The following is a 288358-nucleotide window of genomic DNA, read 5'->3' on the forward strand; positions in this document are numbered from 1 at the left end:
GTCCGCGTCCCAGAGTCCGTCACTCAATGACGGCACATCGGTAGCGCACGCCTATTGTCCGACATAGGGCTTAATGGCAGCGTTAACGGACTGCATTACACCGCATTATGCTGCAGTGTAACTTAGTCCATCTGACGCACTGCCTATAACTTAATGTGAACCCAGCCTAAGACAGAAGAAAATTATATAGGGAGGGAAGGGGAAAAGGAAAGTCAGCTCACCACGTTCAGATGCACCTTGTCTCAGTATAATTTATCCCACGGAGCCGTCCTAGTCTGGAACATGAATACCAAATAACAAAAGAGAAGAGATTTTCCTCCAAAGATGAAAGAATAGAGTATAAAGTTAAAAAAATTCACATTTATTAATCCAATATTAAAAAAGGAACACAGTGGCCATCGAAAATTCACCATGGCAAACAATTAATGCATTTCAGCTATAAGCTTTAGTCATGTTATGTTACAAATAAAATGAGAAGCTCTCTCAAATATCCTACTCTGGCTGGACATGTGTAAATAAGTTGATTTTTGTCCACCTGTGATTTAACCATATTGCTAAAAACACAGCGGGGTATGTGAGAATCCACATGAATATGAATAACGTCACACACAAACAAATGCAAAAAATAAAAGGCAGTATAAACAAAAAATTACACTAATTAATTATATTGTAAAATGAAATTTTGTCTGCTGTTCAAACCGAAAGGAACTCTAGTTTGAAGTTTGAAAATCCAGTATGATTCCCTATTCAGAACTTTTCTTTTCAAACAGCCCCTTCTTATAGGTTTAAATATTTTTCCATTTCCAGAGAATTTTAATGATTTTGTATTATCATTATGTTTTTGGGAAAAATGTTTAGAAACTGCTGAAATGTTAAATGCTGTATTACTAATCACATTGGATGAGTGCCTTCTGATGCGTTTTTGAGTGGCCCTGAATGCAACCCACAGATTGAATGTTACACTCTATACATTCAACCAAAAATATTACTCTTATCTTATTACAGTTTATAAAGCTGCGTAGAGGGAACTTCTGGCCATCATGATAGAACTGAATTTGTTTGTTTTTTATCCGCATGAAAACATGCCATGGTGTAAAACCCTTTATAAGGGAGCCATGTAGGATCCCTCTTCAACATGTTCGCACATCTGGGATCTCAAGAAGAGAAGCAGGAGCCAACTGGACAGGTTGCATACATTCGGAATATTTCCATACATTTTAGATGTTGCGCCATGTCATTGTACAACCCAATTAGGAGTAAGTTGTTTTTTTTTAACTACTCCTCTTTGATTGTTATTTATACATCCACTTCTACGGCCATATAGCGTTAGTTTTTGTCTTTCCCTCCCCTTGTTACCCCTAGTTTTTATTTGAAGCATGTTTCTTAAATAACAAGTCCTTCATATACAGTAATAATACACCCTCATTCACCCTTAAATATATAATTAGTTTTGAAAATCACAGCCCTTTCAGGTGAGAAACTCAATAACTCTGTACCTTTCAATATCACCCTATTTGCGCTTGTCTCTCCCCCACTTTTTCCTGGAAGTTTGCCACTTATAGTAAAAGTGACTTCTGACTCTGTCAAACATTGTAATAATGCAACATTGAGTCCCAAAATATATAGCAATAATGTCACCTATAGTTCTCCACATAGAGTAACAATACACCCTGAGTACATCATATACAGTAATTATGCCCCATGAGTCTCTTGCATACAGTGTTAATGATTAAAGATAAGCAAATCCTTCAAGGTTCAGTTTGGTTCGATTACCCAAAGGTTTAGACTTTCGCCAAACATGTTTGCTGAACGATTCGACTAACGTACCCGAACCCCATTAGATTTAATGTGAGGCCAAACCAAACTTATACACAACACCTTTAGGTGTGACAAAAAGCTTCCCAAACAACTGGAAGTAGGGGTACATTCCAGGAAAAGTGGCATCAATTGACCCACAGTAGAAATTTGCAAATGGCAAAGCAGCAGTCAGCCATAGGCCATGCATGAGGTATCAGGGTCTGGCCCAGCAGTTGCAGGTTTGAATTGAAGTTTCAATGAAGACCTGGTTGTTAAGGGAGTGGTATAAGCTTTCTTAGCTGGGAGCTCTGATACATCATGCAACACCTCCTTTTTTATTCTTTTTTTCTCCAGCCATATTCAGATTGCACTAACATCAGTTTCATACAGTAATATTAGTACAAAAATTTAAGGACAGTAACACAGGTAGTGGAATGAAAGTGCAGACCTGCCTGTCTGGGAACCTTAGTTACACAGGCAACCCAGCAGATGGAGACCCAACTTGGAGTCTCTACATTTCAAAAAAACTATTGTCACACACCACTAAAGTGGCATCAATTTCCACAAAGTAGAAACAATATAATAGGTCACTGAGACACCATCGACTACAGGCAACCCACCAGATGGAGACTCAACTTGGAGTTGTTGAGGCTGATAATGGCATCATCAGCGCTAACCAACTTAGTAGCCATTTTAAAAATTTACAGAAGGGTTCAGAGATACTTCATCTGTGCCCACTTCGCAAGTGTGATTTCTATCAAGTCTGTACTGCATTGGCCCAGGTTACTCAAAACTACTGTATTTGGGCTTGTCAGGGTGTGATCATTGGAAATGAGCACACAGCAACCATGCTTTCTGCAGCAGCGTGTCCAGGCTGGGATAGTGGTGGAGAAATTGCTGTACCACCAGATTGAGGATTTGAGTTATGCAAGGCACATGTGTGAGGTTGCCCTGGCATGGGGCCACCACCAGGTTTACACCTTTATTGGCCTTCCTTCGATCGATCTTCAGTGGAGACAGCCATTGCTCTTACTCGGCCTTCCGAAACAGCTGATGAGCTTTCACTCACCCCAATTGTAGGGGGTAAACAACTGAAGTTTCTGCACCAGAGACCTGTGTGAGAAGACTTGGCATGGTGATGGAGGAGGAAGAAGCAGCATATGTGGCTGATGGGGCAACCGGTGATTGACGAGGCCAGCTAGTCCGCATTTTAACGCCGTGATATTCCCACACTAAGATATTTTGATTGCACATTTGCCGGTTCATGCATGTAGTTGTCAAATTATTGCAATTTTTGCCTCTACTGAGTTTTTTTTTGCAAATTTGGTAGATAACATGAGTTGGGTCATTCTTTGCGGTCTCAAAAATGGCCCACGCTAGTCAACCCTTGCTGCCCTTGTGAGCTGCACACTCGCGACCAGTGCTGGACACAGCCAGAGTTGGGGCTAAGGATGCAGTGCTTGTCATGGTTGCATCACTTCGTGTCTGTGTGGGAAGTCGTTCTAGAAAAATAGCGTGCACTCTGCTAGATAGAGGGCAGGTGCAGGCTGAACCTGGAGCTGATCCAGTCTAAATCATATAATTAAAAAACAGCCGCACTCAAGATAAGGATTTTCAAATGTGCAACATAGATCAGGTTTAATGGAGTCACCACAGTAGTAATAAAGTGTCAAGGTAACGTTTTGACCCGTAATTGGTCTTTATGAAACCTCACTGAAGAAAAAAATAAATATACATCAAATTAGAAGCAAGAAAAACGGAGTGCTGTACAAGGAGATGTGTGCTATACATAGAGAGGCTACTTATACGTATCATAAACAACAGGAAAACCAAGAATGCATACATATATACAGCGTATACACTGGAATATATACAATAGAAATATATACAAAATGCCCTACATAGTAAAGTGGCATAATGTACTGTATTAGTGCTTTCAGTATAAATAAGATCCTCCTCACACCATGTAACATAAAGGTTTGCTAGGGCTAAAGAGAAATTTCACCCCATGGGGTAAAAAATAGTTCCATTATGAAACAAAACTTATTATGTTGTAGTAATCATTGTATAGTTATAATAAAGTATTTTACATCTCTGAAATATTAACTATATTAGTTAAGGTGGTATCATAAGGTGGCTGTTATGGCTAAGTCATGTGGGATACAAGAATAAAGTGCCTCTATGTCACTCAGAAGCCAATAAAAATCTGGGAAATAGAAATTAAAAAAATAATAATTTTCTACTGTTTGTAAGGTATCCATTCCTGATGAATTTTGAACTTGGGGATTGCATCTGAATGTTTACCCATGAGCTTTACTGTTCTTTTATGGAACCTTTCCTTAATATAATAGGGTCCAAGGGAAAATGTAATGATGAATTTCTGACACTCTGCGGAAAATAGAGATAATAGTAAGTGATGTATTGTTCAAGTTTTCAAATGCTTTAGACGTTAGCACACCGAAACTAAGACCTTCTTTCAGAAAGCTGTTGAGAATTTTGGAAGGTAGAATTAGTGTCTGAGGAATATCTGTGGTATGTAGACTTATGTTATATGCCATAAACATGATTAATATACAACAGGCTATTGAGGACTACAATGGATTCCCTTTATTAACTTTATATATAATGATGTTTTTATTCTTTTTTAAAGCACCCCTACAGCGATTTTTTTATTGCACTTCTGAAGTGGTGCTTTAAATATATACACTGGAGGGTGAGTATGTGACCGAGGGCAGGAAGCTTACATTTAAAGCACTACTCCAGCAATGAAAAAACAGAAACGCTGGAGTGGTGCTTTATATCCAAACGTGCAATGCTTAATTTTTGGGGTAAATTATTTCTACCCTTATTTTTAGCATTATATTCATACAGTTTCACTAAGTCATTTTCAATGAGATGCTGTAATTCATCTAACACTTTTCCTCTAGTTTGTGTCAGCTAATGTAGTAATCTGGATTGGATGAAAGTACTAATTTTGCAATTTGATTTTCCTGATTATTCAAAATTTACAATTACAGATTTCAGAACATGTAGATCATATTTTGATGTGTAAAATTCCAAATAATATTTGTTATTTCATTTATGTGCAATTCCCCTGATGCATATTTTTCCCAAATATAATTCACAATAGATATTTACTATGTGTTTTAATTTGTTTTATTTCTGTATTTGCGCTATTTATTATGTTCAATTCCATGTAAATTTGTTTATATTTAATATGGTTTAGAATGAAGGTCAAAAAAGCTATTGGTGAGGTATTCTTTTTGATTTGCCGCAAATAACTGTTCACATTATTTTTTGGAGTATCTTCAGTCCCAGAGCACAATAAACATATGATTTATTTTAAAAATTAAACCTCACTGAACAAGTGTCTGTTTGCCCAAGCTGCTGTAGTGCACCTTTAGCAGTGAAGAAGCAGTGACCCACAAAGTCTTTTTAATGTGTTATCTTCACACAGGAAAGGTTCCAGGCATATAACTTCAGTGCATATCAGTGTTCAATTCACACGAGTTCATCATAGCACTTAATAGTACACAGCATACTTTAGATTGCAGACACTATACACGCTAGTCCTCCTCTGACTAGTTCTCGTGGGTGTCTTGCACCGCTGTATCACAGTCTCCACTCACAGCCGTACACAGACCTTGACATCATCCTGTCTGCCTCTGTAACACACGCCAGTCCTTCCTTCGAGCACAGGACAGTCTACTTCCTGTTCACCTCCGGGCACAAGACCTGTCCACATCCGTGACCAGTAATCATGGATAGCAGCACCACTGTGTGTGCTGTGTGATGCCATGCCTCACTCTGGCCCTGACACACCTGAGACTCCTCAGACTCAACTCCAAAACCTCTCTAAATTACAGAACTTTTAACAATTGTAATCACAGCTACATCAACGCCCCCTCATGGCCTCACTATGCCTCTGTGTGCATTCTGGGGAGAACAAACAGCACCCTCTAGCTGTAACAGGGGTCACTGCCTCACATATCATCCCCCTGTTCATACCTTTGGGGTTGAACATTTGTTACCCCTTATGGGCACGTGACATGGCATCAGCATGCCCCTGTGACATCCCCGCCAGACACTACACTAAGAAACTAAAGTAGGGACTGGAACCATCGATCAGCGCATGCATCCCTCCCCTTTGCGTTTCTTCTCCATACTTCCTTACGGCACCTCCCACCCCGTTCTCCATTGCTTAAGCCAAGCCCTCTTTTCTGATTAACCGTAGATTTGGGCCAGTTTTGGGTGGTCTCGACCTTGTTTATTTTGGGTTCCCTAACTCCGCAGGTCATCCTGTCACCTAAGTACTGCCTTTGGGCCCTTGGTACCATTTACTCCGTACCCTTACCCGTGCCCCGGTGACTATGCTACATTGAAACGCTGCGGACCGCGCCGGCAACTCTGAGCAAATGTCTATTACGTCGCACCTGAACCTGAGCCTCCCAACACTGCTGTCTAGTGAGCGCTCTATATAATTTACCCTGGCTGCATCCTTGGCCAGTGACAGAAGGTTCCGCATGCACACATCCCCAGTCTCCTCCGTGACCATACACTCCCGGTTCTTCTCATACCTGCATTTTTTATACCTGCCTCTCCATGTGGTACCCTGGATCAGAGATGTCCCGGACTTACCAGGGAACACCTCCAGCTCAGGGTTCAATGGGGTCCCGACGACCTCTAATGCCATCAACTCTAGGGGGAGCCTATCGGGGTTACACTCTAACCCTAAATTGGCGACCCCTGTGGCAGACAACTTAGCATCTTCAGGTTCTATGCCAGAAAATATTTTCAGTTTCTTCTGCCATTACCTCTAGGGGAGCCTATCGGGACTACACTCTGTCATAGGTTGGCAACCCCTATGGCAGGTATCTCAACATATTTGGGTTCTGCACCCGGAACAACATTTTCCGTGAGAGACTTGACCCTGGTCTCCCACAGGGACCAGAATAGGGGCAAGTCTCTTCCCAACACAGACCCATATGGAAGGGTCTTTACCACTCCCACCACATGTTTAATGTCCCCAAATGGTGTGGAAAAATTAACCTCCGCGGTCGGGTACTCACGGATTTCCCTGTGGATACCCATCACCTCCACTTTCCGTCCCTAAGGGTATGTGCACACGTCAGGAATTCTTGCAGAAATTTCCTGAAGAAAACCGGAAATTTTCTGCAAGAAATCCGCATGTTTCTTTTTGCGTTTTTTTTCCCGTTTTTTTCGCGTTTTTTTTCAGCATTTTGCAAGCGTAATTAGCTTGCAGAATGCTAAAGTTTTCCAAGCGATCTGTAGCATCGCTTGGAAAACTGATTGACAGGTTGGTCACACTTGTCAAACATAGTGTTTGACAAGTGTGACCAACTTTTTACTATAGATGCAGCCTATGCAGCATCAATAGTAAAAGATAGAATGTTAAAAATAATTAAAAAAATTAAAAAATGGTTATACTCACCTTCTGCAGACAGCCGATCTCCTCAGCGGCTTCCGTTCCTATAGATGGTGTGTGCAGGACCTTCGATGACATCGCGGTCACGTGACCGCGACGTCATCGCGGTCATGTGACCGCGACGTCATCGTAGGTCCTTCACACACACCAGCTATAGGAACGGAAGCGGCAGCGTGCACCGCTGAGAGGCGGGAAGACTCCGGGGGCCATCGAAGGTGAGTATATTACTATTTTTTATTTTAATTCTTTGTTTTTTTAACAATTATACGGTGCCCAGTCCATGGAGGAAAGTCTCCTCTCCTCCACCCTGGGTACCAACCGCACATGATCTGCTTACTTCCCACATGGTGGGCATAGCCACATGCGGAAAGTAAGCAAATCAATGCTTTCCTAGGTGTGCAGAATCCCCGCAATTCCGCAAATTTAATGAACGTGTTGCTTTTTTTTCCGCGATGCGATTTTTTCGCGGGAAAAAATGCAACATTTGCACAAGATATGCGGAATATACTGAAAATAATGGGAGGCATATGTAAGCGTTTTTTTCACGTTTTTTCGTGTTTTTATCACGTTTTTATAGCGAAAAACCGCGAAAAAACGTGAAAAATACTGAACATGTGCACATGGCCTAAGGGTTGTCCCCGGTAAAAAGAGACATATGGACCAATATCACATTACTCTCCATGTCCAGGAGAGCCTCTGTTTGGTACCCATTCACAAGTACCTGGCACCATCGTGGTTTGCTGCCGGCTGTGCCCATAGTGGTGATACAGACTGGCTGGGCACACATAGACTCATGGCAAGTCTTCCTGCAGTCCATGGGATTAGATGTCACCGAACAGTAAATAGCCCCATGCCCGGGCTCTGGTGCAATGTCCTGAATGGGTTTATACTGCTCAATCAATTCTATCAGCAGTTCCAGGGTGCCTAGGTCCCTCAGCCTGACCCAATGCTGTATGGCAGCCGGCAGAGCCCGCACCATCCGATCAACCACAATTCTCTCCATCATCTCGTATGGGGAACAGAACAGAATAATCTGTCCTTGGTCAGATAGGCCAGGTCAAAGTAACATATTATTATGCACTATTTTAGAAAGGGGTTAAAAAGGTAGGGCAAGGAGTTTATTATTCCTTTCTCTACAGCAGAGTTTACCTACATTGACATCCTTTGCAAGCTGATGCACTTAAGAGTGGGGATTGGTTACTCCAAATGGGACCCCCCGTGTATGTGGGTTTAATTATACAAAGGTAAGTGATGCCACATTAGTGCCATTAATCTTTTGTTATAGAATTATTCTTGCAGGATATTCTTCTTCCTGTACAACCACTCACTGACTAACATGAAGTGCTGTTTATTATAAGTAATAATGTACCACTATTAAAATATAAACTTATAGAATGTTAGAGTATAAGAATTCATAAGAAAAGTATGTGACCTGTATGATCATGGTAAACTGAGGTGGGACGTGGACCAGTGGTTGCACAAAGCAATCTGTTCATCATTAGTCATCAGCATAAATCTGCTGAGGACATAGATGAAATTACCCATACCCCTAACCCACATAGCTAAATACTGTATTCTTTTTATACTTCTGCTGAAATACATATTATTATAAAAGATTAGGCTGGTGGTATTAAATGGCAACATCACGTGCATGGTAAATCTGTTTACACGCTAGCCGGACTAATCATCAACTCAGTCGAAACTGCATTCACTATGTTCCAAATTATTATGCAACTGACATTTTTATCGGATTTTCCTAAATGGTTGGTGCAAATGACAGTCAGTCTAATAAAAGTATCACCCGTTAGAGTATACATCGAATTTTATTGAAGAAACCTCCCAATGATAACAGTATAATCTCCAAAATGAATAAAAACTTAAAATGCACTGTTCCAAATTATTATGCACAGTAGAATTTCTAAACATTTGATATGTTTTAAAGAACTGAAAATGCTAATTTGTGGAATTAGCAGCATCAGGAGGTGACATTAACTGAATAAAAAATCTATTTAACTCCAAAGCATCCTAATGGGCCAAGTTACATGTGAACATAGGACCCCTTCTTTGATATCACCTTCAGAATTCTTGCATCCATTGAACTTGTGAGTTTTTGGAGAGTTTCTGCTTGTATTTCTTCCCTCCCTGAGCTGCTGGTTTGATGTGAACTGCCTCCCACACTCCTAGATCCTTTGCTTGATGATACTCCAAAGGTTCTCTATAGGATTGAGGTCAGGGGAAGATGGTGGCCACACCATGAGTTTATCTCCTTTTATGCCCATAGCAGCCAATGAGGTATTCTTTGCAGCATGAGATGGTGCATTGTCATGCATGAAGATGATTTTGCTCCTGAAGACATATTTCTGCTTTTTATACCATGGAGGAAAGTTATCAGTCAGAAACTCTATACAGTATAGTTTGCAGAGGTCATTTTCACACCTTCAGGAACCTTAAAGGACCCTACCAGCTGTTTCTCCATGATTCCGGCCCAAAACATGACTCCTCCACCTCCTTGCTGACGTTGAAGCCTTGTTGGGACATGGTGCCATCCACCAACCATCCACTACTCCATCCATCTGGACCATCCAGGGTTGCTCAACGCTTATCAGTAAACAAGACTGTTTGGAAATTAGTCTTCATGTATGTGTGGGCCCAATGCAACCATTTCTGCTTGTGAACACTGTTTAAGGGTGGCCGAATAGTAGGTTTATGCACCACAGCAAGCCTTTGAAGGAGCCTACACCTTGAGGTTTGAGGGACTCCAGAGGCACCAGCAGCTTCAAATATCTGTTTGCTGCTTTTTAATGGCTTTTTAGCAGCTGCTCTCATAATCTGATGAACTTGCTTGGCAGAAATCTTCCTCATTATGCCTTTATCAGCATAAACACATCTGTGCTCAGATACAGCCACAAATCTCTTAACACTACAATGATCACGCTTAAGTTTTCGGGAAATTTCTAATATTTTCATCCCTTCACCAAAGCATTGCACTATTTGATGCTTTTCAGCAGCAGAGAGATCCTTTTTCTTTCCCATGTTACTTGAAAACTGTGACCTGCTTAATAATGTGGAACATCATTTTTAAGTAGTTTTCCTTTAATTAGAATCATCTGGAAAACCAATTATCACATGTGTTTAAGATTGATTTCAGTGATACATTGAGCCCTGAGACACAATACCATCCACGAGTTTATTTGAAAAACAAAACAATTAAATCTTTATGACACTTAAATCCAATTTGCATAATAATTTGGAACACAGTGTAGTACGAGAGGGGGATGTGGAAACCACAAAAATACGACAAAAGAGAAAACATTGAACTATAAAACAAGCAATCTTTATTAATTACATGATATTAAAAAAGTCAGACCATGACATGAAACACAGTGGCGGAAACAATGTAAACACCCAGAGGGACTGCTGTTGTGCGGTAAATAAAACATGCAGGTCATAAACTGGCTCACGGTTATAACCTAGTGGTGTAATCAGGAGGGGAAAGTAGCTAACAAGAGGAGCTCATACTAAACGTATGTGACTGGTATCAATATGTGTCTCATAGTGAAACCCCAGAATACATAGTACAATGTCTAGGAAAAACCCAGACCGCTATAATAGTGCCTATAGTGGCATGTAGAGTAACACAAATACCAGTAATCAAAATGGCAAAGCCACTAATACCAATAAAGCCTAAGCCACTGCCCCATAACCGCTACCGCAAAGGTATAGAAAACACCCCATACAATCATTGAGTGCACATGGCTGCTCCAGAGTATATTACCTGATGCGGGCGGAAAGCTCAAGTCTGCCAGATCCTATGAACTGCACGTCAGTGGCTTGGGCTTTATTGGTATTAGTGGCTTTGCCATTTTGAATTAATAATGATTGCTTGTTTTATAGTTCAATGTTTTCTCTTTTGTCGTATTTTTGTGGTTTCCACATTCCCCTCTCATATTATTATAAAAGAAGCAAATTGCCTTAAAGCTTCTGTAATTTATATCCTCCTGCATTCAGAACCCAGGATGAAGTCTATGCAAATATGTATGACCTCAGCAAATAAAGAGCTAGATCATTCTCCTCTTTATCTCAGTTATCTTCCTCGCACTGTAAATTGATCAGTGACAATGTATCTTCTATTACTGGTGGTGTTTTCCCCAATAAGTAAGATTTAGATTGTGTCTGTATTGTATATAATAATAATTCTGAGCTGCTATAAGTCACAATTTTGCTCTCTGTATTTCAGGTGTCCTCAGTCAGACATTACAGGAGTCCGATCCAGGACTTGTGAAACCTTCACAGCAACTGAAATTAACCTGTACAGTCTCTGGGTTTGTGTTAACCAGTTATGGTATACACTGGGTCAGGCAAGCCCCTGGGAAAGGTCTGGAATGGATTGGAGGTGTATGGGGTGATGGTAGTGCTCATTATGCTGACTCACTGAAGAGTAGAACCACAATCACAAAAGACAACGCCAAGAAGCAGGCCTATCTCCAGATGAGTAACATGGAGGCTGCAGACACTGGAGAATATTACTGTGCAAGAGACACATGAATATAAAGTAATGAGGAGATCGTACAAAATCCTGCTGTGTCTCACTGGTTATAGGAAACCACAAGTGGAAGAGAGGTACTGATCTGTGAAAGGGAAACATTGTAAGGACATTAGTATAATATTGCTGGAAAATAATAAGTGCAAATAGGGTCTTATCCGATGACACAGAGAAAATTTAAAGAAAAAAACGGGAATTGCTCACCTGGTTCAGTTATGTGAGCATAGCAGTTAAAACATTTTTGAAAAATCAGCTGCTGCAAAACCTTAATAAATTGCCATTAGATAGGAGAAGCAGCGGGGTGTGAATCTGCGCTGCCGACATTATCAGAAGGTTTACAAATCCGTCCGTATCACTTATTGCTCATTATGAGCAGTGAAACAGAAAAAGCACAAACTCCTTTATCATCAATAAAATCAAAATGTATTAAATAATTTTTTTAAATTTTTTTTTTTACTTCATTCCATCATTATATGTTAACCAAAATACCTCAAAATGTGAGGGACTGATGGTATACTGATCTCCCAAATTACAGCGTATATGTAATAATTACAGCTTTATCATTAAATAACCAGGCTAAATACACAGCTGTCTCTATACCTTTCTCATAATATTTGTGTCACACCACTACTTATATATATCAAGGGTGGTAGACAGAGTGCTAAAAGTCAGTTATGCAATCCTACATCTCTGCAACTTTTTTTGCTAATAGTGTCCACAATCTCCCTCTATTTATAGAAAGTAAGCCAAGCAATGCTGCTACAAGGTAGATAATGAAATAAGCTACCATTATACTTACATCTGCAGTGAGAAAAGTACCTAGTCCCTCCACCCCGACGCGTGTTTCGTCCACACTTCTTCAGGGGGCGTGTCGGGGAAGAGGGATAATTACAAGATGAGAGAAACACTCTGGCGCACAAAAGCAACTGATATTTTCAAAACTGGTACCTCAGGTGTTTTTAATGATATTGTTTTAACTCAAAAAGAATTGATAAGACAATATAAAAATCTGTTGATTCCTAAGACAAAAATATGGTGGACCAATACTTCTTTGGATAATTATGTGGAATTAAAAATAATACCAAGAGGCTTGCGTATACAACTATTTCCGACTTTTGATCTAAGCAATGATGTTCTGTTGAAAAAATGGATAGATGTTGCCAACACATGCTCTATAGCCTTCATGCAAATTATTATTGAACACAATAATTTGTGCTTGAAAAAATTGGATGAAGATATAGACTCCTTGCTTGTTACTATTCAGAAGGAAATTCAAGGAGATGCGTTGAGTCGCTGTCTTAAAGACATTGAAAAAGAATTAGAAAAATGTGAACATAATATCAGTGAAGGAAAAAAGAAAAAATTTGCTAGAGTTATGGCAGATTTTGAGTCGAAAACATATTCCGCTGGCAAAATCAAGATCGTAATTCCAAACCCCCTCCTCCTACGAGAAGTGAATCTATGAGCTCTCTTTCTTCCTCCATGGGGGCACAGGGATCGGAAAGTGATAGAGAGATGCCCTCTAGATCTGGACCAATTACAAGATTTACAAATCGGAAAAAAACATTCCAGACGCCAAGAAATCCTAAGAGGGAAAGAGAAGGAGACAGAGGTAGAAATAAGGTAATCAATCTTTCTTCGCATTTACTTACCGTATCACAAACTGAAGTGTTAGAGAAAGGGCTGACCTTCTCCCCATCCTGTTCCCTAGATCCATTTCTAGCTATCAAGGATATACATCTCTTTGCTCGTAAAATATTACTCAAAAAATTCCACCATAAAAACGTGGTATTGGATGGGATAGATACAAAAGAAGAGCAGGAGGTGTTAGAGTATTTGATTTCCTTGGCTGAAGAAAGTGAGAATCCACTGGAGGTAAGCAAGTTCCCACATGATTTGTTTAAAAAACCAAAAATTTTTCCTCCATTGAATGCATGTCCGGCAGTTGAGTTTTTTACAAAAATGGTATCAAGGGACATAGAGGAACTCTCTAGGAGTAAACATAAGAAATTCAATTTGACATATAATGAACAAAAAGCCCTTAGGGAACTACAGAGATGGGATGATGTGGTGTCACGGCAGCGGATAAGGGTGGCAACCTGGTCATATGGCCAAATGAGCAATATGAGGCTCAGGCCTATAAATTGCTAAATGATATTAATTGCTATCGCAGGTTGCCATCCAATCCGCTTCCTACATATCAGGCTGAACTTGTTGCTATTCTTGAGGAAGCAGTGTATAAGGGCACGATCCCTAAACAAGTGCTGGAAACTGTAAGCAAACTGGAACCTAAATTACCTACCTTTTACATTATTCCAAAGATTCACAAAGATCCAGTTAACCCCCCAGAAAGACCTATAGTGGCGGGTAATAATGGACTGTGTGAAATCATCTGTGACACACTTGACTTTTTCCTGAAACCATTGGTCACTAGCCTACCATCGTATATTAGGGACACCACGTCTGCCCTTCAAAGACTTGATAATATGTATCTGACCGATGATATGGTAATGGTCACGGCAGACATGGAGTCATTGTATACGTCAATTAGACATAAAGATGGGATAGCAGCAACCACATGGTTTCTCAGGATGAGTGGCTTGGATGCACGGTTGGTGGACCTGTTAATTATTTTATTGGAATTTATTCTGACCCACAACAATTTTTTTTTTTTTATAAAATTTTTTTTTTGCAGAAGCAAGGTACAGCTATGGGGGCGTCTTGTGCGCCCTCATATGCTAATTTGTTCCTAGGGGCCTGGGAAAGAGAAATATTTTCCAGTAATCCTGTCTTGGGTACGGAGAACATACATCATTGGATGAGATATATCAATGATGTGTGGTTCATCTGGGAAGGCCCAAGACAGGATCTGGAATTATTGATGGCCCGTCTAAATGCTAATGATCAGAATATTAAACTGACATATAAGGTGGGAAGAGAGTTGGAATTCCTGGACATCCAAATAAGCACAGCACCCAGCGGGAATTTAACCACTGAAGTGTACAGAAAGCCAACAGCTACCAATACATTGTTGCATGCCACATCATCTCATCCTAGCTCTACCATAAAAGGGATACCAACAGGTCAATTTTTGACGCTGAAAAGGATCTGTTCGGATGATTATTTTTTTGAGGAACAGGCCAAAATATTAAAACAAAGATTCAGCAAGAGGGGATATAATAAAAAAAGATAAAAAACAGCTATCAAAGGGCAAAACATACTCCCAGAAATGAATTGCTTTACAAAAATAAAGCAAAAAGAGATGAAGAAAGTGGTCAAGTTCGACTTGTTACAACTTATAATAGTCATTGGGCGAATTTTAAAGAGATCATAAAAAAACATTGGCCCATTTTGTTATCAGATGTGACCCTGAGAAAATGTCTACCATCGATTCTGCTGATTACAGCCCGAAGATCAAAGAATTTGAAAGATCTGTTGGTGCACAGTTACTATGAACCATCTAAACAGAAGAGTAAAACCTGGCTAGAGATGACAGGCTGTTTTCCATGTGGACATTGTAAAGGAAGCTTAAACATCTTCAAAAGTAAAGAATTTTCGAATGCTAGTGGTAGTCGCACGTATACTATTAGACATTTTATTACCTGTTCTACAAAGGGAGTAGTATACAGTGCACAATGCCCTTGTGGCAAACTATATATAGGGCTAACAACTCGAGAACTACATATACGTGTACGGGAACATGTAAGAGATATTGATAAAGCCTTAACATATGAAGATCCGTCCCAACTTAAAACCATACCTCGGCATTTTTTTCATTGCCATAATAGTGATTCTAGCCTTTTAAAGGTAAAAGGCATTGATATAGTTCAAATGGGTCCAAGGGGAGGGGATTTGGCCAAAACTTTGGCCAAATTGGAATGTAAGTGGATCTATAGGTTGGGAACGGTGGCCCCGGATGGATTAAACAAAAGTTTTGGTTTCAGTGCTTTCTTGTGATCACCATATCAATGTGTCTTATCAATTATTGTTTTTAGGGGTAGAGGGATTCTATTGTATATATAAATTTTAGTAATTAATTTTTTATATTCTTAGTTCTATATAGGATATCTTTACTGGTTTTCTTCAAGCCATGAGTGAGATCCTGCTGGGAAAGAGGCTGCTATCAACAGAATTCTTAATCTTTATAAGAGACTCATTGGATATATAGCTTTTTCTTTTGCTGTAAAAATGCTGTTTATATGTGTTTTATCCCACAGTTGTTTAAAATGAGTATAGTATTGTTAAATTCACTATTTTGTATACAAGTATAGTATTAAATATTTATTAATGATTATTCCACTGTATTAATTTAGTAAATTAGTTTATTATAAATTATTATTTATGTTTGTAATATTAGTATGCATCAACACTAGGTCACTTTATATCATGCTAACACTATTGTTTGGTTTAATTTTATAACAATGGAATAGAGTAATAATGAAATATAGATACATTATCACTTGTTATCATAGCACTTAGTCACTTAATTATGTATAAAATATAGTGGGGCAGTAACTGCAGACAGCAAAAGCTTTGGTATTGTAGATTGGTTCTGTTTGAGGCATCAGTCCTGTGATCATTGGTGCTCTGGTGGAGCGCGCAGTCTCGGATCCATCCGGCCATAGACTCCGATTGCCTCGGCCAATGTAGTTAGCCGACATGCGCGTGAGCTGCCACCACCACTCCGTGCATGTTCGGCTGCTTGCCGGCAGAGGCTAATGAGTCACTTACAGCTGGCGGGGGAACGATAGTGTGCGCCGGGTAACCAGGGCAACAGGTGATCACATGATATGAGTGCTGGCCCAGCATTGGACACAGGGCTGCATAAGAGACCGGATTCCCTCTTCCCCGACACGCCCCCTGAAGAAGTGTGGATGAAACACGCGTCGGGGTGGAGGGACTACACTGTGTTCCAAATTATTATGCACAAAGAGTTTAGGAGTGATAAGGTTAGAATTTTTTTGTTTGTTATTTAAACTCATTGATGGTGATGTGTGTCAGGGCTCTTTATATCACTGAAAGCAATTGCAGATACCTGTGCAAATTAGTTTGGCAGGTGTGTCCAAATAAAGGCAAGACTACTTGAGAAGGCTGTTCCACATTATTAAGCAACCTACATTTTTGGCCAAAATGGGAAAGAAAAAGGAGGTGTCGGCTGCTGAGAAGCAACAAATTGTGGAGTATTTAGGTCGGCATGACTACAATCAACATTGCCAAGACACTTCATCGTGATCATCGCACAATCAAGAAGTATGTAGCTGATTCCCAGCACACACGTGTGCGTGCTGATAAGGAAAAATTGAGGGCCCTTTCCAACAGGCAATTGCATAAGGTTAAAAGAGCAGCTGCAGAAATGCCTTGTCATAGCAGCAGACAAGTTTTTGAAGCTGCTGGTGCCTCCAACGTCCCCAGAACAACAAGATGCAGGGTCCTTCAGAGGTGCGTAAGCCATCCTGTCGACCACCTCTATCCACTGCACACAAGCAGAAACAGCTCCAGTGGGCCAAACGATACATGAAGACTGACTTCCAAACTGTTTTGTTCACCGATGAGTGCCTTGCAACGCTCGATGGTCCAGATGGATGGAGTGGAGGATGGCGGGTTGATGGACACCCCATGAAAGCACGGCTAAGGCGCCAACAAGGAGGAGGTGGAGTAATGTTTTGGGTTGGAATCATGGGGAGAGAGATTGTCGGCCCCTTTATGATCCCTGAAGGGGTAAAGATGAACTCCATAATCTATGTGGAGTTTCTAAAAACACTTCCTGCCATGGTTCAAGAGGAAGAACCGTGCTTTCTGCAGCAAGATCATTTTCATGCATAATAATGCACCATCTCATACTGCAAAAAAACACATCTGCATCTCTGGCTGCTATGGGCATAAAAGAGGACAAACTTATGGTGTGGCCACCATCTTCACCTGACCTCAACCCCATTGAGAACCTCTGGAGCATCATCAAAAGGAGTGTCTATGATGGCGGGAGGCAGTTCACACCTAAGCAACAGCTCTGGGAGGGTATTCTGTCCACATGCAAAACAATTGAAGCAGAAACCATCCAAAAACTGACAAATTCAATGGACGAGAGAGTTCAGAAGCTTCTTTCGAACAAGGGGTCCTATGTGCAAATGTAACATCACCTAGAATAAAGTTTTCACTTGAAAACGGTTTGATTTCATTTTGTAATAAGCTGATAATGCTTATAACTTCACAATTGACCATTTTTTTGTTCAAAATAAAATAAAAAAAGGTTGAAAACTCTGCTGTGCATAATAATTTGGAACATGCATTTTGAGTGTTTATTTTTTTTAAAAAGATACTGTTTTCATAGGCAGTTTGTTCCAAAACATTGCAATTATACTAGAATAGTAGATGACTGGAAAATAACAATGACTGCAATTCAGATAGGTAATTTAGAGAAAATATGAGGAAATATTATTTGCATAATAATTTGGAACACAGTGTAGGTACTTTTCTCACTGCAGATGTAAGTATAATGGTAGCTTATTTCATTATCTACCTTGTAGCAGCATAGCTTGGCTTACCTTCTATACATAGAGGGAGATTGTGGACACTATTGGCAAAACATGTTGCAGAGATGTAGGATTGCATAACTGACTTTTAGCACTCTGTCTACCACCCTTGATATATATAAGTAGTGGTGTGACACAGATATTATGAGAAAGGTGTAGAGACAGCTGTGTATTTAGCCTGGTTATTTAATGATAAAGCTGTAATTATTACATATACGCTGTAATATGGGAGATCAGTATACCATCAGTCCCTCACATTTTGAGGTATTTTGGTTAACATATAATGATGGAATGAAGTAAAAAAATGTTTTTAAAAAATTATTTAATAAAATTTTGCTTTTATTGATGATAAAGCAGTTTGTGCTTTTTCTGTTTCACTGCTCATAATGAGCAATAAGTGATACGGACGGATTTGTATGTTATTGGCAGCACATAATGAATATGGGTCATTAAGTTGATTATATATTATCAGAATCTTGTATCAAAGATATTCAGAGACTGGATCCCAGGATTAAAGAGTTTTATTAGTCAATGTGTCTCTAATAGTGTTGAGCATTCCGATACCGCAAGTATCGGGTATCGGCCGATACTTGCGGGTATCGGAATTCCGATACCGAGATCCGATACTTTTGTGGTATTGGGAATCGGTATCGGGATTAATATCAATATGTAAAAGAAAGAATTAAAATAAAAAATAGGGATATACTCACCTCTCCGACGCAGCCTGGACTTTACCGCCGTAACCGGGAGCCGTTGTACCTAAGAATGCGCGCTTGAAGGGCCTTACATGACGTCACGGCGCTCTGATTGGTCCGTAGCGGTCGCGTGACCACTACGCGACCAATCACAAAGCCCGTGACGTCACCTAAGGTCTTTCAAGCGCTTGAAATACCTTAGAAGACGTCCGTAGCTTTGTGATTGGTCGCGTAGCGGTCACACAAAAAAAACCCTCAAAATACGTAAAACATTTACATTTTCTTATTTACCTTTTTTTTTTCAAACAATAATAAATCTTTAAAAAAATCTAAAAAATCAAATCAATATATCCCTTATAGACTGAACTTTTAACATATTCTTATAGGCCTTTCCAAACATTGAGATTTTTGGGGGGCTTCAGTATATCAAAACTGTAGTTATTTTGTTGAATAAAGAAAATAAGTGAGCCAGTTATTCTGCTGGTTGGATGTAATATGGCTTATGTTGAAGAAAGAGGGATGCTAGAGTGCCTGTTGCTTTCAAGTGTCCAGTCTGGTATGAGGCGATTGAAAACTTTGTGAGGAAGTATGATTTACTGAGTGTGCCGATGAATGATTTTAGAATGGCCAAAAATGTGATGAATATAATATGTAAGAATGATGAAAAGTGTAATATTGTGGGTTTGAGAGGGAATGAAGTTTTGGTTGCATGGAAGAGTTTGGGAATGCATGGGATATCTAATAGACAAAATGATATTTTATGGATGTCCTTGCACAATATTTTGCCTTTGCCACAGGTTCAGAAAAGAAGAGGTCTTACCAGAGTGGATGTGTGCCCGAGAGAAGGATGTGGTGGATGTGAGACTGTGTGGCATACTATGTGGGTCTGTGATTATGCATACAGTGTGTGGAAGTATGTAGGTGGTTTGTGTAAAGAGTCAGTGGTTGTGAGTTTTATTGCTTGGCGTGTTGTGATGTTTGGAGTTGGTGCATGTAGTCGTGTGAAAAATAGAATACTATGGTTAATTATGACTTGCGTAATGCAGAGTTTTGGGGATGTGAGAAATTTAGGACTTTTCATAGAAAATCATATATATGTGAATAAGTGTGTGGGGCTGATTAGGGTTGAGCGAAATGGATCGGACAAATAAAAAAATCGCCGACTTTCGGCAAAGTCGGGTTACATGAAACCCGACCCGATCCTAGTGTGAGATCGGCCATGAGGTCGGCGATCTTCGCGCCAAAGTCGCATTTCATATGACGCGTTCAGCGCCATTTCTCAGCCAATGAAGGAGGACGCAGAGTGTGGGCAGCGTGATGACATAGGTCTCGGTCCCCACCATCTTAGAGAAGGGCATGACAGTGATTGGCTTGCTTTTTGCGGCGTCACAGGGGCTATAAAGGGGCGTGCACGCCGACCGACATCTTACTTCTGCCGATCTTAGCATAGGGAGAGGATGCTTTCGCTTCGTCAGAAGAAGGGACATAGTTAGGGAGGGAAGATTAACCCCAAACTGTTTGTGCTGTAGCGATTTCCACTGTCCAACACCACCTTTTTTTGCAGGGACAGTGGAGGCTATATCTTTATGCATCAGCTCTGTAGCTTATTAGGCTGCCTTATAAGGCTCCCTGATAGTTGCATTGCTGTTTGCACCGCTGCTGTGCAAACCAACTGCTTTTTTAAAAGCAAAAATCCTGTTGCTCCTTTCTGCACAGTCATCTTGTTTATTTGTCCACACTTTTGTGTGCAGCAGTCCTTTTTATTGCTGCCATACTTGTCCTGAGATCATTGTAGGGAGATTGAAATTGTACTACAGTCCTTGAATTTTTTCATATATCTTCCAGCCACTTGCTGCCACTTACATTGTGTTGTTTTATACACTGGGCCTGAGTTTTGGTTCAGTCTCCCAAAAAAAAAGTGAGATTCAAATTCTCCCAAAGTGGATATACCTCAGTCCTCTTAGTTTGTCGTATATCAGCCAGCCACTTGCTGCCACTCACAATGCGTTGTTTTATACACTGGGCCTGAGTTTGGGTTCAGTCTCCCCCCAAAAAAAGTGCGATTCAAATTCTCACAAAGTGGATATACCTCAGTCCTCTTAGTTTGTCGTATATCAGCCAGCCACTTGCTGCCACTCACATTGCATTGTTTTATACACTGGGCCTGAGTTTGGGTTCAGTCTCCCCCCAAAAAAGTGAGATTCAAATTCTCACAAAGTGGATATACCTCAGTCCTCTTAGTTTGTCGTATATCAGCCAGCCACTTGCTGCCACTCACATTGCATTGTTTTATACACTAGGCCTGAGTTTGGGTTCAGTCTCCCCCCCAAAAAAAAGTGAGATTCAAATTCTCACAAAGTGGATATAAGATATACCTCAGTCCTCTTAGTTTGTCGTATATCAGCCAGCCACTTGCTGCCACTCACAATGCGTTGTTTTATACACTGGGCCTGAGTTTGGGTTCAGTCTCCCCCCAAAAAAAGTGCGATTCAAATTCTCACAAAGTGGATATACCTCAGTCCTCTTAGTTTGTCGTATATCAGCCAGCCACTTGCTGCCACTCACATTGCTTTGTTTTATACACTGGGCCTAATTTTGGGTTCAGTCTCCCCCCAAAAAAAGTGAAATTCAAATTTTCACAAAGTGGATATACCTCAGTCCTCTTAGTTTGTCGTATATCAGCCAGCCACTTGCTGCCACTCACATTGCATTGTTTTATACACTGGGCCTGAGTTTGGGTTCAGTCTCCCCCCAAAAAAAGTGAGATTCAAATTCTCACAAAGTGGATATACCTCAGTCCTCTTAGTTTGTCGTATATCAGCCAGCCACTTGCAGCCACTCACATTGCGTTGTTTTATACACTGGGCCTGAGTTTGGGTTCAGTCTTCCCCCCAAAAAAAGTGAGATTCAAATTCTCACAAAGTGGATATACCTCAGTCCTCTTAGTTTGTCGTATATCATCCAGCCACTTGCTGCCACTCACATTGTGTTGTTTTATACACTGGGCCTGAGTTTGGGTTCAGTCTCCCCCCAAAAAAAGTGAGATTCAAATTCTCACAAAGTGTATATATGATATACCTCAGTCCTCTTAGTTTGTCGTATATCAGCCAGCCACTTGCTGCCACTCACATTATGTTGTGTTATACACTGGGCCTGAGTTTTGGTTCAGTCTCCCCAAAATAAAAAGGGAGATTTAAATTCTCAACAAGTTTATATACACCTTCTACCATGTTTTACAGTACCATATAATGGTTGCTATTTTGGTTACATTTTCTCAAAAATGAGGAAGTCTGGTGGAAGAGGCCGTGGGCGGTCATTGCCAGCTGTTACTGATGGTGGTGGTGGTGGTGGAGCATCTGGTGGTAGTGGGAAAAGCAAAATAGCACCTAAGGCTGGAGGTGTTGAGCCAGCCTCATTGTCTGGCTACACAAGGCCTCGAAGGCTCCTTTATCTTGGAGTAGGAAAACCGCTTTTAAAGCCGGAGCAGCAGAAAAAAGTTTTGGCTTTTCTTGCTGACTCAGCCTCTAGCTCTTTCGCCTGCTCTTCAGAAAGTTCCAAATATAAAAGCAGCGAGACATCAGTGGAGGCTCCCGATCAGGAACAAGACGTTTCCTTGTGTCCTTCACCCAAACCAAAAGTGAAGGATGCATCAGGTGACACCACAGGTTACTCCATGGAGCTCTTTACACATACCGTGCCTGGGTTAGAAAGGGAAATTGTTAACTGCCCATTACAAGATGAATCGGACATGGAGTGCACTGATGCACAGCCACAGCTAGATTATTATGCTGTTCCTTTGACTCAGATCACTACATTGCCCTCGCAGTGTACTGAGCCAGAATCTGACCCTGATAAGACTATGATGCCCCGTCCCGAACACTATAGCACCTTACACAGTGACACAGAGGAAGGTGCACATGACATTGAAGAGGAGGTGATAGATGACCCAGTTGTTGACCCCGATTGGCAGCCATTGGGGGAAGAGGGTGCCGCTGCCAGTAGCTCAGAAGTGGAGGAGGATGATCCGCAGCAGCCATCTACATCCAACAGCTGTCATCTGGCAGGCTGTATCAGGCCAAAAACGTGTGTCAAAAACAAAAACAGTTTTAGGACAGCGTGGCCATCCGGTGAAACTAGCACAGCGTGCAATGCCTGAAAAGGTATTTGATAGTAGAAAGAGTGCAGTGTGGCAATTTTTTAACCAAGATCCGAATTATCAGTCAAAAGTTATCTGTAAGAAATGCTCAAAGACCTTTAGCAGAGGGAAGAATCTTCAAAATTTAAATACAACGTGCATAGACATTTAACCAGCATGCACTTGCAAGCCTGGACTAACTACCAAACGTCACGTACCGTTGGTGCACCTGCTCAGAATGAAGGTAGTCAGCAACACTACATTGCTTCCCTCACTGTAAGCCTACCGCTTAGGACACCACCAGCAGCAAATGTGGAGGTATCGTCGCAAGGCCAAAGCAGTCAGGGAATCACAAGGTTATTGGTAGGAAACACTGTATGTAGGCCAACAAGAATACCATCACCAACCCTCTCTCAATCTGCCATGTCCACCACCACCAGCACTGCTAGTTCCATATGCAGCTCTCCAGTCTAGCTCACCCTACAAGAGACTCTCATTAGCAAAAGAAAGTACTCATCCTCTCATCCGCGTACACAGGGTTTGAACGCCCACATTGCTAGACTAATCTCGTTAGAGATGATACCCTACCAGTTGGTTGACAGCGAAGCTTTCAAAGACCTGATGGCATATGCAGTACCACGTTATGACCTACCCAGTCGGCACTTCTTTGCGAGAAAAGCCATCCCAGCCCTCCACCAGCATGTCAAAGACTGCATTGTCCATGCACTGAGGCAATCAGTCAGTGGAATGGTGCACTTCACAACAGATGCATGGACCAGTAGGCATGGCCAGGGACGTTACGTGTCCATCACGGCGCACTGGGTTAATGTGGTGGATGCAGGGTCCACTGGGGACAGCCATAGTGAGACAGTTCTGCCTAGCCCACGGTCTAGGAAAAAATTGGCTGTAGGCGTTTGCCACCCCTCCTCCTCCTCCTCCAGGACCGAAAGCTCATCCACAGAGCGCAGTCGCATGACCACTCCATCCGCAGCTGCCAGTGTTGCACACGAGGTGTCCCATTATTGAACAGCTAGTGGTAAGCGTCAGCAGGTTGTGTTACAAATGAAGTGTTTGGGTGACAACAGACACACCGCGGAAGTACTGGACGAGTACTTGCAGCAAGAAACTCAGTCATGGCTGGGCAGTGAACATCTTGAGGCAGGCAAGGTAGTCAGTGATAACAGAAGGAATTTTATGGCTGCCATAGCCCTTTCAGAACAGAAACACATAGCTTGCCTGGCTCACACCTTGAACCTGGTGCAGTGCTTCCTGAAAAATTATCCGGGGTTACCAGCCCTGCTCCTGAAGGTACGAAGACTTTGCTCACACATCCGCCAGTCGCCCGTACACTCCAGCCGTATGCTGAACCATCAGCGATCGCTGAATCTTCCCCAGCACCGCCTAATAATCGACGTTGCAACAAGGTGGAACTCCACACTGCACATGCTTCAGAGGCTGTGCGAACAGAGGCATGCTGTAATTTATCTGTGGGAGGATACACATACACGGGCAGGCACTTGGATGGCAGACATGAGAGTTGTCTGGTGTGCAGTGGTCGAAGCTACAAGACCTCTGTCAAGTCCTTCAGTGTTTTGAGGAATGCACATGGCTGGTAAGTGCAGACGACGCCATCATAAGCATGAGCATCCCACTAATGCGTCTGCTGATGCAAAGTTTGATTCACATTAAGGAGCAGGCGTCTGCAGCCGAAGAGGAGGGAAGCCTTGATGACAGTCAGCCATTGTCAGCTCAGTGAACTCTACAGGACGAGGTGGTGGACGAAGAGGAGGAGGAGGATGATGGGGATGAATATTTATGGGAGGAAGATGCTTCTCAGGGGGCAATAGAAACTGGTGGCATTGCAAGGTCAGGTACAGGGTTTTTGCGGGACACAAGCAGGGGCGGACTGGGCCGGGTTGCAGGAATGCATTTGCCCCCCGGGCCGGTGCCTGAGCAGCTGCACAGGGCCGCTGGAAGACCGGCAGCGATTTTACTACATAGCGCACCATCCCTCCAGCTGGCCCTTTAAATGGTCCTGTATGCGCGCGTTCAGTTGCCCGCACTGACAAGGGCCACAGCGGCCGGCGTCAGTGCGGGTCACGGGAGCAATGAGCACGGCCGCGGTCCTTGTTCCTGCATGTGCTGAGTGTGCTCGTCGTCGTCTGCTGCTGCCCTTGCCAGCGCGGGCAAGCAGGAGACCCCGCGTGCACACGGAGATATTTGAAAAGCTGACGCGCATAGGGTGCCTCCACCTGTGTCTGACGCTGGCCGGCCTGTACCAGCGTCAGAGAAGACTGCTCTCACCAATGCTGCCTGGGATCCTCTACCGCCGACGCTGGTACCCGATCCACCTCAGCCCTTCATCCTCCCGACCTCCCCCCCCCCCATCTCAGGGACCTGGTAAGTCCCAAGATTATTTTTTTAAATGTGTATATACAACAGTGGCACCTATATAATGTGTAAAGACTGCTATATATACATTATATAGGTGATGCTGCTGTATATAATCACTGTATCGCCTATACAATGTATATATAGCAGTCTATATACATTATATAGTGAATGCTGCTACTGATGTATATAGATTATATATGTGACACTGCGGTGTGTGTGTGTATATTTATACACACACACACACCCGTACATATATACACAGCAATATCACCTATATAACGTATATACACATCAGTAGCAGTATTCACTATATAATGTATATAGACTGCTATACATACATACATTATATAGGTGATACAGTGATTATATACAGCAGTATCACCTATAAAATGTGTATATATAGCAGTCTACATACATTATATAGGGAATACTGCTACTGATGTGTATATTCATTATACAGGCGATACATGTGTGTGTATACACACACACACACGTACATATATACACATCAGTATCACCTATATATAACGTATATACACAGCAGTAGTAATATTGCCTATAGAATATATATAGACTGCTGTATATGCCATATATAAGTGATAGTGGCTGCTTCTGTATATAATGATAGTATCACCTATATAATGTATATACAGCAGTCTATATACATTCTATAGGCAATACTGCTACTGATGTGTATATTCGTTATAGGTAACACTGCGGTGTATGTATGTATGTATATATATATATATATATATATATATATATATATATACATACACACACATATACCCAGCAGTATCACCTATATATAATGTATATACAGTAGCAGTATTTCCTATAGAATGTATATAGACTGCTTTATATACATTATATAGGTGATACTATCATTATATACAGCAGTATCTCCTATATAACGTGTATCCAACATCTGCAGTATAATCTGTGTAATGTATAGACTACTTCATATTCGTTATATAGGTGATACTGCTGTGTATAGTCACGCTATCTATCTATCTATCTATCTATCTATCTATCTATCTATCTATCTATCTATCTAATCGTCTAAGGGTCACTGGCGTCTGTTTGTCCGTCATGGAAATCCCGCGTCGCTGATCGGCTGCGACCAATCATCGACGGGCACAGTCCGGCCATGAATTCGCCCCTCCCTTCTCTCCTCCGGTCAGTGCCCCCATTGCGGTTAAGCAGTCTGTTACCGCTGCTATTAACCCTGTGTGACCAACTTTTTACTAGATCTAATGTTAAAAATAATTTAAAAAAATAAAAATCGTGCTATTCTCACCTTCCGGTGCCTTTCCCACTCCTCGCGACGCTCCGGTCCCAAGAGTGCATTGCGGCAATGACCGGAGATGATATAGCGGTCTCGCGAGACCGCTACATCATCACGTGTTTGTCCAACGGAGGCCTCCGTATCTTACCACCACACACACATACGGCTACGCTGGCGCCGTTCTCTCCTTCCGGTCGCTTGATTTGACACACCGGTATGTACCTGCATGATTGTTTACTACTATTTATATGCGGCTTGGGCACCATAGACCATACTTCCCCTGACGAAGCCACGGCGGCGGCGATACGCGCGGGGCTCGGTTCTCACACCCCCTTCCACATATCTGATTCAGCACTCTTCATGTGTGGCTCTGCAGTACCCGTTGAGCCCTTCGGGGTTGTCTTGGCTCCGTCTCTTCACACTTTGGTATAGCTAAGTATGTGCTTTACAGCTATACATTCAGGAGTTATCTCCATTGGGAGCCTATCTATTTGGGTCATGTCACATCTGAAGCTTATCTAGGCAATTGGTGCCCTGTCTCAGTTCTGGATATATTATTTGCATGTTCTTATTAATTTGGCCGGTTCTTACACACCCAGGAGTTTTCATTTTTTGTGAATTATTCACCTAGTTACGTTATTCATATCGCGTTATTGTAACTCTCTTGGATTTTGCTTAGGCTTGCATTTGTACACGTTTTGCAATTCCAGACTGATGTAACAGTGCACTATGTGCGCAGTTTGCCATTCATTTTTTCGGATATTAGTGGGGTGTTTTTACACTTTGTGTATTTTAAGTGTTTTTATGTTTGTTTTGGTGTCCAATAAACATATTTTGTCATTCTAGTATTTGGTTGTGCAGGCCTTGCTTTAGTCCATTCTGTTTTCTCCCTGTTGTGCATCATTCTTCAATGGACTTGGCCTTGCACCCTTTCCATTAATTTATTGGTTTACGGCTAGAGTGCACCCTATATATATATATTACATGGTAGTGGTCTAGCCCTGTGTCCCAGGGCATCTTCTATAGGGTTGCACACACCGATCGGGGTGGTGTCGATATTACATATCTCTTTCATACATTATTGCATTTCCATACTGGTGTCAGTCACTATGGACTGGGAGGCCAGGGAAGCGGCCTGGCTAGCCAAATCTTCGAGTGTTTTTGACTCGATCGGAGTTTCCACGCCTCAAGTGGACAATGAGTTTTCAGTACTATGCTCAGATTTAACCAGGGCCCACAAGACTGGTGTCAGACTCTGGTGGAATATGAGGAGCTTGGAGGAATATGTTAAATCTGGCCTTATTCCTAGAGGCCTTCGTATATCCATTTTTCCGGCCTGGGAACCCTCTGATGCTTTTAAAAAAGTGTGGGAACAGGGACTTTCCCGATGTTCGGGTATTTTGATCAATCTCTTATTGGAACATGACAAAACGCTATTCTCGTCAACTAAAACCCTAATTAAGGAGCTGGAAACCAAATTGACTGTTTTTGATGAGGGTCTTGTTTCAGCCTTTAAGAATAGATTAAAGGACACTCTGGATAAATACGAGGTTGAAATCACACAGCGTAAAAAGAAAAAATTCCAAAGGGATAAAATTGATTTTGAACGAGGCACCGCCTATAAATGGAGACATATGGGAAATACACGTGGACCAAGGGCACACAGGGGTGATCCCCCTTCTGCAGCTTTGGGCCCCCCCTACAGAGAGGAGAGCTCCAGCGATTTTTTAACTTCCGCCGGGAGCGAGGTCGATCACGGACCAGACGAGGGGGCAAACACAAGAAACGTAACAAAAAGGTTCGTGCGACACAGGGGTCATACATCTCCCCATAGCCACAAGTACCCCACCAGACGGAAATAGAAGACATGGAGACCAACCACCAGGATCTGTCAGGACATACATCCAGTTTAACAACATTACAGGTTATTAATCTTTCTGAATATGTTCCCACATCTATGGAATTGTCAGTGCTTCAAAAAGGTTTGTCTTTTGTCCCCACGTATACTGTGGATAAGTTTACCCTTATCAAAGATTTGTATTTGTTTTGTAGGAAGCTCACTTTCCAGGTCATGTACAGGAGACCTGACATTCTGCATACAATACCTAGTGATTAACGACAAACCTTCCAAGATCTGCTCGAACTATTGGAAGAAAACGAATCTGATTCGAGCAAAAAGAGGTTTCCAAATAGGACCAAATCTCTTAGGACCCCTTCTTTTTCGTTGGTACCAGCCATCAAAATTTTCTTCGAGGTGGTCAAGAGGGACATTTTGGCTATGCCTATTCGGGTAAGTGGACCATCTAATTTAAGCAGGGAAGAACGTCGTGCCCTCACCGCCCTACAGAGCAATAAAGATTTCATAATTAAGGAGGCGGATAAGGGGGGTAACGTGGTGCTATGGTCAAATCAACTTTATGAAATCGAGGCCAAATGACAACTGAATAATGCACAATATTACCAGAGATTGCCCTCCGACCCCACCTCTACTTTTCTTATAAAGTATGAACGATTGCTTTGCAGGGCTTTACAACATGGCATCATCTCCCCACAAGAGAAACAATATCTATGGGTGGCCAATCCGAGAACGGCAACATTTTACATGTTGCCGAAAATCCACAAGGACAGGACCAGACCTCCTGGCAGGCCCATTGTTTCGAGTGTGGGCAGTATGTGTGAGAGAGCAGGTGAATACCTAGACTTCTTCCTTCAGCCCATTGCCTTGTCCCTCCCTTCGTACATTCGTGATTCCGCACACTTTATTGGGATGTGCAGTCAGGTGGTACTTCCTACTACCTTTCTGCTGGTCACCTGTGATGTTGAATCACTTTATTCGAACATTGATCATCGTCATGGGTTGGAGGCTTTAACGTATTTTCTTGACAGAAAGTCTTCTATGGATAGAGGTCATGACTCATTCCTCCTCGATTTATTGTCTTTTGTACTTCACCATAATTTTTTTCTTTTTGACAGAGTCTACTATCTGCAGCGATCAGGCGTGGCGATGGGCGCGAAATGTGCACTGGCCTATGCCAACATTTTTTTAGGTTGGTGGGAGGAGAAATTTGTCTATCCCTCCCCTGCTTTCGCAGCCCACGTTCACGCCTGGTATCGCTATATAGACGATGTCTTTATCATCTGGAAGGGGACTGAGGAGGAATGTGTAACGTTTTTTGACAATCTAAACTCAAATCCTTTTAACATCTTTCTTACGTTTTCCATTTCCGCCAGTGATACCACCTTTCTGGACTTGAGAGTCTTTCCGAACGAGCAGCATCTGGCTACCGATCTTTTTAGAAAACCGACAGCAACAAACTCACTTTTGGAGTTTTCAAGCTTTCATCCCTGGCACACTAAGGTGGGTGTACCCACCGGGCAATTTTTACGTACCAGACGTAATTGTACTCTCGACACCGATTTCTCCGTCCAAGCCCGTGAGCTGTCGGATCGTTTCCATCATAGAGGTTATCCTAAACGTATTATTTCTACAGCTTACCAACGAGCAAGGACGCAAGATCAGAGATCGCTTTTATCGTCCAGGAGGCATGATCGGGAGAGCCAGACTAGATTCATTACTGATTACAACAGCAACTGGACACAGGTTAGTGACATTCTGCATAGACATTGGCAGATTCTTCGGACAGACCTGCAAACCTCGGAGGTTACGGGTGATAGACCCCTCCTGACAGCCAGACGAGCACCAAATCTTAGAGACCTCCTCACCCGGAGTCATTACCAATGACCAACGGTCAGACTCAATAGGGGCATTATCTTGAGAGGTTCATTTCCATGTGGGGATTGTAACATCTGTCCCCACATGTTGTTGACTCGTGACTTTTTTATGCACCCTACTCAACTCAGTAAACACTCGCTGAGATTCTACATTAATTGTAGATCTAGGGATGTGATTTATGCCCTTATCTGTCCTTGCAAGAGGGTTTATGTTGGGCAGACTACCCAAGAATTGAGAAAACGGGTGCAAAAACACATCTCCACAATACATTTGGCCATGTCGGACCAGAGGAAGGGCAAGGCCCTTACCCCAGTGGCTGAGCACTTTTTATCCAAACATGGCGGTTCTCCTGTCAATTTGAAGGTGGTGGGGTTACAGAAGTTGGCACCAAATGAGAGAGGGGGAGATAAACGGAGACTCTTGCTCCAACTTGAGTCCAGATGGATTTTTCAGTTAAATACAGTGACTCCCATGGGCCTAAATGAGGAGCTCCTTTTTACAGGGTTCCTGGGCTAATGGCGTCCTCTATAGGTGTGTTTTTTATGCACCACTTACACTCCCTTCAGCCTGGCTTTAGTCCTCCTTGCCTAGCCATTTGTATCTTTTATTGTTAATATGCTATGGTGTTTTTTCACTCACCAATGTTCTTTTTATACTTCAGCCATCTTGTGGATCCAGATTCATCCCTGGCTTTCAGAATTCGGTTTCTGAGGACTCTTACCTATTTGGAGCCATGGTCCCTCCCTTTGGGAGATATCTCTACGCCGCAAACCATTGATGGTAGCTTCAAGGACTGCCGATAGATGGAGTCGTTTCACTTGCATCATAGGATCCGGACTGCACTCTTCGATATTACAATAGTTTTTGTTGGGTTCATCAATCTACTGCGGGACTTCTCCTGTACATGACCTGGTTGAGCATCTGGACCTAGGCTTTATAAAGCCCGAATATAATATATTTGAGTTCTTTGCCTTTACCTCTTGGGTGGCTTTATGAACATGTGCTATCTCTCAGGACTTTTACAACAGAGGCACTCGGGACTAATGTTTGGGGACTTTCTCGAATGTATTTTTGGTTTTTCATTCATATGTGTTTTATTTATATGAATAATTATATGCCCCATATACTTTCTCCCTTACAGGAATTATATATATAAATTCATATATGTATATATATATATATATATATACATATATATATATTTTTTGAGGTTTTGTTTATCTTGGATACATTTTTTGTTGTGTTTATTTGATTCATATTAGGTTTGTACACCTTTTTCCTTCTCCCCCGTGGCTCCCCCCCCCCTCCCCCCTTTTTTCCTCTTTCCCTTGTTTCTCCCCCTTTCTTTACCCTTGTCCAGTTCCTTTCATTATTATTTTTGTTACGTTCATCATTTCCCTACATTTTTTCTGGTCCTTTGGATCTCAGTGCTCCATTGTTTGCTCACCGGCGCAGGCGCAGTGCGGCTCTATTTTTGAGCCGCTTCTGCGCATGCGCCATATTTGTCCAACAGAGGCCTCCGTATCTTACCACCACACACACATACGGCTACGCTGGCGCCGTTCTCTCCTTCCGGTCGCTTGATTTGACACACCGGTATGTACCTGCATGATTGTTTACTACTATTTATATGCGGCTTGGGCACCATAGACCATACTTCCCCTGACGAAGCCACGGCGGCGGCGATACGCGCGGGGCTCGGTTCTCACACCCCCTTCCACATATCTGATTCAGCACTCTTCATGTGTGGCTCTGCAGTACCCGTTGAGCCCTTCGGGGTTGTCTTGGCTCCGTCTCTTCACACTTTGGTATAGCTAAGTATGTGCTTTACAGCTATACATTCAGGAGTTATCTCCATTGGGAGCCTATCTATTTGGGTCATGTCACATCTGAAGCTTATCTAGGCAATTGGTGCCCTGTCTCAGTTCTGGATATATTATTTGCATGTTCTTATTAATTTGGCCGGTTCTTACACACCCAGGAGTTTTCATTTTTTGTGAATTATTCACCTAGTTACGTTATTCATATCGCGTTATTGTAACTCTCTTGGATTTTGCTTAGGCTTGCATTTGTACACATGTTTTGCAATTCCAGACTGATGTAACAGTGCACTATGTGCGCAGTTTGCCATTCATTTTTTCGGATATTAGTGGGGTGTTTTTACACTTTGTGTATTTTAAGTGTTTTTATGTTTGTTTTGGTGTCCAATAAACATATTTTGTCATTCTAGTATTTGGTTGTGCAGGCCTTGCTTTAGTCCATTCTGTTTTCTCCCTATTGTGCTGCTAAAGAGAAATGAATATTCACTGCGCTGGCAGTGAATATTATTTTCTCTTACAGCGTGCTCACAGCCGCCGGCTTCCAGCACACATCCTATTTACCTTTCTTGCACGCCCTCGCTGCATCTCGTTCCTGCGCCAGCAGCTCTTCAGGCCGAGTGATCACGTGTCCTCCCGCTCTTTAAGGTAATGAGTATTCACCCCTCTCCATTCCCATAGGCATGGAGTAAATATTCATTACCTTAAAGAGCGGGGGACACGTGATCACCCAGCCACAGGAGCTGCTGGCACCGGAACGAGATGCTGCGATGGCATGCAGGGAAGGTAATTTTTTTTTTTTTTTTAATTGGAAACATGCATACAAGAACAGGGATAAGGAGCCATGCATACAAGAACAGGGATAAGGAGCCATGCATACAAGGACGGGGATAAGGAGCCATGCATACAAGGACGGGGATAAGGAGCCATGCATACAAGGACGGGGATAAGGAGCCATGCATACAAGGACGGGGATAAGGAGTCATGCATACAAGGACGGGGATAAGGAGCCATGCAGACAAGGATGGGGATAAGGAGCCATGCAGACAAGGACAGGGATAAGGAGCCATGCAGACAAGGACGGGATAAGGAGCCATGCAGACAAAGACGGGGATAAGGAGCCATGCAGACAAGGACGGGGATAAGGAGCCATGCAGACAAGGACGGGGATAAGGAGCCATGCAGACAAGGACGGGGATAAGGAGCCATGCAGACAAGGACGGGGATAAGGAGCCATGCAGACAAGGACGGGGATAAGGAGCCATGCAGACAAGGACGGGGATAAGGAGCCATGCAGACAAGGACGGGGATAAGGAGCCATGCAGACAAGGACGGGGATAAGGAGCCATGCAGACAAGGACGGGGATAAGGAGCCATGCAGACAAGGACGGGGATAAGGAGCCATGCAGACAAGGACGGGGATAAGGAGCCATTCAGACAAGGACGGGAATAAGAAGCCCATGCATACAAGGATGGGGATAAGGAGCCATGCAGACAAGGACGGGAATAAGAAGCCCATGCATACAAGGACGGGGATAAGGAGCCATGCAGACAAGGACGGGGATAAGGAGCCATGCAGACAAGGATGGGAATAAGGAGCCATAGATTCAGGGACGAGGGAGCCTGATTATATGTTAGAAAAGTAGCGGACCCGTGTGGCAATGTTTCGGATCCATAACTGAACATTTCTCTGATATGGAAGTGAAATGTTGCCACATGGGCTAATAAAGAGTATAACAAAAATTGGTTCAATTTTCTTCCACAAAAGTGGTACAATTTTCTTCCCACTTGCTGTCCGTGTGCAGTCGTTTTTTTTTCTCAGCAGATGTTGCAGTCCGATACACGGCGAGTCAGACCATTGAGGAGATGGAGAAATGAATTTCTCCGTCTCCTCCACATCTGTGCTGCGAGAACATTGGAGCACTGACACTTGGCTCACGCTCGCAGCAGAGCAAGAGCCGGGTATCGTTAGATCACATCCGATTCCATATGCTAGTGTGATTCCACCCTAATGAGTACCTGTATTAAGCCCACGTTCACACGGTCAGTATTTGTTCAGTATTTTAATCAGTATTTGTAAGTCAAAACCAGGAGTGGGACAATCCAGAGGAAAAGTATAATAGAAACATATGCCCCACTTCTGCATTTATCACCCACTCCTGGTTTTGGCTACAAATACTGATTTAAAATACTGACCAAATACTGAAAGTGTGAACATAGACTTTTCTGTATATATACACTGCAGAGTACCACTCCTCCTGTCCTGTATATATACACCGCACAGTACCACTCCACCTGTATATATACACTGCACAGTACCACTCCTCCTGTCCTGTATATATACACTGCACAGTACCACTCCTCCTGTCCTGTATATATACACAGCACAGTACCACTCCCCCTCTCCTGTATATATACACTGCACAGTACCACTCCTCCTGTCCTGTATATACACACTGCACAGTACCACTCCTCCTGTCCTGTACATATACCCTGCACAGTACCACTCCTCCTCTCCTGTATATATACCCTGCACAGTACCACTCCTCCTGTATATATACACTGCACAGTACCACTCCTCCTGACCTGTATATACACACTGCACAGTACCACTCCTCCTGTATATATACACTGCACAGTACCACTACTCCTGTCCTGTATATATACACTGCACAGTACCGCTCCTCCTGTCCTGTATATATACACTGCACAGTACCACTCCTCCTGTCCTGTATATATACACCGCACAGTACCACTCCTCCTGTCCTGTATATATACACCGCACAGTACCACTCCTCCTGTCCTGTATATATACACTGCACAGTACCACTCCTCCTGTCCTGTATATATACACTGCACAGTACCACTCCACCTGTATATATACACTGCACAGTACCACTCCTCCTGTCCTGTATATATACACTGCAGAGTACCACTCCTCCTGTCCTATATATATATACACCGCACACTACCGCTCCTCCTGTCCTGTATATATACACTGCACAGTACCACTCCTCCTGTCCTGTATATATACACTGCACAGTACCACTCCTCCTGTATATATACACTGCACAGTACCACTCCTCCTGTCCTGTATATATACACTGCACAGTACCTCTCCTCCTGTCCTGTATATATACACTGCACAGTACCACTCCTCCTGTCCTGTATATATACACTGCACAGTACCACTCCTCCTGTCCTGTATATACACACTGCACAGTACCACTCCTCCTGTCCTGTATATATACACTGCACAGTACCACTCCTCCTGCCTGTATATATACCCTGCACAGTACCACTCCTCCTGTCCTGTATATATACACTGCACAGTACCACTCCTCCTGTCCTGTATATATACCCTGCACAGTACCGCTCCTCCAGTCCTGTATACATACACTGCACAGTACCACTCCTCCTGTCCTGTATATACACTGCACAGTACCACTCCTCCTGTATATATACACTGCACAGTACCACTCCTCCTGTATATATACACTGCACAGTACCACTCCTCCTGTCCTGTATATATACACTGCACAGTACCACTCCTCCTGTCCTGTATATATACACTGCACAGTACCACTCCTCCTGTCCTGTATATATACACCGCACAGTACCACTCCTCCTGTCCTGTATATATACACACTGCACAGTACCACTCCACCTGTATATATACACTGCACAGTACCACTCCTCCTGTCCTGTATATATACACTGCAGAGTACCACTCCTCCTGTCCTGTATATACACACTGCACAGTACCACTCCTCCTGTCCTGTATATATACACTGCACAGTACCACTCCTCCTGTCCTGTATATATACCCTGCACAGTACCACTCCTCCTGTCCTGTATATATACACACTGCACAGTACCACTCCACCTGTATATATACACTGCACAGTACCAGTCCTCCTGTCCTGTATATATACACTGCAGAGTACCACTCCTCCTGTCCTATATATATATATATACACCGCACACTAACGCTCCTCCTGTCCTGTATATATACACTGCACAGTACCACTCCTCCTGTCCTGTATATACACACTGCACAGTACCACTCCTCCTGTCCTGTATATATACACTGCACAGTACCACTCCTCCTGTCCTGTTTATATACCCTGCAAAGTACCGCTCCTCCAGTCCTGTATACATACACTGCACAGTACCACTCCTCCTGTCCTGTATATACACTGCACAGTACCACTCCTCCTGTATATATACACTGCACAGTACCACTCCTCCTGTATATATACACTGCACAGTACCACTCCTCCTGTCCTGTATATATACACTGCACAGTACCACTCCTCCTGCCCTGTATATATACACTGCACAGTACCACTCCTCCTGTCCTGTATATATACACCGCACAGTACCACTCCTCCTGTCCTGTATATATACACTGCACAGTACCACTCTTCCTGTCCTGTATATATACACTGCACAGTACCATTCCTCCTGTCCTGTATATATACACACTGCACAGTACCACTCCACCTGTATATATACACTGCACAGTACCACTCCTCCTGTCCTGTATATATACACTGCAGAGTACCACTCCTCCTGTCCTGTATATACACACTGCACAGTACCACTCCTCCTGTCCTGTATATATACACTGCACAGTACCACTCCTCCTGTCCTGTATATATACCCTGCACAGTACCACTCCTCCTGTCCTGTATATATACACACTGCACAGTACCACTCCACCTGTATATATACACTGCACAGTACCACTCCTCCTGTCCTGTATATATACACTGCAGAGTACCACTCCTCCTGTCCTATATATATATATATATACACTGCACACTAACGCTCCTCCTGTCCTGTATATATACACTGCACAGTACCACTCCTCCTGTCCTGTATATACACACTGCACAGTACCACTCCTCCTGTCCTGTATATATACCCTGCACAGTACCACTCCTCCTGTCCTGTATATATACACTGCACAGTACCACTCCTCCTGTCCTGTATATATACCCTGCACAGTACCACTCCTCCTGTCCTGTATATATACACTGCACAGTACCGCTCCTCCAGTCCTGTATACATACATTGCACAGTACCACTCCTCCTGTACTGTATATACACTGCACAGTACCGCTCCTCCTGTATATATACACTGCACAGTACCGCTCCTCCTGTATATATACACTGCACAGTACCACTCCTACTGTTCTGTATATATACACTGCACAGTACCGCTCCTCCAGTCCTGTATACATACACTGCACAGTACCACTCCTCCTGTCCTGTATATACACTGCACAGTACCACTCCTCCTGTATATATACACTGCACAGTACCGCTCCTCCTGTATATATACACTGCACAGTACCACTCCTCCTGTCCTGTATATATACACTGCACAGTACCACTCCTCCTGTCCTGTATATATACACTGCACAGTACCACTCCTCCTGTATATATACACTGCACAGTACCACTCCTCCTGTATATATACACTGCACAGTACCGCTCCTCCTGTATATATACACTGCACAGTACCGCTCCTCCTGTATATATACACTGCACAGTACCACTCCTCCTGTCCTGTATATATACACTGCACAGTACCACTCCTCCTGTATATATACACTGCACAGTACCACTCCTCCTGTATATATACACTGCACAGTACCTCTCCTCCTGTCATGTATATATACACTGCACAGTACCACTCCTCCTGTATATATACACTGCACAGTACCACTCCTCCTGTATATATACACTGCACAGTACCACTCCTCCTGTATATATACACTGCACAGTACCACTCCTCCTGTATATATACACTGCACAGTACCGCTCCTCCTGTATATATACACTGCACAGTACCACTCCTCCTGTCCTGTATATATACACTGCACAGTACCGCTCCTCCAGTCCTGTATACATACACTGCACAGTACCACTCCTCCTGTCCTGTATATATACACTGCACAGTACCACTCCTCCTGTCCTGTATGTACACTGCACAGTACCACTCCTCCTGTATATATACACTGCACAGTACCGCTCCTCCTGTATATATACACTGCACAGTACCACTCCTCCTGTCCTGTATATATACACTGCACAGTACCACGCCTCCTGTATATATACACTGCACAGTACCACTCCTCCTGTATATATACACTGCACAGTACCACTCCTCCTGTATATATACACTGCACAGTACCACTCCTCCTGTATATATACACTGCACAGTACCGCTCCTCCTGTATATATACACTGCACAGTACCACTCCTCCTGTCCTGTATATATACACTGCACAGTACCGCTCCTCCAGTCCTGTATACATACACTGCACAGTACCACTCCTCCTGTCCTGTATATATACACTGCACAGTACCACTCCTCCTGTCCTGTATGTACACTGCACAGTACCACTCCTCCTGTATATATACACTGCACAGTACCGCTCCTCCTGTATATATACACTGCACAGTACCACTCCTCCTGTCCTGTATATATACACTGCACAGTACCACGCCTCCTGTATATATACACTGCACTGTACCACTTCTCCTGTCCTGTATATATACACCGCACAGTACCACTCCTCCTGTCCTGTATATATACACTGCACAGTACCACTCCTCCTGTATATATACACTGCACTGTACCACTTCTCCTGTCCTGTATATATACACCGCACAGTACCACTCCTCCTGTCCTGTATATATACACTGCACAGTACCACTCCTCCTGTATATATACACTGCACAGTACCGCTCCTCCTGTATATATACACTGCACAGTACCACTCCTCCTGTCCTGTATATATACACTGCACAGTACCACTCCTCCTTTATATATACACTGCACTGTACCACTTCTCCTGTCCTGTATATATACACCGCACAGTACCACTCCTCCTGTCCTGTATATATACACTGCACAGTACCGCTCCTCCTGTATATATACACTGCACAGTACCGCTCCTCCTGTATATATACACTGCACAGTACCGCTCCTCCTGTATATATACACTGCACAGTACCACTCCTCCTGTCCTGTACATATACACTGCACAGTACCACTCCTCCTGTATATATACACTGCACAGTACCACTCCTCCTGTATATATACACTGCACAGTACCGCTCCTCCTGTATATATACACTGCACAGTACCACTCCTCCTGTCCTGTATATATACACTGCACAGTACCTCTCCTCCTGTCCTGTATATATACACTGCACAGTACCACTCCTCCTGTATATATGCACTGCACCGTACCACTCCTCCTGTATATATACACTGCACAGTACCACTCCTCCTGTATATATACACTGCACAGTACCACTCCTCCTGTATATATACACTGCACAGTACCGCTCCTCCTGTATATATACACTGCACAGTACCACTCCTCCTGTCCTGTATATATACACTGCACAGTACCACTCCTCCTGTATATATACACTGCACAGTACCACTCCTCCTGTCCTGTATATATACACTGCACAGTACCACTCCTCCTGTCCTGTATATATACACTGCACAGTACCGCTCCTCCTGTCCTGTATATACACACTGCACAGTACCACTCCTCCTGTCCTGTATATATACCCTGCACAGTACCACTCCTCCTGTCCTGTATATATACACTGCACAGTACCACTCCTCCTGTCCTGTATATATACCCTGCACAGTACCACTCCTCCTGTCCTGTATATATACACTGCACAGTACCGCTCCTCCAGTCCTGTATACATACATTGCACAGTACCACTCCTCCTGTACTGTATATACACTGCACAGTACCGCTCCTCCTGTATATATACACTGCACAGTACCGCTCCTCCTGTATATATACACTGCACAGTACCACTCCTACTGTTCTGTATATATACACTGCACAGTACCGCTCCTCCAGTCCTGTATACATACACTGCACAGTACCACTCCTCCTGTCCTGTATATACACTGCACAGTACCACTCCTCCTGTATATATACACTGCACAGTACCGCTCCTCCTGTATATATACACTGCACAGTACCACTCCTCCTGTCCTGTATATATACACTGCACAGTACCACGCCTCCTGTATATATACACTGCACTGTACCACTTCTCCTGTCCTGTATATATACACCGCACAGTACCACTCCTCCTGTCCTGTATATATACACTGCACAGTACCACTCCTCCTGTATATATACACTGCACTGTACCACTTCTCCTGTCCTGTATATATACACCGCACAGTACCACTCCTCCTGTCCTGTATATATACACTGCACAGTACCACTCCTCCTGTATATATACACTGCACAGTACCGCTCCTCCTGTATATATACACTGCACAGTACCACTCCTCCTGTCCTGTATATATACACTGCACAGTACCACTCCTCCTTTATATATACACTGCACTGTACCACTTCTCCTGTCCTGTATATATACACCGCACAGTACCACTCCTCCTGTCCTGTATATATACACTGCACAGTACCGCTCCTCCTGTATATATACACTGCACAGTACCGCTCCTCCTGTATATATACACTGCACAGTACCGCTCCTCCTGTATATATACACTGCACAGTACCACTCCTCCTGTCCTGTACATATACACTGCACAGTACCACTCCTCCTGTATATATACACTGCACAGTACCACTCCTCCTGTATATATACACTGCACAGTACCGCTCCTCCTGTATATATACACTGCACAGTACCACTCCTCCTGTCCTGTATATATACACTGCACAGTACCTCTCCTCCTGTCCTGTATATATACACTGCACAGTACCACTCCTCCTGTATATATGCACTGCACAGTACCACTCCTCCTGTATATATACACTGCACAGTACCACTCCTCCTGTATATATACACTGCACAGTACCACTCCTCCTGTATATATACACTGCACAGTACCGCTCCTCCTGTATATATACACTGCACAGTACCACTCCTCCTGTCCTGTATATATACACTGCACAGTACCACTCCTCCTGTATATATACACTGCACAGTACCACTCCTCCTGTCCTGTATATATACACTGCACAGTACCACTCCTCCTGTCCTGTATATATACACTGCACAGTACCGCTCCTCCTGTCCTGTATATACACACTGCACAGTACCACTCCTCCTGTCCTGTATATATACCCTGCACAGTACCACTCCTCCTGTCCTGTATATATACACTGCACAGTACCACTCCTCCTGTCCTGTATATATACCCTGCACAGTACCACTCCTCCTGTCCTGTATATATACACTGCACAGTACCGCTCCTCCAGTCCTGTATACATACATTGCACAGTACCACTCCTCCTGTACTGTATATACACTGCACAGTACCGCTCCTCCTGTATATATACACTGCACAGTACCGCTCCTCCTGTATATATACACTGCACAGTACCACTCCTACTGTTCTGTATATATACACTGCACAGTACCGCTCCTCCAGTCCTGTATACATACACTGCACAGTACCACTCCTCCTGTCCTGTATATACACTGCACAGTACCACTCCTCCTGTATATATACACTGCACAGTACCGCTCCTCCTGTATATATACACTGCACAGTACCACTCCTCCTGTCCTGTATATATACACTGCACAGTACCACTCCTCCTGTCCTGTATATATACACTGCACAGTACCACTCCTCCTGTATATATACACTGCACAGTACCACTCCTCCTGTATATATACACTGCACAGTACCGCTCCTCCTGTATATATACACTGCACAGTACCGCTCCTCCTGTATATATACACTGCACAGTACCACTCCTCCTGTCCTGTATATATACACTGCACAGTACCACTCCTCCTGTATATATACACTGCACAGTACCACTCCTCCTGTATATATACACTGCACAGTACCTCTCCTCCTGTCATGTATATATACACTGCACAGTACCACTCCTCCTGTATATATACACTGCACAGTACCACTCCTCCTGTATATATACACTGCACAGTACCACTCCTCCTGTATATATACACTGCACAGTACCACTCCTCCTGTATATATACACTGCACAGTACCGCTCCTCCTGTATATATACACTGGACAGTACCACTCCTCCTGTCCTGTATATATACACTGCACAGTACCACTCCTCCTGTATATATACACTGCACAGTACCACTCCTCCTGTATATATACACTGCACAGTACCACTCCTCCTGTATATATACACTGCACAGTACCGCTCCTCCTGTATATATACACTGCACAGTACCACTCCTCCTGTCCTGTATATATACACTGCACAGTACCACTCCTCCTGTATATATACACTGCACAGTACCGCTCCTCCTGTATATATACACTGCACAGTACCACTCCTCCTGTCCTGTATATATACACTGCACAGTACCGCTCCTCCAGTCCTGTATACATACACTGCACAGTACCACTCCTCCTGTCCTGTATATATACACTGCACAGTACCACTCCTCCTGTCCTGTATGTACACTGCACAGTACCACTCCTCCTGTATATATACACTGCACAGTACCGCTCCTCCTGTATATATACACTGCACAGTACCACTCCTCCTGTCCTGTATATATACACTGCACAGTACCACTCCTCCTGTATATATACACTGCACTGTACCACTTCTCCTGTCCTGTATATATACACCGCACAGTACCACTCCTCCTGTCCTGTATATATACACTGCACAGTACCACTCCTCCTGTATATATACACTGCACTGTACCACTTCTCCTGTCCTGTATATATACACCGCACAGTACCACTCCTCCTGTCCTGTATATATACACTGCACAGTACCACTCCTCCTGTATATATACACTGCACAGTACCGCTCCTCCTGTATATATACACTGCACAGTACCACTCCTCCTGTCCTGTATATATACACTGCACAGTACCACTCCTCCTTTATATATACACTGCACTGTACCACTTCTCCTGTCCTGTATATATGCACCGCACAGTACCACTCCTCCTGTCCTGTATATATACACTGCACAGTACCGCTCCTCCTGTATATATACACTGCACAGTACCGCTCCTCCTGTATATATACACTGCACAGTACCGCTCCTCCTGTATATATACACTGCACAGTACCACTCCTCCTGTCCTGTACATATACACTGCACAGTACCACTCCTCCTGTATATATACACTGCACAGTACCACTCCTCCTGTATATATACACTGCACAGTACCGCTCCTCCTGTATATATACACTGCACAGTACCACTCCTCCTGTCCTGTATATATACACTGCACAGTACCTCTCCTCCTGTCCTGTATATATACACTGCACAGTACCACTCCTCCTGTATATATGCACTGCACAGTACCACTCCTCCTGTATATATACACTGCACAGTACCACTCCTCCTGTATATATACACTGCACAGTACCACTCCTCCTGTATATATACACTGCACAGTACCGCTCCTCCTGTATATATACACTGCACAGTACCACTCCTCCTGTCCTGTATATATACACTGCACAGTACCACTCCTCCTGTATATATACACTGCACAGTACCACTCCTCCTGTATATATACACTGCACAGTACCGCTCCTCCTGTATATATACACTGCACAGTACCACTCCTCCTGTCCTGTATATATACACTGCACAGTACCACTCCTCCTGTTCTATTGTCAGAGAGGTGACATTGGACTTTGGGAAGGTCAATACTGGTTTATTATCTTCAGGCTTTTTTTATGGGAATATAAAAAAAAATATTGGAAAACCCATTTAAATGGATATGGGTTTGTTTGGCAGGCAGGGCTGCTTTTTTGTCCCAGTCCGGCCCTGTGTGTGTCTCTTTATACAGTGGAACTGTGCGTGTGTGGTGTGTGTTATATATATATATATATATATATATATATATATATATATATATATATATATATATATATATATATATATACATATATACACTCACCGGCCACTTTATTAGGTGCACCTGTCCAACTTCTTGTTAACACTTAATTTCTAATCAGCCAATCACATGGCGGCAACTCAGTGCATTTAGGCATGTAGACATGGTCAAGACAATCTCCTGCAGTTCAAACCGAGCATCAGTATGGGGAAGAAAGGTGATTTGAGTGCCTTTGAACGTGGCATGGTTGTTGGTGCCAGAAGGGCTGGTCTGAGTATTTCAGAAACTGCTGATCTACTGGGATTTTCACGCACAACCATCTCTAGGGTTTACAGAGAATGGTCCGAAAAAGAAAAAAAATCCAGTGAGCGGCAGTTCTGTGGGCGGAAATGCCTTGTTGATGCCAGAGGTCAGAGGAGAATGGGCAGACTGGTTCGAGCTGATAGAAAGGCAACAGTGACTCAAATCGCCACCCGTTACAACCAAGGTAGGCCTAAGAGCATCTCTGAACGCACAGTGCGTCGAACTTTGAGGCAGATGGGCTACAGCAGCAGAAGACCACACCGGGTACCACTCCTTTCAGCTAAGAACAGGAAACTGAGGCTACAATTTGTACAAGCTCATCGAAATTGGACAGTAGAAGATTGGAAAAACGTTGCTTGGTCTGATGAGTCTCGATTTCTGCTGCGACATTCGGATGGTAGGGTCAGAATTTGGCGTAAACAACATGAAAGCATGGATCCATCCTGCCTTGTATGGAGCATCTTTGGGATGTGCAGCCGACAAATCTGCGGCAACTGTGTGATGCCATCATGTCAATATGGACCAAAATCTCTGAGGAATGCTTCCAGCACCTTGTTGAATCTATGCCACGAAGAATTGAGGCAGTTCTGAAGGCAAAAGGGGGTCCAACCCGTTACTAGCATGGTGTACCTAATAAAGTGGCCGGTGAGTGTATATATATATATATTTGTTACGCCGGCACCAGAAAATCCTTACAGTGCTCATGATATGAGGATTCATACCTAATATCTGTAGACAGGTAGCTTAAGATCCGAAAACCCCTTTAAAGATGGGTCGCTACTCATGGGCCACTGCTGTGTGCTTGCCCCCCAGGCTAAAATTTGCCAGCCAGCCCCTGGACACAAGTGTTGTTGATTTGCAAGAAAGTGCTCCGCAACCCAGCACAAGCAGTGAATTGACACCTGGAACATTGGCCAACATGGCTGAGTATGCCTTGCATATCCTAAAAAGGGACCCCCGCATTATCAAAATGATGACCGATGACGACTACTGGTTGGCCTGCCTCCTGGATCCACGATATAAAGGAAAATTATAAAATATCATGCCACATGAGAACCTTGAGAAAATATTGGCTACCAAACAAGCAACTCTTGTAGACTGTTTGGTTCAGGCATTCCCAGCACACAGCGGCGGTGATGGTTCTCACACGAGCCGTAGTGGGCAACATGGCAGAGGTGTTAGAGGTGCACAAATCCGAAGTGGCGTTGGACAGAAGGGTTTTATGACCAGGTTGTGGAGTGATTTTGCAACGACCGCTGACACAACAGGTACTGCTGCATTGATTCAAAGTGACAGGAGACAGCATTTTTCCAGTATGGTTATGAACTACTTTTCCTCCCTTATCGATGTTCTCCCTCACACGTCATTCCCCTTTGATTACTGGGCATCTAAAACAAACACCTGGCCTGAATTGGCAGAATATGCATTACAGGAGCTCGCATGCCCCGCTGCTAGTGTGCTATCAGAAAGAGTATTCAGTGCTGCTGGTTCAATTCTGACCGAAAAAAGGACAGGTCTGGCTACCCAAAATGTTGATGATCTAACCTTCATTAAAATGCCCAATCATGGATTTTAAATTATTTGGCCCCACCTTCCCCTGCTGACACGTAGCTTGCCTGAAAAATGTCTTGCTTTTGGCCTCCTCTTACTGACTTCTCCAATTCCTCCATTTGCAGCTGCTGAATGTCCACCATAGGCCATTTTTATACCTAAATGGGCTGACTCCCCCCACAGGGCTGTGTTCACCACCTGGCGCAATCACCAGTGCGAGTGCCATTAGCCTGGACAGGTGAGTGTGCCCACTCTTGGGCGACGGCCCTGGCACAGGGTCCCTCATAGTACAATGAAGTGTCTCTGACGGTGGTGGTGCACAACCAATGTCAGACACACTGTTGTAAAATGAGGGGCCCTGTACCAGTACCGCTGCCCATGAGAGAGTGTTCCCCCCAGCTCGAACAAAGCTCTACCACTTGCAATACTTACCTGCTCCACCACTGTGTAGTCTGTGCTGTTAAATCCTTCAATGGCACTACCAATACAAATTTGTTGAAATGATAGATGATAGTTAAAATATACAGGGGCCCTGGCCTTCATTTAGACCAGTTAATACTTTGCGCCTACTACCACTGTCTGCTACTAAGCAGAGGAGCCCAATCCTGTACCTAGCTATGCCACCTGTTTATTTATGAAAAAATTTTTGGCAGACATTTAGCCCACTTTATTATTTGAGCCTACTAACTGTGTCTGCCACTCATTACAGTTGTCCTCTTCTGAACAAAGCAATGCCGCCAGTTTAGTCCTGTTACCAATTTTGAACTGCTTTTAACCTACTTACTTATTTGGGCCTACTCACTGTGTCAGCCTCTCCTTACAGTTGTCCTCTGCTGAACAAAGCAATGCCGCCTGGTTAGTCCTGTTACCAATTTTGAACTGCTTTTAACCTACTTACTTATTTGGGCCTACTCACTGTGTTAGCCTCTCCTTACAGTTGTCCTCCGCTGAACAAAGCAATGCCACCTGGTTAGTCCTGTTACCATTTTTGAACAGCATTTAGCCTACTTGCTTATTTGGGCCTACTCACTGTCAGCCACTCCTTACAATTTTCCTCCGCTGAACAAAGCAATGCCACCAGTTTAGTCCTGTTACCAATTTTGAACTGCTTTTAGCCTACTTACTTATTTGGGCCTACTCACTGTGTCAGCCTCTCCTTACAGTTGTCCTCTGCTGAACAAAGCAATGCCGCCTGGTTAGTCCTGTTACCATTTTTGAACAGCATTTAGCCTACTTGCTAATTTGGGCCTTCTCACTGTGTCAGCCACTCCTTACAATTGTCCTCCGCTGAGCAAAGCAATGCCGCCAGTTTAGTCCTGTTACCAATTTTGAACTGCATTTAGCCTACTTACTTATTTGGGCCTACTCACTGTTTCAGCCACTCCTAACAATTGTCCTTCGCTGAACAAAGCAATGCCGCCAGTTTAGTCCTGCTACCAATTTTGAACTGCTTTTAGCCTACTTACTTATTTGGGCCTACTCACTGTGTCAGCCACTCCTTACAGTTGTCCTCCGCTGAACAAAGCAATGCCGCCAGTTTAGTCCTGTTACCAATTTTGAACTTCATTTAGCCTACTTACTTATTTGGGCCTACTCACTGTGTCAGCCTCTCATTACAGTTGTCCTCCGCTGAACAAAGCAATGCCGCCTGCTTAGTCCTGTTACCAATTTTGAACTGCATTTAGCCCACTTTATTATTTGGGCCTACTCACTGTGTCAGCCTCTCATTGCAGTTGTCCTCCGCTGAACAAAGCAATGCCGCCTGTTTAGTCCTGTTACCAATTTTGAACCGCATTTAGCCTAATTACTTATTTGGGCCTACTCACTGTGTCAGCCACTCCTTACAATTGTCCTTCGCTGAACAAAGCAATGCCGCCTGGTTAGTCCTCTTACCATTTTTGAACAGCATTTAGCCTACTTGCTAATTTGGGCCTTCTCACTGGGTCAGCCACTCCTTACAATTGTCCTCCGCTGAGCAAAGCAATGCCGCAAGTTTAGTCATGTTACCAATTTTGAACTGCATTTAGCCTAATTACTTATTTGGGCCTACTCACTGTGTCAGCCTCTCATTACAGTTGTCCTCCGCTGAACAAAGCAATGCCACCTGTTTAGTCCTGTTACCAATTTTGAACTGCATTTAGCCTACTTACTTATTTGGGCCTACTCACTGTGTCAGCCACTCCTTACAATTGTCCTCCGCTGAACAAAACAATGCTGCCAGTTTAGTCCTGTTTCCAATTTTGAACTTCTTTTAGCTCACTTACTTATTTGGGCCTACTCACTGTGTCAGCCACTCCTTACAGTTGTCCTCTGCTGAACAAAGCAATGCCACCAGTTTAGTCCTGTTACCAATTTTGAACTGCATTTAGCCTACTTGCTTATTTGAGCCTACTCACTGTGTCAGCCACTCCTTACTATTGTCCTCCGCTGAACAAAGCAATGCCGCCTATTTAGTCCTGTTACCAATTTTGAACTGCAGTTAGCCTACTTACCTGTTTGGGCCTACTCACTGTGTCAGCCTCTCATTACAGTTGTCCTCCGCTGAACAAAGCCATGCCACCTGTTTAGTCCTGTTACCAATTTTGAACTGCATTTAGCCCACTTTATTATTTGGGCCTATATCTGTGTTTCCTCCTCATCCTGCCCATTGCCCAGCCACTGCTAGATGAGTCTGCTGGTACATTGACCCAGACCACTACATTCCCCTTGCACTCTACACAGCCAGAATCTGAACCTGCTGAAAGTCAGGTTGCCCGTCCCGCATACTATACCACCTTACACTGGGACAAAGAGGAAGGTGCAGATGAAAGTGCAGGTTCCTTCATCAGGTGGGGGGGCATACTCGTTCATGACATCACTGGCACAGGGCCCCTCATAGTACACAAAAGGGTCTCTGCTGGTGGGAGGCGCCACCCGCCATCAAACACACCGCCGTACTATGAGGGGCCCAGTGCTAGTGCCAATGCCCACGAGTGGGCCCCCACTGCTTGCTCAGGATCACAGCACTTCCAAAGTTGAAAAAATTACCTCCCCCTGATCCACCGCCGTGACGTATTCCACATCTCTTGGGCCCACGAAAATCTTGAGCCAGCCCTACCCCTACCCCTAAAGTTTGGCTAACTTTAGCCAAATGACCCCCAGTTTTCAATGCCTAACTATTATTATAAAGTAAATTAAGATTGACAAGTTTCAGTAATAAGAATTGATGTTTTTGGCATTAAAATGGGCACTGTAGGGGTTTTCCTGTCCTCCACTATCTGCCGACTTTGATTCCCCATTGACTTGCATTGGGTTTCGTGTTTCAGTCGGCTCCCGACTTTTCGCAATAATCGGCCGATTTCACCCGACCCGACTTGTCACAAAGTCGGGTTTCACGAAACCCGACTCGATCCCAAAAAAGTAAATGTCGCTCAAGTCTAGGGCTGATCTTTTCTAGATTATTCTTGATTTATAAATTAGATAGCAAAGGCGATGGTAGTTCTGATGCAGAGGGCATTTGGAAATTTAAAAAATGGCAGCACCTTATCAAATATCAGTGAATTTCATTGATGTTTAGATATAGGGTTTTAGGATATCTTTTGCTTATACCTTTGGTTTTGTTATACTAAATTAAATATGAACTATGATGATGAGAGTTTGAAACAACGTTTAAGTTGATGAGCTTAAGTGAGTTGTTTATAACTATCTTGAATGGTTTAAAAAAAAAAAACACTGTGTCTGCAGATTGAGATTCTGAATTGGTTTTAATCCTAAGGCCGGCGTCACACTCAGCGTAAGACAATACGGTCCGTTTTTTTACGGCTGTAATACGGCCGTAATACGGAGAAATGTTCCCAAAATAGTGATCCGTAGGCAGGGTGTGTCAGCGTATTTTGCGCATGGCATCCTCCGTATGTAATCCGTATGGCATCCGTACTGCGAGATTTTCTCGCAGGCTTGCAAAACCGACATCTAATGGATTTATGTGCTCAAATGTTCGGTAAAACCTATATACAGTATATATATATATATATATATATATATATATATATATATATGTCATTGAGACACATATATATATATTCTGTATTTATATTTAATTCAGCGCGATATATGTGAAAAGCCGGTAATTCAATTGCCGGCTTTTCATTTCTCCTTCCCAAACCCGACAGGATATGAGACATGGTTTACATACAGTAAACCATCTCCTATCCCATTTTTTGCATATTCCACACTACTAATGTCAGTAGTGTGTATGTGCAAAATTTGGGCGCTGTAGCTGCTAAAATAAAGGGTTAAATCGCGGAAAAAATTGGCGTGGGCTCCCGCGCAATTTTCTCTGCCAGAGTGGTAAAGCCAGTGACTGAGGGCAGATATTAATAGCCTAGAGAGGGTCCATGGTTATTGGCCCCCCCTGGCTACAAACATCTGCCCCCAGCCACCCCAGAAAAGGCATATCTGGAAGATGCACCTATTCTGGCACTTGGCCACTCTCTTCCCACTCCCGTGTAGCGGTGGGATATGGGGTAATGAAGGGTTAATGCCACCTTGCTATTGTAAGGTGATGTAGCGCCCCCACTGCCGCAGGGCCGAGGGGTACCCGGTACCGGGCCTGTGAGTCTCTGCTCTGGGGTTGTCACGGTGGCTAGGCCCGGTCCGTGACCCTGCTGAGGGGCGTACAGTAAATGGTATGATGGATGTGGATGGTGGTGGTGGTGCGGTGCAGTAAATAACGAGGACACCAGGTTGCAGTCTCTTTACCTCTTTACTGAAGATCTCTGGGTCCTCAATCCGGAATACGGTTAACCGGGCTGCGCAAGTCCGGCCAGTCCAATGGCACCTCCAGAGTTCCCTTTGCAGGTGGAAATCTGTGCCTTCCTGCTAGCGCTATGTGTTGTGGTCCTTCCCTGCTGTGCTTACGGAAAGTCCCCACAACTGTTGTGTCTGTTTCTTAAGTTCCCTCACAACTCGATTAGATGATGTTCTGCTAATCTTCCGTCCCTCCCTGATGTTACGGTTAGGACGGCACCCGTATGACTGGTAGGCTCGGAGCTCTTCCGGGACCCTAGAGTCGCCCCTCTCCACAAGTTGCCCCCTATGTCTTCGTAGGTGATTTAGGTGAGACAGCCCGCCTATGACTGACTGTCCTGCCATTGGTTTGAAGTATTGCTTGAAGCTAGATTTATTAATACTTCCTCGGCGTTCCGGCCGCCGGTTGTGCGCCTCAGTAGGATGTTGCCTCGGTCTCACAGCACGACTCCTACTGGTATTCTCCTTGTCGCTTTGATCTCGTTTCTCACTCAGCACAATCTATCTCGCTTCTAATCCTTCCTTGGGCACCGCCGCTATGCTGAGCAGGCACGGTCCCGTGACGTTCTCTCAAGTTGCCAGGCCTCTTTCAGGATCCCACCCCTGACAGGGGCCCTACCGAATCTTCCCCCACAACACCCTCTGCCACAAGGTGTTGCCTGGTTCCAACCCAGTCAGCTTTCTTCCTAACTTCCTGCCTGACCCCCAGTTTTACCAGTATGTGAGGAGTGGCCTAATGAATAGAACCCTTAGCTCCCCCTGGAGGCCCGGCTGTGAAATGTATTGGTGTCTGTGATACCTGGTCAGATGAACTCCTTCAGTGCCATCAGATGTACCATAGCTCCCCTTAGTGGCGGAGCCACAGTACTGCAACGACCAGGACTCTGGGGCGCTGCACTCCCCCCCGGTTAAATCCAGTACTCCTGGACTGGGAAGAAAACAACAATACAGGTTAGCAAAAAGACATACAATTTTGAAAATGCAATAACGATAAGTAAGCTTGAACAGAGCTTCCCTTTATGGGAGGTGAGGACACTTGAACGTTACAAACATGGTTAAACATTATAAATTTCAGGCTATAAACAACTCCTGTTACCCAACCGGGTATTCTACTCAGTGCAAACTTTTGAATAATAAGTTAGCATTGTCCTTAAGGACGTACACTTCCTATCCACTAAAGAATTATTCTTAACATTATAATATTAATTAACTCTTTCTCTTTCACTCTCCTTCGGTAAATCTGCAGGACCGCCTGTCCTAACTGCTCCAGGCCTGCTGCCTCTCCTTTCTTTACAGGACCGCCCCTTTCAGCCCGGGCCTACTGCCTTTTCAACTACTATACACAGTATAGAACATAACATTTACTTTCAGTTTGAAATCACTGAGCCATCCCTACATGGCTCCTAAGAGGACTCACTGACTAACCCCGTACGGGTTCACTTTCTGTCCTCATTTTTCTATCAACGTTATCAAACATTTCTTACAATCAACTAGTTGAATACATATAACTTTTACACGTAAGCATCATCATCACTTTCTTTTTATCAAGACATTATTGCTATCTATCTGTCTTAAAGCAATACCATTCTTTAAGTGCAACAAGTGAACATCCCTTTTAAGAGGGGATCCAGTCTGTATGAGGTAGTACATCTTCTCAAGCTACCAGTCCGTACTCAGCAAAGGCTCTGGTGTGGTATCTTCGCAAAGAGTCCTTCTTTAAGTAAAACCAGTAGGGAGCACCTTTAAGAAGGTGCAAACTATTTATAAGCAGTTTGTATCATGCACTGTTCATGATTGCGGCAGTTCTTGGTAGCAAAGAAGAAAATAGGAAATAACCAAAAAGCAATAGGGATCCCGGGTCAACAAAGGGATCCCTTTAAGAGTTAACCCTGGACGGGTTTTAGCAGCAACATAACGGGAAACAAACAGTTAGAAGAACTATTTACATGTTCTGCAGAATTTTAAGATCTTACTCTTGTGGTGCAGAAGGTGGTTTCCTTCCGGGCCTCACCAGACCAAAGGGTCGCACTGCCGATCCAAGGAGCGGTTCCTGCCCCAGCAATGACAGGATCCCTCGCCGTGATGCCCTTCTCACTGATGGACCGGCACGCCCCCAAGGTATGTGGTGGGTCCGGGTTCCCCGCTGCTCCTCAGGGACAGGTTCCGTTGCCTTTTCAGCAAGAGGTTCGTCTTCTGATGTTCCGGCAGCGGCCTGGAGTGCGACGCACCGCTGGACGCCCCGAGCTATCCAGCCAGCTTCACCTGTTTCCCTCCTCCACCTGGTGTAGGTCACAGCGTCACCTGGCTCCAGGTTGCGGGCGAACCTTCCTCCGCAGGGCTCCACTTCCTCCCGGTCTACACGGACCTGTAGCGGCTCCCCAATCTCCTGTATAACTCCCCTTCCGTGTCGGGATTTAAAGGACACCACTACACCCCAGTGTGACGGCGGGGTTTCTTCCACGCTGGTCAGGTCAATCTGGGCTGCAGGCTGGGGCCGGCTCCGCCACGCCGTCAACAGGCGCCGCAGGTGTTCGGCCTCCGGCAGGATTCTCATGCCCTGTGTCTGCAGCGTACCTTCAGCCGCGGTCGGGTTGGGAGGAGCAGGGGACACCGGAGACAGGCGGACCTCCGTGGGCTGGCCCAGCCGAGCGAGCACGCGGGCATCAGCCTCCAAGCGGCGTGCTATCTGTCGGGCCTCGGCTGCGGCCACACACTCCTCGGACATCTGCCAGTTAGGTCGACCCATCGGTGGTTCCGTGAGAGCCAGTCCCCGCAACGATGGCGTCTCCGAGGCTGTGTCCGGTGATGCGGCTCCATGCCGAGTCAGGTCATCCCCACGCAGTGCTCCCGGCATCGCCATCTTTATCTCCTCCCCAGCGTCTTCTTCCCGCGGTCTCTTTCGTGGGTGGCCCCGTCTCCATGGCCTCCACCCTCCAAACAGGATCAGGAGGTGGACCTCGGCTGTTGACGGACACGTCCTCAGGACACAGAAATATTTAGACTGGGCGGCCATTGTCCTTCACGCTCTTCAGCTTGTCCATGCCTACTCCACGCCCCTCTTCTTCTCCTGCGCTCTCCTCAGCGCTGCAATGGCGGCGGATTTTGGCGGCAAATGGCACAGCACAGTCCTTGCAATAAAGTACAGTCCAAGCACAGTAAATCACAGTTCCAAGGCACACATGACCTGATTCTTCAGGCTTAAGTAGATCCTGTTCGTGACGCCAAGTTGTAGCGCCCCCACTGCCGCAGGGCCGAGGGGTACCCGGTACCGGGCCTGTGAGTCTCTGCTCTGGGGTTGTCACGGTGGCTAGGCCCGGTCCGTGACCCTGCTGAGGGGCGTACAGTAAATGGTATGATGGATGTGGATGGTGGTGGTGGTGCGGTGCAGTAAATAACGAGGACACCAGGTTGCAGTCTCTTTACCTCTTTACTGAAGATCTCTGGGTCCTCAATCCGGAATACGGTTAACTGGGCTGCGCAAGTCCGGCTGGTCCAATGGCACCTCCAGAGTTCCCTTTGCAGGTGGAAATATGTGCCTTCCTGCTAGCGCTATGTGTTGTGGTCCTTCCCTGCTGTGCTTACGGAAAGTCCCCACAACTGTTGTGTCTGTTTCTTAAGTTCCCTCACAACTCGATTAGATGATGTTCTGCTAATCTTCCGTCCCTCCCTGATGTTACGGTTAGGACGGCACCCATATGATGGGTAGGCGCGGAGCTCTTCCGGGACCCTAGAGTCGCCCCTCTCCACAAGTTGCCCCCTATGTCTTCGTAGGTGATTTAGGTGAGACAGCCCGCCTATGACTGACTGTCCTACCGTTGGTTTGAAGTATTGCTTGAAGCTAGATTTATAAATACTTCCTCGGCGTTCCGGCCGCCGGTTGTGCGCCTCAGTAGGATGTTGCCTCGGTCTCACAGCACGACTCCTACTGGTATTCTCCTTGTCGCTTTGATCTCGTTTCTCACTCAGCACAATCTATCTCGCTTCTAATCCTTCCTTGGGCACCGCCGCTATGCTGAGCAGGCACGGTCCCTGTTGTGATTCGGTTCGTGGGCTCCCCCGGTGGTCTCTTTTGGTACTGGTGTCCTGCAAGCTTTGCCTTCTCAGTTCACCTGTTCCTATCAGGATGTGGGAGTATCCTATTTAACCTTGCTCCTCAGTCATTCTAATGCTGGCCATCAATGTATCCAGAGTGATTCTGTTGCATGTTCCTGCTCCCAGTTTTCTGCTCAGCTAAGTTGGACACTTTAGTCCTTAAGTCTATTTTTGTATGTTTTGTCCAGTTTGCACTTATGTGAATCTCTGCAGCTGGAAGCTCTTGTTGGGCTGAAATTACCACTCCGGTGTCATGAGTTGTCACATGAGTTAAGGTAATTTCAGGATGGTGTTTTGAAGGGTTTTTCAGCTGACCGCGAAGTCCTCTGTTGTATCTTTCTGCTATTTAGTTAGCGGGCCTCTCTGTGCTAAATCTGCTTTCATACTACGTGTGTCTTTTCATCTGCTCTCACCGTTATTATATGTGGGGGCTGCTATCTCCTGTGGGGACATTCTCTGGAGGCAAGCCAGGACTGTGTTTTCTTCTACCAGGGGTAGTTAGTTCTCCGGCTGGCGCGCGGCATCTAGAGACGACGCAGGAATGCCCCCTGGCTACTTCTAGTGTGGTGTGTAGGTTTAGCATCGCGGTCAGCTCTAGTTTCCATCACCCGAGAGCTTGTCCGTTTATTCTATGCTTCTGATGTTTCCTTGCCATTGGAAACCATAACAGTATGGCCAGCCCCAAAATGTTTAATCTATAGGCTGAAGCAGGAGAGAAAAGGAACTGTGTGAAACCTTTTTTTTTTTTTTCCTTCCTCTGAAGTTGCACTCCAGCTCTAATTGCAGTCTCCTGTTTTCCTCTCCTCTTAACCCCTGAATGGCTCAGACTTTATCTGTTGAAATATGGATCCCCAGAGTCTGGCTACCAATTTGAATAATCTTGCCTCTAAAGTTCAGAATATACAAGATTTTTTGTTACATGCTCCTCGGTCTGAACCTAAAATTCCTATACCGGAGTTTTTTTCTGGAGATCGATCTTGTTTTCTAAATTTTAAATACAATTGTAAATTGTTTCTTTCGCTGAGATCTCATTCTGCTGGAGATCCTGCCCAGCAAGTAAAAATTGTTATTTCTTTACTGCGGGGTGACCCCCAAAATTGGGCATTTTCATTGGCACCAGGGGATCCTGCGTTGCTCAATGTGGATGCGTTTTTTCTGGCTTTGGGGTTGCTTTATGAGGAACCAAATTTGGAGATTCAGGCTGAGAAAGCCCTAATAGCCCTCTCTCAGGGGCAAGATGAAGCCGAAATATATTGCCAAAAATTTCGAAAATGGTCTGTGCTTACTCAGTGGAATGAGTGCGCTCTGGCGGCAATTTTCAGAGAAGTTCTCTCGGATGCTGTAAAAGACGTCATGGTGGGGTTTCCTGCGCCTACTGGTCTGAATGAGTCCATGACAATGGCAATTCAGATTGATCGGCGTTTACGGGAACGCAAACCTGTGCACCAGTTGGCGGTGTCTTCTGAAGAGGCACCACAGAGTATGCAATGTGATAGCTTTCTGTCCAGAAGCGAACGACAGATTTATAGGCGCAAAAATCATTTGTGCTTCTATTGTGGAAATTCTACTCATGTTATATCAGCATGCTCTAAACGAACAAAGAAAGTTGATAAATCCTCTGCTATTGGCACTTTGCAGTCCAAGTTTATTTTGTCTGTAACTCTAATTTGTTCGTTATCTTCTATTGTTGCGGATGCGTATGTGGATTCTGGCGCCGCTTTGAGTCTTATGGATTGGTCCTTTGCCAGGCGCTGTGGGTTTGATCTAGAGCCTCTGGAAGTTCCTATACCTTTAAAGGGTATTGATTCTACACCATTGGCTAGTAATAAACCACAATACTGGACACAAGTGACTATGCGTATGACTCCAGACCATCAAGAGGTGATTCGCTTCCTTGTACTGTATAATCTACATGATGTGTTGGTGCTGGGATTGCCATGGTTGCAAACTCATAACCCAGTCCTTGACTGGAAAACAATGTCTGTACTAAGCTGGGGATGTCAGGGAAATCATGGGGACACATCTTTGGTCTCCATTGCTTCATCTATTCCCTCTGAAATTCCTGAGTTTTTGTCTGATTATCGTGAGGTTTTTGAGGAATCTACTCTTAATTCTCTTCCTCCTCACAGAGATTGCGATTGCGCCATAGATTTGATCCCTGGCAGTAAATTTCCTAAGGGTCGTCTATTCAATCTGTCTGTACCTGAACATACTGCCATGCGAGAGTATATTAGGGAGTCCTTGGAAAAGGGACATATTCGTCCTTCTTCGTCTCCTCTTGGAGCGGGGTTCTTTTTCGTAGCTAAAAGCGATGGTTCTTTGAGACCTTGTATTGATTATAGACTCTTGAATAAGATCACAGTCAAGTATCAGTATCCTTTGCCATTGCTGACAGATTTATTTGCTCGCATTGAGGGGGCGAAGTGGTTCTCTAAGATTGATCTTCGCGGTGCGTATAATTTGGTGCGAATTAAGCAGGGGGATGAGTGGAAAACCGCATTTAATACGCCCGAGGGCCATTTTGAGTATTTGGTGATGCCTTTTGGTCTGTCAAATGCCCCTTCGGTCTTTCAGTCTTTTATGCACAATATTTTCCGTGAATATCTGGATAAATTTATGATTGTGTATTTGGACGATATCTTGATTTTTTCGGATGACTGGGAATCTCATGTTCAACAAGTTAGGAGGGTTTTTCAGGTTTTGCGGACCAATTCTCTGTTTGTTAAAGGTTCAAAGTGTGTTTTTGGGGTTCAGAAGATTTCTTTTTTGGGGTACATTTTTTCCCCCTCTTCTATTGAGATGGATCCTGTGAAGGTTCGGGCTATTTGTGACTGGACGCAACCGACTTCTCTTAAGGGCCTTCAGAAATTTTTGGGCTTTGCTAACTTTTATCGTCGATTCATAACTGGTTTTTCTAGCGTTGTCAGGCCTTTGACTGATTTGACTAAAAAGGGTGCTGATGTTGCAGATTGGTCTCCTGCTGCTGTGGAGGCCTTTCGGGAGCTTAAGCGCCGTTTTTCTTCTGCTCCGGTGTTGTGCCAGCCTGATGTTTCTCTTCCTTTTCAGGTGGAAGTTGATGCTTCCGAGATCGGAGCGGGGGCGGTTTTGTCGCAGAAAAGTTCAGATTGTTCAGTGATGAGACCTTGTGCGTTCTTTTCTCGAAAATTTTCGCCCGCCGAGCGAAATTATGACGTCGGTAATCGGGAGCTTTTGGCGATGAAGTGGGCATTCGAGGAGTGGCGTCATTGGCTTGAGGGTGCTAAACATCAGGTGGTGGTCTTGACTGATCACAAAAATTTGATTTATCTTGAGTCGGCCAGACGTCTGAATCCTAGACAGGCGCGCTGGTCGTTGTTTTTCTCCCGGTTTAATTTTGTGGTTTCGTATCTGCCAGGTACTAAGAATGTGAAGGCGGATGCCCTTTCTAGGAGTTTTGAACCTGATTCCCCTGGTGATTCTAAACCTACGGGTATACTTAAGGATGGGGTGATATTGTCTGCTGTCTTCCCAGACCTGCGACGTGCTTTACAAGAGTTTCAGGCGGATCGGCCTGATCGTTGTCCGCCTGGTAGATTGTTTGTGCCGGATGAGTGGACCAATAGAGTCATCTCGGAGGTTCATTCTTCTGCGTTGGCAGGTCATCCGGGAATTTTTGGTACCAGAGATTTGGTGGCTAGGTCCTTCTGATGGCCTTCCCTGTCTCGGGACGTGCGTACTTTTGTGCAGTCTTGCGATGTTTGTGCTCGGGCCAAGCCTTGTTGTTCTCGGGCTAGTTGGTTGTTGTTGCCCTTGCCTGTTCCTAAGAGGCCTTGGACACACATCTCTATGGATTTTATTTCTGATCTCCCTGTTTCTCAGAAGATGTCCGTCATTTGGGTGGTGTGTGACCGCTTTTCTAAGATGGTTCATTTGGTGCCCTTGCCCAAGCTGCCTTCCTCATCTGAGTTGGTGCCCCTGTTTTTTCAGAATGTGGTTCGGCTGCATGGTATTCCGGAGAATATCGTTTCCGACAGGGGATCCCAGTTTGTGTCCAGATTTTGGCGGGCGTTTTGTGCCAGGATGGGCATTGATTTGTCTTTTTCGTCTGCATTTCATCCCCAGACAAATGGCCAGACGGAACGTACTAATCAGACCTTGGAGACTTATTTGAGGTGTTTCGTGTCTGCTGATCAGGAAGACTGGGTCTCCTTTTTGCTGTTGGCTGAGTTTGCCCTTAATAATCGGGCCAGTTCTGCCACTTTGGTCTCTCCTTTCTTTTGCAATTCAGGGTTCCATCCTCGTTTTTCATCTGGTCAGGTGGAGTCTTCGGATTGTCCTGGAGTGGATACCATGGTGGATAGGTTGCATCGTATTTGGGGGCAGGTGGTGGACAATTTGGAGTTGTCCCAGGAGAGGACTCAACGTTTTGCTAATCGCCATCGTCGTGTTGGTCCTCGTCTTCGTGTTGGGGACTTGGTGTGGTTGTCCTCCCGTTTTGTCCCTATGAGGGTCTCTTCTCCTAAGTTTAAGCCTCAGTTCATCGGTCCTTATAAGATTTTGGAAATTCTTAACCCTGTGTCTTTTCGTTTGGACCTCCCAGCATCCTTTGCTATCCATAATGTCTTCCATCGGTCATTATTGCGGAGGTATGAGGTACCACTTGTGCCTTCTGTTGAGCCTCCTGCTCCTGTGCTGGTTGAGGGTGAATTGGAGTACGTGGTGGAGAAAATCTTGGACTCCCGTGTTTCCAGACGGAGACTTCAATATCTGGTGAAATGGAAGGGCTACGGTCAAGAGGATAATTCTTGGGTTACAGCTTCTGATGTTCATGCTTCTGATTTGGTCCGTGCCTTTCATAGGGCTCATCCAGATCGCCCTGGTGGTTCTTGTGAGGGTTCGGTGCCCCCTCCTTAAGGGGGGGGTACTGTTGTGATTCGGTTCGTGGGCTCCCCCGGTGGTCTCTTTTGGTACTGGTGTCCTGCAAGCTTTGCCTTCTCAGTTCACCTGTTCCTATCAGGATGTGGGAGTATCCTATTTAACCTTGCTCCTCAGTCATTCTAATGCTGGCCATCAATGTATCCAGAGTGATTCTGTTGCATGTTCCTGCTCCCAGTTTTCTGCTCAGCTAAGTTGGACACTTTAGTCCTTAAGTCTATTTTTGTATGTTTTGTCCAGTTTGCACTTATGTGAATCTCTGCAGCTGGAAGCTCTTGTTGGGCTGAAATTACCACTCCGGTGTCATGAGTTGTCACATGAGTTAAGGTAATTTCAGGATGGTGTTTTGAAGGGTTTTTCAGCTGACCGCGAAGTCCTCTGTTGTATCTTTCTGCTATTTAGTTAGCGGGCCTCTCTGTGCTAAATCTGCTTTCATACTACGTGTGTCTTTTCATCTGCTCTCACCGTTATTATATGTGGGGGGCTGCTATCTCCTGTGGGGACATTCTCTGGAGGCAAGCCAGGACTGTGTTTTCTTCTACCAGGGGTAGTTAGTTCTCCGGCTGGCGCGCGGCATCTAGAGACGACGCAGGAATGCCCCCTGGCTACTTCTAGTGTGGTGTGTAGGTTTAGCATCGCGGTCAGCTCTAGTTTCCATCACCCGAGAGCTTGTCCGTTTATTCTATGCTTCTGATGTTTCCTTGCCATTGGAAACCATAACAGGTCCCGTGACGTTCTCTCAAGTTGCCAGGCCTCTGTCAGGATCCCACCCCTGACAGGGGCCCTACCGAATCTTCCCCCACAACACCCTCTGCCACAAGGTGTTGCCTGGTTCCAACCCAGTCAGCTTTCTTCCTAACTTCCTGCCTGACCCCCAGGTTTACCAGTATTTGAGGAGTGGCCTAATGAATAGAACCCTTAGCTCCCCCTGGAGGCTTGGCTGTGAAATGTATTGGTGTCTGTGATACCTGGTCAGATGAACTCCTTCAGTGCCATCAGACGTACCATAGCTCCCCTTAGTGGCGGAGCCACAGTACTGCAACGACAAGGACTCTGGGGCGCTGCAGTGACATTAAGCCAGATTAATAATGGAGAAGCGTCAATTATGACACCTATCCATTATTAAGCCAATTGTCTGAAAGGGTTAAAAAAAACACACACATTATTAAAAAGTATTTTAATGAAATAAACACACAGGTTGTTTTAGTATTTTATTGCTCTCTCAATCCATCTCAAGACTCTCGCTTGGCAAAATAATAAACCCACAATATACCTGTCACGTCCCACGAAGTAAATCCATCTGAAGGGGTTAAATCAATTTACAGGCAGGAGCCCTGCTAATGCAGCTGTGCTCGTGCTTGTAAGCCCCGGTGAATGAAGGAAATGTAGGTCAATGACCTATAGTTACCTTCAGTCGCGGTGATGTACCCCCTGGTGGATGTCCTCATATGAGCTCGAGCGTGGGAAAAAGTTCCCAGGCTGCAGTTCATGAGGACATCCAGTAGAGGGCGCATCACCGCGGCTGAAGGTAACTATAGGTCATTGACCTACATTTCCTTCATTCGCCGGGGCTTACAAGCACGAGCACAGCTGCATTAGCAGGGCTCCTGCTTGTAAAATATTTTAACCCCTTCAGATGGATTACCTCGTGGGATGTGACGGTTCATCAGAGGGTATGTATATTGTGGGTTTATTATTTTGCCAAGCGAGGGTCTTGAGATGGATTGAGAGAGCAATAAAATACTAAAACAACCTGTGTGTTTATTTCATTAAAATACTTTTTAATAATGTGTGTGTGTGTTTTTTTAACCCTTTCAGACAATTGGCTTAATAATGGATAGGTGTCATAATTGACGCCTCTCCATTATTAATCTGGCTTAATGTCACCTTACAATAGCAAGGTGGCATTAACCCTTCATTACCCCATATCCCACCGCTACACGGGAGTGGGAAGAGAGTGGCCAAGTGCCAGAATAGGCGCATCTTACAGATGTGCCTTTTCTGGGGTGGCTGGGGGCAGATGTTTTTAGCCAGGGGGGGCCAATAACCATGGACCCTCTCTAGGCTATTAATATCTGCCCTCAGTCACTGGCTTTACCACTCTGGCGGAGAAAATTGCGTGGGAGCCCACGCCAATTTTTTCCGCGATTTAACCCTTTATTTTAGCAGCTACAGCGCCCAAATTTTGCACATACACACTACTAACATTAGTAGTGTGGAATATACAAAAAAAAAGGGGATATGAGATGGTTTACTGTATGTAAACCATGTCTCATATCCTGTCGGGTTTGTGAAGGAGAAATGAAAAGCCGGCAATTGAATTACCGACTTTTCACTAACACCGCTGCGTATTTCTCGCAAGTCACACTGCTGGTCCGTGTGGAATCCGTATTTTTCTCCCCCCCATAGACTTTCATTGGCGTTTTTTTTGCGCAATACGCTGACAAACGCAGCATGCTGCTATTTTGTACGGCCGTAGAAAGCCGTATAATACTGAACCGTAATATACGGCTGATAGGAGCAGCCCCATTGAGAATAATTGTGCCGTTTGTTTGGCGAGTTTTACGGACGTATTTTCTGCGCTCTTACGTCCGTAAAACTCGCTAGTGTGACGCCGGCCTAAGACATATTGCAAGACTCATTAAAGGGTTGATTGTGACTTGTAGGATCGCTACTTCCAATAGATGGTGCTATAGAGTTCAAGTCCTCTTTTTCTATAAAGAGGCAATTTGTATATTCAGTATCCCTCATGCACTTTAGTCCTATCCCTCCTCCCCCCCCTGTAGTTTTTTTAACATGTCTAATAAATGTTAAGTTTTACTTGCCTGGAATGCAGCCTGACGCTGGATCACAAATTCGTCTTCCTTCCACATTAATAATGTTTGGTTTATTCTGTAATCCATGGTAGCCCAGTAGCCCAGTGGAATTAACCCTTTAAGAAGTGGGTCTTTTAATTAAATATAAAAATATTTTTTCAGAACTTTTCTAACATACTAAGTCCTTTATCGTAAGTTGTAATATAGTTGCAATTCCCCTGTTCTTTATTTTATCCCCCTTTATTTGATAGATTGAGTGTAAAACAATTTTCCTGGGTGTTATGAAGATTATTTTGGAAAGCAGATGTTATTAGCTTATTGCGATGATAATTCTTGTCCACAAATCTCCTTTTCATTAAATTAGATTGTATTATGGAGCCTTTTGTTTGCATTAAAATTTTCCTAACTACAAAATTGGCTTAAAAGAGTATTTTTCTTCCATTTGATAAATTTGGCACTTGTATAGAAAAGGTAACCATGTCCACCCTGTTAGGGATGGCGGGTTGTGCTAAATAAAATAAATAATAAAGCACAATCACAACTCGGGGTCCACCATGCAGAGATGGAATACTGCTGCTAGTGAATAATGACGGAATACATGGCCGGCGATTACCCATACACACTGGGGTTAACGCCACTCAGTGTGAGCAGGACGCTGAGTTCCAAACTCTGTTACTCCAAAGGAAGGAAATGTGTACTAAATGCGTTGTCCTGTTAAATGGCACAGGACAAGCACGTGAACTGAATTTGCACACAGAAACAAAACAGATGCTATGCAAGTGAGCTGTGTCACTCGCACACAGAAATGAAAGAGATGCACTTCAACTGAGCTGTGTCACTCGCACACAGAAACAGAACAGATGCTCTGAGCATAACACCCTGACTAGGGTTGATCTTGCTCTGAAACTCTAACGGCACATATGTAAGTAACAGATGCTAAGCCAAGCAGCTAATTGCCCCCACTGATGCTAGCAGCCTGCCTACGTGTACAGTCCTGAAGCTTAGACAGACATATGACACTTGCAGACAGAGTGGAAGGCTCTACACTCACATAGCCACACACAAATGATACTAGCGCGCTCACATGCACCGCTGGGGGATTTTTATACATGATGCTCCACTCAAACACTTACGCCCAGTCGGACAAGACATTGCACATGGGCCAATATAGAGCTGTCACATTACGGACATGCTCAGTAAGGAAAACTCTGGACTTAGGCTATAGAGTGGCAGGTTGCTCCTGTATAACACTGGTTATAAAGGCCTTGGCTGGAGAGCCTGCAGTAACCGACCGTATACCACGAGCCTAAGCTAGGATGACATCTATGCTAAACAGCACCTGCCTTGACCGAGCCTGATTGGGAGACTGCTGAGGCAGACAAGGCTTGGGATCTACCCCGTGCAGCAGTAGAATCCAAGCACCTAACATTACCCCCCCACCAGCATCCCCCCGGCGACGCTCACCATGCTAGAAAGCCACAATAAGCTGGGGGGCACGAATGTGCTCTATAGGCTCCCAGGTCCTATCCTCAGGCCCATGACTCTTTCAGTCCATCAAAAAACTCTTTTGCCGTGCACCACCTTGGACCCGACAATGGCATTGACCTCAAAATCGTCCGAGGACGTATTGGAGCTCCCAGCAGGTGTCCCAGAAGACCGGATCATATATACGGGTTTCAACAGTTACACATGGTAGGTGTCGGTGATGTTCAAATATGGAGGAAGGCTGAGGCGATAGATTACAGGATTCACCTGTTCAAGGACCTTGAAAGGACCTAGGTAGCGGGGAGAAAATTTAGTGGACTCTACATGTAGCCTGATGTTACGAGCTAACAGCCACACTAAATCGCCAGGAGCGAAGACCGGAGCGGGATGACGATGCGCGTCAGTGGACACTCTCATTCTCTCCTTAGAAATCTTGAAGGCATCCTGCATGCAGTCCCAAATGTCACGAGCCTCTACTGCCCAGTCCACCACCCTAAGGTCGGAAGATGACACAGGCATGGGCACAGAAACACGCAGATGCTGACCATAGTTTAGGAGAAACTGCATCTGCCCCATGGAGTCAGAGATGGCATTATTCAGAGCAAACTCCACCCAAGGCAACAAGTACGCTCAGTCATCATGCTTGGCAGACACAAAATGCCATAAATACATGACCAGAGTCTGATTGGTCCTCTCCACCAGCCCATTCGCCTCAGGAGGGTACGCAGATGAGAGATTTAGCTCTATACTGAGCAGTTGACAAAGCTCTCTCCAGAACCAAGACTGGGGACCCCGGTCACTGACAATCTTGTCAGGCATCCCATGAAGGTGGAAAATATGCTTAACGAATAGTGCCGCCAAAGCCCGTGCAGATGGTATGTGCGGAAGGGGACCAGGTGCACCATTTTGGAAAAATTGTTGGAAAATACCCAACTATGTTGTTACGGGACTTAGGAAAATCCACAACAAAGTCCATTATGACCATCTCCCATGGTCTTTCGGCCACTGGCAAGGGATGAAGCAAGCCTGCAGGTCTCAGCCTGGAAGGCCGATTCCTGGCATAAGAGACACAAGCTTGTATGCAGTCCCGCATGTCACGCGCCATCTGAGTCCACCAATTAGATGTCGCCAAAAGCTCAGTGGTCCTCTTGATGCCGAAATGCCCTCCTAACTTGGAAGTATGTGCAAAAGAGAGGACCTCCGGCTGCAGGTTAGATGGTACATAAGATTTGCCCAGAGGCACCTGCTCTAGCGACACTGGAGACACCGTTCAAAGACTCTCCGAAGGGACTATTAGCCATGGATCGTCTTCCTCCTTGGATGAGACTACAGAATGGGACAGGGCATCGGCACATAAATTCTTCTCCACAGACAGAAAATAGATGATGAAGTTAAACCGGGAGAAGAATAAGGACCATCTGTCCCGGAGAGAATCCAGCCATTGAGCCATCTGCAAGTAGAGCAGATTTTTGTGGTCTGTGAAAACCTTGAAGGGATTCCGAGCTACCTCTAGGAGATGTCTCCACTCCAAGAAAGCCAACTTCATGGCCAGTAACTCCCTATCCCCAATAGAATAATTCCTTTCTGCCTGTGAGAAGGTCTTAGAAAAAAAGAAACAAGGATTTTTCCGACTTTGAGCATCCTTCTGGTACAGGACTGCTCCAGCACCGATGGAAGAGGCATCCACTTCAGGATGAACGGCTTAACCACATCGGGTCAATGTAGCACAGGTGCCCTATCAAAGTGAGACTTCAGGAAAGTAAAGGTCTTAGAGACCTCCTGAGACTACTGCATAGGATTAGCTCCCTTCTTGGTGAGGGCTACCAATGCAGTTGCTAGGGTTGAGAAGTAGTGAATGAACTGGCGGTAATAGTTGATAAACCCCATAAAGCGCTGCACGGCTTTAAGGGAATGCATTTCCTGCCAGTTCATCACTGACTCCAGCTTTGCAGGGTCCATTGCCCACCCCTTGGCTACAATAATATACCCTAGAAAAGGTAGAGACTTCTGCTCAAACACGCACTTCTTCAATTTGGCATAAAGAGAATAGGCTAGTAAGAGATCGAATACTCTACAGTCATCTCTTCCGTGAGTCTCAAAATCTGGAGAGTAGATATGTATGTCATCCAGATATACCACTACAGATGTGGATAACAACTCCCGAAAGATGTCATTAACGAAGTTCTGGAAGACTTCGGGAGCATTGCAGAGACTGAACGGCATTAACACATACTCATAGTGACCATCCCGAATATTGAATGCAGTCTTCCATTCATCCCCCTTGCGTATATGTATTAAATTATAAGCCCCACGCAGATCCAACTTAGCAAATATCCTAGCACCTCGTAGTTTATCGAAGAGCTCAGAGATGAGTGGCAAAGGGTATCTGTTTTTGATGGTGATGACACTCAAACCCCAATAATCAATGCAAGGACGAAGTTCCCCACTCTTCTTCTGGACAAAGACGAACACGGCCCCATCAGGAGACACTGACTTCCTAATAAACCCTCTTGACAGATTCTCCTTGATGTACTCCGACATAGCTTCAGCCTTCGGGAGAGACAAAGGGGAGACACGCCCACGAGGAGGCTGTATCCCTGGGATGAGATCTATAGGACAATATTAAGGGCAATGGGGAGGAAGAGTTTCCACTGCCTTCTTAGAGAACACATCAGCATATTGCCAGGAGTGTTTAGCAAGAGAGGTTAGATCTGAAGTGACCTCTGATGATCCTACCAGAACTTGGGCCCTAAGACACTGTCCCTGACATGACCCATCCCAGTTTGCTCCCATTAGCCTAAAGGTACATTCACACTAAGCGCTTTGCAGCGCTGATGTTGCAGCGTCCTGGATAGCGATCTCGTTGTGTTTGACACGCAGCAGCGATCAGGATCCCGCTGTGATATCGCTGGTCGGAGCTAGAAGTCCAGAACTTTATTTTGTCGCTGATCACCCGCTGTCATCGCTGGATCGGCGTGTGTGACGCCGATCCAGCGATGTGTTCACTTGTAACCAGGGTAAATATCGGGTTACTAAGTGCAGGGCCACACTTAGTAACCCGATATTTACCCTGGTTACCATTGTAAAAGTTAAAAAAAAAAACCACTACATACTCACCTTCTGATGTCTGTCACGTCCCCCGGCGTCCACAGGGTTACGCTCTGCTGCCGAGAGCTTCCTGCACTGACTGACTGTGTCAGCGCCGGCCGACCGTAAAGCAGAGCACAGCGGTGACGTCACCGCTGCTGCCGGCGCTGACACATTCAGTCAGTGCAGGAAGCTCTCGGCAGCAGCGCGTAACCCTGTGGACGCGGGGGGACGTGACAGACATCAGAAGGTGAGTATGTAGTGTTTTTTTTTTACTTTTACAATGGTAACCAGGGTAAATATCGGGTTACTAAGCGCGGTCCTGCACTTAGTAACCCGATGTTTACCCTTGTTACCCGGGTGCTGCAGGGGGACTTCGGCATAGTTGAAGACAGTTTCAACGATGCCGAAGGCGTTCCACTGATCGTTGGTCGCTGGAGAGAGCTGTCTGTGTGACAGCTCCCCAGCCACCACAGAACGACTTACCAACGATCATGGCCAGGTCGTATCGCTGGTCGTGATCGTTGGTAAATCGTTTAGTGTAACGGTACCTTAATCTATGTGAGGTGAAACCAAGGTATGCCTAACTGTACCTCATCAATACCCTCAGGGATGTCCAACAAGGAAATTATCTCCTGATGTTTTGGAGAGATTATGAGTGTAAGAGGAATGGTTTGATGAGTGATTTGGGTAGATAGAGAGGACCTATTAACCACCCAGATAGTGATTGGCTTTGAGAGCATCACGAGGGGTATTGCGTGCCATCAGACAAAGGTGGAAGACAGAAAATTGCCCTCAACCCCGGAATCAAAGCAAGCCTTGAAGGTGAATTTGGAGGACAATCTGCCGTGCCTAGTGGGCCTCCCCCAATAGCCACTAGACGCAGTCATTTCCCTGCCGCCTTCGACACTTGTTAGTGTAATGACCTGCCTGCGTATAAACAAAGCAGACCGGGCATGGACGAACGGAACGGGACCTAGGCTCCACTCAAGATACCTCCATGGCCTCCACAGGCTTGCTCGTCTGAGCCGGAGACTCCAAAGGATTGGTAAAACTTGGTGCCAACCGAATCCTTTGTCTACACTGGGCTAGGCTCCAGAGTGGCAGGTTGCTCCTGTATAACACTGGCTACAAAGGCCTTGGCTGGAGAGCCTGCACTAACTGACCGTATACCATGAGTATGAGCTAGATGCTGGGACCGACGTCTGTGCTAAGCAGTGAGTGAAGGATTTAAAACAAATATACACCAGTCCAAATATTCAAACTGAATGTCATACATCATTTGTTGCTATTCAGGTTCTCTAAAACAAAAGGGCCTATTGTTGGATCCCTTGCCAAATGAAAAATACACTGTCTATATAGGTTAGTAATATTTCATGTTATCTTTATAGCAGCTGGACCCATCAACGGATAGGAACTAGTGATGGGCGAGCACTAAAATGCTTGAGTCCTCGTTGCTCGGGTCGAGCAAATTGGAATACTCAGGTACTCAACGCGCGCAACGAGCCCAATGTAAGTCTATGGGAAACCCGAGTATTTTCACCGCGATCCCCCGGGGGGGTCCGTTTAAGGTCTAAAAGTGCCTGAAAATGATGGAAACACTGCAGAAATGACGCAGGAACATCATGGGAATCGCTCTTGGAAGCATCTATGACTCCTAGGTCAAAGCTGTAAGCAATGTTGTCAGAGTTTCACGCCATTTTTACAGGTGCACCAAAAAACATCCAAAAACGAAACCAAAATGGATTTTGCTTGGAAATGTTAAGGTACATCTTTTCCAGGGTAATGACTTGTGTATAAGGCAAAATAATTTACCCCAGACTGAAATGTTCCTCCACCACTATGTTCACATGCAGTGTTTTTGATGCTCTTTTCAACCTTAACATTGCTTTCAACCAATACATATGCATTCACTGGGAAATGTTATTGTAACATTTAACAACCCTAGCTGGCATGTGAAGTGTGACACATAAGGAGACACATCTTGTTTAATTTCTGAAGGAGGGACTCTTAAAGTCACAAAGCCTATTTTTAGAGGGTCATCAGGCGGCATTAATATTCTTAAAGGGACATTATTAAATATTGGGTCTCCTATGCTGTTATTGCCTATGCAGTGAGTAGCTGGGCTGCCAAGAATTACAACGCACCCCAATACCACTTTCACAAGAGGTAAAGGAGTGCCTCCTGAAAAAAAGTTGCATTGAATGCAAGGCATTAGCTGCTATCAAGTCATATGCACCCCAATAAGCCTATGAACCCAGGTACTGGATGTACACAGGAAAATACACTTCACATTCTTCAGTTGGTCTTGACATACTGTTTCCTAATGCATTGATTGCAAGGGCCACCTTGACCCAAATTTGCACACAACACAATTCCCCCTTGGAAGAATCATGGAGGAGGGCCTCATAAAAAAATGTTCCATTACAAAGGAGCGTGTGTCCTAGACTCCTAATGCCCATACACTAAGTGCGTGGGCTGACAAACATGTCCCCATGGGGGGTACATTATTAAAAAATTATGGGGATCATAGACGCCCTTGCCCAAGAATTGAATGGCTATAGCAGCACAGAAAACGTTCACCATGGTGTTCTAGTGGTGGAGAATGATGATATGTGGAGGAAGGCCTTATTAAAAACTAGGCCCAATGTTAAGGAGCGGGTCTCCTAGACTTGTAATGCCCATACAAATAAGTGTATGAACTGACAAACATTAACCCATGAGGGGTACATTTTTAAAAAATTAATTATTGGGATCGCACATACCCTTGCCCAAAAATTGAATGGCTGTAGCAGCACGGAACACGTTCACCATGCTGTTCTAGTTTTGGAGAATGATGAAATGTGGAGGAAGGCCTTATTAACACCTTCATGACCTTGCCCTTTTCCATTTTTGCATTCTCGTTTTTCGCTCCCCTCCTTCCCAGATACATAACTTTTTTATTTTTCTGTCAATTTAGCCATGTGAGGGCTTGTTTTTTGCGGGACAAGTTGCACTTTTCAAAGACATCTTTGGTTTTAGTATGTCATGTACTAGAAAATGGGAAAAAAAATTCCAAGTGCGGTGAAATTGCAAAAAAAGTGCAATCCCACACTTGTTTTTTGGCTTGGCTTTTTTGCTAGGTTCACTAAATGCTAAAATTGATCTGCCATTTTGATTCTCCATTACGAGTACATAGACACCAAACATGTCTAAGTTACGTTTTATCTAAGTGGTAAAAAATAATTCCAAACTTTGCTAAAAAAAAAAAAATTGTGCAATTTTCCAATACCCGTAGCGTCTCCATTTTTCATGATCTCGGGTCAGGTGAGGGCTTATTTTTTGCGTGCCAAGCTGGCATTTTTAATGATACCATTTTGGTGCAGATACGTTCTTTTCATCACCCGTTATTAAATTTTAATGCAATGTCGCAGCGACCAAAAAACCATAATTCTGGCGTTTCTAATTTTTTTCTCGCTATGCCGTTTAGCGATCAGGTTAATCCTTTTTTTATTGATGGATCGGGCGATTCTGAATGCGGCGATACCAAATATGTGTAGGTTTGTAGGTGTAGGTCAGATCGCTGCTATGTAGCTGAATTGCAGGCTTGCTATGAGCGCTGACCACAGGGTGGTGCTAACAGCAGGCTGGCATCAGTAACCAGAGAGGTCTCAAGGACCTCTGTGGTTACTATCTTGATGCATCGCTGACCCCCGATCATGTGACGGGGGTCGGCGATTCCATCATTTCCGACCCAGAAGTCACAGAAATTTCGAGCTCCCCCCTGAAGTCCTGAAAGAGGGTCAAATGACCCTTAAGGCCCCGTCTCACACAGCGACGCTGCAGCGATACAGACAACGATGCTGATCGCTGCAGCGTCGCTGTGTGGTCGCTGTGTCGTCGCTGGGGAGCTGTCACACAGACAGCTCTCTCCAGCGACCAACGATCAGGGGAACGACTTCGGCATCGTTGATACTGTCTTCAACGATGCCGAAGTCCCCCTGCAGCACCCGGGTAACCAGATTAAACATCGGGTTACTAAGCGCAGGGCCGCGCTTAGTAACCCGATGTTTACCCTGGTTACCAGCGTAAATGTAAAAAAAAACAAACAGTACATGCTCACCTTCTGATGTCCGTCAGGTCCCTTGCCGTCTGGTTCCTGCTCTGAGTGCCGTACAGTGAGAGCAGATCACAGCGGTGACGTCACTGCTGTGCTCTCACTGTACGGCGGCTCAGTCAGAGCAGGAAGCAGACGCCAAGGGACCTGACGGGCAACAGATGGTGAGTATGTAGTGTTTGTTTTTTTTTACATTTACGCTGGTAACCAGGGTAAACATCGGGTTACTAAGCGCGGCCCTGCGCTTAGTAACCCGATGTTTACCCTGGTTACCAGTGAAGACATCGCTGGATCGGTGTCACACACACCGATTCAGCGATGTCAGCGGGACCTCAACGACCAAAAAAAGGTCCAGGCCATTCTGACACGACCAGCGATCTCGCAGCAGGGGCCTGATCGCTGGTACGTGTCACACATAGCGAGATCGCTACTGAGGTCGCTGTTGCGTCACAAAACTTGTGACTCAGCAGCGATCTCGCTAGCGATCTTGCTATGTGAGACGGGGCCTTTAGTCCAATCTGACAACTCTGATGGCTCCAATTAGCATCCGCTCATTTGTAAATGTGGCCATTGCCTGAGGAATCTGCATGGGGCAATTGTGTTGATCCACCTCAACAAAGGTCTTGTAAGAGAGTGTAAACAAAAGAATATAAGCTGCTCCTGAGGGTATGTGCACACGTCCGGATTTCTTGCAGAAATTTCCTGAAGAAAACCGGAAATTCTCTGCAAGAAATCCGCTTTTTTTTTTTTTGCGTTTTTTTTTCCTTTTTTTTGCGTTTTTTTTAAGCATTCTGCAAGCGTAATTAGCTTGCAGAATGCTAAAGTTTTCCAAGCGATCTGTAGCATCGCTTGGAAAACTGACTGACAGGTTGGTCACACTTGTCAAACATACTGTTTGACAAGTGTGACCAACTTTTTACTATAGATGCTGCCTATGCAGCATATATAGTAAAAGATAGAATGTTTAAAAATAATAAAAAAATAAAAAAAATGGTTATACTCACCTGCAGGCGTCTGTTCCTATAGATGCCGGTGTGGTTCAGGACCTTCCATGATGTCGCGGTCACGTGAGCGGTCACATGACCGGTCTCGACCAATCACAAGACCGTGACGTCATTGCAGGTCCTTCACCGCACACCAGCTATAGAAACCGAAGCGGCAGCATTCAGCGGAGAGGCGGGAAGACATCGAAGGTGAGTATAGGACTATTTTTTATTTTAATTCTTTTTTTTGGACCAATTATATGGTGCCCAGTCCGTGGAGGAGAGTCTCCTCTCCTCCACCCTGGGTACCAACCGCACATAATCTGCTTACTTCCCGCATGGTGTGCACAGCCCCGTGTGGGAAGTAAGCAGATCAATGCACTTCCAGGTGTGCGGAATCCCCTGCAATTCCGCATTTTAATGAACATGTTGCTTTTTTTTCCGCGATGCGATTTTTTCGCGGAAAAAAAGGCTACATTTGCACAAAAAATGCGGAATACACTGAAAATAATGGGAGGCATATGATAGCGTTTTTTTTGCATTTTTATAGCGAAAAAACGCGAAAAAAACGCGAAAAATAATGAACGTGTGCACATGGCCTGAGTGTGTCTGCCCACCCCCCAGCTGCATTGTGGGGAAGGGGATATGCATAAGGTTGCTAACACCTTAGCAAATTTGCATGCAGCCTTTTGTGCTGGGGGGGAAAAATAGGTGACTGCTTCACAAGAAACAAAATGCAGAGAAGGCACACCATTCAACAGGCATTGGAACTGATTTTTCAAATTACCTATTTTTATTGACTGACTATATTTTTTAGGCTAGGTTCACATTTGAGAGAATTTCAGTTCCAGCTGGGAACTTAGAAATTTTCTCAGCCTCCGCATGTTCCCCGCATGTGGGAGAGTGGGGAACGCGGTTCCCCAGGGAACGCATCTTGAGGAGTTCTCTGTGCGGGGGGGATGCAGGGGTGCGAATCACACTCCCCGCAGCCCACTGTGTAGCTGGTATCCAGTAAACCACGTTCCCCGCTCTCCCGTGTGCGGGGAACATGCGGAGGTTGAGAAAATTTCTAAGTTCCCAGCTGGATTTGCCGGGAACTGAAATTCTCTCAAATGTGAACCTAGCCTTTAGAACCAAAACAAAATGTTAATTTGAAATTATTTATCTTGCAGATGAGGAGACTCCTCCTCTACTAAAAAAGAGAGCTCAGTTGGCAAGTGAGCCGACAGAGACCGCAAAAGATGGCACGGTGTGGCGTGAACTACAAGTGGAGAAACGTCTCTATTTCACCCCAATAGAACCATACCCTACAGATGGAGAGCCAAGTGCTAAGGCCAGACGAAGTGTTCGGAGTCGCCTTCAGAGCTTCCTCTGATTTATCACTCTTGACATGCTTCGTAGCATTCAAGAAAGGACTACTCAACATGCACGTCACACGGAGCAGGTAGATTGGTTCATGGGTCTCCCGTAACTAATGGCATTTATTTCAGTCATTATCTTGCGGGGGGGTGACCAAAGTTCCAGCACTACATGACAGCTGGTCAGCAAACCTGGCAAACCCAAGGATCATTGCAACTATGACCCGAAACTGCTTCCAAGACATCATGCAACACCCACGCTTTGACAACATGTTCACACGCAGTGAACGAGTGGAGACCGATAAGTTTGTTGCAACACCCGATGTGTGGAGATTAGTGTTGAGCGATACCGTCCGATACTTGAAAGTATCGGTATCGGATAGTATCGGCCGATACCCGAAAAGTATCGGATATCGCCGATACCGATACCCGATACCAATACAAGTCAATGGGACACCAAGAATCGGAAGGTATCCTGATGGTTCCCAGGGTCTGAAGGAGAGGAAACTCCCCTTCAGGCCCTGGGATCCATATTAATGTGTAAAATAAAGAATAAAAATAAAAAATATTGATATACTCACCCTCTGACGCGCCCTGGTAGTAACCGCCAGCCTTCGTTCATAAGAATGAGCGCTTGAAAGTCCTTAGATGACGTCGCGGCCTGTGATTGGTCGCGGAGTGGTCACGTGACCGCAACGCAACCAATCACAAGCCGTGACGTCATCTAAGGTCTTTCAAGCGCTTGAAAGACCTTAGATGACGTCGCGGCCTGTGATTGGTCGCAGAGTGGTCACGTGACCGCCACGCGACCAATCACAGGCCGCGACATCATCTAAGGACTTTCAAGCGCTCATTCTTATGAACGAAGGCTGGCGGTTACTACCAGGGCGCGTCTGAGGGTGAGTATATCAATATTTTTTATTTTTATTCTTTATTTTACACATTAATATCGATCCCGATACCGATTCCCGATACCACAAAAGTATCGGATCTCGGTATCGGAATTCCGATACCGCAAGTATCGGCCGATACCCGATACTTGCGGTATCGGAATGCTCAACACTAGTGGAGATCGTTTGTCACCAACTGCATTGCATTGCATCCTAGAACCCTGGTCGACACATCACTATTGATGAACAGCTTTTCCCGTCAAAGACTCGCTGCTGTTTTCTTCAATACATTGCAACAAAACCAGACAAGTTTGGCATGAAGTTTGGGGTGGCTTGCGACTTGAAATCAAAGTACATCTGTAATGTCCTCCCATATCTTGGCAAGGACCCCAGTCGTCCCAGCGAGGAGAGACTGTCCAGAACTGTAGTGATGAGGCTGATGGAACCATTCATGGACAAGGGCACAACTGTAACCACGGACAATTTCTTTACATCATTGTCACTTGCACAACGACTGCTTAGCTGGAAAACCACTTTCCTCAGCACAGTCAACATGAGTCGCTGGGAAATTCCTCAATCCGCTAGACCGCACTGAATTCACCACGGAAGTGATTTCAACCACTGGTGCCACACTGACAGTGTATGCACCCAAACGAAAGAAGGCCATCTACATTCTCAGCAGCATGCACAGCGTGGTTGAGACTGAGCATACCAACAAAAGGAAGCCAAACACGGTCACACAATACAACCACACAGTGTGGTGTGGATGTAATGGACCAAATGGTGTGGGAGTACAGGGTGCGTGCAGGAATACAGAGATGGCCAGTCGCCGTGTTCTACAACATGATTAACATGGCAGCACTGAATGCTCATGTTCTTTATCAGGCATGAATTGGGGTGCAGGAGAGACGGGTGGACTTCCTGGTTGAGCTTGCAAAAGAGTTAGGTGGCTCTCATGTGACTGAAAAGAAGGCACGCAAGGAGAAACTCCTTCGGCAACAACCTTCCACACGAAGCCCTGGCAAAAGGGCGAAGTGTCAGGTCAACCGTCGATGCACGAACAATTGTGCAACTGAGAGATGTGTTGACTGCTACAAATACATGTATGGCAAATGTACCAGGGACATACCCAGGTAGTGCCAGGTATGTTTCGACAGTGCAGACAGACTGCTGAGTGAGTGCTGAAATGCTAGTCACACAAGAAGGACATGCCACTCACACACACACACGCAGCCCCCAACTGCAGCGTACTGTAAATATGTGTGGAATTGTTTTATTCCTTGTATTTTTTTTATTTTTTTATAACAAAAATAAAAAGCATGGAAACAAATAACAGTTGTTCTTTTGTATATTTTTCACACTGAAATTTCAGTCCTCTTGTGCGATTTTCGCTCAATTTTTTTTCGCTAGTGTGCTTGAGGCCTTAGACACAAATGCTTCTGGTCATTACTCACAGCTGCACCTTGCTCTAAAATTTCTAATTCTCTATTTAAAATATATAAAAAATGATTCATTGTTTCAGTGCTTTTTTGCTCAAATAAACCTAAACTAAATACAATATGTATAGTCTTTATATTATCAAATACAATAAACTAAATAGAACTAACTAGAAACTAAATGGCTAAACTCAATCGAAAACAACAACCTCCTGTGGTGCGACAGTAATGGCCTTAATTACAGAACAAAAGACGGTGATTAGAGGATGTTAGCTAAAATCCTTCAGGTCATTCGACCCGTCTCTGGGTTCCAAAGGTAGAAATGTTAAATGACCCCTCTCTGGGACTTCTAGTGTTAAATGCCGCTGTCAGCGTTTGACAGCGGCATTTCACTAGTTAATAGCGGAGGGTGAATCGCGATTTCACCCGCCGCTATTGTGGGCACATGTCAGCTGTTCAAAACAGCTGACATGTCCCAGCTTTGAGGTGGGCACAGCGCCGGAGCCTACATCAAAGGAGGGGACCCGACCTCCTCCGTAATAGTACGGCGGAGGTCGGGAAGGGGTTCAAAACTAGGCACAATGTTAAGGAGCGGGTCTCCTAGACTTGTAATGCCCATACACTAAAGGCCCCGTCTCACATAGCGAGATCGCTAGCGAGATCGCTGCTGAGTCACAAGTTTGTGACGCAACAGCGACCTCCATAGCGATCTCGCTATGTGTGACACGTACCAGCGATCAGGCCCCTGCTGCGAGATCGCTGGTCGTGTCAGAATGGCCTGGACCTTTTTTTGGTCGTTGAGGCCCCGCTGACATCGCTGAATCGGTGTGTGTGACACCGATCCAGCGATGTCTTCACTGGTAACCAGGGTAAACATCGGGTTACTAAGCGCAGGGCCGCGCTTAGTAACCCGATGTTTACCCTGGTTACCAAAAAAAACAAACAGTACATACTCGCCTTTCGGTGTCCCTTGCCGTCTGCTTCCTGCTCTCACTGACTCCCGGCCGTACAGTGAGAAGTGAGAGCGCAGCAGTGACGTCACCGCTGCGCTCTGCTCTCACAGTACGGCGGCTCAGTCAGAGCAGGAAGCAGACGGCAAGGGACCTGGACACCGAAAGGCGAGTATGTAGTGTTTGTTTTTTTTGGTAACCAGGGTAAACATCGGGTTACTAAGCGCGGCCCTGCGCTTAGTAACCCGATGTTTACCCTGGTTACCCGGGTGCTGCAGGGGGACTTCGGCATCGTTGAAGACAGTTTCAACGATGCCGAAGTCGTTCCCCTGATCGTTGGTCGCTGGGGAGAGCGGTCTGTGTGACAGCTCCCCAGCGACCACACAGCGACTTACCAACGATCACGGCCAGGTCATATCGCTGGTCGTGATCGTTGGTAAATCGCTTAGTGAGACGGGGCCTTTAGTGTATGGGCTAACAAACATTTCCCCCTGGGGGAGTAATATTGTTGAAAATATTTTGTGGGTACCATAGACACCCTTGCAAAAAATTTGACAGGCTGAAGCAGCACAGAGCCCATTAACCCTGGTGATCTAGTGGCGGAGAATGAGGAGACATAATGAATGATCAATCATACTGAAATCCAAAAAATGAATAAAGAATGTGAATCCATCTACGAAGGAAAATAAGAAAAGGGAGGGACGAACACAGGTTCATACATGAAGCCAGAATGTGTCCAATGAGACATGTTGGTCCCTAGCAACAGTTCAGAGACAGGGATATAAAAAAATATATAAAATAATAATATCTCAATATTTTTAGAGTGGTATACACTAGGTCATAAGAAGATGGTCCAGAGATAGGAAAAATGGAAAGACCGTGTGGAATACAAGATTGCCTTGTGCAGGCATGTACTACGGAGGACAGAGAATGAACTTCAATCCAATATTGCAGCCAGCGGGTAAGGAAAGGGTGAATCAAACACCCGAAAACCCCGCCCATATGACTGAAAACCGGTCCCGCCAAATTCAGGAGACAGGTTCCCTTTAAGGGCTGTCCCACACGTCCAGATAATTCCGGTACCGGAATAAATCGGTACCGGAGTTATCCGTGTCCGTGTGCCTGGGAACTCACGGAGGCCATACGTGCGGCACACGTGTGCCGCCCGTATGGCGAGTGGGTACCACACGGAGCGTGTGGTACCCACTCTGCATCATGCTGAAGCCGTGATTCATATGTTCCCTGTAGCAGCGTTTGCTGCAGAGAAAATATGAATAATAGTGTTTAAAATAAAGATCTATGTGTCCGCCGCCCCCCCACCCCCTGTGCGCCCCCCCGCTGGTCAGAAAATACTTACCCGGGTCCCCCGTCGGCTGTCGCTCCTTCCTGGTCTGGCCGCGGCTTCTAGTGTATGCGGTCACGTGGGCCCGATCATTTACAGTCATGAATATGTGGCTCCACCTCCCATAGGGGCGGAGCCGACTATTCATGATTGTAAATGATCGGCCCCACGTGACCGCATACAATAAGCCGCGGCCAGACCAGGAAGGAGCGACAGCCGACGGGGGACCCGGGTAAGTATTTTCTGACCAGCGGGGGGGGCGCACAGGGGGTGGGAGGGCGGCGGACAGATAGATCTTTATTTTAAACACTATTATTCATATTTTCTCTGCAGCAAACGCTACTGCAGAGAGGATATGAATCGCGGCTTCAGCACCATGTGGGGGGGACAGCGCTTACTGTAGCGCTGTCTCCTGCACGCACACGGACCCCAGACGGAGAATGTCCGTGTGAGGTCCGTGTTTTACACGGACCCATTGACTCTATTGGGTCCGTGTAATACGTGCGCTCCCACGAACACTGACATGTCTCCGTGTTTGGCACACGGAGACACGGTCCGCAAAAAATCAATGACATCTGAACAGATGCATTGATTTTTATGGGTCTACGTGTGTCAGTGTCTCCGGTACGTGAGGAAACTGTCACCTCACGTACCGGAGCCACTGACGTGTGAAACCGGCCTCAGCCTGGTGATCTAGTGGTGGAGAATGAGGAGACATAAGATAAATCATACTGAAATCAAACAAATAAAGAATGTGAATCCACCTCTGAAAGTAAATAACAAAAGGGAGGGGCGAACACAGATTCATATATATGATGCCAGAATGTGTCCAACAAGATATGTTTGTCCCTAGCAACAACTCAGAGACAGGGATATAAATAAAAATGTAATATAATAGTATTTCAATATTTTCCTATTGTAGAGGTATTCACTAGATCATAAAAGGATGGTCCAGAGATAGTAAAACTGGAAAATCTAAGAATAATTGGGAAGAATATACGTACATATCATGGTGATGACAGTTCATCCTAGGGGAGTAACATTTGTTTTGGTTTCTAATTGGTAATGGGCATCATAAAAATACCCTTGCACAAAAATTGAGTGACTTTTGCATCACTGGTGTTGCACTGGTTGTGGATGATGATGAGGATGAGGATAAGGAGGAGGATAACAGCAAACAGACCAAATCAGGAAGTGGATACCCATGTGTGGTTGGGAAGAGGTTCATGACAATACGCCTCAACAAAAAAGACAATGTATTTGAGGTTATGTTGCGCTGTTTTCATTCGGTGGTGTACAGAAGTCTTGCCCAATCCAACCCTTGTTCATTTTTATAAGAGTCAGCCTGTCAGCATTGTCAGCTGACAGGTGGATGCGCTTATCTGTTATAATTCCACCAGCGGCTCTAAAAACCCACTTTGACAGAACGCTAGCAGCAGGGCAGGCCAGGACCTCCAAGGCATAGAGAGCCAGTTCATGCCACGTGTCCAGCTTGGATACCCAATAATTAAAAGGCACAGAGGAATCACAGAGTACATTAGTACGATCTACAAGGCACTCCCTCAGCATCTTCCCAAACATTGAACTTCTTGTGACAGTACCCCTTCCCTCTATGTCGGCACGATGGAAGGGTCTGAAAAAACTGTCCCAGAACGTTGCCATTGTTCCCCTGCCTGAGCTGGATTGTACTTCTGTCTCTCTCGCTTGCATTCCTTGGTTGTACAACAAACTCTGACGTCTGCCGCCAGCGTTCTCACACGGGAATTTTTTTCAGTAATTCCGCTACAAAGGTCCTCTGGTACAGCAACATTTTTGTTCACCTATCTGCCTATGGAAGAAGAGATTGAAAGTTTTCCTTGCAGTGGGGGTCTAGAAGTGTCACCAACCAGTAATGAGTGTCACCAAAATTTTTATAATGCGAGGGTCACGTGAAATGCAGCACAACATAAAGTCAACCATGCTCACCAGACTGCTAACACCCAAGACTTCCGAGTCCTCACCAACAGGATGACTGACCATGCTGTCCTCCTCCTCCTCATCCTCCTCCCTTTCCTCAGGCCATCCCTGCTCAACAGATGGTATGATAGCTGTGCTTGGAGTACCGTCTATAGTGCATAAAAGTAGCTCCTGTTCTTCCTTCTTCCTCCTCCTCATTGTCTACCAATCCACATTGTGATGACATGAGGCTGGGCTGGGTGTAATCACCCTGTATGGTTCCTTGCTGCATGTCCTCATGCTCTGCCTGCAATACATCCTCTTTAATTGTGAGCAGAGAGGTTTTCAGAATGCTGAGAAGCGGGATGGTGACATTAAAGGGAACCTGTCACCCCCCCCCCCCAGTCGTTTCAAACTAAAAGAGCCACCTTGTGCAGCAGTAATGCTGCATTCTGACAAGGTGGCTCTTTTAGTTGTGGGTGCTGTAACTTGAGAAATAATCAGTTTTATAATTAAAAAATAGAAAAATTGAAATATCTGCTCCTCAGTCAAGTGGGCCGGCGTTTCCCCCCTGACTGCGCCTGCGCGGCCGCCCTGCCTGTTATTCCCAGCCCCGCAATGTGAATACATCATAAGTCACTGCGGGGCTGGGAATCACAGGCAGGGCGGCCGCGCAGGCGCAGTCAGCTGGACTCCATATGAGGAAAGACGGCCAGCGTTCACTGCGCCTTCACCAGGCAGGGGATAAGAGCGCAGGCGCCGGCTATTTTGAAAACAGCGGCGAGGAGGAGGCGGCGCCCGGCACCAAGAAGATGTGAGTGACAGCTGTGTGCTGTCTGACGCAGGGGAGAAACACCAGCCCACTTGACTGAGGAGCAGATATTTCAGACTAATTATAAAACTGATTATTTCTCAAGTTACTGCACCCACAACTAAAAGAGCCACCTTGTCAGAATGCAGCATTACTGCTGCACAAGGTGGCTCTTTTAGTTTGAAACGAGTGGGGGGGGTGACAGGTTCCCTTTAATTATGGCGTCATCGCCGCTCACCATCTTGGTGCAGTCCTTAAAGTTCTGGAGTATGGTACATATGTCTGACATCCATGTCCACTACTGAGGTCTTATGTGTGGAGTCTGAACTGAATATCGACGGCCTTGTTGATGCTGCTAGTTAACTACTGCCATCTTGTGCTTGCAAATCCTTTCCAACATATGCAGTGTAGGGTTCCAACGCGTGGGGACATCACACACCAGTCAGTGAGCCAGAAGCTGCAAATGCTGCTGAAGCACGGCAAGGGCGGCTGAAGCTGTAGCTGACTTTCTAAAATGGGCAGATAGACGGCGTACTTTCACTAGCAGATCTGGCAGCTCCTGGTAGCTTTTCAGAAAACGTTGAACCACGAGGTTAAGCACATGAGCCAGGCAAGGTACGTGTGTGAGTTCACCTTGCCTCAGAGCCTCCACCAGGTTCCGGCCATTGTCACACACGTCCATGCGTGGCTGTAGGTTCAGCGGTGCCCTCCAAATATCTGACTGCACTTTCAGCGCTGTCCACAACTCTTCTGCATTGTGCGGTTTGTCACCTATGCAGATTAGCTTCAGCACAGCCTGTTGCCGCTTGGCTGAGGCAGTTCTTCAGTGCTTCCAGCTTCTGACTGATGTTTTTATTTCAGAGATGGAGGCTGAAGAGGAGGAGGAGCAGGAGCTGTAGACTGTGGGGGCAACCTTGATTGATGTAGGGCCTGCAATCCTCAGCGTTGGGAGGTTGTGTTCCAACCAAGGTCCGACTGGGTCCCGGTTTCCACTATCTTAACTCAGTGTGCCATCAGTGAGATGTACTGTCCCTGCCCACAAGCACTTGTCCACGTGTCCGTGGTTAGGTGGACTTTCCCAGTAACAGCATTGCTGAGGGCAAAAGTAATATTGTGGGACACATGGTGATGTAATGCCAGTACGGCACACCGGGAGAAATAGTTGCTACTGGGGACGGAGTACCTTGGGACAGCCACCGCCATCAAATTGTGGAAAGCTTCCTTCTCAATGAGCCTAAAAGGCAACATTTTGAGCACAAGCAGATGAGAAATGTTAGAATTAAGTACTGTGGACGGTGGGGCATTGGCTGGGTATTTCCGTATGCATTGCAATGACTGGGGTATAGATAACTAAAGACTGGGCTAGGACAAAGACATGGATGGTCTTGTTGATGGTGCTGGTTGACTGTGGGCAACAAGAGGTGCAGAGCCCGAGGCATTTTCACAGGCACGGTGAACTGTGGATTGGTTTCTACACAAAACAGTGGAATAAGCAGTGTTGTCACATGCAGACAGTGTTCCTGGAGCCTGGGTTTCAACCCACAAAGACAGTGCTTTGCTGCCATTTGCCTATTCATGCTGGTGGTGGTCAGGCTGGTAGTTTTGCTACCCCTGCTGATGCGTGCATGGCAAGTTTTGCAAATGGCCTTTTTGAGGTTATTGGCAGAGTCTTTAAAAAATAACCAGACTCGGGAAGATCTAACAGTTGGAATGGCAACTTCCGTCATGTTGGTGTTACGGGGAATGGATGCACGCCTTCTGTCTGCGGCCATCACCCTGCTTCTTCCTGCCTGTTGGGGTGATATGCCTCCTTCCCCATGTGTGCTGCTGTCCTCGCTCTGCATGTCCTTTTGCAGGTTGGGTCAGTCACTATGTCATCCACCACCTCATCTTCCACATCTGCACCCTGCTGCTCCTCCTTGTGTTTCATCATTGTCCACCTCTTATGACACTTACCCACCATCGCCTTCGTGTGACCGTGCCTGTTAAAATGTTTGGGCATTGCTACATGCAATCTCATCTGGCCCCACTTCAAATTGACTGGCCAAGAGTCCAGAATCTTTATAGGGAAAGCTGAACAGCTCTTCAGAGTGTCCAAGTGTGGGATCAGTTGTCTCAGGGCACTCGGCATTGTGGGAGGAAGGAGGATCAGGATAAGTAATATCCGGTCCACAATCACGGCTACTCAGACTTGACTGTGCAGAAGACATGGTGGTGGTGGCTAAGTGACTGGAAGCATTATCCGCTATCCAGCCAACAACCATTTCACACTGCTCTGGCTTCAATAATGGTGTGCTGCGGGCCCCTAGAATCTGGGACAGGAAGGTCGAACACAAAGATGTGGGTCTTTGCTGTGGACCATTTTCAGCTTGGCCACGGCCTTGTCCTCTGCATGCACCATCAGCATCACGTCCAGTTCCCCGTCCCTTACCTTGCCCATTTTAAATGGACTAATGAAATATGGATTTATTTGTAGAAAAAATATATGTGGTCAGTATGCCTGCTAAGCGAAGATGTTTCCACCACAGATACACTAGGCCTCAGCCTGAGATAACAGACTGTATATTATTTTTAATGTTTTTGGAGATTTTTTGGAAACAACAAAAAATGAGTAGAACAAGGCTAGCAGACAGAACTATCCAACGCATGCCAATAAAAGATTTTAAAATCACAGATACACCAGGCCTCAGCCTGAGAAAACAGACTTTAAATATGTATTTTTTTTAATGTTTTTGGAGATTTTATGAAAACAATAAAAAAATGAGTAGAACAAGGCTAGCAGACAGAACTATGCAACATATGCCTGCCAATAAAAGATTTTTCAACCACAGATACACCAGCCATCAGCCTGAGATAACAGACTGATATAAATGTGACCTTGATTTTTTTGAGCACACCAAAATTGTGTCAACAAGTTGGCTATGACACACGTAAAAAAAAAGGAGTGCTAAAATTGAAATATATTTTGCACAATGATATGCGATGTGTGGGGCATATTACTCCCAGTGATAAATCTAAGAACTGTAGCTAAATATTTTTGGGCCAGCTACAGATTTTTGGGGCAGTAAAATGGTGTCCAAAAATGTTATAAGACTCAACAAAATATTAGATAGCACAAAATAAAGGGACAGAATTTTTGACATGCTCACATCTGATGCCTGGGACAAAAAAAAAAAGATTTGCATGCTCTTCTATTACAATGACCTGGCTGTAGTCTGCAGCATGACCAAGCAAATAAATGTAGAAAAAAAAGGGGCTCTGGATTCCTTTAGAGTGAAATGAGCATGTATAAGCAGAAAAAAAATGCCATGAATAAGTGCAGCTAGGTATATGGAAAATAAGCAGCAGCAGCAGACAAGAATGGAGCTTGGAGGTATGCAGTGAGATCTATATACAGTAGGGCAAAAAAGTATTTAGTCAGTCAGCAATAGTGCAAGTTCCACCACTTAAAAAGATGAGAGGCGTCTGTAATTTACATCATAGGTAGACCTCAACTATGGGAGACAAACTGAGAAACAAAAATCCAGAAAATCACATTGTCTGTTTTTTTATCATTTTATTTGCATATTATGGTGGAAAATAAGTATTTGGTCAGAAACAAACAATCAAGATTTCTGGCTCTCACAGACCTGTAACTTCTTCTTTAAGAGTCTCCTCTTTCCTCCACTCATTACCTGTAGTAATGGCACTAGTGTTGAGCATTCCGATACCGCAAGTATCGGGTATCGGCCGATATTTGCTGTATCGGAATTCCGATACCGAGATCCGATACTTTTGTGGTATCGGGTATCGGTATCGAAACAACATTAATGTAAAAATGTGTAAAAGAAAGAATTAAAATAAAAAATATTGCTATACTCACCTCTCCGACGCAGCCTGCACCTTACCGAGGGAAGCGGCAGCGTTCTTTGTTTAAAATTCACGCTTTTCTTTCCTTACGTGAAGTCCCGGCTTTGTGATTGGTTGCGTCGCAGTCACATGGGCGACGCAACCAATCACAGCAAGCCGTGACGTAATTTCAGGTCCTTAAGGATTTTAAAATTACGTCCCGGCTTTGTGATTGGTTGCGTCGCAGTCACATGGGCGACGCAACCAATCACAAGCCGTGACGTCACGGGAGGCTGGACACGCGCGCATTTTAAAATGCGCGCTTGTCCAGCCTCCCGTGATATCCCGGCTTGTGATTGGTTGCGTCACGATCAACCAATCACAAGCCGGGAGGCTGGACACGCGCGCATTTTAAAATGCGCTCTTGTCCAGCCTCCCGTGACGTCCCGGCTTGTGATTGGTTGCGTCGCGATCAACCAATCACAAGCCGGGAGGCTGGACACGCGCGCATTTTAAAATGCGCGCGTGTCCAGCCTCCCGTGACGTCCCGGCTTGTGATTGGTTGTTTCGCGGTCAACCAATCACAAGCCGGGAGGCTGGACACGCGCGCATTTTAAAATGCGCGCTTGTCCAGCCTCCCGTGACGTCCCGGCTTGTGATTGGTTGCGTCGCGATCAACCAATCTCAAGCCGGGAGGCTGGACAAGCGCGCATTTTAAAATGCGCGCGTGTCCAGCCTCCCGGCTTGTGATTGGTTGACCGCGAAGCAACCAATCACAAGCCGGGACGTAATTTTAAAATCCTGAAGGACCTGAAATTACGTCACGGCTTGCTGTGATTGGTTGCGTCGCCCATGTGACTGCGACGCAACCAATCACAACGCCGGAACGTAATTTTAAAATCCTGAAGGACCTGAAATTACGTCACGGCTTGCTGTGATTGGTTGCGTCCCGGCCACATGGGCGGCACGCCACCAATCACAAGCCGGGACTTCACGTAAAGGAAAGAAAAGCGCGAATTTTAAACAAAGAACGCTGCCGCTTCCCTCGGTAAGGTGCAGGCTGCGTCGGAGAGGTGAGTATAGCAATATTTTTTATTTTAATTCTTTCTTTTACACATTAATATGGTTCCCAGGGCCTGAAGGAGACTTCAGACCCTGGGAACCATCAGGGATACCGTCCGATACATGAGTCCCATTGACTTGTATTGGTATCGGGTATCGGTATCGGATTGGATCCGATACTTTGCCGGTATCGGCCGATACTTTCCGATACCGATACTTTCAAGTATCGGACGGTATCGCTCAACACTAAATGGCACCTGTTTAAACTTGTTATCAGTATAAAAAGACACCTGTGCACACCCTCAAACAGTCTGACTCCAAACTCCACTATGGTGAAGACCAAAGAGCTGTCAAAGGACACCAGAAACAAAATTGTAGCCCTGCACCAGGCTGGGAAGACTGAATCTGCAATAGCGAACCAGCTTGGAGTGAAGAAATCAATAGTGGGAGCAATAATTAGAAAATGGAAGACATTCAAGACCACTGATAATCTCCCTCGATCTGGGGCTCCACGCAAAATCTCACCCCGTGGGGTCAGAATGATCACAAGAACGGTGAGCAAAAATCTCAGAACCACGTGGGGGGACCTAGTGAATGAACTGCAGAGAGCTGGGACCAATGTAACAAGGCCTACCATAAGTAACACACTACGCCACCATGGACTCAGATCCTGCAGTGCCAGACGTGTCCCACTGCTTAAGCCAGTACATGTCCGGGCCCGTCTGAAGTTTGCTAGAGAGCATTTGGATGATCCAGAGGAGTTTTGGGAGAATGTCCTATGGTCTGATGAAACCAAACTGGAACTGTTTGGTAGAAACACAACTTGTCGTGTTTGGAGGAAAAAGAATACTGAGTTGCATCCATCAAACACCATACCTACTGTAAAGCATGGTGGTGGAAACATCATGCTTTGGAGCTGTTTCTCTGCAAAGGGGCCAGGACGACTGATCCGGGTACATGAAAGAATGAATGGGGCCATGTATCGTGAGATTTTGAGTGCAAACCTCCTTCCATCAGCAAGGGCATTGAAGATGAAACGTGGCTGGGTCTTTCAACATGACAATGATCCAAAGCACACCGCCAGGGCAACGAAGGAGTGGCTTCGTAAGAAGCATTTCAAGGTCCTGGAGTGGCCTAGCCAGTCTCCAGATCTCAACCCTATAGAAAACCTTTGGAGGGAGTTGAAAGTCCGTGTTGCCAAGCGAAAAGCCAAAAACATCACTGCTCTAGAGGAGATCTGCATGGAGGAATGGGCCAACATACCAACAACAGTGTGTGGCAACCTTGTGAAGACTTACAGAAAACGTTTGACCTCTGTCATTGCCAACAAAGGCTGTATTACAAAGTATTGAGATGAAATTTTGTTTCTGACCAAATACTTATTTTCCACCATAATATGCAAATAAAATGATACAAAAACAGACAATGTGATTTTCTGGATTTTTTTTTCTCAGTTTGTCTCCCATAGTTGAGGTCTACCTATGATGTAAATTACAGACGCCTCTCATCTTTTTAAGTGGTGGAACTTGCACTATTGCTGACTGACTAAATACTTTTTTGCCCCACTGTACTCACATACAGTGCCTGCAGGTCTTGCACTGATGTGGATATGTGCACAAAGACTCCCCTGCCTTCCAAGCTCTGCAATCTCAGGAACCCTGAATTAGCACTAAAAAGGACTGTTGGCTTCTCTTTATTTTTGGACTGCACACTAGCAGACCCACACTAACTATGACAAGGACGATTCTGACCCTATCTCAGCAGCAGTTCTCCCTATACTACCTAATAGGGTTGAGCGAAACGGGTCGATCATTTTCAAAAGTCGCCGACTTTTGGCTAAGTCGGCGTCTCATGAAACCCGATCCGACCCCTGTGCTTGTCGGCCATGCGGTACGCGACTTTCGCGCCAAAGTCGCGTTTCAATGACGCGAAAAGCGCCATTTCTCAGCCAATGAAGGTGAACGCAGAGTGTGGGCAGCGTGATGACATAGATCCTGGTCCCCACCATCTTAGAGAAGGGCATTGCAGTGATTGGCTTGCTGTCTGCGGCGTCACAGGGGCTATAAAGGGGCGTTCCCGCCGACCGCCATCTTACTGCTGCTGATCTGAGCTTAGGGAGAGGTTGCTGCCGCTTCGTCAGAAGCAGGGAGAGCGTTAGGCAGGGTCCACTAACCACCAAACCGCTTGTGCTGTAGCGATTTCCACTGTCCAACACCACCTTCGGTGTGCAGGAACAGTGGAAGCTATTTTTTTTTTTTTTTTCCTCAGCGCTGTAGCTCATTGGGCTGCCCCAGAAGGCTCCGTGATAGCTGTATTGCTGTGTGTACGCCACTGTGCAAACCAACTGCTTTTTTCAAAGCACATATCCTCTTGTTCCTTTCTGCACAGCTATCTTTTTTGTTTGTCCACACTTTTTATTTAATTTGTGCATCAGTCCACTCCTATTGCTGCCTGCCATACCTGTATTGTAGGACAGTCCCTGTTTTTTTTTTTTTTGTGGGAGATTAAAATTGGCATTTCTGCTACAGTGCCATCCCTGTGTGTGCCATCTCTCACTGAGTGGGCCATAGAAAGCCTATTTATTTTTTCCGTGATTTGTGTTCTAAATTCTACCTCAACACAAAAACACTACATCAATCAGTGGTAGAAAAATATTGGCCTCAGTCAGGGCTTGTGTGCCACTGCTGTGTGTGCTATCTCTCATTCAGTGGGCTATAGAAAGCCTATTTATTTATTTATTTTTTTTCTTATTATTTGGTTTCTAAAGTCTCCCTGAAAAAAAAAAAAAAAAAAAAAACAGTGGGAGAGTAATATTGCCCTTTCAGCTTGTGTGCCAGTCTTGACTCCTGGGTGTGCCACCTCTCTCTCATTCAGTGGGCCATAGAAAGCCTATTTATTTTTTTGGTTTTTTTAATATTATTTGGTTTCTAAAGTCTCCCTGAAAATAATAAAAAAAAAACTTAAAAAAACAGTGGGAGAGTAATATTGCCCTTTCAGCTTGTGTGCCAGTCTTGACTCCTGGGTGTGCCACCTCTCTCATTCAGTGGGCCATAGAAAGCCTATTTATTTATTTTTTTAAATATTATTGGGTTTCTAAAGTCTCCCTTAAAAAACAAAAAATACATAAAAAAACAGTGGGAGAGTAATATTGCCCTTTCAGCTTGTGTGCCAGTCTTGACTCCTGGGTGTGCCACCTCTCTCATTCAGTGGGCCATAGAAAGCCTATTTATTTATTTTTTTTAATATTATTGGGATTCTAAAGTCTCCCTTAAAAAACAAAAAATACATAAAAAAACAGTGGGAGAGTAATATTGCCCTTTCAGCTTGTGTGCCAGTCTTGACTCCTGGGTGTGCCACCTCTCTCATTCAGTGGGCCATAGAAAGCATTTTTTTTTCCTTGATTTGTGTTCTAAAATCTACCTCAACACAAAAACACTACATCAATCAGTGGGAGAAAAATATTGGCCTCAGTCAGGGCTTGTGTGCCACTGCTGTGTGTGCTATCTCTCATTCAGTGGGCTATAGAAAGCCTATTTATTTATTTATTTTTTTTCTTATTATTTGGTTTCTAAAGTCTCCCTGAAAAAAAAAAACAAAAAAAAAAAACAGTGGGAGAGTAATATTGCCCTTTCAGCTTGTGTGCCAGTCTTGACTCCTGGGTGTGCCACCTCTCTCTCATTCAGTGGGCCATAGAAAGCCTATTTATTTTTTTGGTTTTTTTAATATTATTTGGTTTCTAAAGTCTCCCTGAAAATAAAAAAAAAAAAACTTAAAAAAACAGTGGGAGAGTAATATTGCCCTTTCAGCTTGTGTGCCAGTCTTGACTCCTGGGTGTGCCACCTCTCTCATTCAGTGGGCCATAGAAAGCCTATTTATTTTTATTTTTTAAATATTATTGGGTTTCTAAAGTCTCCCTTAAAAAACAAAAAATACATAAAAAAACAGTGGGAGAGTAATATTGCCCTTTCAGCTTGTGTGCCAGTCTTGACTCCTGGGTGTGCCACCTCTCTCATTCAGTGGGCCATAGAAAGCCTATTTATTTATTTTTTTAATATTATTGGGATTCTAAAGTCTCCCTTAAAAAACAAAAAATACATAAAAAAACAGTGGGAGAGTAATATTGCCCTTTCAGCTTGTGTGCCAGTCTTGACTCCTGGGTGTGCCACCTCTCTCATTCAGTGGGCCATAGAAAGCATTTTTTTTTTTCCTTGATTTGTGTTCTAAAATCTACCTCAACACAAAAACACTACATCAATCAGTGGGAGAAAAATATTGGCCTCAGTCAGGGCTTGTGTGCCACTGCTGTGTGTGCTATCTCTCATTCAGTGGGCTATAGAAAGCCTATTTATTTATTTATTTTTTTTCTTATTATTTGGTTTCTAAAGTCTCCCTGAAAAAAAAAAAAAAAAAAAAAAAACAGTGGGAGAGTAATATTGCCCTTTCAGCTTGTGTGCCAGTCTTGACTCCTGGGTGTGCCACCTCTCCCTCATTCAGTGGGCCATAGAAAGCCTATTTATTTTTTTGGTTTTTTTAATATTATTTGGTTTCTAAAGTCTCCCTGAAAATAATAAAAAAAAAACTTAAAAAAACAGTGGGAGAGTAATATTGCCCTTTCAGCTTGTGTGCCAGTCTTGACTCCTGGGTGTGCCACCTCTCTCATTCAGTGGGCCATAGAAAGCCTATTTATTTTTTTTTTTAAATATTATTGGGTTTCTAAAGTCTCCCTTAAAAAACAAAAAACACATAAAAAAACAGTGGGAGAGTAATATTGCCCTTTCAGCTTGTGTGCCAGTCTTGACTCCTGGGTGTGCCACCTCTCTCATTCAGTGGGCCATAGAAAGCCTATTTATTTATTTTTTTTAATATTATTGGGATTCTAAAGTCTCCCTTAAAAAACAAAAAATACATAAAAAAACAGTGGGAGAGTAATATTGCCCTTTCAGCTTGTGTGCCAGTCTTGACTCCTGGGTGTGCCACCTCTCTCATTCAGTGGGCCATAGAAAGCATTTTTTTTTCCTTGATTTGTGTTCTAAAATCTACCTCAACACAAAAACACTACATCAATCAGTGGGAGAAAAATATTGGCCTCAGTCAGGGCTTGTGTGCCACTGCTGTGTGTGCTATCTCTCATTCAGTGGGCTATAGAAAGCCTATTTATTTATTTATTTTTTTTCTTATTATTTGGTTTCTAAAGTCTCCCTGAAAAAAAAAAACAAAAAAAAAAAACAGTGGGAGAGTAATATTGCCCTTTCAGCTTGTGTGCCAGTCTTGACTCCTGGGTGTGCCACCTCTCTCTCATTCAGTGGGCCATAGAAAGCCTATTTATTTTTTTGGTTTTTTTAATATTATTTGGTTTCTAAAGTCTCCCTGAAAATAAAAAAAAAAAAACTTAAAAAAACAGTGGGAGAGTAATATTGCCCTTTCAGCTTGTGTGCCAGTCTTGACTCCTGGGTGTGCCACCTCTCTCTCTCATTCAGTGGGCCATAGAAAGGCTATTTATTTTTTTGGTTTTTTTAATATTATTTGGTTTCTAAAGTCTCCCTGAAAAAAAAAAAATAAATAAATTAGGTGGGAGATTAATATTGACATTAGTGCTTGAGTGACAGTCCTGCGTGTGTGTCATCTCTGTGATTTTGTGCCACAGAAAACAGAGTGTGTAACATTGTGCCTGATTTTCCTTGTGGTCTCACCAACCTGTTAAGGGATATTGAAATCATACTGAAGTTATAGCTCACCGTGTAAGTTGTTTGACAGCAACAAATAAAGTTACTTTGGTTAAGATTTTAAAACAATGAGGAAGTCTGGTGCAAGAGGTCGTCGTGGGCGTTCATTGTCAGCTGGTAATGATGGTAGTGGTAGTGGAGCATCAGGTGGTCGTGGGGATAAAAATATTCCACCTAAGTCTGGAGCTGTGGAGCCAGTTTCGTCGTCAGGCTACACAAGGCCTCGAACGCTCTCTTTTCTGGGAGTAGGAAAACCGCTTTTAAAGGCGGAGCAGCAACAGCAAGTTTTGGCTTACATTGCAGACTCAGCCTCTAGCTCTTTTGCCTCCTCTTCCGAAACTGGTAAATGTAAAAGCAGCGCGTCGCTTGTGGATGTTCACGGTCAGGGACAAGTCGCTTCCTTGTCCTCCTCAGCAAAAACTACAACAAGAGAGAAGGATGCAGCAGGCGACACAACGGGTCACTCCATGGAGCTCTTTACACATACCGTCCCTGGCTTAGAAAGTGAAACATTTAACAGGCCATGCCCATTACAAGTATATTCTGACATGGAGTGCACTGATGCACAGCCACAGCCAGAGTACTATGCTGCTCCTTTGACTCAGACCACCACATTGCCCTCTCAGGGTACAGATCCACAATCAGACCCTGATGAGACTATGTTGCCCCGCCACGAACGCTATACCACCGACCGACACAGTGACACAGACGAAGTTGCACACGAGCTCGAAGAGGAGGTAATAGATGACCCAGTTATTGACCCCGATTGGCAGCCATTGGGGGAACAGGGTGCAGGCGGCAGTAGTTCAGAAGCGGAGGTGGAGGAGGGGCCGCAGCAGGCATCAACATCGCAACAGGTTCCATCTGCCGGGCCCGTATCTGGCCCAAAACGCGTGTCAAAGCCAAAACCTGTTGGAGGACAGCGTGGCCATCCGGTTAAAGCTCAGTCTGCAATCCCTGAAAAGGGATCCGAGTCTAGGAAGAGTGCAGTCTGGCATTTTTTTAAACAACATCCAACTGATCAGCGCAAAGTCATCTGTCAAAAATGTTCAACTAGCTTAAGCAGAGGTCAGAATCTGAAAAGTCTAAATACTAGTTGCATGCATAGACACTTAACCACCATGCATTTTCAAGCCTGGACTAACTACCAAACGTCCCTTAAGGTTGTAGCACCCTCGGCCAATGAAGCTAGTCAGCAACGCAACATCCCTTCCGTCACTGTAAGGCCACCATTTTCCGCACCACCGGCAGTATCTGTGCAGGTTTCTTTGCCAGCCAAAAGCAGTCAGGGTCAGGGAACCACCAGTTTTGTAGGAGGAAATATTGCATCTAGGGCACCGGCGGAAACAATACCGTCTCCAACCGTCTCTCAGTCTGCCATGTACACCGGCACACCCGAAAGTTCCACGATCTCCAGCTCTCCAGTCCAGCTCACCCTACATGAGACTCTGGTTAGAAAAAGGAAGTACTTATCCTCGCATCCACGTACACAGGGTTTTAACGCCCACATAGCTAGACTAATCTCGTTAGAGATGATGCCCTACCGGTTAGTTGAAAGCGAAGCTTTTAAAGCCCTGATGGAGTACGCTGAACCACGATACGAGCTACCCAGTCGACACTTTTTTTCCAGAAAAGCCATCCCAGCCCTGCACCAGCATGTTAAACAGCGCATCGTCCATGCACTCAGGCAATCTGTGAGTACAAAGGTGCACCTGACTACAGATGCATGGACCAGTAGGCATGGCCAGGGACGTTATGTGTCCATCACGGCACACTGGGTGAATGTGGTGGATGCAGGGTCCACAGGCGACATCAATTTAGGGACAGTTGTGCCTAGCCCACAGTCTAGGAAACAGTTGGCTGTAGGCGTTCGCACCCCCTCCTCCTCCTCCTCCTCGTCCTCCTGCAGAAGCTACAGCTCTTCCACAGAACGCAGTCTGCCAACCACTCCATCGGCAGATGACACTGTTGCACACCAGTTGTCCCATTATGGGCCAGCTACTGCCAAGCGTCAGCAGGCTGTATTGGCTATGAAGTGTTTGGGCGACAACAGACACACCGCGGAAGTTCTGTCCGAGTTCTTGCAACAAGAAACGCAGTCGTGGCTGGGCACAGTAGATCTTGAGGCAGGCAAGGTAGTGAGTGATAACGGAAGGAATTTCATGGCTGCCATCTCCCTTTCCCAACTGAAACACATTCCTTGCCTGGCTCACACCTTAAACCTGGTGGTGCAGTGCTTATTGAAAACTTATCCTGGGTTCTCCGACCTGCTCCTCAAAGTGCGTGCACTTTGCTCACATATCCGACGTTCGCCTGTACACGCCAGCCGTATGCAGACCTATCAGCGGTCTTTGAACCTTCCCCAGCATCGCCTAATCATAGACGTTGCAACAAGGTGGAACTCAACACTGCACATGCTTCAGAGACTGTGCGAACAGAGGCGTGCTGTTATTTATTTGTGGGAGGATACACGGGCAGGCAGTAGGATGGCAGACATGGAGTTGTCAGGTGTGCAGTGGTCTAAGATACAAGACATGTGTCAAGTCCTTCAGTGTTTTGAGGAATGCACACGGCTGGTTAGTGCAGACAACGCCGTAATAAGCATGAGCATCCCCCTAATGCGTCTGCTGATGCAAAGTTTGACGCACATAAAGGAGCAGGCGTCTGCACCAGAGGAAGAGGAAAGCCTTGATGACAGTCAGCCATTGTCTGGTCAGGGCAGTGTACAGGACGAGGTAGCGGGCGAAGAGGAGGTGGAGGACGAGGAGGATGATGGGGATGAGTATATTTTTAATGCCGAACCTTTCCCGGGGGCACAGGAAATTGGTTGCGTGTCACGGCCGGGTTCTGGTTTTTTGAGGGACACAAGTGACGTAGATTTGCCTGCAACTGCCCCTCAACCAATCACAACCGGAGATTTGACAACTGGAACTTTGGCCCACATGGCGGATTATGCCTTACGTATCCTAAAAAGGGACACACGCATTACGAAAATGATGAACGATGACGATTACTGGTTGGCCTGCCTCCTTGATCCACGCTATAAAGGCAAATTGCAAAATATTATGCCACATGAGAACTTGGAACTAATATTAGCAACCAAACAATCAACTCTTGTTGACCGTTTGCTTCAGGCATTCCCAGCACACAGCGCACGTGATCGTTCTCACACGAGCTCCAGGGGGCAGCAGACTAGGAGTGTTAGGGGTGCACACATCAGAAGTGGCGTTGGACAGAGGGGTTTTCTGACCAGGTTGTGGAGTGATTTTGCTATGACCGCAGACAGGACAGGTACTGCTGCATCAATTGAAAGTGACAGGAGACAACATTTGTCCAGTATGGTTACTAACTATTTTTCATCCCTTATCGATGTTCTCCCTCAACCGTCATTCCCATTTGATTACTGGGCCTCCAAATTAGACACCTGGCCAGAATTGGCAGAATATGCATTGCAGGAGCTTGCTTGCCCGGCAGCAAGTGTCCTATCAGAAAGAGTATTCAGTGCTGCAGGTTCAATATTAACCGAAAAAAGGACTCGTCTGGCTACCCAAAATGTTGATGATCTAACATTCATTAAAATGAACCACAACTGGATTTCGAAATCTTTTGCCCCACCTTGCCCGGCCGACACCTAGCTTTCCTATGAAAAGCTCTTGCCTGTGAATTACTTTTCTAATGTCTAATTTGCTGCAGCTGATTGTACAGCATACGACATGTTTACACCTCCCTAAATGGCAAAACTCCCCACACGGGGCCGTGGTATCGCGACTTGGCGCAAGCACCCGTGAGACTGCTGTTTGTCTGAAGAGGTGGGTGTGCTCGCTTTTGGTTGACGGCATTGCTACTGGGTCCCTCATAGTACAATGTAGTGTCTCTGGCGGTGGTGGTGCGCACCCAACGTCAGACACACCGTTGTAACATGAGGGGCCCTGGGGCGGTCCCGCCGGCCTCAAGAGAGTTCCCCCCTACCCCAGCTCAAAATGTGCTCTACCACGTGCAAAATTATGTCGCACAGCTCCACCAATCTTTAGTCTATTCGCTGACATCATTCAATGTCTGGCACTGACAATACAAATTTGTAGACATCTATGATGCAACTTAAAGTAGTCTGTGTCTGTGTCCTATATTGGCACCATTAAATAGTTACTGCCAAATTACTATGTCAGAAACTCAGTAGATGAGCCCACCCCTGTACCTAAGTATAGTTACATAGTTACATAGTTATTAAGGTTGAAAGAAGACTGTAAGTCCATCTAGTTCAACCCATAGCCTAACCTAACATGCCCTAACATGTTGATCCAGGGGAAGGCAAAAAAACCCCATGTGGCAAAGAGTAACTCCACCATGGGGAAAAAAATTCCTTCCCGACTCCACATACGGCAATCAGACTAGTTCCCTGGATCAACGCCTTATCAAGGAATCTAGTGTATATACCCTGTAACATTATACTTTTCCAGAAAGGTATCCAGTCCCCTCTTAAATTTAATTAATGAATCACTCATTACAACATCATACGGCAGAGAGTTCCATAGTCTCACTGCTCTTACAGTAAAGAATCCACGTCTGTTATTATGCTTAAACCTTCTTTCCTCCAGACGTAGAGGATGCCCCCTTGTCCCTGTCTCAGGTCTATGATTAAAAAGATCATCAGAAAGGTCTTTGTACTGTCCCCTCATATATTTATACATTAACATAAGATCACCCCTTAGTCTTCGTTTTTCCAAACTAAATAGCCCCAAGTGTAATAACCTATCTTGGTATTGCAGACCCCTCAGTCCTCTAATAACCTTGGTCGCTCTTCTCTGCACCCGCTCTAGTTCAGCTATGTCTTTCTTATACACCGGAGACCAGAACTGTGCACAGTATTCTAAGTGTGGTCGAACTAGTGACTTGTATAGAGGTAAAATTATGTTCTCCTCATGAGCATCTATGCCTCTTTTAATACATCCCATTATTTTATTTGCCTTTGTAGCAGCTGCCTGACACTGGCCACTGAATATGAGTTTGTCATCCACCCATACACCCAGGTCTTTTTCATTGACGGTTTTGCCCAGAGTTTTAGAATTAAGCACATAGTTATACATCTTATTACTTCTACCCAAGTGCATGACCTTACATTTATCCCCATTAAAGCTCATTTGCCATTTATCAGCCCAAGCTTCTAGTTTACATAAATCATCCTGTAATATAAAATTGTCCTCCCCTGTATTGATTACCCTGCAGAGTTTAGTGTCATCTGCAAATATTGAAATTCTACTCTGAATGCCCCCTACAAGGTCATTAATAAATATGTTAAAAAGAAGAGGGCCCAATACTGACCCCTGTGGTACCCCACTGCTAACCGCGACCCAGTCCGAGTGTGCTCCATTAATAACCACCCTTTGTTTCCTATCCCTGAGCCAGCTCTCAACCCACTTACACATATTTTCCCCTATCCCCATTACTCTCATTTTATGTAACAACCTTTTGTGTGGCACCGTATCAAAAGCTTTGGAAAAGTCCATATATACTACGTCCACTGGGTTCCCTTGGTCCAGTCCTGAACTTACCTCTTCATAGAAGCTGATCAAATTAGTCTGACATGAACGGTCCCTAGTAAACCCGTGCTGATACTGGGTCATGAGGTTATTCCTCTTCAGATACTCCAGCATAGCATCCCTTAGAATGCCCTCCAGGATTTTACCCACAGTAGAGGTTAAACTTACTGGCCTATAATTACCGAGTTCAGTTTTTGCCCCTTTTTTGAATATTGGCACCACATTTGCTATACGCCAGTCCTGTGGTACAGACCCTGTTATTATGGAGTCTTTAAAGATTAAAAATAATGGTCTATCAATGACTGTACTTAGTTCCTGCAGTACTCGGGGGTGTATCCCATCCGGGCCCGGAGATTTGTCAATTTTAGTTATTTTTAGACGCCGCTGTACTTCCTGCTGGGTTAAGCAGGTGACATTTAATGGGGAATTTTTATCACTAGTCATTTTGTCTGCCATGGGATTTTCTTTTGTAAATACTGATGAAAAAAAGTCATTTAGCATATTGGCTTTTTCCTCATCCTCATCCACCATTTTACCCAGACTATTTTTAAGGGGGCCAACACTGTCATTTTTTAGTTTCTTACTATTTATATAGTTAAAGAATATTTTGGGATTATTTTTACTCTCTCTGGCAATGAGTCTCTCTGTCTCAATCTTTGCTGCCTTGATTTGCTTTTTACAGAATGTATTTAATTTTCTGTATTTATTTAATGCCTCCTCACTACCTACTTCCTTTAATTCTCTAAATGCTTTCTTTTTGTCCCTTATTGCGCCCCTTACAGCTCTATTTAGCCATATTGGTTTCCTCCTATTTCTAGTATGTTTATTCCCATACGGTATATACTGTGCACAGGTCCTATCCAGGATGCTAATAAATGTCTCCCATTTTCTTTGTGTATTTTTGTGTCTCAGGATATCGTCCCAGTTAATTGCACCAAGATCCTCTCTCATCCGTTGGAAATTTGCCCTCCTGAAGTTTAGTGTCCTTGTCACCCCCCTACTACCCATCTTATTAAAGGTTACATGAAAACTTATTATTTTGTGATCACTATTCCCCAAGTGACCCCCAACACTTATATTTGATATGCGGTCTGGCCTGTTGGTTAATATTAGGTCTAGCAGTGCCCCCCTCCTTGTTGGGTCCTGAACCAGTTGTGAAAGGTAATTGTCTCTCATAGTTGTCAAAAACCGATTACCTTTGCTGGAACTGCAGGTTTCCGTTCCCCAATCTATTTCAGGGTAGTTGAAGTCCCCCATAATAATGACTTCTCCTTGAGTCGCAGCTTCATCTATTTGCTTTACGAGGATATTCTCCATTGCTTCCATTAGTTTTGGAGATTTATAACAAACCCCTATCAGTAATTTATTATTTTTTCCCCCTCCCCTTATCTCCACCCACAGAGACTCTACATTTTCATTAGATTCACCTATATTATCACGCAGGATGGGTTTTAAGGTCGATTTTACATACAGACACACCCCACCCCCTCGCTTATCTGTACGGTCATTTCTGAAAAGGCTATAGCCCTGCAAGTTAACAGCCCAGTCATGGCTCTCATCCAGCCACGTCTCAGATATCCCCACCATGTCATAATTATGCTCCAACAACATTAGTTCTAATTCATCCATTTTGTTGGCGAGGCTTCTGGCATTAGTATACATGCACTTGATGTTACTCTCTGTACCTCTATTCTTTCTTAAATTACTAACTGTTCTAACCCCACCCCCCATGCCACCGCCACCCCCTACTTCCTTATTTGTGCCCAGGTCTCTATCTGCACTATCTTCCCCTCCTATAAAATGAATACCCTCCCCCCCAATCCCTAGTTTAAACACTCCTCCAACCTTCTAACCATTTTCTCCCCCAGCACAGCTGCACCTTCCCCATTGAGGTGCAGCCCGTCCCTAGCGTAGAGCCTGTAGCCAACTGAGAAGTCGGCCCAGTTCTGCAGGAACCCAAACCCCTCCTTCCTACACCAATTCTTGAGCCACTTATTAACCTCCCTAATCTCCCGTTGTCTCTCTGGCGTGGCACGTGGTACAGGCAGTATTTCGGAAAATACCACGTTGGAGGTCCTTGCTTTCAGCTTGCAGCCTAATTCCCTGAAATCATCTTTAAGGACCTTCCACCTACCTCTAACTTTGTCATTTGTGCCAATGTGCACCATGACCGCTGGGTCCTCACCAGCCCCTCCCAGTAATCTGTCCACCCGATCAGCGATGTGTCGGACTCGAGCGCCAGGTAGGCAGCACACCGTCCGACGATCCCTGTCTTTGTGACAGATTGCCCTATCTGTTCCCCTAATAATTGAGTCCCCCACTACCAGCACCTGTCTGGCCTGCCCTGCTCTCCTTTTTCCCTCCTTACTGGAGCAGTCACTCCTCCGGCTTTCAGAGGACATGCCTGGCTGCAGCAGTGCTACCCCTGTACTGGCACCCCCCTCATCTGCCAACTTAGCAAACTTATTGGGGTGTGCCAGATCAGGACTAGCCTCCCTGGCACTCTTCCCTCTACCCCGCCTTCTATCTGTCACCCAGCTAACTGCCACACTGTCCTGCAGCTCCATCCTACCATCCCCCTCCTCATCTATCCCATTGAGCGTCTGCTCTGTGAGCAGAAGACTCCTCTCCATGTTGTCTATGGATCTCAGTGTTGCCAGCTGCACATTTAGATCCAGTATCTGGGTTTCCAAATGCACAATGTGCTCACATCTCGCACAGCAGTATGCACCCTCGACCGGCTGGTCAAGGACTGCATACATGTGGCAAGATGTACACTGGATGGCATTAACAATTGTGGAGCACATTTCCTAATGGGGATTGCACCACACAGAAACGTTAATTAAAAATAAATACAAAGTATTAATTAAACCAAAAAAAAAAAAAAAACAGAAGCAATTCCTCCCTTGGAAACTCCCTGATTCCAAAGTCACTGAATCACAAGTCACACACTTACCGCCGTTCACACTTACACTCAGGTCACACTCAGCTCGCTCACACTCGCTGTGCTGAAGATTTATAGATTTTTTTTTTTTTCTCTATCTCCCCTCAACAGCAATCCACCTTGCTGTTCAGATGCACTTCCAAAAAGGACTTGAGCCCCAAACAGCTGCCCCTTATATCCCCTTAATTATGAGCCCCCACCCTAAGTTAACTCCTTATGAATATAGCTACTCCCAATTCAGCAACTCACTCCAATTCACACAGGTATTTGTTAAAGGCCTTCCAAATACCTCTTCACTGAATCACAAGTCACACACTTACCGCCGTTCACACTTACACTCAGGTCACACTCAGCTCGCTCACACTCGCTGTGCTGAAGATTTATAGATTTTTTTTTTTTTTCTCTATCTCCCCTCAACAGCAATCCACCTTGCTGTTCAGATGCACTTCCAAAAAGTATGCCACCTTTTTTTTTGTTTTGGTTGTTTTGCGAGACATTAACATCTATTTATATTTTGGGAGTACTGGGACAGACACTCCTTGCACTACTCCTCCACTCACCACCAAGCTGCCTGTGTATCCATGTAACCGCTGTAAAGCTGCCATGAGCCTATTGTTTGTTATTTTAGGCCTTTGATAGCCTGTCTGCGGTCCCTACTTTAAATACTCCTCCACTCACCACCAAGCTGCCTGTGTATCCATGTAACCGCTGTAAAGCTGCCATGAGCCTATTGTTTGTTATTTTAGGCCTTTGATAGCCTGTCTGCGGTCCCTACTTTAAATACTCCTCCACTCATCACCAGCTGCCTGCCCGTGTATCCATGTAACCGCTGTAAAACTGCCATGAGCCTATTGTTTGTTATTTTAGGCCTTTGATAGCCTGTCTGCGGTCCCTACTTTAAATACTCCTCCACTGACCACCAAGCTGCCTGCCCGTATATCCATGTAACCGATGTAAAACAGCCATGAGCCTATTGTTTGTTATTTTAGGCCTTTGATAGCCTGTCTGCGGTCCCTACTTTAAATACTCCTCCACTCACCACCAAGCTGCCTGTGTATCCATGTAACCGCTGTAAAGCTGCCATGAGCCTATTGTTTGTTATTTTAGGCCTTTGATAGCCTGTCTGCGGTCCCTACTTTAAATACTCCTCCACTCATCACCAGCTGCCTGCCCGTGTATCCATGTAACCGCTGTAAAACTGCCATGAGCCTATTGTTTGTTATTTTAGGCCTTTGATAGCCTGTCTGCGGTCCCTACTTTAAATACTCCTCCACTGACCACCAAGCTGCCTGCCCGTGTATCCATGTAACCGCTGTAAAACTGCCATAAGCCTATTGTTTGTTATTTTAGGCCTTTGATAGCCTGTCTGCGGTCCCTACTTTAAATACTCCTCCACTGACCACCAAGCTGCCTGCCCGTGTATCCATGTAACCGCTGTAAAGCTGCCATGAGCCTATTGTTTGTTATTTTAGGCCTTTGATAGCCTGTCTGCGGTCCCTACTTTAAATACTCCTCCACTGACCACCAAGCTGCCTGCCCGTGTATCCATGTAACCGCTGTAAAACTGCCATAAGCCTATTGTTTGTTATTTTAGGCCTTTGATAGCCTGTCTGCGGTCCCTACTTTAAATACTCCTCCACTGACCACCAAGCTGCCTGCCCGTGTATCCATGTAACCGATGTAAAACAGCCATGAGCCTATTGTTTGTTATTTTAGGCCTTTGATAGCCTGTCTGCGGTCCCTACTTTAAATACTCCTCCACTCACCACGAAGCTGCCTGTGTATCCATGTAACCGCTGTAAAGCTGCCATGAGCCTATTGTTTGTTATTTTAGGCCTTTGATAGCCTGTCTGCGGTCCCTACTTTAAATACTCCTCCACTCATCACCAGCTGCCTGCCCGTGTATCCATGTAACCGCTGTAAAACTGCCATGAGCCTATTGTTTGTTATTTTAGGCCTTTGATAGCCTGTCTGCGGTCCCTACTTTAAATACTCCTCCACTGACCACCAAGCTGCCTGCCCGTGTATCCATGTAACCGCTGTAAAACTGCCATAAGCCTATTGTTTGTTATTTTAGGCCTTTGATAGCCTGTCTGCGGTCCCTACTTTAAATACTCCTCCACTGACCACCAAGCTGCCTGCCCGTGTATCCATGTAACCGCTGTAAAGCTGCCATGAGCCTATTGTTTGTTATTTTAGGCCTTTGATAGCCTGTCTGCGGTCCCTACTTTAAATACTCCTCCACTGACCACCAAGCTGCCTGCCCGTGTATCCATGTAACCGCTGTAAAACTGCCATAAGCCTATTGTTTGTTATTTTAGGCCTTTGATAGCCTGTCTGCGGTCCCTACTTTAAATACTCCTCCACTGACCACCAAGCTGCCTGCCCGTGTATCCATGTAACCGATGTAAAACAGCCATGAGCCTATTGTTTGTTATTTTAGGCCTTTGATAGCCTGTCTGCGGTCCCTACTTTAAATACTCCTCCACTCACCACCAAGCTGCCTGTGTATCCATGTAACCGCTGTAAAGCTGCCATGAGCCTATTGTTTGTTATTTTAGGCCTTTGATAGCCTGTCTGTGGTCCCTACTTTAAATACTCCTCCACTCACCACCAAGCTGCCTGTGTATCCATGTAACCGCTGTAAAGCTGCCATGAGCCTATTGTTTGTTATTTTAGGCCTTTGATAGCCTGTCTGCGGTCCCTACTTTAAATACTCCTCCACTCATCACCAGCTGCCTGCCCGTGTATCCATGTAACCGCTGTAAAACTGCCATGAGCCTATTGTTTGTTATTTTAGGCCTTTGATAGCCTGTCTGCGGTCCCTACTTTAAATACTCCTCCACTCACCACCAAGCTGCCTGTGTATCCATGTAACCGCTGTAAAGCTGCCATGAGCGTATTGTTTGTTATTTTAGGCCTTTGATAGCCTGTCTGCGGTCCCTACTTTAAATACTCCTCCACTCACCACCAAGCTGCCTGTGTATCCATGTAACCGCTGTAAAGCTGCCATGAGCCTATTGTTTGTTATTTTAGGCCTTTGATAGCCTGTCTGCGGTCCCTACTTTAAATACTCCTCCACTCATCACCAGCTGCCTGCCCGTGTATCCATGTAACCGCTGTAAAACTGCCATGAGCCTATTGTTTGTTATTTTAGGCCTTTGATAGCCTGTCTGCGGTCCCTACTTTAAATACTCCTCCACTCACCACCAAGCTGCCTGTGTATCCATGTAACCGCTGTAAAACTGCCATGAGCCTATTGTTTGTTATTTTAGGCCTTTGATAGCCTGTCTGCGGTCCCTACTTTAAATACTCCTCCACTGACCACCAAGCTGCCTGCCCATGTATCCATGTAACCGCTGTAAAACTGCCATAAGCCTATTGTTTGTTATTTTAGGCCTTTGATAGCCTGTCTGCGGTCCCTACTTTAAATACTCCTCCACTGACCACCAAGCTGCCTGTGTATCCATGTAACCGATGTAAAACAGCCATGAGCCTATTGTTTGTTATTTTAGGCCTTTGATAGCCTGTCTGCGGTCCCTACTTTAAATACTCCTCCACTCACCACCAAGCTGCCTGTGTATCCATGTAACCGCTGTAAAGCTGCCATGAGCCTATTGTTTGTTATTTTAGGCCTTTGATAGCCTGTCTGCGGTCCCTACTTTAAATACTCCTCCACTCACCACCAAGCTGCCTGTGTATCCATGTAACCGCTGTAAAGCTGCCATGAGCCTATTGTTTGTTATTTTAGGCCTTCGAAGCCTGTCTGCGGTCCCTCCTTCCACTAGGCCTCCACTGACCAGACCACTGCTGCCCGTGTACCCCTGGAACCAATTTTAAAGTGCCTACAGCCAGCCCATTTTATTGTGTTAGGCCTTCGAAGCCTGTCTGCGGTCCCTCCTTCCACTAGGCCTCCACTGACCAGACCACTGCTGCCCGTGTACCCCTGGAACCAATTTTAAAGTGCCTACAGCCAGCCCATTTTATTGTGTTAGGCCTTCGAAGCCTGTCTAAGGTCCCTCCTTCCACTAGGCCTCCACTGACCAGACCACTGCTGCCCGTGTACCCCTGGAACCAATTTTAAAGTGCCTACAGCCAGCCCATTTTATTGTGTTAGGCCTTCGAAGCCTGTCTAAGGTCCCTCCTTCCACTAGGCCTCCACTCACCTGACCACTGCTGCCCGTGTACCCCTGGAACCAATAATAAAGTGCCTAGAGCCTATTTTTTTATTTAATTTAATATTAATAAAGCCAGGATGAACTACGATATACCACGCTATGAGCTACCCAGTTGACAATTCTTTTGCGAGAAAAGCCATCCCACCCCTCCACCTGCATGTTAAAGACCGCATTGTCCTTGCATTCTGTCAATTTGTCAGTCCAAAGGTATACCTGACAACAGACACATGGACCTGTAGGCCTGGCCACGGAAGGTTACGTGTCCTTTGTGGCTAAATGGGTTAATGTATTGGATGCATGGTCCACACAGGGGACAGCCTGCAAAGTCTGTCTGCAGTCCCTAGTTCAAGTTGTCCTCAACTGAATAAAGCTGAGCTTCTACCTTCTGGCTCTGATTAACTGCTGTTTTTAAAAAAATTGGCTGTTCCGTCCTTCTAAAGGTGTCTGCCCCTGCCTGGTGTTGTCCTCAACTGAATAAAGCTGAGCTTCAACCTTCTGTTCCAAATTACCATTTTTAAAAATGCAATTGGCTGTTCCGGCCTACTAAAGGTGTCTGTCTGCCCCTGCCTGGTGTTGTCCTCAACTGAATAAAGCTGAGCCTCAACCTTCTGTTCCAAATTACCATTTTTAAAAATGCAATTGGCTGTTCCGGCCTACTAAAGGTGAATGTCTGCCCCTGCCTGGTGTTGTCCTCAACTGAATAAAGCTGAGCTTCAACCTTCAGTTCCAAATTACCATTTTTAAAAATGCCATTGGCTGTTCCGGCCTACTAAAGGTGTCTGTCTGCCCCTGCCTGGTGTTGTCCTCAACTGAATAAAGCTGAGCTTCAACCTTCTGTTCCAAATTACCATTTTTAAAAATGCAATTGGCTGTTCCGGCCTACTAAAGGTGTCTGTCTGCCCCTGCCTGGTGTTGTCCTCAACTGAATAAAGCTGAGCCTCAACCTTCTGTTCCAAATTACCATTTTTAAAAATGCAATTGGCTGTTCCGGCCTACTAAAGGTGTCTGTCTGCCCCTGCCTGGTGTTGTCCTCAACTGAACAAAGCTGAGCTTCCACATTCTGGCTTTCGCCCTATACTATCAGATATTAAACTGCATTTGGCCTACTAGTGTGGTTATGCCCTTGAAACAGTGTCTGCTGCTCTTGGGTTTGCTACTCCACTGAACAAAGCAATGCCGCCTGTTTAGTCCTGTTACCAATTTTGAACTGCATTTAGCCTACTTTATTCTTTGGCCCTATATCTGTTTCCTCCTCATCCTGCCCATTGCCCAGCCACTGCTAGATGAGTCTGCTGGTACATTGACCTAGACCACTACATTCCCCTTATACTCTACACAGCCAGAATCTGACCCTGCTGAAAGTAAGGTTCCCCTTCCCGCATGTTATACCACCTTACACAGGGACAGAGAGGAAGGTGCAGATGAAAGTGCAGGTTCCTTCATCAGGTGGGGGGGCATACTCGTTGGCGACGTCACTGGCACAGGGCCCCTCAGAGTACGCAAAAGTGTCGCTGCTGGTGGGAGGCGCCCCCGCCATGCAAACACACATCGCTGTACTTTGAGGGGCCCTGTGCCAGTGCCAATGCGAACGAGTGGGCCCCCCCTGCTTGCTCAGGATCACAGCACTTGCAACGTTGAAATACTTACCTTTCCCTGCAACACCGCCGTGACGTAGTCCGCATTTCCTGGGCCCACGAAAAACTTGAGCCGGCCCTACTCCCCCCACAACTTTTGCCAAATGACCCCCAATTCCCTATGCCCAACTATTATTATAAAGTTAATTAAGATTGACAAGCTTCAGAAACAAGAATGGATGTTTTTGGCATTAAAATGGGCACTGTAGGTGTTTTCCTGGCCTCCACTCACTGCCGACTATGCTTCCCCATTGACTTGCATTGGGTTTCGTGTTTCGGTCGATCCCCGACTTTTAGCGATAATCGGCCGACTGCACTCGACTCGCCTCTGGACAAAATCGGGTTTCACAAAACCCGACTCGATCTTAAAAAAATGAAAGTCGCTCAACTCTACTACCTAAGTCCGGAGCAGAATGCGTCCAGCAGGGCAGCGCCAGGTCTCTTATAGACCTGATGACGCTGTTCAGCCAGCCAATCACTGTAACACCACAACAAAGATGGCTGCAGCATTACAGTGCATGGCTGACAATCCCTGCATTGTCATTGGCGCTCTTCAGAGCACCAGAATTGCAGGGAGAAAACTCGAGCTCCCCCCGAATAATCCTGAAAATACTCGGTGCTCGTCGAGTAGTGGTGAGCGCGTTCGCTCATCACTAATAGGAACTCAAACAGCACCATAAAGTAATTTACATAACTTGGGTAAACTTGGGTTCTCATCACTGTTCCATACTGCTAATGATACATCTTGTTCTGAAAGACAAATATATTATATATTAAAATAAAGTACAGGCAATTAAACAGAAATTCCATTTGTTATCCTTTTATGATCCTGTCTTCTTTTAGGAAGACATAATTATCCTTAACCCAAGGGTAAGGCTGGGGTCACACATGCGAGTTTTACGGACGTAAGAGCGCAGAAACTACGTCCGTAAAACTCGCATTACATACGGCACAATTATTCTCAATGGGGCTGCTCCTATTAGCCGTATATTACGGTTCAGTATTATACGGCTTTCTACGGCCGTACAAAATCGCAGCATGCTGCGTTTGTCAGCGTACTGCGCAAATAATACGCCAATGAAAGTCTATGGGGGCGAGAAAAATACGGATTCCACACGGACCAGCAGTGTGACTTGCGAGAAATACGCAGCGCTGTTAGTGAAAAGTCGGTAATTCAATTGCCGGCTTTTCATTTCTCCTGCACAAACCCGACAGGATATGAGACATGATTACATACAGTAAACCATCTCATATCCCCTTTTTTTTGCATATTCCACATTACTAATGTTAGTAGTGTGTATGTGCAAAATTTCAGCGCTGTAGCTGCTGAAATAAAGGGTTAAATGGCGGAAAAAATTGGCGTGGGCTCCCGCGCAATTTTCTCCGCCAGAATGGTAAAGCCAGTGACTGAGGGCAGATATTAATAGCCTAGAGAGGGTCCATGGTTATTGGCCCCCCCGTGGCTCAAAACATCTGCCCCCAGCCACCCCAGAAAAGGCACATCTGGAAGATGCGCCTATTCTGGCACTTGGCCACTCTCTTCCCACTCCCTGTAGCGGTGGGATATGGGGTAATGAAGGGTTAATGCCACCTTGCTATTGTAAGGTGACATTAAGCCAGATTAATAATGGAGAGGCGTCAATTATGACACCTATCCATTATTAATCCAATTGTAGGAAAGGGTTAAAAAACACACACACACATGATTAAAAAGGATTTTAATGAAATAAACACAGCGGTTGTTGTAATAATTTATTGCTCTCTCAATCCATTTCCAGGACCTCGCTTGGCAACATAATAAACGCACAAGATACATACCTTCTGCTGTCAGATCTCGTCCCACGAAGTAATCCATCTGAAGGGGTTAACTAATATTACAGGCAGGAGCCCTGCTAAATGCAGCGGTGTGCTCCTGCTTGTAATTCCCCGGCGAATGAATGAAATGTAGGTCATTGACCTACATTTCCTTCAGTCGCGGTGATGCGCCCCCTGCTGGATGTCCTCATATGACCTGGAGCGTGGGAAAAAGTTCCCAGGCTGCAGTTCATGAGAACATCCAGCAGGGGCGCATCACCGCGACTCAATGTAAGTACAGATCACTGCTTTCCTTTCAGCACCCGGGGCTTACAGGCACGGAGCACAGCTGCATTTAGCAGGGCTCCTGCCTGTAATATTAGTTAACCCCTTCAGATGGATTACATCGTGGGAAGTGATCTGACATCAGAAGGTATGTATCTTGTGCATTTATTGTTTTCCCAAGCGAGGGTCTGGAAATGGAATGAGAGAACAATAAATTATTACAACAACCGCTGTGTTTATTTCATTAAAATACTTTTCAATCATGTGTGTGTGTTTTTTAACCCTTTCCTACAATTGGATTAATAATGGATAGGTGTCATAATTGACGCCTCTCCATTATTAATCTGGCTTAATGTCACCTTCCAATAGCAAGGTGGCATTAACCCTTCATTACCCCATATCCCACCGCTACAGGGAGTGGGAAGAGAGTGGCCAAGTGCCAGAATAGGCGCATCTTCCAGATGTGCCTTTTCTGGGGTGGCTGGGGGCAGATGTTTTTAGCCACGGGGGGGCCAATAACCATGGACCCTCTCCTGGCTATTAATATCTGCCCTCAGTCACTGGCTTTACCATTCTGGCGGAGAAAATTGCGCGGGAGCCCACGCCAATTTTTTCCGCCATTTAACCCTTTATTTCAGCAGCTACAGCGCTGAAATTTTGCACATACACACTACTAACATTAGTAGTGTGGAATATGCAAAAAAAAGGGGATATGAGATGGTTTACTGTATGAAAACCATGTCTCATATCCTGTCGGGTTTGTGCAGGAGAAATGAAAGCCGGCAATTGTATTACCGGCTGTTCACAGATATCGCGCTGAATGAAATCTAAATACAGAATATATATATGTGTCTCAATGACATATATATATATATATACTGTATATATGTTTTCCCTAACATTTGAGCACATAAATCCATTAGATGTCGGTTTTGCAAGCCTGCGCGAAAATCTCGCAGTACGGATGCCATACGGATTACATACGGAGGATGCCATGCGCAAAATACGCTGAAACACCCTGACTACGGATCAATATTTTGGGGACATTTCTCCGTATTACGGCCGTAGTACGGACGTATAATACGTGGCTTATTTTCTTACGCCATGTGTGACCCCAGCCTAATAAGGGAAATAACTAATGAGTTGAGAGAAGTCTATGAGGCATGATCATAACTTTAGCACTATACTGTGCAGAACAAAATCAATGTAGCATTATAGTTGGCTCGATAAGGAGCCAATCCTTAACCCCTTCGCGACACCCGCCGTACTAGTACGGCGCTGCCGGCACTGCATTAGTGCCAGCCGCAGTACTAGTACGGCGCCCCGATCACTGCGGTCTCGCGCTGAGCGCCGCGGTGATCGGGTGCGGGTGTCAGCTGTATATGACAGCCAACACCCCGCAGCAATGCCCACGATCGGCGCTATCGCCGATCGCGGGAATTTAACCCCTCTGATGCCACTGTCAATAGTGACAGCGGCATAGAGGGGGATCGCGCAGGGACGGGGGCTCCCTGCGCTCTCCCACCGGAGCAGCGCGATGAGATCACGCTGCTCCAGTGACCTGGAAAGAGTCCCCGGATCCAAGATGGCCGCGGGACTCCTTCCGGGTCATGAGATGACCCTGCTTGCCGGCGCCTGCTGAGAGCTGCTGAGAGAAGGCGCCGGCAAGCCTCTGCCCTTGTCTGTCAGATCGGTGATCTGTCAGAGTGCTGTGCACACTGTCAGATCACTGATCTGTGATGTCCCCCCCTGGGACAAAGTAAAAAAGTAAAAAAAAAAATGTCCACATGTGTAAAAAAAAAAGAAAAAAAAAATCCTAAATAAAGAAAAAAAAGAAAAATTCCCATAAATACATTTCTTTATCTAAATTAAAAGAAAATCACACAATAAAAGTACACATATTTGGTATCGCCGCGTCCATAACAACCCCTCCTATAAAACTATATCACTAGTTAACCCCTTCAGTGAACACCGTAAAAAAAAAATAAAAAAAAAACGAGACAAAAAACAACGCTTTATTCTCATACCGCCAAACAAAAAGTGCAATAACACGCGATCAAAAAGACGGATATAAATAACCATGGTACCGCTGAAAACGTCATCTTGTCCTGCAAAAAAAAAAGCCGCCATACAGCATCATCAGCAGAAAAATAAAAAAGTTATAGCTCTCAGAATAAAGCGATGCAAAAACAATTATTTTTTTATATAAAATAATTTTTATTGTGTAAAAGCGCCAGAACATAAAAAAATTACATAAATGAGGTATCGCTGTAATCGTACTGACCCGAAGAATAATACTGCTTTATCCTTTTTACCAAACGCGGAACGGTATAAACGCCCCCCCTAAAACAATTTCAGGAATTGCTGGTTTTTGTTCATTCCGCCTCCCAAAAATCGGAATAAAAAGCGATCAAAAAATGTCATGTGCCCGAAAATGGCACCAATAAAAACGTCAACTCATCCCGCAAAAAACAAGATCTCACAAAATGGATAAATTATAGCTCTCAAAATGTGGTGATGCAAAAACTATTTTTTGCAATAAAAAGCGTCTTTTAGTGTGTGATGGCTGCCAAACATAAAAATCCGACCAAAAAACGCTATAAAAGTAAATCAAATCCCCCTTCATCACCCCCTTAGTTAGGGAAAAATAATACAATTTAAAAAAATATATTTATTTCCATTTTCCTGTTAGGCTACTTTCACACTAGCGTCGGTCCGGGGCAGTCGCGCTGCGTCGGCCCGACGTACCGACGCATACTGTGCAAGCGCTGCACAACGGGGGCAGCGGATGCTGTTTTTCCACGCATCCACTGCCCCATTGTGAGGTGCGGGGAGGTGGGGGGGAGTTCCAGCCGCGCATGCGTGGTCGGAAATGGTGGACCGTCAGCACAAAAAAAGTTACATGTAACGTTTTTTGCTGCCGGCGGTCCGCCACAACACGACGCAACCGTCGCACGACGGTTGCGACGTGGTGTCAATACGTCACAATTAGTGTTGAGCATTCCGATACCGCAAGTATCGGGTATCGGCCGATACTTGCGGTATCGGAATTCCGATACCGGGATTCCGATACTTGGCGCGTATCGGATACCGGAATCGGAAGTTCCATGATTCAAAATTCAGAAATTCAGCCAATGAGAAAGATTCCAAGTGTGGGCACATCCTGTTTAGCATGGAGGGCATGAAACTACTGGCAAGGCTGTGATTGGCTGCTTAAATGATGTCATGATGCAGTTTAAAAGTCGCTGGCGCCATTTTGCGATCACTCTGCTGTGAATTCAGTTAGTGACAGGATGCTGTTTGCTGACTGAGGAACAGTTTAGAGATAGCGATTTGCTTCTTTGTGCTTTCCAAAGGCTAATTTAGCAACCGCTGTGTTCACCTACTAATCACCTTCCTTTTGCCTTGTAGCGCTGTTTTCACAGCGATCTGCAAGGTCTCTCTGTGTGTGTGTGTGAGTGCAGCCCACTCTCTAGTCTGAGTGCAGCCACATAGGCCATCCATAGCTGGTTGTATTCAGTTCAGGGAGGGTGGTTCATTGCCTCATACTGTCCTTTTTTTTTTTTTTTTTGAAGTAGTGCAGGCTGCTGCACATTTTTTCCAAAAATTCCTATTAGTGTCTTTCCACCCGTCTCCAGCTAATTTGTGGAAAAACACTACATAGGATAAAGTAGAGGAGGGTTTTTGGGCCTTGCAGCGCCGTTTACGGCTGTCTGCACGGTCTCCGTGTGACTGCAGCTCGCCCTGTAGTCTGTGAGCAGCCGTAGCTTGGTTGTCTCCAGCTCAGGGTTGTTCACTGCGTCATACCGCCAAATCAATTTTCATTTTGTTTTCAAGTAGTGTAGTCTGCTGCTAATTAATTTAAAAAAATCCTATTAGTGTCTTTCCACCCGTCTCCAGCTAATTTGTGGAAAAACACTACATAGGATAAAGTAGAGGAGGGTTTTTTGGCCTTGCAGCGCCGTTTACGGCTGTCTGCACGGTCTCCGTGTGACTGCAGCTCGCCCTGTAGTCTGTGAGCAGCCGTAGCTTGGTTGTCTCCAGCTCAGGGTTGTTCACTGCATCATACCGCCAAATCAATTTTCATTTTGTTTTCAAGTAGTGTAGTCTGCTGCTAATTAATTTAAAAAAATCCTATTAGTGTCTTTCCACCCGTCTCCAGCTAATTTGTGGAAAAACACTACATAGGATAAAGTAGAGGAGGGTTTTTGGGCCTTGCAGCGCCGTTTACGGCTGTCTGCACGGTCTCCGTGTGACTGCAGCTCGCCCTGTAGTCTGTGAGCAGCCGTAGCTTGGTTGTCTCCAGCTCAGGGTTGTTCACTGCGTCATACCGCCAAATCAATTTTCATTTTGTTTTCAAGTAGTGTAGTCTGCTGCTAATTAATTTAAAAAAATCCTATTAGTGTCTTTCCACCTGTCTCCAGCTAATTTGTGGAAAAACACTACATAGGATAAAGTAGAGGAGGGTTTTTGGGCCTTGCAGCGCCGTTTACGTCTGTCTGCACGGTCTCCGTGTGACTGCAGCTCTATCCGTTGTCAGTTCAGCCCCAAAAAAATAAATAAATAATAAAGTTCACCAAACACACCAGTTACACCACTTTACATTTGTGTAGGCCACATTAGCTCATATTCAAGTCTAGTCCACACTTTAGAAAATTAGTGTGTCTTATACCTGTTAGGAGGAGTTGCTCAGGAATAAGCACACAAAGCCGTTAGTACTTTTCTGCTTATCTTTATCAGTCAACCAAGATGAAGAAGGCAGTGAGTAAGGCACGTGGGCGTGGGCGTGGGCGCGGAGCAGGGAGGGGACGTGGGGATTCTGTGCCTGCTGCGGGCACCGGTGAGTCATCAGCACCCACTTTCACAAGGGAACAGTCGTTCATGCGCAGCTTTGTCGCCGAGCGCCGTACACCGCTGCTGCGTCAAGACCAAATTGAAGCCGTTGTGGGATGGATGGCAGCTAATGCATCAACTTCCATTAGTGCCACATCCTCTCAGACACAGAGCACTGGAGAGCAGCCATCTGTCTCTTCACCACCTGCAAAATTGCCCAGGCAGACAGAGATCCCAGGACAGGAGCAGTCTCTACTTCTGTTCTCTGAATCATCTCTTGGCTTGGAAACAGGGGGCCAGCCAAGCAGCATTGGAGAAATGGAAGAAGAGGCAGGGTGCAGTGATGCCCAACCGCTTTTTCTGTCTTCCTCTGAAGAGGCGGGTGGGCCAGTGGCTCCGGTCACCACCTCGCAGGCCGCATCAGCTGATGATGACACTCAGGTGCCACTTACTGGTGCGTGCTCTGCTGCTGAGACTACCCAGGAGGAGCAGTTGGGGGCAGAGGGTAGTGTAGATGATGAGGTCCTTGACCCATCTTGGCGTCAGGGACAGGAAGGTGGTGGGAGCAGCTCTGAGGAAGAGATTCCCCGTACGGCCCAAAGAGGGAGAGGGAGGGGGAAGACTGCGGATCCTGCAGCCTCCGCTTTGGCACCCGTAAGGAGCATGTCTCTTCCAAAAGTCAAAAGGGGGGCTCCCAAGACTTGCAGTGCCTGGTCCTTTTTTGACACAGTTGCAGATGACATTTGCTATGTCAGATGCAAGGTGTGTCATCAAAAAATCAAAAGAGGTCAAAAAGTCGCCAACCTCAATACCTCCAACATGTGGAAACATGTGCGCAACAGGCACCCGGCGGAGTTAGACAAACACACTGAAGAGCTAGGCCAACCAACAGCGGCAGCTACCACCTCTTCAGCTCGTGTTGCCTCTTCCTCTAGCTCACACGCAGCTGGTTCGGCTTCCTCCCAGGATCGCCGTGGAAGAACCTCTGGCCCTGTTGTCCAGAGACCCGCTGTCATTCCACCCGCAGCACCACTTTCCCAGTCAACCACACACTCCCAGCCCAGTCTACAGCCATCGGTAGTACAGGCATGGGAGAAAAGGCGGCCTTTCTCGTCAAACCACCCACGAGCACAGGCTCTGACTGCAGGCATTGCCAAACTTCTGTCACTGGAAATGCTGTCATTCAGGCTGGTGGAGACTGACAGCTTCCGTGACTTGATGTCATTGGCAGTCCCACAGTACAGTGTGCCCAGCCGCTTTTACTTCAGCAGGCAAGCCATCCCTGCCCTGCACAAGCATGTTGAGGGACACATAAAACACGCGCTACTGAACGCCGTCAGTAGCAAGGTCCACCTCACCACCGATGCGTGGACCAGTCAACATGGACAGGGGCGATACCTTTCCCTCACTGCCCATTGGGTTAATGTAGTTGAGCCGGGTACAGACCGTGCGAGTGGCGCAGGACGTGTCCTGCCCACTCCAAGGATTGCAGGAATCCATTCTGTACGCATTGACTCCTCCTCTTACACCAGTTCCTCAGAATCATCGCTGCAGGAGCCGTCACAGTCCACCTCCACATGGACCCGTGATGAACGTGTACCTGTTACGACCGACATGAGCACAGCCGTGGCCAAACGTCAACAGGCCGTCTTGAAATTAATTTTTTTGGGGAATCGTAGCCACACAGCGCAGGAGCTCTGGAATGCCATCAAGCAGGAGAGCGATGTGTGGTTTGAGCCAGCGAATCTCCAGCCAGGCATGGTAGTGTGTGATAATGGCCGAAATCTGGTGGCAGCCCTGGGCCTCGGCAACCTCACTCACATCCCATGTCTGGCACATGTGCTCAATTTGGTCGTGCAGAGTTTTTTGAGGGACTATCCGGATCTTGATGCACTGCTGCACAAGGTCCGCCTAGAGTGTGCTCACTTGCGGCGTTCCAGCACGGCAAAAGCGCGCATTGCGGCTCTGCAGCGCCGACACCGCCTGCCGGAACATCGCATCATATGTGACCTACCTACCAGGTGGAATTCCACGTTACATATGTTGGAGCGGTTGTGTGAGCAGCAGCAAGCTGTAATGGAGTACCAGCTGTATCAGGCGCAAAAAAGTCGCAGTCAGCGCCGTACAGACTTCACAACCACAGAGTGGGCCACTATGAAGGATGTCTGCCAGGTTTTGCGTCCCTTTGATTATTCCACGCGGATGGCGAGTGCAGATGATGCACTAGTCAGCATGACTGTCCCCCTTATCTGCCTGCTTGAAAAATCACTGCAAGCGCTAAGGGATGATGTTGTGGAAGAGGTGGAGGATGAGGATTCACCACTTCCATCATCTTCTGGACAGTCAGCGCCACGTGGATCCTCACAAACGCGTAGGCAGGGGACAGTTTGTGAGGAGGATGAGGAGGAGTCAATGGAGGAGGAAGACATCCGTCCAGAGGAGGGAGTTCCCGAATTGTCCAGTACTCAGTGTGTACAGCGAGGGTGGGGTGATGACGAGCGGGCAGAGATCACGCCTCCAGCTGGGGACAGCGTTTCTTGGGCAGTTGGCAGTCTGCAGCACATGGTGGATTACATGCTGCAGTGCCTGAGAAACGACCGCCGCATCGACCACATTCTCAACATGTCTGATTATTGGGTGTTCACCCTCCTTGATCCTCGCTACCGGGACAACGTAGAAAGCCTCATCACACCGTTGAACCGGGAGCGAAAAATGCGGGAGTACCAAGACACACTGGTCAGTTCCATCATCTTCTCCATTCCAACTGAGAGAAGTGCTGCTACTGCATTCCAAAGCAGCTCAGTGCGTCCAGGCAGTGGTGGAGGCTCTGCACAAAGAGGGAGCAGAAGCAGTGCCTCTGCCCAAGGCAAGACCAGTATGGCTCAACTGTGGCACAGTTTTGTGTGCCCCCCACAAAAGTCTACACCATCACAGACGGCTCCAGTCAGCAGGAGGCAACGGTTCCGTCAGATGGTGACAGACTACATGTCTTGCCCTCTTGCTGTACTCCCAGACGGCTCTTCCCCTTTCAAGTTTTGGGTCTCAAAGCTGGATACATGGCCAGAGCTAAGCCAGTATGCATTGGAGGTGCTGTCTTGCCCTGCGGCCAGTGTATTATCGGAACGTGTCTTTAGTGCTGCAGGTGGTGTACTAACTGACCGTCGCATGCGACTATCCTCCGATAACGTTGACCGGCTTACTTTCCTGAAAATGAACAAGGCCTGGATCTCGCAGGAATTTGCCACTCCTCCTCCTGATTAAATAATTAGGTCACTGTATACGTTATCCAGGTCTCCTGTTGTGTTCATCTTTCTACCACCTGAACTTAAATTCCTGGGCTCCAACACCGCCAGTTGAGGCTCAGACGTGCCGTCTGCACAGTCAAAACATACGACCCAGTGTTATTGGGTTTCAGTAACGTCAGCTGATCCCCAGCTGTGTAGCCGGCAATGTGTCATGCGACCGCCACGCTGACACAACAACTGAAATGTAAGGGAATCTGTCCCCCCCCCCCCAAGGCGTTTGTTACTGAAAGAGCCACCTTGTGTAGCAGTAATGCTGCACAAGGAAAAAGGTAGCTATTTTGGTTTTGCTCCTTGCACACGCAAAACTTAACACTTATAAAATGTGTCCACTGATACCGTAAAACCGTCCCGGAGGTGGGACTTTCCTTCGTAATATGACGCAGCACAGCCGTCATTCCTACCCCCCCGGCGCCGCGCCCCGGCTCCTCAGCGTTGTTTGATTCCGTCCCGGAGCCTGCGCTGTTATGTTATCCCGTGGCCAGGCACACTTAGCGCTGCCCGTCTTCTGGCATCATTTGGTGTCAGGCTGGCTGCGCCTGTGCGGCCACGCTGGCCGAGAGCCCGCCTCGCAGTGTCTTCTGATTTAATCCCACTGGGGGCCTGGGATCTATGGACATGCGCAGTGCATATCTGAACCTCCACCTCTCACTCATCTCCCTATGGCTTCTTCAGACTGCTCGGTGTCAGCTGGTCCCTAATAGCATGCCACGGCCGTGACACCGCACAGTCTGGAAAAGAAGCCGTAGGGAGGGGAGTGAGAGGCGAGGATATGCACTGCGCATGGCCATGGATCCCAGGCCCCCAGTGGGATTACATCAGAAGACACTGCGAGGCGGGCTCTCGGCCAGCGCGGCCGCACAGGCGCAGCCAGCCTGACACCAAATGATGTCAGAAGATGGGCAGCGCTAAGTGTGCCTGGCCACGGGATAACATAACAGCGCAGGCTCCGGGACGGAATCAAACAACGCTGAGGAGCCGGGGCACGGCGGCGTGGGGGTAGTAATGATGGCTGTGCTGCGTCATATTACGAAGGAAAGTCCCACCTCCGGGATGGTTTCACGGCTTCAGGGGACACATTTTATAAGTGTTTAGTTCTGTGTTTGCAAGGAGCATGATGAAAAGAGCCACCTTTTCCTTTTGCATCTTTTGTGCTGCACAAGCTGGCTCTTTCAGCTACAAACGCCTTGGGGGGGGGGTTAAAGGTTCCCTTTCGACTTTCTCAGGCTTCGGCCTACATTGTGTTCCTCTGCTTTTCCACCTGCCCCTGGGCTCCAACACCGCTAGTTGCCGTCCAGAAGTGCTGTACGCACAGTCAACAGTCCCTCCTCTGTTATTGGGGTTCAGTAACGTCAGCTGTTCCCCTGCTGTGTGTGTGGCAATCCCTCCTACCTCCTCCAACCTCCTCCAACCTCCTCCTCCTCCACCTGTCCCTGGGCTCCAACACCGCCAGTTGCCGTCCAGAAGTGCTGTACGCACAGTCAACAGTCGCTCCTCTGTTATTGGGGTTCAGTAACGTCAGCTGTTCCCCTGCTGTGTGTGTGGCAATCCCTCCTACCTCCTCCAACCTCCTCCTCCTCCACCTGTCCCTGGGCTCCAACACCGCCAGTTGCCGTCCAGAAGTGCTGTACGCACAGTCAACAGTCCCTCCTCTGTTATTGGGGTTCAGTAACGTCAGCTGTTCCCCTGCTGTGTGTGTGGCAATCCCTCCTACCTCCTCCAACCTCCTCCTCCTCCACCTGTCCCTGGGCTCCAACACCGCCAGTTGCCGTCCAGAAGTGCTGTACGCACAGTCAACAGTCCCTCCTCTGTTATTGGGGTTCAGTAACGTCAGCTGTTCCCCTGCTGTGTGTGTGGCAATCCCTCCTACCTCCTCCAACCTCCTCCAACCTCCTCCTCCTCCACCTGTCCCTGGGCTCCAACACCGCTAGTTGCCGTCCAGAAGTGCTGTACGCACAGTCAACAGTCCCTCCTCTGTTATTGGGGTTCAGTAACGTCAGCTGTTCCCCTGCTGTGTGTGTGGCAATCCCTCCTACCTCCTCCAACCTCCTCCTCCTCCACCTGTCCCTGGGCTCCAACACCGCCAGTTGCCGTCCAGAAGTGCTGTACGCACAGTCAACAGTCCCTCCTCTGTTATTGGGGTTCAGTAACGTCAGCTGTTCCCCTGCTGTGTGTGTGGCAATCCCTCCTACCTCCTCCAACCTCCTCCAACCTCCTCCTCCTCCACCTGTCCCTGGGCTCCAACACCGCCAGTTGCCGTCCAGAAGTGCTGTACGCACAGTCAACAGTCCCTCCTCTGTTATTGGGGTTCAGTAACGTCAGCTGTTCCCCTGCTGTGTGTGTGGCAATCCCTCCTACCTCCTCCAACCTCCTCCTCCTCCACCTGTCCCTGGGCTCCAACACCGCCAGTTGCCGTCCAGAAGTGCTGTACGCACAGTCAACAGTCCCTCCTCTGTTATTGGGGTTCAGTAACGTCAGCTGTTCCCCTGCTGTGTGTGTGGCAATCCCTCCTACCTCCTCCAACCTCCTCCTCCTCCACCTGTCCCTGGGCTCCAACACCGCCAGTTGCCGTCCAGAAGTGCTGTACGCACAGTCAACAGTCCCTCCTCTGTTATTGGGGTTCAGTAACGTCAGCTGTTCCCCTGCTGTGTGTGTGGCAATCCCTCCTACCTCCTCCAACCTCCTCCAACCTCCTCCTCCTCCACCTGTCCCTGGGCTCCAACACCGCCAGTTGCCGTCCAGAAGTGCTGTACGCACAGTCAACAGTCGCTCCTCTGTTATTGGGGTTCAGTAACGTCAGCTGTTCCCCTGCTGTGTGTGTGGCAATCCCTCCTACCTCCTCCAACCTCCTCCTCCTCCACCTGTCCCTGGGCTCCAACACCGCCAGTTGCCGTCCAGAAGTGCTGTACGCACAGTCAACAGTCCCTCCTCTGTTATTGGGGTTCAGTAACGTCAGCTGTTCCCCTGCTGTGTGTGTGGCAATCCCTCCTACCTCCTCCAACCTCCTCCAACCTCCTCCTCCTCCACCTGTCCCTGGGCTCCAACACCGCCAGTTGCCGTCCAGAAGTGCTGTACGCACAGTCAACAGTCGCTCCTCTGTTATTGGGGTTCAGTAACGTCAGCTGTTCCCCTGCTGTGTGTGTGGCAATCCCTCCTACCTCCTCCAACCTCCTCCTCCTCCACCTGTCCCTGGGCTCCAACACCGCCAGTTGCCGTCCAGAAGTGCTGTACGCACAGTCAACAGTCCCTCCTCTGTTATTGGGGTTCAGTAACGTCAGCTGTTCCCCTGCTGTGTGTGTGGCAATCCCTCCTACCTCCTCCAACCTCCTCCAACCTCCTCCTCCTCCACCTGTCCCTGGGCTCCAACACCGCTAGTTGCCGTCCAGAAGTGCTGTATGCACAGAGCCAAACACCTCGCCAATGTGTTAGTGGGGTTCAGCACCGCCAGCTGTTCCCCTGCTGTGTATACGGCAACGTGTACTGCGACCGCCACGCAGACACAACAAGTTAAATGTAAGGGAACCTGACCCCCCCCCCCCCAGGCGTTTGTTACTGAAGGAGCCACCTTGTGCAGCAGTAATGATGCAAAGGGAAAAAGTGCCTCTTTTCGTGATGCTCCTTGCACATGCTGAACCTAACACTTATGAAATGTGTCCCCACACAGCGTTAAACCGTCCGGTAGGTGGAACTTTCCTTTGTCGTGTGACGCAGCACAGCCATCATTTTTACCCCCTTGGCGCCGTGCGCCCCCTCCTCAGCGTTGTTTGAATCTGTCCCGGAGCCTGCGCTGTTAGGTTAGCCCTTGGCCATGCACACATGTTGCGCTGCCCGTCTTCTGACCTCATTTGGTGTCAGGCTGGCTGCGCCTGTGCGGGTGCGCTGGCCGAGATCCCGCCTCGCAGTGTCGTCTAATGTAATCCCACCGCGGGCCTGTGATCCGTGCCCGTGCGCAGTGCATATCCTCTCCTCTCACTCCCCTCCCTACGGCTTCTTCAGACTGTGCGATGTCAGCTGGTCCCTAATAGCATGCCACGGCCGTGACACCGCACAGTCTGAAAAAGCCGTAGGGAGGGGAGTGAGAGGAGAGGATATGCACTGCGCACGGGCACGGATCACAGGCCCGCGGTGGGATTACATTAGACGACACTGCGAGGCGGGATCTCGGCCAGCGCACCCGCACAGGCGCAGCCAGCCTGACACCAAATGAGGTCAGAAGACGGGCAGCGCAACATGTGTGCATGGCCAAGGGCTAACCTAACAGCGCAGGCTCCGGGACAGATTCAAACAACGCTGAGGAGGGGGCGCACGGCGCCAAGGGGGTAAAAATGATGGCTGTGCTGCGTCACACGACAAAGGAAAGTTCCACCTACCGGACGGTTTAACGCTGTGAGGAGACACATTTCATAAATGTTTGGTTCCGCATGTACAAGGACCATAATTAAAAGAGCTAAGTTTACCTTTTCCAGCATTAGTGCTGTACACAATGGCTCTTTCAGCTACAAACGCCTGGGGGGGGGGGGTTTAAAGGTTTCCTTTCAACTTGCTCGAGTGCAGGCTTCGGCCTACACTCCGCTCCCCCTGCTCCTCCTGCTGACCCTGGGCTCTAACACCGCCAGTTTTTGCCCAGATGTGCTAGCTGCACAGAGAAAAACACCAGCCAATGTGTCAGTGGGGTTCAGCACCGCCAGCTGTTCCCCTGCTGTGTAGCCGGCAACGTGTCCTGCGACCGCCACGCAGACACAAGAACTGAAATTGAAGGGAACCTGTCCCCCCTCCCCCAGGTGTTTCTATGTTTTACAGCTACCTTGAACAGCAGTAATGCTGCATGTGTTCAAGGTGGCTCAGAAACTTATTCTCCTTGCCCATGTTGAAGTGAACACGTCTAAAATGTGTCCTCTGTGACCATTAAAACGTCCCTCAGGTGTGATTTGACTTTGTATTGACACACGCAACAAGCTCCTTGGTAACGCTGCCCGTCTTCTGGCATCATTGTTTGGCTGGCTGCGCCTCTGCGGCCGCCCTGACCCACACAACGCCCCTCGTTGTCTTATTTAATGGGACTGCGAGGGTGTGATTGATGGGCAGGATCAGTGCATCAGTTCGCCTGTCCCTCCTCTCCTTCCGCCTTCTTCGGACTGTGCGGCTTCATGGCCGTGGCATGCGATAAGGGATCAGATGACGCCGCACAGTCTGAAGCGGGTGTAAGGACCCGAGTGTGAGAGGCCAACATATGTGCTGCGCCAGGCCCTGAATCCCAGCCCCGCAGTGTTTTAACAATGTTAACCCCTTCACCCCCAAGGGTGGTTTGCACGTTAATGACCGGGCCAATTTTTACAATTCTGACCACTGTCCCTTTATGAGGCTATAACTCTGGAACGCTTCAACGGATCTTGGCGATTCTGACATTGTTTTCTCGTGACATATTGTACTTCATGTTAAAGGTAAAATTTATTCGATATAACTTGCGTTTATTTGTGAAAAAAATGGAAATTTGGCGAAAATGTTGAAAATTTTGCAATTTTCCAACTTTGAATTTTTGTGCCCTTAAATCACAGACATATGTCACGCAAAATACTTAATAAGTAACATTTCCCACATGTCTACTTTACATCAGTACAATTTTGGAACCAAAATTTTTTTTTGTGACGGAGTTATAAGGGTTAAAAGTTGACCAGCAATTTCTCATTTTTACAACACCATTTTTTTTTAGGGACCACATCTCATTTGAAGTCATTTTGAGGGGTCTATATGATAGAAAATACTCAAGTGTGACACCATTCTAAAAACTGCACCCCTCAAGGTGCTCAAAACCACATTCAAGAAGTTTATTAACCCTTCAGGTGTTTCACAGGAATTTTTGGAATGTTTAAATAAAAATGAACATTTAACTTTTTTTCACACAAAATTTATTTCAGCTCCAATTTGTTTTATTTTACCAAGGGTAACAGGAGAAAATGGACCCCCAAAGTTGTTGTACAATTTGTCCTGAGTACGCTGATACCCCATATGTGAGGGTAAACCACTGTTTGGGCGTATGGCAGAGCTCGGAAGGAAAGGAGCGCCATTTGACTTTTCAATGCAAAATTGACTGGAATTGAGATGGGACGCCATGTTGCGTTTGGAGAGCCCCTGATGTGCCTAAACACTGAAACCCCCTACAAGTGACACCATTTTGGAAAGTAGACCCCCTAAGGAACTTATCTTGATGTGTGGTGAGCACTTTGACCCACCAAGTGCTTCACAGAAGTTTATAATGCAGAGCCGTAAAAATAAAAAATCATATTTTTTCACAAAAATGATCTTTTCGCCCCCAATTTTTTATTTTCCCAAGGGTAAGAGAAAAAATTGGACCCCAAAAAATGTTGTGCAATTTGTCCTGAGTACGCTGATACCCCATATGTGGGTGTAAACCATTGTTTGGGCGCATGGCAGAGCTTGGAAGGGAAGGAGCGCCATTTGACTTTTCAATGCAAAATTGACTGGAATTGAGATGGGACGCCATGTTGCGTTTGGAGAGCCCCTGATGTGCCTAAACATTGAAACTCCCTACAAGTGACACCATTTTGGAAAGTAGACCCCCTAAGGAACTTATCTAGATGTGTGGTGAGCACTTTGACCCACCAAGTGCTTCACAGAAGTTTATAATGCAGAGCCGTAAAAATAAAAAATCATATTTTTTCACAAAAATGATCTTTTCGCCCCCAATTTTTTATTTTCCCAAGGGTAAGAGAAGAAATTGGACCCCAAAAAATGTTGTGCAATTTGTCCTGAGTATGCTGATACCCCATATGTGGGTGTAAACCATTGTTTGGGCGCATGGCAGAGCTTGGAAGGGAAGGAGCGCCATTTGACTTTTCAATGCAAAATTGACTGGAATTGAGATGGGACGCCATGTTGCGTTTGGAGAGCCCCTGATGTGCCTAAACATTGAAACTCCCTACAAGTGACACCATTTTGGAAAGTAGACCCCCTAAGGAACTTATCTAGATGTGTGGTGAGCACTTTGACCAACCAAGTGCTTCACAGAAGTTTATAATGCAGAGCCGTAAAAATAAAAAATCATATTTTTTCACAAAAATGATCTTTTCGCCCCCAATTTTTTATTTTCCCAAGGGTAAGAGAAGAAATTGGACCCCAAAAAATGTTGTGCAATTTGTCCTGAGTACGCTGATACCCCATATGTGGGTGTAAACCATTGTTTGGGCGCATGGCAGAGCTTGGAAGGGAAGGAGCGCCATTTGACTTTTCAATGCAAAATTGACTGGAATTGAGATGGGACGCCATGTTGCGTTTGGAGAGCCCCTGATGTGCCTAAACATTGAAACTCCCTACAAGTGACACCATTTTGGAAAGTAGACCCCCTAAGGAACTTATCTAGATGTGTTTTGAGAGCTTTGAACCCCCAAGTGTTTCACTACAGATTATAACGCAGAGCCGTGAAAATAATTTTTTTTTTTTTTCTCAAAAATGATTTTTTAGCCCCCAGCTTTGTATTTTTACAAGGGTAACAGAATAAATTGGACCCCAAAATTTGTTTTCCAATTTGTCCTGAGTACGCTGATACCCCATATGTGGGGGGGAACCACTGTTTGGGCGCATGACAGAGCTCGGAAGGGAAGGAGCGCCATTTGGAATGCAGACTTAAATGGATTGGTCAGCAGCCGTCACGTTGCATTTGCAGAGCCCCTGATGTACCCAAACAGTACAAACCCCCCACAAGTGACCCCATATTGGAAACTAGACCTCCCAAGGAACTTATCTAGATGTGTTTTGAGAACTTTGAACCCCCAAGTGTTTCACTAAAGTTTATAGCGCAAAGCCGTGAAAATAAAAATTCTTTTTTTTTTTTCACAAAAATGATTTTTTAGCCCCCAGTTTTGTATTTTCACAAGGGTAACAGGATAAATTAGACCCCAAAAGTTGTTGTCCAATTTGTCCTGAGTACGCTGATACCCCATATGTCGGGGGGAACCACTGTTTGGGCGCATGACAGAGCTCGGAAGGGAAGGAGCGCCATTTGGAATGCAGCCTTAAATGGATTGGTCTGCAGGCGTCACGTTGCATTTGCAGAGCCCCTGATGTACCCAAACAGTACAAACCCCCCACAAGTGACCCCATATTGGAAACTAGACCTCCCAAGGAACTTATCTAGATGTGTTGTGAGAACTTTGAACCCCCAAGTGTTTCACTACAGTTTATAATGCAGAGCCGTGAAAATAAAACATCTTTTTTTTCCCACAAAAATGATTTTTAGCCCCCCAAATTTTTATTTTCCTAAGGATAACAAGAGAACTTGGACCCCAGAAGTTGTTGTTCAATTTGTCCCGAGTACGCTGATAACACATATGTTGGGGTAAACCCCTTTTTGGGCGCACGGGAGAGCTCGGAAGGGAAGGAGCACTGTTTTACTTTTTCAACGCAGAATTGGCTGGAATTGAGATTGGACGCCATGTCGCGCTTGGAGAGCCCCTGATGTGCCTGGACAGTGGAAACCCCCCAATTCTACCTGAAACCCTAACCCAAACACACCCCTAACCCTAATCCCAACGGTAACCCTAACCACACCCCTAGCCCTGACACACCCATAATTCTAATCCCAACCCTAATCCAAACGTAAATGTAATCCAAACCCTAACCCTAACTTTAGCCCCAACCCTAACTTTAGCCCCAACCCTAACTTTACCTCCAACCCTAGCCCTAACCCTAACCCTACCCCTAACCCTAAACGTGACTGAAATACGTGGCACTGAAATACGTGGCACTGAAATACGTGGCACTGAAATACGTGGCACTGAAATACGTGGCACTGAAATACGTGATACGTGGCACTTAAATACGTGGCACTGAAACACGTGGCACTGAAATACGTGGCACTGAAATACGTGGCACTGAAATACGTGGCACTGAAATACGTGGCACTGAAATACGTGGCACTGAAATATGTGGCACTGAAATACGTGATACGTGGCACTTAAATACGTGGCACTGAAATACGTGGCACTGAAATACGTGGCACTGAAATACGTGGCACTGAAATACGTGGCACTGAAATACGTGGCACTGAAATACGTGGCACTGAAATACGTGGCACTGAAATACGTGGCACTGAAATACGTGATACGTGGCACTTAAATACGTGGCACTGAAACACGTGGCACTGAAATACGTGGCACTGAAATACGTGGCACTGAAATATGTGGCACTGAAATACGTGGCACTGAAATATGTGATACGTGGCACTTAAATACGTGGCACTGAAACACGTGGCACTGAAATACGTGATACGTGGCACTGAAATACGTGGCACTGAAATACGTGGCACTGAAATACGTGCAACTGAAATACGTGGTACTAAAATATGTGGCACTGAAATACGTGATACGTGGCACTGAAATACGTGGCACTGAAACACGTGCCACTGAAATACGTGATACGTGGCACTGAAATACATGGCACTGAAATACGTGGCACTGAAATACGTGGCACTGAAATACGTGGCACTGAAATACGTGGCACTATGACTGTCAGAAAATGTTCATTAAACGGTTAGGGGTGAGGTTAGGGGTAGAGTTAGGGTTAGGGTTTGGATCCCTTTATCACCTTGATGGTGGTGGGTGGCTTTTCAGTGTGTTTTCTGTTTTTTTCGATAAAAATGCATGCGTTTTTAACGCAAACAAACGCATGTGCTTAAAAACGCAAGAAAATACTGCAGGTTGTATTTCTGAAAATGAACGCATGCAGAAAAAAACCGCATGCGTTTGAAAACGCGACCAAACGCGTACAAAAAAACCGCATGCGTTTTCAATGTTAAATATAGGGAAAAACGCATGCGTTTTTTTGTGCAAAAAACGCTGCAGACAAAAACGGAAGTGTGAAACCAGCGACGCTTTTTATAGCAAAAAAGTTTTTGCGTCTCCACATTTCGAGACCTATAATTTTTCCACATTTGCTCCACAAAGTCATGTGAGGTCTTGTTTTTTGCGGGACGAGTTGACGTTTTTATTGGTAACATTTTCGGACACGTGACCGTTTTTGATCGCTTTTTATTCCGATTTTTGTGAGGCAGAATGACCAAAAACCTGCTATTCATGAATTTCTTTTGGGAGAGGCGTTTATACCGTTCCGGGTATGGTAAAATTGATAAAGCAGTTTTATTCGTCGGGTCAGTACGATTACAGCGATATCTCATTTATATCATTTTTTTTATGTTTTGGCGCTTTTATACGATAAAAACTATTTTATAGAAAAAATAATTATTTTGGTATCGCTTTATTCTCAGGACTATAACTTTTTTATTTTTTTGCTGATAATGCTGTATGGCGGCTTGTTTTTTGCGGGACAAGATGACGTTTTCAGCGGTACCATGGATATTTATATCAGTCTTTTTGATCGCGTGTTATTCCACTTTTTGTTCGGCGGTATGGTAATAAAGCGTTGTTTTTTGCCTCGTTTTTTTTTTTTTTTTCTTACGGTGTTTACTGAAGGGGTTAACTAGTGTGGCAGTTTTATAGGTTGGGTCGTTACGGACGTGGCGATACTAAATATGTGTACTTTTATTGTTTTTTTTTTTTAATTTAGATAAAGAAATGTATTTATGGGAATAATATATTTTTTTTTTTTCATTATTTTGGAATATTTTTTTTTTTTTTTTTTTACACATTTGGAAATTTTTTTTTTTACTTTTTTACTTTGCCCCAGGGGGGGACAATACAGATCAGTGATCTGTCAGTTTGCATAGCACTCTGACAGATCACCGATCTGATTGAAGTGCAGGCTGCTTCACAGTGCCTGCTCTGAGCAGGCGTCTGTGAAGCCACCTCCCTCCCTGCAGGACCCGGATCCGCGGCCATCTTGGATCCGGGTCTGGAGCAGGCAGGGAGGGAGGTAAGACCCTCGCAGCAACGCGATCACATCGCGTTGCTGCGGGGGGCTCAGGGAAGCCCGCAGGGAGCCCCCTCCCTGCGCGATGCTTCCCTGCACCGCCGGCACATCGCGATCATGTTTGATCGCGGTGTGCCGGGGGTTAATGTGCCGGGGGCGGTCCGTGACCGCTCCTGGCACATAGTGCCGGATGTCAGCTGCGATATGCAGCTGACACCCGGCCGCGATCGGCCGCGCTCCCCCCGTGAGCGCCGCTGATCGATGATGACGTACTATCCCGTCGGCGGTCATACGGGCCCACCCCACCTCGACGGGATAGTACGTCAAATGTCGGGAAGGGGTTAAGACACTGCGGGGCTGGGATTCATGGGCATCGCGAACCGCACCGGCCGACATTACATGATGCCAGAAGATGGGCAGCGCTAACGGCGCTAGGCCAGGGGATAACACGACAGCGCAGACTCCTGTACAGCAAATAACAACGCTCGGGAGGCTGCACCCAGCACCAAGGTGGGATTCTTGACACCTGTGCTGCGTCTCATTACAAAGGGAACTCTCGCCTCCATTACACAGTTTGACTGTATAAAGGGCTGAATGTTATACGTGTTCCATTCAGCGTGTGCAAGGAGAAAAATTACAAGAGCAACCTTTGACTTGCGCAGCACTGCTGCTGCATAAGCTGTGGCTCTTCTACTTTGTAACCCCTGAGGGGGGGTTAAAGGTGACTTTTGAAATCGGTTCAATTAGGCTTCGGCCTACACTCTGCTCCACCTGCAGAGCCCGGGCTCCAACAACGCTAGTTGCTGTCCGGAAGTGCTGGCTGCACAGAGCCAAACACCTCGCCAATGTGTCAGTGGGGTCCAGCACCGCCAGCTGTTCCCCTGCTGTGTAGCCGGCAACGTGTCCTGCAAAAGCCACGCAGACACAACAGACCCAAAGCTGCCGCCAGTGCAGGCTTCGGCCTACACTCCCCTCCCCCTGCTCCTCCTCCTCCTGCTCCTCCTCCTGCTGTCCCTGGGCTCTAACACACCGCCAGTTGGGGCCCAGATGTGCTAGCTGCACAGACAAAAACACCAGCCAATGTGTCAGTGGGGTCCAGCACCGCCAGCTGTTCCCCTGCTGTGCAGCCGGCAACGTGTCCTGCAAAAGCCACGCAGACACAAGAACTGAAATTGAAGGGAACCTGTCCCCCCTCCCCCAGGCGTTTTTACGTTATCCAGCCACCTTGTACAGCGGTAATGCTGCATGTGTGCAAGGTGGCTCAGAAACGTATTCTCCTCGCACATGTGGAACTGAAAACACGTCTGAAAGGTGTCCTCTGTGTGACCATTTAACCGTCCCGGTGGTGTGACTTTCCTTTGTAATGACACGCTGCAACCCCCTTGGTAGCGCTGCCCGTCTTCTGGCATCATTGTTTGGCTGCCTGCGCCTCTGCGGCCGCCCTGACCCACACAACGCCCCTCGGTGTCTTATTTATTGGGACTGCGAGGGTGTGATTGATGGGCAGGATCAGTGCATCAGTTCGCCTGTCCCTCCTCTCCTTCCGCCTTCTTCGGACTGTGCGGCTTCATGGCCGTGGCATGCGATAAGGGATCAGATGACGCCGCACAGTCTGAAGCGGGTGTAAGGACCCGAGTGTGAGAGGCCAACATATGTGCTGCGCCAGGCCCTGAATCCCAGCCCCGCAGTGTTTTAACAATGTTAAGACACTGCGGGGCTGGGATTCATGGGCATCGCGAACCGCACCGGCCGACATTACATGATGCCAGAAGATGGGCAGCGCTAACGGCGCTAGGCCAGGGGATAACACGACAGCGCAGACTCCTGTACAGCAAATAACAACGCTCGGGAGGCTGCACCCAGCACCAAGGTGGGATTCTTGACACCTGTGCTGCGTCTCATTACAAAGGGAACTCTCGCCTCCATTACACAGTTTGACTGTATAAAGGGCTGAATGTTATACGTGTTCCATTCAGCGTGTGCAAGGAGAAAAATTACAAGAGCAACCTTTGACTTGCGCAGCACTGCTGCTGCATAAGCTGTGGCTCTTCTACTTTGTAACCCCTGAGGGGGGGTTAAAGGTGACTTTTGAAATCGGTTCAATTAGGCTTCGGCCTACACTCTGCTCCACCTGCAGAGCCCGGGCTCCAACAACGCTAGTTGCTGTCCGGAAGTGCTGGCTGCACAGAGCCAAACACCTCGCCAATGTGTCAGTGGGGTCCAGCACCGCCAGCTGTTCCCCTGCTGTGTAGCCGGCAACGTGTCCTGCAAAAGCCACGCAGACACAACAGACCCAAAGCTGCCGCCAGTGCAGGCTTCGGCCTACACTCCCCTCCCCCTGCTCCTCCTCCTCCTGCTCCTCCTCCTGCTGTCCCTGGGCTCTAACACACCGCCAGTTGGGGCCCAGATGTGCTAGCTGCACAGACAAAAACACCAGCCAATGTGTCAGTGGGGTCCAGCACCGCCAGCTGTTCCCCTGCTGTGCAGCCGGCAACGTGTCCTGCAAAAGCCACGCAGACACAAGAACTGAAATTGAAGGGAACCTGTCCCCCCTCCCCCAGGCGTTTTTACGTTATCCAGCCACCTTGTACAGCGGTAATGCTGCATGTGTGCAAGGTGGCTCAGAAACGTATTCTCCTCGCACATGTGGAACTGAAAACACGTCTGAAAGGTGTCCTCTGTGTGACCATTTAACCGTCCCGGTGGTGTGACTTTCCTTTGTAATGACACGCTGCAACCCCCTTGGTAGCGCTGCCCGTCTTCTGGCATCATTGTTTGGCTGCCTGCGCCTCTGCGGCCGCCCTGACCCACACAACGCCCCTCGGTGTCTTATTTATTGGGACTGCGAGGGTGTGATTGATGGGCAGGATCAGTGCATCAGTTCGCCTGTCCCTCCTCTCCTTCCGCCTTCTTCGGACTGTGCGGCTTCATGGCCGTGGCATGCGATAAGGGATCAGATGACGCCGCACAGTCTGAAGCGGGTGTAAGGACCCGAGTGTGAGAGGCCAACATATGTGCTGCGCCAGGCCCTGAATCCCAGCCCCGCAGTGTTTTAACAATGTTAAGACACTGCGGGGCTGGGATTCATGGGCATCGCGAACCGCACCGGCCGACATTACATGATGCCAGAAGATGGGCAGCGCTAACGGCGCTAGGCCAGGGGATAACACGACAGCGCAGACTCCTGTACAGCAAATAACAACGCTCGGGAGGCTGCACCCAGCACCAAGGTGGGATTCTTGACACCTGTGCTGCGTCTCATTACAAAGGGAACTCTCGCCTCCATTACACAGTTTGACTGTATAAAGGGCTGAATGTTATACGTGTTCCATTCAGCGTGTGCAAGGAGAAAAATTACAAGAGCAACCTTTGACTTGCGCAGCACTGCTGCTGCATAAGCTGTGGCTCTTCTACTTTGTAACCCCTGAGGGGGGGTTAAAGGTGACTTTTGAAATCGGTTCAATTAGGCTTCGGCCTACACTCTGCTCCACCTGCAGAGCCCGGGCTCCAACAACGCTAGTTGCTGTCCGGAAGTGCTGGCTGCACAGAGCCAAACACCTCGCCAATGTGTCAGTGGGGTCCAGCACCGCCAGCTGTTCCCCTGCTGTGTAGCCGGCAACGTGTCCTGCAAAAGCCACGCAGACACAACAGACCCAAAGCTGCCGCCAGTGCAGGCTTTGGCCTACACTCCCCTCCCCCTGCTCCTCCTCCTCCTGCTCCTCCTCCTGCTGTCCCTGGGCTCTAACACACCGCCAGTTGGGGCCCAGATGTGCTAGCTGCACAGACAAAAACACCAGCCAATGTGTCAGTGGGGTCCAGCACCGCCAGCTGTTCCCCTGCTGTGCAGCCGGCAACGTGTCCTGCAAAAGCCACGCAGACACAAGAACTGAAATTGAAGGGAACCTGTCCCCCCTCCCCCAGGCGTTTTTACGTTATCCAGCCACCTTGTACAGCGGTAATGCTGCATGTGTGCAAGGTGGCTCAGAAACGTATTCTCCTCGCACATGTGGAACTGAAAACACGTCTGAAAGGTGTCCTCTGTGTGACCATTTAACCGTCCCGGTGGTGTGACTTTCCTTTGTAATGACACGCTGCAACCCCCTTGGTAGCGCTGCCCGTCTTCTGGCATCATTGTTTGGCTGCCTGCGCCTCTGCGGCCGCCCTGACCCACACAACGCCCCTCGGTGTCTTATTTATTGGGACTGCGAGGGTGTGATTGATGGGCAGGATCAGTGCATCAGTTCGCCTGTCCCTCCTCTCCTTCCGCCTTCTTCGGACTGTGCGGCTTCATGGCCGTGGCATGCGATAAGGGATCAGATGACGCCGCACAGTCTGAAGCGGGTGTAAGGACCCGAGTGTGAGAGGCCAACATATGTGCTGCGCCAGGCCCTGAATCCCAGCCCCGCAGTGTTTTAACAATGTTAAGACACTGCGGGGCTGGGATTCATGGGCATCGCGAACCGCACCGGCCGACATTACATGATGCCAGAAGATGGGCAGCGCTAACGGCGCTAGGCCAGGGGATAACACGACAGCGCAGACTCCTGTACAGCAAATAACAACGCTCGGGAGGCTGCACCCAGCACCAAGGTGGGATTCTTGACACCTGTGCTGCGTCTCATTACAAAGGGAACTCTCGCCTCCATTACACAGTTTGACTGTATAAAGGGCTGAATGTTATACGTGTTCCATTCAGCGTGTGCAAGGAGAAAAATTACAAGAGCAACCTTTGACTTGCGCAGCACTGCTGCTGCATAAGCTGTGGCTCTTCTACTTTGTAACCCCTGAGGGGGGGTTAAAGGTGACTTTTGAAATCGGTTCAATTAGGCTTCGGCCTACACTCTGCTCCACCTGCAGAGCCCGGGCTCCAACAACGCTAGTTGCTGTCCGGAAGTGCTGGCTGCACAGAGCCAAACACCTCGCCAATGTGTCAGTGGGGTCCAGCACCGCCAGCTGTTCCCCTGCTGTGTAGCCGGCAACGTGTCCTGCAAAAGCCACGCAGACACAACAGACCCAAAGCTGCCGCCAGTGCAGGCTTCGGCCTACACTCCCCTCCCCCTGCTCCTCCTCCTCCTGCTCCTCCTCCTGCTGTCCCTGGGCTCTAACACACCGCCAGTTGGGGCCCAGATGTGCTAGCTGCACAGACAAAAACACCAGCCAATGTGTCAGTGGGGTCCAGCACCGCCAGCTGTTCCCCTGCTGTGCAGCCGGCAACGTGTCCTGCAAAAGCCACGCAGACACAAGAACTGAAATTGAAGGGAACCTGTCCCCCCTCCCCCAGGCGTTTTTACGTTATCCAGCCACCTTGTACAGCGGTAATGCTGCATGTGTGCAAGGTGGCTCAGAAACGTATTCTCCTCGCACATGTGGAACTGAAAACACGTCTGAAAGGTGTCCTCTGTGTGACCATTTAACCGTCCCGGTGGTGTGACTTTCCTTTGTAATGACACGCTGCAACCCCCTTGGTAGCGCTGCCCGTCTTCTGGCATCATTGTTTGGCTGCCTGCGCCTCTGCGGCCGCCCTGACCCACACAACGCCCCTCGGTGTCTTATTTATTGGGACTGCGAGGGTGTGATTGATGGGCAGGATCAGTGCATCAGTTCGCCTGTCCCTCCTCTCCTTCTGCCTTCTTCGGACTGTGCGGCTTCATGGCCGTGGCATGCGATAAGGGATCAGATGACGCCGCACAGTCTGAAGCGGGTGTAAGGACCCGAGTGTGAGAGGCCAACATATGTGCTGCGCCAGGCCCTGAATCCCAGCCCCGCAGTGTTTTAACAATGTTAAGACACTGCGGGGCTGGGATTCATGGGCATCGCGAACCGCACCGGCCGACATTACATGATGCCAGAAGATGGGCAGCGCTAACGGCGCTAGGCCAGGGGATAACACGACAGCGCAGACTCCTGTACAGCAAATAACAACGCTCGGGAGGCTGCACCCAGCACCAAGGTGGGATTCTTGACACCTGTGCTGCGTCTCATTACAAAGGGAACTCTCGCCTCCATTACACAGTTTGACTGTATAAAGGGCTGAATGTTATACGTGTTCCATTCAGCGTGTGCAAGGAGAAAAATTACAAGAGCAACCTTTGACTTGCGCAGCACTGCTGCTGCATAAGCTGTGGCTCTTCTACTTTGTAACCCCTGAGGGGGGGTTAAAGGTGACTTTTGAAATCGGTTCAATTAGGCTTCGGCCTACACTCTGCTCCACCTGCAGAGCCCGGGCTCCAACAACGCTAGTTGCTGTCCGGAAGTGCTGGCTGCACAGAGCCAAACACCTCGCCAATGTGTCAGTGGGGTCCAGCACCGCCAGCTGTTCCCCTGCTGTGTAGCCGGCAACGTGTCCTGCAAAAGCCACGCAGACACAACAGACCCAAAGCTGCCGCCAGTGCAGGCTTCGGCCTACACTCCCCTCCCCCTGCTCCTCCTCCTCCTGCTCCTCCTCCTGCTGACCCTGGGCTCTAACACACCGCCAGTTGGGGCCCAGATGTGCTAGCTGCACAGAGAAAAACACCTCGCCAATGTGTCAGTGGGGTCCAGCACCGCCAGCTGTTCCCCTGCTGTGCAGCCGGCATCGTGTCCTGCAAAAGCCACGCAGACACTTGCTCTTGTACCTTCTGCTCCCCATCCTGGTTCCAGTACCGTCAGCTGGTTCCGGGCAGAGCCTTTGGCTTAGGTGCCTCCCTTTGGTATCCGAGTTCCACCAACGTCAGGTGGTCCTTGGTAGTGCTTTCAGGCACGGGTACCTCCTGCTTAGTAACCGGGTTCCAGTAACGTCAGCTGGTCCTCGGTAGTTCCATTGGCTCTTGGACCTTCGGCTACCCATCCGGGTTCCAGCACCGTCAGCTGGTTCTCGGCAGTGTCTTTTGCTCTTGTACCTTCTGCTCCCCATCCTGGTTCCAGTACCGTCAGCTGGTTCCGGGCAGAGCCTTTGGCTTAGGTGCCTCCCTCTGGGTATCCGAGTTCCACCAACGTCAGGTGGTCCTTGGTAGTGCTTTCAGCACAGGTACCTCCTGCTTAGTAACCGGGTTCCAGGAACGTCAGCTGGTCCTCGGTAGTTCCATTGGCTCTTGGACCTTCGGGTAGCCATCCGAGTTCCAGTTCCATCAGCTGGTTCTCGGCATTTTCTCAGCCTTCTTGTACCTTCTGCTACATTTCCAAGTTCAAGAGACTAAACACAATGACCCAGAAGACCACCCCTAAGATGACGACGACACCAGAGACGACAACCACCGTGATGACGACGACCCTGGAGACGATGACCCCGAAGACCACCCCGATGACGACGACCCCGGAGACGACGACCCTGAAGACCACCCCGATGACGACGACCCCGGAGACGACGACCCTGGAGACGACGACGACCTGGAAGACCGAGAAGCAGAAGAACAAGAGGCTGCAGAACAAAGAGCAGAAGGACATTAAGCATAACACAAAATATCAGAGCAAAAAATATTATGTAAATTATAAGCAGAAGAAGACTAAGCAGTGTATGGGGGTGAGTCCGTTCCTCCTCGTGGTGCCCCTGGATAAAGCCTGATGCTGCAGGCCAAACTGAACGCGGACAAATGTAACTGTTTTGTGACAGGCAGAACGGAAGGTGTAATCTTCAAACTTTTATAGATAACAACTACGGGAATGCCTGTCACAAATAAGAATATGATGAAGAAGTAGAATATGATGAAGATAATAGTAAAATAAAAAGAATATGAACAATGTAACCCAAAAAATAATAGGTAGAAGATGAAGAAGAAGATGAATAAGGTGAAGAAGTTGATGTCAAAGAAGCTGATGATGAGGATAATTAAGAAGAAAGCGTGGGAGAAGTAAAAAAGAAGGTGAAGGGCGTGGAAGTAGTGAAACATCAATATCTGACATAAAAAAAAAAAAAAAAAACATAGTCAAATTCTTTCTAACGCCGAACTTCATAAAAAAAAATAAAAAATCCTGCTATTCTATTACATTGGGCTAAACCTCTGTCCCTTTAATATCTCCGCCACGTCCCCCAATACATCCTACAATATTCTTAGTTGTTTTCCTTCATGTAGAATGAACCTACAAGTGTATAAAGGGTTTATTTTAATTCCGATATTTTCGTCCCATTGACTTGCATTGGGATCGGGTATCGGTATCGGATTGGATTCCGATACTGTGACGGTATCGGCCGATACTTTCCGATACCGATACTTTCCGATATCGGAAAGTATCGCTCAACACTAGTCACAATGCGTCGCTAATGTTAGTCTATGGGGAAAAAACGCATCCTGCAGATGACTTTGCAGGATGCGTTTTTTCACCAAAACGACGCATTGCGACGTATGCAAAAAAAACGCTAGTGTGAAAGTAGCGCTAGGGTTAGGACTAGGGTTAGGGCTAGGGTTAGGGTTGGGGTTAGGGCTAGGGTTAGGGCTGGGGTTAGGGTTGAGGTTAGGGTTTCAGTTAGAATTGGGGAGTTTTCACTGTTTAGGCACATCAGGGGCTCTCCAAACGCGACATGGCGTCCAATCTCAATTCCAGCCAATTCTGCTTTGAAAAACTAAAACAGTGCTCCTTCCCTTCCGAGTTCTCCTGTGCGCCCAAACAGTGGTTCCCCCCAACATATGGGGTATCAGCGTTCTCAAGACAAGTTGGACAACAACTTTTGGGGTCCAATTTGTCCGGTTACCCTTGGGAAAATAAAAACATGGGGGCTAAAATATCAGTTTCGTGGAAAAAAAAAATTATTTTTACGGCTCTGCGTGATAAACTGTAGTGAAACACTTGTTGGTTCAAAGTTCTCACAACACATCTACACATCTAGATAAGTTCCGAGGGGGGTCTAGTTTCCAATATGGGGTCACTTGTGGGGGGTTTCTACTGTTTAGGTACATCAGGGGCTCTGCAAATGCAACATGACACCTGAAGACCAATCCATCTAAGTCTGCAATTCAAACGATGCTCCTTCCCTTCCGAGCTCTGCCGTGCGCCCAAACAGTGGTTCCCCCCCATATATGGGGTATCAGCATATTCAGGACAAATTGGACAACAACTTTTGTTGTCCAATTTCTCCTGTTACCCTTTGGAAAATAAAAACGTGGGGATTAAAATATCATTTTCGTGGAAAAAAATATATTTTTTATTTTCACGGCTCTGCGTTATAAACTGTAGTGAAACACTTGTTGGTTCAAAGTTCTCACAACACATCTAGATAAGTTCCGTGGGGGGTCTAGTTTCCAATATGGGGTCACTTGTGGGGGGTTTCTACTGTTTAGGTACATCAGGGGCTCTGCAAATGCAACATGACACCTGCAGACCAATCCATTTAAGTCTGCATTTCAAACGACGCTCCTTCCCTTCCGAGCTCTGCCGTGCGCCCAAACAGTGGTTCCCCCCAATGTATGGGGTATCAGCGTACTCAGGACAAATTGGAGAATAACTTTTGTTGTCCAATTTCTCCTGTTACCCTTGGGAAAAAAAATTGCAGGCTAAAACATCATTTTGTGTAAAGAAAAAATGATTTTTTTAATTTTCACAGCGCTACATTGTAAACTTTAGTGAAACAATTGGGGGTTAAAAGTGCTCACCACACATCTAGATAAGTTCCTTAGGGGGGTCTTCTTTCCAAAATGGTGTCACTTGTGAGGGTTTCCACTGTTTAGGCACGTCAGGGGCTCTCCAAACACGACATGGGTTCCGATCTCAATTCCAGCCAATTTTGCATTGAAAAGTCAAATGGCGCTCCTTCCCTTCCGCGCTCTGCCATGCGCTCAAACAGTGGTTTATCCCAATATATGAAGTATGAGCGTACTCAGGACAAATTGCACAACAACTTTTGTGGTCCAATTTATCCTGTTACCCTTGGGAAAATAAAAAATTTAGGGCAAAAAATCATTTTTTGTGAAAATTAATATGAATTTTTTTTTACAGCTCTACATTATAAACTTCTGTGAAGCACTTGGAGGTTCAAAGTGCTCACCACTAGTGTTGAGCGATACCGTCCGATACTTGAAAGTATCGGTATCGGAAAGTATCGGCCGATACCGGCAAAGTATCGGATCCAATCCGATACCGATACCCGATACCAATACAAGTCAATGGGACTCAAGTATCGGACGGTATCCCTGATGGTTCCCAGGGTCTGAAGGAGAGGAAACTCTCCTTCAGACCCTGGGATCCATATAAATGTGTAAAATAAAGAATTAAAATAAAAAATATTGCTATACTCACCTGTCCGACGCAGCCTGGACCTCAGCGAGGGAACCGGCAGCGTTGTTTGTTTAAAATTTGCGCTTTTACTTGGTTACGTGAAGTCCCGGCTTGTGATTGGTCAGGGCGGCCATGTTGCCGGGACGCGGACCAATCACAGCAAGCCATGACGTAATTTCGTCACGGCTTGCTGTGATTGGTCCGCGTCCTGGCAACATGGCGCCGTGACCAATCATAAGCCGGGACGTCACTGGAGGCTGGACACGCGCGCTTTTTAAAATACGCGCATGTCCAGCCTCCCGTGACGTCACGGCTTGTGATTGGTTAATGGCGGCCATGTTGCCGGGACGCGGACCAATCACAGCAAGCCGTGACGTAATTTCGTCACGGCTTGCTGTGATTGGTCCGCGTCCCGGCAACATGGCGCCGTGACCAATCATAAGCCGGGACGTCACTGGAGGCTGGACACGCGCGCTTTTTAAAATACGCGCATGTCCAGCCTCCCGTGACGTCACGGCTTGTGATTGGTTAATGGCGGCCATGTTGCCGGGACGCGGACCAATCACAGCAAGCCGTGACGTAATTTCGTCACGGCTTGCTGTGATTGGTCCGCGTCCCGGCAACATGGCCGCCCTGACCAATCACAAGCCGGGACTTCACGTAACCAAGTAAAAGCGCGAAATTTAAACAAACAACGCTGCCGGTTCCCTCGCTGAGGTCCAGGCTGCGTCGGAGAGGTGAGTATAGCAATATTTTTTATTTTAATTCTCTCTTTTACACATTATTACATTAATGTTGTTGCGATACCCGATACCCGATACCACAAAAGTATCGGATCTCGGTATCGGAAATTCCGATACAGCAAATATCGGCCGATACCCGATACTTGCAGTATCGGAATGCTCAACACTACTCACCACACATCTAGATTAGTTCCTTAGAGGGTCTACTTTCAAAAATGGTGTCACTTGTGGGGGTTTCCACTGTTTAGGCACGTCAGGGGCTCTCCAAACACGACATGGGTTCCGATCTCAATTCCAGCCAATTTTGCATTGAAAAGTCAAATGGCGCTCCTTCCCTTCCGAGCTCTGCCATGCGCTCAAACAGTGGTTTATCCCCATATATGAAGTATCAGCATACTCAGGACAAATTGCACAACAACTTTTGGGGTCCAATTTATCCTGTTACCCTTGGGAAAATAAAAAATTTGGGGTAAAAAGATCATTTTTTGTGAAAATGAATATGAATTTTTTTTTACGGCTCTACATTATAAACTTCTGTGAAGCACTTGGAGGTTCAAAGTGCTCACCACACATCTAGATTAGTTCCTTACAGGGTCTACTTTCCAAAATGGTGTCACTTGTGGGGGGTTTCCACTGTTTAGGCACATTAGGGGCTCTCCAATTGCGACATGGGTTCCGATCTCAATTCCAGTAAATCTTGCATTGAAAAGTCAAATGGCGCTCCTTCCCTTCCGAGCTCTGCCATGTGCCCAATCAATGATTTACCACAACATGTGGGGTATCGGCGTACTCAGGACAAATTGTACAACAACTTTTTTGGTCCAATTTCTCCTGCTACCCTTGGTAAAATAAAACAAATCGGATCTGAAGTAAAAATGTTGTGAAAAAAAAGTTAAATGTTCAATTTTTTTTAAACATTCCAAAAATTCCTGTGAAGCACCTGAAGGGTTAATAAACTTTTTGAATGTGGTTTTGAGTACCTTGAGGGGTGCAGTTTTTAGAATGGTGTCACTTTTGGGCATTTTCTGTCATATAGACCCCTCAAAGTCACTTCAAGTGTGAGGTGGTCCGTAAAAAAAATGGTTTTGCAAATTTTGTTGCAAAAATGAGAAATCGCTGGTCAAATTTTAACCCTTATAACTGCCTAACAAAAAAAAATTATGTTTCCAAAATTGTGCTGATGTAAAGCAGACATGTGGGAAATGTTGTTTATTAACTATATTATGAGATATAACTCTCTAATTTAAGGGCATAAAAACTAAAAGTTTAAAAATTGCTAAATTTTCATAATTTTTGACAAATTTTTGTTTTTTTCACAAATAAATGCAAGTCATATCGAAGAAGTTTTACCACTATCATGAAGTACAATATGTCATGAGAAAACAATGTCAGAATCACCAGGATCCGTTGAAGCGTTTTAGAGTTATGACCTCATAAAGTGACAGTGGTCAGAATTCTAAAAATTGGCCGTGTCACTTAGGTGAAAACAGGCTTCGGGGTGAAGGGGTTAAATTGATGGTAATAACCAGTGGTTTGGGGATGTCTATGTTAATCTTTGACAGATACACATTCAAGGCCAAAATCTTCCAACCATTTTGCGATTTCTGGATAGCGAGATACTCAAAACTCTGATTTAAAATTTCCCTCTGAGTTCCTAACATATTAATACTGTATTCTTATTAAATCTCTGCTGAATTGTTTATTATTGGAAAATAAGTCAATCTGATTCTTGTGTCTCTAATTTATGTCCTCCTACACTTAGCACCAGAACCCAGGATGAAGTCTATGCAAATATGTATGACCCAGCATATAAAGGGTTAGATCATTCTCCTCTTTATCTCAGTTATCTTCCTCATATTGTAAATTGATCAGTGACAATGTATCTTCTATTGCTGCTGGTGATTTCTCCAATAAGTAAGATTTAGATTGTGTCTGTATTGTGTATAATAGTATTTATTAGCGGCTATAAGTCACATTTTTCTTACCACGTTATTTCAGGTGTCCTCAGTCAGACATTACAGGAGTCCGATCCGGGACTTGTGAAACCTTCACAGCAACTGAAATTAACCTGTACAGTCTCAGGGTTTGAGTTAACCAGTAATTACATATCCTGGGTCAGACAAGCCCCTGGGAAAGGTCTGGAATGGATTGGAGTAATATGGACTGATGGTAGTACTCGTTATGCTGATTTACTGAAGAGCAGAACCACAATCACAAAAGACAACGCCAAGAAGCAGGCCTATCTCCAGATGAATAACATGGGGGCTGCAGACACTGGAGTGTATTACTGTGCAAGAGACACATAAATATAAAGTAATGAGGAGATCGTACAAAATCCTGCTGTGTCTCACTGGTTATAGGAAACCACAAGAGGAGGAGAGTTACTGATCTGTGAAAGGGAAACATAAGAACATTATCTGTTTATCAACAAATGAACCACAAGTCCATCCTCCAACATAGGATGAGAGCAGTTTTGCTTGACATTAAGCTTTATTTTGACAGCCACCATGCATGTACATTAAATATCAGATATATGTTTATGGAGGAGCTGAAATCTCTCAATACACAGAGGATGCCAGCTGTGTTATACAGTGGACACCTACCTGTAAGGCTCACCTTCAGAAATGCTCTGATCCTGGCATTTTATCATCAGTAGAGATTGCAGCATCAATGCACTCAGACACAGAGAGGTCTGTTTTAGGCTAAGTGCACACGTAGCAGAATTGCCGCGGAAATTTCCATGGCAATTCTGCGCCTCCTGCCGCGGGTATATCGCATGCAGAATTAGCATGCATATACCCGCAGAAAACTAGCGTTTTGCAAGCATAATTAGCTTGCAGAATGCTAGCGTTTTCCAAGCGATCTGTAGTATCGCTTGGAAAACTGTTTGACAGGTTGGTCACAGTTGTCAAACATAGTGTTTGACAAGTGTGACCAACTTTTTACTATAGATGCTGCCTATGCAGCATCTATAGTAAAAGATAGAATGTTTAAAAATAATAATAAAAAAAAAAAAAAGGTTATACTCACCTCAGCGGCTTCCGTTCCTAATGCTGTGTGTTCAGGACCTTCCATTGACGTCGTGGTCACGTGATCGCGACGTCATCGCGGTCATGTGACCGCAACGTCATCGCAGGTCCTTCACACACACCACGGAAGCCGCTGAGAAGGTCGGGCCGCCAGAAGGTGAGTATATCGCTATTTTTTATTTTAATTCTTTTCTTTTTTACCAAATACATGGTGCCCAGTCCGTGGAGGAGAGTCTCCTCTCCTCCACCCTGGGTACCAACCACACATAATCTGCTTGCTTCCCGCATGGTGTGCACAGCCCCGTGCGGGAAGTAAGCAGATCAATGCACTCCTATGTGTGCAGAATCCCCGCGATTCCGCAATTTTAATGAACATGCTGCGTTTTTTTCTGGATTGCGATTCCGCTCAGGAAAAAAATGCAGCATGTGCACAAAAAATGCGGATTGCATTCTGTTACATAGGATGCTTAATGTTAGCGTTTTTTTCGTGGTTTTATAGCGTTTTTATAGCGAAAAACCGCGAAAAAAAAGCAAAAAATCTGCTACGTGTGCACACAGCCTTAGGCCGGCCTCACACTGGGCGTAAGACAATACGCCACGTATTATACGTCCGTACTACGGCCGTAATACGGAGAAATGTTCCCAAAATATTGATCCGTAGTCAGGGTGTGTCAGCGTATTTTGCGCATGGCATCCTCCGTATATAATCCGTATGGCATCCGTACTGCGAAATTTTCGCGCAGGCTTGCAAAACCGACATCTAATGGATTTATGTGCTCAAATGTTAGGGAAAACATATATACAGTATATATATATATATATATATATATATATATATATATGTCATAGAGACACATATATATATATTCTGTATTTAGATTTCATTCAGCGCGATATGTGTTAAAAGCCGGTAATTCAATTGCCGGCTTCTCATTTCTCCTGCACAAACCCGACAGGATATGAGACATGGTTTACATACAGTAAACCATCTCATATCCCCTTTTTTTTTGCATATTCCACACTACTAATGTTAGTAGTGTGTATGTGCAAAATTTCAGCGCTGTAGCTGCTGAAATAAAGGGTTAAATGGCGGAAAAAATTGGCGAAAAAATGTCCTCATATGACCTGGAGCGTGGGAAAAAGTTCCCAGGCTGCAGTTCATGAGAACATCCACCAGAGGGCGCCTCACCGCGACTGAAGGAAATGTAGGTCAATGACCTACATTTCATTCATTCGCTGGGGATTACAGGCACGGAGCACAGCTGCATTAGCAGGGCTCCTGCCTGTAATATTAGTTAACCCCTTCAGATGGATTACTTCGTGGGACGAGACGGTTCACCAGAAGGTATGTATCTTGTGCGTTTATTATTTTTCCAAGCGAGGGTGTTCCTGATGGATTGAGAGAACAATAAATTATTACAACAACCGCTGTGTTTATTTCATTAAAATACTTTTAAATCATGTGTGTGTGTGTTTTTTAACCCTTTCCAACAATTGGATTAATAATGGATAGGTGTCATAATTGACGCCTCTCCATTATTAATCTGGCTTAATGTCACCTTCCAATAGCAAGGTGGCATTAACCCTCCATTACCCCATATCCCACCGCTACAGGGAGTGGGAAGAGAGTGGCCAAGTGCCAGAATAGGCGCATCTTACAGATGTGCCTTTTCTGGGGTGGCTGGGGGCAGATGTTTGTAGCCAGGGGGGGCCAATAACCATGGACCCTCTCCTGGCTATTAATATCTGCCCTCGGTCACTGGCTTTACCATTCTGGCGGAGAAAATTGCGCGGGAGCCCACGCCAATTTTTTCCGCCATTTAACCCTTTATTTCAGCAGCTACAGCGCTGAAATTTTGCACATACACACTACTAACATTAGTAGTGTGGAATATGCAAAAAAAAAGGGGATATGAGATGGTTTACTGTATGTAAACCATGTCTCATATCCTGTCGGGTTTGTGCAGGAGAAATGAAAAGCCGGCAATTGAATTACCGACTTTTCACTAACACCGCTGCGTATTTTTCGCAAGTCACACTGCTGGTCAGTGTGGAATCCGTATTTTTCTTGCCCCCATAGACTTTCATTGGCGATTTTTTTGCGCAATACGGTGACAAACGCAGCATGCTGCGATTTTGTACGGCCGTAGAAAGCCGTATAATACTGAACCGTAATATACGGCTGATAGGAGCAGCCCCATTGAGAATAATTGTGCCGTTTATTTTGCGAGTTTTACGGACGTAGTTTATGCGCTCATACGTCCGTAAAACTCGCTAGTGTGAGGCCGGCCTTAAAGTGTTGCAGAGTGCTGTACCAGCAATCACAGGTTTACGCCCCAAGAAGGACTAAAAATTGTATTACTTTTCTTTTCATAAAAAAAAACCCAAAATGTTTCAAAAATGCAAATGGCCTTCATTTTCTTATTTTGCAAAAAAACAAAAATACATTTTGTACAGGAATGCTTTTCTAAAAAGCTGAACTTTTCAAATATCCATAATTTTTATTCTATACTATGAATGTCGGAAAAAAAAAATGTTTTTCTGTCATGTTATCTCTAAATAGCACTGCAGCCTATAAAAACTATAGCATGTCCAGAAAACAAAAATAACCTTCACACTGCTACACTGGAACAAAAATAAAACATAGTTATAGGTCTCAGAATATAGTGATTTAAGCCAATTTCCTTTTCATTTTTTCATTTTTCAAAATCAGTAAAATATTAAAAAGTTATATCAATTTGATAACATTGTTATTTTACTGATCCTTTAGGGTATGTGCTCATGGCATCTTTTGGGGTTGACTCTGCTCTGAAAACTGCTAAATAAACATTAGAAAGAAAGAACATATGTATTACTATATAAAAATGACTTGCTGTAAATAAGTTGAATTTTCTTAACTCTTTTAATAGCTCCAAAGGCACAAAGCCTTTATGGGAAGTGACAATTTTCTACTCTGAAAATGCTTTAAATGTTGTAATAGAAGTCAATGAGAAGGCTCAAAAGATGCATTGAAGATGCCTAGGAGATTTTGTGAGCATTTTGCCAGTGTTTGGTAAATCCACATTGTGCACATGGCCTAAGAGCACTGAAGTATTGAAAAAGCACTCTGGAAATGTCCCCAAAATATACTAAACAAATGTTCTCTTCAGTAAAAAAAATGCCTGAAAAAGTCATCATGTACATATTGCCTTAGAATTAATTAACATGTCATTTTTACGACAAAGTGAACGCAGTGAATACAAGAGCTAAAGAGCAATGCTGGAATATCTGTGTTTATTAAATTCCACCCTATAAATAACGTAAATACATGATATGCCAATTAAATGATGTTATTAAAACTTACAATTCATTCTACAAAAAGCAAGACCACCTATGGATATGCTTTACATAACAACTGAAAATGAAAAACCTCCAGTGACACAAGAATCCCCCCAAAAATAACTGTTGCAAAATGTGCACTTTTTATTCCACACCTCAAGAAATCTTTCAACTACAGATACTTTTAAATGTATGTGTCCAATCACCTTTCCGGTGCAGCTTTAACCCCTTTCTGCCATTGGATGTACTATCCCATCCATGTGACCTGGGACTTAATTCCCATGGTTGGAATAGTACATCATAGGGGATCAGTGGGCTCCCTGCGTGCTTCCCTGAGACCCGATGTGATCGAGTTGTTCTGAGGGTCTCCTCCCTGCAGGCCATGGATCCTAGATGGCCACGGGGGTCCTTTCGGGTCCTGCAGGGAGGTGGCTTGCAAGCGCCTGCTGAGAGCAGGCATCGGCAAGCCTGCAGCACTGCCTGTCAGATCGCTAATCTGACACAGTGCTGTGCAAAGTGTCAGATCAGCGATCTGACACTATATAGTGATGTCCCACCCTGGGACAAAGTATGTAAGTAAAATGGATAAGCTCGCAACCCAACGTCAAGGGTCCTCATTAACTTGAGAGTCCTACGCTAATATCAAAACAGCTAACATAGAAAAACTAAAAAAAATCATAAAAAGCAGACTCCCCAAAATCTTGTCAAATGACAAATGCACTAGCACCTGTGCTGCTCCAGCCTTTATCAGTGGGGGGCCTGCTGCAAACTGCTAGTGCAGGGTAACCAATACCTTATTTATTGTTTTATATGCATTAATTTTTTCATCTTTTCATTGCACTTTTTATCATTTTTTGCAGGGTGCGTCAGGGCCCCTTTATGTTGGCTTAGTTTTTGTGTGGTGCATTTATATAGTGCTGGATGGCCTGCCTGTTAATACTATGGGCGTGATCAATAGGTTGTCCAGACACTGTGCATCACACCTATCTGTGTGAAGAGGGCCTTATCTGTGTGCATTTTTGCTACTAGGCATGCACCCCTCCATTATTTAGGTGAGTGGGTGGTTGTTCTCATCAGTAGTTTGCATGTCACAGAGTTACCGTGAAAGAGCAGTACCAGAAGACAACGGCGTCTGATGCTCCTGCTTCACTGCTGAGAAGCACTTCTCCAGTGTATTAAAGGTGTTTGTTTTCTTTCAGCATAACAGGGGTTAATAGGCCATGTAGAAATCCCTGCTTTCAGCTGTGCTCGGTTAGCCACTCCTCTCTACTATAAAAGCTAAGCCTTCTGGTCAGATCCTTGTCTGAGATAGCACTTGCTTGATAGACCTGGAGTAGTGAGGAACTGGTGTTTGGAGAGCTGGAGGAATTTATTGTGCGACAGTTGTTTGTGACTGTTGTTTGGTTTGTACGCCTGGAAATTCCTCATCCTTACCTGCCTTATTTACCTGCCTTCCCCCCATCCTTCACACCGTGGTGTATACCTCTGTTATTTGTGAGAGCATATTTTGTGTGATTGGAGTTTACTTTTACCCTTGCCTTTGTTCCCGTTTGTCGGGTTGGTGTACTGCTGCACATGGCAGCGCCTCTCTTCCCCAGGTGGGGAGGGGGACAGATGCAGGGTTGCAGTTAGGAGACAGGGCAAGGACAGAGACACCGGCATCCTCGCCATCTGAGGATCCAGCCTTTATCAGTGGGGGCCTGTTGCACCCTGCTAGTGCATTTGCCATTTGACAAGGTTTTGGCGAGTCTGCTTTTTATGATAGTTTATTTTTAGTTTCTCTGTTAGCTACCGCTGAAAATGTCATCTTGTCCCACAAAAAACGAGCTGCCATACAGCATCATCAGCGAAAAAATAAAAAAAGTTATAGTCCTCAGAATAAAGCGATGCAAAAGTAATAATTTTTTATATAAAATAGTTTTTATTGTATAAAAGCACCAAAGCATAAAAAAGATATAAATGAGATATCGCTTTAATCGTACTGACCCGAAGAATAAAACTGCTTTATCAATTTTACCAAACGCGGAACGCCCACTCAAAAGAAATTCATTAATTGCGTTTTTTTGTTCATTCTGCCTCACAAAATTCAAAATTAAAAAGTGATCAAAAAATGTCACGTGCCCGAAAATGATACCAATAAAGACATCAACTCATGACTAGTGTTGAGCGATACCTTCCGATATGCAAAGGTATCGGTATCGGATTGGATCGGCCGATACCGGCAAAATATCGGATCTCGCCGATACCCGATACCAATGCATATCTATGGGACACAAAATATCGGAATGGTTCCCAGGGTCTGAAGGAGAGGAAACTCTCCTTCAGGCCCTGGGATCCATATTCATGTATAAAATAAAGAATAGAAATAAAAAATATTGATATACTCACCCCTCCGGCGGCCCCTGCTCTTAGCGGTGCTTCCGTTCCTAAGAATGCCGAGTTAAGGACCTACGATGACGTCGCGGGTTGCGATTGGTCGCGTGACCGCTCATGTGACCGCTCACGTGACCAATCACAAGCCGTGACGTCATCACAGGTCCTTCACTCGCTCATTCTTAGGAACGGAGGCTGCCGGTTGCAGCGGTTACATCCAGGGCGCGTCAGAGGGTGAGTATATCCCTATTTTTTATTTTTATTCTTTATTTTACACATGAATATGGATCCCAGGGCCTGAAGGAGAGTTTCCTCTCCTCCAGACCCTGGGAACCATACACTGGGAACTTCCGATTCCCGATATCACAAAAATATCGGAACTCGGTATCGGAATTCCGATACCGCAAATATCGGCCGATACCCGATACTTGCGGTATCGGAATGCTCAACACTACTCACTACTAGGGTTGAGCGAAACGGGTCGGCCATTTTCAGAAGTCGCCGACTTTTGGCAAAGTCGGGTTTCATGAAACCCGACCCGACCCGTGCGGGTTCGGCCATGAGGTCGGCGATCTTCTGAATCTGGTATCGGAATTCCGATACCAAGTTCCGATATGTTTGCGATATCGGGAATCGTATCGGAATCCATATTTAAGTGTAAAATAAAGAATCAAAATAAAAAATATTGATATACTCACCCTCGGACGCGCCCTGGTACTAACTGGCAGCCTTCCTTCCTAAGAATGAGCGCCTGAATGACCTGCGGTGACGTCGCGGCTTGTGATTGGTCGCGTGAGCGGTCACATGGGCGGTCGCGACCAATCACAAGCTGCGACGTCATCTAAGGTCCTTCACGCGCTCATTTTTAGGAAGGAAGGCTGCCGGAAAGAAGCAGGGCGCGTCCGAGGGTGAGTATATACCTAATAGGAATATACTCACCCTCGGACGCGCCCTGCTTCTTTCCGGCAGCCTTCCTTCCTAAGAATGAGCGCGTGAAGGACCTTAGATGACGTCGTGGCTTGTGATTGGTCGCGACCGCCCATGTGACCGCTCACGCGACCAATCACAAGACGCGACGTCACCGCAGGTCATTCACGCGCTCATTCTTAGGAAGGAAGGCTGCCAGTTAGTACCAGGGTGCGTCCGAGGGTGAGTATATCAATATTTTTTATTTTGATTCTTTATTTTACACATTAATATGGATCCCAGTGCCTGAAGGAGAGTTTCCTCTCCTTCAGACCCTGGAAACCATGGTATCCCATTGCACTGCATTGGGTTTCGTGTTTCGGCCGACCCCGACCCCGACTTTTTTATAGGATCGACCGATTTCACTCGACCCGACTTTTGAGAAAGTTGGCTTTCGTGAAACCCGACCCGATCCTATAAAAATAAAAGTTGCTCAACCCTACTCATTAGGCAAAAAACAAGACCTCACATACAGTAACTCTGTGGACCAAAATATGGAAAAATTATAGCTCTCAAAATGTGGTGACGCAAAAACTATTTTTTGCAATGAAAAGCGTCTTTTGTGTGTGACAGCTGTCAAATATAAAAACCCGCTATATAAACCCACTATAAATAGTAAATCAAACCCCACTTTACCACCGACTTAGGAAGGGAAAAATAATAAAATTAAAAAAATGTATTTATTTCTATTTTCCCATTAGGGTTGGGGCTGCAGTTAGGGTTGGGGCTAAAGTTAGGGTTAGGGTTGGGGCTAGGGTTAGGGTTGGGGCAAAAGTTAGGGTTATGGATTGGATTACATTTACAATTGGGATTGGGCTTGGGATTAGGGGTGTGTCAGGGTTATGGTTGGGATTAGGGTTAGGGGTGTGTTAGGGTTAAGGGTGTGATTAGGGTTAGGGATGTGTTCGGGTTAGGGTTAAACTTTCCTCTTTTTAGGCACATCAGGGGTTCTCCAAACACGACATGGCGTCCGATCTCAATTCCAGCCAATTCTGCATTGAAAAAGTAAAACAGTGCTCCTTCCTTTCCAAGCTCTCCCATACGCCCGAACAGAGGTTTACCCCAACATATGGGGTATCAGCATACTAAGGACAAATTGGACAACAACTTTTGGGGTCCAATTAAAAGTTTTATTTTCACGGTTCTGCCTTATAAACTGTAGTGAAACACTTGGGGGGGTCAAAGTTCTCACAACACATCTAGATAAGTTACTTTGGGGGTCTAGATTCCAATATGGGGTCACTTGTGGGGGGTTTCTACTGTTTAAGTACATCAGGGGCAATGCAAACGCAACGTGACTCCCGCAGACCATTCCATCTAAATCTGCATTCCAAACGCCACTCCTTCCCTTCCGAGCTCTGCTATGCACCCAAACGGTGGTTTCCCCCCCACATATGGGGTATCGGCGTACTCAGGACATATTGTACAACAACTTTTTGGGTCCAATTTCTCCTGTTACCCTTGGTAAAATGAAACAAATTGGATCTGAAATAAATTTTTTGTGAAAAAGTTAAATGTTCATTTTTTTAAACATTCCAAAAATTCCTGTGAAACACCTGAAGGGTTAATAAACTTCTTGAATGTGGTTTTGTGCACCTTGAGGGGTGCAGTTTTTAGAATGCTTGGGTATTTTCTATCATATAGACCCCTCAAAGTGACTTCAAATGTGATGTGGTCCCTAAAAAATATGGTGTTGTAAAAATGAGGGTCAACTTTTAACCCTTATAACTCCCTAACAAAGAAAAAAATTGGTTCCAAAATTGTGCTGATGTAAAGTAGACATGTGGGAAATGTTGCTTATTAAGTATTTTGTGTGACATATCTCTGTGATTTAAGGGCATGAAAATTCAAAGTTTGAAAATTGCGAAATTTTTGCCAAATTTCCGTATTTTTTCACAAATAAACGCAAGTAATGTCGAGCAATTTTTTCCACTAACATGAAGTACAATATGTCACGAGAAAACAGTGTCAGAATCACTGGGATCCATGCAAGCTTTCCAGAGTTATAACCTCATAAAGGGACAGTGGTCAGAATTGTTAAAATTGGCCCAGTCATTAACATGCAAACCACCCTTGGAGGTTAAGGGGTTAAATGCCTTCCCCTACTGGTGTTTCCTACTGGTAATAGACTATGTTGGATTCATTCACTTGGCTGAAGTTTGTGCTGGTTGCAGTTGTTTTGTGATTACTTTATTCCTGCTACTCTTGCTATCCTAGTGACTGCTAAGGACATTCAAGTTAAGCCGCCATCGAGTGGGAGCGCCATTACATTGTCTTAGGGTGCCAACCTCCACAGTTAGGAAGGAAAAGACCAGGGTCAGAGAATGGCTTTATGTAATCTGGACAAGGACCTGCCAGGTTCAGGTATTTGTCGCTCTTGTTGGTATGTTACCTGTGTGAATGTGTTTTGGCAGCAGTCATGACTAGTGTTGAGCGATACTTTCCGATATCGGAAAGTATCGGTATCGGAAAGTATCGGCCGATACCGTCAAAATATCGGATCCAATCCGATACCGATACCCGATCCCAATGCAAGTCAATGGGACGAAAATATCGGAATTAAAATAAACCCTTTATAAACTTGTAGGTTCATTCTACATGAAGGAAAACAACTAAGAATAATGTAGGATGTATTGGGGGACGTGGCGGAGATATTAAAGGGACAGAGGTTTAGCCCAATGTAATAGAATAGCAGGATTTTTAATTTTTTTTTATGAAGTTCGGCGTTAGAAAGAATGTGACTATGTTATTTTTTTTTTTTTTTATGTCAGATATTGATGTTTCACTACTTCCATGCCCTTCACCTTCTTTTTTACTTCTCCCACGCTTTCTTCTTAATTATCCTCATCATCAGCTTCTTTGACATCAACTTCTTCACCTTATTCATCTTCTTCTTCATCTTCTACCTATTATTTTTTGGGTTACATTGTTCATATTCTTTTTATTTTACTATTATCTTCATCATATTCAACTTCTTCATCATATTCTTATTTGTGACAGGCATTCCCGTAGTTGTTATCTATAAAAGTTTGAAGATTACACCTTCCGTTCTGCCTGTCACAAACCAGTTACATTTGTCCGCGTTCAGTTTGGCCTGCAGCATCAGGCTTTATCCAGGGGCACCACGAGGAGGAACGGACTCACCCCCATACACTGCTTAGTCTTCTTCTGCTTATAATTTACATAATATTTTTTTGCTCTGATATTTTGTGTTATGCTTAATGTCCTTCTGCTCTTTGTTCTGCAGCCTCTTGTTCTTCTGCTTCTCGGTCTTCCAGGTCGTCGTCGTCTCCAGGGTCGTCGTCTCCGGGGTCGTCGTCATCGGGGTGGTCTCCGGGGTCGTCGTCATCGGGGTGGTCTTCAGGGTCATCGTCTCCAGGGTCGTCGTCATCACGGTGGTTGTCGTCTCTGGTGTCGTCGTCATCTTAGGGGTGTTCTTCCGGGTCATCGTGTTTAGTCTCTTGAACTTGGAAATGTAGCAGAAGGTACAAGAAGGCTGAGAAAATGCCGAGAACCAGCTGATGGAACTGGAACTCGGATGGCTACCCGAAGGTCCAAGAGCCAATGGAACTACCGAGGACCAGCTGACGTTACTGGAACCCGGTTACTAAGCAGGAGGTACCCGTGCCTGAAAGCACTACCAAGGACCACCTGACGTTGGTGGAACTCGGATACCCAGAGGGAGGCACCTAAGCCAAAGGCTCTGCCCGGAACCAGCTGACGGTACTGGAACCAGGATGGGGAGCAGAAGGTACAAGAGCAAAAGACACTGCCGAGAACCAGCTGACGGTGCTGGAACCCGGATGGGTAGCCGAAGGTCCAAGAGCCAATGGAACTACCGAGGACCAGCTGACGTTACTGGAACCCGGTTACTAAGCAGGAGGTACCCGTGCCTGAAAGCACTACCAAGGACCACCTGACGTTGGTGGAACTCGGATACCCAGAGGGAGGCACCTAAGCCAAAGGCTCTGCCCGGAACCAGCTGACGGTACTGGAACCAGGATGGGGAGCAGAAGGTACAAGAGCAAGTGTCTGCGTGGCTTTTGCAGGACACGTTGCCGGCTGCACAGCAGGGGAACAGCTGGCGGTGCTGGACCCCACTGACACATTGGCGAGGTGTTTGGCTCTGTGCAGCCAGCACTTCCGGACAGCAACGAGCGGTGTTGTAGCCCGGGCTCTGCAGGGGGAGCAGAGTGTAGGCCGAAGCCTACTTGAACCAATTTCAAAGGTAACCTTTAACCCCCCCTCAGGGGTTAGAAAGTAGAAGAGCCACAGCTTATGCAGCAGTAGTGCTGCACAAGTCAAAGGTTGCTCTTTTAATTTCGCTCCTTGCACACGCTGAATGAAACACGTATAACATTTAGCCCTTTATACAGTCAAACTGTGTTGGAGGCGCGAGTTCCCTTTGTAATGAGACGCAGCACAGATGTCAAGAATCCCACCTTGGTGCTGGGTGCAGCCTCCTGAGCGTTGTTATTTGCTGTACAGGAGTCTGCGCTGTCGTGTTATCCCCTGGCCTAGCGCCGTTAGCGCTGCCCATCTTCTGACCTCATTTAATGTTGGCCGGTGCGGTTCGCGATGCCCATGAATCACAGCCCCGCAGTGTATTGACATAGTTTAAACACTGCGGGGCTGGGATTCATGGCCTGGCGCAGTACATATGTTCGCCTCTCGCTTGGGTTCTTACACCCGCTTCAGACTATGCGGCGTCATCTGATCCCTTATCGCATGCCACGGCCATGAAGCCGCACAGTCCGAAGAAGGCGGAAGGAGAGGAGGGACAGGCGAACTGATGCACTGATCCTGCCCATCAATCACACCCTCGCAGTCCCAATAAATAAGACACCGAGGGGCGTTGTGTGGGTCAGGGCGGCCGCAGAGGCGCAGGCAGCCAAACCATGATGCCAGAAGACGGGCAGCGCTACCAAGGGGGTTGCAGCGTGTCATTACAAAGGAAAGTCACACCACCGGGACGGTTAAATGGTCACACAGAGGACACATTGCAGACGTGTTTTCAGTTCCACATGTGCGAGGAGAATACGTTTCTGAGCCACCTTGCACACATGCAGCATTACCGCTGTACAAGGTGGCTGGATAACGTAAAAACGCCTGGGGGAGGGGGGACAGGTTCCCTTCAATTTCAGTTCTTGTGTCTGCGTGGCTTTTGCAGGACACGTTGCCGGCTGCACAGCAGGGGAACAGCTGGCGGTGCTGGACCCCACTGACACATTGGCTGGTGTTTTTCTCTGTGCAGCTAGCACATCTGGGCAAAAACTGGCGGTGTGTTAGAGCCCAGGGACAGCAGGAGGAGGAGCAGGAGGAGGAGGAGCAGGGGGAGGGGAGTGTAGGCCGAAGCCTGCACAGGCGGCAGCTTTGGGTGTGTTGTGTCTGCGTGACTTTTGCAGGACACGTTGCCGGCTACACAGCAGGGGAACAGCTGGCGGTGCTGGACCCCACTGACACATTGGCGAGGTGTTTGGCTCTGTGCAGCCAGCACTTCCGGACAGCAACTAGCGTTGTTGGAGCCCGGGCTCTGCAGGTGGAGCAGAGTGTAGGCCGAAGCCTAATTGAACCGATTTCAAAAGTCACCTTTAACCCCCCCTCAGGGGTTACAAAGTAGAAGAGCCACAGCTTATGCAGCAGCAGTGCTGCGCAAGTCAAAGGTTGCTCTTGTAATTTTTCTCCTTGCACACGCTGAATGGAACACGTATAACATTCAGCCCTTTAGACAGTCAAACTGTGTAATGGAGGCGAGAGTTCCCTTTGTAATGAGACGCAGCACAGGTGTCAAGAATCCCACCTTGGTGCTGGGTGCAGCCTCCCGAGCGTTGTTATTTGCTGTACAGGAGTCTGCGCTGTCGTGTTATCCCCTGGCCTAGCGCCGTTAGCGCTGCCCATCTTCTGGCATCATGTAATGTCGGCCGGTGCGGTTCGCGATGCCCATGAATCCCAGCCCCGCAGTGTCTTAACATTGTTAAAACACTGCGGGGCTGGGATTCAGGGCCTGGCGCAGCACATATGTTCGCCTCTCACACTCGGGTCCTTACACCCGCTTCAGACTGTGCGGCGTCATCTGATCCCTTATCGCATGCCACGGCCATGAAGCCGCACAGTCCGAAGAAGGCGGAAGGAGAGGAGGGACAGGCGAACTGATGCACTGATCCTGCCCATCAATCACACCCTCGCAGTCCCAATAAATAAGACACCGAGGGGCGTTGTGTGGGTCAGGGCGGCCGCAGAGGCGCAGGCAGCCAAACCATGATGCCAGAAGACGGGCAGCGCTACCAAGGGGGTTGCAGCGTGTCATTACAAAGGAAAGTCACACCACCGGGACGGTTAAATGGTCACACAGAGGACACATTGCAGACGTGTTTTCAGTTCCACATGTGCGAGGAGAATACGTTTCTGAGCCACCTTGCACACATGCAGCATTACCGCTGTACAAGGTGGCTGGATAACGTAAAAACGCCTGGGGGAGGGGGGACAGGTTCCCTTCAATTTCAGTTCTTGTGTCTGCGTGGCTTTTGCAGGACACGTTGCCGGCTGCACAGCAGGGGAACAGCTGGCGGTGCTGGACCCCACTGACACATTGGCTGGTGTTTTTCTCTGTGCAGCTAGCACATCTGGGCAAAAACTGGCGGTGTGTTAGAGCCCAGGGACAGCAGGAGGAGGAGCAGGAGGAGGAGGAGCAGGGGGAGGGGAGTGTAGGCCGAAGCCTGCACAGGCGGCAGCTTTGGGTGTGTTGTGTCTGCGTGGCTTTTGCAGGACACGTTGCCGGCTGCACAGCAGGGGAACAGCTGGCGGTGCTGGACCCCACTGACACATTGGCGAGGTGTTTGGCTCTGTGCAGCCAGCACTTCCGGACAGCAACGAGCGGTGTTGTAGCCCGGGCTCTGCAGGGGGAGCAGAGTGTAGGCCGAAGCCTACTTGAACCAATTTCAAAGGTAACCTTTAACCCCCCCTCAGGGGTTAGAAAGTAGAAGAGCCACAGCTTATGCAGCAGTAGTGCTGCACAAGTCAAAGGTTGCTCTTTTAATTTCGCTCCTTGCACACGCTGAATGAAACACGTATAACATTTAGCCCTTTATACAGTCAAACTGTGTTGGAGGCGCGAGTTCCCTTTGTAATGAGACGCAGCACAGATGTCAAGAATCCCACCTTGGTGCTGGGTGCAGCCTCCTGAGCGTTGTTATTTGCTGTACAGGAGTCTGCGCTGTCGTGTTATCCCCTGGCCTAGCGCCGTTAGCGCTGCCCATCTTCTGACCTCATTTAATGTTGGCCGGTGCGGTTCGCGATGCCCATGAATCACAGCCCCGCAGTGTATTGACATAGTTTAAACACTGCGGGGCTGGGATTCATGGCCTGGCGCAGTACATATGTTCGCCTCTCGCTTGGGTTCTTACACCCGCTTCAGACTATGCGGCGTCATCTGATCCCTTATCGCATGCCACGGCCATGAAGCCGCACAGTCCGAAGAAGGCGGAAGGAGAGGAGGGACAGGCGAACTGATGCACTGATCCTGCCCATCAATCACACCCTCGCAGTCCCAATAAATAAGACACCGAGGGGCGTTGTGTGGGTCAGGGCGGCCGCAGAGGCGCAGGCAGCCAAACCATGATGCCAGAAGACGGGCAGCGCTACCAAGGGGGTTGCAGCGTGTCATTACAAAGGAAAGTCACACCACCGGGACGGTTAAATGGTCACACAGAGGACACATTGCAGACGTGTTTTCAGTTCCACATGTGCGAGGAGAATACGTTTCTGAGCCACCTTGCACACATGCAGCATTACCGCTGTACAAGGTGGCTGGATAACGTAAAAACGCCTGGGGGAGGGGGGACAGGTTCCCTTCAATTTCAGTTCTTGTGTCTGCGTGGCTTTTGCAGGACACGTTGCCGGCTGCACAGCAGGGGAACAGCTGGCGGTGCTGGACCCCACTGACACATTGGCTGGTGTTTTTCTCTGTGCAGCTAGCACATCTGGGCAAAAACTGGCGGTGTGTTAGAGCCCAGGGACAGCAGGAGGAGGAGCAGGAGGAGGAGGAGCAGGGGGAGGGGAGTGTAGGCCGAAGCCTGCACAGGCGGCAGCTTTGGGTGTGTTGTGTCTGCGTGACTTTTGCAGGACACGTTGCCGGCTACACAGCAGGGGAACAGCTGGCGGTGCTGGACCCCACTGACACATTGGCGAGGTGTTTGGCTCTGTGCAGCCAGCACTTCCGGACAGCAACTAGCGTTGTTGGAGCCCGGGCTCTGCAGGTGGAGCAGAGTGTAGGCCGAAGCCTAATTGAACCGATTTCAAAAGTCACCTTTAACCCCCCCTCAGGGGTTACAAAGTAGAAGAGCCACAGCTTATGCAGCAGCAGTGCTGCGCAAGTCAAAGGTTGCTCTTGTAATTTTTCTCCTTGCACACGCTGAATGGAACACGTATAACATTCAGCCCTTTAGACAGTCAAACTGTGTAATGGAGGCGAGAGTTCCCTTTGTAATGAGACGCAGCACAGGTGTCAAGAATCCCACCTTGGTGCTGGGTGCAGCCTCCCGAGCGTTGTTATTTGCTGTACAGGAGTCTGCGCTGTCGTGTTATCCCCTGGCCTAGCGCCGTTAGCGCTGCCCATCTTCTGGCATCATGTAATGTCGGCCGGTGCGGTTCGCGATGCCCATGAATCCCAGCCCCGCAGTGTCTTAACATTGTTAAAACACTGCGGGGCTGGGATTCAGGGCCTGGCGCAGCACATATGTTCGCCTCTCACACTCGGGTCCTTACACCCGCTTCAGACTGTGCGGCGTCATCTGATCCCTTATCGCATGCCACGGCCATGAAGCCGCACAGTCCGAAGAAGGCGGAAGGAGAGGAGGGACAGGCGAACTGATGCACTGATCCTGCCCATCAATCACACCCTCGCAGTCCCAATAAATAAGACACCGAGGGGCGTTGTGTGGGTCAGGGCGGCCGCAGAGGCGCAGGCAGCCAAACCATGATGCCAGAAGACGGGCAGCGCTACCAAGGGGGTTGCAGCGTGTCATTACAAAGGAAAGTCACACCACCGGGACGGTTAAATGGTCACACAGAGGACACATTGCAGACGTGTTTTCAGTTCCACATGTGCGAGGAGAATACGTTTCTGAGCCACCTTGCACACATGCAGCATTACCGCTGTACAAGGTGGCTGGATAACGTAAAAACGCCTGGGGGAGGGGGGACAGGTTCCCTTCAATTTCAGTTCTTGTGTCTGCGTGGCTTTTGCAGGACACGTTGCCGGCTGCACAGCAGGGGAACAGCTGGCGGTGCTGGACCCCACTGACACATTGGCTGGTGTTTTTCTCTGTGCAGCTAGCACATCTGGGCAAAAACTGGCGGTGTGTTAGAGCCCAGGGACAGCAGGAGGAGGAGCAGGAGGAGGAGGAGCAGGGGGAGGGGAGTGTAGGCCGAAGCCTGCACAGGCGGCAGCTTTGGGTGTGTTGTGTCTGCGTGGCTTTTGCAGGACACGTTGCCGGCTGCACAGCAGGGGAACAGCTGGCGGTGCTGGACCCCACTGACACATTGGCGAGGTGTTTGGCTCTGTGCAGCCAGCACTTCCGGACAGCAACGAGCGGTGTTGTAGCCCGGGCTCTGCAGGGGGAGCAGAGTGTAGGCCGAAGCCTACTTGAACCAATTTCAAAGGTAACCTTTAACCCCCCCTCAGGGGTTAGAAAGTAGAAGAGCCACAGCTTATGCAGCAGTAGTGCTGCACAAGTCAAAGGTTGCTCTTTTAATTTCGCTCCTTGCACACGCTGAATGAAACACGTATAACATTTAGCCCTTTATACAGTCAAACTGTGTTGGAGGCGCGAGTTCCCTTTGTAATGAGACGCAGCACAGATGTCAAGAATCCCACCTTGGTGCTGGGTGCAGCCTCCTGAGCGTTGTTATTTGCTGTACAGGAGTCTGCGCTGTCGTGTTATCCCCTGGCCTAGCGCCGTTAGCGCTGCCCATCTTCTGACCTCATTTAATGTTGGCCGGTGCGGTTCGCGATGCCCATGAATCACAGCCCCGCAGTGTATTGACATAGTTTAAACACTGCGGGGCTGGGATTCATGGCCTGGCGCAGTACATATGTTCGCCTCTCGCTTGGGTTCTTACACCCGCTTCAGACTATGCGGCGTCATCTGATCCCTTATCGCATGCCACGGCCATGAAGCCGCACAGTCCGAAGAAGGCGGAAGGAGAGGAGGGACAGGCGAACTGATGCACTGATCCTGCCCATCAATCACACCCTCGCAGTCCCAATAAATAAGACACCGAGGGGCGTTGTGTGGGTCAGGGCGGCCGCAGAGGCGCAGGCAGCCAAACCATGATGCCAGAAGACGGGCAGCGCTACCAAGGGGGTTGCAGCGTGTCATTACAAAGGAAAGTCACACCACCGGGACGGTTAAATGGTCACACAGAGGACACATTGCAGACGTGTTTTCAGTTCCACATGTGCGAGGAGAATACGTTTCTGAGCCACCTTGCACACATGCAGCATTACCGCTGTACAAGGTGGCTGGATAACGTAAAAACGCCTGGGGGAGGGGGGACAGGTTCCCTTCAATTTCAGTTCTTGTGTCTGCGTGGCTTTTGCAGGACACGTTGCCGGCTGCACAGCAGGGGAACAGCTGGCGGTGCTGGACCCCACTGACACATTGGCTGGTGTTTTTCTCTGTGCAGCTAGCACATCTGGGCAAAAACTGGCGGTGTGTTAGAGCCCAGGGACAGCAGGAGGAGGAGCAGGAGGAGGAGGAGCAGGGGGAGGGGAGTGTAGGCCGAAGCCTGCACAGGCGGCAGCTTTGGGTGTGTTGTGTCTGCGTGACTTTTGCAGGACACGTTGCCGGCTACACAGCAGGGGAACAGCTGGCGGTGCTGGACCCCACTGACACATTGGCGAGGTGTTTGGCTCTGTGCAGCCAGCACTTCCGGACAGCAACTAGCGTTGTTGGAGCCCGGGCTCTGCAGGTGGAGCAGAGTGTAGGCCGAAGCCTAATTGAACCGATTTCAAAAGTCACCTTTAACCCCCCCTCAGGGGTTACAAAGTAGAAGAGCCACAGCTTATGCAGCAGCAGTGCTGCGCAAGTCAAAGGTTGCTCTTGTAATTTTTCTCCTTGCACACGCTGAATGGAACACGTATAACATTCAGCCCTTTAGACAGTCAAACTGTGTAATGGAGGCGAGAGTTCCCTTTGTAATGAGACGCAGCACAGGTGTCAAGAATCCCACCTTGGTGCTGGGTGCAGCCTCCCGAGCGTTGTTATTTGCTGTACAGGAGTCTGCGCTGTCGTGTTATCCCCTGGCCTAGCGCCGTTAGCGCTGCCCATCTTCTGGCATCATGTAATGTCGGCCGGTGCGGTTCGCGATGCCCATGAATCCCAGCCCCGCAGTGTCTTAACATTGTTAAAACACTGCGGGGCTGGGATTCAGGGCCTGGCGCAGCACATATGTTCGCCTCTCACACTCGGGTCCTTACACCCGCTTCAGACTGTGCGGCGTCATCTGATCCCTTATCGCATGCCACGGCCATGAAGCCGCACAGTCCAAAGAAGGCGGAAGGAGAGGAGGGACAGGCGAACTGATGCACTGATCCTGCCCATCAATCACACCCTCGCAGTCCCAATAAATAAGACACCGAGGGGCGTTGTGTGGGTCAGGGCGGCCGCAGAGGCGCAGGCAGCCAAACCATGATGCCAGAAGACGGGCAGCGCTACCAAGGGGGTTGCAGCGTGTCATTACAAAGGAAAGTCACACCACCGGGACGGTTAAATGGTCACACAGAGGACACATTGCAGACGTGTTTTCAGTTCCACATGTGCGAGGAGAATACGTTTCTGAGCCACCTTGCACACATGCAGCATTACCGCTGTACAAGGTGGCTGGATAACGTAAAAACGCCTGGGGGAGGGGGGACAGGTTCCCTTCAATTTCAGTTCTTGTGTCTGCGTGGCTTTTGCAGGACACGTTGCCGGCTGCACAGCAGGGGAACAGCTGGCGGTGCTGGACCCCACTGACACATTGGCTGGTGTTTTTCTCTGTGCAGCTAGCACATCTGGGCAAAAACTGGCGGTGTGTTAGAGCCCAGGGACAGCAGGAGGAGGAGCAGGAGGAGGAGGAGCAGGGGGAGGGGAGTGTAGGCCGAAGCCTGCACAGGCGGCAGCTTTGGGTGTGTTGTGTCTGCGTGGCTTTTGCAGGACACGTTGCCGGCTGCACAGCAGGGGAACAGCTGGCGGTGCTGGACCCCACTGACACATTGGCGAGGTGTTTGGCTCTGTGCAGCCAGCACTTCCGGACAGCAACGAGCGGTGTTGTAGCCCGGGCTCTGCAGGGGGAGCAGAGTGTAGGCCGAAGCCTACTTGAACCAATTTCAAAGGTAACCTTTAACCCCCCCTCAGGGGTTAGAAAGTAGAAGAGCCACAGCTTATGCAGCAGTAGTGCTGCACAAGTCAAAGGTTGCTCTTTTAATTTCGCTCCTTGCACACGCTGAATGAAACACGTATAACATTTAGCCCTTTATACAGTCAAACTGTGTTGGAGGCGCGAGTTCCCTTTGTAATGAGACGCAGCACAGATGTCAAGAATCCCACCTTGGTGCTGGGTGCAGCCTCCTGAGCGTTGTTATTTGCTGTACAGGAGTCTGCGCTGTCGTGTTATCCCCTGGCCTAGCGCCGTTAGCGCTGCCCATCTTCTGACCTCATTTAATGTTGGCCGGTGCGGTTCGCGATGCCCATGAATCACAGCCCCGCAGTGTATTGACATAGTTTAAACACTGCGGGGCTGGGATTCATGGCCTGGCGCAGTACATATGTTCGCCTCTCGCTTGGGTTCTTACACCCGCTTCAGACTATGCGGCGTCATCTGATCCCTTATCGCATGCCACGGCCATGAAGCCGCACAGTCCGAAGAAGGCGGAAGGAGAGGAGGGACAGGCGAACTGATGCACTGATCCTGCCCATCAATCACACCCTCGCAGTCCCAATAAATAAGACACCGAGGGGCGTTGTGTGGGTCAGGGCGGCCGCAGAGGCGCAGGCAGCCAAACCATGATGCCAGAAGACGGGCAGCGCTACCAAGGGGGTTGCAGCGTGTCATTACAAAGGAAAGTCACACCACCGGGACGGTTAAATGGTCACACAGAGGACACATTGCAGACGTGTTTTCAGTTCCACATGTGCGAGGAGAATACGTTTCTGAGCCACCTTGCACACATGCAGCATTACCGCTGTACAAGGTGGCTGGATAACGTAAAAACGCCTGGGGGAGGGGGGACAGGTTCCCTTCAATTTCAGTTCTTGTGTCTGCGTGGCTTTTGCAGGACACGTTGCCGGCTGCACAGCAGGGGAACAGCTGGCGGTGCTGGACCCCACTGACACATTGGCTGGTGTTTTTCTCTGTGCAGCTAGCACATCTGGGCAAAAACTGGCGGTGTGTTAGAGCCCAGGGACAGCAGGAGGAGGAGCAGGAGGAGGAGGAGCAGGGGGAGGGGAGTGTAGGCCGAAGCCTGCACAGGCGGCAGCTTTGGGTGTGTTGTGTCTGCGTGACTTTTGCAGGACACGTTGCCGGCTACACAGCAGGGGAACAGCTGGCGGTGCTGGACCCCACTGACACATTGGCGAGGTGTTTTTCTCTGTGCAGCTAGCAGTACCGGGCCCCAACTGGCGGTGTTGGAGCCCAGGGTCAGCAGGAGGAGCAGGGGGAGCGGAGTGTAGGCCGAAGCCTGCACTCGAGCAAGTTGAAAGGAAACCTTTAACCCCCCCCCCCCCCCAGGCGTTTGTAGCTGAAAGAGCCATTGTGTACAGCACTAATGCTGGAAAAGGTAAACTTAGCTCTTTTAATTATGGTCCTTGCACATGCGGAACCTAACAGTTATGAAATGTGTCCCCTCACAGCGTTAAACCGTCCGGTAGGTGGAACTTTCCTTTGTCGTGTGACGCAGCACAGCCATCATTTTTACCCCCTTGGCGCCGTGCGCCGCCTCCTCAGCGTTGTTTTAATCTGTCCCGGAGCCTGCGCTGTTAGGTTAGCCCTTGGCCATGCACACATTTTGCGCTGCCCGTCTTCTGACATCATTTGGTGTCAGGCTGGCTGCGCCTGTGCGGGTGCGCTGGCCGAGATCCCGCCTCGCAGTGTCGTCTAATGTAATCCCACCGCGGGCCTGTGATCCGTGCCCGTGCGCAGTGCATATCCTCTCCTCTCACTCCCCTCCCTACGGCTTTTTCAGACTGTGCGGTGTCACGGCCGTGGCATGCTATTAGGGACCAGCTGACATCGCACAGTCTGAAGAAGCCGTAGGGAGGGGAGTGAGAGGAGAGGATATGCACTGCGCACGGGCACGGATCACAGGCCCGCGGTGGGATTACATTAGACGACACTGCGAGGCGGGATCTCGGCCAGCGCACCCGCACAGGCGCAGCCAGCCTGACACCAAATGAGGTCAGAAGACGGGCAGCGCAACATGTGTGCATGGCCAAGGGCTAACCTAACAGCGCAGGCTCCGGGACAGATTAAAACAACGCTGAGGAGGCGGCGCACGGCGCCAAGGGGGTAAAAATGATGGCTGTGCTGCGTCACACGACAAAGGAAAGTTCCACCTACCGGACGGTTTAACGCTGTGTGGGGACACATTTCATAAGTGTTTGGTTCAGCATGTGCAAGGAGCATCACGAAAAGAGGCACTTTTTCCCTTTGCATCATTACTGCTGCACAAGGTGGCTCCTTCAGTAACAAACGCCTGGGGGGGGGGGGGGTCAGGTTCCCTTACATTTAACTTGTTGTGCCTGCGTGGCGGTCGCAGTACACGTTGCCGTATACACAGCAGGGGAACAGCTGGCGGTGCTGAACCCCACTAACACATTGGCGAGGTGTTTGGCTCTGTGCGTACAGCACTTCTGGACGGCAACTGGCGGTGTTGGAGCCCAGGGACGGGTGGAGGAGGAGGAGGTTGGAGGAGGTAGGAGGGATTGCCACACACACAGCAGGGGAACAGCTGACGTTACTGAACCCCAATAACAGAGGAGGGACTGTTGACTGTGCGTACAGCACTTCTGGACGGCAACTGGCGGTGTTGGAGCCCAGGGACGGGTGGAGGAGGAGGAGGTTGGAGGAGGTAGGAGGGATTGCCACACACACAGCAGGGGAACAGCTGACGTTACTGAACCCCAATAACAGAGGAGGGACTGTTGACTGTGCGTACAGCACTTCTGGACGGCAACTGGCGGTGTTGGAGCCCAGGGACAGGTGGAGGAGGAGGAGGTTGGAGGAGGTTGGAGGAGGTAGGAGGGATTGCCACACACACAGCAGGGGAACAGCTGACGTTACTGAACCCCAATAACAGAGGAGGGACTGTTGACTGTGCGTACAGCACTTCTGGACGGCAACTGGCGGTGTTGGAGCCCAGGGACAGGTGGAGGAGGAGGAGGTTGGAGGAGGTTGGAGGAGGTAGGAGGGATTGCCACACACACAGCAGGGGAACAGCTGACGTTACTGAACCCCAATAACAGAGGAGGGACTGTTGACTGTGCGTACAGCACTTCTGGACGGCAACTGGCGGTGTTGGAGCCCAGGGACGGGTGGAGTTGGAGGAGGTTGGAGGAGGTAGGAGGGATTGCCACACACACAGCAGGGGAACAGCTGACGTTACTGAACCCCAATAACAGAGGAGGGACTGTTGACTGTGCGTACAGCACTTCTGGACGGCAACTGGCGGTGTTGGAGCCCAGGGACAGGTGGAGGAGGAGGAGGTTGGAGGAGGTTGGAGGAGGTAGGAGGGATTGCCACACACACAGCAGGGGAACAGCTGACGTTACTGAACCCCAATAACAGAGGAGGGACTGTTGACTGTGCGTACAGCACTTCTGGACGGCAACTGGCGGTGTTGGAGCCCAGGGACAGGTGGAGGAGGAGGAGGTTGGAGGAGGTAGGAGGAGGTAGGAGGGATTGCCACACACACAGCAGGGGAACAGCTGACGTTACTGAACCCCAATAACAGAGGAGGGACTGTTGACTGTGCGTACAGCACTTCTGGACGGCAACTGGCGGTGTTGGAGCCCAGGGACAGGTGGAGGAGGAGGAGGTTGGAGGAGGTTGGAGGAGGTAGGAGGGATTGCCACACACACAGCAGGGGAACAGCTGACGTTACTGAACCCCAATAACAGAGGAGGGACTGTTGACTGTGCGTACAGCACTTCTGGACGGCAACTGGCGGTGTTGGAGCCCAGGGACGGGTGGAGTTGGAGGAGGTTGGAGGAGGTAGGAGGGATTGCCACACACACAGCAGGGGAACAGCTGACGTTACTGAACCCCAATAACAGAGGAGGGACTGTTGACTGTGCGTACAGCACTTCTGGACGGCAACTGGCGGTGTTGGAGCCCAGGGACAGGTGGAGGAGGAGGAGGTTGGAGGAGGTTGGAGGAGGTAGGAGGGATTGCCACACACACAGCAGGGGAACAGCTGACGTTACTGAACCCCAATAACAGAGGAGGGACTGTTGACTGTGCGTACAGCACTTCTGGACGGCAACTGGCGGTGTTGGAGCCCAGGGACAGGTGGAGGAGGAGGAGGTTGGAGGAGGTTGGAGGAGGTAGGAGGGATTGCCACACACACAGCAGGGGAACAGCTGACGTTACTGAACCCCAATAACAGAGGAGGGACTGTTGACTGTGCGTACAGCACTTCTGGACGGCAACTGGCGGTGTTGGAGCCCAGGGACGGGTGGAGTTGGAGGAGGTTGGAGGAGGTAGGAGGGATTGCCACACACACAGCAGGGGAACAGCTGACGTTACTGAACCCCAATAACAGAGGAGGGACTGTTGACTGTGCGTACAGCACTTCTGGACGGCAACTGGCGGTGTTGGAGCCCAGGGACAGGTGGAGGAGGAGGAGGTTGGAGGAGGTTGGAGGAGGTAGGAGGGATTGCCACACACACAGCAGGGGAACAGCTGACGTTACTGAACCCCAATAACAGAGGAGGGACTGTTGACTGTGCGTACAGCACTTCTGGACGGCAACTGGCGGTGTTGGAGCCCAGGGACAGGTGGAGGAGGAGGAGGTTGGAGGAGGTTGGAGGAGGTAGGAGGGATTGCCACACACACAGCAGGGGAACAGCTGACGTTACTGAACCCCAATAACAGAGGAGGGACTGTTGACTGTGCGTACAGCACTTCTGGACGGCAACTGGCGGTGTTGGAGCCCAGGGACAGGTGGAGGAGGAGGAGGTTGGAGGAGGTTGGAGGAGGTAGGAGGGATTGCCACACACACAGCAGGGGAACAGCTGACGTTACTGAACCCCAATAACAGAGGAGGGACTGTTGACTGTGCGTACAGCACTTCTGGACGGCAACTGGCGGTGTTGGAGCCCAGGGACGGGTGGAGGAGGAGGAGGTTGGAGGAGGTAGGAGGGATTGCCACACACACAGCAGGGGAACAGCTGACGTTACTGAACCCCAATAACAGAGGAGGGACTGTTGACTGTGCGTACAGCACTTCTGGACGGCAACTGGCGGTGTTGGAGCCCAGGGACGGGTGGAGGAGGAGGAGGTTGGAGGAGGTAGGAGGGATTGCCACACACACAGCAGGGGAACAGCTGACGTTACTGAACCCCAATAACAGAGGAGGGACTGTTGACTGTGCGTACAGCACTTCTGGACGGCAACTGGCGGTGTTGGAGCCCAGGGACAGGTGGAGGAGGAGGAGGTTGGAGGAGGTTGGAGGAGGTAGGAGGGATTGCCACACACACAGCAGGGGAACAGCTGACGTTACTGAACCCCAATAACAGAGGAGGGACTGTTGACTGTGCGTACAGCACTTCTGGACGGCAACTGGCGGTGTTGGAGCCCAGGGACGGGTGGAGTTGGAGGAGGTTGGAGGAGGTAGGAGGGATTGCCACACACACAGCAGGGGAACAGCTGACGTTACTGAACCCCAATAACAGAGGAGGGACTGTTGACTGTGCGTACAGCACTTCTGGACGGCAACTGGCGGTGTTGGAGCCCAGGGACAGGTGGAGGAGGAGGAGGTTGGAGGAGGTTGGAGGAGGTAGGAGGGATTGCCACACACACAGCAGGGGAACAGCTGACGTTACTGAACCCCAATAACAGAGGAGGGACTGTTGACTGTGCGTACAGCACTTCTGGACGGCAACTGGCGGTGTTGGAGCCCAGGGACAGGTGGAGGAGGAGGAGGTTGGAGGAGGTAGGAGGAGGTAGGAGGGATTGCCACACACACAGCAGGGGAACAGCTGACGTTACTGAACCCCAATAACAGAGGAGGGACTGTTGACTGTGCGTACAGCACTTCTGGACGGCAACTGGCGGTGTTGGAGCCCAGGGACAGGTGGAGGAGGAGGAGGTTGGAGGAGGTTGGAGGAGGTAGGAGGGATTGCCACACACACAGCAGGGGAACAGCTGACGTTACTGAACCCCAATAACAGAGGAGGGACTGTTGACTGTGCGTACAGCACTTCTGGACGGCAACTGGCGGTGTTGGAGCCCAGGGACGGGTGGAGTTGGAGGAGGTTGGAGGAGGTAGGAGGGATTGCCACACACACAGCAGGGGAACAGCTGACGTTACTGAACCCCAATAACAGAGGAGGGACTGTTGACTGTGCGTACAGCACTTCTGGACGGCAACTGGCGGTGTTGGAGCCCAGGGACAGGTGGAGGAGGAGGAGGTTGGAGGAGGTTGGAGGAGGTAGGAGGGATTGCCACACACACAGCAGGGGAACAGCTGACGTTACTGAACCCCAATAACAGAGGAGGGACTGTTGACTGTGCGTACAGCACTTCTGGACGGCAACTGGCGGTGTTGGAGCCCAGGGACAGGTGGAGGAGGAGGAGGTTGGAGGAGGTTGGAGGAGGTAGGAGGGATTGCCACACACACAGCAGGGGAACAGCTGACGTTACTGAACCCCAATAACAGAGGAGGGACTGTTGACTGTGCGTACAGCACTTCTGGACGGCAACTGGCGGTGTTGGAGCCCAGGGACGGGTGGAGTTGGAGGAGGTTGGAGGAGGTAGGAGGGATTGCCACACACACAGCAGGGGAACAGCTGACGTTACTGAACCCCAATAACAGAGGAGGGACTGTTGACTGTGCGTACAGCACTTCTGGACGGCAACTGGCGGTGTTGGAGCCCAGGGACAGGTGGAGGAGGAGGAGGTTGGAGGAGGTTGGAGGAGGTAGGAGGGATTGCCACACACACAGCAGGGGAACAGCTGACGTTACTGAACCCCAATAACAGAGGAGGGACTGTTGACTGTGCGTACAGCACTTCTGGACGGCAACTGGCGGTGTTGGAGCCCAGGGACAGGTGGAGGAGGAGGAGGTTGGAGGAGGTTGGAGGAGGTAGGAGGGATTGCCACACACACAGCAGGGGAACAGCTGACGTTACTGAACCCCAATAACAGAGGAGGGACTGTTGACTGTGCGTACAGCACTTCTGGACGGCAACTGGCGGTGTTGGAGCCCAGGGACGGGTGGAGGAGGAGGAGGTTGGAGGAGGTAGGAGGGATTGCCACACACACAGCAGGGGAACAGCTGACGTTACTGAACCCCAATAACAGAGGAGGGACTGTTGACTGTGCGTACAGCACTTCTGGACGGCAACTGGCGGTGTTGGAGCCCAGGGACGGGTGGAGGAGGAGGAGGTTGGAGGAGGTAGGAGGGATTGCCACACACACAGCAGGGGAACAGCTGACGTTACTGAACCCCAATAACAGAGGAGGGACTGTTGACTGTGCGTACAGCACTTCTGGACGGCAACTGGCGGTGTTGGAGCCCAGGGACAGGTGGAGGAGGAGGAGGTTGGAGGAGGTTGGAGGAGGTAGGAGGGATTGCCACACACACAGCAGGGGAACAGCTGACGTTACTGAACCCCAATAACAGAGGAGGGACTGTTGACTGTGCGTACAGCACTTCTGGACGGCAACTGGCGGTGTTGGAGCCCAGGGACGGGTGGAGGAGGAGGAGGTTGGAGGAGGTAGGAGGGATTGCCACACACACAGCAGGGGAACAGCTGACGTTACTGAACCCCAATAACAGAGGAGGGACTGTTGACTGTGCGTACAGCACTTCTGGACGGCAACTGGCGGTGTTGGAGCCCAGGGGCAGGTGGAGGAGGAGGAGGTTGGAGGAGGTAGGAGGAGGTAGGAGGGATTGCCACACACACAGCAGGGGAACAGCTGACGTTACTGAACCCCAATAACAGAGGAGGGACTGTTGACTGTGCGTACAGCACTTCTGGACGGCAACTGGCGGTGTTGGAGCCCAGGGACGGGTGGAGGAGGAGGAGGTTGGAGGAGGTAGGAGGGATTGCCACACACACAGCAGGGGAACAGCTGACGTTACTGAACCCCAATAACAGAGGAGGGACTGTTGACTGTGCGTACAGCACTTCTGGACGGCAACTGGCGGTGTTGGAGCCCAGGGACAGGTGGAAAAGCAGAGGAACACAATGTAGGCCGAAGCCTGAGAAAGTCGAAAGGGAACCTTTAACCCCCCCCCAAGGCGTTTGTAGCTGAAAGAGCCAGCTTGTGCAGCACAAAAGATGCAAAAGGAAAAGGTGGCTCTTTTCATCATGCTCCTTGCAAACACAGAACTAAACACTTATAAAATGTGTCCCCTGCAACCGTAAAACCGTCCCGGAGGTGGGACTTTCCTTCGTAATGTGACGCAGCCCAGCCGTCATTCCTACCCCCCCGGCGCCGCGCACCGGCTCCTCAGCGTTGTTTTATTCCGTCAAGGAGCCTGCGCTGTTATGTTATCCCGTGGCCAGGCACACTTAGCGCTGCCCGTCTTCTGGCATCATTTGGTGTCTGGATGGCTGCGCCTGTGCGGCCGCGCTGGCAGAGAGCCCGCCTCGCAGTGTCTTCTGATTTAATCCCACTGGGGGCCTGGGATCCATGGACATGCGCAGTGCATATCTGAACCTCCACCTCTCACTCATCTCCCTATGGCTTCTTCAGACTGTGCGGTGTCACGGCCGTGGCATGCTGTTAGGGACCAGCTGACACCGAACAGTCTGAAGAAGCCATAGGGAAATGAGTGAGAGGTGGAGGTTCAGATATGCACTGCGCATGTCCATGGATCCCAGGCCCCCAGTGGGATTAAATCAGAAGACACTGCGAGGCGGGCTCTCTGCCAGCGCGGCCGCACAGGCGCAGCCATCCAGACACCAAATGATGCCAGAAGACGGGCAGCGCTAAGTGTGCCTGGCCACGGGATAACATAACAGCGCAGGCTCCAGGACGGAATAAAACAACGCTGAGGAGCCGGTGCGCGGCGCCGGGGGGGTAGGAATGACGGCTGGGCTGCGTCACATTACGAAGTAAAGTCCCACCTCCGGGACGGTTTTACGGTATCAGTGGACACATTTTATAAGTGTTAAGTTCTGCGTGTGCAAGGAGCTAAACAAAAATAGCTACCTTTTCCTTGGGCAGCATTACTGCTGCACAAGGTGGCTCTTTCAGTAACAAACGCCTTGGGGGGGGGGGGGACAGATTCCCTTACATTTCAGTTGTTGTGTCAGCGTGGCGGTCGCATGACACATTGCCGGCTACACAGCTGGGGATCAGCTGACATTACTGAAACCCAATAACACTGGGTCGTATGTTTTGACTGTGCAGACGGCACGTCTGAGCCTCAACTGGCGGTGTTGGAGCCCAGGAATTTAAGTTCAGGTGGTAGAAAGATGAACACAACAGGAGACCTGGATAACGTATACAGTGACCTAATTATTCAATCAGGAGGAGGAGTGGCAAATTCCGGCGAGATCCAGGCCTTGTTCATTTTCAGGAAAGTAAGCCGGTCAACGTTATCGGAGGATAGTCGCATGCGACGGTCAGTTAGTACACCACCTGCAGCACTAAAGACACGTTCCGATAATACACTGGCCGCAGGGCAAGACAGCACCTCCAATGCATACTGGCTTAGCTCTGGCCATGTATCCAGCTTTGAGACCCAAAACTTGAAAGGGGAAGAGCCGTCTGGGAGTACAGCAAGAGGGCAAGACATGTAGTCTGTCACCATCTGACGGAACCGTTGCCTCCTGCTGACTGGAGCCGTCTGTGATGGTGTAGACTTTTGTGGCGGGCACAGAAAACTGTGCCACAGTTCGGCCATACTGGTCTTGCCTTGGGCAGAGGCACTGCTTCTGCTCCCTCTTTGTGCAGAGCCTCCACCACGGCCTGGACGCACTGAGCTGCTTTGGAATGCACTAGCAGCACTTCTCTCAGTTGGAATGGAGAAGATGATGGAATTGACCAGTGTGTCTTGGTACTCCCGCATTTTTCGCTCCCGGTTCAACGGTGTGATGAGGCTTTCTACGTTGTCCCGGTAGCGAGGATCGAGGAGGGTGAACACCCAATAATCAGACATGTTGAGAATGTGGGCGATGCGGCGGTCGTTTCTCAGGCACTGCAGCATGTAATCCACCATGTGCTGCAGACTGCCAACTGCCCAAGAAACGCTGTCCCCTGCTGGAGGCGTGATCTCTGCCCGCTCGTCATCACCCCACCCTCGCTGTACACACTGAGTACTGGACAATTGTGTAACTCCCTCCTCTGGACGGATGTCTTCCTCCTCCATTGACTCCTCCTCATCCTCCTCACAAACGGTCCCCTGCCTACGCGTTTGTGAGGAACCACGTGGCGCTGACTGTCCAGAAGATGATGGAAATGGTGAATCCTCATCCTCCACCTCTTCCACAACATCATCCCTTAGCGCTTGCAGTGATTTTTCAAGCAGGCAGATAAGGGGGACAGTCATGCTGACTAGTGCATCATCTGCACTCGCCATCCGCGTGGAATAATCAAAGGGACGCAAAACCTGGCAGACGTCATTCATGGTGGCCCACTCTGTGGTTGTGAAGTCTGTACGGCGCTGACTGCGACTTTTTTGCGCCTGAAGCAGCTGGTACTCCATTACAGCTTGCTGCTGCTCACACAACCGCTCCAACATATGTAACGTGGAATTCCACCTGGTAGGTAGGTCACATATGATGCGATGTTCCGGCAGGCGGTGTCGGCGCTGCAGAGCCGCAATGCGCGCTTTTGCCGTGCTGGAACGCCGCAAGTGAGCACACTCTAGGCGGACCTTGTGCAGCAGTGCATCAAGATCCGGATAGTCCCTCAAAAAGCTCTGCACGACCAAATTGAGCACATGTGCCAGACATGGGATGTGAGTGAGGTTGCCGAGGCCCAGAGCTGCCACCAGATTTCGGCCATTATCACACACTACCATGCCTGGCTGGAGATTCGCTGGCACAAACCACACATCGCTCTCCTGCTTGATGGCATTCCAGAGCTCCTGCGCTGTGTGGCTACGATTCCCCAAGAAAATTAATTTCAAGACGGCCTGTTGACGTTTGGCCACGGCTGTGCTCATGTCGGTCGTAACAGGTACACGTTCATCACGGGTCCATGTGGAGGTGGACTGTGACGGCTCCTGCAGCGATGATTCTGAGGAACTGGTGTAAGAGGAGGAGTCAATGCGTACAGAATGGATTCCTGCAATCCTTGGAGTGGGCAGGACACGTCCTGCGCCACTCGCACGGTCTGTACCCGGCTCAACGACATTAACCCAATGGGCAGTGAGGGAAAGGTATCGCCCCTGTCCATGTTGACTGGTCCACGCATCGGTGGTGAGGTGGACCTTGCTACTGACGGCGTTCAGTAGCGCGTGTTTTATGTGTCCCTCCACATGCTTCTGCAGGGCAGGGACGGCTTGCCTGCTGAAGTAAAAGCGGCTGGGCACTTTGTACTGTGGGACTGCCAATGACATGAAGTCACGGAAGCTGTCAGTCTCCACCAGCCTGAATGACAGCATTTCCAGTGACAGAAGTTTGGCAATGCCTGCAGTCAGAGCCTGTGCTCGTGGGTGGTTTGACGAGAAAGGCCGCCTTTTCTCCCATGCCTGTACTACCGATGGCTGTAGACTGGGCTGGGAGTGTGTGGATGACTGGGAAAGTGGCGCTGCGGGTGGAATTACAGCGGGTCTCTGGACAACAGGGGCAGAGGTTCTTCCACGGCGATCCTGGGAGGACGCCGAACCAGCTGCGTGTGAGGTAGAGGAAGAGGCAACACGAGCTGAAGAGGTGGTAGCTGCCGCTGTTGGTTGGCCTACCTCTTCAGTGTGTTTTTCTAACTCCGCCGGGTGCCTGTTGCGCACATGTTTCCACATGTTGGAGGTATTGAGGTTGCTGACATTTCGACCTCTTTTGACTTTTTGATGACACACGTTGCATCTGACATAGCAAATGTCATCTGCAACTGTGTCAAAAAAGGACCAGGCACTGCAAGTCTTGGGAGCGCCCTTTTTGGCTTTTGGAAGAGACATGCTCCTAACGGGTGCCAAAGCGGAGGCTGCAGGATCCGCAGTCTTCCCCCTCCCTCTCCCTCTTTGGGCCGTACGGGGAATCTCTTCCTCAGAGCTGCTCCCACCACCTTCCTGTCCCTCACGCCAAGATGGGTCGAGGACCTCATCATCTACACTACCCTCTGCCCCCAACTGCTCCTCCTGGGTAGTCTCAGCAGCAGAGCACGCACCAGTAAGTGGCACCTGAGTGTCATCATCAGCTGATGCGGCCTGCGATGTGGTGACCGGAGCCACTGGCCCACCCGCCTCTTCAGAGGAAGACAGAAAAAGCTGTTGGGCATCACTGCACCCTGCCTCTTCTTCCATTTCTCCAATGCTGCTTGGCTGGCCCCCTGTTTCCAAGCCAAGAGATTCAGAGAACAGAAGTAGAGACGGCTCCTGTCCTGGGCTCTCTGTCTGCCTGGGCAATTTGGCAGGTGGTGAAGAGACAGATGGCTGCTCTCCAGTGCTCTGTGTCTGAGAGGATGTGGCACTAATGGAAGTTGATGCATTAGCTGCCATCCATCCGACAACAGCTTCAATTTGTTCTTCACGCAGCAGCGGTGTACGGCGCTCGGACACAAAGCTTCGCATGAACGACTGTTGCCTGGTGAAAGTGGGTGCTGATGAGTCACCGGTGCCCGCAGCAGGCACAGAATCCCCACGTCCCCTCCCTGCTCCGCGACGGCTCCCACGCCCCCGTGCCTTACTCACTGCCTTCTTCATCTTGGTTGACTGATAAAGATAAGCAGAAAAGTACTAACGGCTTTGTGTGCTTATTCCTGAGCAACTCCTCCTAACAGGTATAAGAAGCACTAATTATCTAAAGTGTGGACTAGACACAAATATGAGCTAATGTGGCCTACAGAAATGTAAAGTGGTGTAACTGGTGTGTTTGGTGAACTTTATTATTTATTTATTTTTTGGGGGCTGAACTGACAACAGATAGAGCTGCAGTCACACGGAGACCGTGCAGACAGACGTAAACGGCGCTACAAGGCCCAAAAACCCTCCTCTACTTTATCCTATGTAGTGTTTTTCCACAAATTAGCTGGAGACGGGTGGAAAGACACTAATAGGATTTTTTTGAATAAATTAGCAGCAGACTACACTATTTTGAAAAAAAAGAAAATTGATTTGGCGGTATGACGCAGTGAAAAACCCTGAGCTGGAGACAACCAGGCTATAGCTGCTCACAGATTACAGGGCGAGCTGCAGTCACACGGAGACCGTGCAGACAGCCGTAAACGGCGCTGCAAGGCCCAAAAACCCTCCTCTACTTTATCCTATGTAGTGTTTTTCCACAAATTAGCTGGAGACGGGTGGAAAGACACTAATAGGATTTTTTTAAATTAATTAGCAGCAGACTACACTACTTTGAAAAAAAAGAAAATTGATTTGGCGGTATGACGCAGTGAAAAACCCTGAGCTGGAGACAACCAGGCTATAGCTGCTCACAGATTACAGGGCGAGCTGCAGTCACACGGAGACCGTGCAGACAGCCGTAAACGGCGCTGCAAGGCCCAAAAACCCTCCTCTACTTTATCCTATGTAGTGTTTTTCCACAAATTAGCTGGAGACGGGTGGAAAGACACTAATAGGATTTTTTTAAATTAATTAGCAGCAGACTACACTACTTTGAAAAAAAAGAAAATTGATTTGGCGGTATGACGCAGTGAAAAACCCTGAGCTGGAGACAACCAGGCTACAGCTGCTCACAGATTACAGGGCGAGCTGCAGTCACACGGAGACCGTGCAGACAGCCGTAAACGGCGCTGCAAGGCCCAAAAACCCTCCTCTACTTTATCCTATGTAGTGTTTTTCCACAAATTAGCTGGAGACGGGTGGAAAGACACTAATAGGATTTTTTAAAATTAATTAGCAGCAGACTACACTACTTTGAAAAAAAAGAAAATTGATTTGGCGGTATGACGCAGTGAAAAACCCTGAGCTGGAGACAACCAGGCTACAGCTGCTCACAGATTACAGGGCGAGCTGCAGTCACACGGAGACCGTGCAGACAGCCGTAAACGGCGCTGCAAGGCCCAAAAACCCTCCTCTACTTTATCCTATGTAGTGTTTTTCCACAAATTAGCTGGAGACGGGTGGAAAGACACTAATAGGATTTTTTTGAATAAATTAGCAGCAGACTACACTACTTGGGAAAAAAAAAAAAAAAAGGAACAGTATGAGGCAATGAACCACCCTCCCTGAACTGAATACAACCAACTATGGATGGCCTATGTGGCTGCACTCAGACTGGAGACTGGGCTGCACTCACACACACACACACACAGACCCTGCAGATCGCTGTGAAAACAGCGCTACAAGGCAAAAGCAAGGTGAATAGTAGGTGAACACAGCGGTTGCTAAATTAGCCTTTGGAAAGCACAAAGAAGCAAATCGCTATCTCTAAACTGTCCCTCAGTCAGCAAACAGCGTCCTGTCACTAACTGAATTCACAGCAGAGTGATCGCAAAATGGCGCCAGCGACTTTTAAACTGCATCATGACATCATTACACCAGCCAATCACAGCCTTGCCAGTAGTTTCATGCCCTCCATGCTAAACAGGATGTGCCCACACTTGGAATCAATCTCATTGGCTGAATTTCTGCTTTTTGAATCTTAGAACTTCCGATTCCGGTATCCGATACGCGGCAAGTATCGGAATCCCGGTATCGGAATTCCGATACCGCAAGTATCGGCCGATACCCGATACTTGCGGTATCGGAATGCTCAACACTAGTCATGACACCAACTTACACATCCCCCATCCTGTTAATACCCTAATGCTGAGACTGTTGCTGCCCTAATTGTCTCTTTTGTGGCATTGGTTGAGTGACAGCAATAGGGCTCCTCTTAGTGTCCAACATAGTATTAATGTCTACCACTGTGTCTCCTACATAGTGATGGATAGTAATTTTGTCCCACAGAAACATGGATATGTAAACTGAAAAATTAACAATTTCCCCAAGTTGTGATTATTATTACTATTTGGGTATGGTATTGTCCTAATTACCAAATTCACTTAACGGTGAACCAGTTACATATTTGTTGTGTCTTGCATGTATAATTGTGGCAAAATGTCATTTTTTTATGTGCAGTCCAACTGTTGTTTAGTATTGTAATCAGAACCAGGACTAGAGGTAGGCAGCGTAGGCACCCGCCTAGGATGCTACCTCATGCCTACCCTAGGGGGGCGAAGTTTTTGGGGAAAAAAATGACAATGCTGAATGCCTGCAGCCAACCATCACCTTTCTTTGGCTGCAGGCTGTCAACACAGTAACAGTCGGGCGCAGGCGTACAGGGGAGCAGTGTGTTTGTCACTGCTCACCCTATCTCTACCTGGGCTCCGGCTATCATCATTTCCCTGACACAATTATACTTGTGTCTATAAAACGCAAATGTTATGTCTCTGAGGGCCACTGGCAAAGGAGCAGAGGCTGTAATTAGCTCCCTGCACCACCGGGAACTCCATCAGAGTGCTGTCCAGTGCCGGCCTGAACCCTGTTGGAGACAGCGCACGCATAAGACGTCGAAGGGCGTGATGCAGTGACGTCATCAAGACATCCAGGGCCCACTGCTGTATTAGGCCAGTCTCACACGTCCAAATAATTCCGGCACCAGAGAAAACGGTACCGGAGTTATCCGTGTCCGTGTGCTCACGTGGCACATCAGTGTGGCACACGGGCGGCAGCCATGTGCCGCCCGTGTGCCGCCGCCGCCTGAGGACCACACGGACCGTGCGGGAGAGACAGCGCTACAGTAAGCGCTGTCCCTACTGGTCCCCAGTGGTACCGCTCATTACAGTGATGAATATGCAGCTCCACCCCTATGGGAGGTGGAGCCGCATATTCATCACTGTAATGGGCGGTACCACGTGACCGCTCACACAGGACAAGCTGCCGGCGCTGAGAGGAGACACCGCGGGAGCTGGGTGAGTATTTCTCTGCAAGCGGGCGGGCGCACGGGGGTGGGAGATGACCCCCAAACTTAATGTTTAACAAAAAAAAAAAAGATTTTTCATCTCTTCTCCTGCGAGCGCAGCAGGGGACAAAAGATGAATGCCGCCTTCAGCACCACACGCTGGGGACAGCGCTTAACTGTAGTGCTGTTTCTCCTGCGGCGGTACGTGCACACGGAGGAGAGTGCATACTGTTCTCCGTGTGCACGTGTGCGGGACGCTTTGCGGACCATGCTGCCGGAGAAAAATGGACATGTCTCCGTGTTTTGCACACGGACACACGGTCTGTGAAAACAAGCAGGCATGTGCATAGACCCGTTCATTTGAATGGGTCTACGTGTGTCAGTGTCTCTGGTATGTGAGAAAACTGTCACTACATGTACCGGAGCCACTGAAGTGTGAAACCGGCCTTAGGCTACGTTCACATTTGCGTTGTGCGCCGCAGCGTCGGCGCCGCAACGCACAACGCAAACAAAAACGCAGCAAAACGCATGCACAACTCTGCGTTTTGCGCCGCATGCGTCCTTTTTTTCATTGATTTTGGACGCAGCAAAAATGCAACTTGCTGCGTCCTCTGCGCCCGGACGCGGGCGCCGCAGGGACGCATGCGGCGCAAAACGCAAGTGCGACGCATGTCCATGTGCCCCCATGTTAAATACAGGGGCGCATGACGCATGCGGCGACGCTGCGGCGCCCGACGCTGCGGCGCCGACCGCAAATGTGAACGTAGCCTTAGACAGAAGAAAATCATATAGGGAGGGAAGGGGAAAATGAAAGTCAGCTCACCACGTTCAGATGCACCTTGTCTCAGTATAATTTATCCCACGAAGCCGTCCTGGTCTAGGACATGAACACCAAATAACAAAAGAGAAGAGATTTTCTGCCAGAGATGAAGGAATCTATGTGTGTATATATATATTTATGTGTGTGTATCGGCAACCAATCATTAAGCATCTTTTATTTCACCAGAGTTATTTATAAGAAGCTAGGCTGTGATTGGTTGCTATGAGCAACAGTTTTCCTTGTAGACAGTTGTGTTAACTGAGGCCTATTATTTGTAACATTTCTATGGTGTTATCGTCCTTCTGTAAAGCTGGAAATAACGTAATTTATTACTGTGCCAACACAGATCGCCCTCTGCCACGGTATCACACAAGATAGAATTAGATACATGGCTCAGCAGACAGTAACACACAAACAGGATCAGATTAGATACACAGCTCAGCAGACAGTATCACACAGGATAGGATTAGATACATGGCTCAGCAGACAGTATCACACAGGATAGGATTAGATACACAGCTCAGCAAACTGTATCACACAGGATAGGATAGATACATGGCTCAGCAGACAGTGTCACACAGGATAGGATTAGATACACAGCTCAGCAGACAGTATCACACAGGATAGGATTAGATACATGGCTCAGCAGACAGTATCACACAGGATAGCTTTAGATACACAGCTCAGCAAACTGTATCACACAGGATAGGATAGATACATGGCTCAGCAGACAGTGTCACACAGGATAGGATTAGATACACAGCTCAGCACACAGTATCACACAGGACAGGATTAGATACATGGCTTAGCAGACAGTAAACACACAGGATAGGATTAGATACACAGGTCAACAGACTGTATCACACAGGATAGGATAGATACAAGGCTCATCAGACAGTATCACACAGGGTAGGATTAGATACACCGCTCAGCAGACAGTAAAGGTACCTTCACACTAAGCGACGCTGCAGCGATACAGATGCCGATCGCTGCAGCGTCGCTGTTTGGTTGCTGGAGAGCTGTCACACAGACCGCTCTCCAGCGACCAACGATGCCGAGGTCCCCAGGTAACCAGGGTAAACATCGGGTTGCTAAGCCCAGGGCCGCGCTTAGTAACCCAATGTTTACCCTGGTTACCAGTGTAAAATGTAAAAAAACAAACAGTACATACTTACCTTCACGTCCCCGGCGTCCGCTTCCTGCACTGACTGAGTGCCGGCCCTAACAGCAGAGCGGTGACGTCACCGCTGTGCTGTGCTTTCACTTTACGGCTGGCGCTCAGTCAGTGCAGGAAGCGGACGGCGGGGGACGCGAAGCTGAGTATGTAGTGTTTGTTTTTTTCAATTTTACACTAGTAACCAGGGTAAACATCGGGTTACTAAACGCGGCCCTGCGCTTAGTAACCCGATATTTACCCTGGTTACCAGTGTAAAACATCGCTGGTATCGTTGCTTTTGCTGTCAAACACAACGATACACGGCGATCTGACGACCAAATAAAGTTCTGAACTTTAACCAACGACCAGCGATATCACAGCAGGATCCTGATCGCTGCTGCCTGTCACACTCAACGATATCGCTATCCAGGACGCTGCAACTTCACGGATCGCTAGCGATATCGTTTAGTGTGACGGTACCTTAACACACAGGATAGGATTAGATACACAGCTCAGCAGTCAGAATCACACAGGATAAGATTAGATACATGGTTCAGCAGACTATCACACAGGATAGGATTAGATACATGGCTCAGCAGACCATATCACAGGATAGGATTAGGTACACAGCTCAGCAGTGTCACACAGGATAGGATTAGACACATAGCTCAGCAGACAGTGTCACACAGGATAGCTTTAGATACACAGCTCAGCAGACAGTATCACACAGTAGAGGATTAGATACATGGCTAAGTAGACAGTATCACACAGGATAGGATTAGATACACGGCTCAGCAGACAGTGTCACACAGGATAGGATTAGATACACGGCTCAGCAGACAGTATCACACAGGGTAGGAAGAGAAACTTGGCTCAGCAGACTATCACACAGGATAGGGTTGGATAAATGGCTCAGAAAACAGTATCACACAGGATAAGATTAGATACACAGGTCAGCAGACAGTAACACACAGTAGAGGATTAGCTACATGGCTCAGCAGACAGCATCACATAGGATAGGATTAGATACATGACTCAGCAGACTGTATCACACAGGAAAGGATAGATACACGGTTCAGCAGACAGTGTCACACAGGATAGGATTAGATACATGGCTCAGCAGACTGTATCACACAGGATAGGATTAGGTGATTAGGTACACAGCTCAGCAGATGGTACCACACAGGATAGAATTAGATACACAGTTCAGCTACAGGATGTGCCAAAGGAGAGGACATTTTTATTCCAAGAATTCCACTCATTACATTTGATTTGCTGTTTCATTTTAAACGCCTCCATTTTCCACTTCGACTGGCATTTGCAATGTCCATTAACAAGGCTCAGGGACAGTCCTTCAAAGTAGTAGGGTTCGATTTGCAATCTCCATGCTTTTCTCATGGTCAACTTTACGTGGCCTGTTCAAGAGTTGGAACTGCCAAAAATCTGTTAATCTTTGCTCTGGAAGGAAAAACCAAACATGTTGTTTATCCAAAAGGAATTTTAAATAAAATACTATCAATATTTAGGTAATCGTTTAGTTCATTTGTGTTACAAATCTGTAGTGTTGAGTATATGATATGATGTGAAATGTTTTTATGTGCAATATAATCTGTTGTGAATTCCGTTCTGGAGCTTCCTCCTGTGGTTGCTAATGGTATTTTTGTGAGTTCTGCCCTTGGGCTCCCTCTGGTGGTTTTGAGTGGAACTGCTGCTCTTTTAGGTAGCTGTAGCAGCTGCCTTCACTAATCGCCTTGCCTGGGTTTGTTATTTAAACCTGCTCTGGGCTTTAGTTCATGCCAGCTGTCAATGTTCTTGGTTGGATTTGGTTCTCTCCTTGGATTTCTCATATGGCCTGTCCTTGTTAGCAAAAGATAAGTTTTTGCTAGTTCTTGTTTGTCTATTTGCTTGGACTCTATTGCTCGGCAAATATGTCTCTTTTTGTCCAGCTTGTCACTATGTCATATTCAGGCTAGCTGGAAGCTCTGGGAAAGCAGATTTGCCCCTCCACACCGTGAGTCAGTGTGGAGTTCATTTTTGTAAACTCTGCGTGGATTTTGTAGTTTTTAATACTGACCGCACAGTATCCTTTTCTCTCTGTCTATCAAGTTTAGTATTGGCCTCCTTTGCTGAAATCTGATTTCATTTCTGTGTACGTCATTTCCCTCTCCACTCACAGTCAATATTTGTGGGGGGCTGTCTTTCCTTTTGGGGTTTTCTCTGAGGCAAGATAGCTTTCTATTTCCTTCTTTAGGGGCAGTTAGTTCTTAGGCTGTGAAGAGGTGTCTAGGGAGAGTCAGGAACATCCCACGGCTATTACTAGTGTTGTTGTTAGGATTAGGGACTGCGGTCAGTAGAGATACCACCTTCTCAGAGCTCGTCCCATGTTGCGTTTTAGCCACCAGGTCATATCAGTGTGGCCTCTTAACCACCAGGTCATAACAATAATCATTGTAATTTGTTATAACTAACCACAGTTAGTTACTATGCCCTGGCAATGCTGGGCTCTTCAGCTAGTAGAGTATAAAGTTAAAAAATTCACATTTATTGATCCAATATTAAAAACAAACACACTGGCCATCAAAAATTCTCCATGGCAAACAATTGATGCGTTTCAGCTATAAGCTTTAGTCATGTTATGTTACAAATAAAATGAGAAGCTCTCTCAAATATCCTGCTCTGGCTGGACGTGTGTAAATAAGTTGATTTTTGTCCACCTGTGATTTTACTGTATTGCTAGAAACACAGCGGGGTATGTGAGAATCCACATGAATATGTATAACGTCACACACAAACAAATGCAAAAAATAAAAGGCAGTATAAACAAAAAATGACACCAATTAATTATATTGTAAAATGAAATTTTGTCTGATGTTCATACTGAAAGGAACTCTAGTTTGAAGTTTGAAAAACTAGTATGATTCCCTATGCAGAATTTTTCCTTTCAAATAGCTCCTTCTCATAGGTTTAAATACTGTTTCAGTTCCATTGAATTTTAATGATTTAGCATTATCATTATGTTTTTGGGTGAAATGTTTAGAAACTGCTGAAATGTTAAAAGCTGTATTAGTAATCACATCGGATAAGTGCCTTCTGATGCGTTTTTGAGTGGCCCTGAAGTGCAATCAACATATTGAATGTTACACTCTACTCATTCAATCAAATACATTACTCCTATCTTATTACAGTTTATAAAGCTGCGTATAGGGAACTTCTGGCCCGTCATGATAGAACTGAATTTAGTTTTTTTATCTGCATGACTAATAATGTAATGTAAAACCCTTCATAAGGGAGCCATGTAGGATCCCTCTTCAACATGTTCCCTCATCTGGGATCTCAAGAAAAGAAGCAGGAGCCAACTGGACAGGTTGCATATATTCAGAATATTTCCATACATTTTAGGTGTTGTGCCCTGTCATTATACAACCCCATTAGGTGTAAGTTTTTTTTTTTTTAACAACTACTCCTCTTTGTTCGTTATTCACACATCCACAACTACAGCCAGATGGCATTACTGTTTGTCTTTCCGTCCCCTTGTTACCCCTAGTTTTTATTTGAAGCATGTTTCTAAAATAACAAGTCCTCCGTATACAGTAAAATTACACCCGCATTCGCCCTTAAATATATAATTACCGGTAGTTGTGAAAATCACAGCCTTTCAGGTGAGAAACTCCATAACTCTCTTCTCATCTGTACCTTTCAATATCACCCTATTTGCGCGTCTCTCCCCCCTTTTTTCCTTGAAGTTTGCCACTTATAGTATTAATACCTTCTGATTCTCTAAAATATTGCAATAATGCAACATTAAGTCCCAAAATATATAGTAATAATGTCACCTATAGTTCTCCACATAGAGTAACAATACACCCTGAGTACATCATATACAGTAATGATGCCCCATGAGTCTCTTACATACAGTGTTCATTATTAGATGAGCATTCAGTTCGGATCGATTCAGGGAAGGTTTAGACTTTCGCCGAACATGTTCGATGAACGATTCTAAGAACGTTCTCGAACTCCATTAGATTCTATGGGACTCCAAACCAAGCTTATACACAATACCTTAAAGGGTGAAAAAAAAAGCTTCCCAAACAGCTAAAAGTAGGGGCAGACTCCAGGAAAAGTGGCATCAATTGACCCACAGTAGAAATTTGCAAATGGCACAGCAGCAGTCAGCCATGGGCCATGCAAGAGGTATCAGGGTCTGGCCCAGCATTTACAGGTTTGAATTGAAGTTTCAATGAGGACCTGGTGGTAAAGGGAGCAGAGTAATCCTTAGCTAGGTGGCCTGATACCTCATGCTACTAGTGATGATCGAGTATGCTCATTACTCAGGTTTCTCTGAGCATGCTCAGGTGGTCTCCGAGTATTTCAGCATGCTTGGAGATTTAGTTTACATCGATGACTGCATGTGGGGATTGCCCGTTTGTTAAAAAAATTGGGCAATTTTCCGAGACTCGCAGAGTCTCCATTTTTAGTGATCTTGAGTTGGGTGAGGGCTTATTCTTTGCATGCCGAGCTGACATCTTTAATGATACCAATCCTTTTTTAATTGATAAATTAGGCTATTCTGAAGGCAGCGATGCCAAATATGTGTATGTTTGATTTTATTTTTATTGTTTTATTTTGAATGGAGTGAAGGGGGTGATTTGAACTTTTATATTTTTTTTTTCATATTTTTAAACACTTTTTTTTTATTTTTGCAATGCTTCAATAGCCTCCATGGGAGGCTAGAAGCTGCCACAACTTTATCGGCTCTGCTACATAGAGGCGATGCTCAGATCTCCTCTATATAGCAGAATTACAGACTTGCTATGAGCACCGACTACAGGGTGGTGCACATAGCAATCCAGCATCAATAACCATAGCAGTCTCAAGGAGACCTCTGGTTGTCATGCCGATGCACCGAAAGACCTCCGATCCTGTGACAGGGTCAACAGTGCGCGTATTTCCAGCCCGATGGCTGGAAGCATGCGTTAAATCTCGCTGTCAGAGTTTGACAGTGGCATTTTAGTTAATAGGCGCAAGCGGATCACGATTCCACCAGCGCCTTATGCGTGCACATGTCATCTGTTGAAAACAGCTGACATGTCCCGGCTCATAGGTGGGCTCACCGCCGGAGCCCACCTCAAAGCGGGTGATTCTGACATTGGGCATACTATCCCATCTGACATCAGAAAGAGGTTAAGGTGGTATTATAACGTGGCTATTATGGCTAAGTCATGTGGAATACAAGAATAAAGTGCCTCTATGTCACTCAGAAGCCAAGAAAAATCTGGGAAATGGAAATAAAAAAAAATTAAGTTGTAAATGTAATAATTTACTCATGTTTTTAAGGTATCATGATGAATTTTGTACTTGGGGATTGCCCCTGAATCTTTACCTATGAGCTTTACTGTTCTTTTATGGAACTTTTCCCTAATATAATAGGGTCCAAAGGAAAATGTAATGATGAATTTCTGACACTCTGCGGAAAATAGAGATAGTAGTAAGTGATGTATTGTATAAGTGTTCAAATGCACACCGAAATTAAGACCTACTGTCATGCACTCTGCACAGTACTTTCAGACTAGCCCGATGCGAGTGCCCTGAATGACAGATACTGGGGTCAGTTTAGGATTCCTGAGATGTGGAGCGGCAGTGGCGAAGAGATGTGCTTCAGGCGGACAGGACCTAAAGCACATGACCGCCAGGGGGAGTGGCCGGAGCCGAGACCACTGCTGGAGCTCTAGAGAGCTAAGCTCCGATGGGGAAAGAAGGAAAGCTGTCGGACAGGTGTGCATGAGGGTGACCTGAACTGTCTGGGGTTTTCCGTGATGGAAGTAGTGACACCACCGGTGAGAGGAGGGGATTGGGATTGTCTAATCCTCCAAAAGGAGGCAAGGTGGATTTTAAGAATGAAAAGTATAAAACCACAGGGTCTTAATGACCAATTGCAATGTGGATGCTTTATATAAATTTATCTGTGTGCCTCTTACCCTAATTAGTCCTTCATGGTTGTAAATCCTTTGACCCATTGCCCCTAATGGGGTTTGGTCAGTATTCTTTGTATTTTATTATATCTGATTTATTATGAGTGGCGGCCTTATGAAGCTTATTGGGTTGAGTCCTTAAAGTAATGTAATGACATGGGTTGTCAATCATTATCTATATAATATTAGGTGCTCCTAGCTTGTGTTCCGCTTTATCATCTGCAAAAGGCTGTGTTCCATCTATGGCCTACTTGGATGGAGTACTACTAAATGTAATAGGCTGGTAGAATAAGAGTACTCATATCTACGCATGCGCAACGTGGAACTCATTTGCGCTTCACTGAAGCGGTCTATCTACGCATGCGCAGTGTGGAACACAACAGCGGTTCACATACCGGATGCTTTTCATTGTGACATAATATTAGGTGCTTCTAGTCTGTGTTCTGTTTTGTCTTCTGCAAAAGGCTGCATTCCTTCTATGGCTTTCTTGGACGGAGTATTTCTAAATGTAATTGGCCGGTGGAACGAGAATATTCGTATCTACGCATGCACAATGTGGAACGCAGTTACGTCTCACCAAAGCGGTCTATCTACACAAGCACAGTGTGGAACGCAGCTGCGGGTCAGATACCAGACGCTTTTCACTGTGACATAACATGATTGTGCGCTAACCCGGAAGTAGTAAATGAAGTGGGCATCTGAGAACGCGGTCATGTCGGAAACCATTGGGAGGTTAGTGTATATATAAGGTGAAGATGTGCATCATTCACACAAGGCTGATAGAGACCGGCGGCTAAGGACGGGCATCACTCCCCACCGCAACATAAGGCACACTCCTCAAATTTAGAGGGATCCTTACCCGGTGAGCTTGAAGTTCAGATAAGTTTTGTATGATTTATTGTAAAGCATGTCTCCTGATGAACCAACCTCGGGAAAACGCGCCGAGACAAGCATGCTTGATGATTATGTTGCGATAATTAACTATGTTAACTAGGATATATTGTTTGAGAGAAAATTGTCATTCGATATAATGTGTGCACTGCAATGTTGATGCCCATTTCTGGTACAGTGGTATATATCCCTACCTTTATATAACAATCATCATAAATCTGTTGATAGGAAACATTAAGGGCAGAAGACAATGAGCGGGGGAGCCAACTGTGCAGGATTATAGGGTGCCAACCTCCGCTGGTAGGCAGGGGTAATTTAGGTGCAGCGCAGAGTCCATTTGGTGTACCACTGTTTGGGATTAAGTGCAATAATACTAGGTGTGTATTACTATTTAACACACATTTTTGCACAGGGCTAGGTGCAATATATCTAAGTATATCTTTATTTTTGATGTGCAGTGCAATACATTTGAGCACATACCTTACTTTGATGACAATTTTTATGCTTGTTAGTCTGAATTGAATGGTCTGCTGTTTGATTTGCTGTCTTTTCCTACACGACAGGGCCCATTAGGGCATTTTAGGGAGAGCCTACGTTGAGCGGGGGCGCCACTGCGCAGGACATAGGGTGCCAACCTCTGCGGCAAGGTAGGGTACACATAGTTTGTTTATGAGGGATATTGTGCACCCTGTGTTTTTCCGCCAAACAATAGGCATTTTTTTAGAGGTCGTAAGTGTTTGTGTGGTGATTGTTTTATTTAATAAAGTCATTAAATAAGTTAAGTTTTATTGGGGATATCTAATTGAATTTTGTACATATAGTTCTCTATGTCGGTGAGAATTTGGATTTATAAGCACTGATATTTTTTGGTCTCTGTGAAAGGACAGGCGGAGGTAACAACCAGAGGATGACAATATTACCAAAGTGGACAGTTAGTGACATTGTCAGGGACAGGCCAGGGTCAGAGAAATCGTCGCATACCAGAGGGGAAAGACAGCAGGTAGTCAAAAAGGCCAGGCAAGAGTCAATATACCAAACGAGCAAGCAAAGAGTACCGAGACAGAATACCAAATCACAAGCAAAGGAACAAACCGGGTCAGAAGATCAAGCACAAGAGCAGGCACAAAGCACAGGCACACAAGGGTCAACACATTCAGCCAAGGGCATAAGTATAACTGACCTGTTACTGCATAACTGACGGGACCTGTCCAAAAGGAGGCCAAAGGCAATTAACCCCATAAGAACCGGGAGAGAACTCAGACCACAACCATGACACCTACTTTCAGAAGTCTTATAAGGATTTTGGAAGGTAGAATTAGAGTCCGAGGAATATCTGTGGTATGTAGACATATGTTATATGCCATAAAACATGATTAATATCCAACAGGCTATTGAGGACTATAATGGATTCTCTTTATTAACTTAATATATAATATTGATTTTATTCATTTTTAAAGCACCCCTACAGCGAATTTTTTTTTATTGCCCTACTGAAGTGATGCTTTAAATATATACGCTGAATGGTCAGTATATGACCGAGGGCAGGGAGCTTACATTTAAAGCGCCACTCCAGCACTGAAAAAAAACCAGAAACGCTGGAGTGGTGCTTTATATCCAAACGTGCCATGCTTAATTTTGGGGGTAAACCATTTCTATCCTTATTTTTGGCATTCTATTCATATAGTTTCACTAAGTCATTTTCAATGAGATGCTGTAATTCATCTAACACTTTTCCTCTAGTTTGTGTCAGGTAATGTAGTAATGTGGATTGGATGAAAGTACAAATTTTGCAATTTGATTATCCTGATTATTCAAAATTTACAATTACAGATTTCAGAACATGTAGATCATACTTTGATTTGTAAAATTCTAAATAATATTTGTTATATCATTTATGTAAAATTCTCCTGATGCATATTCTTCTTAAGTATAATTCACACTAGATATTTACTATGCGTTTTAATTTGTTTTATTTTCTGTATTTACGCTATTTATTATGTTCAATTCCATGTAAATTTGTTTATAGTTAATATGGTTTAGAATAAAGGTCAAAAAAGTGATTGGTGAGGTATTTTGGGGGGGTTTGCTATGAATAAATGTTCACATTATTTTTTGGAGAATCTTCAGTCCCAGGGCACAATAAACATAGGATTTAAAAAAAAAAAATAAACCTCACCGAACAAGTATCTGCCTGCCCAAGCTGCTCACAGCCCACCTTCAGTCCTCTCCTGCTCTTCTTTCTGCCTTCACATGTTCAGTATTTTTTCTCTAGGCTAAGACTTCTGGCCATGATCAGGCCTCAGATGTCCCTGTGAGCTGTGCCTAGAGTGAAGAAACTGAAGATGCGGTTCACAACAGCAAAAAGAAAAGCCGAGGAGAGCTGATCTGTGGGCAGCGAGCGGAATGGGCATTTAGAGAGGTGGTCAATGAGATATTATTTATTTCTTTTTACATTTTTGTTTAACCTAAAAGTTTCATCAGAATAGTGCATCTGTTCCCTATTTTGATGAATTTATGTGGAACGCATTATAAAAATTACATATTTTGGAGAGTACGGATTTTTGTAAATGTTTAGTTGAATTCAGTTCCACCTGAATAAATTCTTGCAGCTGTAATAAATATAGTTATACTAGCTGTTTCCAGCCAGCTAACGCTCTGCACGCTCATTGCTATCTAATTAATAATAATAATAATAATAATAATAATCTTTATTTTTATATAGCGCTAACATATTCCTCAGTGCTTTACAGGTTGCACACATTAACAATAAATAATGAAAACATTCAATAGCACTTACGCAGGTGGTATATTAGCTTAAAAGGAAGTTAATAACAATAATTGTGGTAATGTAGTGGGGGGCGGGATTATGTGTGGTAATGTAGTGGGGGGAGGGATTATGTGTGGTAATGTGGTAGGGGGGCGGGATTAAGTGTGGTAATGTGTTGGGGAGGCGGGATTATGTGTGGTGATGTGGTGGGGGGCGGAATTATGTGTTGTGATGTGTTGTGGGGCGGGATTATATGTGGTAATGTGGTGGGGGGGTGGAATTATGTGTGGTATTGTGGGGGGCGGGCTTATCTGTGGTGATGTGGGGGGTGGGATTATGTGTGGTAATGTGGTGTGGTGGGGGGCGGGATTATGTGTGGTAATGTGGTGGGGGGCGGGATTATGTGTGGTAATGTGGTGGGGGACGGGATTATGTGTGGTAATGTGGTGGGGGCGGGATTATGTGTGTTAATCTGGTGGGGGGGCGGGATTATCTGTGGTGATGTGGTGGGGGGCAGGATTATGTGTGATGTGGTGAGGGCGGGATTATGTGTGGTGGTGGGGGGGCGGGATTGTGTGTGGTGAGGTGGTGCTTATTGTGTGTGGTAATATGGTGGGGGGCGGGATTGTGTATGGTAATATGGTGTGGGGCGCGATTCTGTGTGCTACTGTGGTGGTGGGGATTGTGTGTGTTAATGTGGGGGAAGAATTGTGTGTGGTAATGTGGGGGCAGAATTGTGTGTGGTAATGTGGTGGGGGCGGGATTGTGTGTGGTAATGTGGTGGGGGCGGGATTGTGTGTGGTAATGGGGTGGGTCCGGGATTGTGTGTGGTGATATGGGGCGGAGCTACTGTGCAGGGGGCGGGATTAGCGAGTAATCACGATGCCTCTTATATATATAGATATACCTACCCAACCACAGATCTTGACGAGTCCACAAGTACAATCAACGCTCAATGCAGGTGGAGCAACATTGTGCATTCATCACACCAACTGCGCTAGAGCATCGCATCATGCAACCATGTAGTCTGTATCTAGATGTAGCAGAGCTTGAACCGTCATGGGACAAATAGATTAAAAGCATCTGTGGAAAGGAGAGGAATATTGTTGGTTTTTTTTACCTCTTTTGCAGATGACGAGGGCATTGAGAGAATAGGCGAGGTCGTAATTATGGTTTAATTAAGAATATTTAAAGGGAAGGTGCAGAGATTTTAGTTTTTATATTAATAATTATTGATTATATAATCAATTATTTTTAATACAAAATTAAATTAACTACTTTCATAGTTTTTTATATATTCCCTTTTATTTTTGCCTCTGGAGGCTACCAATTTCATTAGTGTGGGCGTAAGTGTCTGGGCACTACACTTTCACACCTCACTTACGGCAGCCATGGGCATAAGAAACTGCGGTCGGAATCCGACCGCATCCCTTACATTGAGGCCACTCCTCCTGCTTCTTAGCTGTGACCTGGGCACGCCCACTGGACTGCTAGGTCACAGCTGTGGGAGTAGATTGCGGCCATTTTGTTGTAGTCCACAGCTGTGGGCTTCATTTTCCTCTGTCATCGCGCACACATCTCAGTGCGTGCAATGGCAGGAGCTGCCTGGGAAAAGCTGCTGTGAAGCGAGGGTCCGCGGTAAGTATCTGCAGCGAGGAGTGGTGATTGCAGCCTGTACTTAGGTAACAGTACAGGCTGCAATCACTGCTCACTGCCGACCTGTTCAGAGCACAGCAGGGAGATCGTCACACTGCTCTGCCCTGAACAGGATGCTGCACTTCCTGGGAGAGGAGGGAAGGTAAGTACAGGTTTTGTTTTTTTTCTTATGCATCTACCACTGCTACCTGCCCCTATATACAACTGCTACCTGTCTCTATATACCACTTACCACTGCTACCTGCCTCTACATATCACCTAACACTGCTACCTGCCCTTATATACCACTGCTACCTGCCTCTATATATACCACCTACCACTGCAACCTGCCCCTATATACCACTGCTACCTGCCTCTATATACACCACCTACTACTGCTACCTGCCTCTATATACCACTGCTACTTGCCTCTATATACCACCTACCACTGCTACCTGCCCCTATATACCACTGCTGCCTGCCCCTATATACCACCTAACACTGCTACCTTCCTCTATTTACCACCTACCACTGCTACCTGCCCCTATATACCACTACCTGCCTCTATATACCACCTACCACTGCTACCTGCCTCTATATACCACTGCTACCTGCCTCTATATACCACCTACCACTGATACCTGCCCCTATATATATTCACCACCTATCACTGCTACCTGCCTCTATATACCACTTCTACCTGCCCCTATGTATACCACCAACCACTTCTACCCCTGTCCTGTGTATCTAATCTTGTCCTGTGTATCTAATCCTGTCCTGTGTAGCAGACAGTATCACACAGGACAGAATTAGATAAACAGCTCAGCAGTCAGTATCACACAGGACAGGTTTAGATACCCAGGACAGGTTAGACACACAGCTCAGCAGTCAGTATCTAATTCTCTCCTATGCACTCCTCTCTCCCCTGCATGTCTTTCACCATTGTGGTTTATTATTTTTGTTGCAGGAGACGAGGGAGTCGGGGATTATGCTTTCGGTAAGTATTGTTTAATTAAGGTTAATAAAAGACTTTATTCTGGCTGTGTCTTTATTTACCATGCAAGTATAGGATTAATAATGGATAGGTGTCTTATAGATGCCTTTCCATTACTAAGCCATGGGCTTGATGTCACCAGACAATATAAAGGTGACATCAACCCCCAAATATGAACCCCACTTGCTACCGCTACAGGGCAAGTGGGAATTGCCAGGCAAAGCGCCACAAAAGGCCCATCTAATAGGCAGCTGAGAGCTGATGTTTTTAGCTTGGGGGGGACAATATCCATGGCCCCTTCCTAGGCTATTGACCCCTTCCCGCCCAGCCCTTTTTCGTTTTTGTTTTTCGCTCCCCTCCTTCCCAGAGCCATAACTTTTTTATTTTTCCGTAAATATGGTCATGTGAGGGCTTGTTTTTTGCAGGATGAGTTGTACTTTTGAACGTCACCATTGGTTTTACCATGTCTTGTACTAGAAAACGGGAAAAAAATTCCAAGTGTGGTGAAATTGCAAAAAAAGTGCAATCCCACACTTGTTTTTTGTTTGGCTTCTTTTGCTTTAGCTTCACTAAATGCTAAACTGACCTGATATTATGATTCTCCAGGTCATTACAAGTTCATAGACACCTAACATGTCTAGGTTATTTTTTATCAGTGGTGAAAAAAAATTCAAAACTTTGCTAAAAAAAAAAAAAGATGCGTCATTTTACGATACCCGTAGAGTCTCCATTTATACCACTTATGTGCAGATATTTTCTTTTGTTCTCCCGTTATTGCTTTTTAATGCAATGTCGTGGCGACCAAAAAAGCGTAATTCTGGCATTTCGATATTTTTTTTCTCGCTACGCTGTTTAGCGATCAGGTTAATGCTTTTTTTTATTGATAGATCGGGCGATTCTGAAAGTGGCGATACCAAATATGTGTAGGTTTAATTTTTTTTTAAATTGTTTTATTTTGGATGGGGCGAAAGGGGGGTGATTTAAACTTATATATTTTTTTATTTTTTTCATATTTTTAAAAACATTTTTTTTTTTTACTTTTGCCATGCTTCAATAGCCTCCATAGAAGGCTAGAAGCTGGCACCACTCGATCGGCTCAGCTACATAGTAGCGATCATCAGATCGCTGCTATGTAGCTGAATTGCAGGCTTGCTAAGAGCGCCGACCACAGGGTGGCGCTCACAGCAGGCCGGCATCAGTAACCATAGAGGTCTCAAGGACCTCTATGGTTACCATCCTGACGCATCGCCGACCCCCGATCATGTGACGGGGGTTAGCGATGCGCTCATTTCCGACCGCGCGGCCGGAAGTGGTAGTTAAATGCTGCTGTCAGCGTTTGACAGCGGCATTTAACAGGTTAATAGCGGCGGGTGAATCGCGATTTCACCCGCCACTATTGCGCGCACATGTCAGCTCTATAAAACAGCTGACATGTCGCGACTTTGATGTGAGCCCACCGCTGGAGCCCACATCAAAGGGGGAGACACGACATGCGTACTAGTACGGTTCATGTCGTGGAGGGGTTTTAATGTCAGCCCACAGCTGTCTGCATAGCATTTGCTGGTTATTAATTATAGGGGGACCCCACGTCTTTTTTTTGGGGTGTGTCCCCCATTTTAATAGCCAGTAAAGGCTAAGTATACAGTTGTGAGTGTCTGAGTGTCAGCGTGAGTGTGACCACACTCCCCCCATAGACCAGTACACTGCTCTATATATATATTTAGCACATAATACTCCCATAAAGACCACACATTATGCTGCCATATATATTTATTACATAATACTGCCATATAGATCACACATGATGCCGCCAAGTATTGTGTTATTTATATGGCGATATGTGTGATCTATATGGTGGCATGTGTGAGAAGTATATGGCGCTATTATGTGAGAAGTATATGGCGGTATTATGTGAGATCTATATGGCGTTATTATGTGTGATCTACATGGTGGTATTGTGAGTGATCTATATGACGGTATGTGTGATGTACATGGCAGTATTATGTGACAAGTATATGATTGTATGTGAGAATATTATGGCGGCATTATGTGTAATCTATATAGTGGTATGTGAGAACTATATGATAGTAATATGTGTGATATATATGGCGGTATTATGTGTGATCTATATGACAGTATTATGTGTGATCTACACTCACCGGCCACTTTATTAGGTACACCTGTCCAACTTCTTGTTAACACTTAATATCTAATCAGCCAATCACATGGCGGCAACTCAGTGCATTTAGGCATGTAGACATGGTCAAGACAATCTCCTGCAGTTCAAACCGAGCATCAGTATGGAGAAGAAAGGTGATTTGAGTGCCTTTGAACGTGGCATGGTTGTTGGTGCCAGAAGGGCTGGTCTGAGTATTTCAGAAACTGCTGATCTACTGGGATTTTCACGCACAACCATCTCTAGGGTTTACAGAGAATGGTCCGAAAAAGAAAAAAAATCCAGTGAGCGGCAGTTCTGTGGGCGGAAATGCCTTGTTGATGCCAGAGGTCAGAGGAGAATGGGCAGACTGGTTCGAGCTGATAGAAAGGCAACAGTGACTCAAATCGCCACCCGTTACAACCAAGGTAGGCCTAAGAGCATCTCTGAACGCACAGTGCGTCGAACTTTGAGGCAGATGGGCTACAGCAGCAGAAGACCACACCGGGTACCACTCCTTTCAGCTAAGAACAGGAAACTGAGGCTACAATTTGTACAAGCTCATCGAAATTGGACAGTAGAAGATTGGAAAAACATTGCTTGGTCTGATGAGTCTCGATTTCTGCTTCGAAATTCGGATGGTAGGGTCAGAATTTGGCGTAAACAACATGAAAGCATGGATCCATCCTGCCTTGTATGGAGCATCTTTGGGATGTGCAGCCGACAAATCTGCGGCAACTGTGTGATGCCATCATGTCAATATGGACCAAAATCTCTGAGGAATGCTTCCAGCACCTTGTTGAATCTATGCCACGAAGAATTGAGGCAGTTCTGAAGGCAAAAGGGGGTCCAACCCGTTACTAGCATGGTGTACCTAATAAAGTGGCCGGTGAGTGTATATGACAGTATTATGTGTGATCTATACGACAGTATTATGTGTGATCTATATAGCGGTATTATGTGTGATCTATATGGCAGTATTATCTTCAGAAACGGGACCCATTCTAGGGTGTTTCTGGCTGAGCACCTGCACGCGGGTCTGGAGTAATAGAGGTGGCAGCATGACCTCCAGTTAGGTGCAGTCAGGGAAGGGCTGGTGAGGCAGCTGAAGAGAGGGGTCTCATTTTTATCATTACTATATGGCTACATTTCCCCCAGTCTATTTCCCAGCGTCACTCCGTACTGCGCCTGTCACCTCGCTTTCACGCATCGCCAGAACAGGATCTGAGGAGGGAAATGGGGTCTTTGCATGCAATGTCTGGATCGGAACAGGCCATCAATCAGCAGAAACATTTCCTGGATTTTTGTGGAGCAGACGGTCCATCCATGTGTATAAAAGACAGCGCTCTATGTAAATCCCTGGCTGCTCCACGCACCAAACATGGTGCCCCCTATAGACCCAGACCAGCACACTGCTCCTCCTGAAATACTCTGTGCTGCTGGCACCCTGCTCCCTCCACCATATATCTCCCAGAATTCTTGCTGCCTTCCATCCTCTGTGACTGTTTACTTGTCAGTATGACTCTGCAGTCACCAACAAAATGGCTGCTCAATGTGTTCCTAAGGCCGGGGACACATACAACGTATAAAAATACGGTCCGTTTTATACGGATGAGAATCGCACAAATGTTTACAAAACAGTGATCCATGTGCAGTGCGAGGATGCGATTTCCTCGCATCAAATTATCCGTGTGTCATCCGTCTGGCATCCGTATGGCGATATTTTCTCGCTGGCTTGCAAAACGGACATAGAATGGATCCATGGCCTCAAATATTAATAAAAACATATATACAGTCTAAATATATATATATATATATATATATATATATATATATATATATATATATATATATATATGTGTGTCAGTGAGACACATATATATACATATATTTATATTTTATATAGCGCTAGATAGCAGGAAAGCCGGTAATTAAATTGCCAGCTTTTGCTATCTCCTTCCCAAACCAGATAGGATATGAGACATGGTTTACAGACAGCAAACCATTTCATATCCCTTATTTTTTTTACATATTCCTCACTACAAATGTTAGAAGTGTATGTGTGCAAAATTTGGGGACTCTAGCTGGTAAAATAAAAGGTTAAATTGCGGAAAAAACTGGTGTGGGCTCCCACGCAATTTTCTCCGCCAGAGTGGTAAAGCTAGTGACTGAGGGCAGATATTAATAGCCTAGGGAGGTACCATGGTTATAGGACCCCCCCCCCCCCGGCTAAAAACATCTGCCCCCAGCCACCCCAGAAAAGGCACATCTGTAAGATGCGGCTATTCTGGCACTTGGCCACTCTCTTCCCACTACCGTGTAGCGGTGGGATATGGGGTAATAAAGGGTTAATGTCACCTTGCTATTGTAAGGTGACAATAAGCCAGGTTAATAATGGGGAGGTGTCAATAAGACACCTATCCATTATTTATCCAATAGTAGTAAATGGTTAATAGAACACACACACATTAGGGATAAGTTATTTTAATGAAATAAAGACACAGGGTGTTGTAATAGTTTATTATACTCTCAATCCAATTGAAGACCCTTGTCACCTGAAACAAAGTTAAAATTAAAAAACAACAATATCCCATACCTTCCGTCGTTCAGTCATGTCCCACGATGTAAATTCATCTGAAGGGGTTAAATATTTTTACAGCCAGGAGCTCTGCTAATGCAGCTGCTCTCCTGCATGTAAAATTGGGGAATGAATGGAAGCAGGGGAACGTAGCTACCTAGACTTGCGGTGCTGCGCCCCCTGCTGGTATAAACTCATATAAACTCTAGCATGAGAAAATCTTCAGAAAAATTCCCACGCTCGAGTTCATATGAGTTTATGTCAGCAGGGGGCGCACGCCATATTATTTATTTAATTAATTATTATTATCCCCATGCTGTATAAACTGTCATGATGACATTGGGTCACCATGGCAATGATCCGGGTCTCTGGTCCAAAGGCCCTCTGCCAGCTACCGGAATGCTGCGATCTAGAGAGATAGGGGTTAAAGGTTAAAGTGCCGGGAGCAGTGTGTGACCGCTCCAGGCACTTAGTGCCGGGTGTCAGCTGTCAGAATCAGCCGACACCTGCCAGCGATCACCCGTGCACCATCCGTGTGTGATTACGATGACATAATAATTCATCCCTGGTCAGATAGGCCCAGGTCACAGAGACATATTATTACATACTACTGTATGTCAGAAAAGGGTTAAATTGGAGGGAGGGAGGGCAGAGAGTTTGTTTTTCCTTTCTCTGCAGAGTTTAACTACATGGACATCCTTTGCAAGCCGATGCACTTAAGAGTAGTGATTACTCCAAGTGGGACCCCCCATGTATGTGGGTTTAATTATACAAAGATTAGTGGTTCCACATTAATGCTGTTAATTAGGGTTGAGCGAAACGGGTCGATCATTTTCAAAAGTCGCCGACTTTTGGCTAAGTCGGCATCTCATGAAACCCGATCCGACCCCTGTGCTTGTCGGCCATGCGGTACGCGACTTTCGCGCCAAAGTCGCGTTTCAATGACGCGAAAAGCGCCATTTCTCAGCCAATGAAGGTGAACGCAGAGTGTGGGCAGCGTGATGACATAGATCCTGGTCCCCACCATCTTAGAGAAGGGCATTGCAGTGATTGGCTTGCTGTCTGCGGCGTCACAGGGGCTATAAAGGGGCGTTCCCGCCGACCGCCATCTTACTGCTGCTGATCTGAGCTTAGGGACAGGTTGCTGCCGCTTCGTCAGAAGCAGGGAGAGCGTTAGGCAGGGTCCACTAACCACCAAACCGCTTGTGCTGCAGCGATTTCCACTGTCCAACACCACCTTCGGTGTGCAGGGACAGTGGAAGCTATTTTTTTTTTTTTTCCCCTCAGCGCTGTAGCTCATTGGGCTGCCCTAGAAGGCTCCGTGATAGCTGTATTGCTGTGTGTACGCCACTGTGGAAACCAACTGCTTTTTTCAAAGCACATATCCTCTTGTTCCTTCCTTTCTGCACAGCTATCTTTTTTGTTTGTCCACACTTTTTATTTAATTTGTGCATCAGTCCACTCCTATTGCTGCCTGCCATACCTGGCTTACATTACTGCAGGGAGATAGTAATTGTAGGACAGTCCCTGTTTTTTTTTTGTTTTTTTTGTGGGAGATTAAGATTGGCATTTCTGCTACAGTGCCATCCCTGTGTGTGCCATCTCTCACTGAGTGGGCCATAGAAAGCCTATTTATTTTTTCCGTGATTTGTGTTCTAAATTCTACCTCAACACAAAAACACTACATCAATCAGTGGGAGAAAAATATTGGCCTCAGTCAGGGCTTGTGTTCCACTGCTGTGTGTGCTATCTCTCATTCAGTGGGCCATAGAAAGCCTATTTATTTTTTATTTTTTTTAATATTATTTGGTTTCTAAAGTCTCCCTGAAAAAAAAAAAAATACCTAAAAAAACAGTGGGAGAGTAATATTGCCCTTTCAGCTTGTGTGCCAGTCTTGACTCCTGGGTGTGCCACCTCTCTCTCTCATTCAGTGGGCCATAGAAAGGCTATTTTTTTTTTGTTTTTTTTAATATTATTTGGTTTCTAAAGTCTCCCTGAAAAAAAAAAAAAAAACATAAAAAAACAGTGGGAGAGTAATATTGCCCTTTCAGCTTGTGTGCCAGTCTTGACTCCTGGGTGTGCCACCTCTCTCTCTCATTCAGTGGGCCATAGAAAGGCTATTTATTTTTTTGGTTTTTTTAATATTATTTGGTTTCTAAAGTCTCCCTGAAAAAAAAAAAAACATAAAAAAACAGTGGGAGAGTAATATTGCCCTTTCAGCTTGTGCGCCAGTCTTGACTCCTGGGTGTGCCACCTCTCTCTCTCTAATTGTGGGCCATAGAAAGCCTTTTTTTTTTTGTTTTTTTTTTAATATTATTTGGTTTCTAAAGTCTCCCTGAGAAAAAAAAATAAATAAATTAGGTGGGAGATTAATATTGACATTAGTGCTTGAGTGACAGTCCTGCGTGTGTGTCATCTCTGTGATTTTGTGCCACAGAAAACAGAGTGTGTAACATTGTGCCTGATTTTCCTTGTGGTCTCACCAACCTGTTAAGGGATATTGAAATCATACTGAAGTTATAGCTCACCGTGTAAGTTGTTTGACAGCAACAAATAAAGTTACTTTGGTTAAGATTTTAAAACAATGAGGAAGTCTGGTGCAAGAGGTCGTCGTGGGCGTTCATTGTCAGCTGGTAATGATGGTAGTGGTAGTGGAGCATCAGGTGGTCATGGGGATAAAAATATTCCACCTAAGTCTGGAGCTGTGGAGCCAGTTTCGTCGTCAGGCTACACAAGGCCTCGAACGCTCTCTTTTCTGGGAGTAGGAAAACCGCTTTTAAAGGCGGAGCAGCAACAGCAAGTTTTGGCTTACATTGCAGACTCAGCCTCTAGCTCTTTTGCCTCCTCTTCCGAAACTGGTAAATGTAAAAGCAGCGCGTCGCTTGTGGATGTTCACGGTAAGTTACAAGTCGCTTCCTTGTCCTCCTCAGCAAAAACTACAACAAGAGAGAAGGATGCAGCAGGCGACACAACGGGTCACTCCATGGAGCTCTTTACACATACCGTCCCTGGCTTAGAAAGTGAAACATTTAACAGGCCATGCCCATTACAAGTATATTCTGACATGGAGTGCACTGATGCACAGCCACAGCCAGAGTACTATGCTGCTCCTTTGACTCAGACCACCACATTGCCCTCTCAGGGTACAGATCCACAATCAGACCCTGATGAGACTATGTTGCCCCGCCACGAACGCTATACCACCGACCGACACAGTGACACAGACGAAGTTGCACACGAGCTCGAAGAGGAGGTAATAGATGACCCAGTTATTGACCCCGATTGGCAGCCATTGGGGGAACAGGGTGCAGGCGGCAGTAGTTCAGAAGCGGAGGTGGAGGAGGGGCCGCAGCAGGCATCAACATCGCAACAGGTTCCATCTGCCGGGCCCGTATCTGGCCCAAAACGCGTGTCAAAGCCAAAACCTGTTGGAGGACAGCGTGGCCATCCGGTTAAAGCTCAGTCTGCAATCCCTGAAAAGGGATCCGAGTCTAGGAAGAGTGCAGTCTGGCATTTTTTTAAACAACATCCAACTGATCAGCGCAAAGTCATCTGTCAAAAATGTTCAACTAGCTTAAGCAGAGGTCAGAATCTGAAAAGTCTAAATACTAGTTGCATGCATAGACACTTAACCACCATGCATTTTCAAGCCTGGACTAACTACCAAACGTCCCTTAAGGTTGTAGCACCCTCGGCCAATGAAGCTAGTCAGCAACGCAACATCCCTTCCGTCACTGTAAGGGCACCGGCGGAAACAATACCGTCTCCAACCGTCTCTCAGTCTGCCATGTACACCGGCACACCCGAAAGTTCCACGATCTCCAGCTCTCCAGTCCAGCTCACCCTACATGAGACTCTGGTTAGAAAAAGGAAGTACTTATCCTCGCATCCGCGTACACAGTGTTTTAACGCCCACATAGCTAGACTAATCTCGTTAGAGATGATGCCCTACCGGTTAGTTGAAAGCGAAGCTTTCAAAGCCCTGATGGAGTACGCTGAACCACGATACGAGCTACCCAGTCGACACTTTTTTTCCAGAAAAGCCATCCCAGCCCTGCACCAGCATGTTAAACAGCGCATCGTCCATGCACTCAGGCAATCTGTGAGTACAAAGGTGCACCTGACTACAGATGCATGGACCAGTAGGCATGGCCAGGGACGTTATGTGTCCATCACGGCACACTGGGTGAATGTGGTGGATGCAGGGTCCACAGGCGACATCAATTTAGGGACAGTTGTGCCTAGCCCACGGTCTAGGAAACAGTTGGCTGTAGGCGTTCGCACCCCCTCCTCCTCCTCCTCCTCGTCCTCCTGCAGAAGCTACAGCTCTTCCACAGAACGCAGTCTGCCAACCACTCCATCGGCAGATGACACTGTTGCACACCAGTTGTCCCATTATGGGCCAGCTACTGCCAAGCGTCAGCAGGCTGTATTGGCTATGAAGTGCTTGGGCGACAACAGACACACCGCGGAAGTTCTGTCCGAGTTCTTGCAACAAGAAACGCAGACGTGGCTGGGCACAGTAGATCTTGAGGCAGGCAAGGTAGTGAGTGATAACGGAAGGAATTTCATGGCTGCCATCTCCCTTTCCCAACTGAAACACATTCCTTGCCTGGCTCACACCTTAAACCTGGTGGTGCAGTGCTTATTGAAAACTTATCCTGGGTTCTCCGACCTGCTCCTCAAAGTGCGTGCACTTTGCTCACATATCCGACGTTCGCCTGTACACGCCAGCCGTATGCAGACCTATCAGCGGTCTTTGAACCTTCCCCAGCATCGCCTAATCATAGACGTTGCAACAAGGTGGAACTCAACACTGCACATGCTTCAGAGACTGTGCGAACAGAGGCGTGCTGTTATTTATTTGTGGGAGGATACACGGGCAGGCAGTAGGATGGCAGACATGGAGTTGTCAGGTGTGCAGTGGTCTAAGATACAAGACATGTGTCAAGTCCTTCAGTGTTTTGAGGAATGCACACGGCTGGTTAGTGCAGACAACGCCGTAATAAGCATGAGCATCCCCCTAATGCGTCTGCTGATGCAAAGTTTGACGCACATAAAGGAGCAGGCGTCTGCAGCCGAGGAAGAGGAAAGCCTTGATGACAGTCTGCCATTGTCTGGTCAGGGCAGTGTACAGGACGAGGTAGCGGGCGAAGAGGAGGTGGAGGACGAGGAGGATGATGGGGATGAGTATATTTTTAATGCCGAACCTTTCCCGGGGGCACAGGAAATTGGTTGCGTGTCACGGCCGGGTTCTGGTTTTTTGAGGGACACAAGTGACGTAGATTTGCCTGCAACTGCCCCTCAACCAATCACAACCGGAGATTTGACAACTGGAACTTTGGCCCACATGGCGGATTATGCCTTACGTATCCTAAAAAGGGACACACGCATTACGAAAATGATGAACGATGACGATTACTGGTTGGCCTGCCTCCTTGATCCACGCTATAAAGGCAAATTGCAAAATATTATGCCACATGAGAACTTGGAACTAATATTAGCAACCAAACAATCAACTCTTGTTGACCGTTTGCTTCAGGCATTCCCAGCACACAGCGCACGTGATCGTTCTCACACGAGCTCCAGGGGGCAGCAGACTAGGAGTGTTAGGGGTGCACACATCAGAAGTGGCGTTGGACAGAGGGGTTTTCTGACCAGGTTGTGGAGTGATTTTGCTATGACCGCAGACAGGACAGGTACTGCTGCATCAATTGAAAGTGACAGGAGACAACATTTGTCCAGTATGGTTACTAACTATTTTTCATCCCTTATCGATGTTCTCCCTCAACCGTCATTCCCATTTGATTACTGAGCCTCCAAATTAGACACCTGGCCAGAATTGGCAGAATATGCATTGCAGGAGCTTGCTTGCCCGGCAGCAAGTGTCCTATCAGAAAGAGTATTCAGTGCTGCAGGTTCAATATTAACCGAAAAAAGGACTCGTCTGGCTACCCAAAATGTTGACGATCTAACATTCATTAAAATGAACCACAACTGGATTTCGAAATCTTTTGCCCCACCTTGCCCGGCCGACACCTAGCTTTCCTATGAAAGGCTCTTGCCTGTGAATTACTTTTCTAATGTCTAATTTGCTGCAGCTGATTGTACAGCATACGACATGTTTACACCTCCCTAAATGGCCAAACTCCCCACACGGGGCCGTGGTATCGCGACTTGGCGCAAGCACCCGTGAGACTGCTGTTTGTCTGAAGAGGTGGGTGTGCTCGCTTTTGGTTGACGGCATTGCTACTGGGTCCCTCATAGTACAATGTAGTGTCTCTGGCGGTGGTGGTGCGCACCCAACGTCAGACACACCGTTGTAACATGAGGGGCCCTGGGGCGGTCCCGCAGGCCTCTAGAGAGTTCCCCCCTACCCCAGCTCAAAATGTGCTCTACCACATGCAAAATTATGTCGCACAGCTCCACCAATCTTTAGTCTATTCGCTGACATCATTCAATGTCTGGCACTGACAATACAAATTTGTAGACATCTATGATGCAACTTAAAGTAGTCTGTGTCTGTGTCCTATATTGGCACCATTAAATAGTTACTGCCAAATTACTATGTCAGAAACTCAGCAGATGAGCCCACCCCTGTACCTAAGTATGCCACCTTTTTTTTTGTTTTGGTTGTTTTGCGAGACATTAACATCTATTTATATTTTGGGAGTACTGGGACAGACACTCCTTGCACTACTCCTCCACTCACCACCAAGCTGCCCGTGTATCCATGTAACCGCTGTAAAACTGCCATGAGCCTATTGTTTGTTATTTTAGGCCTTTGATAGCCTGTCTGCGGTCCCTACTTTAAATACTCCTCCACTCACCACCAAGCTGCCTGCCCGTGTATCCATGTAACCGCTGTAAAACTGCCATGAGCCTATTGTTTGTTATTTTAGGCCTTTGAAGCCTGTCTGCGGTCCCTCCTTCCACTAGTCCTCCACTGACCAGACCACTGCTGCCCGTGTACCCCTGGAACCAATTATAAAGTGCCTACAGCCAGCCCATTTTTTTATGTTAGGCCTTTGAAGCCTGTCTGCGGTCCCTCCTTCCACTAGTCCTCCACTGACCAGACCACTGCTGCCCGTGTACCCCTGGAACCAATTATAAAGTGCCTACAGCCAGCCCATTTTTTTATGTTAGGCCTTTGAAGCCTGTCTGCGGTCCCTCCTTCCACTAGTCCTCCACTGGCCAGACCACTGCTGCCCGTGTACCCCTGGAACCAATTATAAAGTGCCTACAGCCAGCCCATTTTTTTATGTTAGGCCTTTGAAGCCTGTCTGCGGTCCCTCCTTCCACTAGTCCTCCACTGGCCAGACCACTGCTGCCCGTGTACCCCTGGAACCAATTATAAAGTGCCTACAGCCAGCCCATTTTTTTATGTTAGGCCTTTGAAGCCTGTCTGCGGTCCCTCCTTCCACTAGTCCTCCACTGACCAGACCACTGCTGCCCGTGTACCCCTGGAACCAATTATAAAGTGCCTACAGCCAGCCCATTTTTTTATGTTAGGCCTTTGAAGCCTGTCTGCGGTCCCTCCTTCCACTAGTCCTCCACTGACCAGACCACTGCTGCCCGTGTACCCCTGGAACCAATTATAAAGTGCCTACAGCCAGCCCATTTTTTTATGTTAGGCCTTTGAAGCCTGTCTGCGGTCCCTCCTTCCACTAGTCCTCCACTGGCCAGACCACTGCTGCCCGTGTACCCCTGGAACCAATTATAAAGTGCCTACAGCCAGCCCATTTTTTTATGTTAGGCCTTTGAAGCCTGTCTGTGGTCCCTCCTTCCACTAGTCCTCCACTGGCCAGACCACTGCTGCCCGTGTACCCCTGGAACCAATTATAAAGTGCCTACAGCCAGCCCATTTTTTTATGTTAGGCCTTTGAAGCCTGTCTGCGGTCCCTCCTTCCACTAGTCCTCCACTGACCAGACCACTGCTGCCCGTGTACCCCTGGAACCAATTATAAAGTGCCTACAGCCAGCCCATTTTTTTATGTTAGGCCTTTGAAGCCTGTCTGCGGTCCCTCCTTCCACTAGTCCTCCACTGGCCAGACCACTGCTGCCCGTGTACCCCTGGAACCAATTATAAAGTGCCTACAGCCAGCCCATTTTTTTATGTTAGGCCTTTGAAGCCTGTCTGCGGTCCCTCCTTCCACTAGTCCTCCACTGGCCAGACCACTGCTGCCCGTGTACCCCTGGAACCAATTATAAAGTGCCTACAGCCAGCCCATTTTTTTATGTTAGGCCTTTGAAGCCTGTCTGCGGTCCCTCCTTCCACTAGTCCTCCACTGACCAGACCACTGCTGCCCGTGTACCCCTGGAACCAATTATAAAGTGCCTACAGCCAGCCCATTTTTTTATGTTAGGCCTTTGAAGCCTGTCTGCGGTCCCTCCTTCCACTAGTCCTCCACTGACCAGACCACTGCTGCCCGTGTACCCCTGGAACCAATTATAAAGTGCCTACAGCCAGCCCATTTTTTTATGTTAGGCCTTTGAAGCCTGTCTGCGGTCCCTCCTTCCACTAGTCCTCCACTGGCCAGACCACTGCTGCCCGTGTACCCCTGGAACCAATTATAAAGTGCCTACAGCCAGCCCATTGTTTTATGTTAGGCCTTTGAAGCCTGTCTGCGGTCCCTCCTTCCACTAGTCCTCCACTGGCCAGACCACTGCTGCCCGTGTACCCCTGGAACCAATTATAAAGTGCCTACAGCCAGCCCATTTTTTTATGTTAGGCCTTTGAAGCCTGTCTGCGGTCCCTCCTTCCACTAGTCCTCCACTGGCCAGACCACTGCTGCCCGTGTACCCCTGGAACCAATTATAAAGTGCCTACAGCCAGCCCATTTTTTTATGTTAGGCCTTTGAAGCCTGTCTGCGGTCCCTCCTTCCACTAGTCCTCCACTGGCCAGACCACTGCTGCCCGTGTACCCCTGGAACCAATTATAAAGTGCCTACAGCCAGCCCATTTTCTTATGTTAGGCCTTTGAAGCCTGTCTGCGGTCCCTACTTTAAATACTCCTCCACTCACCACCAAGCTGCCTGCCCGTGTATCCATGTAACCGCTGTAAAACTGCCATGAGCCTATTGTTTGTTATGTTAGGCCTTTGATAGCCTGTCTGCGGTCCCTACTTTAAATACTCCTCCACTCACCACCAAGCTGCCTGCCCGTCTATCCATGTAACCGCTGTAAAACTGCCATGAGCCTATTGTTTGTTATGTTAGGCCTTTGATAGCCTGTCTGCGGTCCTTACTTTAAATACTCCTCCACTCACCACCTAGCTGCCTGTGTATCCATGTAACCGCTGTAAAACTGCAATGAGCCTATTGTTTGTTATTTTAGGCCTTTGATAGCCTGTCTGCGGCCCCTACTTGCAATACTCCTCCACTGACCACAATGCTGCCTGGAGTGCCTGCCTGTGTATCCATGTAACCGATGTAAAACTGCCATGACTGCCTACTGTTTGTTATTTTAGGCCTTTGATAGCCTGTCTGCGGCCCCTACTTGCAATACTCCTCCACTGACCACAATGCTGCCTGGAGTGCCTGCCTGTGTATCCATGTAACCGATGTAAAACTGCCATGACTGCCTACTGTTTGTTATTTTAGGCCTTTGATAGCCTGTCTGCGGCCCCTACTTGCAATACTCCTCCACTGACCACAATGCTGCCTGGAGTGCCTGCCTGTGTATCCATGTAACCGATGTAAAACTGCCATGAGTGCCTACTGTTTGGTATTTTAGGCCTTTGATAGCCTGTCTGCAGCCCCTACTTGCAATACTCCTCCACTGACCACACCAATGCTGCCCGTGTACCCCTGGAACCTATTTAAAAGTTCATAGAGCCTAGTTATATATTTTATTTACTATTAATAAGGCCATGATGGACTACGCTGTACCACGCTACAAGCTAACCAGTCGACACTTCTTTTGCGAGAAAAGCCATCCCAACCCTCCACCAGCATGTAGAAGACCGCATTGTCCATGCACTCTGGCAATCTGTGAGTACAAAGGTGCACCTGACAACAGACGCATGGACCTGTAGGCATGGCCACGGAAGATTACGTGTCCATTACGGCGCAATGGGTTAATGTGTTGGATGCATGGTCCACAGGGGACAGCCTACTAAGTCTGTCTGCAGTCCCTAATTCAAATTGTCCTCCACTGTCTAAATCGGAGCTTCCACCTTCTGGCTTTCGGCCTATAGTATCAGAAATTAAACTGCATTTGGCCTTCAACTTTGGTTAGGGCCTACTAACGGCTTCTGCCCCTCCCTGGTGTTGCCCTCAACTAAATAAAGCTGAGCTTCAACCTTCTGCTCCAAATTACCATTTTAAAAAATGCAATAGGCTTTTCCGGCCTACTAAAGGTGTCTGTCTGTGTGCCCCTGCCTGGTGTTGTCCTCAACTGAATAAAGCTGAGCTTCAACCTTCCGGCTCTCATTAAGTGGTTTTTAAAAAACAAAATGGTGGTTAGGGCCTACTAACGGCTTCTGCCCCTCCCTGGTGTTGCCCTCAACTAAATAAAGCTGAGCTTCAACCTTCTGCTCCAAATTACCATTTTAAAAAATGCAATAGGCTTTTCCGGCCTACTAAAGGTGTCTGTCTGTGTGCCCCTGCCTGGTGTTGTCCTCAACTAAATAAAGCTGAGCTTCAACCTTCTGCTCCAAATTACCATTTTAAAAAATGCAATAGGCTTTTCCGGCCTACTAAAGGTGTCTGTCTGTGTGCCCCTGCCTGGTGTTGTCCTCAACTAAATAAAGCTGAGCTTCAACCTTCTGCTCCAAATTACCATTTTAAAAAATGCAATAGGCTTTTCCGGCCTACTAAAGGTGTCTGTCTGTGTGCCCCTGCCTGGTGTTGTCCTCAACTAAATAAAGCTGAGCTTCAACCTTCTGCTCCAAATTACCATTTTAAAAAATGCAATAGGCTTTTCCGGCCTACTAAAGGTGTCTGTCTGTGTGCCCCTGCCTGGTGTTGTCCTCAACTGAATAAAGCTGAGCTTCAACCTTCCGGCTCTCATTAAGTGGTTTTTAAAAAAAAAAATGGTGGTTAGGGCCTACTAACGGCTTCTGCCCCTCCCTGGTGTTGCCCTCAACTAAATAAAGCTGAGCTTCAACCTTCTGCTCCAAATTACCATTTTAAAAAATGCAATAGGCTTTTCCGGCCTACTAAAGGTGTCTGTCTGTGTGCCCCTGCCTGGTGTTGTCCTCAACTAAATAAAGCTGAGCTTCAACCTTCTGCTCCAAATTACCATTTTAAAAAATGCAATAGGCTTTTCCGGCCTACTAAAGGTGTCTGTCTGTGTGCCCCTGCCTGGTGTTGTCCTCAATTGAATAAAGCTGAGCTTCAACCTTCCGGCTCTCATTAAGTGGTTTTTAAAAAACAAAATGGTGGTTAGGGCCTACTAACGGCTTCTGCCCCTCCCTGGTGTTGCCCTCAACTAAATAAAGCTGAGCTTCAACCTTCTGCTCCAAATTACCATTTTAAAAAATGCAATAGGCTTTTCCGGCCTACTAAAGGTGTCTGCCCCTCCCTGGTGTTGTCCTCAACTGAACAAAGCTGAGCTTCCACATTCTGGCTTTCGCCCTATACTATCAGATATTAAACTGCATTTGGCCTACTAGTGTGGTTAGGCCCTTGAAACAGTGTCTGCTGCTCTTGGGTTTGCTACTCCACTGAACAAAGCAATGCCGCCTGTTTAGTCCTGTTACCAATTTTGAACTGCATTTAGCCTACTTTATTCTTTGGCCCTATATCTGTTTCCTCCTCATCCTGCCCATTGCCCAGCCACTGCTAAATGAGTCTGCTGGTACATTGACCTAGACCACTACATTCCCCTTGTACTCTACACAGCCAGAATCTGACCCTGCTGAAAGTAAGGTTCCCCTTCCCGCATGTTATACCACCTTACACAGGGACAAAGAGGAAGGTGCAGATGAAAGTGCAGGTTCCTTCATCAGGTGGGGGGGCATACTCGTTGGCGACGTCACTGGCACAGGGCCCCTCAGAGTATGCAAAAGTGTCGCTGCTGGTGGGAGGCGCCCCCGCCATGCAAACACACCGCCGTACTTTGAGGGGCCCTGTGCCAGTGCCAATGCGAACGAGTGGGCCCCCCCCTGCTTGCTCAGGATCACAGCACTTGCAACGTTTAAATACTTACCTTTCCCTGCAACACCGCCGTGACGTAGTCCGCATTTCCTGGGCCCACGAAAAACTTGAGCCAGCCCTACTCCCCCCACAACTTTCCCCCAATTCCCTATGCCCAACTATTATTATACAGTTAATTAAGATTGGCAAGCTTCAGAAACAAGAATGGATGTTTTTGGCATTAAAATGGGCACTGTAGGTGTTTTCCTGGCCTCCACTCACTGCCGACTATGCTTCCCCATTGACTTGCATTGGGTTTCGTGTTTCGGTCGATCCCCGACTTTTAGCGATAATCGGCCGACTGCACTCGACTCGACTCTGGACAAAATCGGGTTTCCCAAAACCCTACTCGATCTTAAAAAAATGAAAGTCGCTCAACCCTACTGTTAATCTTTTGTTATAGAATTAGTCTTACAGGATGTTCCTGTTCATGTACAACCACTGACTAACTAACATGAAGTGCTGTGTATTATAAGGAATAATGTACCACTATTAACCCCTTCCCGACATGTGACGGTATAGTACGTCACATGTCGGGACCCCCGCTTTGATGTGCGCTCCGGCGGTGAGCGCACATCAAAGTCGCGACATGTCAGCTGTTTCTTACAGCTGACATGTGCGCGCAATAGCGGCGGGTGAAATCGCGATCACCCGCCGCTATTAACTAGTTAAATGCCGCTGTCAAACACAGACAGCGGCATTTAACTACCGCATCCGGCCGTGCGGCCGGATATGAGCGCATCGCCGACCCCCGTCACATGATCGGGGGTCGGCGATGCATCAGGACAGTAACCATAGAGGTCCTTGAGACCTCTATGGTTACTGATTGCCGGTGGCTGTGAGCGCCCCCCTGTGGTCGGCGCTCACAGCACACCTGCAATTCTGCTGTGTAGCAGCGATCTTATGATCGGTGCTGCATAGCAGAGCCGATCGGGCTGTGCCTGCTTCTAGCCTCCCATGGAGGCTATTGAAGCATGGCAAAAGTAAAAAAAAAAAGTTTTTAAAAATGTGAAAAAAAAAAAAAAAACATAAAAGTTTAAATCACCCCCCTTTCGCCCCAATCAAAATAAATCAATAAAAAAAGCGCCCAACCTACACATATTTGGTATCGCCGCGTTCAGAATCGCCCGATCTATCAATAAAAAAAAAGCATTAACCTGATCGCAAAACGGCGTAACGAGAAAAAAAATCGGAACGCCAGAATTACGTTTTTTTGGTCGCCACGGCATTGCATTAAAATGCAATAACGGGCGATCAAAAGAACGTGTCTGCACCAAAATGCTATCATTAAAAACGCCAGCTCGGCATGCAAAAAATAAGCCCTCACCTGACCCCAGATCACGAAAAATGGAGACGCTACGAGTATCGGAAAATGGCGCAATTTTGTTTTGTTTTGTTTTTTGCAAAGTTTGGAATTTTTTTTCACCACTTAGGTGAAAAATAACCTAGTCATGTTAGGTGTCTATGAACTCGTACTGACCTGGAGAATCATAATGGCAGGTCAGTTTTAGCATTTAGTGAACCTAGCAAAATAGGCAAGCAAAAAACAAGTGTGCGATTGCACTTTTTTTGCAATTTCACTGCACTTGGAATTTTTTTCCCGTTTTCTAGTACACGACATGCTAAAACCAATGATGTCGTTGAAAAGTACAACTCGTCCCGCAAAAAATAAGCCCTCACATGGCCATATTGACGGAAAAATAAAAAAGTTATGGCTCTGGGAAGGAGGGGAGCGAAAAACGAAAACGGAAAAACGGAAAAAGCTCCGGGGGTGAAGGGGTTAAAATATAAAATTACAGAATGTTAGAGTATAAGAATTCAGAAGAAAAGTAGGTGGCCTGTATGAACATGGTAAACTGAGGTGGGACGTGGACCAGTGGTTGCACAAAGCGATCTGTTCATCATTAGTCATCAGCAATTCAGCATAAATCTGCTAAGGACATAGATGAATTTACCCACACCTCTAACTCACATAACTAAATATTGTATTCTAATAATACTTCTGCTGAAATATATATTATTGTAAAAGAAGCAAATTGCCTTAAAGCTTCTGTAATTTCTATCTTCCTACATTCAGCGCTAGAACCCAGGATGAAGTCTATGCAAATATGTATGACCCCAGCATATAAAGGGTTAGATCATTCTCCTCTGTATCTCACTTACCTTCCTCACATTGTAAACTGATCAGTGACAATGTATCTTCTATTAGTGCTGGTGATTTCTCCAATAAGTAAGATTTAGATTGTGTCTGCATTGTATATACCGTAATAGTAATTCTGAGCTGCAATAAGTCACATTTTTGTTCTCTTTTCTTCAGGTGTCCTCAGTCAGACATTACAGGAGTCCGATCCAGGACTTGTGAAACCTTCACAGCAACTGAAATTAACCTGTACAGTCTCTGGGTTTGAGTTAACCAGTTATGCTATACAATGGATCCGACAAGCCCCTGGGAAAGGACTGGAATGGATTGGAGGTGTATGGGGTGATGGTAGTGCTCTTTATGCTGACTCACTGAAGAGTAGAACCACAATCACAAAAGACAACACCAAGAAGCAGGCCTATCTCCAGATGAGTAACATGGAGGCTGCAGACACTGGAGTGTATTATTGTGCAAGATACACATAAATATAAAGTAATGAGGAGATCATACAAAATCCTGCTGTGTCTCACTGGTTATAGGAAACCACAAGAGGAAGAGAAGTACTGATCTGTGAAAGAGAAACATTGTAAAGACATTAGTAAAATATTGCTGGAAAATAATAAGTGCAAATAGGGTCTTATCCGATGACACAGAGAAAATTAAAAAACATAACAGAATTGCTCACCTGGTTCAGTTATGTGACCACAACAGTTAAAACATTTTTGAAAAATTAGCTGTTTCAAAAGCTTAATAAATTGCCATTAGATGGATAGGAGAAGTTGCGGGGTGTGAATCTGCGCTGCTGACATTACCAGAATCTTGTATCAAAGATATTCAGAGATTGGATCCCAGGATCGAAGAGTTTTATTAGTCAATGCGTCTCTAAGTATTCCACTTCTTCATGTTCAATCCAAGATACTGGTCTCGTCGTCAGTGCAGATCCAAACCCCCAATATCCTCCTATCTATCTAATTATAAGGACATTAACTGGTTTTTAACAAGTTACATAAAAACTCTTCCTCAAAAGAGAATGAGAGTAATTTTACAACTGACACCTCACTGAAAGTGCTCCAATCTGAAAAGCTCAGATTATGTCAGATTATCACTTTAAATGTTCAGCAGACAATCATCAATGCACTCAGACAAAGTGGAGTCCTATTTGTCAATCCTTCAAAGTATTGCAGTACAATGTATCAGCCATCACCGGTTCAGGAGCCCTAAAAGGCCAAATAAAGGTGTTTCTTTATTTTATGTAAAAAAAAAACATTTAAATTTTCTTATTTACCTTTCTTCTTTTTTTCAATCATAAAAAAATCTAAAAAAATCAAATCAATATATCCCTCATAGACTGAACTTTTAACATATTCTTAATAGTTTTCAAACAAAGTAAACTTTGGGGGAAAAAAAATGAATTAAAAATCCATAACTGCTGTTTTTCTGTCTCCTCGCCTCTCAAACAAGGTAGAAAGCTGTTTGCATTTCATCAAAATGATACAAAACCTACAGTTTGTTAAAAAAACATAATTCTAAAGTGATTACAATCTTGTGTAGCTCTTTAATGTGTGGAAATAAAAGCTTTAAAAAAATGATATTTGCTGCTACATTCTTAGACCGATAACTTTTTTTTTATGTTTCTCGCAGTGAAACTACAGGTGCTTCTCACAAAACTAGAATATCATCAAAAAGTTAATTTACTTCAGTTCTTCCATACAAAAAGTGAAACTCATATATTATATAGTCATTACAAAGTGATCTATTTCAAGTGTTTATTTCTGTTAATGTTGATGATTATGGCTTACAGCCAATGAAAACCCAAAAGTCTTTATCTCAGTAAATTAGAATACTTTATATTACCAGCTTGAAAAATGATTTTAAAATCTGAAATGTTGGCCTACTGAAATGTATGTTCAGTAAATGCTCTCAATACTTGGTCGGGGCTCCTTTTGCATCAATTACTGCATTAATGTGGCGTGGCATGGAGGCGATCAGCCTGTGGCACTGCTGAGGTGTTATGGAAGCCCAGGTTGCTTTGATAGCAGCCTTTAGCTTGTCTGCATTGTTGGGTCTGGTGTCTCATCTTCCTCTTGACACTACCCCATAGATTCTCTATGGGGTCAAGGTCAGTCAAGCACAGTGATACTGTTTTTTTTAAACCAGGCATTGGTACTTTGGGCAGTGTGTAATGGTACTTATTTTAATTTTTTGACACTTTTTATGGAGTTGGCCTTTAAGGAGGTGCCTTTAAGGCTTATTTAGTGTGTTTCATGTGGTACAATGGGATCACCTTTTATCTGGGAATACATTCCCTCTCCCTTTTCTCACGGTGTCATTATAAGGTCTTGTGCGCATGCCTTGTTGATGGCCTTAATTTATTCCCCTTATAATTACACCTGCCTGCATCCAGCATGTTCCTTGTAGTGTTAAGTATGGATATGCTTGGAATTAGGGATGAACTGTACCCCCTCTTATAATATGTCGCATCCAGATTCTGCCAGTATCTAAGATGCCGGTGTATGAGCTAGTGCGCATGCCCGGTGGGCGTTTCCAAGCGGAGCACGTCCGAAGGTTTCTGCAATTTCCTGCGCCATCCTCTCAGTGACATCACGTGAGCCTCCCGCTTGGACGAACCAGGAAGTGAGGCAAGAGGCAAGATGCAGTGCGGATATGAGGACATTGACCCCCGCGCACGCGCCGTATGGCCACATCGGTAATGGATCCTTGTATATAAGATCGCTCTAACACACAGTGCATCACGGCCCCCTGCGGAAGCCCACGCAAAACGCTGGTCGGGGCTGCATACTCAGGTCACCGCAGTGGAGATTATGGGTAAGAGCTTTGTCTGACACCTCTAGTGATGCTTACGCCTTTTTTTAAGTCGTATATATTAAAGGGTTTGGTCTAGTAGGAGTACTGTGCTACCCGCTCTTGCCCTAATACATATATTTGATGATCACTAGCATTTATACTTACCCTTTCTTTGGCTTTAGCTAGGCATCATTGTATCCCTAGTAGTGTTGAGCGATACCTTCCGATATCGGAAAGTATCGGTATCGGAAAGTATCGGCCGATACCGTCAAAGTATCGGATCTAATCCAATACCGATACCCGATCCCAATGCAAGTCAATGGGACGAAAATATCGGAATTAAACTAAACCCTTTATTTCCTTGTAGGTTAATTCTACATGAAGGAAAACAACTAAGAATAATGTAGGATGTATTGGGGGAGGTGGCGGAGACATTAAAGGCACAGAAGTTTAGCCCAATCAAATAGAATAGCAGGATTTTTATATTTTTTTTTATAGCGTTCGGTGTTAGAAAGATTTTGACTCTGTTAATTTTTTATTTATTTTGTCAGATATTGATGTTTCACTACTTCCACGCCCTTCACCTTCTTTTTTACTTCTCCCACACTTTCTTCTTCATTATCCTCATCATCAGCTTCTTTGACATCAACTTCTTCACCTTATTCATCTTCTTCTTCATCCTCTACCTATTATTTTTTTGGTTACATTGTTCATATTCTTTTTATTCAACTATTATCTTCTTCATATTCAACTTTTTCATCATGTTCTTATTTGTGACAGGCATTCCCGTAGTTGTTATCTATAAAAGTTTGAAGATTACACCTTCCGTTCTGCCTGTCACAAAAGAGTTACATTTGTCCGCGTTCAGTTTGGCCTGCAGCATCAGGCTTTATCCAGGGGCACCACGAGGAGGAACGGACTCACCCCCATACACTGCTTAGTCTTCTTCTGCTTATAATTTAGATAATATCTTTTGCTCTGATATTTAGTCTTATGCTTATTGTTCTTCTGCTCTTTGTTCTGCAGCCTCTTGTTCTTCTGCTTCTCGGTCTTCCAGGTCGTCGTCGTCTCCGGGGTCGTTGTAATCGGGGTGGTCTTCAGGGTCATCGTCTCCAGGGTCATCGTCATCTCGGTGGTTGTCATCTCTGGTGTCGTCATCATCTTAGGGGTGGTCTTCCGGGTCATCGTCTTTAGGGTCTTGAACTTGGAAATGTAGCAGAAGGTACAAGAAGGCTGAGAAAATACCGAGAAACAGCTGATGGAACTGGAACTCGGATGGCTACCCGAAGGTCCAAGAGCCAATGGAACTACCGAGGACCAGCTGACGTTACTGGAACCCGGTTACTAAGCAGGAGGTACCCGTGCCTGAAAGCACTACCAAGGACCACCTGACGTTGGTGGAACTCGGATACCCAGAGGGAGGCACCTAAGCCAAAGGCTCTGCCCGGAACCAGCTGACGGTACTGGAACCAGGATGGGGAGCAGAAGGTACAAGAGCAAAAGACACTCCCGAGAACCAGCTGACGGTACTGGAACCCAGATGGGCAGCCGAAGGTCCAAGAGCCAATGGAACTACCGAGGACCAGCTGACGTTACTGGAACCCGGTTACTAAGCAGGAGGTACCCGTGCCTGAAAGCACTACCAAGGACCACCTGACGTTGGTGGAACTCGGATACCCAGAGGGAGGCACCTAAGCCAAAGGCTCTGCCCAGAACCAGCTGATGGTACTGGAACCAGGATGGGGAGCAGAAGGTACAAGAGCAAAAGACACTCCCGAGAACCAGCTGACGGTACTGGAACCCGGATGGGTAGCCGAAGGTCCAAGAGCCAATGGAACTACCGAGGACCAGCTGACGTTACTGGAACCCGGTTACTAAGCAGGAGGTACCCGTGCCTGAAAGCACTACCAAGGACCACCTGACATTGGTGGAACTCGGATACCCAGAGGGAGGCACCTAAGCCAAAGGCTCTGCCCGGAACCAGCTGACGGTGCTGGAACCAGGATGGGGACCTATTCAAGCTTGTCTTCCTAGAGCCCCCAACTAGTGGTGTTGGAGCAAAGGGTCAGCAGGGGGAGCAGAGTGTAGGCCGAAGCCTGCACTGGCGGCAGCTTTGGGTCTGTTGTGTCTGCGTGGCGGTCGCAGGACACGTTGCCGGCTACACAGCAGGGGAACAGCTGGCGGTGCTGAACCCCACTGACACATTGGCGAGGTGTTTTTCTCTGTGCAGCTAGCATATCTGGGCCCCAACTGGCAGTGTTAGAGCCCAGGGTCAGCAGGAGGAGCAGGGGGAGCGGAGTGTAGGCCGAAGCCTAATTGAACCAATTTCTAAGGTAACCTTTAACCCCCCCTCAGGTGTTACAAACTAGAAGAGCCACAACTTATGCAGCAGTAGTGCTGCACAAGTCAAAGGTTGCTCTTTTAATTTTGCTCCTTGCACACGCTGAATGAAACACTTATAACATTTAGCCCTTTATACAGTCAAACTGTGTTGGAGGCGAGAGTTCCCTTCGTAATGAGACGCAGCACAGATGTAAAGAATCCCACCTTGGTGCTGGGCGCAGCCTCCTGAGTGTTGTTATTTGCTGTATAGGAGTCTGCACTGTCGTTTTATCCCTTGGCATTGCGCTGTTAGCGCTGCCCATCTTCTGACATCATTTACTGTCGGCCGTTGCGGTTTGCGATGCCCATGAATCCCAGCCCCGCAGTGTCTTTACATAGTTAAAACACTGCGGGCCTGGGATTCATGGCCTGGCGCAGTACATATGTTCGCCTCTCACACTCGGGTCCTTACACCCGCTTCAGACTGTGCGGCGTCAGCTGATCCCTTATCGCATACCACGGCCATGAAGCCGCACAGTTTGAAGAAGGAGGAAGGAGATGAGGGACAGGCGAACATATGCACTGCTCATGCCCATCAATCACACCCTCGCAGTCCAAATAAATAAGACACCGAGGGGCGTTGTGTGGGTCAGGGCGGCCGCAGAGGCGCAGGCAGCCAAACAATGATGCCAGAAGACGGGCAGCGCTACCAAGGGGGTTGCAGCGTGTCATTACAAAGGAAAGTCACACCTCCAGGACGGTTAAATGGTCACAGAGGACACATTTTAGACGTGTTGTTCAGTTCCACATGTGCGAGGAGAATAAGTTTATGAGTCACCTTGCACACATGCAGCATTACTGCTGTACAAGGTGGCTGGAAAACAAACAAACGCCTGGGGGAGGGGGGACAGGTTCCCTTCAATTTCAGTTCTTGTGTCTGCGTGGCGGTCGCAGGACACGTTGCCGGCTACACAGCAGGGGGACAGCTGGCGGTGTTGAACCCCACTGACACATTGGCTGGTGTTTTTCTCTGTGCAGCTAGCACATCTGGGCCCCAACTGGCGGTGTTAGAGCCCAGGGTCAGCAGGAGGAGGAGAGGGAGCAGAGTGTAGGCCGAAGCCTGCACTGGCGGCAGCTTTGGGTCTGTTGTGTCTGCGTGGCGGTCGCAGGACACGTTGCCGGCTACACAGCAGGGGAACAGCTGGCGGTGCTGAACCCCACTGACACATTGGCGAGGTGTTTTTTTCTGTGCAGCTAGCACATCTGGGCCCCAACTGGCGGTGTTAGAGCCCAGGGTCAGCAGGAGGAGCAGGGGGAGCGGAGTGTAGGCCGAAGCCTAATTGAACCAATTTCTAAGGTAACCTTTAACCCCTCCTCAGGTGTTACAAACTAGAAGAGCCACAGCTTATGCAGCAGTAGTGCTGCACAAGTCAAAGGTTGCTCTTTTAATTTTGCTCCTTGCACACGCTGAATGAAACACGTATAACATTTAGCCCTTTATACAGTCAAACTGTGTTGGAGGCGAGAGTTCCCTTCGTAATGAGACGCAGCACAGATGTCAAGAATCCCACCTTGGTGCTGGGCGCAGCCTCCTGAGCGTTGTTATTTGCTGTACAGGAGTCTGCGCTGTCGTTTTATCCCTTGGCCTTGCGCTGTTAGCGCTGCCCATCTTCTGACATCATTTAATGTCGGCCGTTGCGGTTTGCGATGCCCATGAATCCCAGCCCCGCAGTGTCTTTACATAGTTAAAACACTGCGGGCCTGGGATTCATGGCCTGGCGCAGTACATATGTTCGCCTCTCACACTCGGGTCCTTACACCCGCTTCAGACTGTGCGGCGTCAGCTGATCCCTTATCGCATGCCACGGCCATGAAGCCGCACAGTCCGAAGAAGGCGGAAGGAGATGAGGGACAGGCGAAGAAATGCACCGTTCATGCCCGTCAATCACACCCTCGCAGTCCAAATAAATAAGACACCGAGGGGCGTTGTGTGGGGCAAGGCGGCCGCAGAGGCGCAGCCAGCCAAACAATGATGCCAGAAGACGGACAGCGCTACCAAGGAGCTTGTTGCGTGTCAATACAAAGGAAAATCACACCTGAGGTAAGTTTTAATGGTCTCAGAGGACTCATTTTAGACGTGTTCAGTTCCACATGGGCAAGGAGAATAAGTTTCTGAGCCACCTTGCACACATGCAGCATTACTGCTGTACAAGGTGGCTGTAAAACATAGAAACACCTGGGGGAGGGGGGACAGGTTCCCTTCAATTTCAGTTCTTGTGTCTGCGCGGCGGTCGCAGGACATGTTGCCGGCTACACAGCAGGGGAACAGCTGGCGGTGCTGAACCCCAATAACAGAGGAGTGACTGTTGGGACTGTGCGGACAGCACTTCTGGACAGCAACTAGCAGTGTTGGAGCCCAGGGACAGGAGGAGGAGGAGGTGGGGGAGATAGGAGGGATTGCCACACACACAGCAGGGGAACAGCTGACGTTACTGAACCCCAATAACAGAGGAGTGACTGTTGGGACTGTGCGGACAGCACTTCTGGACAGCAACTAGCGGTGTTGGAGCCCAGGGACAGGAGGAGGAGGAGGTGGAGGAGATAGGAGGGATTGCCACACACAAAGCAGGGGAACAGCTGACGTTACTGAACCCCAATAACAGAGGAGCGACTGTTGGGACTGTGCGGACAGCACTTCTGGACAGCAACTAGCGGTGTTGGAGCCCAGGGACAGGAGGAGGAGGAGGTGGAGGAGATAGGAGGGATTGCCACACACACAGCAGGGGAACAGCTGACGTTACTGAACCCCAATAACAGAGGAGCGACTGTTGACTGTGCGTACAGCACTACCAGGCAACAACTAGTGGTGTTGAAGCCCAGGGACAGCAGGAGAAGCAAAGGAACACAATGTAGGCCGAAGCCTGATTGGAGAAAGTCGAAAGGGAACCTTTAACCCCCCCCAAAGCGTTTGTAGCTGAAAGAGCCAGCTTGTGCAGCACAAAAGATGCAAAAGGAAAAGGTGGCTCTTTTCATTATGCTCCTTGCAAACACAGAACTAAACACTTAGAAAATGTGTCCCCTGAAACCGTGAGACCGTCCCGGAGGTGGGACTTTCCTTCGTAATATGACGCAGCACAGCTGTCATTCCTACCCCCTTGGCGCCGTGCCCCGGCTCCTCAGCGTTGTTTGATTCCATCCCGGAGCCTGCGCTGTTATGTTATCCCTTGGCCAGGCACACTTAGCGCTGCCCATCTTCTGACATCATTTGGTGTCAGGCTGGCTGCGCCTGTGCGGCCGCGCTGGCCGAGAGCCCGCCTCGCAGTGTCGTCTAATGTAATCCCACCGCGGGCCTGGGATCCGTGGCCATGCGCAGTGCATATCCTTGCCTCTCACTCCCCTCCCTACGGCTTCTTCAGACTGTGCGGCGTCATGGCCGTGGCATGCTATTAGGGATCAGCTGACGGCGCACAGTCTGAAGAAGGCGTAGGGAGATGAGTGAAAGGCGGAGGTTCAGATATGCACTGCGCATGTCCATGGATCTCAGGCCCCCAGTGGGATTAAATCAGAAGACACTGCAAGGCGGGCTCTCGGCCAGCGCGGCCGCACAGGCGCAGCCAGCCTGACACCAAATGATGTCAGAAGATGGGCAGCGTTAAGTGTGCCTGGCCAAGGGATAACATAACAGCGCAGGCTCCGTGACGGAATCAAACAACGCTGAGGAGCCGGGGCACGGTGCCAAGGGGGTAGGAATGACAGCTGTGCTGCGTCATATTACGAAGGAAAGTCCCACCTCCGGGACGGTTTTACGGTATCAGTGGACACATTTTATAAGTGTTAAGTTCTGCGTGTGCAAGGAGCTAAACAAAAATAGCTACCTTTTCCTTGTGCAGCATTACTGCTGCACAAGGTGGCTCTTTCAGTAACAAACGCCTTGGGGGGGGGGGACAGGTTCCCTTAGATTTCAGTTGTTGTGTCAGCGTGGCGGTCGCAGGACACATTGCCGGCTACACAGCTGGGGATCAACTGATGTTACTGAAACCCAATAACACTGGGTCGTATGTTTTGACTGTGCAGACGGCACTTCTGAGCCTCAACTGGCGGTGTTGGAGCCCAGGAATTTAAGTTCAGGTGGTAGAAAGATGAACACAACAGGAGACCTGGATAACGTAGACAGTCACCTAATTATTTAATCAGGAAGAGGAGTGGCAAATTCCTGCGAGATCCAGGCCTTGTTCATTTTCAGGAAAGTAAGCCGGTCAACGTTATCGGATGATAGTCGCATGCGACGGTCAGTAAGTACACCACCTGCAGCACTAAAGACGCGTTCCGATAATACACTAGCCGCAGGGCAAGCCAGCACCTCCAATGCATACTGGCTTAGCTCTGGCCATGTATCCAGCTTTGAGACCCAAAACTTGAAAGGGGAAGAGCCGTCTGGGAGTACAGCAAGAGGGCAAGACATGTAGTCTGTCACCATCTGACGGAACCGTTGCCTCCTGCTGACTGGAGCCGTCTGTGATGGTGTAGACTTTTGTGGCGGGCACAGAAAACTGTGCCACAGTTGGGCCATACTGGTCTTGCCTTGGGCAGAGGCACTGCTTCTGCTCCCTCTTTGTGCAGAGCCTCCACCACTGCCTGGACGCACTGAGCTGCTTTGTAATGCACTAGCAGCACTTCTCTCACTTGGAATGGAGAAGATGATGGAATTCACCAGTGTGTCTTGGTACTCCCGCATTTTTCGCTCCCGGTTCAACGGTGTGATGAGGCTTTCTACGTTGTCCCGGTAGTGAGGATCGAGGAGGGTGAACACCCAATAATCAGACATGTTGAGAATGTGGGCGATGCGGCGGTCGTTTCTCAGGCACTGCAGCATGTAATCCACCATGTGCTGCCGACTGCCAACTGCCCAAGAAACGCTGTCCCCTGCTGGAGGCGTGATCTCTGCCCGCTCGTCATCACCCCACCCTCGCTGTACACACTGAGTACTGGACAATTGTGTAACTCCCTCCTCTGGACGGATGTCTTCCTCCTCCATTGACTCCTCCTCATCCTCCTCACAAACTGTCCCCTGCCTACGCGTTTGTGAGGAACCACGTGGCGCTGACTGTCCAGAAGATGATGGAAATGGTGAATCCTCATACTCCACCTCTTCCACAACATCATCCCTTAGCGCTTGCAGTGATTTTTCAAGCAGGCAGATAAGGGGGACAGTCATGCTGACTAGTGCATCATCTGCACTCGCCATCCGCGTGGAATAATCGAAGGGACGCAAAACCTGGCAGACGTCATTCATAGTGGCCCACTCTGTGGTTGTGAAGTCTGTACGGCGTGGAGTGCGACTTCTTTGCGCCTGATGCAGCTGGTACTCCATTACAGCTTGCTGCTGCTCAAACAACCGCTCCAACATATGTAACGTGGAATTCCACCTGGTAGGTAGGTCACATATGATGCGATGTTCCGGCAGGTGGTGTCGGCGCTGCAGAGCCGCAATGCGCGCTTTTGCCGTGCTGGAACGCCGCAAGTGAGCACACTCTAGGCGGACCTTGTGCAGCAGTGCATCAAGATCCGGATAGTCCCTCAAAAAACTCTGCACGACCAAATTGAGCACATGTGCCAGACATGGGATGTGAGTGAGGTTGCCGAGGCCCAGAGCTGCCACCAGATTTCGGCCATTATCACACACTACCATGCCTGGCTGGAGATTCGCTGGCACAAACCACACATCGCTCTCCTGCTTGATGGCATTCCAGAGCTCCTGCGCTGTGTGGCTTCGATTCCCCAAAGAAATTAATTTCAAGACGGCCTGTTGACGTTTGGCCACGGCTGTGCTCATGTCGGTCGTAACAGGTAAACGTTCATCACGGGTCCATGTGGAGGTGGACTGTGACGGCTCCTGCAGCGATGATTCTGAGGAACTGGTGTAAGAGGAGGAGTCAATGCGTACAGAATGGATTCCTGCAATCCTTGGAGTGGGCAGGACACGTCCTGCGCCACTCGCACGATCTGTACCCGGCTCAACGACATTAACCCAATGGGCAGTGAGGGAAAGGTATCGCCCCTGTCCATGTTGACTGGTCCACGCATCGGTGGTGAGGTGGACCTTGCTACTGACGGCGTTCAGTAGTGCGTGTTTTATGTGTCCCTCCACATGCTTGTGCAGGGCAGGGACGGCTTGCCTGCTGAAGTAAAAGCGGCTGGGCACATTGTACTGTGGGACTGCCAATGACATCAAGTCACGGAAGCTGTCAGTCTCCACCAGCCTGAATGACAGCATTTCCAGTGACAGAAGTTTGGCAATGCCTGAAGTCAGAGCCTGTGCTCGTGGGTGGTTTGACGAGAAAGGCCGCCTTTTCTCCCATGCCTGTACTACCGATGGCTGTAGACTGGGCTGGGAGTGTGTGGATGACTGGGAAAGTGGTGCTGCGGGTGGAATTACAGCGGGTCTCTGGACAACAGGGCCAGAGGTTCTTCCACGGCGATCCTGGGAGGAAGCCGAACCAGCTGCGTGTGAGCTGGAGGAAGAGGCAACACGAGCTGAAGAGGTGGTAGCTACCGCTGTTGGTTGGCCTAGCTCTTCAGTGTGTTTTTCTAACTCCGCCGCGTGCCTGGTGCGCACATGTTTCCACATGTTGGAGGTATTGAGGTTGCTGACATTTCGACCTCTTTTGACTTTGTGATGACACACCTTGCATTTGACATAGCAAATGTCATCTGCAACTGTGTCAAAAAAGGGCCAGGCACTGTAAGTCTTGGGAGTGCCCTTTTTGGCTTTTGGAAGAGACATGCTCCTAACATGTGCCAAAGCGGAGGCTGCAGGATCCGCAGTCTTCCCCCTCCCTCTCCCTCTTTGGGCCGTACGGGGAATCTCTTCCTCAGAGCTGCTCCCACCACCTTCCTGTCCCTCACGCCAAGATGGGTCAAGGACCTCATCATCTACACTACCCTCTGCCCCCAACTGCTCCTCCTGGGTAGTCTCAGCAGCAGAGCACGCACCAGAAAGTGGCACCTGAGTGTCATCAGCGGATGCGGCCTGCGATGTGGTGACCGGAGGCACTGGCCCACCCGCCTCTTCAGAGGAAGAGAGAAAAAGCGGTTGGGCATCACTGCACCCTGCCTCTTCTTCCATTTCTCCAATGCTGCTTGGCTGGCCCCCTGTTTCCAAGCCAAGAGATTCAGAGAACAGAAGTAGAGATGGCTCCTGTCCTGGGCTCTCTGTCTGCCTGGGCAATTTGGCAGGTGGTGAAGAGACAGATGGGTGCTCTCCAGTGCTCTGTGTCTGAGAGGATGTGGCACTAATTGAAGTCGATGCATTAGCTGCCATCCATCCGACAACGGCTTCAATTTGTTCTTCACGCAGCAGCGGTGTACGGCGCTCTGCGACAAAGCTGCGCATGAAGGACTGTTCCCTGGTGAAAGTGGGTGCTGATGAGTCACCGGTGCCTGCAGCAGGCACAGAATCCCCACGTCCTCTCCCTGCTCCGCGCCCACGCCCACGTGCCTTACTCACTGCCTTCTTCATCTTGGTTGACTGATAAAGATAAGCAGAAAAGTACTAACGGCTTTGTGTGCTTATTCCTGAACAACTCCTAACAGGTATAAGAAACACTAATTTTCTAAAGTGTGGACTAGACTTTAATATGAGCTAATGTGGCCTACACAAATGTAAAGTGGTGTCACTGGTGTGTTTGGTGAACTTTATTATTTATTTATTTTTTGGGGGCTGAACTGACAACAGAGAGAGCTGCAGTCACACAGAGACCGTGCAGACAGCCGTAAACGGCACTGCAAGGCCCAAAAACCCTCCTCTACGTTATCCTATGTAGTGTTTTTCCACAAGTTAGCTGGAGACGGGTGGAAAGACACTAATAGGAATTTTTTGAAAAAAATGTGCAGCAGCCTGCACTACTTAAAACAAAAGGAAAATTGATTTTACGGTATGACGCAGTGAAGAACCCTGAGCTGGAGACAACCAGGCTATGGCTGCTCACAGACTACAGGGCGAGCTGCAGTCACACGGAGACCGTGCAGACAGCCGTAAACGGCGCTGCAAGGCCCAAAAACCCTCCTCTACGTTATCCTATGTAGTGTTTTTCCACAAGTTCGCTGGAGACGGGTGGAAAGACACTAATAGGAATTTTTTGAAAAAAATGTGCAGCAGCCTGCACTACTTCAAAAAAAAAAACAAAAAAAAACAAAGAACAGTATGAGGCAATGAACCACCCTCCCTGAACTGAATACAACCAGCTATGGATGGCCTATGGCTGCACTCAGACTAGAGAGTGGGCTGCACTCACACACACACACACAGAGACCTTGCAGATCGCTGTGAAAACAGCGCTGCAAGGCAAAAGCAAGGTGATTAGTAGGTGAACACAGCGGTTGCTAAATTAGCCTTGGAAAAGAACAATTAAGCAAATCGCTATCTCAAAACTGGCCCTCAGTCAGCAAACAGCGTCCTGTCACTAACTGAATTCATAGCAGAGTGAGCGCAAAATGGCGCCAGCGACTTTTAAATTGCATCATGACATCATTTCAGCAGCCAATCACAGCCTTGCCAGTAGTTTCATGCCCTCCATGCTAAACAGGATGTGCCCACACTTGGAATCATTCTCATTGGCTGATTTCAGTAAAATTTGTGCAGTTTGAATCCTGGGAACTTCCGATTCCGGTATCCGATACGCGGCAAGTATCGGATCTCGGTATCGGAATTCCGATACCGCTAAGTATCGGCCGATACCCGATACTTGCGGTATCCGAATGCTCAACACTAATCCCTAGACAGGCTAATATTTATTTTTCACTATATTGGTTTAACACTAGGTGGTGTCCTTCTTTTTTGTTCTCCCATCCACTACTACATATGCAGCTCCTGGGTCTAACACCTGTGAAATCAGCTATCTTACTCTGTCTGTGAACTTTTTTGGTTTACAATTCGCTGTCTTTATATGTAACTTTAAATAAATTATTATTCTGATTTTATTTGAGTTTTTTTGTGCTCTCTTTCTTTTGTGTGGAATGCTATCTGAGAGTGTCCTGTGCTATTGTAGCATCCGTACCACTTGGTCTTAGGGAATTATTGAATTAGGAAATGGTGTTCGTTTTAAGGTTTTTGTTTCTGAAATATAGGTTTAGTAAATGCACTCAATACTTGGTCAGGGCTCCTTTTGCATCAATTACTGCATCAATGCGGCGTGGCATGGAGGTGATCATCCTGTGGCACTGCTGAGGTGTTTTGGAAGCCCAGGTTGCTTTGATAGCAGCCTTTAGCTTGTCTGCATTGTTGGATCTGGTGTCTCATCTTCCTCTTGACACTACCCCATAGATTCTCTATGGGGTCAAGGTCAGGCGAGTTTGCTGGCCAATCAAGCACAGTGATGCTGTTTTTTTAAACCAGGCATTGGTACTTTGGGCAGTGTGGACAGGTGCCAAGTCCTGCTGGAGAATGAAATTTCCATCTCCAAAAAGCTTGTCGGCAGAGGGAAGCATGGAGTGCTCGACAATTTCTTTGTAGGTGGCTGTGCTGACTTTGGTCTTAATAAAACACAGTGGACCTACACCTGCAGATGACATGGCTCCCCAAACCATTACTGATTGTGGGAACTTCATACTAGACCTCAACTGGCTTGGACTGTGTGCCTCTCAACTCTGCCTCCAGACTCTGGGACCTTGATTTCCAAATGAAATGCAAAATTTACTTTCATCTGAAAACAACATCTTGAACCTCTGAGCAACAGTCCAGTTCTTTTTTCCTTGGCCCAGGTACGATGCTTTTGGCATTGTCTATTGGTCATGAGTGGCTTGACACAAGGAAGGCGACACTTGTAGTTCATGTCCTGGATATGTCTGTGTGTGTTGGCTCTTGAAGCAATGACTCCAGCAGTAGTCCACTCCTATTGAATATCCCTAATATTTTTGAATGACCTTTTCTTAACAATTCTTTCAAGGCTGCCATTATCCTGGTTGCTTGTGCAGCTCTTTCTACAACAATTTTTCCTTCCACTCAACGTTCCATTAATGTGCTTGGATACAGTACTCTTTGAACTAAATGCAACAGTGGAGACAACAGGCAGGATCTACAATCTACTTCTACTTTATTCACTTAACAGGGTTAAATGCAGGAAAGATTATTATCACAGATAAATTGCACAATAACAATATTCACAGTATCATTTACAGGCAACAGGCAATTATATGCCTAGAGATATATTGGTTAGTACATTACAAGAGATATGTCATCAAGATCAGTTCGGGGTCTATAGGCAATCTTTGGACTAACCAGCAGATAAAGGGGAGAACTTGGTAACTTGGCTGGCAGAGAAGTATGAAAGGGAGGCACTAAAACAACTTGGCAACAAAGATACATATGATTTGTTATCATATAGCCCTTTGTCAGTTTTTGAAGATGAGTTGAGGAAGACGCTTTAGTGGAGTTATGAGAGTGGGGCAATTAGTAACATAATTCTTATGGGGATATCCCTGCCATCTTATCAGATATTGGAGCCGATTCCTGCGAATCCTGGAATCAATAATTTCCTCCACCACAAATTGTTCTTGCCCATCAATCACCACAGGCTGCGGAGGTGGCACAACACGTCCCTGGAAGGTATTAGGAGATACAGGCTTTAGTAAGATACATGAAAAACTGAATGTACTTTCATAGTCCTAGGCAGCTTCAGCCGGCAGGCCACAGAGCTCACAATACCGTTGATCTTGAAAGGGCCAATAAATTTCTGTCCAAGTTTTTGTGAAGGAACATTTAACTTCAGATTCTTAGTTGCTAACCACACGGAATCTCCTACCTTGAACATGGGTGCAGGTTTACGGAATCTATCAGCCGATCTCTTATAACGTTCTTGAGCTGTGGTCAGGGATTCCTTCAGAACCTCCAGATTTTGCCTCATCGCAGTCAGCCTTTCCTCCACTGCCAGAACCGGAGAATTAATTGGAGAGCTAGGTAAGATACACGGATGATAACCCAGATTGGCAAAGAAAGGTGTAAATTTAGTGGAGGCGCTCTGAGAATTGTTATATGAAAATTCGGCTAACGGCAGCAACTCCAACCAATCATCCTGGAGATGGCTGACGTAGCATCTTATTGTTATTGATATTGTTCCAGCATCTGGTTGGTACGCTCAGTCTGACCATTTGTCTGGGGATGGTAAGCAGAAGAGAGACAGATATTAATATTGAGTGCAGAGCAAAACCCCTTCCTGAATCTTGAAGTGAACTGTACTCCACGGTCAGAGATAATCTCATCTGGAACCCCATGCAACCGAAAGACATTCTGTATAACCAAGTTCACTGTATCTTTAGCTGAGGGGAGACCGGTGCACGGAACAAAATGAGCAGCTTTAGTCAGGCGATCAACTACCACCATGATTGTACTCATGCCCCCCGATGTAGGCAGCTCCACAATAAAGTCCATTGATATAGACCCCCAAGGGCGGGACGAAACTGGTTAATGGTAATGGTTGTAGAAGACCCGTAGGTGCCACATGAGGAGTCTTGTAACGAGCACAAACCTCGCAAGAGAGAACATAGTCCTTGGTATCTTTCACGCAAGTTGGCTACCAGAAGAATCGGCTCAGGAACTCTTGTGTCTTCTGTACTCCCCTGTGACCAGCCAACTTGGAGTCATGTACCAACTTGAGGATCTGCAGACGGACGACCTCAGGGACGTAGATACGTCGATCTCTGAACCGCATGCCACCCTTAAAGACAAGATTAATATCCACAGGTGGGTTGGCCAGAAATACATCACCGTCATAGGCCTCCCTGCACTCCTTCCACAAGTCCTGATCGTGGATAACTCCGATGAAATTGGCATCAGATAGAATGGTCTTTGATGGGGCTCCAGGTACGGAATCCGCAGCATGGATTCGGGATAAAGCATCAGCCTTCCCATTACGAGAACCTGGACGGTACGAGATAACAAAGTTAAATTGATTTAAAAATAAGTTCCAACGAGCCTGACGAGGAGAAAGACATCTAGCGAATCTAAGGAACTCTAAATTGCGATGGTCAGTTAGCACTATGATCTGTTGTGCAGCTCCTTGCAGATGATGCCTCCATTCTTTGAAAGCCGCAATAATAGCCAGCAATTCCTTGTCTCCCACGTTGTAATTCTTCTCTGCTGAGGTTAGTCTATGGGAAAAGAAAGCACAAGGATGAAGCCGACCCTTCTCTCCAGTTCTTTGGGAGAGAATAGCCCCCAAAGCATTATCAGAAGCGTCCACCTCCACAATGAAAGGAAGTGTTGGATCTGGGTGTTTCAACAACGGTGCTGATGTGAAACAGATATTAAGCCGATCAAAAGCTTCTTGAGCCTGTGATAACCACTTAAAGGCTTTTCCTTCTTTGTCAAGGAAGTAATGGGACGGACAATATCAGAAAAATTTCGAATGAAGTGTCTGTAGAAATTTGCAAAACCAATAAAACGTTGGACCTCCTTAACGATCTTGGGTACCGGCCAGTCAAGGATAGCCTGAATCTTACCAGATTCAATGTTCAGCCCCTGGGGAGAGATGATATAACCTAAGAACTGTATCTCAGAACGATGGAACTCGCATTTCTCTGGCTTAATATACAGATGTTTCTCTTTCAGACGTCTTAAAACAGTTCTGACATGTTCTTCATGTTCCAGTAAAGAGTCAAAAAAGATTAGTATATCGTCCAAATAGATCACCACAAACTGGTCCAACAAATCTCTGAAAATGTCATTAGCAAGGTGTTGAAACATTGCAGGGGCGTTACAAAGCCCGAAGGGCATCACAAGATATTCAAAGTGTCCATACTGGCATCTGAATGCTGTCTTCAACTCATCCCCTGGATGAATACACACCAAATTATAAGCCCTATGAAGATCCAGTTTAGAGAACACCTTAGCATGGCGGACTCTTTCCAGTAATTTGGGAATCAGAAGCAAAGGGTAACGGTTTCGTACGGTTACCTTATTGAGTTCCCAATATTCAACACAGGGTCTCAGGGACCCATCCTTTAAGGCTTGAAGCTCAGGTGCCGCCAAAGGGTATACGTTACCAAAAGGAATAGCTGCGCCAGGAAGCAGCTCAATGGGACAGTCATAATGCCTGTGTGGAGGAAGCTGATCTGCATTCTTCTTGTCACAGATGTCAGAGAACTCTTTATATGCTGCAGGTAAAGAAAATACCTGTACATGTGGTTCCGTAGCTGTGGACTCAGGGACAGCTTCTGTTAAGGCTGAGTTCCTCCTTGTTGGAAAGATAATCTCCTTGGTCTCCCAGTTGATAACTGGGTTCTGAGAATGCAACCAAGGAATGCATAAAATCACAGGAAAATGAGAAGAAATTAGCAAGAACGAAAGTTGCTCCTGATGATTAGGCTCCAACAAAATTTCAAGGGGTACGGTCTCCTGATCCACAGGCCCAGAGATTAAAGGTGACCCATCCACTGTTTCCATGGTAATTGGAGAGGCTCTTTGCTGAATTTCAGTACCATGTTCCTTGGCAAATGCGATAACCATGAAATTGCCACCTGCACCAGAGTCAATCATAAATGCACTGGAAATCCACTGTCCTGAACACAGGATCTTAATAGGGAGAGAACAGTGAGAGTTCTTTTCCTTAAGCTCCTTGGGGGGTGAAGTAATAGAAAGTGAATGGAATACAGCTTTTAAAGGCAGGCTACATTCAGAGATGTCAGATTCATCATCACAGTTGTCATACTCCCCTACTGCTGCTAGCACCTTGTTAGGCCGTCTAGGACACTTAGGACAATTGATCAAAAAGTGGTCAGACTGGCCGCAGTAGAAACATAGACTTTCACGAAGGCGATGCTCCCAGCGCTCATTGATCTCGTGCCTCTGATCGGAATCAGTTTGCATGGGCACCTCCTCCACCTCCTGAGATGTTTTACCTGCAGGCTCTTTGGAAGGAAGGGAAAAGTTAGAAATACGGTTATATGCAGCAAACTTCTCCTGCCTACGCTCAGTAAGGCGAATGTCTATGCGCACACAATGCTGTATAAATGTCTCTAGCTCTTGTGGTGACTCAGAGCGAGCTAGTTCATCTTTTACAATACGAGACAGACCCCTTTTAAAAATAGGCAATTGTGCATAACTGTCCCAATTGGTATCTACCGCTAATCTCCTGAATTCAGTAGCATACTCAATAACAGAATGCTTAGCCTGGCGTAAAGACAATAAAGCAGATTCAGCGGTTGCACGGCGATTAGGGTCATCAAACATTAATGCCATAGTGGCCAAGAAATCATCCAAGTTATTTAACCGTGGGTCACGAGACTCAATCATCTGATTCACCCAGGCGAGCGCTCGTGCGGTCAGCAGCATTATTACACACAATTCTTTGGATCTATCATTAGGAAAACGATCAGCATGCACATCAAGCACATCAAAATATAGCATACGTTGATTCACAAAGCCATAAAATTTGTCGCGATCACCATTAAATCTGAATAGGGGCAACTTAGGTGGGCTAGCTGGTGGCGGTTGCCCAGAGGGTAAAGTCGCTTGTGCAGCTATTTGCGTGCTTATGTCCTGAAAAGCCCGTCCATACTGGGACTCTATGCCAGCAAGTTTGTTTTCCTGGGCTGCCATGCGGGTGCTTAAGTCCTGCAAAGTCTGTCCAAACACTTGTTGATTGTGTTCAAAGCTTCCAATCTTCTTTTGCAGACCTTCCACATCTTTCTGCAGTGATCTAATTATGGAAAACACCTGCTCTAATCTGCTCTCTGCAGTCATTGTTCCAGCAGTCTCCTCTTTTGTGGCTAGAGTATCCTGTAATAATTATAGGGGATAACTCAGGAGACTTTTTGCGTGTAACAAGACAACTACAGGACACAGTTTTATAAGTGGTAAAGTCTATATAATCACACGGTGATTCAAACAGGTGCAGAGAGAAACTCAAGTCAACAACACTTTGGTGTAAATATTAAATGCAGCTTAGCAGTCTATAGGGAACTTCAGAGGAAAATGCAATCACACAGAAAGTCTATGAAGCACAATTATTTTTGAGGATACTTGACACTAATAAGTCCTTGTTTTAGTCGAAACACAGATAGCTATGCTTATAAGGCAGTTCAAATAATATCTTAGCTCAACCAGGGAGGCCTGGGTAATAGTCTCAGGTTTTTGCAGAGCAGCAACAGCTTACATGTCCAGCAAATACAGATGGAAGTAAACACGAGCAGCAGATGAAGGAGGATTACTGGAGACTGGTGTATGCAGCAGGAACTCAGAGCAGAGTAGCAGGATCACCACACAGGTTCACAGGAGCAAGTATATAGCCAGGGAGTCACCAGGGTCAGGAGCTGGATGCAAGGCAGAATACTCTAGCAAAGACTGAAGGCTGGGGTGGAGTTTTATAGCAGGAAGACACAGTGCACATGAGACCAAAGACGCCATCTTGGAAAAGGGCAGTAATGCGCAAAAGGTAATAAAAAATGTTAAGAGTCCTGACAGGGGTTAACTGTTAAGTCCCTCATGATTCCCACCAAAAAGGTCCAAAAATATTCAATCAGTCCTCCTGGACGTCCAATTGTTTCTGGATTAGGAGGAATTTGTGATCCAATATGTAAATATATTGATTACTATTTGATACCTCAAGTTGAGATGCTGCCCTCCTACCTCAAGGACATTCTTATACATCTGGATGGCATGACCCTCGAACCTTGTACCATTCTTGTCTCAGTGGATGTAGAGGCACTTTATCGCTCCATCTGCCATGATGATGGATTAGAGGCGACTCCAATTTTTTTTAATCCAGTAATCTTGATGTTGAAACTAGGAGCATGGTGCTGAGATTGCTGTGATTCATGCTTATGCAGCGCCCCAGAGTCCTGGTCGTTGCAGTACTGTGGCCCCGCCACTATGGGGAGCCATGGTACGTCTGATGGCACTGAAGGAGTTCGTCTGACCAGGTATCACAGACACCAATACATTTCACAGCCGGGCCACCAGGGGGAGCTAAGGGTTCTATTCATTAGGCCACTCCTCACATATGGGTAAAACTGGGGGTCAGGCAGGAAGTTAGTTAGAGAAAGCTGACTGGATATGAACCAGGCAACACCTTGTGGCAGAGGGTGTTGCGGGAGAGGATTCGGTAGGGCCTCTGTCAGGTTTGGGACCCTGATGGAGACCTGGCTACAGGAAAGAATGTAACGGGACCGTGCCTGCACAGAGAAGCGGCGGTGCCCTAAGGAAGGACTAGAAGAGAGATATATTGTGCTGAGTGAGAAACGAGATCGAAGCAAATAGGAGAATACCAGTAGGGGTCGTGCCGTGAGATCCAGGCAACATCCTACTGAGGCGTGTAGCCGGTGGCCGGAACGCCGAGGAAGTATATAGAGATCTAGCTTCAAGCAATACTTCAAACCTACGGCAGGACAGTCAGTCTCAGGCGGGCTGTCTCACATTTAATCACCTATGCAGTCTTGGGGGGCAACTTGTGGAGAGGGGCGACTCTAGGGTCCCGGAAGAGCTCCGAGCCTACCCGTCATACGGGTGCCGTTCCAACCAGAACATCGGGAGGGACGGAGGATTAGCAGAACATCAACTAATCGAGTTGTGAGGGAACTTAAGAAACAGACACAACAGTTGTGGGGTACTTTCCGTAAGCACAGCAGGGAAGGACTACAACACATAGCGCTAAGAAGGAAGGCACTGATTTCCACCTGCAAAGTGAACTCTGGAAGTGCCATTGGACCGACCGGACTTGCGCAGCCTGGTGATCTGTATTCCGGACTGAGGACCCAGAGATCTTCAGTAAAGAGGTAAAGAGACTGCAACCTGGTGTTCTCGTTATTTACCGCGACCTGCACCCCACAACTGCACCACTATCACCACTCATTGCACCGGACGTCCCCCACTGACCGGCAGGGCCACGGACCGGGTCTAGCCACCGTGACAACCCCAGAGCAGAGACTCAGAGGCCCGGCTCTGGGTGCCCCTCGGCCCTGCGGCGGTGTGGGGGCGCTCCACTTACACATCATTTTTTCACATTCAAAGACAACTGGTACAGCTTTGAGGGCGGCGTGTGTACCGTCATATGCTAATCTCTTCTTGGAGTTTTGTGATGAGCAAATTCCATGAGGGCGCACACGCCGTCACCCAGATTTCTGAGATGTTTCTGATACACTGATGTCATCCTCTTTATATGGCAATGATCCGCAGATGAAATTCATGGGTTTATGGCATCACTGAACCGTAACCATCTCAACATCAGGTTCACATATAGTTACCATCATAAAGTGATTTCATTTCTGAATATGAAGTTATTGGTGCAAGATGAATGTTCCATCTACACTGATGTTTTACGTAAAGAAGCGTTGGTTAATGCACTAGTTTACCCCCACATATGGGGTATCGGCATATTCAGGAGAAATAGCACAACAAATTTTGTGGTTCAATACTATAGAAGAAAGAATACTGCACCGGTGCAACACCTGAACCCAAATATTCACTGTGTGATTACCACATCAAATACACTGCCCTTTGGGATTCACAGGTCCTAAACCCTGTAAACAATTGCATAAATCCATATACTGAAGAGAAAAAAGGGTGGCACTCACCGTTACTAAAATCCAATCTTTATTGTGACAATTTAAAAGATCTCAGCGGGGGGGGTGTAGAATGTTAAGAAAAAAATCAGCGCTCCCTTGCGCTTCTACGGGTCCTGTTGACCATTGTCTTGATAATTGTCAGTGATTTCCATCTGTAGTCTATTTCATTTGCACAGCAGCATGTGAAATTGATTGTCAAACAGTGCTAGTTATGTCTGATGCATTGTAATGGTTTTAACAGTGCATGCTAGCACTAAACATGGTTGTAGGTGGAACTGATTTGTCTTGGTACAAACAAGTGACATAACAGCTGACATGTCGCGGCTTTGAGGTGGGATCACCACCAGAGCCCACCTCAAAGCGGGGGAGTCTGCCAGCTGACATACTATCCCGTCAGCTGGTAGAAAGGGGTTAAGTACAATGCAGAAACATCCAAAGTCATAAAGTACTGATTCTTCCTTATCATACTCCTGAAATAACTAATGAGTTAAGAGAAGCCTACGAGGCATGATCATAACTTTAGGTCTATATTGTGCAGATCAAAATCAATATAGTGTGATAGTTGGCTTGATAAGGAGCCAATCCTTGAAATGATGGTAAGCCCCAGTGGTTTAGAGATGTCTATATTAATCTTTGGCAGATACACATTCAAGGTCAAAAGCTTCCAACCATTTTGCGATTTCTGGATAGTGAGATACTCAAAACTCTGATTTAAAATATCTCCCTCTGAGTTCCTAACATATTAATACTGTATTCTTATTATATCTCTGCTGAATTGTTTATTATTGGAAAAAAGTAAATCTGATTCTAGTGTCTGTAATTTATATCCTCCTACATTCAGCACTAGAACCCAGGATGAAGTCTATGCAAATATGTATGACCCAGCATATAAAGGGTTAGATCATTCTCCTCTTTATCTAACTTATCTTCCTCACATTGTAAATTGATCAGTGACAATGTATCTTCTATTACTGCTGGTGATTTCTCCAATAAGTAAGATTTAGATTGTGTCTGTATTAAATATAATAATAATTATAAGCGGCCATAAGTCACATTTTTCTTACCATGTTCTCTGTATTTCAGGTGTCCTCAGTCAGACATTACAGGAGTCCGATCCAGGACTTGTGAAACCTTCACAGCAACTGAAATTAACCTGTACAGTCTCAGGGTTTGATCTAACCAGTTATGCTATACAATGGATCAGACAAGGCTCTGGGAAAGGTCTGGAATGGATTGGAGGTGTATGGTCTGATGGTAGAACTTATTATGCTGATTCACTGCAGAGCAGAACCACAATCACAAAAGACAACGCCAAGAAGCAGGCCTATCTCCAGATGAATAACATGGGGGCTGCAGACACTGGAGAATATTACTGTGCAAGACACACATAAATATAAAGTAATGAGGAGATCATACAAAATCCTGCTGTGTCTCACTGGTTATAGGAAACCACGAGAGGAAGAGAAGTACTGATCTGTGAAAGAGAAACATAAGGACATTAACTGTTTATCAACAAATGAACCACAAGTCCATCCTCCAACATGGGATGAGAGCAGTTTTGCTTTGATATTAAACTTAACTTTGACAGCCACCATGCATGTACATTAAATATCAGATATATGTTTATGGAGGAGCTGAAACCTCTCAATACACAGAGGATGCCAGCTGTGTTATGCAGTGGACACCTACCTGTAAGGCTCACCTTCAGAAATGCTCTGATCCTGGCATTTTATCATCAGTAGAGATTGCAGCATCAATGCACTCAGACAGGGAGATGACTGTATTAAAATACTGCAGTGTGCTGTACCAGGAAATATAGGTTTACAATCTGAGAAGGACTAAAAATTGTATTTCTTTTCTTTTTGTAAAAAAAAAACCCCAAATGTTTCAAAAATGCTAATGGCCTTCATTTTCTTATTTTGAAAAAAAAAAAAATCATATGAATGCTTCTCTAAAAAGCTAAAGTTTTCAAATATCCATAATTTTTATTCTAAAAATAAAGCAGCTAGATTTCCTGTTTTTCTGTCATATTGTCTATAGCTAGTCAAGAAAACAAAAATAACCTTCACACTGCTCCACTGGAAGAAAAATAAAAAATAGTTATAAGACTCAGAATACACTCACTGGCCACTTTATTAGGTACACCTGTCCAACTTCTTGTTAACACTTAATTTCTAATCAGCCAATCACATGGCGGCAACTCAGTGCATTTAGGCATGTAGACATGGTCAAGACAATCTCCTGCAGTTCAAACCGAGCATCAGTATGGGGAAGAAAGGTGATTTGAGTGCCTTTGAACGTGGCATGGTTGTTGGTGCCAGAAGGGCTGGTCTGAGTATTTCAGAAACTGCTGATCTACTGGGATTTTCACGCACAACCATCTCTAGGGTTTACAGAGAATGGTCCAAAAAAGAAAAAAAATCCAGTGAGCGGCAGTTCTGTGGGCGGAAATGCCTTGTTGATGCCAGAGGTCAGAGGAGAATGGGCAGACTGGTTCGAGCTGATAGAAAGGCAACAGTGACTCAAATCGCCACCCGTTACAACCAAGGTAGGCCTAAGAGCATCTCTGAACGCACAGTGCGTCGAACTTTGAGGCAGATGGGCTACAGCAGCAGAAGACCACACCGGGTACCACTCCTTTCAGCTAAGAACAGGAAACTGAGGCTACAATTTGTACAAGCTCATCGAAATTGGACAGTAGAAGATTGGAAAAACGTTGCTTGGTCTGATGAGTCTCGATTTCTGCTGCGACATTCGGATGGTAGGGTCAGAATTTGGCGTAAACAACATGAAAGCATGGATCCATCCTGCCTTGTATGGAGCATCTTTGGGATGTGCAGCCGACAAATCTGCGGCAACTGTGTGATGCCATCATGTCAATATGGACCAAAATCTCTGAGGAATGCTTCCAGCACCTTGTTGAATCTATGCCACGAAGAATTGAGGCAGTTCTGAAGGCAAAAGGGGGTCCAACCCGTTACTAGCATGGTGTACCTAATAAAGTGGCCGGTGAGTGTATAGTGATTTAAGCCAATTTCTTTTTCATTTTTTTTCTTTTTTAAAATCAGTAAAACATTAATAAGTTATATCAATTTGATAACAATGTTATTTTACTGATCCTTTAGGGCAGGGGTGGGCAATTAATTTTCCCAAGGGGCAGCATGAGAACCTGGCACTGCTGTGGAGGGCCGAGCTGATCTGCTGAACTTAAAGGAGCAGTCTGAAACCAAAGGTGAATTTCATATTAAAAGTATATCTATTCAGTATAATAATCAAATCTTGTTTTCTAATATATTTCAGTGAAAAATTCCCTAACGTACCCTCTACATTCTGACTTCCTGTTTGTTTGTTTTTTAAACGTCCCATGACTTTTTGTTTGAGATTCACCAGTGCATGCTGGGATGCTCGAAAGAGCCATTATCAGGAGGCAGAAGCTGCGGTCACTGTCGTAGCCTTTGCCCCTCTCTGAAATGAGGCACCATCAGTGATGTCTGTTTTGGAGGCTGGGCTAGTCCTGCTCACCTGATAATGTGTTGGTTCTAAATTGTGACCCATACTCAGTATGAGCTCCCTGTGCTATATTCCTTTGAATGTACAGTGACAGTGCGCTCCCTTGCAGGAGAAGAGATGACCCTGCAGGGACCAGTCCAGTCTCTGAAACAGATGATGCGTCATTTCAAGGTGGGGGAAGCAGCTGAGGCAGTGACCACAGTCTTTGCCCCCTGATGATGTCCGGTGTGAGTATCCCAAAATGCACTGGGATTCTCAAACAAAATGTCATTGGAAGTAAGAAAAAAAAACAAGCAGACAGTAAGTTAGAGTAGACAGGGAATGGTAGAAATGTTTTAATTGAAGTATATTAGAAAAGTGATTACATTATTGAATTAAATTTAGTTTGAAATTCACCTTCAGTTTCGGGTCACCCTTTAATTCCGCATAATATTAATTTCATCACTTTATAAAAATCAGTTGCTTCTGTGATTAAGTTTACATGAGCGTATATAAAAAAAATCATGATTTTCATCCAGAAAAAGATGATTTTCCATCTGTATTGTCTACTGAATAGCATTCATTTTTATACATCAGAAGTGAATAAAATTTACAAAATACAGTGTACATTGTTAGTAATGGAAATGAATTTGGAAAAATCGGATGCTATATGGATGATTTATATGAGATCCAATTTTTTTTTATTTTTGCACACCCATAGACTTCAACAAGCAAGTCTCATCCAAAATACAGAAGAGACCGGTACGTGCCATGATCTTTGTCACAAAGACATTTTCAAATGGTAATCTAAGTAACTCAATTCCATAACATTTCTCCTAGTGCTTTGTGTGAGGTCGGGTTTATTTTCTTTCACGGACAGCACTTGGACAAATATTACAATCGTGTGAACATAGCCTGACAATAAAGCTTATTGCAACAGGTTTTAGCAGCTGATCAATCAATAAATTGGGAGCATTGGAAAACAGTTGCTAGCCCACCTCTAATCCACATGCATAGATCCATATCACATATAAGGCAGGGGGTGAGAAATCCTTATTGCAGTCTATGGAGTGAATGTGATAAACTACAGATCACAGGGGGAGCACTCCTTACCACTCCTGCACTGGACATTCAACAGCACAAGCTGGGAGCTAAGAGAAAGAAAGGGTTAACCCTCACATACAAAGGTTGAGGAGGCAGCAGAGTACATGGTGGGGCAGAAGGGCAGTTTGAGGAGCACATAGAATATCCCATCTAAAGTCTGCATGCAGTGGAGGTGGGGGGACTGCTGGTCCCTGTATTCAGAATTAATGCTCAGCCCAAATGTTTTGCCTCCTATTAGCTGCCAGGCTGCCAGTATAGCATCTCTTAGAATGCCCTCCTGGATTTTACCCACAGTAGAGGTTAAGCTTACTGGCCTATAATTACCGAGTTCAGTTTTTGTCCCCTTTTTCAATATTGGCACCACATTTGCTATACGCCAGTCCTGTGGTACAGACCCTGTTATTATGGAGTCTTTAAAGATAAAAAATAATGGTCTATCAATGACTGTACTTAATTCCTGCAGTACTCGGGGGTGTATCCCATCTGGGCCCGGGGATACCTCCTCCAACTACCACTAGATGCTGACGTTTTCCCGACCGTTGAGAACACCTGGAGGCAAGGTGTCCTGACTGCCGGCAAACATGACAGATCTTAAGTGCACAAGCGTGACACCTTCATGGCCTCATGTGACTCGGATGCCTGGACCGGAGATTCCAGAGGTTTGGTGAAGGTGGGAGCCAGCCAAAACCTCTGCCTACACTGTGCTCGCTCCAACCTTTGCTCGTTAAAACAAAGATCGATGAGAGTTGATACTGTTATAAGCTCCTCCAGTGTGGCGGGAATCTCCCTAGTGGCCAAATCATCGTTCACATGGTCAGCCACCCCCCTCCAAAATACCAGGATGAGGGCTTTATCTGGCCACTCCAGCTTGGATGCTAAAGTCTGGAAGTGGACAGCAAAATGGCTGACCATGGAGGAACTCTGAGTCAAGGCCAGCAGTTGGAGTGCCTTATCATGGGTGACTCGAGGTCCTAAAAAGACCTGTTTCAGAGTGCTCAAAAACCAAGGAGCACTCTGCACCACATGATCGTCGCGCTCCCACAGCGACTTAGCCCACTCCAACGCCCTGTATGACAGAAATGAAATAATGAATCCCACCTTTGCCCGCTCTGTGGGATAACGTATAGCCAGGAGCTTGAGGTGAATACCGCACTGGCTCACAAAACCCCTACATGATTTACTGTCACTAGAATATTTTTCTGGCAGCGGGAGGAGGGATAAGGTCGGAACAGGGGTGGCAGTGGTTAAAGTTGCTGCAGCCACGCTAGCAGCCTGAACATTGCGTAATTGCGGTAACATTCACAGCTGAGGTTGAACGCTCGAGAGCCCCAACCTGCTCTCCAGCTGCTTGATGTACCCCTGCAATCACTGTTCGTTTGCTATTACTTAGCCAGACCCTGGCGCTAGTATACTGTTAGGGCTAGCAGAATGCACCAAGTATAGATTGGTAGCTACAAGGTGCGTTCGCAGCCCGGGGTCCACCGTGCAGAGATATCTGCAGCAAAGTAACGGCGGATAGACTCTGAGCTCACACGTGGGTTAAGCTTCACCCCGTGTGAACTGGAAGTGATCTCTGTTGCTTTACAGAGTCGCGCTGTACACCAAACTATTACCTTAACTAGGGTTGTGCTTGCTCTGGAATCAGATGCTAAGCCAATGGCTAATTGCCCCCACTGACAGTAACTGCCTGCCTGAGTGTACAGTCCCAAAGCTACAGCCTCACACCACATATAAATAGAGTGGTATAGTATCCACTGGCATAAGCCAAACACATTTGAATCTAGCGCATGGCCGTGCGGCCATGCAAACCTTTTATAGTTTCAGCTCTTCAGGACCTTCCTGGTGGACCAATAGGAGCTTCTACAGAGCCTGAGCATGTGACCCCCGACCTCCAATGAGAGGTCCTTCCGTGGGCATGCTCAGTGTGTGAAAAGCAGGACTTAGTCCCAGAAAAGCCTGCTCGCCGCTGACCAGTGCTGGCTACAAAGGCAGAGCCTGGAAAGGCAGCAGTAACCATTCGCACAGTATCAGGCTGAGCCAGACACTGGGACTCCGCTGAGCAGGTTCCACTGTGGCTGGAGGAGATTGGGAGACCGCAGCAGACATGGTTCGAAATTCCCCCTGTGCAGCGGCAGGAACTTGACACCTAACAATGAGTCCTGTTGTGATCCTAGTGGCAAGGATCGCAGGTCGGACTAGCTAAGTAACTGAACAGACTACTAGCTCTGGGGAAGTGGTAACTAGATTGACCGCAACCTGATCCTATCCGCACACAACTATAGGCAGCCGTGGAACGTTACTTAAAAATCCTAGACGTCTCTTCACGGCCTGAGAAACTGACTATTCCTGGAGGGAAAGAAAGTCCTCTCTTGCCTCAGTGGAATGACCCCAAAGATATAGAATAGCCCCCCACAAATATTAACGGTGAGTAAAGGGGAAAGCACAAACGCAGAGATGAAATCAGATTTAGCAAATGAGGCCCGCTAATACTAGATAGCAGAAAATAGGAAGGGAACTGTGCGGTCAATAAAAAACCCTATTCAAAATATCCACGCAGAGATTGCTCGAGCCCCCGCACCACCTAACGGTGCGGGGGAAGCAACTCCGTACCCCAGAGCTTACCAGCAAAAAGAAATCACATATTAGCAAGCTGGACTAGACTCATCATACACAGAAATCATATTGCAGGCAGATGAGCAAAAAATATTCAAACAGAACTTAGCTTATCCTGAAGAGGCAGAAAATGAGATAATCAGGAGTAATCAGAATAGCACTGAATACATTGACAGCCGGCAACAAGTGGAAGTGAAGCAGAGCTAAATAGGAGCCTCCCTGGTGAATAACGAGGCACCTGATCCAGCCAGACCCGCAGGATAATAAACCAAACCACCAGGGGGAGCCAAAAAACCAAAGTCACACAATACCATCTGTGACCACAAGAGGGAGCCTGAAAACGGAGTTCACAACAGAGTCCCTCACATACAGTGCTAAGGATGAGGGATGAGTGAATCTTTCAAGGTTCAGTGCGATTCGACAAAGGTTTAGCCTTTTGATGACCATGTTCGACGAACGTACCCGAACTCCATTAGATTCAATGGGAGACCAATCCAAACTTATACACAACACTTTAATGGGTGGCAAAAAGTTTCCCAAATACCTAAAAGTACGGGCAGACTCCAGGAAAAGTGGCATCAATTGACCCACAGTAGAAATTTGCAAATGGCACAGCAGCAGTCAGCCATGGGCCATGCATGAGGTATCAGGGTCTGGCCAAGCATTTACAGGTTTGAATTGAAGTTTCAATGAGGACTTGGTGGTTAAGGGAGTGTTGTAAACCGTCTTGGCTGGGAGCCCACAGGGCAAGTGGGAAGTGCCGGTCAAAGCACCAGAAAAGGTGTATTTAATAGATGCACCTTTCTGGGAAGCAGTGGGCTGCTGTTTTTAGGCTGGGGGGCTTATACCAGTGGCCCCTTACCAGCCTGAGAATACCAGCCCCCAGCTGTGAGCTTTAGCAAGGCTGGCTATTAAAAATGGGGGGGGAACACATGCCATTTTTTTTTATTATTTATTTAAATAATGAAAAAAACAGCCTAGGGACCCGTCTATTCTTGATAACCAACCTTGCAGAAGCCGACAGCTGAGGGTTGCAGCCCCCAGCTGTGAGTTTTGTAGTTGGTTCAAGAAAACAGAGGGGGAACCCACATCAGGTTTTTCATTCATTTTCTTAGATTGCAGCCGGCGTCACTGTTATTAGCAGGTGTCGGATGATGGGAGTTAGAGTCCCAAAAGCCCCCACCTGCTGTTGTTTGGACTTTACTGTAACGCTCATCATTCTCCTCTGTTTGCCGGCAGAGCAGGGGAGAATGATAAAAGCCGGCTTCAGCACCTGCCACCAGGGAACAACGCTTATTGTAGTGCTTCTTCCCCCGCCGATGTGTGTCACACGGAGGACATCAATGTGTGTTCTCTGTGTGCACTTGCGTAGGACATTTTGCCGTCCATGCTGATGGTAAAAAACAGACATGTCAGCGTGTTTTACTCATGGAGACACAGTCTGTGGAAACACACTGACATGTGCACAGACCCATTCATTGAATGGTTCTACTTGTGTACATGTCTCCGGTACGTATGAAAACTGTCACCACACATACAGGAGACACGAACGTGTGAAAGAAGCCTTAACAGCATGATGGAACATCATCTCACAAGGCAAAAGTGGTAACTAAGTGGCTCAATGAACAAAACATTGACATTTCAGCCAAGAAACTCCCCAGATCTCAATTCTTTTGAGAACTTGTGGTTAATAAAAAAAAATTGGATAGTAAAACAAAAACACAGACATCGTGGTAAACTAATAAACTATATGCATTGGTTAGGCAAGAATGGATTTATCAGTCAGGGTATGCCTAGAAGCTTATGTCCAGAGTGTCAGGGTCGAATGGCAGAATATTTAGTCTTTGAATTAACTTTATTTACTTGTCAATAGAAGTTATAAAAACTTATGAAATGATTATAGTTGTACTTCAGTAACCAGAGAAACATCTGATTAAAATAATCTAGAAACAATGAAGAAGCAAACATTCTGAAAACCAAAGTTTTTATCAGTCTCAAAACTTTTGGCGAAGACTGTAGATAGAGAGCAAGAGAGTGAGGAAGAGAGATACTGCATCTGTAATTTCGCCACACAAGGGCAGTATACGATCATAAGTACAACATCCAGTAACAGTACATACAGGGAGGCTCTATCTATTGTCTATCTATCTATCTATCTATCTATCTATCTATCTATCTCATATGTATCTATCTGTCTATCTCTCTATACTGAACAAAAATATAAATGCAACATTTTTGTATTTGCTCTCATTTTTCATGAGCTGACAGAAAGCTCTAAGACTTTTTCTATGTACACAAAAGGCCTTTTGTTGAGCACTTCTCTTTTGCCGAGATAATGCATCAACCTCACAGGTGTGGTATATCAAGATGCTGATTATACAGCATGATTATTATACATGTGTGCCTTAGGCTGGCCTAAATAAAAGGCCACTCTAGAATGTTCAGATTTACACTATAGGTGGGGTCCAGATGAGGGGTGGCAGAGTAACTACTCAATATATGTTCTGCCTCACTTAGAGCAACAAATTTTCTTCACATAGGTTTGATCTGGTTGTTGATTGTGGCCTGTGGAATGTTGATCCATTCCTTTTCAATGCCTGTGCAAAGTTCTTGCATGGCCAGAATACCATCGGACATGTCACCCATTGGCAAGTTGCTGCCAATATCCAGCAAATTCGTACAGCCATTGAAGAGGAGTGGAGCAACAGACCCTAGGCCACAATCAACAACATGATCATTTTAAAACATGGATTTTTTTTATGGCAAATTTGCAATAGTTCATGTGAAACAGTTGAAGAGTTAGGGTATGTGCACACGTTGCGGGTTTCTGCAGCTGCAGGTCCGCAGCAGTTTCCCATGAGTTTACAGTACAATGTAAACCTATGGGGAACCAAAAACGCTGTGCACATGCTGCGGAAAAAAACGCGTGGGAACGCAGCGGTTTACAATCCGCAGCATGTCACTTCTTTTTGCGGAATCGTGGCGATTCTGCACACATAGGAATGCATTGATCCACTTACTTCCCACATGGGGCTATGCCCACCATGCGGGAAGTAAGCGGATCATGTGCGGATGGTACCCGGGGTGGAGGAGAGGAGACTCTCCTCCAGGCCCTTGGAACCATATTTGTGTAAAAAAAAGAATTAAAATAAAAAATAATGATATACTCACCTTCTGATAGCCCCTGAAGTCCTCCCGCCTCTGAGCGCTGCACACGGCCGTCCACTTGCAGGGTTGCTATGCGAGCAGGACCTGCGATGAAGTCGCGTTCACATGACCGTGATGTCACGAAGGTCCTTCTCGCATAGCATCTTTGGAACCGGACCACCGCGTGCAGCGCCGAGGAGATCGGGACATCGGAGGGTGAGTATAACCATTTTTTTATTATTTTTAACATTAGATCTTTGCAGCATCAATAGTAAAACAAGTGCAGGAGTAAACCCGCAGCGGAAACCGCAAGACAAACCGCAATAAATCTGCAAGGATAACCACAGCGGTTTTGCCCTGCAGATTTATCAAATCCGCTGCGAGAGAACCCGCAGAGGACCCTTCCTATGTTTGCACATAGTCTAAACATACATTCTAATTACTATTTTTTGCTTTTTAAAATTGGGTGATTTGCATGGGGATGCTAATATATCAGCCCTCATGCGTACTTGAAAACAGAATTAACCCCAAGAAAATAGGTTTCTGAAAGTTTTTGCGAAAATTTTAAAAATTGCTGCTAAGCTTATAAAAGCCCAATGTAAAAAATGAAAAAAGTAATAAAAACTATTGGCAACATTAATAATAATATTTGAAAGCCTTCAAATGGGTCTCAAGCCATAGCAACTTGATGGATGTAAACTCTGTTGGAAGAATGATCTTGTGCAAACCTAGTTAGTCCCACCGTGGTCTTCTCTGCTGTTCTCTTGATTGTATCAGATCATTGGGTTGTTGTCATCCTTTCCACCTTGTTCCTTCTATTCTTCTGACCATGATGTCCCTCCCGAGTAAATGCTCTCTTCATATGATGTGTCCAATCTTGGCAAGTTCGTGATCCTTGCTTTGAGTGACATGTCTGGCTTGATTTGTTCCAAAATTGATTTGCTTGTTCTTCTTGTCATCCATGGTATTGATAACATCCTTCTCCAGTACCACATTTTGAAGGTGTTCATTCTTCTTCTGACATGTTTCCTTATTATCCAGGTTTCGTGTCCTTATGTTATTTCATTAAAAAAAGACTATGTACTAGCCGTGTCTTCATTGCCTGTGAAATATTCCTCGATTTGAAGACCTTGTCCAATGACTTCATTGTTGATTTGTCCATTGCCGTTCTCCTATTGACTTCTGGTGTCATCGCTGCATGTTGAGTGATTATTGATCCAAGTAGGTTGAAGTCCTTTATAATCTCCACCTCAAATGTGTCCCGGTCGTACTTGGCAGTATATTTTTGTCTTTTCTGTATTGAATAGCAGTTCAATGTTCAAGTTTTCCATCTTGACTCTTCATTAAAAGTTCTTCATTCCATCTACGCTTGATGCTATAGTCTGCGTATCTAAAGATTGTTGATGATTCTTCTTCATTTTCAGCAATTCAAGCCTTCCTGAAAATAGATCCTGCATATGAATTAAAGTGAAATTGTGACAATATGTAATATGTCAGACACATTAAGGGTATGTGCACACGTATTCCTGAGGTCTGCAGAATTTTCCCCAGCGGATTTGTGAAAACCGCAGGTAAAAGGCGCTGCTTTTTACCTGCGGATTTCCTGCTGAATTACCGTGGATTTACCGCGGTTGTTGTGCGGAATCCACTGCGGTTTTACACCTGTGGTTTTCTATTATGGAGCAGGTGTAAAACCGCTGCAGATTCCGCACAAAGAATTGAAATGCTGCGTTTCCGCTCATTTTTTCCGCAGCATGTGCACTGCGGATTGCGTTTCCCATAGGTTTACATGGTACTGTAAACGCATGGGAAACCGCTGCGGACCCGCAGCTGCGGAAACGCTGAGAATCCGCAGCAAAATCCGCAGCGTGTGAACATAACCTAAAAGTTTAAAAATGAGACATTTTTCTAAATTTCTGTATATTTTTAGTTTAACATTTAATAAATGAAAAACATCAATCAAAATGTATTATTATTGTACACTACAATGTGAAAAAAAACTTAGATCCAATGAAATAAACAAAGACAGTATAAAGTTATTCTGTAAAGTGACACATGCCAGATTTGAGATTTTCAACTTAAAAATCGATTAATCTTTCCTGGCCTGATGATTTTATACAGATATATAAAATGTAGACCTAGGCCTAGATATTGTTTGGAATCTGCACATGTTAAACTTCTATTTTAAAAAGTTGTTGTATATGTAATTTTCTGTGTGGGTCATGCTTGTAGCGATTAATATCAAATTTTTATAATAATGTGATTTTCCTGTAAAATTACATGAAGCTGCCTGCTTGTATAAAATGCTGAGAGGCATTATGACGTTGTTCTGTCTACTTTCAGAAAATATATAGGTATGGAGTATCAATATTATTTTTTAAATTAGTAATTTCCATTTTTTATCTATATGCCAAGTGTGAAAATTGCCCTAGCTACCTAAAGCACACAATTTAAAAAAAGCTTTAGCAGCAAAAGGTTTAAAGAGGTTGTCCTAAGTTGTGCATGTAATATATCTCTACTTGAAATGAGGATGGGTAGATACAAGCCCATATTTTGATGATTGGTGGGGGTTCAAGCATTGGGAACCTCATCAATTTAACAATTATCACTTACTCAGTAAATACTTCTTTAAAATTATTAAAACATCACTCCAGCATTTTTTTTGTTCCCTGCCACTACTCTCATGCTTTCCAGCCACTGTCTTCTCCTTCCGTCTCTGCCACTTCCATCCATCTCCAACAGTTTATGACCTGCTGTATCACTCCAGTGTTTGCTGGTTGAGCCGGAGGTCAATTTTCAATGCAAATCTATGAAAGCCACATTCTGGCTCTTATAGACTTGCACTGAGAGCTTGTGACAGTTACTTATGACTTACAGCCAGTCCAAATTTGTGGTCACAGGATGGCGTTGCTGGGCGCCAACAAAAGCTGAAGACGGTGGCAGGTAAGTACAACAGTAAAGGCAGAAACCTTAGATTAGAAGCACCACTCCAGTACTGGAAAAAAAAAACGCTGGAGTGGTGCTTTAAAAGCAAATATTGTATGATGAAAAATGAAAAAAATTAGAAAAAAATAATTAAATCTAACATTTTAAGTCCAAACGTTTTCCAGAACAAAGTGAAAAGATTTAAAATCCCCTCTAAAATTAAAACCCAAGGTTTTTTTTTTATCAGACTTGTTTTATACAATATTTGTGTGTATGTGTGCACACGCGTGCATGCATGGGGTGTGTGAAAAAAGGTCATAATTTTTCATTGTGATGCTTTGTGAAAAATGAAATTTTTTTGTGGAGTATTTTGTTTCCTAAAAACCTTACTAGGTGTTGTTTCATTGGAAGTTTCACACAGCATTATTTTAAAGAAAACCCTTTACAGAATTTGAGCTAAAGCCAGAGTTTGATTTAGCAAGTGAGAGAAATATAAGTTGTTCATTTATATTTCAAAAAACTTTTGAATCCACTTCAGGCTTTGACTTAAAAAATTGCAGAAAAAACTGCAGGTGCTTTTTTTTTTTTTTTTTTTTTTCAAAAAAATGTTTGTGTGAGACCATCCTAAAGTCAGGAGGGAAATATGAAAATCAAACTTTGGAATCTCCACCCTGTGGTAGAGAAATAATGTGATTGTGTGATATCTGTGAGTTATATCATTTATACACCTAGGTAGGATATATTATGCAAATTACTAGTATTGCTTGCCACTTAAAGGTCAGAACAGATCACTATATTATATCAGCTCAGTATCTCAGCTTGACAATTTTTCTTAGGAAAATGGATTTCCTTTTACTTATCTTGACTTTTTCTCCAATAAGTAAGTTATAGACTGCATGACGTACTGCATTTCAAATTGTACAAAGAATTTAAGACTTTAAGATTTCCTTGACTATGTTTTGTATATAGGTGTCCTCTCTCAGACTTTACGGGAGTACGGTCCAGGATTGGTGAAACCTTCAGAGCAATTGCAACTGACCTGTACAGTGTCTGATATTGATTTAACCAGCTTTCCCATAAGCTGGGTCAGACAAGCGCCTCAGAAAGGATTGGAATGGGTTGGAGAAATGTATCATGATGGTAGAATTTTTTACGCTGAATCACTAAAGAGCAGAACTACAATTTCAAGAGATATTGCTAAGAAGCAGGTCTATCTCCAGATGAATAACATGGAGGCTGCAGACACTGGAGAATATTATTGTGCAAGACGCACATTAACATAAAGTTATCAGGAACTTAGGCAAAAACCACAAGTAAGAAGGAGACGCTTTTGAACCAAGAGAACATTAGCCATCTAAAACCATTGAAAGTTTTATACCTTACGAGTTACGACACAATTTATTTAAAAAGCTTGTCCATAATAAATATATTTCTCTAAATCAGTTCCTCTTATCCACCTTGTTAAGTTTTGTAACACACTCTCATTATTGAGAATGCTTGACCTTTACCTAACAATCACATGATCTCCTGTGTTATGATAATATCGCGTCTACCGGTTACGTGGTCTTCCTTCAGTCCTCTAGGATCTACCCTAATGATCGCACATCAATAGTGATGAGCGAGCACTAAAATGCTCGGGTGCTAGTTGCTCGGGTCCAGCAGATTGGAATACTCGGGCACTCGGCCAGAACAATGAGCCCAATGTTAGTCTATGGGAGACCCGAGTATTTTTACCGTGATCCCCCTGGGGGTCCTTTTAAGGTCTAAAAACGTCTGAAAATGATGGAAACACTGCTCAAATGACACAGGGACATCATGAGGATCGCCCCTGGAAGCATTCCTGACTCCTAGTTCACAGCTTTAATCAATTTTTTCCAGATTCATGCCCTTTTTCCCGGTGCCACAAAAACCATATTAAAACGAAACCAAAACGGATTTTGCTGGGAAATATGTGAGGTACATCCTTTGCAGGTTAATGACTTGCCTGTAAGGTCAAATATTTAACCCCAGACCAAAAATTTCCTCCCCCACTTAGTGAGGCTTACTTCAGACATAGCGTTTTTAAAGCGTTTTTCAACTGTAACATTGCTTTCAACCACTACAAATGCTTTCACTGGGAAATGTCATTGTAACATTTAACAACCCTAGCTGGCCATGTGGTGTGTGACACATACGCAGACCCATCTTGTTTCATTTATGAAGGAGGGACTCCTAAAGTCACAGAGCCTATTTTTACTGGTGCATCAGGTGGCATTAATCTTATTACATTTAAAGGGCCATTATAAAACAGTGGGTCTCCTAAGCTGTTTATGCCTATGCTGTGGGTGGATGGGCTGCCAAGAATTATGACGCACTACAATACCCCTGTCATAAGATGTCCAGGGGGGACTCCTGAAAAAGTGTTGCATTGAATTGAAGGCCTGCCCTGCTATCAATTCATATGCACCCCAATAAGCCTTTGAACCCACATACTGGATGGACCCATAAAAATCAACTTCACAATATGCATTTTGTACTCCCGTACTCCTTTGTTTTACGCATTGGCAGCAAGGCCAGCCCTGCTGCATAGTGAGTCATATGCACCCCATTAGGCCTTGAAACCCACATACTGGATGGGCCCATGAAAATCCACTCATATTTTTTAATGGTATGATGGTTCCCTCTGTGCACAATTATTTACAGGAGAATTTTGGCAATTTTATTTGACATGTTTTTAACACTAAGGTTCAGATACGGCTTTAGAAAAGGCTAATACTTGCAATATAAGGCAATTTTATTGCAAACTACAAAATTCAAGGAATAGTATGATTGAATAGTGTGAGTGCGTACACTTTTGTATATATGTTAACATACACAGGTTAATAAGTACATATAAGGTTTAAATAAATATAGCGATTACTTATATATGAAGATTAACTACATACAGTATACTTAGATCATCACCAAGAGGCTTTTAAACATCATCCGTCTGGAATATCAGAAAAGCAACACCAAGAAAGAGAACCCCCTAGAAAATAAAAGCCACAAGGATTTAGATCAAACTACCACTGGCATAGTTTCTGTAAACCTTGATGTTTTACAACGACAAACAGCAAACATATAGAGGCTTAGAACTGTTTGTGAAGTGAATAAACATTTATCAAGATTGTGTCATAATGAGCATTGTATGTCACATCTGTAAACATTTTGCAAGAAATGCAGCTATGTGATTGTCTGAATGCATTGGGTATACAGTATTTTAATCTTGGTTACAAATCGCCATTTGTATATTCGCCATTTGTACATTTGAGGCAGCCAAAGTTATGGTTCTCAAGGAGAGAAACTAATATAGTGGACAAAGCTCTATTTTTATTGAACTACTGAGCCAAGCTAACAGCATTGCTTTATCAAATTTATATGAAGTGTATTGTGTCCAATGTGAGCAACCAAGCAACACAAATAGGAGCTTTTTAAGGGAGCTCTTTAAGGTACACAAATGTTATCAAGTCTTTGCCAACAGGGATGTGGTTTCACCAATGTGGGGTACCATTTTTAAAAATAGACTAGTCCCATCACAGGCCCCTTGCCCAAAATTCACAGGCCTATAACAGTACAAAGCACGTTCAACCTGGTGATCAAGTGGCAGTTAAACAAGAGACATTGCAGGAGACATAGTTAAGAAGTAAGCCCAATGTAGTTGTGTGTGTCTCTGAGACTTGTAATGCAGTGTATGAGCTGCCAAAAAATTCCCCAATGGGGGTACCTTTTTAAATATAAACTAGTGCCATCACAGCCCCCTTGCCCAAAATGCACAGCACAGAGCACGTTGACCCTGTTGATCTAGTGGCAGGTGAAGGACACACTGCAGGAGACAGAGTTAAGAAGTAGGCCAATGTAATGTCATGCCCAATTCCCCAATGTGGGGTCCTTTTTTTAAAAAAATAACAGAGTGCTATCAAAGTCAGCTTGCCCAAAATGCACCGTACAGGGCACATTCACCCTGGTTACCTAGTGGCAGTTAAAGGACACATTGCAGAAAACAGAATGAATAAGTAGGCCCAATGTAATGTCATGAACAATTCCCCAATGTGGGGTCCTTTTTTAAAAAAATAAAAGAGTGCCATCACAGCCCCCTTGCCCAAAATGCACCGTATAGAGCATGTTCACCCTGGTGATCTAATGGCAGTTAAAGGACACATTGCAGGAGACAGAATGAAGAAGTAGGCCCAATGTAATGTAATGCCCAATTCCCAAATGGGGGGTACCTTTTTTAAAAATAGACTAGTGCCATCACAGCCCCCTTGCCCAAAATGCACCGCACAGAGCACGTTCACCTTGGTGATCTATTGGCAGTTGAAGGACACATTTCAGGAGAAAGAATGAATAAGTAGGCCCAATGTAATGTCATGCCCAATTGCCCAATGTGGGGTCCTTTTTTTAAAAAAATAAAAGAGTGCAATCACAGCCTCCTTGCACAAAATGCACCAGACAGAGCATGTTCACCCTGGTGATCTAGTGGCAGTTAAAGGACACATTGCAGGAGACAGAATGAAGAAGTAGGCCCAATGTAATGTCATGCCCAATTGCCCAATGTGGGGTCCTTTTTTAAAAAAATTATAGAGTGCCATCACAGCCCCCGTGCCCAAAAATTCACCGGCCTATAACAGTACAGAGCACGTTCACCCCGGTCATCTAGTGGTTGTGGATGATGAAGATGAGGATAAGGAGGAGGATAACAACAAACAGGCAAAATGTGGAAGCGTATACCCATGTGTGGTTGTGAAGAGGTGCATGAGAAAACACCTCCCCAAAAGAGAGAATGTATTTGAAGTTATGTTTTGCTGGTTTCACTTGGTGGTGTACAGAAGTCTTTCCCAATCCAGCCCTTGTTCATTTTTATAAGAGTCAGCCTGTTAGCATTTTCAGTTGACAGGCGGATGCGCTTATCTGTTATAATTCCACCAGTGGCACTAAAAACCCGCTCTGACAGAACGCTAGCAGCAGGGCAGGCCAGGACCTCCAAGGCGTAGAGAGCCAGTTCATGCCACGTGTCCAGCTTGGATACCCGATAATTAAAAGGCACAGAGGAATCACGGAGGACATTTGTACGATCTGTGTCATGATTCTCAATGGCGAGAGAACATAGCCCAGCATATATGAGAACTAGCTCTTGGAAGATGGAAACTATACTGACCATGAACTAAACCTGCCGCACAACTAGAAGTGGCCGGGTAGCATGCCTACGTTTTTTTATCCCTAGATGCCCAGCGCCAGCCGGAGAACTACCTAATCCTAGCAGAGGAAAAGACAGTCCTGGCTCACCTTTAGAGAAATTTTCCCAAAAGGCAGACAGAGGCCCCCACATATATTGGCGGTGATTTAAGATGAAATGACAAACGTAGTATGAAAATAGGTTTAGCAAAATCGAGGTCCGCTTACTAGATAGCAGGAAGACAGAAAGGGCACTTTCATGGTCAGCAGAAAACCCTATCAAAACGCCATCCAGAAATTACTTTAAGACTCTAGCATTAACTCATAACACCAGAGTGGCAATTTCCGATCACAAGAGCTTTCCAGACACAGTAACGAAACAGCAGCTGTGAACAGGAACAAAATGCAAAAACACACAAGGACAAAAGTCCAACTTAGCTGGGGGTTGTCTAGTAGCAGGAACAAGCACAGAGGCTTCTGATTACATTGATGACCGGCATGAAACTGACAGAGGAGCAAGGTTATATAGCGACTCCCACATCCTGATAGGAGCAGGTGAACAGAGGGGATGATGCACACAAGTTCAATTCCACAAGTGGCCACCGGGGGAGCCCAGAATCCAATTTCACAACAGATCTGCAAGGTACTCCCTCACCATCTTCGCAAACATTGCACTTCCTTTGACAGCACCCCTTGCCTCTGTGCCACCACGATGGGAGGGTCTGAGACAACTGTTCCAGAAATTGGCCATTGTTCCCCTGCCTGAGCTGGTTTGTACTTCTGTCTCTCTCGCTTGAACTCCTTGGTTGTACAACAAACTCTGACGTCTGCTGCCAGCGTTCTCACATGGGAATTTTCTAAGTAATTCCGCTACAAGGGCCCTCTGGTACTGCCTCTGGTAGAAGAGATTGAAAGTTCTCCTTGTAGCGTGGGTCTAGAAGTGTCAACAACCAGTAATGAGTGTCACCCAAAATTTTTAAAATGCTAAGTTTTACATGATGCAGCGCAACATAAAGTCAGCCATGCGTGCCAGACTGTTAACCGGCAAGTTTTCTGTGTCATCACCAACAGGATAACTGACCATGCTGTCCTCTTCCTCATCATCCTCATCCTCCTCCTCCCTGTCCTCAAGCCATCCCCACTGAACAGACGGTATGGCAGCTGTGTTTGTTGTACCATCTATAGCGCATGAAAGTAGCTCCTGTTCTTCCTCCTCCTCCTCATTGACTACCAATTCATGATGGGAAGACATGAGGCTGGGCTGAGTGTAATCCCCCTGTATGGTTCCTTGCTCCATGTCCTCGTGCTCTGCCTGCAATGCATCCTCTTTAATTGTGAGCAGAGAGGGTTTCCGAATGCTGAGAAGAGGAATGGTGACGCTAATTATGGGGTCATCGCCGCTCACCATCTTGGTGTTGTCCTCAAAGTTTTGGAGGATGGTACATATGTCGGACATCCATGTCCACTCCTGAGGTCTTATGTGTGGAGTCTGAACTGAATATCGACGGCCTTGTTGATGTTGGTAATCAACAACTGCCCTCTTCTGATCACAAAGCCTTTCCAATATAAGAAGCGTAGAGTTCCAGCGTGTGGGAACATCACACACCAGCCGGTGAGATGAAAGCTACAAATGCTGCTGAAGCACGACATGGGCGGCTGAAGCTGTAGCTGACTTTCTAAAATGGCCAGACAGATGGCGTACTTTCACTAGCAGATCCAGCAGCTCCGGGTAGCTTTTCAGAAGACGTTGAACCACGAAGGTTAAGCACAGGGGCCAAACAAGGTACATGTGTGAGCTCACCTTGCCTCAGAGCCACCACCAGGTTATGGCCATAGTCACACACAACCATGCCTGGCTGTAGGTTCAGCGGTGTCATCCAAACATCTGACTGCTCTTTCAGTGCTGTCCATAACTCTTCTGCATTGTGCGGTTTGTCACCTATGCAGATTAGCTTCAGCACAGCCTGTTACTGCTTGGCTGAGGCAGTGCTGCAGTGCTTCCATGATGTGTTGATTTCAGAGATGGAGGATGAACAGGAGAAGGAGGATGTGCAGGAGCTGTAGACTGTGGGGGCAACCCTGATTGATGTAGGGCCTGCAATCCTCGGGGTGGGGAGGATGTGTTCCATCCCAAGGTCCAACTGGGTCCTGGCTTCCGCTATGTTAACCCAGTGTGCAGTCAGTGAGATGTACCGTCCCTGCCCACAAGCACTTGTCCACGTGTCCGTGGTTAGGTGGACTTTCCCTGTAACAGCATTGTTGAGGGCATGGGTAATGTTGTGGGACACATGCTGGTGTAATGCCGGTACAGCACACTGGGAGAAATAGTGGCGGCTGGGGACGGAGTACCTTGGGACGGCCGCCGCCATCAGGTTGCGGAAAGCTTCCATCTCAACAAGCCTAAACGGCAACACTTCTAGCGCAAGCAGAAGAGAAATATTAGAATTGAGGACTGTGGCTTGTGGGGTGTTGCCTGGGTATTTCCACTTGCATTCCAAAGACTGGGTTATAGACAACTGAAGGCTGTGCTGGGACAAGGACGTGGATGCAATAGCTGATGGTGCTGCTTAACTGTGGGCCACAACAGGTGCAGGGCTAGAGGCATCTTCACATGCACGGTGTACTGGGGATTGGCTTCTATGCAAAGTAGTGGAAGAAGCAGTGGGGTGACCAGCAAGCAGTGGTCCTGGAGCATGGGGTTCGGCCCACAAAGTCGGGTGCTTTGCTGCCATGTGCCTGATCATGCTGGTGGTGGTCAGGCTGATTGTTTTGCTACCCCTGCTGTTGCGGGCATGACAGGTGCTGCAAATAGCCTGTTTGGGGTTATGGGCAGAGTCTTTAAAAAATAACCAGACTCAGGAAGATCTAACAGTTGGAACTGCTACTTCCCTCATGTTGGTGTTACAGGGAACAGATGCATGCCTTCTGTCTGTGGCCACCACACTGCTTCTTCCTGCCTGTTGGGGTGATATGCCTCCTTCCCCATGTGTGCTGCTGCCCTCGCTCTGCATGTCCTCCTGCCAGGTTGGGTCAGTCACATAGTCATTCACCACCTTGTCTTCCACATCTGCACCCTACTCCTCCTCTTGACTTTCCTGCAATTGTGTCTCATCATTGTCCACCTCTTCTGACACTTTCCCACCATTGCCTTCATATGACAGAGGCTGGTCAAAGCTTGGGGCATCACTACATGCGATCTCATATGTCCCCACTTCAAGTTGACCGTCCGAGAGTCCGGAATGTTGAAATGGAAAACTGAACAGCACTTCAGAGTGTCCAAGTGTGGGATCAGTTCTCTCAGGGCACTAGGCATAGTGGGGGGAAGGAGGATCAGGGTGAGGAGTATCAGGGCCACACTCATGGCTACTCAGACTTGATTGTGTGGAAGACATGGTGGTGGTGGCTAAGTGACTGGAAGCATTATCCGCTATCCAGCCAACAGCCATTTCATACTGCTCTGGCTTCAATAGTGGTGTGCTGCGGTCACCTAGAAACTGGGACAGGAAGCTCGAGTGAGAAGATGTGGGTCTTTGTTGTTGCCCACTTTCACGTTGTCCACGGCCTCGTCCTCTGCATGCACCATCAGCATCACGTCCACTTCCCCATCTGTTGCCCCTTGCCTTTCCCATTTTAAATGGACTACTGCACTATTTCAAAAGCTTAACACAAATGTATTTATTAGTAGCGAAATAATATCTGATCAGTATGCCTGCAAATCAACGATTTTTCAAACCCAAACACCAGGCAGGCCTCAGCCTGACATAACAGACTGTATTCTATTAGAGTATCAGACAGCAAAAAAATGGGTACACTGGCCCACAATGAGCAAGCTTGGAGCAAGCAGATATTTCAGGGCTGTAACGGAAATACCACTCTGGCAAATATGTGGCCTTTTTTCATATGCTAAATAGTGCTGTATAGAATTAAAGTATCAGACAGCAAAAAAAGGGGTACACCGGCGTACAATGAGCAAGCTTGGAGCAGGCAGATATATCAGGGCTGTCACGGAAACACCACACTGGCAAATATGTGGCCTTTTTTTTAATATGCAAAATAGTGCTGTATAGCATTAGAGTAACAGACAGCAAAAAAGGGGTACACCGGCCTACAATGCCCAAACTTGGAGCACACAGATATATGAGGGCTCTCACGGAAATACCACTCTGGCAAATGTGTGCCCTTTTAAAAAATTTTATGCTAAATAGTGCTGTATATAATTTCAGTAACAGACAGCAAAAATGTGGTCCTCCGGCCTACAGTGACCAAACCTGGAGCACACAGATATATGAAGGCTCTCACGGAAATACCACACTGACAAATATGTGGCCTTTTAACATTTTTTATGCTAAATAGCGCTGTATATAATTTCAGTAAAAGACAGTATTGGGGAAGGATCTGAAGTGATCCTTCTCGGTTGACCCATTGATTTCCGAATTAATCCACAGGGCGTTACTGGCAACTGAGAATGACCAGATGGAGGCGTGTCTCTGTTTGGGAGGATCGAGCAGATCTCTAACCCCCAATTAGTATGTCACCTCTTTTATGATTTTAGCAAATTATACTCCAACCAATAGTATAAAATCATGCTTGCAGCACTTAACCTATAAAAATGCAGGAAAACCGGAAACTACATATATGGCCGTGTCTACGTGGCATAGGAAAAAAACATAACAGCTTGTGCGTCAAGGTCTCGCAGAACAATACACCCTCAGTCTCATATTTTATTCAGACTAGAACAATCTGGCCCCACGACAGCTATGAACTTTTACCTAGTTAAATAACAGAATTTATCTCGTAAACAACAAGATTGAGACAAAAAGCACAAAATCAAGCCCGCTTTACTCTTTTTTAATTTTAGTCCTTCACAATCCCCCCTAGATAAATTTTGTTAACTAATGTCCAGCATCAGAGGTACCATCCCAAGCTATAAGCTCCAGGGGTACTGGTCTTCACATGACTTGTGCCATGTTACCAGCCATTGCTGTTGCAACGTACCCGTCCCCCCTGTATGCTACAATTTACTAATAACAATTTTTGATGACGATGGTGGGGATCTTTTGAAGGTAGCCATGCTCTTGGCTTCAACAGATAACTTTGTGAAATCGGTGTAGAGAAGAGCAGGGGTGGCAACGCTTTTGGTCTCATCATTAGTTGTCCTAGTGCAGAATTTCCAAATACATACAGAAATACACCAAAGAACAAGTTTTAGTATTACATACATGACAAGTATAAAGGCAGCGATGTGTAACAAACTTTGCAAGATTCCAGCTATCCAGCCCCCAATTCCTTTAAACCAATTGGCTGGATTAAGAATGGAGAAGGTGTCTGCCCACCAACTGTCCTTATTACGATCATTGTCTTTATTATATTGATCTCTGAGTCTTTGAATGTCTTCTAACTTTAACTATAACTTCATAGTGCTATTGGGATCTAGATAATGACAGCAAGCGGGTCCAATAACCTGACACATACCACCCTGTGCTGCTGTTAAGTAATCCAGTACTATAGTATGTTGATTAGTGACTATGATAAGTTGGTTTTGGACAGCAACAGTAGTATTAAGTATATCCAATATATCCCAAATTTGGTCATCTAGATAGTCTGTGGCCCTAACAAATTTATCCAACATTTGTGTAATCATAGGATAAATGAAAATCGAACGGACAATTTTACTGGCTATACCCATCTGTACTACATGTGGCTTCCCCGAAGGGCGGGGCGAGTTATCTGAAGCTCTTTTATATAATGTATGTTTGGGTATAGTCTGTGTATCCAACTGTTTATTTGAGAGGACAAAGGTGGCCGGGGTCAATCAACCTAGAGTGCAAGTATCCTTTACCCCTACTGGCAACCATTTATAAGCATTGTCTCCACACACCCAGAACATATCAACAGGTAAATCCCATAAGGCTGAATGTTGTAGTACCAATCTATGGACTAAGTCTATAAATGCCGACACATTCTGAAGCATACACCAAGTCGGAGACTGTCCCAGAGGACTACAATAACCCACATCAGGATTCCCGCAAGTGGGGGTTCCTGGCACATATCCAGAGGACTCATTACAAGGTATATTGCCAGGAATACTAGCGCAGATGTCTTTAGAACCTTGTAAAAACAGTCTAGAAAATTTCCATGATGTATTATGTATCATTCTTTCTGACAATATTGGTTTGAAGGCATCAGTAGAGCGTGAAGTAACATCAAAATTAATTTGTAAACCATACATTGGAACTTGGCCTAGATTGGTTAAACTAATCCTATACCCAAGCTCCGTCTTTATAGGCCAGATATTGAAGGTGTGCATTGCTCCCTTAAAGGTTACCTTGCCACCAAGGGTATCCCACCCATCCCACAATAGGTATATACCAGCAGTAGTATTTTATAATTTAGCATTATCTGTGACATTGTTAGCAAATGTGTCAGAACAGTTGGTCCAGGCAAACAACTTCTCAGGCGGGACGGGTATAGCCAAAAAGGGGAGTCTTGTGGCCGACGTTGGTGAGTGTGTGCAAATCTAGCAATCTGCCAGAGACTGGGAATTATCCAACAAATCTCTCAGTAACTTCTCTTGATGTTGTACAAACTTCTTATTGAAGGATGTTGCTGAATTTAGACTGTCCCAATGTTATTATAGAAAACGTGAAAAACCAAAACATTATGTCCCCTGCTACTAGTCTGTTTGACCAGCTTGCAGGGCGATGCGTGGATCCACGTCGATCTCCCTTCCAGCTTTACTGACGTAGGAGTGATGAGGAGGACTTGATAAGGACCGTCATACAAGGGTTCCAGTCCGTGTTTTCTGACATGCCTTTTCACAACCACAAAATCACCAGGCTTCAAGTTGTGACAAGTGTCGGTTTCTGCTGAATCTGGAAGGGAAGAAGAAACTAGAGCATGGGTGTTAGCAAGATTTTTACTAAGCTGAATAACATATTGAACAGCACGGTCAGATTCTTCTGATAACTGCTGAGGCTGGAAATTTGCAACTGGGGGCCTGGTACCAAACAATATCTCATAAGGGGACAGGCCATGTTTTGCTATAGGGGTAGTACGAATGTGGTACAGTACAATGGGTAGGAGCGCTGACCATGGAGCCGTAGTCTCCTGCATAATTTTGGTCAATTGTCCCTTCAATGTGCCGTTCAGCCTCTCAACTTTCCCACTGGATTGTGGATGGTATGGAGTATGGAGGGCTACAGTGGATCCAAGTATTGTCAGAACCTCCTGATACACTTGAGAAGAAAAAGCCAGACCTTGGTCACCTTCAACGACTTCGGGAACACCATATCTGCATATGACTTCCATCACCAGTTTCTTTGCTGTAGTTTTGCAGCCATGTTGGTAACGGGAAATGCTTCCGGCCAACCGGAGAACATGTCGACAACCACCAGACAATGTTCATACCTTCCAGACTTAGCAACGTGATATCGTCCACCTGGAGCCTCTGGAAAGGATAGTTGGGCTTAGCAAGGTGCTTCAGGGGTACACGTTGAAGTTGACCGGGATTGCAGGTCTGACAGATGTTACATGAATGGTTGAGTGCTCTCAGGACTGTAGAAATACCTGGAGCCCAGTAGAATTTTTGTACCAGGGCTAGGGCCTGGATTTTTCCTCGATGTGTGTGGGCCCATGTGCCCAAGTGGCAATAGCAGGGTACATCTGCTTAGGGAGTCACACAAGTTGGTCCTTTTTCCAGAGACCATGGTCCATACGTGCTCCATCAGCCTTTCACTGCTTCACTTCTTCCTTTGGGGACATTCTCTGCATCATCATTAATAAGTCTCACGGGGTCTGACAGAAAACCTCAGTCTGTCGTGGATCATCAGGTTCCTGTAGAGTCAGTGTTTCTTGTACCTGTTTACGCTGAGAGCATGTGGTCACCATAGTTGGTATAGTCGGTTCAATGAGTAGGAGAGCAGCAGCTTTTGCTTGCATATCTGCAAAGGCGTTACCAACAGTCTGTGGACTGTTCCTAGGACCATGCGCCTTAACTTTGATAATGGCCACCTGAGTAGGTAATTTGATCAAATTCATGAGGGTTTTAACAGCTTCAGCATTTTTCACTGGAGTTCCGGCAGTAGTAATAAACCCTCGATTGGTCCATAAAGCCCCGAAATCGTGAGCAATACCAAATGCATACCGTGAGTCCATGTATATATTAGCCCGCCTGTCTTTGGCCAAAATACATGGAGTAGACAGAGCCTGAAGTTCTGCTTCTTGTGCTGACTGTGAGGGCGGGAGTGCAGCTGCGTGCACTACAGTGTCTTCTGTAGTAACAGCGTATCCAGTGTGGAATCTGCCTAACTCATCAGCATATCTTGAACCATCTGTGTATAACATCAGATCAGGATTTGGAAGTGGATTTTCGCTGACATTTGATGGAGTAGCTGTCTCTTCAGTCAGGAGTTGAGAACAGTCATGTTGGAGGTGATCCTCATCACAGCCATCTTTCTTGGGGACCGGCAGTAAAGTAGTGGGCTTGATTGTAGTACAGCGATGCAACTTGAAGTAGTCAGGCAAAACGAGTGAACATTGCAGCCGCAAATGTCATTGTACAGTCAGATGTCTTTTCTGTTGGAGTGTCAGTATTGCTGCAATATCATGCGGGGCAAAAATGTGTGTTTCATGTCCAAAAAATATGTCTGCAGTCTTGTTAACCAACGAGTGAGTGGCGTGAACTGCCCTCATGCAACTTGGTGATGCCCGGGCCACGGGGTAGAGGCGGGCCGAATAGTAGCCCACTGGCCGTTGTCTATTGCCATGTGATTGTGTGAGTACCCCTGCTGCGTGTCCTTCATTCTCAGACACATACAAATGGAACGGGCGAGTATAGTCCAGGATGCCCAAGGCAGGGGTGAAAGCAATAAGCAGCTTTAATTCAGAGAAGGTTTTCCATACAAACCGGTGATCTTTCCTTATAGTTCATTATACCATCTTTTAAGGCATTATAAAGGAATTGCATTATGCGGGATGCATCCGGTATCCACTGACAACAATAAGTACATAGTCCAAGAAAGCGCTGGAGTTCAGTCTCATCTTTCAGAAAAGGAAGGGAGCTGACGGCTATCTGTCTTTCTTCTGTGAGGTGTCTGACACCTCTGAAGGAGACAGTGTCCCAAAATATCACTTGACCAAGGCAGAACTGAAGTTTCGAGGCCAAAACCCAACAGTTCAGATCTGCCAGACACTTGAGGAGACTAACAGTGGCAGCAGTGGCTTCCTGCTCCGTCCGTGCACACAACAAAAGATCATCCACATACTGGAGCAACGTGACATAGGGGTGATCTAACAGTCAGGGTTAAAGACACTCGCCCATATTTTTTGCAAACTGATTGGGACTGTTTTGGGCCCCTTGTGGCATAACTGTCCACGTCAATTGTCGTCCCTGGTAAGTGAATGCATGAATGCAAACAGAAACTGGCAATCTGGGTGTAATGGAATGCTGAAGAAGGAATTGGTAAGGTCGATGACTGTGAACCAAGCAGCTTTCTGAGGTATCTGGGACAAAAGAGTATGTGGATTAGGCACCATCGGAGTTTCCAGAACAGTAGCTGCATTAACTGCCTGTAGATCTTGTACCAGCCAGTACACAGGGGGTTGGTCTTTTTCTTAACGGGAAACAAGGGAGTGTTACATGGGGAAACACAGGGTACCAGGGCACCATTATCGAGTAATGTTTGTATTTGCCCCTTGAGACCCCGCTCCTGATCATGTTTCAAATGGTATTGATGGACTTTGGGAAAAGGGGCACCAGGTTTGAGAAACACTTTTACTGGTTCTACAGGCATTTTCCCTATATCATCTGGCCCTTTTGACCAGAGATTGGGTGGTATCTCTGAGAGATATGGGGTGAGTCGCTGATCCTCAGGCATTATCAGAGCAGGGTCTTGGCCAATCATTACCATGGGAAGGGCGTGTAGGATACAGATCTCCTCACTATCTTCATCTGCATAAGGGTTATGTAACGCAAGAACCATCTGACCATCATCTTGGAATTGTATTCTGGAGCGAAACTGTGATAATAAATCTGCCCCCAGTAAATTTACCAGACATGTGGGAGAGATTACAAACTGAGCAGTAACTTCAGGGAAAGGTCCCACAGGGATGGGTTTTCTAAGAGTATGTTTATTGGCTCTGCCATCTACTCCAATTAAAGCAAGCTCTTGGTCTGAGAATTGAATAGGGATATCCATAGGTACATCGGATGACTTGATTATGGAATTGGCAGCCCCAGTGTCTACCATGAACTTAACAAGGGTGTCCCCGACAGGAAGCGTGACTGATGAGCATGCCCCAGGTTTGGTGAAGGACATTGTGATGGCAGACCCTGGTTGGCCACCCCTTCAGTATGGGCGATCTGGTTTTTGGGGGATTGTCTGTACCTAGAGTATCCCCCAGAGTTCCCAGTATTCAGGTTATGACTGTAAAGGAGAACTTTAGGGTAGCATCTGTCAGCAGGGGTATAACTATCTCTCTGAAAGTGACCGGGTCGGCAGGAGGGCAGGAACTGGAATCTGCTGCTGTTGCGCAGGCCACTGATAAGTAAGGAGCTGTGTGCCTGCAGCTAGGGTGGGGGCTGGGGTTGGAGTAGGAATCGCTGCAGCTGCTGGTTTAACCTTTAATTTCCCTGCTGATGCAAGCGGGCTAAATTCTTCCAAAAACGCTTTACTATTTCCAATGCATCATCCGGAGTGGAAGTCTCGATATCAGGTCTGACTGACATTATTGCCTCTTTCAATTCAGATTTAAGGCCGGACATCAAAGCTGCCACAAAAAGGTGTGAATGGGCTTTATTATACAGTGAAAACCCCAAATCTTTAAATACTACCATAAGACGCCCATAAAACTTCTCGTCAGTCTCCCCCTTGTCCTGTGTGACATCTGTGAGGGAGGTAGCTTGGTCCGCTAGTCCATCTTGTGCCCAAACTTTTAAAGCATTGCAGAACTCAACACCACTCTCATATGTTCCCCCATCCAAATTCACATTATATGTTATGCCACCAATATGCCATCAATAATTGGACAATACCCCTCCCCGGAGTACAGGGCCGGACTGGGACTAAAATTCAGCCCTGGCATTTGAAGTTACACAGGCCCACTTGTCACATGGTGACTGTATAATATCTTTGTACACTTGTAGGCAGGGCCGGTTTTAGGCAAAGTGGGGCCCTAGGCAAAGTTTAAAATGGGTCCCCAAATGCTAACATATTGCACATCACACAGAAGCCTTTCTGTTGTATTTACGTGCGCTGAGTTCAGGCCGCTAAACGAGTTTGATCGACAATACTGAAGTTGTTCAACGCTTGTTTCCCGGCCTCTTTCCACCAGCTGAGGAATAATGATGAGACAGAACGATCACTAATAGATCACTAACAGATCACCATACAGTATCATGTTTTCAGCAGCACATCTACAGTTTACACTGGCAATGTGCTGCTGACAACAAGGCTTTTTGTTCCAGCAAAAACAATCCGAATATGCAGCATTTTACTTGTTTAGTAAAATACACCCCGTAGTCCTCCATATATTATAATGTGCTCCATAGTCCTCCATATAGTATAATACACTCCCTATAGTCCTCCATATATTAAAATACACTGCTCAGTCCTCCACATAGTATAATACACTCCTCATAGTCCTCCATATAGCATAATACAATCCTCATAGTCCTCCATATAGCATAATACAATCCTCATAGTGCTCCATATAGTATAATGCACCGCCACAGTCATCCATGTAGTACAATTCACTTCCCATAGTATAATGCACCCCATAGTTCTTCATATAGTATAACGTATTCCCCATAGTCCTCGATACAGTATAATGCAGCCCACATATAGTATAATGCAGCCACCCCAGAGTATAATGCAGCCACCCCAGAGTATAATGCAGCCACCCCACAGAGTATAATGCAGCCACCCCAGAGTATGTAACCCCCATAGAATATAATACAGCCCACCTCCCCATAATATAACAGGCCCACTTGTCACATGGTGACTGTATAATATCTTTGTACACTTGTAGGCAGGGCCGGTTTTAGGCAAAGTGGGGCCCTAGGCAAAGTTTAAAATGGGTCCCCAAATGCTAACATATTGCACATCACACAGAAGCCTTTCTGTTGTATTTACGTGCGCTGAGTTCAGGCCGCTAAACGAGTTTGATCGACAATACTGAAGTTGTTCAACGCTTGTTTCCCGGCCTCTTTCCACCAGCTGAGGAATAATGATGAGACAGAACGATCACTAATAGATCACTAACAGATCACCATACAGTATCATGTTTTCAGCAGCACATCTACAGTTTACACTGGCAATGTGCTGCTGACAACAAGGCTTTTTGTTCCAGCAAAAACAATCCGAATATGCAGCATTTTACTTGTTTAGTAAAATACACCCCGTAGTCCTCCATATATTATAATGTGCTCCATAGTCCTCCATATAGTATAATACACTCCCTATAGTCCTCCATATATTAAAATACACTGCTCAGTCCTCCACATAGTATAATACACTCCTCATAGTCCTCCATATAGCATAATACAATCCTCATAGTCCTCCATATAGCATAATACAATCCTCATAGTGCTCCATATAGTATAATGCACCGCCACAGTCATCCATGTAGTACAATTCACTTCCCATAGTATAATGCACCCCATAGTTCTTCATATAGTATAACGTATTCCCCATAGTCCTCGATACAGTATAATGCAGCCCACATATAGTATAATGCAGCCACCCCAGAGTATAATGCAGCCACCCCAGAGTATAATGCAGCCACCCCACAGAGTATAATGCAGCCACCCCAGAGTATGTAACCCCCATAGAATATAATACAGCCCACCTCCCCATAATATATAATGTAGCCCCCCATAGAATATAATGCAGCCCCCCATAGTATATAACGCAGCCTCCCCCATAGAATATAATATACCCCCACAATAGTATATAACACAGCCACATAGTACATAACATGGCCTCCCCCATAGAATATAATATACTCCCCATAGTATATAGCAAAGCCCGCATATTATATAGCACAAACCGCATAGTATACAGCACAGCCTGCATACTATAGCACAGCTCGCGTAGTAGATAACACAGCCCACACAGCAGTATTCAGCACAGACCACACAGTAGTATACAGCACAGACCACACAGTAGTATACAGCACAGCCCACGTAAAAGTATACAGCACAGTCCACACAGTAGTATACAGCACAGCCCACAGAGTAATATATACAGCACAGCCCACAAAGTAATATATACAGCACAGCCCACAGAGAACTATATACAGCACAGCCCACAGAGAACTATATACAGCACAGCCCACAGAGAACTATATAAAGCACAGCCCAGAGTACTATATACAGCACAGCCCAGAGAGTACTATATACAGCACAGCCCACAGAGTACTATATACAGCACAGCCCACAGAGTACTATATACAGCACAGCCCACAGAGAACTATATACAGCACACAGTAGTATACAGCACAGAGCACAGCCCACAGAGAACTATATACAGCCCACAGTAGTATACAGCACAGAGCACAGCCCACAGAGAACTATATACAGCCCACAGTAGTATACAGCACAGAGCACAGCCCACAGAGAGCTATATGCAGCCCACAGTAGTATACAGCACAGAGCACAGCCCACAGAGAGCTATATACAGCCCACAGCAGTATACAGCACAGAGCACAGCCCACAGAGTACTATATACAGCCCACAGTAGTATACAGCACAGAGCACAGCCCACAGAGTACTATATACAGCCCACAGTAGTATACAGCACAGAGCACAGCCCACAGAGTACTATATACAGCCCACAGTAGTATACAGCACAGAGCACAGCCCACAGAGTACTATATACAGCCCACAGTAGTATACAGCACAGAGCACAGCCCACAGAGTACTATATATAGCACACAGCCCACGGTAGTATACAGCACAGAGCACAGCCCACAGAGTACTATATATAGCACAGAGCACACAGTAGTATACAGCACAGAGCACAGCCCACAGAGAGCTATATACAGCCCACAGTAGTATACAGCACAGAGCACAGCCCACAGAGTACTATCTACAGCCCACAGTAGTATACAGCACAGAGCACAGCCCACAGAGTACTATATACAGCCCACAGTAGTATACAGCACAGAGAACAGCCCACAGAGTACTATATACAGCCCACAGTAGTATACAGCACAGAGCACAGCCCACAGAGTACTATATATAGCACACAGCAGTATACAGCACAGAGCACAGCCCACAGAGAACTATATACAGCCCACAGTAGTATACAGCACAGAGCACAGCCACAGAGTACTATATACAGCCCACAGTAGTATACAGCACAGAGCACAGCCCACAGAGAACTATATACAGCCCACAGCAGTATACAGCACAGAGCACAGCCCACAGAGTACTATATACAGCCCACAGTAGTATACAGCACAGAGCACAGCCCACAGAGAACTATATACAGCCCACAGTAGTATACAGCAGAGCACAGCCCACAGAGAACTATATACAGCCCACAGCAGTATCAGTATACAGCACAGAGCACAGCCCACAGAGTACTATATATAGCACACAGCAGTATACAGCACAGAGCACAGCCCACAGAGAACTATATACAGCCCACAGTAGTATACAGCACAGAGCACAGCCCACAGAGTACTATATACAGCCCACAGTAGTATACAGCACAGAGCACAGCCCACAGAGAACTATATACAGCCCACAGCAGTATACAGCACAGAGAACAGCCCACAGAGTACTATATACAGCCCACAGTAGTATACAGCACAGAGCACAGCCCACAGAGTACTATATACAGCCCACAGCAGTATACAGCACAGAGCACAGCCCACAGAGAACTATATACAGCCCACATCTCTTCTCTTCCTCCCCTCCCCTCCTCCGAGAATGGCCCCACAGTCCAGAAAAAAAAAAAACTCTCCTCACCTCTCCTCGTGCCCAGCGTTGCTTCCTGGTTCCTGCTCCTGTCTCAGCAGCTGCAGTCTGCCCGGGACACAGCAGGTGCGCGATGATATGACATCATCGCGCACCCGCAGTGTCAGAGGCAGAGTGGGGAATGATGGGAGAGGAAGCGTCTGTAGACGCTCTCTCCTCCATCATTGCATTCAACTGTACCGGCGTCTATACGCCGGTATAGTTGAATGCGACGGCGGGGGCGGCGGATTGAGTGGCCCACCACTGGCACCGGCCCTTCTGGCATTTGCCAGAAGTGCCCTATGGCCAGTCCGGCCCTGCCGGAGTAAGTGTAACAGATCTCTCCGGGGAGTGGAATAAATCTCTCGATTCACTGCCATTTGTCTATAAAAGGCCATGGGGAGGTTTCTGGATCGGGTAACTGGTTGCAAACGGTGTTTATTTGGGATGGAGAAAAGGGAGTATACTTTGGCCTGTCAGGAGTAGCTTTCACATCATCTTCTTCAAATTCGGATATTACTGACTCGGGGCGGGAGGAGGTGGCGGTAGTAGTACTGGCACAAGAGGCATCTTCTGCGGAAGCAGGGCAGGAGGCTCTGTTACAGTTAGAGACTGTATTGCCTGATGGGCCGTTAGGCGGCTATCGACGATAAATCAGATCTCCTCCAATTTTATGGGGTTTTCCTGTATACACCGCTCTATTGCTGATACTATGGCCATGGGGGCATCCTTCCTGGGATATTGAAATTTACCGGCAGAGATTAATGGTATGGCCATTGTACTTTGAGGCATCGTACCAGGGGACAGAGGAAGCATACAGGATTGCGTTCTTGACAGCCTCAGTAGGTAATTGTTGGGACCTAGGAATGTTGGTAGGATTATATTGTGGTCCCACTGCATGTATTACATATTGACACGGCAGCTGTCCTACTCTGGTCACTGTGACCTGTCCTGTTTCTACCTGGCCAGGAGGAGAGGCTTGATTTCCTGGGGAGGGACCATATTATCTAGCAGAGAGACCCCCTGTCCCAGATCCTCATTTTTAGTGGTTTGTCTTTCTGGCACATTACCCTCAGTCACATTCTCAATTCCTTCTTGCACCACAATACAGCCAGTCTTTGTACTAGTAGACAGCTTTCCTTTTTCAATATAACAATAACAGAAACAACCAGAATTCACTTAATCTTTTACTTCCACATAACCTTCATCACACAATATATGTGCCAGACCATGGAATTCCTCAGTTTATTTAAGAAAACCATTATCAGTTAACCTTTCCTTGTTCTTTCTGATACCCTTGTCCCATAACATAGGCTGTAGCCTCCCGCCCTTAGGAAAACCCATGATTGAGAATATTTTTCCTGCATTCCTTACAGATTTCTTTCCCCGTCTTTGAATCATAAAGCTAACAGTGTCAGATCCATCACACAAATCCAAACTCTTCTTTTTCTTCCATGGAAACATGATTCTCCTTTGGAGCTAAATATCCTTACTTCAGTTGTGCACAGTACTAGAGCGGCCGTTCAGTCTGTTCCACCGGGTCTGTCCCCCACTGGGACAACCCAAAATTCCAACGCGGTACTCAGTGAAATGAGGAAGGCGTCTTAGACTATCCCTCCAGACACTTCTGTTATATATATATTCCTGAGTTAGGTATCCTACCCAATCTTCAATCACCTCACCACGCCTGATTCTAACAGTGATCAGGATTTCAGGATATTTTGACTAAAAAGAGAATTACATCACTGTCAATCCAGTGTGTCCATCCCTTATGAGGTACGGTTCGAACACTGGGCCCCGAACGGAACTACACCTCTATATGATTCCACCCAAGAATCACCCCACCATCGGGGACAACCTCAGATCCCCTTTGCAGCAACAAACACAGGAAAACCACACCAAATGGTCAGTCTGAACAATATAACTGCCAACTTACCATGGTTGTCATGGGGATGATCAATCCCAATTTTCCAGTGCCTGTGTCTGGTCCGAGGGTCCTTTGTCTTGTTGTCCTCCAGGGGGGAAAAAGACTTCCCTATTGGGGGCCCCACATTGGGCACCAAGCTGTTGAGGGAGGATCAGGTGATCCTTAACGGTTGACCCAGTGATTTCCGAATGAATCCACAGGGCATTGCTGGCAACTGAGAATGACCAGACATGTCTCTGTTTGGGAGGATCGAGCAGATCTCTAAACCCCATTTATTATGTCCCCTCTTTTATGATTTTAGCAAGTTATACTTCAATCAATAGTATAAAATCACACTTGCAGCACTTAACCTATAAAAATGCAGGAAAATCAGAAATTTCATATATGGCCATGTCTACGTGGCATAGGAAAAAAACATAACAGCTTGTGCGTCAAGGTCTCGCAGAACAATACACCCTCAGTCTCATATCTTATTCAGACTAGAACAATCTGGCCCCACAACAATTATGAGCTTTTACCTAGTTAAATAACAGAATTTATCTCGTAAACAACAAGATGGAGTCAAAAAGCACAAAATGAAGCCCGCTTTACTCTTTCTTAATTTTAGTCCTTCACAACAGCAAAAAAAGTGGTCCTCCGGCCTGCAATGACCAAACTTGGAGCACGCAGATATATGAGGGCTCTCACGGAAATACCACACTGGCAATTATGTAGCCTGTTAATATTTTTTTATGCTAAATAGTGCTGTATATAATTTCAGTAACAGTCAGCAAAAAAAGTGGTCCTCCGGCCTGCAATGACCAAACTTGGAGCACGCAGATATATGAGGGCTCTCACGGAAATACCACACTGGCAATTATGTAGCCTGTTAATATTTTTTTATGCTAAATAGTGCTGTATATAATTTCAGTAACAGACAAAAAAAAAGTGGTCCTCCCGCCTACAGTGACCAAACTTGAAGCACACAGGTATATGGGGAATCTCACGGAAATACCACACTGGCAAATATGTGCCCTTTTAATATTTTTTTTTATGCTAAATAGTGCTGTATATAATTTCAGTAACAGTCAGCAAAAAAAGTGGTCCTCCTGCCTACAATGACCACACTTGGAGCATGCAGATATTTGAGGGCTGCCATGGAAATACCACACTGGCAAATATGTGGCCTTTTTGTAATTTTGGAAGCTAACTAGTGTTGTATATAATTAGAGTCTCAGACAGCAAAAAAAGGGGTCCACTGGACTACAATGCCCAAAGTTGGAGCACGCAGATATATGAGGCCTTTTTCAGTTAAATTAAAACAAGAAAAAATGTTGCACAAGGCTAGCACACACAACTATGCTACGTATGCATGACAAACTATGATTTTTCAATAGGCCTCAGTCTGACAGAACAGACTGTATATTTTTGGGGGGGTGTGTGAATTTTTGGAAAAAAAAAATCCAACTAGGTATATAGTAAAGAAGCTGCAGCATCAGCAGCAGACAGTTATGCATCTTTGGGAGGGATGCAGTGGGAGCATTGGACAAACATACAGTGCCTACAGGCCTTGCACTGATGTAGATATGCTGTGCCCTGCCTACCTTACCTAGCGCTGCAATATTGGGACCCATGAATTAGCCCTAAAAAGGACTGTTGGTTTCTCAGGAGTTGTGGATGTAAGAGTTGCAGACCTGCACTACCTCTAAAAACCACGATTCTGACCCTATTTCAGCCCCAGCTCTCCCTACTCTCGCTGAAACAGGAACAGAATGAGGCGAGCAGGGCGGCGCCAGGTCTCTTATACTCGGGATGATGCTGTACAGCCCAGCCAATCCCTGCACGACCACAACAAAGATGGCTGCGGCTTTTCATGGCCTGGCAGACAATCCCTACACCGTGATTGGGTCTCTAAAGTCCTCCAAAAATGCTGGGTGGAGACACCAGTTACCGCCGAATAATCCCGGAAATGCTCGCTGCTCGCTGCGTACACCGAGCATAGTGATACTCGGGTGAGTAACGAGTAGCGGTGAGCTCATTCGCTCATCACTACACATCACTAATGATGTTATATTTTGGAGCAGCTACTAGTGTTGTTTGTAAAGCCTTTAAAATTAGACTGTAAGACGCATGAAGCTATAAAAAACTCAATCATATTAGCAATGTGCCAACTGGGAAAATGTATCTTTCGCATCACACTGAAACTACCATTAGACTGCCTCATTGCTTCTTTTGGATGTGCACAAGCATGGAATAGTGGGAAGAGGAAATTCAGGATGAAGAAATAAAAAGCAAATCTAGAAATGTTTGGACTGATTATGAGCTATGACTGTCAATTGGATGATATTTGAGTTGTTTATCTAATAATACAGAATTTATTTAACGGGGCACTGTTGTACAGTATGAATTTTCATGGTGCAACACAATTCATCACATCAATATAAGCAAGATCCTGAGAACAGAATACATAATATATTAGTAGATCAGATCCTATGCCTAGTGGTAGAAAGGGCCAAAGTAGTACAGGACACTCCCATTTATACTGAATACACAAAAAATATAGCAGAATCGTCCCAAATAAAGAATAACAAAATTTACATGAAAGTAGTAAGCACAATATTTGAAAATTCCTGAAATGCTGACTAAGTAAGTCCGGTGGCTCTGGGTGACGGGATGATGTGGGATATTAGGGGTAATAGTCCGATGGCTCTGAAAGACAGGATGATGTGAGATATCAGGGGTAGTAGTCCGGTGGCTCTGGCTGATGGGATGATGTGGGATATTAGTGGTAGTATTCCAGTGGCTCTGGCTGACGGGATGATGTGGGATATTAGAGGTAGTATTCTGGTGGCTCTGACTGGTGGGATGATGTGGGATATTAGGTGCAGTAGTCCGGTGGCTCTGATGGGATGATGTGGGATATTAGTGGTAGTAAATATAGAAAAACTGACTGAACAGCCATCTAGTCTGAACTGGTGCATAACCAAAAAGTCTTACATAGCAAATAGATAATGGCTGCACTCAAGTTTATTGTGCTAAAGCAAGGAAATGTGCAATACATGAAATGTGAACAGCATAATGGCTTGTGAAATTTATGAAAAAACACATGAGATTTTTAGCACAAAATTTGGCCAAAAGTTGTGAGCCCATTCACCAAACGTCAAGGTAATCTCAGATCGAATGGGTAACTAACCTGTCTGCCTAGTGTGAACACTTACCTATGGCTAATAAAATGGTAAAGCCTGTATTTATAGAGGAGGTTAGAACCAACTGTGTTTGGATGTAATTAAAATCACAGCATGGATGAAGTCCTGTGACTCTGGCTGACAGGATGATGTTGGATATTAGGAGTAGTAGTCCGGTGGCTATGACGGGATGATGTGGAATATTAGTGGTAGTAGTCCAGTGGCTCTGGCTGATGGAATGATCTTGGATATTAGGGGTAGTAATCTGGTGGTTTAGCCTAACGGACGATGTGGGATATTAGTGGTAGTAGTCCGGTGGCTCTGGCTGATGGGATGATGTGGGATATTAAGAGTAGTTGTCCGGTGGCCCTAACAGGATGATGTGGGATATTAGGAGTAGTAGTCTGGTGGTTCTGGCTGGTGGGATGATGTGGGATATTAGGGGTAATAGTTCAGTGGCTTTGAATGATGAGATGATGTGGGATATTAAGGGTACTAGTCCAGTGGCTCTGGCTGATGGGATGATATGGGATATTTGTGGTAGTAGTCTGGTGGCTCTGGCTGATGGGATGATGTGGGATATTAGTTGTAGTAGTCCTGTGACTCTGGTTGACGTGATGATGGGGGATATTAGGGGTAGTAGTCCGATGGCTTTAGCTGGATGATGTGGGATATTAGGGGTAGTAGTCCAGTGGCTCTGACGGGATGATGTGGGATATTAGTGGTAGTAGTCCAGTGGCTCTGGCTGATGAGATGATGTGGGATATTATGGATAACTGTCCGGTGGCTCTGACAGGATGATGTGGGATATTAGGGTGGGGTAGTAGTCCGGTGGCTCTGATGGGATTATGTGGGATATTAGTGGAAGTAGTCAGGTGGCTCTGGCTGATGGGATGATGTGGGATATTAGGGGTAGCAGTCCAGTGACTCTGGCTCACGGGATGATGTGGGATATTAGGGGTAGTAGTCCAGTGGCTCTGGTTGACAGGATGATGTGAGATATTAGGGGTAGTATTCTGGTCTCTCTGGCTGACAGGATGATGTGGGATATATGGGCTAGTAGATCTGTGACTCTGGCTGATGGGATGATGTGGGATATTAGGGGTAGTAGTCCAGTGGCTCTGGCTGACGGGATGATGTGGGACATTAGGGGTCATAGACCAGTGGCTCTGGCTGACAGGATGATGTGGGATATTGGAGTGAGTGTGGCTATGCGGTGTGGGCAGGGCTATACACTCACCTTTATATATATACATATATATGTGTATAATCATTATAATTTGTTATAACTAACAACAGTTAGTTATTATGCCTGGGAAACCCCAGGCTATTCAGCTAGTTTTATATAATATTAAGATATTACAGATGTAATCTTTCTTAAACTAAGACACAAGAAAGTCAGCAAAAAGTTAACTCTAAACAGTAAAAGCCATTGAATTTGTATGGTTAGGTGTTGAGTTACACTTATCGTGATATTTTTGTGCATTGTGATATTTTATATTTTTGTAGTTCTAAAGAAAGCTACATCAGTATATAAATGTAATAAATAAATACATAAATAAAATCATATGTTCATATCCATACATACCCATTTAATAAACTTTGATGTTTAAGCTAAAAGCACTTTTTAGTCACAGTGTTAGAAGCTGTATTGTACTGTAAGATTTGGCAATCTCTTTTTGAAATTGTGTTGCCATTTCCAGTGATAACTGATGACATCAGGATTGGTGTTCTGGATGTTATCCTACTGAAGGAGATGTCAGTTTGCCTCTCCTGTGCTTAAAGTGGTGAACATTGGAACTCTAGTAGCCTTTAGCTGCGCATCTTTAGATGGTGTGGAGCCATCTTTAAAAGTGTCTGTGTTTCACAGATTAGTTGTGCATGTGTGCAGCAGGGCACATAAGTGGCAGTGAGACCTGCTGTGGGAGTGGCAGTCTGGGCCAAGTCAGGAACAAGAAGCATGGTCAGGGAGCTTAGTAGGAGACAAAGCGTAATTGAAGTCTAAAGAGGATTGAAAGTTGGGATATTACTGTCATGTAGGATGGTATGAGCAAGACATAAGAGGTTCTTGAAACTACAAGCCCTGGGGGGTGACTTGTTTGAGAGTAAGCACCACAGAGACTGGTGAGTCTGAGAGATTGTTGTAAAGGGAGTCAGTGAGTATGAACTGTTAGGCTGGGGTCACACTTGCGAATGCAATGCGAGAAACTCGCACGAGTCTCTCGCGTCAATACCTGACACTGCTGCCGGGACTCGGGACCGGAGTGTGTGGCTACATGTATTTCTATGCAGCTGAACGCTCCGGTCCTGAGTGCTGGCGGCAGTGTCATCTATTGATGCAAGAGACTCATGTGAGTTTCTCGCATTGCACTCGCAAGTGTAACCCCGGCCTTACAAAAGCAAGTTCAGCATAGTCGCTAATGAGTAGATATGATCAGACTGAGATATGTGGAATTTGTAGAGCCAGATCAACACATTGATTACTTACCACATCACTATATTTACATATGTATCGCATGTCAATTAAGAGTTCCATGTATCAATTAAAAAAGTATATAGAAATTTTAGTTATAAACTAAAAGACCAAAAGTCAAATATTACCTAATTATCTTTATTCAAAAATATACAATATACAAGACACAGATCATCAATAAATCTAGAAACAAACGTCCAAGGTCCAGTTCGGTTCGATCCGACGAACATATAGATGTACATCCAACGGTTCGACGAACGTACGCAAACCCAATTAAACTTAATGAGAGGATAGTAACACAGGAAGGTGACTGTCTCAATTGACCCACAATAGAACATTTTATAATAGCACAGCAGGAGTCAGCAATAGGCCATTTAAGTTTAAATTAAGATGAGGTGGGTGAGGGACCAGTGTAGGCCCGCTATTCTGGAAGCCCTGATAACTTATGCAACAGCCCAAACTTCTTTTTTGCTCAGCCACACTCAGGTGGCAAAATATCAGCTTGGTAGACTACTATTGGTAGAAAAAATTAAGGATAGTAGCACAGGTAGGTGACTGATCAATTCACCGAGAGTAGACATTTTTAGAATGGTAGAGCAGCAGTTATCAATAGGCCATGCATGTTGTATCGGGGTCTGGGCCAGCAGTCAGAGAGAGGAATTGTCGTTTCCATTAAGACGTGGTTGCTAATGGAGCTGTGTAAGCCTCCTTATCTGGGAGACCTAATACCTCATGCAACACCTCCATTTTTTTTCCAGCCACACTCAGATGGCACAAACATCAGTTTCATAGAGTACTATTGGTGGAAAAATGTAAGGAAAGTAACACAGGTAAGGTGATTGTGAGTGCAGGCTTGCCTGTCTGGGAGCTCTACTTAAACAAGCAACCCACCAGATGAAGACCCAACTTGTAGTCTACATAGTTCAAAAAGCAATTGTCACACACCATTAAAGTGGCATCAATTTCTAGAGTAGAAACAGTTTCATAGGCCTCTGACACACCTTACACTACATGTTAAATACTAGATAGTATGTTGAATATATCAGTCATTGGACGTTAAAGGGTTAAGTGGAAATCTGGCCTTCTGATTTGCCACTGATGCATAGTTTTAGCACAAACGATTTGGAGTAGCTCATTGTGCTTCCGTAGACTGGCAGTAACTGTATGGCATACAGTTTTTTTGCACAACCTACTATAATGCTGGAAGATCAAATTTCGCACAGTACAGGATCCTATTTATTTAGCTAACAAGTTCACTTTCAGCACCAGCACTAGCGCAGGAGCGACCTCTCTGCGCAGTGACACTGAGACAATGGCACCAGCAAAGCAAGATCGCCGCTTTTTATGTGGCCAGGGATATGTGACTTCAGCAGACAATCACAGAAGACCTTGTGTCATGATGTTGCGGATGGTTTCTGCACCCTGATTTGCTGCCGAAATCAACACACAAAGTTAAGGGGGAAAAAAAAGCGCGCTGCTCTTCTAACCTCTCCACACCCCTCCCCTCAAAAACATCTCCCCTTAGTCACCGCTCTTCATGCAGCACCACTATCCTAGCCAAAGTAATAACAAAATTATTAGTGGAAATGCGATGATTTATCGAACTGTCTATATAAAAGCCAGTAGCGCTCGCACACTCTGAAAGACTGCAGCAAATAGTGTTACGTAACACCCGTCCATAACTCAATAAGTGTAATAAGAGAAACAAAAAAGAGCTATCTGCGCTGTGTTCAGAGTTTTACGGGTTTTTATGTGAAAAACCTAGATAAATGCCTGTTAGAAATCAATCACTTTATAGGGGGAATCAATATTTAAATGAATGTCCACATTAAAATAGACACTAACCAAAGTGTTGGCAATATCCAATGTAAAAAGGGAAGGAGGGAAGAAAGGGTTAAAAAGTGGTTAAAAAATATATGAAAATAGATAAATACTGCTTCCACTGTAAAGTTCAATAGTGGTGCACTTACGTGGCCCAGACGAGGATGGCGATATCAAAAAGGTGCCGTGTGCTGCCTTCAACTATGTCAGGTGAAGCTGTAGTGGTCGCGCACGATCCTCCACAGCCCTGGATCAGCTGTCTGTAGATGATCTGACCCAGAAGGGGGTGACGGAACCAAGAGGGGGCCGTGTGCTGCCTTCAGCTGTATCAGGAAAAGCTGTCGTTGTTGCGCACTAACCTGCGCAGTCACCGTACACTTCCGTTATTAGAAGAGGGTAATATCCAATAGATACCGTGTTTTGCCTTTCAGATAGCGGGCTGCAGGCACTGCCCCGGCCGGTGGCAGAAGATCCTGCGCTCGCATGCAGTGTAGAAAAGGTTAGTATTGCTGGGCTAAGCCGCTAGGTGCTCTGCTGCTGCAGGACCTTACGTGACGTCACGGTCACGTGATTATTCACGTGACAGGCTAAGGAAAGCGTGTGGGACCAATTCCTATTGGAATTGGTCCCACACGCTTTCCTTAGCCTGTCACGTGAATAATCACGTGACCGTGACGTCACGTAAGGTCCTGCAGCAGCAGAGCACCTAGCGGCTTAGCCCAGCAATACTAACCTTTTCTACACTGCACGTGGAGCGCCCCCACACCGCCGCAGGGCCGAGGGGTACCCGGAGCCGGGCCTCTGGGATCTCAGTCCTGGGGTTGTCACGGTGGCTAGACCCGGTCCGTGGCCCTGTCTGTCAGTGGGGGACGTCCGGTGCAAATAAGTGGTGTTGTAACGGTGGTGTAGCGGTGCAGTTGTGGGGTGCAGGTCGCGGTAAATAACGAGGACACCAGGTTGCAGTCTCTTTACCTCTTTACTGGAGATCTCTCGGTCCTCAGTCCAGAATCCGGTTCACCAGGCTGCGCAAGTCCACCTAGGAGGGAATACTTCTCTGGGATGACTGGCCCTTCCATTCCTGATCTACTGACTTCGTCTATGACTGGACTATTTGTCTTTTATGTATCTCATTGAAGCATTGTCTATTATTTGACTGTATTATACGATATATAATCTGTATTCTTGTCCCCTTGTTACATCTCTTATGGGACCCTCAATTTACATCACCAGATGAGATGGGAGTATCAGGGCATGGCTGGTGGTTATGTGTCGAGCTGTGCCTGTATCTCTTCTCTCCTGTTTTACACAGTTTTAGTGTCCTCATTGGTTAGGGTTTGCTATTTTGTGTCCGGTCACTTTTTGGCGATCTATGTCTGCCTTCAGAATTAATGGTATTTAGTAAAAATATTATAAAGTTGTCACTAAGAGCGTTCCACTCTTTATTTTTGCCTGGCTCTTCTTTTGCCTGGCTGTTACACTGCGCGACCATTCTTTATAATGCACCCTTACTAAGGGGTGTCTTCACTACTGCTTTATCATAGGGGTATTGGGAAAAATTCCCCTTCCCCCTTTCCCCCCCCCCTCCTCTCTTTGGACCGGTCCAAAACAACTTTCCCAAATAACTCTTTCTTTAATCATGGTAGCCTGGAATCTGGGTGCTGTCAGCACCTGGGCTATACCGAACTTTAGTGGTTTTGGTGACTCAGCTTTTCTGGGTCCCTAACACTTGTGTTGAGCAGGGGGGCTGGTAGCCCTAATGGGGCTGTAAGCTCCTTACTACATACTATGCTACAGCTTTCTCTTTGTACGCAAGCATATGTAGTGTATTGGCGTTTTTATTATAGATCATGGCGCTGTGGCTACATCTAATATTCTTGAGTCCTGCAATGGGTTAAATTAGTGTGACAGTGCTGCTTATCTGTGCAGGCACTGACTGTGGCATCTCTGGATCTTTGCCGAGCTCCCCCCTCCCTCCCTCCCTTCTTTGCTGGACTACGCAGGCGCAACCCACGATGAGCTTCTTGCTCATTGGGCTGTGACAAAATTCCACACTGGAGAGACGTTCACCAGCGCGCAGCCTCTATTTTGCCGGCTGGGTTACTCTCCTACGCAGGCGCAATGATGAAGTTCTCTTTGAACCGGAAATGGTAACCGACTAGCACACGCTTTGGGAAATCTGCACGGCGCGCATCCTCACAGGTGGTAAATATTATGGCTCATTTCACTATATAAAAGCAAGGTCGGGCGTCTGTATTCCATATCTCCCCTGATGAAGACGCTTACATAGCGTCGATACGCGTGGGGTTTTCACGCCCCCCCAGCACGAGCACCTTTACTAGTATCTTTACTGCTGCATCTCTACCTGGCGCCTATCTTTGTGAGTTTTACTGTTAGGATCCTGGACCTCAATATTTGTTTTGCTCCCAGGTTTGGGGGTTACGCCTATTAATTACTTCATGGCACATGCCTTGGTGGGGCATGACTTTGGTAACTATGTCTAGGATATGAAATTTGTGTCCGGTTCCTTACACTATTGTGTGTTCCATTTGCAAGATATAGGTATGGTATAGCCGATAGCAGATGGGTGGTTTTTGATTGGACATGTATACATAAATGCCATTTGTTTGATATATTGTAATTTATTGGGTGCTGGTGGCATTTGGGTTCCACCTGCTGGGGGTTTTACACATAGTGTATTGACCATGTGTTTGTTTTTTGGATTTTAAATGTTTTTAAGTGTATGTTCTACCTTGCTTTGTGTTTTTTGCATTAATAAAATTATTTTCTGGTTGATCCCAGTAGTATGCATATCCTTTTTCTTGTTTAGTGTTTTATGTTTCTTAAGTTCCCTCACAACTCGATTACTTGATGTTCTTCTCGTATTCCGTCCCTCCCTGTTATTCAGGTTGGAACGGCACCCGTTTGTCAGGTAGGCCTGGAGTTCTTCCGGGACCCTAGAGACGCCCCTCTCCCGCAATTGCTCCCCAAGACTTCATAGGTGATATGTGGTAGACAGCCCGCCTTAAACTGACTGCCCTGCCGCTGTTTGGAGTATGGCTTGAAGCTGTATGCTATTCCACTCCCTCGGCGTTCCGGCCACCGGTAATGCGCCTCAGTAGGATGTTGCTCCGGTCCTACAGCATGACCCCTACTGGTATTCTCCTTTTGCTTGATCTCGTTTCTCACTCAGCACAATCTATCTCGCTTCTTGTCCTTTCTTAGGGCACCGCCGCTATGCTGAGCAGGCACGGTCCCGTTACGTTCTTTCCAATGCCAAGCCTCTGTCAGGATCCCACCCCTGACAGAGACCCTACTGTCTCTTCCTCCGCAACACCCTCTGCCACAAGGTGTTGCTTCGTTCAATCCAGTCAGCTTTCTCTTCTAACTTCCTGCCTGACCCCCAGTTTACCCACTATGGTGGGGAGTGGCCTAATGAATAGCACCCTTAGTTCCCCCCGGAGGCCCTGCTGTGAAACATATTGGTGTCTGTGATACCTGTTCAGAGGAACTCCTTCAGTGCCATCGAACGCACCATGGCTCCCCATAGTGGCGGATCCACAGTACTGCAACGACCAGGACTCTGGGGCGCTGCACTCCCCCCTGGTTAAACACAGTACTCCGGGACTGGGAAGAAAACAACAATACAGGTTAGCAAAAAGACATACAATTTTGTTGAGTGCAAAAACAATAAGTATACTTGAACAGGCTTCCCTTTATGGGAGGTGAGGACACTTTAACGTTACAAACATAATTAAACATCATAGCAACAGGCTACCATCAACTCTCATTACCCAACCGGGTATTCTACTAAGTGCAATTTAATGAACAATAATTTAACATTGCCTTCAAGGAACATACACTCCTAGCTCGCTAAAGGCCTTCCCATAATCACATTACAGGGCAAGTTAACTGTTTCATTCTCCTACTTTGAACCTGCAGGACCGCCTGTCCCTATGGCACCAGACCTACTGCCTCTCCTTTCTTTTACAGGACCGCCCCGTTCAGCCAGGGCCTACTGCCTTTCTCTGCTATACATGGTATAGACATAACATTCCTTTCATTAGAGAACATGGAGCCGGCTCTACTTGGCTCCTATTAGGACTCACTTCTTAACCCCTACGGGTTCACTCTCTGTCCTTAGTAACGAACTAACTTTCTATGGGGACTCAGGGTTTACCTTCTATCCTCACCTTCATTATTACTTCCTTTCCTTTCAACTTAGCAGAACTCTAAATCTACCCCTACGGGCTTTCTGCATCTTTCTTTTCAAAGAACATTATCTAGGTTTCACATTTTAAACAAATTAAACACACATAACTTTCCTATTTGCAAAATCAGTTACATTTCTTCCAGAGCATCATCATCAGTATTTCTTCACATTTAACTAGTTAAAACACATACAACTTTTCTTTTCGCTCAAACATTATCATTGCATTACTGTTCTAAAACAGTATCTCTTGTAAGTACGCTGTTGGACATCCCCTTTAAAAGAGGATCAAGTCTCTCTGAGGTAGTTCGTCTTCTCAGCCTACCAGTCCATGCTCAGCAAAGGTTCCAGAACGGTATCTTCGCAAAGAGTCTTTAAATAAAACCAGTAGGAAGCGCCTTTAATAAGGTGCAAACTATTTACAAGAAAGTTTGGATCATGCACTGTTCATGATTTCTCAGTTTGTAAAACTTGTGCAAAACTGTAGAAAAACAAACAATAAGGATCCCGGGTCAACTAAGGGATCCATAAAGAGTTAACCCTGGACGGGTTTAGCAAACAATCAGGAACAGTAACTATTTACATTTTTGAAGCATTCAATTTCAGAATCCCCCACGAGGCGCCACCTGGCGGGGGAACCCCTGCAATACAGGCAGGTCAGGTTCCAGGTTCACTCCCGCGGCCAGGTACACCCCATGGTTGCGGGTCTGTTGCACAACCAGATCGTGTGCGGTGATGAGGGTCTGCGTTCCCACTTCTTTCTGCGCTGGTACATCAGGAACATCGGTTACTTGAAAAGGCACTTCCTTGGCCACTACGGTGGTTGCGGGGGTCATGCGGCAGATCGCAGGTTCTGTGATCATACAGGTGGGGGCGACCGGGGTGGTTACGGATCGGTCACACGGTGGCACTTTGGCTACAGGGGCTGGTTTCTCTTTCTTGTAGACGTTCAGAGCGAACCACCCCTTTTCCCCAAAATGCCGGGTGTAAGTAACGCTGTCCCCCGGGTAGAGGTCCCGATCGGGGTGGCCCTCTCTAAGGTGTGACTCGACATCCCGTCGGTTGACAAAGATCTCCGCGTATAGCCCCGGTTCCTTAACAAAGCCCCAGCCTCCTCGGAGCTTAAAGGTGGTGACGATGCCCTGCCTGCGCGGGGCCTGGTGAGTGGTGGGGTCCTTGCGGGCCCGATCCTTGACCGCCAAATCCTTTTGATGGTGAGCCTCCCGCCCAGCCTGATGTACTTTCTCCTCCTCTCGCCACCGGTGCTCTATCTGGATTTGGTATTCCTCCCAGCTTAGGGCCTGTACCATCTCCCCCTTCTGGGTCTCCACCCCGGGGAACCCCATAAGATTGGATCCGGGGTTCACCCAGCGGCACACCGTGCGTTCCGCGTGGACCTCACACAGCAAGGGAGTAGGGGTGATTGGGGCTCGCATACGGTGTTCCATGCCCGTGGCTTCCTCCCATGGCAGCAGGCGCTGGAGTCTATGGGTTCCCGGGAGAGGTGGTGCCGCTACGGGACCCACTAACACACCCTCGGCTGGCGGGGCAGGATCGGCGGACTCACCAACTGGTACAAGTTCACTTTCCGCAGCAGGTCCCGCTGGTTCTTCCGGTGAGGACTCCGATGTCCGGGAACCCTCTACCGGCTCCACCGGGTGCGGAGCCTGGACTCTCACATTCAGTTGGAGGAGCTGGTTATATAAGTCCTCCATCTCGGCTCTCAGGAATCTGGTGTTATCCACGGAAGACGGGCTGCTGGGCTCATCCGGGTAGTCGGGGGAGACTTCCACTTCAACCCCACTGTCGGGTTCGGAGCTGCTGGCCATAGCGTCCTCCACGCGGGTCACTTCCTGGTCTTTTTCCCGCTCTCTCCTTCGGGAGCGGTTTCGTTTTCTCTGCCTCCGCCCCCCATTAAGGATTAGGAGGCGGATCTCTGCTGCTGACGGACACGTCCTCACCGTGCAGAAATATTTAGACTGGGCGGCCATCACTATTCGCGCTCTCCAGCTTGTCTACGCCCACTTCACGCCCCTCTTCTCTTCCTGCGCTCTCCTCAGCGCTACAATGGCGGCGGATTTTGGCGGCAAATGGCACAACACACAGTCTTTTCAATAAAGTACAGTTCAAGCACAGTAAATCACAGTCTCTAGGCACACATGACCTGATTCTTCAGGCTTAAGTAGATCCTGTTCGTGACGCCAAGTTTGGAGCGCCCCCACACCGCCGCAGGGCCGAGGGGTACCCGGAGCCGGGCCTCTGGGATCTCAGTCCTGGGGTTGTCACGGTGGCTAGACCCGGTCCGTGGCCCTGTCTGTCAGTGGGGGACGTCCGGTGCAAATAAGTGGTGTTGTAACGGTGGTGTAGCGGTGCAGTTGTGGGGTGCAGGTCGCGGTAAATAACGAGGACACCAGGTTGCAGTCTCTTTACCTCTTTACTGGAGATCTCTCGGTCCTCAGTCCAGAATCCGGTTCACCAGGCTGCGCAAGTCCGGCCGGTCCAATGGCACCTCCAGAGTTCTCCTCACAGGTGGAAATCAGTGCCTTCCTTCTTAGCGCTATGTGTTATAGTCCTTCCCTGCTGTGCTCACGGAAAGTACCCCACAACGGTTGTGTCTGTTTCTTAAGTTCCCTCACAACTCGATTACTTGATGTTCTTCTCGTATTCCGTCCCTCCCTGTTATTCAGGTTGGAACGGCACCCGTTTGTCAGGTAGGCCTGGAGTTCTTCCGGGACCCTAGAGACGCCCCTCTCCCGCAATTGCTCCCCAAGACTTCATAGGTGATATGTGGTAGACAGCCCGCCTTAAACTGACTGCCCTGCCGCTGTTTGGAGTATGGCTTGAAGCTGTATGCTATTCCACTCCCTCGGCGTTCCGGCCACCGGTAATGCGCCTCAGTAGGATGTTGCTCCGGTCCTACAGCATGACCCCTACTGGTATTCTCCTTTTGCTTGATCTCGTTTCTCACTCAGCACAATCTATCTCGCTTCTTGTCCTTTCTTAGGGCACCGCCGCTATGCTGAGCAGGCACGGTCCCGTTACGTTCTTTCCAATGCCAAGCCTCTGTCAGGATCCCACCCCTGACAGAGACCCTACTGTCTCTTCCTCCGCAACACCCTCTGCCACAAGGTGTTGCTTCGTTCAATCCAGTCAGCTTTCTCTTCTAACTTCCTGCCTGACCCCCAGTTTACCCACTATGGTGGGGAGTGGCCTAATGAATAGCACCCTTAGCTCCCCCCGGAGGCCCTGCTGTGAAACATATTGGTGTCTGTGATACCTGTTCAGAGGAACTCCTTCAGTGCCATCGAACGCACCATGGCTCCCCATAGTGGCGGATCCACAGTACTGCAACGACCAGGACTCTGGGGCGCTGCACATGCGAGCGCAGGATCTTCTGCCACCGGCCGGGGCAGTGCCTGCAGCCCGCTATCTGAAAGGCAAAACACGGTATCTATTGGATATTACCCTCTTCTAATAACGGAAGTGTACGGTGACTGCGCAGGATAGTGCGCAACAACGACAGCTTTTCCTGATACAGCTGAAGGCAGCACACGGCCCCCTCTTGGTTCCGTCACCCCCTTCTGGGTCAGATCATCTACAGACAGCTGATCCAGGGCTGTGGAGGATCGTGCGCGACCACTACAGCTTCACCTGACATAGTTGAAGGCAGCACACGGCACCTTTTTGATATCGCCATCCTCGTCTGGGCCACGTAAGTGCACCACTATTGAACTTTACAGTGGAAGCAGTATTTATCTATTTTCACATATTTTTTAACCACTTTTTAACCCTTTCTTCCCTCCTTCCCTTTTTACATTGGATATTGCCAACACTTTGGTTAGTGTCTATTTTAATGTGGACATTCATTTAAATATTGATTCCCCCTATAAAGTGATTGATTTCTAACAGGCATTTATCTAGGTTTTTCACATAAAAACCCGTAAAACTCTGAACACAGCGCAGATAGCTCTTTTTTGTTTCATTTATCGAACTGTGACTGAATTTTGAAGCAGTGTTTTAATGTGTTTTTTATAATACAGAAAAGCTTTGATTCTGCACATTTTTACATGCTTTCATTACCTGTACTTCTCCATAAAAGCCAATGGAGAAAAAAAAGCATCAAGCAACATCTTTAGATGCACGATGGGCAGGACATTGGCAGAAATCACATCCATTTTGCTTGCCGTGTGTTTGTGGCAGTACTGTTAATGCTGTTACATGGAGGAATGTCTATATTTTATTTATATTTAAATATTGCTAAAACTTCTAGCTATTCTGTAGTTTAAACTGAAAACTGCAGAATATTCGGTGACAAACGATGAGACTAGACTTTTTGTTTTTTGGAATATACTCTTCTTCCCCAGCAGATGTCAGCGTATTAATAAATATAACAAATGTCTCTTTCTGGTGATTGCGCCATAGAAGTAGTATATAAATATGTGCAAAAATAATATGTGACAAATCTGTAAATTTGTTTTGATCAAATTATTGTTGCACAAATTAGATTTCTATTCTTTCATTGGTTTGGAAATCCACATAACTTTTTATACTCATCCAGTAAATGGTCCTTGATATCCCTAATAAACTATATATGAAGATAAATTTCACGTAACCAAGCAAAATGGAAATAATTGACTACTGAATAATTGATTCAATAGAACCTATTATACAGGATTAAACCTATATCTGCTTTCTTCCATAATGCCTCACATCTGTATACTAGTTGTGTACGTCTTGTGTAGCTGCAGATCAGCGACATTCACATAATTGACGTCAATCTGCAGGAGGAGACACAACCATTGTGACGTTTTCAGTAATTCTGCCCAAAATCTCCACTGTAAGAGAGAAAAGCAATAAGGACATCTGTGACTTATATACAGTAACTATGAAATCAGAACATGGACTGGAGGCGGAGCTTCTTATGCAAATAATTAGAGTTTTGAATATAAAAGTTTTAATAATGTAACTGTTTGTCTTAGTTATCTGGTAGCCGGTTATTTAGTAATTTGTAACTTGTTCGGTGGTAATGGACGCTCTATTACTTCTCTTGGTGTTTTCACCACTAAGTAAGATGTAGATTACAATTATATTGTACATGTATCATTAATTGGAATGAATTCTGAAGCTTTTCATCTTATTTTGATGATTTTTTCTTCAGGTGTCCTCAGTCAGACATTACAGGAGTCCGGTCCAGGACTTGTGAAACCTTCACAGCAACTGAAATTAACCTGTACAGTCTCAGGGTTTGAGTTAACCACTTATCATATTCACTGGGTCAGACAAGCCCCTGGGAAAGGACTGGAATGGATTGGAGGAATAGCAACTAATGGTGGTACTTATTATGCTGACTCACTGAAGAGCAGAACCACAATCACAAAAGACAACGCCAAGAAGCAGGCCTATCTCCAGATGAATAACATGGAGGCTGCAGACACTGGAGTGTATTATTGTGCAAGAGACACATAAATATAAAGTAATGAGGAGATCATACAAAATCCTGCTGTGTCTCACTGGTTATAGGAAACCACAAGAGGAAGAGAGTTACTAATAATAGTATGGGAAATAATGAGGGGTACAGAAACCCACCCACTCTTCATAGATAACATGGCACAATCTTATATTTGGAAGCCACATTATAAATTCATTGCTAATGTGGTTAGCAGAGAGGTTACAAAGTTATTAGAGTGATCGCAATGCACAATTTTAGGGCTCATACCCATTTGCGAGAAAAAAAAAACGGTTTAATTTCCAGACTGAAAAAAATGGACGAGTGCTATGCGAGTGTCATGCGAGTGTAATGCAATATCTGTGCTATTTTTCCTCGGAACATCCGTAAATCATGTGTATGCAATCCATATTCAATGCAATTTTAGCATGAGGTTTTACATTCAGCAGTTCTCTGTATGTAAAAGCTCATGTTACAATCGCAGCCTTGCAGCGCTGGGATCCTAGGTTCATATCCCACCAAGGACAACATCTGCAAGGAGTTTGTAAGTTCTCCCCATGTTTACGTGGGTTTCCTCTGAGTTATGCAGTTTCCTCCCACATTCGAAAGACATCCTGTAGGGAATTTTGATTGTGAGCCCCATTGGGGATAGAGCCATTAATGTATGTAAAGTGCTGTGGAATTAATGGAGGTATATAAGTGAGCAAAATAAATAAATACAAATCCTTCACTTTTAGCAATACAGCTACACAACAATATAATTATAATTAATTATTCTTGACACCTTGGTATGTGCAACTTGGTGCCCCTCGTTTGTCAGCGCTGTCCCTCACTCCACTTGTTATTCCCTGATATTGTGAGCTAAAACAGAGAGTAGGTGACAAAGCTAATATAATTGTGCTCACAAGATTGTATACCCTCGCAGAATGTTTGCTTCCTTGGCCTTTTTTCAGAGAATATGAAAGATAACACCAAAACTTTTTCTGCACTCATGGTTAGTGGTTGGGTGAAGTCATTTACTGTCAAACTACTGTGTTTTCTCTTTTTAAATCATAATGACAACCAAAAACATCCAAATGACCCTGATCAAATGTTCGCATACTGTTAGGAATGGCAGATTGCACTAGATAAATTTAATGGTAAAGTGCAATCGCATCCCGGGGTCCACCGTACAGAGATGTTAAACTGCTGCTAATGTGAACAATGATGGAACACGCAGCGAGCGATTGCTAGCACACAGAGTTAAACGCCACTCAGTGTGAACAGCACATGAACTGCACTTGGAGCGCCCCCAGTAGGGCAGTGGGGTACTCGGTACCGGGCCCTTCGGTTCTCAAGGGGGATGTCACGGTGGCTGACCCGGTCTGTGGCCCTAGGGACATCCGTTGTAAATGGGGGAAAGGTCTATAAAGGGATAATGTTCGTGACACCACCTGTGGTATTCGGTCAGGATGAATGACGCTGCTGAAAGGGGTCCGCTGGGGTGATGTTATGGCAGCTAGATGGTATACCTTCCCACAGGTGAAGTGTATCCCCAGGGCTTCCCAGTGTGTAATGGTGAGAGGCGCAGTGAAGAACGAGGACACAAGGTTGCAGTCTCTTTACCTTTTTACTGAAGGCTTCAGCATCCACAGTCCAGGGTACAGACCACAGGGCAGGCAGAGTCCGGCCGGTCTGAAGGCAAATCCAGAATCCCCTTATCCAGGTGGAAATCAGTAGCTTTCCTCTAGCACCTGGGTGTTGTAGTACCTCCATGCTGAGCTTCTCGGTAAGGTCCTCACAACTGATGTTGGTGTTCTAGATGTTATTTCTCTTTCTCTCTGTCCCCCTGATGGAATGGATAGGACAAACCCGTATGACTGGTGGCCTGAGGCTTTTTACAGGGACTCTAGCACGCCCCGGCCCCCACAAGTTGCCACCATGCCTCCTGGGTATGGGTTGGGAAACTAATATGGAATTAGCTGTCCTGCCGGTCTCTGGAGCAAAGCTTGGAGACGATACTGTGTCGGTGTTCCGGCTACTGGATCCTGCGCCTCAGAAAGGAGGCAGCCTTTTGCAGGGCAGAACTCCTTCTGGTTTCCTCTCCTTTTGCTATGACTTCGTTTCTCACCCTCCGTAATACAATTCTCTTCTAATGTCTCTTTCTTAGGATGCTGCCGCACGTCGGGCAGGCGCAGCTCTGTAGCCTTCTGTCTAGGCCTCTGACAGGATCCCACCCCTGTCAGGGACCCACTCTGTCAGCAGCTATTAGGTGGTCTTCCTCCCTCTCTGTCTGCCTGACAGGTGCTGCCTGGGTGAAGCCCAGTCAGCTTCTGACTAACTTCATATCCAGACCACCAGTTTTAGGCTACAAGGGAGCAAAAAACGTTACATGTAACGTTTTTTGCTCCCGGCGGACCGCCACAACACGGCGCAACCGTCTCACGACGGTTGTGATGTGTGGCAATCCATCACAATGCGTCGCTAATGTTAGTCAATGGAGAAAAAACGCATCCTGCAAGCACTTTTGCAGGATGCGTTTTTTCTGCAAAATGACGCATTGTGACGGATTGCAGTTAACGCTAGTGTGAAAGTAGCCTTACCTAATTGTGAGGAGTGCCCTAATAATAGGAGCATAGCTCCCTCTGGTGGGCTGGAGTGTGAAGTGTGTTGTGTGGTTTGTGATACCTGGTAAAGACATCTCCTTTATTGCCTTCAGACGTAACATCACTCCTCCTGGTGGAAGAATGACATTACTGCAATGACCAGGACCCTGGGGCGCTGCACACTCGCATGCAGAAACAAAACAGAAGCTTTGCATAGACCTGTGTCACTCGCACACAGCAACGGGACAGATGCAAGCAACTGAGTTGTGTCACTCGCACACAGAAACGGAACTGATGCTCAGCAAGTGAACTGTGTCACTTGCACACAGAACAGAACAGGTATGGCGCTAGACACGACCCCTGTTAACATAGCCTGCTATTGGGGCAAGGGCAAACAGTGGTCACACAAACAGCAAATGCACTCCCCTCCCCACCATAGCAAAAGACCCCCACTACTGTGTTTTAGGCAGCCCCCAAATCTAAGAAGCATTGTTGTCAGGAGCTCACTGTCCTCTCCAACAGCTGCAGGTACCTTTCCTTGCAACCCCACACAAAACTCACAAAAATTATCAAAAACTTGTGGCCGAGAGAAAAATATTATATCTCTCCCAAAATTTTTGCCCAAATCTCTGGGACAATATAGGATACTCCCCAATATATATAAAACCAAAAACGGAGTATATAAATCCCAATACACATTTTTTTAAAAATATATATACGTTTTTATTGATCAATAGTATTTATTAAAAAAGTTTACATCAGTAACACAAATACATATATCACAGGATAAATGAGGAGGAAACAAATGGTAGCGGCGAAACAAGAAGAAGGCTTATTACATCCCTGGGGCTGCTAATGTAACGTCTATAGTTTAGGGACTCATATGACAAATATCACAGTCCTCATAACTTAATCAACAATTAAAGTGCCATAGTGCAAGAAAAACTGGTTAAATATTACCATCTATGAGTACTAAGCAGCTTACCCATCTTGTCTGGATGTCTCTCCTTGTTCCACACGCCGCCCCCTGACACACGTTTCGCGGTCTGCTTTTTCAAAAGGGGTTTGTTTGTTAATCACTCTCTCTCAGAATAAAATAGGGCACATACCGGAAGTATCATCAGGCACACCGGCGCAGACCCGCCCAGGATCCAACTCCATTGTACCCGGCGGTCGTCAGGGCAGCACACACATAGGGCGGAAATCCGCCAGATGACGTCACATTATGCGTGTGCAGCACCTATTGATAACGGCCCAGGAAGTCAGGAGTAGCGGATCCAGGGTGCGTGCGCGTACAGCCTAAAGCCCTCCCACCGGAGACCATGGAGGCCGCCATTTTATGTGATATTAAATTAGTAAGAAAAAGG

At 46.4% G+C, this 288358-nt stretch overlaps 1 long non-coding RNA gene across 1 annotated transcript in view; it reads right to left on the reverse strand.

The window, feature by feature from the left end:
• Positions 1-287810: 287810 nt before the first annotated feature.
• The window catches only part of LOC143793986 (uncharacterized), a 3925-nt gene continuing 3377 nt past the window's right edge, over positions 287811-288358 (reverse strand). Inside the window, exon 3 of the long non-coding RNA XR_013220365.1 lies at positions 287811-288358. This exon is cut by the window's right edge and continues 808 nt beyond it. This is a non-coding gene — a long non-coding RNA (uncharacterized LOC143793986).

Source organism: Ranitomeya variabilis, chromosome 1 (assembly GCF_051348905.1).
Source record: "Ranitomeya variabilis isolate aRanVar5 chromosome 1, aRanVar5.hap1, whole genome shotgun sequence".
Classification (NCBI taxonomy): Eukaryota; Metazoa; Chordata; class Amphibia; order Anura; family Dendrobatidae; genus Ranitomeya; species Ranitomeya variabilis.